Source organism: Oncorhynchus clarkii, chromosome 12 (genome assembly GCF_045791955.1).
Source record: "Oncorhynchus clarkii lewisi isolate Uvic-CL-2024 chromosome 12, UVic_Ocla_1.0, whole genome shotgun sequence".
NCBI lineage: Eukaryota > Metazoa > Chordata > Actinopteri > Salmoniformes > Salmonidae > Oncorhynchus > Oncorhynchus clarkii.
The window spans coordinates 18,140,726-18,425,051 of NC_092158.1; the positions used below are offsets into that span (position 1 = coordinate 18,140,726).

At 43.6% G+C, this 284,326-nt stretch overlaps 17 protein-coding genes and 1 pseudogene across 37 annotated transcripts in view; 10 read left to right on the forward strand and 8 right to left on the reverse strand.

Moving 5' to 3' along the window:
• Positions 1-7,084: 7,084 nt before the first annotated feature.
• Positions 7,085-28,726, reverse strand: LOC139422813 (M-phase phosphoprotein 9-like). 2 transcript variants are annotated; one of them, XM_071174189.1, is made up of 23 exons: positions 28,603-28,715; positions 27,534-27,814; positions 27,283-27,430; positions 26,178-26,267; positions 25,237-26,088; positions 21,393-21,465; positions 20,791-20,894; positions 19,281-19,397; positions 18,728-19,212; positions 14,712-14,861; positions 14,429-14,516; positions 14,145-14,360; positions 13,843-13,890; positions 13,686-13,750; positions 13,134-13,235; positions 12,733-12,987; positions 12,463-12,599; positions 11,729-11,962; positions 11,420-11,537; positions 11,197-11,270; positions 10,905-11,110; positions 8,533-8,601; positions 7,096-8,278 (listed from the first exon to the last, which is right to left on the reverse strand). In XM_071174189.1, the coding sequence occupies exons 2-23, from the start codon at positions 27,776-27,778 to the stop codon at positions 8,177-8,179; spliced, it is 3,978 nt and encodes a 1,325-aa protein (XP_071030290.1). In that variant the 5' UTR covers positions 27,779-27,814; positions 28,603-28,715; the 3' UTR covers positions 7,096-8,176. The 2 variants fall into 2 exon arrangements, with proteins under 2 accessions (XP_071030291.1, XP_071030290.1); XM_071174190.1 differs by lacking the exon at positions 12,733-12,987 and having other exon boundaries at positions 7,085-8,278; positions 28,603-28,726.
• Positions 28,727-29,407: 681 nt separating this feature from the next.
• On the reverse strand, positions 29,408-32,066 carry LOC139421890 (cyclin-dependent kinase 2-associated protein 1-like). 2 transcript variants are annotated; one of them, XM_071173023.1, is made up of 4 exons: positions 31,842-32,066; positions 30,468-30,571; positions 30,200-30,326; positions 29,408-30,026 (listed from the first exon to the last, which is right to left on the reverse strand). In XM_071173023.1, the coding sequence occupies exons 1-4, from the start codon at positions 31,873-31,875 to the stop codon at positions 29,959-29,961; spliced, it is 333 nt and encodes a 110-aa protein (XP_071029124.1). In that variant the 5' UTR covers positions 31,876-32,066; the 3' UTR covers positions 29,408-29,958. The 2 variants fall into 2 exon arrangements, with proteins under 2 accessions (XP_071029124.1, XP_071029123.1); XM_071173022.1 differs by lacking the exon at positions 31,842-32,066 and adding an exon at positions 31,147-31,294 and having other exon boundaries at positions 29,454-30,026.
• Positions 32,067-32,272: 206 nt separating this feature from the next.
• Positions 32,273-66,737, reverse strand: LOC139422824 (protein strawberry notch homolog 1-like). Of its 4 annotated transcripts, none has more exons than XM_071174214.1 (32): positions 66,578-66,706; positions 64,994-65,110; positions 62,940-63,026; positions 62,349-62,585; positions 61,986-62,124; positions 61,098-61,195; positions 60,848-60,938; positions 60,490-60,650; positions 48,505-48,638; positions 48,307-48,397; positions 47,957-48,118; positions 47,614-47,749; positions 44,363-44,468; positions 43,879-44,032; positions 43,594-43,776; positions 43,256-43,353; positions 40,492-40,637; positions 40,001-40,201; positions 39,746-39,916; positions 39,374-39,543; positions 39,040-39,171; positions 38,672-38,807; positions 38,117-38,229; positions 37,936-38,007; positions 36,883-36,982; positions 36,377-36,451; positions 36,147-36,293; positions 35,865-35,959; positions 35,670-35,756; positions 35,286-35,500; positions 34,934-35,127; positions 32,273-34,700 (listed from the first exon to the last, which is right to left on the reverse strand). In XM_071174214.1, exons 2-32 carry the CDS (start codon positions 65,108-65,110, stop codon positions 34,537-34,539), a joined length of 4,212 nt encoding a protein of 1,403 aa, XP_071030315.1. In that variant the 5' UTR covers positions 66,578-66,706; the 3' UTR covers positions 32,273-34,536. The 4 variants fall into 4 exon arrangements, with proteins under 4 accessions (XP_071030315.1, XP_071030313.1, XP_071030312.1 ...); XM_071174212.1 differs by having other exon boundaries at positions 34,307-34,700; positions 66,628-66,737; XM_071174211.1 differs by lacking the exon at positions 66,578-66,706 and adding an exon at positions 66,512-66,565 and having other exon boundaries at positions 34,307-34,700.
• Positions 66,738-68,823: 2,086 nt separating this feature from the next.
• Positions 68,824-75,453, forward strand: LOC139422814 (N-lysine methyltransferase KMT5A-A-like). 5 transcript variants are annotated; one of them, XM_071174192.1, is made up of 7 exons: positions 68,824-69,098; positions 70,757-70,913; positions 71,447-71,726; positions 72,840-72,927; positions 73,868-73,927; positions 74,151-74,341; positions 74,533-75,453. In XM_071174192.1, the coding sequence occupies exons 1-7, from the start codon at positions 69,090-69,092 to the stop codon at positions 74,741-74,743; spliced, it is 996 nt and encodes a 331-aa protein (XP_071030293.1). In that variant the 5' UTR covers positions 68,824-69,089; the 3' UTR covers positions 74,744-75,453. The 5 variants fall into 5 exon arrangements, with proteins under 5 accessions (XP_071030293.1, XP_071030296.1, XP_071030292.1 ...); XM_071174195.1 differs by having other exon boundaries at positions 68,839-69,098; positions 70,271-70,913; XM_071174191.1 differs by having other exon boundaries at positions 68,855-69,098; positions 71,444-71,726.
• A 1,116-nt stretch (positions 75,454-76,569) lies between these two features.
• LOC139422817 (small nuclear ribonucleoprotein 35 (U11/U12)) lies at positions 76,570-78,151 on the forward strand. Its single transcript, XM_071174204.1, has 2 exons — positions 76,570-76,621; positions 76,716-78,151. The coding sequence occupies exon 2, from the start codon at positions 76,738-76,740 to the stop codon at positions 77,539-77,541; it is 804 nt and encodes a 267-aa protein (XP_071030305.1). The 5' UTR covers positions 76,570-76,621; positions 76,716-76,737; the 3' UTR covers positions 77,542-78,151.
• LOC139422815 (RILP-like protein 1) lies at positions 77,802-93,687 on the reverse strand. Of its 7 annotated transcripts, XM_071174197.1 has the most exons (11): positions 93,060-93,673; positions 89,154-89,301; positions 86,835-86,953; positions 86,328-86,426; positions 86,075-86,221; positions 84,629-84,790; positions 81,313-81,363; positions 81,070-81,224; positions 80,790-80,897; positions 80,384-80,471; positions 77,802-79,634 (listed from the first exon to the last, which is right to left on the reverse strand). In XM_071174197.1, the coding sequence occupies exons 1-11, from the start codon at positions 93,345-93,347 to the stop codon at positions 79,629-79,631; spliced, it is 1,371 nt and encodes a 456-aa protein (XP_071030298.1). In that variant the 5' UTR covers positions 93,348-93,673; the 3' UTR covers positions 77,802-79,628. The 7 variants fall into 7 exon arrangements, with proteins under 7 accessions (XP_071030298.1, XP_071030300.1, XP_071030297.1 ...); XM_071174199.1 differs by lacking the exon at positions 81,313-81,363 and having other exon boundaries at positions 93,060-93,682; XM_071174196.1 differs by lacking the exon at positions 80,384-80,471 and having other exon boundaries at positions 93,060-93,675.
• Positions 93,688-115,902: 22,215 nt separating this feature from the next.
• Positions 115,903-126,554, forward strand: LOC139422820 (density-regulated protein-like). 3 transcript variants are annotated; one of them, XM_071174207.1, is made up of 7 exons: positions 115,903-116,075; positions 118,162-118,280; positions 118,419-118,523; positions 118,633-118,713; positions 125,557-125,673; positions 125,783-125,922; positions 126,239-126,554. In XM_071174207.1, the coding sequence occupies exons 2-7, from the start codon at positions 118,172-118,174 to the stop codon at positions 126,281-126,283; spliced, it is 597 nt and encodes a 198-aa protein (XP_071030308.1). In that variant the 5' UTR covers positions 115,903-116,075; positions 118,162-118,171; the 3' UTR covers positions 126,284-126,554. The 3 variants fall into 3 exon arrangements, with proteins under 3 accessions (XP_071030308.1, XP_071030307.1, XP_071030309.1); XM_071174206.1 differs by having other exon boundaries at positions 115,905-116,106; XM_071174208.1 differs by having other exon boundaries at positions 115,906-117,414.
• Positions 126,555-127,274: 720 nt separating this feature from the next.
• On the forward strand, positions 127,275-128,285 carry LOC139422818 (hydroxycarboxylic acid receptor 2-like). The gene has a single exon (XM_071174205.1). It carries the CDS (start codon positions 127,275-127,277, stop codon positions 128,283-128,285), a length of 1,011 nt encoding a protein of 336 aa, XP_071030306.1.
• Positions 128,286-130,640: 2,355 nt separating this feature from the next.
• On the forward strand, positions 130,641-190,925 carry LOC139422821 (CAP-Gly domain-containing linker protein 1-like). Of its 2 annotated transcripts, XM_071174209.1 has the most exons (20): positions 130,665-130,751; positions 134,198-134,422; positions 134,494-134,981; positions 135,100-135,224; positions 138,931-139,132; positions 139,221-139,418; positions 139,767-139,870; positions 145,371-145,431; positions 147,340-147,444; positions 149,942-150,103; positions 152,556-152,651; positions 153,341-153,398; positions 153,471-153,568; positions 156,815-156,889; positions 177,254-177,360; positions 179,341-179,397; positions 186,344-186,404; positions 186,778-186,996; positions 187,172-187,284; positions 187,499-190,925. In XM_071174209.1, exons 2-20 carry the CDS (start codon positions 134,335-134,337, stop codon positions 187,731-187,733), a joined length of 2,652 nt encoding a protein of 883 aa, XP_071030310.1. In that variant the 5' UTR covers positions 130,665-130,751; positions 134,198-134,334; the 3' UTR covers positions 187,734-190,925. The 2 variants fall into 2 exon arrangements, with proteins under 2 accessions (XP_071030311.1, XP_071030310.1); XM_071174210.1 differs by lacking the exon at positions 147,340-147,444 and having other exon boundaries at positions 130,641-130,751.
• LOC139422823 (very long chain fatty acid elongase 5-like) lies at positions 137,608-138,649 on the reverse strand (annotated as a pseudogene).
• Positions 190,926-200,803: 9,878 nt separating the features above from the next.
• Positions 200,804-208,979, reverse strand: LOC139421891 (B-cell CLL/lymphoma 7 protein family member A-like). Its single transcript, XM_071173024.1, has 6 exons — positions 208,813-208,979; positions 207,360-207,444; positions 206,567-206,651; positions 206,167-206,310; positions 203,575-203,675; positions 200,804-203,360 (listed from the first exon to the last, which is right to left on the reverse strand). The coding sequence occupies exons 1-6, from the start codon at positions 208,902-208,904 to the stop codon at positions 203,286-203,288; spliced, it is 582 nt and encodes a 193-aa protein (XP_071029125.1). The 5' UTR covers positions 208,905-208,979; the 3' UTR covers positions 200,804-203,285.
• A 9,925-nt stretch (positions 208,980-218,904) lies between these two features.
• LOC139422826 (translation initiation factor eIF2B subunit alpha-like) lies at positions 218,905-225,216 on the forward strand. Its single transcript, XM_071174217.1, has 9 exons — positions 218,905-219,196; positions 219,334-219,435; positions 219,646-219,782; positions 220,025-220,141; positions 220,283-220,395; positions 220,499-220,567; positions 220,660-220,735; positions 220,836-220,961; positions 225,016-225,216. Exons 1-9 carry the CDS (start codon positions 219,166-219,168, stop codon positions 225,169-225,171), a joined length of 927 nt encoding a protein of 308 aa, XP_071030318.1. The 5' UTR covers positions 218,905-219,165; the 3' UTR covers positions 225,172-225,216.
• Positions 225,143-230,416, reverse strand: LOC139422825 (DEAD (Asp-Glu-Ala-Asp) box polypeptide 55). The gene is made up of 13 exons (XM_071174216.1): positions 230,261-230,416; positions 230,074-230,124; positions 229,843-229,929; positions 229,638-229,729; positions 229,439-229,501; positions 228,862-229,011; positions 228,488-228,677; positions 227,980-228,062; positions 226,975-227,106; positions 226,687-226,894; positions 226,429-226,597; positions 226,019-226,317; positions 225,143-225,769 (listed from the first exon to the last, which is right to left on the reverse strand). The coding sequence occupies exons 1-13, from the start codon at positions 230,366-230,368 to the stop codon at positions 225,578-225,580; spliced, it is 1,824 nt and encodes a 607-aa protein (XP_071030317.1). The 5' UTR covers positions 230,369-230,416; the 3' UTR covers positions 225,143-225,577.
• A 1,046-nt stretch (positions 230,417-231,462) lies between these two features.
• LOC139422828 (transmembrane p24 trafficking protein 2) lies at positions 231,463-234,521 on the reverse strand. Of its 2 annotated transcripts, XM_071174220.1 has the most exons (5): positions 234,107-234,468; positions 233,312-233,504; positions 232,862-232,879; positions 232,400-232,507; positions 231,872-232,243 (listed from the first exon to the last, which is right to left on the reverse strand). In XM_071174220.1, the coding sequence occupies exons 1-5, from the start codon at positions 234,284-234,286 to the stop codon at positions 232,119-232,121; spliced, it is 624 nt and encodes a 207-aa protein (XP_071030321.1). In that variant the 5' UTR covers positions 234,287-234,468; the 3' UTR covers positions 231,872-232,118. The 2 variants fall into 2 exon arrangements, with proteins under 2 accessions (XP_071030322.1, XP_071030321.1); XM_071174221.1 differs by lacking the exon at positions 232,862-232,879 and having other exon boundaries at positions 231,463-232,243; positions 234,107-234,521.
• On the forward strand, positions 234,517-246,576 carry LOC139422827 (protein tyrosine phosphatase non-receptor type 11a). Of its 2 annotated transcripts, none has more exons than XM_071174218.1 (16): positions 234,517-234,750; positions 240,806-240,928; positions 241,193-241,387; positions 241,544-241,736; positions 242,044-242,163; positions 242,309-242,422; positions 242,854-242,950; positions 243,083-243,180; positions 243,507-243,665; positions 243,812-243,943; positions 244,033-244,187; positions 244,273-244,340; positions 244,912-245,063; positions 245,132-245,250; positions 246,275-246,374; positions 246,502-246,576. In XM_071174218.1, exons 1-15 carry the CDS (start codon positions 234,737-234,739, stop codon positions 246,342-246,344), a joined length of 1,809 nt encoding a protein of 602 aa, XP_071030319.1. In that variant the 5' UTR covers positions 234,517-234,736; the 3' UTR covers positions 246,345-246,374; positions 246,502-246,576. The 2 variants fall into 2 exon arrangements, with proteins under 2 accessions (XP_071030319.1, XP_071030320.1); XM_071174219.1 differs by having other exon boundaries at positions 234,539-234,750; positions 243,083-243,162.
• A 13,257-nt stretch (positions 246,577-259,833) lies between these two features.
• LOC139422387 (rabphilin-3A-like) lies at positions 259,834-267,969 on the forward strand. Its single transcript, XM_071173588.1, has 11 exons — positions 259,834-260,082; positions 260,180-260,303; positions 261,803-261,882; positions 262,202-262,276; positions 262,733-262,842; positions 263,538-263,664; positions 264,209-264,265; positions 267,124-267,164; positions 267,308-267,389; positions 267,533-267,629; positions 267,833-267,969. The coding sequence occupies exons 1-11, from the start codon at positions 259,834-259,836 to the stop codon at positions 267,967-267,969; spliced, it is 1,179 nt and encodes a 392-aa protein (XP_071029689.1).
• Positions 267,970-278,359: 10,390 nt separating this feature from the next.
• LOC139421892 (phospholipase A2 group III) lies at positions 278,360-283,709 on the forward strand. The gene is made up of 7 exons (XM_071173025.1): positions 278,360-279,544; positions 280,142-280,274; positions 280,456-280,590; positions 280,699-281,618; positions 281,754-281,889; positions 282,292-282,408; positions 282,792-283,709. The coding sequence occupies exons 1-7, from the start codon at positions 278,920-278,922 to the stop codon at positions 283,006-283,008; spliced, it is 2,283 nt and encodes a 760-aa protein (XP_071029126.1). The 5' UTR covers positions 278,360-278,919; the 3' UTR covers positions 283,009-283,709.
• A 470-nt stretch (positions 283,710-284,179) lies between these two features.
• LOC139422829 (tetratricopeptide repeat protein 28-like) overlaps positions 284,180-284,326 on the forward strand; it is a 137,870-nt gene continuing 137,723 nt past the window's right edge. The window contains exon 1 of the mRNA XM_071174223.1: positions 284,180-284,326. This exon is cut by the window's right edge and continues 78 nt beyond it. The gene's annotated coding sequence lies outside the window, so the exon portion shown is untranslated.

A 284,326-nucleotide genomic window follows, 5' to 3' on the forward strand; every position in this document is an offset into this window, starting at 1 on the left:
AGGAAGAAAGGAAGGAAGGAAGGAAGGAAGGAAGGAAGGAAGGAAGGAAGGAAGGAAGGAATTTCTATGTTTTGAAACAGGCCTGTGTTACTTGTGATTACATGTGTTAGGTGCAGCGGGGTGTAGAGACTGTCTGGAGGCACCTGGTTCCCTAGAGGCCAAGATACAAATAAACACACACAGAGACAGAGATACACACGCAGATACAGACATTCAGAGTTCGAACAGGCAGTGTTCTCCTATGGGACGGCTGCTCCCCACTGTCTGTATAGTAATTATTACCTTAAACTCCCAGAGGAAAACAGCTACCGTTTACCCTGCACACAAACACACCACTAACAAGAAATGAATAGGCGAATACACACACAGTCCCTACTAAGCATGCACGCAGGCACGCAAACGATGCAAACCAATACTGTGACCGATAAGAAGTACACAATATATACAAAAGTATGTGGACACCCCTTCAAATTAGTGGATTCAGCTATTTCAGACTCACGCATTGCTGACAGGTGTATAAAATTGAGCACACAGCCAGGCAATCTCCATAGACAAAAACACTGGCAGTAGAATGGCCTTACTGAAGAGCTCAGTGACTTTCAACGTGGCACTGTCATAGGATGACACCTTTCCAACAAGTTAGTTGGTGAGATTTCTGCCCTGCTAGAGCTGCCCAGGTCAACTGTAAGTGCTGTAATTGTGAAGTGGAAACATCTAGGAGCAACAACGACTCAGCCGCGAAGTGGTAGGCCACACAAGCTCACAGAACGGGACAGCCAAGTGCTGAAGCACTTCAAAATGGTCTGTCCTCGGTTGCAACATTCACTACCGAGTTCCAAACTGTCTCTGGAAGCAACGTCAGCACAAGAACTGTTCGTCGGGAGCTTCATGAAATGGGTTTCAGTGTCCGAGCTGCCGCACACAAGCCTAAGATCACCATGCGGAATGCCAAACGTCGGCTGGAGTGATGTAAAGCTCGCTGCCATTGGACTCTGGAGCAGTGGAAACGCGTTCTCTGGAGTGATGAATCACTCTTCACCGTCTGGCAGTCTGACGGACAAATCTGGGTTTGCCGGATGCCAGGAGAACGCTACCTTCCCCAATGCATAGTGCAAACTGTAAAGTTTGGTGAAGGAGGAGTAATGGTCTGGGGCTAGGCCCCTTAGTTCCAGTGAAGGGAAATCTTAACACTACAGCATACAATGACATTCTAGACGATTCTGTGCTTCTGACTTTGTGGCAACAGTTTGGGGAAGGTCCTTTCCTGTTTCAGCATGACAATGCTCCCGTGTACAAAGTGAGGTCAATTCAGAAATGGTTGGTTGAGATCGGTGTGGAAGAACTTGAATGGCCTGCACAGAGCCCTGACCTCAACCCCATCGAACACCTTTGGGATGAATTGGAAAGCCAGGCCTACAATCGCCCAACATCGCTGCCCGACCCCACTAATGCTCTTGTGGCTGAAAGGAAGCCCCGGTAGCAATGTTCCAACATCTAATGGAAAGCCTTCCAAGAAGAGTGGAGGCTGTTATAGCAGCAAAGGGGGGACCAACTCCATATTAATGCCCATGATTTTGGATTGAGATGTTTGACGAGCAGGTGTCCACATACTTTTGGTAATTTTAGTGTAATACAGTGGACGTCTAAGCTAACAGGCCTATGCATGCAATGCCCTGATGCATTTAGTACTCAAATCTCTGACAGCGTGAGGTGGACAATTATTGTTTTAGGAAAGTAAAAACCAATCAAACAATAGGCTATATTTTTTAGCATATATGCTACTGATCGAAAGACAAGGAAGAGTGTTTTTGTAATTAGTTATAGGCTGTTTGAAAGGACATGGAAATGTGTATCTTCTGAAAAGTTAAGAAACAGTCTAGCTGCTTTAGTGTGTAAGCCGTTGTCCATGGAGCTCCGAGATTTCGCGCCAACCTGTCACTTCTTGGTCAAAAGCATTGGAACTTTTATGTTTTTGGGGTACAGCGTGATATAAGCAGAATTCAATATAATTTCAATGCAATAACTCAAATGACGCACCTGGGTATATAGCTACATATCGGTATGTTTCATCATAGAAATAGATACATTCTATTATGGTTATGGCTGGGACAATGCTGAGGGAAAAACAAAAAAACTCTACAGACAATGTCTTCATCGAACAACACTGTTTCACGATACATCAGTGACATGGTGGGAGATGTTTTGGAACAATTACTGCTTTGTATATGTAACAGTATAGCTTTCATCCGTCCCCCTCGCCCCGAACCGGGCTCCTCTGCACACAGACAACAGTCACCCACGAAGCATCGTTACCCATCGCGCCACAAAAGCCACGGCCCTTGCAGAGCAAGGTGAACAACTACTTCAGGTCTCAGAGTGAGTGAGGTCACCCGATTGAAACGCTATTAGCGCGCACCACCGTTTACTAGCTAGCCATTTCACATCGGTTACACATACAAGCCAGTAAATTTTATGCGTTACAGCTGGATGAGTCAACAGACATGGCGGGCCTGGCACAGCGCCTGTTACTTTTATGGGGAGTCAATTAAGGAAGACCTCCTCTTCTGCAAACCAATGGAAACCAGGACAACAGGAGAGGATATTTTTTAAGTACTGGACAGCTTTGTAACATCAAATGGACTTTGGTGGTCAAAATGTGTTGGTATCTGTACTGATGGCGCAAAAGCCATGACAGGGAGACATAGTGGAGAGGTAAGCAAGCAGTTGCTCCCGATGCCATTTGGGTACACTGCAGCACTCACCGAGAGGCTCTTGCTGCCAAGGGAATGCCTGACAGCTTGAAAGATGTTTTAGACACTACAGTGAAAATGGTTCACTTTGTTAAAGCAAGGCCCCTGAAATCTCGTGTATTTTCTACATTATGCAATGATTTGGACAGCGACCATGTAACGCTGGCTATCAAGGGGCAAAGTATTGCAAATTCTTTTGAATAGAGAGACAAGCTTAAAGTTTTCTTTACTGACCATCATTTTCACTTGTCTGACCGCTTGCATGATGACGAGTTTCTCACACAACTGGCCTACCTGGGTGATGTTTTTCTAGTCTGAATGATCTGAATCTAGGATTACAGGGACTCTCCGCAAATATATTCAATGTTCCGGGACAAAATTGAGGCTCGCCTGGATTAAGAAGTTGGAGATCTTTGTTTGCATTAACAAGGACAACACACAGGTCTTTCCATCATTGTATGATTTTTTTGTGTGCAAATGAACTCAAGCTTACGGACAATGTCAAATGTGATATAGCGAAGCACCTGAGTCAGCTGGGGACGCAATTATGCAGGTACTTTCCCGAAACGGACGACACAAACACCTGGATTCGTTATCCCTTTCTCCAGTCCACTTACCGATATCTGAACAAGAGAGCCTCATCGGAATTGCAACAAACGGTTCTGTGAAAATGTCATTTAATTAGAAGCCACTGCCAGGTTTCTGAATTTGGCTGTGCTCAGAGTATTCTGCCTTGGCAAATCGTGCTGTTAAGACACTGATGTCCTTTGCAACCACGTACCTATGTGAGAGTGGATTCTTGGCCTTCACTAGCATGAAAACTAAATACAGACCTTGTGTGGAAAATGATTTAAGACTGAGACTCTCTCCAATACAACCCAACAATGTAGAGTTATGTACATTCTTTCAAGCTCACCCTTATCATTAACCTGTGATGAACAAATAAGATTTTATATGTAAGATGGCTAAATAAAGAGCAAAATGAATGATTATTATTATATTATTATTTGTGCCCTAGTCCTATAAGACCTCTTTGTCACTTTCCACGAGCCGGGTTGTGACAAAAACTCACTCATTCTTATGTTTAATAAATGTATTGTATAGTGTGTGTGTGTGGCAGGCTTACAATGATGGCAAAAAACAACATTTTAGAGTGCACTGACCCTGGTGTTAGAGGGGGTTCACAGCTGGAGGTTGAATGTTTGAAGGGGTACGGGACTATAAAAAGTTTGGGAACCACTGGCTTAATTGATTGCGTGGGTCGAATTTGATTGACAGAAGTGTAGTGTGCCGTATCACAATGTGTTGCTGATCTCATGAGCAACATGATGTTCTATGTTTGAAGCAGCCTATAGGCCTATTTATTTGGCTGGTCAGATGTGCATGGCTTCATCTCACTGTAGTAGGCTGTAGGCCAGGGCTATTCAACTGTTACCGTACGCGGTCCAGAGTCTACTTGTTTTCTTTTCTCCCTGTTAATTCATTTAGGGGCGGCAGGTAGCCTAGTGGTTAGCACATTGGACTTATAACTGAAAGGTTGCAAGATCGAATCCCTGAGCTGACAAGGTAAAAATCTGTTGTTCTGCCCCTGAACAAGGCAATTAACCCACTGTTCCATGGCTGTCATTGAAAATTAGAATTTGTTCTTAACTGACTTGCCTAGTTAAATAAAAAAATACAAAATTGCACCCACCTGGTGTCCCAGGTCTAAATCAGACCACAGTGGAGTAAAAAGTACCCAACAATCATACTTGAGTAAAAGTAAAGATCCCTTAATAGAAAATGACTCAAGTAAAAGGCACCAAGTAAAAGTATTTGGTTTAAAATATACCTAAGTATCAAAAAGCAATGTAATTACTAAAATACACTTAAGTATCAAAAGTATAAATAATTTCAAATTTGTTATCTTAAGCAAACCAGACGCCAACATTTTCTTGTTTTTTTAAATGACTCAACATTCAGACATAATTCATTCAGAAATAATTTACAAGCGAAGCATGTGTGTTTAGTAAGTCCTCCAGATCAGAGGCAGTAGGGACGAAGTGCGTGAATTGAACAATTTTCCTGTCCTTTTGGGTGTCAAGGAAAATGTATGGAGTAAAAAGTACAATATTTTCTGAAGGAATGTAGTGAAGTAAAAGTAAAAGTAGTCAAAAATAAAAAAAATAGTAAAGTACAGACACCCCAAAAAACGACTTAAGAAGTACTTTCAAGTATTTTTACTTAAGTACTTTACACCACTGTCAGACCATGATTAGAGAGAAATAATGAAAAATGCAGTGGAAATGGTTTTGAGGTCCTGAGTTGAGTTTAGGGCTGTAGGCTGTTTCGGTTATTTAGATTTTCATTTGCCTTTTGTTTACTGCGTTTGTTTACTGTTTAAGTAACTCACCTAAATATAGATTGTGTCATGCTTTTATAAATTTGATATTTGGTTAACTGTTTAAGTAACTCACCTAAATATAGATTGTGTCATGCCTTTATAAATCTGATATTTTGTTAACTGTTTAAGTAACTAACCTAAATATAGATTGTGTCATGCCTTTATAAATCTGTTATTTTGTTTACTGGGCCTACTTGCCTACCTGGGACCGTGGTGTGTTGGCGTTCATTTGTTCCATTCGCAGTTGTCAGTATTCTAAGCCAAACTGTTATTCACTATTTTTGTTTGCATGCATGATTAACTAGGCAACTACTTTCAGCTTTTAGTTTGCATTATTTTGGTTAGACAGCTGTGTGTATGGCTGCATTCACATAGGCTGTTTGTAATAGGTGAATATCTCTTGTAGCCTACATGCATTACCAAAACGGCCTTGTTTAGTGTGCAGAGCGCTGTCCATTGTGTTGATAAACTGCAGCGGATTGGCACGAAATCTGTAGCCTACCTGTCACTTCAAAAGCACTCAATGATCTCAGAGTCTAGGCATTTGAACTTCATGTTTATTGTGATATAAGTATAATTCAATATAATCCCCCCCCCCCCCCCCCCCAACACACACACACACAAATAGATTTGCCCCCTCGCCGGTTTCAAATGGGCCCTTAGTCACCTTTTCCTGGCGCCGGGTCTGACATTCTGATCTGTTCAATCAGCCTTATTCATCGATATGGTGTATTTTGATACACATCGTGGGGATTAAGCAGTGTATACACAATGTGTGGGGATTAAGCAGTGTATACACAATGTCCAATGAAAAATACGTGGCGTATTCATGCGTATAACCTCCACTACACCACTGCATATGGCCTCCGCTCTCGAGCTGCTCGCTGTCTTCAACCAAACGCCAAATCAAGATTCTAAGAACACTCACCAGCAATGTGATGGAAACTCCTCACTGCATTCTTCCAATGCGCTGTTGGATTTCCTGGAATTTGTCCAAATACACAGTTTATTGGCTAAGAAATTTCTTAACTATAACCAATGACACCTAAATAAAACGTCAGGTTATAATTTAGCAAGCTAACCCAGCAAATTTGCAAATAATTCTGCATCCATCCACGTCTTTTGCTCCAATAGCGGCACTGCAGTCAACGCATTGAGTGTCCCTTTACTGTCTGCCTGACCACGACTGGCAACAGAAAGAAGACTATCTATCCCAAGACCTCTACATCAAGTTCCTTTGACATAGACTATTTGTCCGGCTTTTCTAGTCTGAATGCCATTCCATTTATTTGGATGTCTGCCTGCTGTATCCCCTTTGAGAATAAAGCGGACTGCTTATGTCGGCTCACTCTACCGTTCATTGACAGCCAAAACAAAGTCATGTGCAACATTATCCTTCTATTGGAAAATGACGTAGCAAATTACCAGGTCGTGGTTGTATGCTACATGTTACGTCGCTAAAGCATTGGCAATCCTAATCATACAGTATGTCCGACTTCATATACATGTCCTGTACTGGCAGCTAGACAGAAAGCGCCCCCCAGTGGCTACAGATTAATCACAGACCTGAACGGTACCTCTACAAGGTGCTTTATAAAACATGAAGGCCTACAGTAGAGTACAAATGTACTGAATCAACAGTAGTCATGGACCCCGTTTTGGACACTGATGGCCAAATTGAATATCTTTGAATGAATTGTGTAACAGAAACTATTTATTCTATATAGATGAGGCCTCTGACTGTGTCACTACAGACACCCTGGTTCGAATCTAGGCTGTATCACATCTGGCTGTAATTGGGAGTCCCATAGGGCGGTGCACAATTGGCCCAGTGTCGTCCGGGTTTGGCCGGTGTAGGCCTTCATTGTAAATAAGAATTTGTTCTTAACTGATTTGCCTAGTTAAATAAAGGTTTTAAAAAAAATAAAAGCTAGTAATGACAACCCATAGGTGTTGTAATAATGTAAGCATTATTTATTGTGAGCAAACAGTGCATTTTTTGTTCAAGTGAGGTTCATTTCAAGTCATTGCAAACTGCAAAAATTTAATAGAACACAACTTGACCAAAGAAACAAACAGTGCAACTAACATGCATTACAATAATTTGTGGAGCAGTGTACTTGTGTTTTTTATTTCAAATGTGTGCTGGTTTGGTTTTTGCATGAGATCCAGAGTAGAGAGAAGAGCGGGTGGTTAGGTACTGGTGAAATCCCTCCCTTCACAACATGGAATTAACACAAAACAAATGGAATGTTCAAAGGAGATACAAAAATATATAAAAATGGAAAAAGGAAAGCAATTAAAACATGTGCTACAGTACAAAGTTTTTGTAAAAGATCAAGTAATGGTGAAACTGAAGAATATAATACTAGCTTGGTAATACAAAACTTGTAGAATTGAACATTGTAGGCTATAAAGATTATATATATATATATATATATTTTAAATGCACCATTGTAATGAACACATAAAAATGCAATAAATGTAATAAATACATAATAATAATAATAATAATAATTATAAATAATAATATAATTGTATGCGATGAATAAAACATTTTAAAACAATGTATAAAAATGTAGACAGAGGTGGCAGTGACACATTCCAGATGGGAACATGTCCCTGCTGGATATTAGGAGGTTCTTCCATTCATATTGAAAAATCGACATAATTGACCTGAATATGGCAAGCAAAGCATATAATATTTGTATTTTTTAAACATCTAAAAAAAAAGAAAAAGTAAACGACTTTACAAATCTGAGCATTTCAAAAAAATATACTCCAAATAGTGAGCTCTTCCAAACATATAGAAAAATATCCCCGAGTTATATGTGTAGAAAAGACTGTGGGTCATGATACAGAGACAAGAGAGAACAATATGGGCTCTGTATCAATCTACAGCACAGAAAACTATAACTAGTTCTATAACTAGGAGAGTTGATATCTAGTCATCTATAGCTAGGACCAGGAGTATTTCCTGACCATGCAAACTGACCAGAAAAACTCTAGGCCCTACCTATGACGTCATCTAATAAAAACATTGCTATATTTTGGCAGAGGAGCGTAGAACGTGGAACCTCTTCAGGGTCATGCGGATGGAACCCAGGTCACGGTTTACTCTCTCTAGACGGTTCTCTAAGGCCACCTGGGAGTAGGGGAAGTAATTTAGCTGGAACAGCTTTAAACATTCACACATACCATACACAAAGACCTCTGTTTTGAAGTGATATCCCATCTCTCTAATGTTCCATTTAAAATACTATTCAAATTGCCATACAAGAGAGTCTACTTCCTCAAACAAACATGTTCATGACAACAAAAATATGAATTTTCAACCCAGTCATGGTTTTTACTGATATGTAATGAGGCCTAGCAGGTTTGGTGTGACTGTGACCGTACCTCATCTAACCTGGTCTGCAGGCTCACCCTCCCACCAGATCCAGGCATCCGGCTCAACGCTGACTCAATCTGCACAAAACACACACACATTAATAAATATATAACCAACGCATGAACTCACTTCACAGCACTCAGATTAAATCAGATTAACCAGGCAGGCAGCCCTGCAGTGTGTGTGTGTTTGTGTGTGTGTTTGTTTGTGTTGCGCTGGACAGACGCAGGAGTGTACGTAAGCTTGCTGATGGGTAACGGGGTTAGCACCCCTCAGTCAAAACAGAGCGGGACAGGACAGAGCGGGACAGGACAGGGCAGAGCGGGACAGGACAGGGCAGAGCGGGACAGGACAGGGCAGAGCAGAGCGGGACAGGACAGGGCAGAGCAGAGCGGGACAGGACAGGGCAGAGCGGGACAGGACAGAGCGGGACAGGACAGGGCAGAGCGGGACAGGGGGAATGTATGAATACAGCTATAAATAGAAGTCATTAAGAGTGGAGTGGTTGTAAAACCATAAAGCCAGGTTATATAACCGGAATATATTAGGAGGACTGCCTCCGTCATTAATAGATATAAACCATTAATAAAATATGAAGCAGTGCAATACCAGAATCAACGTTAGCCAAACTAAACTCCTAGCCCCTGTCCCTTGGAACTCCCTGTAGATTCCAAAGAGTTTGGATGGATATGAACTAGAAGGTAATATTGCTCTGGTAGGTCGATTCCACTGCATTGCTTATTGCCATCCAATCTTTACAGATCTACAGTGAATTCAGACCCCTTGACTTTTTCCACATTGTGTTACGTTACAGCCTTATTAAAATTTTAATTTTTTATCCTCATCAACACACACACACACACACAAAAACAGGTTTAGACATTTTTGCAAAAAAACAAAACTGAAATATCACATTCACATAAGTATTCAGACCCTTTTCTTTATTGAAGCACCTTTGGCAGCGGTTAGAGCCTCGAGTCTCCTTTGGTATGACGCTACAAGCTTGGCACACCTGTATTTAGGGAGTTTCTCCCATTCTTCTCCGCAGATCCTCTCAAGCTCTGTCAGGTTGAATGGGGAGCGTCGCTACAAAGCTATTTTCAGGTCTCTCGGGTTCAAGTCCGGGCTCTGGCTGGGTCTCTCAAGAACATTGAGACTTGTCCCGAAGCCACTCATGCGTTGTCTTGACTGTGTCCTTAGGGTCGTTGTCCTGTTGGAAGGTGAACCTTTGCCCCCCGTCTGAGGTCCTGAGCGCTCTGGAACAGGTTTTCATTAAGGATCTCTGTAGTTTGCTCCGTTCATCTTTCCCTCAATCCTGACCAATCTCCCAGTCCCTGCCGCTGAAAAACATCTCCACTACATGATGCTGCCACCACCATGTTTCACCGTAGGGATGGTGCCAGGTTTCCTCCAGACGTGATGCTTGGCATTCAGGGCAAAAAATTAAATCTTGGTTTCATCAGACCAGAGAATCTTGTTTCTCATGGTCTGAGAGCCCTTTAGGTGCCTTTTGGCAAACTCCAAGCGGGCTGTCATGTGCCTTTTACAGACAAATGGCTTCCGTCTGGCCACTCTACCGTAGAGGCCTGATTGGTGGAGTGCTGCAGAGATGGTTGTCCTTCTGGAAGGTTCTCCCATCTCCACAGAGGATCGTTGGAGCTCTGTCAGAGTGACCATCGGGCACTTGGTCACCTCGCTGACCAAGGCTCTTCTCCCTCGATTGCTCAGTTTGGCCGGACAGCCAGCTCTAGGAAGTCTTGGTGGTTCCAAACTTCATCCACTTAAAAATGATGGAGGCCACTGTGTTCTTGTCGACCATCAATGCTGCAGACATTTTTGATACCCGTCCCCAAATCTGTGCCTCGACATAATCCTAACTCGGAGCTCTACGGACAATTCCATCGACCTCATGGCTTGGTTTTTGCTCTGACATGCACCGTCAACTGTGGGACCTTATATAGACAGGTGTGTGCCTTTTCAAATCAATTGAATTTACCACAGGTGGACTCCAATCAAGTTGAAGAAACATCTCAAGAATGATCAATGGGAACAGGTTGCACCAAAGCTCAATTTCGAGTCTCATAACAAAGGATATGAATACTTATGTAAATAAGCTATTTCAGTTGGGATTTTTTTATACATTCGCAAATAAAATCTAAAAACCTGTTTCCGCTTTGTCATTATTTAAACCATTTTAGAATAAGGCTGTAATGTAACAAAATTTGGAAAAAGGGGTCTGAATACTTTCCGAATGTACTGTACAGGTGTCTAGGGGTAGGGCTATGGGTAAAAGGCATGTTTGGTCCTGTGGAAATTGGACATTGCTAGTGAGTGGCCTGTCATAGTGTATCTATAAGAACCTTATAACAGTCTGTCTCACCTGTTGTTTCTCCATAGTGAGCTCGTCTAACATCCTCTCAGCGTCGGCCAGGGAGTGGAGCCTGGTCTGGAGGTCTGTCCCTGGGTCTTGGAGGTCTGAGCATGACCCCACAGTCCGTTGCTCCTGCCAGCCCAGCCCAAAGACACCCTCCTGGGGGTCAACACTGCCTGAGGACTCCACTGAGCCACCAGATGACCGCTGGGAAGCTGGAGGAGGAAGAAACAGGGCAGTAGTGTTAGGGAACTATTCAACTGAACACACTAACCAGGAGTCAGGGAGGTAAGTCAAAAACCTTCTGGGAACAGTCTCTTCCTGGGGCTGGAGTTGTGGAAGGAGTGGCGTCTCTGGTCTAACGCCACGTCAAACCTGAAACAGACAATCACAACTCTGAACTAAGCTCAACATATCAAATACCGTAGCTGGAGTTGGAGCGATCACACACGTAAAAAACAGTATGCATTTTAACCAAGGGTGCAAAGATTCAGCTAAGGAAGGGTCCTGTAGTCCACGGGTACCTGTTGTGTAGCTGTTGTCGTGGTGGTGGGTTGCCAAAGGCAGTGGAGTAGTTCTCTGCAGGGCAGCGTTTGGGGCTGGACTTAGCTGACAGAGGCATCATTAGGGTCTCCCTCTTACCTAAAACAAAATAACACTAGATTAGTGAAATCACTTAACATAATGAACTAGTCTCCACATACACAAAAGTACACATTAGGTAATAGAGTATTGAGATACACCAGGAAGAGAAAGGGGATACCTAGTCAGTAGCACAACTGAATGCATTCAACCCAACCCCGATAGAGGAGTGATGAGAAAAACAGACGTACTGGGTGTAGTAGGGGGAAAGGTGGTCCTCTGGGTGCGGGGGGGCAGAGAAGAGGACCTGTGGCCTTCTGGAGACAGACTTCTCTGGGCTCTCAGCAGAGGCACACCCCTGACTGTCCCGGACATTCCCGTCTCTAGGCCAGCCACATCCTCCATAGCCCTGTCACGGTCCTGTGTTTGTGGTTCTCTGTGGTTTCTCTCTAAAAGGCCAACAGTAGGCCTCCGGCTGCCCAACCCTGCAACACAGACAGATACATAGAGATAAATGACAGAATTTAGAGAAAAACACTCCCAGAAACAGATGCTTTCAGAGTGAACCACATTGAAAGACCCATCAACAGAAAAAAACTTCAGAGTAGAGAATCAAACAGGTTGTTTCAACTTAGACCTGCTAAGTTCCTTAGCACTGCCAAGATAATATCCGTTTGAAAATCACTACATTTTCACAAGACAGAGAATCTTAAAATGTTGGTATCAGATGACATGAAAAACAAATATCCAAACGGCTGAGGTCAGGGGAAACACAACCTACATGGTAAAAGCTAGCGTTAGCGAAAATACAAGACTGGAGCCAATGAATGAGTCACGTTGAAGGCCAGTGTTCCAGCCCAGCACTAACGATTGAGTGGAGAGTGACATGAGTTAGTAAGTGAGTGGAAGGCCTACTGTGGGATGAGGACTGTGTCTTACAGTAGGCCAGTGAAAGTGAGTCAGTGGTACTGTGGCTGTTTCTTACAGGGGGCCCGGCCCTCAGTGGTCCTGGTCTCCTCAAGCTCTATCAGGGCCCTCATCAGTGGGGTCAGAGGCCCCCGAGCTTCCCTCACACCCCCACCCTGGTTCTGGGGCTGCTCACTCTCTGGAGGGGACAAACACCTACAGGACAAAACAGGACAAGGGTGAGGTAAACTGGTCAGCTTTGTAAATCGTGGTTAAATCAAGGGGAAAAGGAATTAAGAGGAGGTATTCTTAAGTTAAAACTACAACAACAAGTTAACCTCAACCACACCTTCTGCTGTCAGTGTGGCCCGAGTTGCCTGATTGGTCAGTTTGAGGACAGGGAGACTTCCTGTAGCTGCCCAATTGGTCAGTTTGAGGGCAAGGAGACTTCCTGTAACTCTGTGATTGGTCAGTTTGAGGAAGAGGAGACTTCCTGATGCTATGTGATTGGTCAGTTTGAGGGCAAGGAGATATCCTATATGTGGATTCTGGTTGCCGAGGGTGTTTGCTGGGGGACAGCAGCAGGTCCGGATGGTGGTACAGACTGGAGAGGGATAACAGTAAGAACAGCTTCTGTCAAACAAACAGACAGACTGGAGGGGGTTAACAACAGTAACAACAGCTACTGTCAGACCTGCTTTGGGACCGAATGAAAGCACAACATGGATGCATGAGTTGAGGAGACCGTACCCAGCTCCAGAGGACTGTGTGTGGTTGTGGACAGCCTGGCGACTCCTGGCCTGGTTCACATAATCCAGTTGATTCACCTGGCTCTCCAGCTTACAGATCACCCTGAGGAGGAGGGGCACAGACAGACAGAGAGGGAAGACTGTTACAGATCACCCTGAAGAGGAGCACAGACAGACAGAGGGGGAAGACTGTTACAGATCACCCTGAGGAGGAGAGGGGCACAGACAGACAGATAGATAGAGGGAAGAGTGTGTGGGTGATAGGACAGACATCCTATATCTCTCCACTGTTGCTGGGTCCAAAACATGACAAAGAAAGAAAAGCGGGCACACGATACATGCAGGTCCTGTCTATGCTTTGGTTGCCAAAATAGACAGTCACCAAGAGAAGAACTCTCTCTTAGTCATAAAGGATCCCGCATTATGTCACTCAACTTCTGATGTCAGATATGGCGTCATGATTCACCTAGCTTATCCATCCTATAGATGTTGGTTTTCATAGACAAGACAAAGAAATAATGTGTCCCTGCAGGTCTTGGATGCTTGATGTTACCTTTTTAGTCTAGAGACCTGCTCGTTGGCATCAAACAGCTGGTTCTCTGAAGACACCAGGTTGTCCTGTTGACAGAGAAATAAGGTTGAAATATTAGTACAATGTGTCACCTGTTCTTGTCAAGGTGGAATAACACAGAAACAGACATCACTAATACCTTCACCCCCTCGTGCTCTTTCCTCAGAGAGTCATACTCCCCCAGAAGCTGAGGAGGAAGAAACAGACACAACCCTTAAGTCATCATGGCCACACACACTTGAGCTACAGCCAAATAGCCTATTACAAGACAATCTGCACACATCAGTAGGTAATAAATAAGCTGCTCAGATAAGACTGGTTGGTGTTGAAAACACAGAGGTACAGTTCGCTCAAACTACAACACCTAGAAAGTAGTCTTTCCCAGACAGAGACCAGAGATTTGGGTTTACTTAACTAGTTTAGTATAAGTGCAGAACTCACGTCCTGCAGCATCTTGTACTCCGTCTCCCTCCTGGCCTCCTTCTCTTCCGTTTCTCTGCAGGCGTTCTCCAAGGCCTCCTCTAGCTGCCGGACCCGGGTCCTGAGGCGGCCAGCCGAGGCGTCCTTCTCCCTGACTGACCGCCTGCTTCCATCCAATCGCTGCTGCAGGGACGTTGCCGTGGAGCAAGCTGTGTCGTAGCGCATCGGCCAGTCAGCCTGTCAGAGAAAGCAGAGCTTGTTATGCACACACACACACACCTCTAGGGGTATAAAAAGCATCTTACCAGTTGCTTTTCCAGGATTGAGTTCTTGTTCTCCAGCTCCTGGATACAGCTGCTGGCTTCAGACAGAGCCCTCTCTAGCTGAGCACACCTGGTATTACAACGACCACAGGTTAGATCTCACACACACACAGCCCTAACCTTAACCCCTAACCCTAAAATGGTCTTTGTCCCCACGAGGGAGAATTTTCCTTGTTTTACTATTCATGTGGGGACTTTGGGGCTTTCCGGTACCCACGAGGATAGTAAAACAAGCGTGCGTGCGTGCGCACGCACACACACACACCTCTGTCTGAGTGTGCGGTTGCTCTGCTCTAGGTCGTGTGGCAGGTCTCTCAGGTCCAGTTTGTCTCTGAGGAGTTTGATCTCCGCCTCATAGTAAGCCTTCAGGTCAGCTACATGACGACAGTGTTTCTCCCTCAGATTCTCTCTCAGCCTGGAGAAAGAGGGGCGGATAGGAAGTAGGGAAAAAAGGAGGAAAATTGGGAAGAGAGTGAATGGGAGGAAGAGAAAGAAGAAAAGGAGTACTGCTCCGTATGCATCAGTAGTTATACGGGTTATTCTGCTGCTCCGTATGCATCAGTAGTTATACGGGTTATTCTGCTGCTCCGTATGCATCAGTAGTTATACGGGTTATTCTGCTGCTCCGTATGCATCAGTAGTTACACGGGTTATTCTGCTGCTCCGTATGCATCAGTAGTTACACGGGTTATTCTGCTGCTCCGTATGCATCAGTAGTTACACGGGTTATTCTACTGCTCCGTATGCATCAGTAGTTATACGGGTTATTCTGCTGCTCCGTATGCATCAGTAGTTATACGGGTTATTCTGCTGCTCCGTATGCATCAGTAGTTATACGGGTTATTCTACTGCTCCGTATGCATCAGTAGTTACACAGGTTATTCTACTGCTCCGTATGCATCAGTAGTTACACAGGTTATTCTACTGCTCCGTATGCATCAGTAGTTACACAGGTTATTCTGCTGCTCCGTATGCATCAGTAGTTACACGGGTTATTCTACTGCTCCGTATGCATCAGTAGTTACACGGGTTATTCTGCTGCTCCATATGCATCAGTAGTTACACGGGTTATTCTGCTGCTCCATATGCATCAGTAGTTACACGGGTTATTCTGCTGCTCCGTATGCATCAGTTATACGGGTTATTCTGCTGCTCCGTATGCATCAGTAGTTACACGGGTTATTCTGCTGCTCCGTATGCATCAGTAGTTACACGGGTTATTCTGGTGCTCCGTATGCATCAGTAGTTACACGGGTTATTCTGCTGCTCCGTATGCATCAGTAGTTACACGGGTTATTCTGCTGCTCCGTATGCATCAGTTTTACGGGTTATTCTGCTGCTCCGTATGCATCAGTTATACGGTTTATTCTGCTGCTCCGTATGCATCAGTTATACGGGTTATTCTGCTGCTCCGTATGCATCAGTTATACGGGTTATTCTGCTGCTCCGTATGCATCAGTTATACGGGTTATTCTGCTGCTCCGTATGCATCAGTTATACGGTTTATTCTGCTGCTCCGTATGCATCTGTTACACAGGTTATTCTACAGCTCCGTATGCATCAGTAGTTACAGGTTATTCTACAGCTCCGTATGCATCAGTAGTTACACGGGTTATTCTACTGCTCCGTATGCATCAGTAGTTACACGGGTTATTCTACTGCTCCGTATGCATCAGTAGTTACACGGGTTATTCTGCTGCTCCGTATGCATCAGTAGTTACACGGGTTATTCTACTGCTCCGTATGCATCAGTAGTTACACGGGTTATTCTGCTGCTCCGTATGCATCAGTAGTTACACGGGTTATTCTGCTGCTCCGTATGCATCAGTAGTTACACGGGTTATTCTGCTGCTCCGTATGCATCAGTAGTTACACGGGTTATTCTGCTGCTCCGTATGCATCAGTAGTTACACAGGTTATTCTGCTGCTCCGTATGCATCAGTAGTTACACGGGTTATTCTGCTGCTCCGTATGCATCAGTTATACGGTTTATTCTGCTGCTCCGTATGCATCAGTTACACAGGTTATTCTACAGCTCCGTATGCATCAGTAGTTACACGGGTTATTCTGCTGCTCCGTATGCATCAGTAGTTACACGGGTTATTCTGCTGCTCCGTATGCATCAGTAGTTACACGGGTTATTCTGCTGCTCCGTATGCATCAGTAGTTACACGGGTTATTCTGCTGCTCCGTATGCATCAGTTATACGGGTTATTCTGCTGCTCCGTATGCATCAGTAGTTACACGGTTTATTCTGCTGCTCCGTATGCATCAGTTACACAGGTTATTCTACAGCTCCGTATGCATCAGTAGTTACACGAGTTATTCTACTGCTCCGTATGCATCAGTAGTTACACGGGTTATTCTGCTGCTCCGTATGCATCAGTAGTTACACGGGTTATTCTGCTGCTCCGTATGCATCAGTAGTTACACGGGTTATTCTGCTGCTCCGTATGCATCAGTAGTTACACGGGTTATTCTACTGCTCCGTATGCATCAGTTACACGGGTTATTCTACTGCTCCGTATGCATCAGTAGTTACACGGGTTATTCTACTGCTCCGTATGCATCAGTTACACGGGTTATTCTGCTGCTCCGTATGCATCAGTTACACTGGTTATTCTGCTGCTAGTTCCTCTGGTATATAGACTCAACAATATTAGTGTGGCTGAATATACACTGCTCAAAAAAATAAATGGAACACTAAAATAACACATCCTAGATCTGAATGAATTAAATATTCTTAAATACTTTTTTCTTTACATAGTTGAATGTGCGGAACAACAAAATCACACAAAAATTATCAATGGAAATCAAATTTATCAACCCATATGGAGGTCTGGATTTGGAGTCACACTCAAAATTAAAGTGGAAAACCACACTACAGGCTGATCCAACTTTGATGTAATGTCCTTAAAACAAGTCAAAATGAGGCTCAGTAGTGTGTGTGGCCTCCACGTGCCTGTATGACCTCCCTACAACGCCTGGGCATGCTCCTGATGAGGTGGCGGATGGTCTCCTGAGGGATCTCCTCCCAGACCTGGACTAACGCATCCGCCAACTCCTGGACAGTCTGCAGTGCAACGTGGCGTTGGTGGATGGAGCGAGACATGATGTCCCAGATGTGCTCAATTGGATTCAGGTCTGGGGAACGGGCAGGCCAGTCCGTAGCATCAATGCCTTCCTCTAGCAGGAACTGCTGACACACTCCAGCCACATGAGGTCTAGCATTGTCTTGCATTGGGAGGAACCCAGGGCCAACCGCACCAGCATATGGTCTCACAAGGGGTCTGAGGATCTCATCTCGGTACCTAATGGCAGTCAGGCTACCTCTGGCGAGCACATGGAGGGCTGTGCGGCCCCCCAAAGAAATGCCACCCCACACCATGACCGACCCACCGCCAAACCGGTCATGCTGGAGGATGTTGCAGGTAGCAGAACGTTCTCCACGGCATCTCCAGACTGTCACGTCCGTCACATGTGCTCAGTGTGAACCTGCTTTCATCTGTGAAGAGCACAGGGCGCCAGTGGCGAATTTGCGAATCTTGGTGTTCTCTGGCAAATGCCAAACGTCCTGCACTGTGTTGGGCTGTAAGCACAACCCCCACCTGTGGACGTCGGGCCCTCATACCACCCTCATGGAGTCTGTTTCTGAACGTTTGAGCAGACACATGCACATTTGTGGCCTGCTAGAGGTAATTTTGCAGGGCTCTGGCAGTGCTCCTCCTGCTCCTCCTTGCACAAAGGCGGAGGTAGCGGTCCTACTGCTGGGTTGTTGCCCTCCTCCACGTCTCCTGATGTACTGGCCTGTCTCCTGGTAGCGCCTCCATGCTCTGGACACTACGCTGACAGACACAGCAAACCTTCTTGCAACAGCTCGCATTGATGTGCCATCCTGGATGAACTGCACTACCTGAGCCACTTGTGTGGGTTGTAGACTCCGTCTCATGCTACCACTAGAGTGAAAGCACCACTAGCATTCAAAAGTGACCAAAACATCAGCCAGGAAGCATAGGAACTGAGAAGTGGTCTGTGGTCACCACCTGCAGAACCACTCCTTTATTGGGAGTGTCTTGCTAATTGCCTATAATTTCCACCTGTCTATTCCATTTGCACAACAGCATGTGAAATTTATTGTCAATCAGTGTTGCTTCCTAAGTGGACAGTTTGATTTCACAGAAGTGTGATTGACTTGGAGTTACATTGTGTTGTTTAAGTGTAAGTGTTCCCTTTATTTTTTTGAGCAGTGTATAAAAACATAACCAGCCTCTGGCCACTCACAGAGAGACGACCACAGGGTCTTCCAGCGATGCCGCTTTCTCCATACGAGGGTTGCCCCGGGAGAGTGTGTGGGAGTGCGTGTGCTTCCCAGACACAGCCAGTTTCATCAGGTTGCTGGTGTGTGTGTGGCTCCCCTCGTCCTTGCTGGCCTGAGTGGCCAAGGCTTTGTGCTGCTGGCTGCTGGGGAGCACCAGGGGCTTGGAAGTAGAGGGGGATGATGGGGCCAGTTTTATCTGAGCAGAGGCTACCTTGGCTGGGGTAGGTGCGGTGACAGAGAGGCTAGAGGCATTGGAGGGGCAGTCTGTGTCCCCGGGGTTGGCACTGCCCTCGGCCATGCTGGCTGGGCTAACTGGGGTACAGGGGGTGCCAACGCGGGAGTAGAGGTGCGGCAGGGTGGGGTACGATGGGCTGCTGAAGTGGGAGGGCGAGGTGAAGCCGGAGGTCCGGTCTGACTGACGGTGAACAGTGGGATCTAGAGTTAACACCTAGAACAGAGAGAGGAGTAGAGAGTTAGAGCTAGTGTCGGTGCGTCTGTGCGTCTGTGTGTGTATACCTGTGGTGATGTGGGGCTGCATGTGCGAGAGAGGTCCCAGTCGGTGCGTTTGGACTCAGTTCTCTGCTTGTTGTGGTAGATCTCTCTGAGAGACAGCTTCTGTTCCTCTGGAGAGGTCTGGAGGAGGAAGATAGAGACACCGACACTGTCAGAACAACACACACACTCTGGAGAGGTCTGGGAGAGACACAGACACGCACTCTGGACAGGTCTGGGAGAGACACAGACACGCACTCTGGACAGGTCTGGGAGAGACACAGACACGCACTCTGGACAGGTCTGGGAGAGACACAGACACGCACTCTGGACAGGTCTGGGAGAGACAGACACGCACTCTGGACAGGTCTGGGAGAGACACAGACACGCACTCTGGACAGGTCTGGGAGAGACACAGACACGCACTCTGGACAGGTCTGGGAGAGACACAGACACGCACTCTGGACAGGTCTGGGAGAGACACAGACACGCACTCTGGACAGGTCTGGGAGAGACACAGACACGCACTCTGGACAGGTCTGGGAGAGACACAGACACGCACTCTGGACAGGTCTGGGAGAGACACAGACACGCACTCTGGACAGGTCTGGGAGAGACACAGACACGCACTCTGGACAGGTCTGGGAGAGGCACAGTCACGCACTCTGGACAGGTCTGGGAGAGGCACAGTCACGCACTCTGGACAGGTCTGGGAGAGGCACAGTCACGCACTCTGGACAGGTCTGGGAGAGACACAGTCACGCACTCTGGACAGGTCTGGGAGAGACACAGTCACGCACTCTGGACAGGTCTGGGAGAGACACAGTCACGCACTCTGGACAGGTCTGGGAGAGACACAGTCACGCACTCTGGACAGGTCTGGGAGAGACACAGTCACGCACTCTGGACAGGTCTGGGAGAGACACAGTCACGCACTCTGGACAGGTCTGGGAGAGACACAGTCACGCACTCTGGACAGGTCTGGGAGAGACACAGTCACGCACTCTGGACAGGTCTGGGAGAGACACAGTCACGCACTCTGGACAGGTCTGGGAGAGACACAGTCACGCACTCTGGACAGGTCTGGGAGAGACACAGTCACGCACTCTGGACAGGTCTGGGAGAGACACAGTCACGCACTCTGGACAGGTCTGGGAGAGACACAGTCACGCACTCTGGACAGGTCTGGGAGAGACACAGTCACGCACTCTGGACAGGTCTGGGAGAGACACAGTCACGCACTCTGGACAGGTCTGGGAGAGACACAGTCACACACTCTGGACAGGTCTGGGAGAGACACAGTCACACACTCTGGACAGGTCTGGGAGACAGAGACACACTCAACAACTAACACAATGAGGGAGATGGAGCAATTTTTTTTAAACTTGGGATTGAGGTCTGCAAATTTCTCGTAATGCATATTATGTGATTCCCCTAATGCAGATGGTTTTGAGACTAACTTTTTCAGCACAATGAAAACAAACATTGTATTTAGGTGAAACAAGTTTGGATTGTCCTTTTGTCATTCACCTACCAGACTGATAGAGGCCTCCTGCAGCAGGAGGTCGGCTCCACTGTCAAAGCTGTCAGGTAGAGGGCAGTAGAGTTCACTCTCATCCAGACGCCAGTATGTCAGACCTGGAGGACAAGAAGACACCTCTTACTACATTATAACAACCTCAGTCCTATACTGCTTCTTAACTACTTTACTTCAAACACTTAGCATTACAGAACTGCTGTTGCAGCGAAGGCAACAGTGTGATTCAACAAGATCCCTCAGTATGTAGGCCAATGTCTAACACTAGAACCGCTGGGCTGCGAGGCACCACTCATCAATATAATGAACACTCATTCTGACTGCAACATTCTAAAAGTGTAATAATACATTTCATATATGCTCCCTCTAAAATTATAATTTGGTTGTGTTCATGAAGGTGTCCAGTAACATCAGAATATACTTATTTTAATTTGAAATAATAAAACAGCATTTTCATTTGTTTACTGTAGGCTATATGTAAAAACAACAAAAAAACAATTCAACGTGGCGTGCCTTTGTTACAACAAACAGAAACCATGTGTTGGACTACGGAAACAGCTTATTATAATAAGAATACAAAGAGCGGTGTGTGTTGTTACCTGAGACCTCAGACATGAGGCTGTCACTCCTCCTCAGAGGGAAGGAGTTGGTGGAGGGAGCAGCCCACCCATGCTGAAAACAGAGATTAAATTAAGAGAGGAGAGAGAGAAGAGGAGGAGACCCAAAGCTTGCTCTAGTCCTTTTCTAAATGCTTCCAGAGCAGACAGTGTCGAGTCCTTTTCTAAATGCTTCCAGAGCAGACAGTGTCGAGTTCTTTTCTAAATGCTTCCAGAGCAGACAGTGTCGAGTCCTTTTCTAAATGCTTCCAGAGCAGACAGTGTCGAGTCCTTTTCTAAATGCTTCCAGAGCAGACAGTGTCGAGTCCTTTTCTAAATGCTTCCAGAGCAGACAGTGTCGAGTCCTTTTCTAAATGCTTCCAGAGCAGACGGTGTCGAGTTCTTTTCTAAATGCTTCCAGAGCAGACAGTGTCGAGTCCTTTTCTAAATGCTTCCAGAGCAGACAGTGTCGAGTCCTTTTATAAATGCTTCCAGAGCAGACAGTGTCGAGTCCTTTTCTAAATGCTTCCAGAGCAGACAGTGTCGAGTTCTTTTCTAAATGCTTCCAGAGCAGACAGTGTCGAGTCCTTTTCTAAATGCTTCCAGAGCAGACAGTGTCGAGTTCTTTTCTAAATGCTTCCAGAGCAGACAGTGTCGAGTTCTTTTCTAAATGCTTCCAGAGCAGACAGTGTCGAGTCCTTTTCTAAATGCTTCCAGAGCAGACAGTGTCGAGTCCTTTTCTAAATGCTTCCAGAGCAGACAGTGTCGAGTCCTTTTCTAAATGCTTCCAGAGCAGACAGTGTCGAGTCCTTTTCTAAATGCTTCCAGAGCAGACAGTGTCGAGTCCTTTTCTAAATGCTTCCAGAGCAGACAGTGTCGAGTCCTTTTCTAAATGCTTCCAGAGCAGACAGTGTCGAGTCCTTTTCTAAATGCTTCCAGAGCAGACAGTGTCGAGTCCTTTTCTAAATGCTTCCAGAGCAGACAGTGTCGAGTCCTTTTCTAAATGCTTCCAGAGCAGACAGTGTCGAGTCCTTTTATAAATGCTTCCAGAGCAGACAGTGTCGAGTCCTTTTCTAAATGCTTCCAGAGCAGACAGTGTCGAGTTCTTTTCTAAATGCTTCCAGAGCAGACAGTGTCGAGTCCTTTTATAAATGCTTCCAAAGGAGGGTAGATAATGTATGGAGGCCATTTCAGTGCCAAAATAAATGTTATTTAAATTACATATTTTTTAAATGTTATTTATAATTCACAAATTGAATCATTGAATTCAGAAATGTAACTTGTATTTAATGATTTAAAACTGAATTGAATGAATATTGCATTCCGTTTTAAAATGCCATTTATTTTTAATTAATTATTCAAGTTCAATATTTATATATTCAATATGGTAGATTGTAGTTTATAAACAATCATTTTAAGTTGATCAAAATGTCATATTTTCAACTTGTCAGATGCATTCCGATTCAAATTTTCAAATTCTGTTTTCTAAATTCAGATTGAAAACCAGGAAAGGTATAGGAGAACAAATAGAATCAAACACTCACTGTGGTAAACAGAAACTTTTTGCGGTTTCTGAAGCCAAAGTGGCATACTGAATTTATTTCCTTCCAATGAATGTCTCCAGCATTTGAACCTTTTTGGCTATGAACAATGGTTCATAGCCAAAATGGTTCAAATGCTAGAGACATTCATTGGAAGGAAATAAATTCAGTATGCCACTTTGGCTTCAGAAACCGCAAAAAGTAACCAACCGCGCTATTGAAAAGGGCCTTCAATTGCGCAAAGGGAGCCACTTCAGGCTGAGGAGTGAGTTTCATTGATCTGCTACACTAATACAAGTCTTCAAGATCCAGCAAGGTTACTCAGGTTACTTTGGTGATCCATGCTTATGTGATGAGAACCTTGCCTAAGACCTGGAGATGTGTAAGTTTGAGGTGTTATTTTGTGATAGGTTAGATTCAAGTTGGGGCGGACTGGCCATTTGGCATTTCGGGCAAATGCCAGACGGGTTGGTCAATTTTTAGCACATTGGGGCTAATTTTTTTATTTTACCTTTATTTAACCAGGCAAGTCAGTTAAGAACAAATTCTTATTTTCAATGACGGCCTAGGTACAGTGGGTTAACTGCCTGTTCAGGGTCAGAACGACAGATTTGTTTGTACCTTGTCAGCTCGGGGGTTTGAACTTGAACCTTCCGGTTACTAGTCCAACGCTCTAACCACTAGGCTACCCTGCCGCCCCTAATAATGGGGGACTTAAGGAAAATAATGGGCCGGTGTGGGGACCTCAAGAAAAGTATTGGCCAGCGTGCTAGAAATGCCAGGTCCGATTTATGGTCCCAGTCCACCAATGGTTTCAAGTCTCCGTCAAGGGTAGTCATTATATGGTTAACACTGTGTTAGCTAGTTAAGCTAAAGCCTAGGCATTGGTCCTGTGACTTGGCAGGGTCTCTTCAAGGATGAGTTGAAAGGGGGGTGAAGTGGCCACCCTTCTCTGATGAGTAACTTGTCTTGAGACCTGAAGAGTTACATTGTCTGGCACACAGGAGCCCTGGGTTAGAACCCCTTCAGACAAACTTCCACGTCTTCATGTCTCAGCTAAGGCTGCTCATCACATAGCCTCGCGAGCAGGCTGATCTCGTGAGCTTACATGAATGGTTCGCTACACACGGTAATAGGTCTGGTAATTACGAGGTTACTCCTCACATGGCTGGTTCACCAAACCACCTCTGTCACACTCATTAAATGGGGTGCACAGATCCTTCTGCTTCTGTATGCCACAGAAAGGGTTGTTGTTGTGCAGTAGGCCTGATTTCGAACCCAATCAGTTATATTGGTGCCGTGATCGCTGAGTAGGAGGTCAAAGGGAGGTGAAATGTAACCGAGGTGGTTCGATTAACCTTGCTGGAAACTTGAAGACTTGTGTTAGCTTCCTAAACAAATCCCCATGGGCTTTATCTAAGTGGGCTAACAGTCTTGTGAAACGCAGGAGACCTGGTTCAAACCCAGTCAGTCACAAGAGCAAGATTAAATAGAGAGTGGAAAGGCTATCCTTAGAAGGACTATGACTGTGCTCTTCAACTGTATTCTTATGGCGGCCAAATCATTTTTTTGACACTCCCTTATAGTATGTCCTGTGATCATCATAGAGGAGAACAGAAAAAGCATTCACGCTCTAGAGTCTCTTAGCTTTCAGCAATGGGGTCAATAGTTTATAGGCAAAGCGGTTCAAACGCTAGAGATAAATTCATAAGAAGAACATAAATACAGCATGGCACATTGGCTTCAGAATCCACCAAAAGCTTCTGTTACCACAGAGAGCGTTTGATTCCTGGCTGGCAAAGTACCAGGATGTGGTCTCTGGTTTTGAATCGGAATTTAGAGAACTGAATCTGATTGCATATGAGAAGTTGAATATATGAAACTTTGATTAACTTGAAATGGATGGTTTGAAAACTTGATACACAGTCAACGAATGTAATATCTACCATATTGAAACTGAATATATAAATATTGAATTTGAATATTCAATTAAACATTTTAAACTGAATGCAATATTCATTGAGTTTCAAATCATGAAATACAAGTGACATTTATGAATTAAATGATTCAATTTGTGCATTAAACATCCAAAAATATTACATTCAAATTTAATATCCTATTATAAAATTATAAAATTCAAATACCATTTCTGTTGGCACTGAAGTCGCTCCATAACAGTGACACACACAGACAAAATACATGGTGATATAACAAAATGCCAGAGCACTATAGTGACTCTAGTAATCCAAAGATCATTTTATCTAGCTACAATAAATTGTAATGGAACAGGCCGGTGCTAGGCATACCTGGTCCTGGAGGTCAGTGTCGTCCAGGGGGCTGTCTCTGGGGCTCTTCCTGGAGCTGGGCTGCTGCTCCTGGGGGGAAGAGGACAGAGGGTCGCTCTGGCCCAGGTACGGGGCCTGAAGGGGTGAGGGGGAGGCCTGGGGATGTTGGGCCTGCCCTAACCTGCTCTTCTTGGGTTTGCTGCGTCTCTGTCTTTGAGCCCAGGATGTCAGCGGTTGGCTGGAGGTTCTCTGCTGCTCAGGTGGTGGACTAGGATTGGCTCTAGGAGCCACCTCATTGGCCGAGGCGCTCCTCTGTTGACCCTCCTGGCCAATCAGAGTGATGTCTGTGTCGTCCTGGAGGTGAAGGGACCAGCTAGGCTCCTCTTCGACCTGGCCTGTCTCCTCTGCTCCCCGCAAAGTCACTGTCCCCTCCAGCCCTGTGCCCCAGGTCGACAGGGTCCTGTACCCACTGCATAGCACCGTCCCTGCCCCATCAGCACACCTCTCTCCTAGAGTGACCGGCTCTGGCCGGGGGGGTGGGGGTTGAGGGGAGGTGGAGCTCAAAATGGGTTGGGGGACAAAGAGGGAGGTGAGGGGAGCAGAGAGGGGCGAGTTCCCATTGGGAAGGTCCGTGCAAGTTGAAGGGTGGTTGGGGTTGGAAGTGGGGGGTGAAGGGTAGTCCTTGGTAGTAACAACAGGGGAAGAGGTGTAGTCTGGGTGTGTCTGTGTGACAGTAGACAGAGTAGATGGGTAATCGTGATGTGTCTGTGTCTTGGTGGTAGCAGTAGGGGTATATGGGTAATCGTGGTGCGTCTGTGTGCTGGTCTGGCGGTTCTGGAGCTGAACTAAGGCTTTGATCTCATCCTGAATCAGCTGGAGGAGAAAAACAATCACAGTGTAAACAGCCATCATTACATGCAACATCGGGTATTCTAGAACAGGCCAAGTATAGTAGTACAGACCTGTATTTGGCACTGGTACTGTTCTTGCTGAGCCAAGATCTGCTCTTGGTATTGTTTCTCTACTAGCTGAAACAGATGCAGCCATCGGCCCTGTTCAACAAACACACGTACACAACTTCAACATTAGGTCTGTAAACCATAGCACAAGACAGAGCATTGGAAGAGTTGTTCTTGGAAGTATGGGTGTCCAGCGTGAATATAAATATAGCAAATAGTCAAAATGTTCTGATTGGAGGGTAGAATAGTGACAGCTGGGAGTTAGGCTCGCAGCTGGGGTCTGTGTGTGTGTGTGTGCGAGGCGCACCCGGAAGCAGCTGTGCTCCAGTTATGACGTGAGAAAGGGGAAACCGTTGTACTATGCCATGCACCCAGGGAGGGGGGTATGCACCCAGGGAGGGGGGTATGCACCTGATATTACGGCCCATTAAAAAAAAAACAGATTCCCTTTGAGACTCTGCTGTTTGCGCATATTCATATGCAATAAAAAAATATAGATATTTCAGGGTACAATACCAGACCTGGGCTTCAGAACAATAGTCTAAACTAGACAAGTGAAATCTAGCATGTGTTTTTTTAGATCAGGAAAAATTATCAAGAGGAGACAAGGGCAGGTCATTAAGACAATTGAGAAACATCCCTGTATTCAAAGCTGGGGAATACAGTACTATGTATCTCCCAGGTGTGTTTTCCTCTGTGTGTGAGATGAGATGGCACTGCTGCATCACAAATCATCTCCCGTGTCTGAAGAGATCAGCTGCAGTGGTGTGATGTGTGCAGTCTGGGGGCCGATTGTGTGCATGTATCTTTGTGTGCGGTCAGCTGAGATCCACAGGGACAGCAGAAGCGACAGCAGAGAGATGAGGCTGCCCAACACACTGCAGGAGAATAATGACCATGCCAGCTAACCCCAACGTCACCCTTCACGGGGAGAAGTTCAGAGAACACACACTTCTCTGAAAAATGAATTGTCATGGAGATTTCTCCATCAGTTGCTGTATTACTACTTGAAAGTCCTTCCACACTAAATACAAAGTCTCCTACATATCTGTGTTGTCCACCTATCTTGTAGTTACACACCAACACTGCCAAACAGACACATTCCTACCTCACAGTCCTTCCACATCTCCGGGTCAGTCTCCCCACTACTCTGTATCTCCTGGACCAGGGCCCTGAGGGTCTCCAGGGATGAGGGGTTGATGAAGGGAAGACACTTCCCAGACACAAAGGCCTCCTCCGTACTGAGACACAGACTCCTGAGGAACACAACACACAGGAGTTAGGACAAGGGATTAGGATGGATTGTACTTTCCATACCTCCTACATTAACACCTCAGAGAGCACAGTCTCTACACACACCTGATCTTCTGGGGGAGGCTGCATGCTGGGGTCATGTCATAAGCTCTCCCATCCACAGCACCCCCTGCAGGCTTGGAGGTGATTTTGCATTCCTCCGGCCCAGCTAGCCCCAACCCAAGCCCCAGACCCGAGGCTGCTGAGGTGCCCTCTGAGGACTCACTCTCCTTGCCCCCTTCCTCGTTGGCATCGCCAAGGCAGTGGCTCAGGCTTGAAACATCCTCAGAGATACTGTCATCTGTGGACATGCTTATGGACTCGCGACCTGGGGAAGATTATGATACCTACAGGGGACATAGAGGGGGGTCAATGAATGGGTGGAAGGAGGGAGACAGCTCCCCCTCAACCTACAAGGAGATAGAGGGGGAGGGTCTAATACCTGCGGGAGATAGAGGAGAAAGGTCTAAAGTAACATATGACAAACATTGACTTCAGGGTGAACTGTCCCTTTAAACTCCAGACAGACAGTAACCAGGGCTGTGATGTGAGATGAAAACTTTCAATTTCACTGGGGCAGATTAACTTGCATACCCTTTCTGGATCAACTTAGGCTTGCGATATATAGCTGACAAGAGCATTAACCAGCATTAAACAGATAAGCTGTCATAGCTTCCATTAAATAGCTCACAGGGAAGGAAGCTTGCATGAATGGCATAATGTCACAACAACTGACCATGCAACAGTCAACACGACCAGCTGCTTTGATGTAATATTGTTCTCTCCTTGATAAGGGAATAAACCCCGCTACATAGCTATCCAGCGAAATATGCCTGGATATCGTAGCTAGTAAGTACCCTTCTGCTCGCTAATACAGTATCAACCTATTGATTGCCTGGCCAGTTTCCAGTTTGGTTGCTGGCTGGATCCTACTGTCTAGCTAGCTAACCATGTTAGCCTAACTGACAAGTTTGCAGGCTTCAACGTTTACGTGTAACGTTAGCTAGCGAACGTTACATGTTGACAATGATTGAAACTAGCGCCTTAGTTATACGCGCAATAAGCACATCATCGATTCAGAGTTAATGTGTAAAGTAGGTGAATTAGATGATAAATAAAGCTACAATTAACTTACCAGTTAACTTGTAACGTAACTTCACCCATATTGCCTCTCAGCAATACTAGCCAGCTAGTCTACTGCAGCTAATGTAGTTTTTACTCGGGCTAGCAGTGCTGCAGCACAATGTTCAATGGCAAAACATTACGCAGTGTCTAATTGGCCAACTGGAATAGAACACGAGTTACCTGATTGGCTGTCTCTCTTATTCAATCCTTATGATTGGCTATGATGCACAATGGCAGTAAACAACAATGGGCATGATTGGCAGAACTTGTAGGAAGTGACACATTCGCTGCAAGGGTAGAAGTCCAATGAAACGCGCAAGGATACCAAATTGTTACGTTACAAATGTGCAATTGCTAATGTTACATTGTTACCTGCGATTCCAAAATTGATAGTTACGTCTACTTAATGTGTTATATCCCGTATTCATGGTAAATACTAGTCTCTCTCAGGCCCTGTTCAAGTTTCAAATTCATTCATTATCCGTGACAACATGTATTGCTGTTCACCACTGGTCAATTAGTTCAATCAGTGCTTATTGCCTAAATCTTGCTGGGTTATGCAATATCCAAGGAATTAATCACTGTAGATGAGCCTAAATCAGTGGTCCTGCTTGCTATTTTCCAGATATGTCCATCCTACAGCATATTCCCTCTATTCAACCAAGACGAGATGACTTAACAATGACTGCCTACTTCCTCTCAATAGCCACCTTCTAATCTATTCAAGTTGGGTGATATATCTGTATTTTCCTCCTAAGGAGCAAGGTTATAGGAGACGACTAGGGTTGTTTTCACACATTTTCAAAACAATTACATTTGTATTGAAAATACATTTTATTACACAAGTAATAAATACATACAAAGATGCAAGTAACAGCATTTTCATTATTGATCCCAAAAAAGAACCTCAACATGAATGAACCAATGTATTTGGCACATTTCTGTCCTTCACTTGTTCAACCATTAAGGGTTTGGAATTCAGACCAACATCTACCAAAAAGTGTTCCTCTCCTAGTCTAATCCGGTACAAGCCATGCAATGTCTACAATTAACTGAAGGCCATGATGGACCCATACGTTTGCATGCAAAAATTACTATTAATTTTAAATATGAAGTCAGGAAACTGTGACCCCAAAACGGGGCATGAAGAAAAACCAAATCCGTTGAATTCTGAATTCTATTCTAGTGTCCCCTTTCCCTCCTTTTCTCAAATCTTAACCTTTCAGAAACCTTTTCTTGGCCTTTTTAGCCATCCCTTATTTTGTTTTCCATTCCTCTTTTTAGAGGATGTGCCATGCAGTGGTCTTTGACATGGTGAGTGAGAGTATTGGTTCTTCTACAGGAGAGGGTAGTGCTTCTTCTGTAGCTAGGACCTGGCATTTCTCTCAGTCTCTGCCAAGCACTCCCGCACTAGTCCCCTGGCATGGATGATACCTTTGGGGAAAAGTAGGTTACACCAAAATGAACAACAGTCATTCACTGACTGAATGACAACTCTCTAACCAAGTTAGAGTTAGTAGGTAGAGGACTAATGTGTAGTCTAGATAATGCTGTTTGTGTTACCACACAATAGAGGTATTGTATTATTACAGAAGTTTCCACATTACCTCGTTTTATTCTCTCCATGGCACTCTTGCTGCCGGCGTAGGTGGGCCGGATCTCCTTCCCTAGCTCCTCGATGATGGCCAGCAGCTCTGAATACTTACTCTGGGGTACCTGGCTGCTGCTGGATCCCTGACCACACAGGGACAGGAGAGGAATAAGTCACTTTACCAAAGGAGTTACCTACAATGTAACTACGCATTTGTATTAAAATGTCGGTTTTATTTCCTGCATTGTAGAATTAGAATAAGTAATTTGGGTGTATGCCTGAACCTGTGTGAAGCCCAAGGAGGGTGGCACGTAAACATCGTTCACCAGCGGCCTGTAGGACTGCAACGTGGCCAAGTTGGCTGCTGACGGAGACGGAATGTTTCCAACTGTTGGGAGACAAATACAAACAAATCTAGGGTCAAATATGATATTACCGTTCACCAAATAGTACAAATTCTACATATTGCAGGTTCACATAGCCAACAATGGCCACAGTTGTAGTGCGCATGTTTTTTTATGCAATAAGCCTTGTTAAACACTAGATGTCCTCGAAGGTTCATAAAGGAATATCCCTGGCAGATCAATCAACAGCTCCGCAAGAGACTATCATGGAGGAAGCGGAACAGGGCTGACTAAAGAAGCCAAAGTGATACATTTTTGTCACAACGTAACGACACCCTCCAGGATGGCATGGGACACAGAACGACAGAGATTATTTTTCGGAACATATGGAATTTCCCACCTCTGCCGTTATAGCCAATGAAGATTAGGATGTGGCTTTTTTTACATTAGTAATAATGGCGGATATGAATTAGCCTAGCTCCCAGGATCTGACCCTATATATAACTGGACAAAAAACTAGACATGGTCTTTCTCCAGGTAACGTTATTCTCCAAAAGACCGAATTTAACACTCGATTTAACGGATGGATGGTTGAGTTTAACCGATATTGTTCCCTTACCCTGGTTCCCAGAAGTTCCTGGAATGTGCTGGTGGACATTGGGTTTGTAAGACATTCCCAGAGACATTGTAAATTAAAGAAATAAAATGACCCGAAAATCAAATTCAGTGAAGCGTCTGTCTCTCACTTTTTGTTTACAGCAACGGCACCCGGCAAATATGGCCGTCACTTTATATTGACACCCACAATGCATTCTATCACCACAATAGACAATCCCGGATAATCTGACCGAAAATGCTTCCAACGCGATTTACACAACTTTCAGTACATTTGAAAAGCAAAAATACTTTTAGGTTTATTTAAATTACATATTTTGTAACTAATTCACGTTGGATTTATTTTTTTGAAAATATGTTTTAATTGTCCGGCTGCACAGAACACATCTCTAGACCACATAGAACTAACATTTTAGTAGAATTTCAAGCCTAATGGACTAAGAAAATATTTCATATTGATTCGTCTTAATTATATAAAACAATAAAAAGTAAAAAATAAATAATATAATTAGCCTATACAAGCTCCTCTAACGTGTGATACTAGAGCGTGGGGTAAAATCTACAGACCTTTCCAGTTACACGGTTGGTCAGATGGTAGCGACTCGTGCAACAGTATTGCTTTTGTTCGTAACACTTTGTAGTAGACCACCATAGCACAGCCAAAAAAAACAACATACAACTAAGTCAATTTAAGATTACCTGTCTTTGTCTGGGGATTTGGAGACGCATCCATTGTTGCCTCGAATTAGCCACACTTTCCCCTCCTAGAAATTCCCTTTTACCTAAATATTAAGCATAAAGATCAAACAAAATATTATCTACTACAAACACACGTGCACTGGAGGCCCCTCTTCTGAAGATTCTCCAGTCTTCTCTCAAAGCTGTGATTGGGCCCGTGCTGATACGATGTAACCCCTCCAATTTGTGGTACAGGACCCGGTCATTCTCTTGACCATTGGTGGACAGGCAGCGGCCACGTTCTATTGCCCAATCATAGCTTTCAGCGTCATTACCCCATGGAAGTTGTGGGATGGGATTGACCCCCAAGTGATGGCCTAAAAACCAAAGTAGAGGGGACCTGAGGATTAAGGAGTACAGCACATCATATAAAAAACGTGGACAATTAAGTATACAGATTTTTTTTAATAGGATTGAGGAAAATGCCATTGAGGAATGATATAAAAACTGATAGTTTTCTAACTTTATCCTTGGTATTTATTGGTCATTAAGAGGTAGAAATCTTGCACTCAGTTAAATCATTTAATACAGATTTGTTGTAGAACATGTCAGTAGTGCAACTCGTGCAAAGATGAAATTACACCATCCTTCAAGTGTTAACGGCTATTTAAGCAAAAAAAACGTTTTTTCTTATGTCCAAACGACACTATACACATTGGTATAGCAAAGTAGCATCCTAAACTCACGCTTTTTACATTACTTAATTTAAAAAATATATTTTTAGAAAGTCTTCCGCCCCTGTACATCCTGTCTCAAGTGACAAAACAGATAAAAAGTACCAGAGATCAAGCAGCAATGTTGCTGACTGGTAGAGATTCGAGGTTAGATTCCAGTTCAGAATCAGTGAAGGAACAAGTGCCCAATCCCAAGAATCCTGAGTCACGTGACAAACTCATTCCACGGAGGGTCGAGTGTCTGTGTGTTTTTGCTCCTCCCTTGTACTTGATGAATTAAGGTCACAAATTAGTAAGAAACTCCCCTCTCCTGGTTGTCTAAGTCTTAATTAAAAGGAAAAACCAGCAGACACTACAAGGACCTCCATGGAATGAGTTTGAAACACCTGTTTTAGATATCCATGAAGTGCCTAGGACAGTAATGTCAAACTCATTCCATGATGTACCTAGGGCAGTAGTGTCAAACTCATTCCATGGAGGGCCTAGGGCAGTAGTGTCAAACTCATTCCATTGAGGGCCTAGGGCAGTAGTGTCAAACTCATTCCATGGAGGGCCTAGGGCAGTAGTGTCAAACTCATTCCATGGAGGGCCTAGGGCAGTAGTGTCAAACTCATTCCATGGAGGGCCCAGGGCAGTGGTGTCTGCTGGTTTTTCCTTTAATTAAGACAGACAACCAGGTAAGGGAGTGAACTTACTAATTAGTGACCTTAATTAATCAATCAAGTACAAGGGAGAGAAAACACGCAGACACTCGGCCCTCTGTGCAAAGAGTTTGACATGTGACCTAAAGGATCAGATAGATACCAGTGAATATGCTAATTGATACCACCTTTGCCTCCAAGGTGCAATCTTTACCACAGATCCAATCCTTTCAGATTTACACACACCTACATGAGGTAAAAGGTATCCGTTTTGAATTCAGCAACAAACTATCTTGAATACCAGCTTTTAATGTAGCGTTATTAGACAGCTTGTACAAACAAGATCTGTCGGTTCACGTGCAGTTGTATAATAACACTACAGGAGTGTATCTGCTGTAGTTTGATAGTACAAGATATCGAATCTGATGCCACATATCAAACAACCCGTTCCAAACATCTTTTGAATGCAGAGGAATAAATGCAGGAAAATTAAGTTATTTTAAACCATGCACAATCACAATTCTTGATAGTCAAGCTGTAATCAATTCTGTAGGTAGAAAGGATACACCCATGTTTGATAGAAACAAGGATTGTTTCAGAAATTGCACCCTACTCTCGATGGTGAACAAAAGCAGTGCACTACCTATGGAATAGGGTGCCATTTAAATGTAGTTATGGTGAGAGTTGTCGTCATCATGCCTGAGACTTGAGTCGTGATCGAGTAAAATCTAAAATGAAGAAAGCAAGCAGTTGGTGTGTGGTCATGCATCTCAGGTAGACATTTTGTAAAACACCTGTTTAAAAAAATAATAATAATCACTGTGTAGCTTAACGAACACCTGAGCACTGTCTGAGCACTGTCCAGTCACCTGTAGAAAACAAAAACCTGGGTGACATCCCCCATCCTTCAGTAGAGAAGGCACACGCCATCGTTTTCATAGAGCTGGGGGAGGGAGAGGGGTGCAACAGGAAAAACAGTCTCTGGCATTTTTAATAATGCCACTTCTCCATGCGTCCTCTACTCTTCCCCCCCTTCATCACCGCAGCCTCTTCTAAATCTTCAGCTCTGAATCTCAGAGAAATATTATTCGTCAAGCCAACTCCTCTGGATGTCAAAAGGCAGACTGTCTCCTCTTTGGACATAAACCCTGAAATCTTAACTTTGCCACCGTGGTTTAGCTTCAGGGAAAACCACAACTCAGCACCTTAGGAGGAACGGAGAGGGAGGAGAAGAGGTGGTGGATAGTGTCACGGTAGAGATTCAGATGGAAATGTTGTCGTATCCCATCAGGTTGGGTCGAGAACCCAGGGTGTGGAGGAGAAAATGGGTGTCAAAGCCCATCAGGCCAGACTGTGTGGTGAACCCATGTTATGCATGTGGCTGAGGCTCTGAGGGTGCAGCTGCTGCCACTTCTGCTGCTGCTGAACGGCCAGTTGCTGAGACTGGTCAGACGACGACAGGATGTTGGTCAGAGGAGAGACGCAGTTAATTGGAATGATCAGGCCTGGACACGAGAGAGATGGGAAATAACCACGTTAGAACAAAGGAAAATAATGCACGTCTCTAGCTACCTCGTAGTCCAACATCTGTTCATTTATAGTTCACTTGTTGGGGAGGCGAGGGACCAGTTTCTACTTATGTACAATACTCCTCTGGTAAAATACATTACAGGTTGCGACTAAAAATATATATTTTTCATAAACTGCTTCTGCCCAAAGACTTCCAGCATCAACTTACCCACAATCCTCTGCCCGTCCTCCGTCCTGAGACGGACGATCTGCATCTTGATGTTGGTTCCGCTGACGGAAGCCAGGACTCCCTCCACCTTGGTCCACACACTGAGCACAGATCCACAGAGCACATAGTACGTCCTGCAGCGCAGACCCACCTCACACTGCAGACCCACCGACACCTTCTTACAGTTACCACGCCTGGAGGGAGGAGAGGGGGTTAATAAACACACAATTCAACCTTTTTTCTGACTAGTTCAGTAAACTATATGGGAAAAGAGTAAAACCTGCTAGTGAACTTGACAACTCTGCCAAAACCACCACTACAACTTTACAGTCATATGAGAAACAACACCTACCAGTAAGCATGAGAGCAGATCTCAGCTGAAGACTGGTACTGGTCCATCCAGTGCTGCTTGGCATCATCTGACAGCACCTTTTTACACTTCTTCTTGATGTCAGCGTAGGCCTCCAGTTTCAGCTGTTTGCCTGTGTTGGGTCTGTAGACCAGGAACAGCCTCTTCTTACTGTTCACCTCCTTCACCAAGATAGCAGTCTTCTTGTTGTTCCTTATCTGGGGGATCAGCAAAATATTTATAGAGTTTGTAAAACAAAACTAAATCTAGGGAAATGTTATGGCAATCAAAACTCTATGAAAATCAGAACGTTATCATATTTGGTGATAATATGTAGTGTTTGCCAAACTCTGTAGAGAAGGAAACATCTGGTTGGTCTTTTAGTACCTGTACATAGAAGCCATCGTCAGGTCCACTCTGCTCAGCCCAGGCATGGGTAGCATCTTCCCAGGACATGCCTCTCTCCACACTCACCTGACACACAGAAACAGTATTTATAAAATGGAAAATGGCTACCGGTCCGGTAGCAAGAGAGTTCCTTGTTAAACCAGTCTAGTGAGGAAAAACAACCGTCGGCTGTACCGTGTAGAGCTCCACATGTCCGGAGGTGGAGTAGCCTGGAGTCAGGAACTTTTTGGCTTCCATCTTCTTCACCTTCTCATCCCCAGAACCTAGGTCTAGAAAGAGACCAAGATAAACAATACTAATCAGATCCACATAGCAGCCATTTTGTCCAGACCCAGTCTGAAAACTTGGGTAGTTTAATACTGTAGGTGTCATTTAGAGTATAGTCCCTCATTCACAGTAGTTGACATTAGTCTCCTTTAACATAAAAAGTTTAAGGCTATTCCTCTCCGGTCTTACCCAGAATGCCCATGTCGTAACGTCCATTCTTCTTGGCATTCTGTATGACGGCTGCCAGCGTGTCAGAAAAGTACTGGAACAGAGCGTTCTGCTCCTGCACCGCCATCCCCAGGATACGGTTCAGGAACTTCCCTATGTTGTTGTAGTCTGGGAAGAAGAGAGGAAAGAATCGTACAGTCTAATACTTTTTAATGTAATCTGACAGGGCTTAAAGTCAGAGCCAGTCTCACCTTTGTCCAGAGACAGGATCCCTGATCTGTCCTCCACATGGATCAGACCCACTCCAATCAACCCATGAAGGATCTCTGCCAGGGAATAGGATGAAGACAGAACCGCATTTTTAAAATGTAACTAGGCAAGTAAGTTAATAACATTCTTAGTTGCAATGACCGCCTACCCCGGAAGACGCTGGGCCAATTGTGCACCGCCCTATGGGACTCCCTATCACAGCCGGTTGTGATACAGCCTGGATTCGAACCAGGGTGTCTGTAGTGACGCCTTTAGCACTGAGATGCTGTGCCTTAGACCGCTGACCACCCAGGAGCCCACAGATGGAAGTAAGACAACAGCCATGCACCAGAAATAGATTCACTCAGCTTGTGGACTGAGCCAGTCATGTGAATTCTAGACATGAAAGAATCCCCAGTATCAAGCAGGAGAACGGAATTTCCCTTGGCTCAAAATAGGGACATAAATCCTACAACCGAGTCCCAAAATCTGTCCACACGAGACATACCTTTGTAGAAATCCCCTTCGAAGTTCGATGGAGGATTCACTAACGGAAAGTCCAGGTTAACGATGGACTTCATCACAATCTCCAGAGCATTTCTGCCATACTGTGGATTGGAGAAGAAATGAGGTTACAACCACAACTACAGGAAACCACACACACACACACAAATGATATTTAGTGGTACACTACCGTTCAAAAGTTTGGGGTCACTTAGAAAGAGGTGACGCCAGGATGCTGGCCTTCGAGGCAGAGTTACGAGAAGAAAAAGCCACATCTCAGACTGGCCAATAAAAAAATTAAGATGGGCAAAAGAACACAGACACTGGACAGAGGAACTCTGCCTAGAAGACCAGCATCCCAGAGTTGCCTCTTCACTATTGACACTGGCATTTTGTGGGTACTATTTAATGAAGCTGCCAGTTGAGGACTTGAGGCATCTGTTTCTCTAACTAGACACTAATGTACTTGTCCTCTTGCTCAGTTGTGCACCGGGGCCTCCCACTCCTTTCTATTCAGCTTAGAGCCAGTTTGCGCTGTTCTATGAATGGAGTAGTACACACACACAGCGTTATATGAGAGCTTCAGTTTCTTGGCAATTTCTCGCATGGAATAGCCTCATTTCTCAGAACAAGAATAGACTGACGAGTTTCAGAAGAAAGTTATTTGTTTCTGGCCATTTTGAGCCAGTAATCAAACCCACAAATGCTGATGTTCCAGATACTCAATTAGTCTAAAGAAGGCCAGTTTTATTGCTTCTTTAATCAGAACAACAGTTTTCAGCTGTGCTAACATAATTGCAAAAGGGTTTTCTAATGATCAATTAGACTTAAAATGCTAAACTTGGATTAGCTAACACAACGTGCCATTAGAACACAGGAGTGATGGTTGCTGATAATGGGCCTCTGTAGATATTCAATAAAATAAAAATCAGCAGTTTCCATCTACAATAGTCATTTACAACATTTACACTATTTCTGATCAATTTGCTCTTCTTTCAAAAACAAGGACAATTCTAAGTGACACCAAACTTTTGAACGGTAGTGTATATCTGCTTACTTTGTTGTCGAAGTTGAACTTGCTGAGATCTCTCGTCTCTGTTGCTCTTCTGTCTCCATGGGTGAGGGCACCCTGTGGAACACACATATCACATGTAGCATCAGTGGTTCAAACATGGGTGATAATATCCACGTTTTCCACTGCTCAGCTCAATTGAACCACTGACAGGACAGGTTTTTACCAGGCTCTCCAGTCTCTTGGCCACAATGGAGGCAAACCTCTGTTCCCCAGCCAGCTCAGAGATGAGGAACACATACTCAGGAGCAGTCACCTGGTTAGACCTATGGGTCCTCCCTGAGAGAGAGACATTGGCACCATTAAGCAGCACACACATTTAATTAGTCTAAATACCTCACACCTGCTGTTCCCATTGTATCAGAGTGGAAAAAGCCAGAGGAGACACGCCAGCCAAATTAACTACCATGAGCCACATTATCAAGACAAGTAAACACCAAAAGACTAGAGTGAAAATAAAGTTAGATTTAATTTCTATAGCACTTTCACTTGGTGAAAAGTCAAAGGTTTTGTATAATTTCAGCTAGTAGTTTTGAAAGTAGCGCCCACAAGCCAAAATTGGTCACAATTGTGTACTAAGTCATCCATTTCTTATGACGTGACGGATTGCAATTCGTACAATATATGCGAAAGTGCTTAAGATCCCGGACTGCATCTTTAAGTCTCAGTGCTTGAGACTGTATGGGAGTAATGAAACCACAGCCAGAAAGACTTTACTGACCAAACTGCTGTATGGCTCTGTCTGCACTCCAGGGCAGCTCCAGGGTCATGTGGACCCTCCTCCTCTGGTTCTTTACACGCCGGTCAGCCTGCAGGGAGATGCCCGAGCTGGCCGCTTCCGAGATGATGGCTATGTTCTGGAGAGGGAGAAGAACAAGCTTAGGAATGGTTTTGTGCCATCGTTTGTGACTACTCTATTCAACTGATTCTATAGATCTGTGACTCAAACAAGCAGACTGCCCCCCAACTGCCTTGCACACAACCTACATTTCTCAAGTCAATCTGCTTGTACCCCTCGCCTAAATCAGAAACATGGGGTAATACTGTTCCATTCTCTCCTCCTATTTCTCTCTTCCCATCCTCCCGTACCTTCTCTCCGTCCATGAACCTCTGTTTCTCTGTGAGGTTGAGGATCTCCACAGGAACATCCAGCTCAGACCGAGACTCGTAGGAGATGCTGCCATCGTCGTTACTGACCACCCGGCCTTTACGCCCAGTCATCTGGAACATAGAGAGGATGTGTGAACAAATAAAGAATCTAAAATATGATAAGATAGTCAAGAGGGCCATCTCTAGCTTAAAAAATGTACACATTTGCAGTTAACAATGAGTAGACTTTAAGCTTCTTTTAATAATGTATATTTTATTTTGTCCAGCTCCTGGGCCACTGTTCTTTGTATCCATATTTAATTGAACCCATTACCTCAGCCACGTTGTCGGGTCCTCCCAGCTCATCTATGAGTTCATCCAGAGTGTTGGGAGGTAGATCCTGAGCCAGCTTATCTAGCTGGTCCAACAGATCTCTCTTCATCTGCTGAGCATCTTCCACAGCATCCTGACTGGTCATACAGCTGTCATCTACCTCTGCCTTTGCTGATGGATGGATAAGAGGAGTAAGAAAGAGGGAGTAAAAAATACAAAAAAAATGTTGAATGTTCATCGTCATCTGCTCATTCTGGCTGGTTATACAATCCTAACTCAGACTGTAGAGAATACATTGATGGCAATGGGAGAATTGCACAGAAATCCGACTCCACGCTCACTTACGGAAAGTGTGTTGTTGCTACTAACTTACCTATGGCAGGTGTGCTGGAGATCTTGACTGGGGGGGTGGTGAAAGCAGGCCTGATGGAGCCCAGACCAGAAGCTAACAAGGCACTGTGGATAGAGTCTGGATCAATGCTCTTCTTCTTCTTCTTCTCCTTGCATTTCTTCACCCCTTTCCTCTTTCCAGACAGCCAGGGGTCTGGGAGATGGGAAAAATTATGAGACTTAGGTAGTAGGTGGTTAGCTCATAATCAATCTTAAATCATCAAACTCCATTGCTCACCATCCTCCTCATCCTCGCTGGAATCATCCTTGAAGGGATTGAAGTCGTCTTCGTCATCTTCTCCCGAGCTGACCGACTTGAAGCTGTCGTCACTCTCCGCATCGTCCTTATGAGACTCTTCTGATTTGCTGTCATCAGAGCTGTTCCCCGACAGACCACCTGATGTTCTCTTCCTCTTCTCTGCCTTCTTTATGTTGGCACCTGCAGGGAAGGAGAGAGAGGGAACATTAACATTGGTAAACATAGCCAAAACACTACATTAGTGTTGGGAGACAGGTCTTTTTTAAAGAGTTCTCGTGTGAAACAGTAAGCCAGAACATTACATAAAACACCTACGATGAGTCACAGGTTCACGCAAAAAGAACATTGGAAATGCATGAAGAGATCTCTTGTTGCTAAAGTAACCAACTGAAGAATACCGAGATCAAACTCTTCACTGTCTCATTACAGACCCAATGACTGTCCTTTCCTGGCTAACTGCCCTGGAGTACCTTTCCTCTTCTTTCCCTTCTGCTCTGCTGCAGCCTCGCTGGGGAAGGGGATCTTCATGACCGGCAGGTCAATGCCCAGCAGGCTGAACAGCTTTTCTCTGTCTGGAGCTGGGAAGTGCTTCTCAACCAGAGACTGGAGCACACCTCTAAGAGGGAAAGAGCAAGAGAGCAAACACCTTGTTATAGATGGTACTAGCATACACCTGGCATTAGCATGTAGCTAGCTAGCTTTACAGCTGCTCAATAGATTCCAAGTTGTTTCCCCAATATGTTCTCTCGCTGGTGTTCCCTTGAGCAAGGAACTTAACTACTCTTTGGGTGCTGCACTGTGGCTGCCCTCTGCTCCAGCCTAATATATGCCATTTAGCAGATAGCAAGCGCTATGCTCTACTAACTGAGCTACAGAGGACCAGCCAATCTCCAACCTAATGTGTATGTCAGGGTTTCTGTTAGCCGGTAATAGACAATTTTTGTCCATTAAAAAAAAAATAGAAAAGCCGATAAATAAAATTGTCCGGGAAAAGGAAAAAAATCCCACGGCAAAATAATGTTTTTTAGTCTATTTATTGCTTTAAACACATTTGACCGGTCATGCTTATCGGTCTATGGGTTAATTTGCATAATTTAGTGGAATTAAATTGGAGTGGGTATATTCCTTATGCATCTTATTTAATCACATTTTGTATCGTAATTATCCCACGCTCACAGTATACAGTTAGAGCCTTTGAGAGGAAAATCTGTCAGACAGCACTTTTTATTTCTCAACTGGTAATTGAAGTGTGCTTCCCATTCAAATGCATAGGCAATGGAAGGCAGGCTTCATCAGCGCGTCACACACCACTTTGCAATGTGCTGGAGGCAGTATGCATTTTGAAAACAGAGCTACTTAATTGTTTGAAACCTGAACATTTTACAACATTACGAGGCATGTTTTTACCTTGCTTCAAAGTAGCCTAGGTAAAATACCACCATGTCTGGAGGAAGTTATTTTATGAAGACTTCCATATGCCATGGGAACCAGTAGCCTACTGCCTTGTGCACATTGCTCTAGTAATAATTAAAAAAGAAAAATAGTTTATCAACATTTTAAACTAAATGTTCTGATCTGTCGCATCAGATTCATTGCTTTTTCAACATTGTGTTATGTATCCTAGGCCTGCTGGTTGGATGAATTTGGGATCTACCGTCCAACAACTGTCCCCGAGTCTGTTTGGACTATTTCCTTCTCAACAGTCTGACCAATAGAATGGGTACACTTTTCTACTATGTGGGATGGTAGATTGACATAGCCTTATGGACGCGTCACCTATGAGCACAAGGGAAACATTCCCTAAGTAAATTGAATTATATTGCCAATATTACTTAGCCTATTCCGGTCTAGAGAGAAATACATAAAATCATTCATTAGGCCACTAAAGCATGATTTGGCCACACAAGATCATTAGCGTTGTCTAGCCTTAAAAAAGAAACAAGTTTTAAATCGCATTACAAACAGTCGGAAGGAAGAGCAGTGCACACAAATACCAAATAGATGATTGTGACTGTCAGTGAAAAGTAGAGGCCCAGCCAGGCATATCGAAATATTTTAAAATTCAATCGTGGGACAACAGCTTGGAAAGCAAATGGCTATTGCTGTAAAGAAAGACTAACATCTTATCAAAATGCTCTACTTAAATAGAGTGAACAACAGTAGGCCTATAGACTATCTTATTGACACCAGCAGAGCAAATCGGCCATGTCCCCGGTGAGTGCGCACTCCAAATATTCACTCCATCATTGTTGGGTCAGTTCCACTTTAAAGTTATTTTTTGGACAATCATTTCTTCCTCCAGTTTAGACAGATGCCATTCTATTTGTGTCTCCCCTTCTCATAGGCCTATTATACATACAACGTGGTTTTATTGATCTGTTAGTCAGTGTCAGCAGAGTAGGCTACCCCGTCATTTGGGATATAAAAAAAATAATAATCTGGTAATGTCTCCATGTGTTTTTTCCCATGAAAATAAAATGTTTTTGACATGGCCTATAGCCCAGGCCTCTACGATGCACACATTCAGCCATGCATTGAATGGTCTTTTTGCAAACAGTGATTGAGTTACAGTGCATTCGGAAAGTATTCAGACCTCCTGACTTTTTACAGAAAAATGGATTAAATAGTTCCCCCCCCCATCAATCTACACACAATACGTAGGGGAAAAAATAAAAACAATTCCAAATGCATTGTATATTACTACATTATGACTATTCAATCTACTCATCACATTATGAATAGTAGGCTTTTTTTACATGTAAATGCGATGATGCACGGAATGCATTATTATAAAGGTGCATTGTTATGGCGAAAATGTGCATCCCCAAACTTGAAACGTGCGTGCCGCCTATGTATAGGCTAGGGACTTTGCTGTTGGTTACTGGTGTTGTTGACTGAGGAAAAGGAAATGTGGACAGTAATTCTAACATCTTCAAAGTGCACAGTAAGGTCACAAGTCATTGCATCCTTTACTTGCATGTTCTGTTAAGATGAATTACCATCGTCTAAATGTAACTACCGTCATCCTGAGCACCGTGGGTAGATGCCCTAATCAGGTTATACACTCAATGCATATGGGTCCAGTACATTTCTCAAATGTCCGGTGCCACATTTTCATAACAGAAACCCTGGTTTGTGTGTATGCGTGTTTGTATATCAGTGGTTGGATTCAAGCAGAAGACATGTCCATCACATATGGACTAATCAAGTATATAAGTCTGGGTGAAAAAGTACTTAGCGGTGGAGACAAAGTCGTTGAGCTCTCCTCCTCCTTCCTCCAGGGCCTCCAGTGTTCTGGCCTCTCCTGTCGACTGGAGACCAATCACAACACACTGCAGAGAGCGAGAAAGACAGGACTCGAGTCGCACACAGTCTGAAGGTAAACAGCAAAATGTCTGGGAGACCACCAGTCACCTCTCCTCAAACCAACCAAAATACCCCAGAACCAATATGCAGTAATATGACACGAAGGTGTCAGTATTCCTGATCTCTAAAATCTGAAGTCAGAAAATTTAAGATTCCTGGAATAACAATCTAATCTTTCTACCTTCTGAAACCTCGCTCCCACCCACCTTTCCGTTTTTGACCTCCTCCCTGGCGAGCTGCACCACCCTGCGGACCTTGGACGCAATGCAGAGGTACTTGAAGAACCTCTGGTGGGCCGACCAGAACTGACCCCACATGGACTTCTTCATCCGCTGCTCTGCATCCATCAGGTTAGCAGCCGCCTGGAACTTCTCCCGCGCAGCCACCCACTGAAACATGGAGGACAGGGTTAAAACAACACAGTTTCCGTTTCAAGCATACTGAAAAGAGCCCAGGGAAAACTTGTTTGGGATTAGGTCAAGGTTCCTTACCAGGTGTACAGACTTGTTGTACATCTTGATGTAGTGGGTTGTCAAAGGAACCTGCTCAATCTTGAACGTGACACCCGTGAAGCTCAGCTGCCTGGCGATGTACATCCCCCTCAGCTTCATATCCATGGCAACTATCTCCATAGCACCCACACCTCTGAGGACAAGGCAATACAAGGGAGGATTTATTTTTTATTTTGAATAGGTATTTAGTTAAGGAGAAATGTAATTTGTGATATACTAGATATCAATAGGTATAGAGAAGGTGAGGTGTAACAAGACTTTTGCAGGAGAAGTTGTCCTACCAACAGACTTATTGGCATATTCGTGTTTTGTAACAGTTCTAATGGGTTGAAGACGTTCTGCCTCTACAGATTCCATCTGCCAAAAGTCAGAACTTTAAGGTTCTGCATCCATTTCGTGGCTGTTTTTTAAAGACACATACTCTGCACCACTACGACGAGTTACTAGGGTCTGTCTCGCTCACCGGCGCTCCACAGCCTGAATGAAGTTGCTAAACTCTCTGAAGGGGGTCCCCTCCCCCCATATGCCCAGCCGGCTCATGTAGGCCATGTTACGGGGCTCAGACGCACCTGGACACGGACACACACATACATAGAGTTAGATGGAGAACACTTCCATTCATTTAAGACAATATTATTCCTGCACGATATACAGTACCTGTCAAAAGTTTAGACAAACCTACTCATTCAAGGGTTTTCCTTATTTTTACTATATTGTAAAATAATAGTGAAGACATTAAAACTATGAAGTAACACATATGGAATCATGTAGTAACCAAAAAAAGTGTTACTCAAAACGATTCTTCAAAGTAGCCACCCTTTGCCCTGATGACAGCTTTGCACACTCTTGGCATTCGCTCATTTGCAAATAAATTCATTAAAAATCATACAATGTGATTTTCTGGATTTTGTTTTCTCATTTTGTCTGTCATAGTTGAAGTGTACCTACGATGAAAATTACAGGCCTCATATTTTTAAGTGGGAGAACTTGCACAATTGGTGCTGACTAAATACTTTTTTGCCCCACTGTACATAAGATTTAGTAAAATACCAAGTCCATATTATGGCAAGAACAGCTCAAATTAGCAAAGAGAAACAGTCCATTACTTTAAGACGAAGGTCAGTCAATCCAGAAAATGTTAAGAACTTTGAAAGTTTCAAGTGCAGTCGCAAAAACCACAAAGTGTTATGAAGAAACTGTCACTCATGAGGACTGCCACAGGAAAGGAGGACCCAGCGTTATCTCTGCTGCAGAGGATAAGTTCAGTAGAGTGAACTGCACCTCAGATTGCAGCCCAAATAAATGCTTCACAGAGTTCAATTAACAGACATCTCAACATCAACTGTTCAGAGGAGACTGTGTAAATCAGGCCTTCATGGTCGAATTTCTGCAAAGAAACCACTACTAAAGGACACCAATAAGAGACTTGCTTTGGCCAAGAAACACGAGCAATGGACATTAGAGACTGGTGGAAATCTGTCCTTTGGTCTGATGAGTCCAAATTTGAGATTTTTGGTTCCAACCGCCGCGTCTTTGTGAGACGCAGAGTAGGCGAACGGATGATCTCCGCATGTGGAGTTCCCACCGTGAAGCATGGAGGTGGTGGTGTGATGGTGCTTTGCTGGGGACACTGATTTATTTTGAATTCATGGCACACTTAACCAGCATGGCTACCACCGCATTCTGCAGCGATACGCCATTTCATCTGGTTTGCGCTTAGTGGGACTGTCATTTGTTTTTCAACAGGACAATGACCCAACACACCTCCAGGCTGTGCAAGGACTATTTGACCAAGAAGGAGAGTGATGGAGTGCTGCATCAGATGACCTGGCCTCCACAATCACCTGACCTCAACTTGGATGGGTTGGACTGCAGAGTGAAGGAAAAGCAGCCAACAAGTGCTCATCATGTGGGAACTCCTTCAAGACTGTTGGAAAAGCATTCCAGGTGAAGCTGGTTGAGAGTATACCAAACGTGTGCAAAGCTGTCAAGGCAAAGGGTGGCTACCTTGAAGAATCTCAAATATATTTTGATTTGGTTAATACTTTTTTGGTTACATATGTTTGATTTCATAGTTTTGATGTCTAGTTATGGCCTAAAGTTGTGAGAGTGACAAACATTCATTTCCACAAAGTTTGCTGCTTCAGTGTCTTTAGTTATTTTTGTCAGATGTTACTATGTTACTAATTACAAGCTTTTCATAACTGTCAAAGGCTTTTATTGACAATTACATGAAGTTGATGTAGAGTCAATATTTGCAGTGTTGGATCTTCTTTTTCAAGACCTCTGCAATCTGCCCTGGCATGCTGTCAATTAACTTCTGGACCACACCCTGACTGATGGCAGCCCATTCTTGTATAATCAATGCTTGGAGTTTGTCAGAATTTGTGGGTTTTTGTTTGTCCACCTACCTCTTGAGGATTGACCACAAGTTCTCAATGGGATTAAGGTCTGGGGAGTTTCCTGGCCATGGACCCAAAATATTGATGTTTTGTTCCCCATGGTGCTCCATCATGCTGGAAACGGCACTGTTCGTCACCAAACTGTTCCTGGATGGTTGGGAGAAGTTGCTCTCTGAGGATGTTTTGGGACCATGTCTTTATTCATGGCTGTGTTCTTAGGCAAAATTGTGAGTGAGCCCACTCCCTTGGCTGAGAAGCAACCCCACACATAAATGGTCTCAGGATGCTTTACTGTTGGCATGACACAGGACTGATGGTAGCGCTCACCTTGTCTTCTCCGGACAAGCTTTTTTCCTGAAACAATCAAAAAGGGGCTTCATTAGAGAAAATGACTTTACCCCAGTCCTCAGAAGTCCAATCCCTGTACCTTTTGCAGAATATCAGTCTGTCCCTGATGTCTATCCTGGAGAGAAGTGGCTTCTCTGCTGACCTTCTTGACACCAGGCATCCTCCAAAAGTCTTCGCCTCACTGTGCGTGCAGATGCACTCACACCTGCCTGCTGCCATTCCTGAGCAAGCTCTGTACTGGTGGTGCCCCGATCCCACAGCTGAATCAACTTTAGGAGACGGTCCTGGCGCTTGCTGGACTTTCTTCACAACAATTGAACCGCTCTCCTTGAAGTTCTTGATGATCCGATGAATGGATGATTTAGGTGCAATCTTACTAGCAGCAATATCCTTGCCTGTGAAGCCCTTCTTATGCAAAGCAATGACAACAGCACGTGTTTCCTTGCAGGTAACCATGATTGACAGAGGAAGAACAATGATTCCAAGCTCCACCCTCCTTTTGAAGCTTCCAGTCTGTTATTCAAACTCAATCAGCATGACAGAGTGATCTCCAGCCTTGTCCTCGTCAACACTCACACCTGTGTTAACAAGAGAGTCACTGACATGATGTCAGCTGGTCCTTTTGTGGCAGGGCTGAAATGCAGCGAAAATATTTTTGGGGTGTTCAGTTCATTTGCATGGCAAAGAGGGACTTTGCAATTAATCTGATCACTCTTCATAACGTTCTAGAGTATATGCAAATTGCTATCATACAAACTGAGGCAGCAGACTGAAAATTAATATTTGTGTCATTCTCAAAACTTTTGGCCACGACTGTACACTATTATTCTACAATGTAGAAAATAGTCAAAATAAAAAGCCTTGAATAAGACGGTGTCCCCAAACTGTTGACTGGTATTGTAATATTGACTCCGCTCAACATTGAAAGTGTGACAACATCAGAAGCCTGTGCTTAGTGACGTACCAGTGGCGCTAGCGTACACCACCCGCGCCTTGGGCAGTTTGTTTTGCAGCTCCAGGACGGCCAGTCCAGTCTTGGTGGGTTTGGACGAGCCGATGGGACAGACATTTTTTGCTTTGTGACACTCGTCATACACAATCTGAACGGGCTTGGGTTAAGGAAAGGTGGTGTTATCTTCACTAAACAATTTACGTTTCTAACTACCGGTTACAACGACTTCTAAGGGCAGTTACATAGACCCAGATGACATACTCTCAATATAATTTGGACAAATTGTATCACAACGGCAATTAAGTTTTCTATATTTTTTTTACAGTAGTCTGGTGGTCAGCCAATGAAAAGATACGACTCCGTCGAAGGCCTGTCCACACCAGTGGAGCAGCTGTTTGAAGCGGGTCTTGTACTTCCCTCCAGACTGGCTCTCTCCTATCAGAGAGGAATACGTAGCGAAGATCACCCCCTTCTTCACACTGCCGTTGTGTTTGGACGAGATCTTACCATACTTAAACTGGGAAACAGACAAAATAGGACATGTTTTTGAGTGAAGGAGAACAATACCCTTTTATGCATGTTAACATGTCTTTTTGTCAGGCAAATATGAAAAGGATATCCAGTGTAAAGGAACCTCCTCAATTTTTTACCACGTAAGAAACATGCATGGTGATGTACATCTGCACCCACTGGACAACCTCTTACCTTGTTGAGGGAATAGACTGGAATGTTCTTGGCTCCTATGTCTTTCAGATCCCTCTCTGCATCATACTTCAGGTCATTAGAAACACTGAACCTGTGAAGGAGATGGAATAGCTTTTGTCAAATGGGAAAGTGTGTGTACCATCATCCCCCTTAATGGGCGGGACGGGACGTATCATGTAATCCTAGTTGTGGTGTTACCAAAGTGATCTCTTTCTGCCCAGGAGGTAGTTCTCGTAGATTATCCCAGCGATGGTTCGGCCCTTCCCCACTCCGGCCCCGTCTCCTATCAGATAGGACGCTCGATCGCCGTTAGGGAGGAATGTTTCATGTTGCTATGGAGACAATAAATATTTCAGGACATTCAGTTAATTCCCAGTACAAGGTATGCGAATACTCATCTACACTGGTACATGAAGTAGTGCCAAGCTGTGGTAGGGTCTATATCTGGCCAGGCGAGCATGACAGTGGCAAGCTGTAGTAGGGTCTATATCTGGCCAGGCGAGCATGCAGTAGTGCCAAGCTGTGGTAGGGTTTATATCGGGCCAGGCGAGCATGCAGTAGTGTCAAGCTGTGGTAGGGTTTATATCGGGCCGGGCGAGCATGACATAGCGCCAAGATGTAGCAGGGTCTAGATCTGGCCGGGCGAGCGTGAAATAACGCCAAGCTGAAGTAGGGTCTGTATTCAGACCTGCCAACCCTGTCCAACTTTTTAGAATACCAGAAACCCGTGAAAAATGTGAATTCTTTCCCCCAGCACTCTCGTTTGAGAGTCTGACTGCAATTATAGAATTGTACCAAATCAAGTCTATAAAAAGATTGGAATACTTTTTCTTGACAGCATTCCATCTACACACATGGTTAAAGTCACTAACATCTAATTAGAAAGAACACACAAAGGTCCTTTATTCTTGGAGATTTTATTTTATTAAACAAATAACAACAAGTTATTTGTTTAGGTACAAAAGTCTTATCTATGATAAAAAATAAAATTAAACTGATATGATAAGAACAAATGTTTGAAGTAGAGGTTGACCGATTAATTAGGGCCGATTTCAAGTTTTCATAATCGGAAAATCTGTATTTTTGGACACCGATTTGGCCTGATTTTTTTCTTTAACAAACCTTTATTTAACTAGGCAAGTCAGTTAAGAACACGTTCTTATTTTCAATGACGCCCTAGGTACAGTGGGTTAACTGCCTTGTTCAGGGGCAGAACGACAGATTTTTACCTCGTCAGCTCGGGGATTCAATCTTGCAACCTTACAGTTATCTAGTCCAACGCTCTAACCACCTGCCTCTCATTGCACTCCACAAGGAGCCTGCCTGTTACACGAATGCAGTAAGAAGCCAAGGTAAATTACTAGCTAGCATTAAACTTCTTATAAAAAACAATCACTAGTTAACTACACATGGTTGATGATATTACTAGTTTATCTGGCGTGTCCTGCGTTGCATATAATCGATGCAGTGCGTATTCGCAAAAAAGGACTGTCGTTGCTCCAACGTGTACCTAAAAATAAACATAAATGCCGTTCTTAAAATCAATACACAGGTATATATTTTTAAACCTGCATATTTAGTTAATATTGCCAGCTAACATGACTCGTTGCGAACTGTGTGACCTGGCTCGTTGCGAACTGTGTGAAGACTATTTCTTCCTAACAAAGACAGCCAACTTCGCCAAACGGGGGATGATTTAACAAAAGCGCATTTGCGAAAAAAAGCACAATCGTTTCACGACTGTACCTAACCATAAACATCAATGCCTTTCTTAAAATAAATAAAATAGAAGTATATATTTTAAAACCTGCATATTTAGCAAAAATAAATCCAGGTTAGCAGGCAATATTAACCAGGTGAAATTGTGTCACTTCTCTTGCGTTCATTGCATGCAGAGTCAGTGTATATGCAACAGTTTGGGGCGCTTAATTTGCCATTTTACGTAATTATGACATAACATTGACGGTTGTGCAATGTAAACGGAATATTTAGACTTATGGATGCCACCCGTTAGATAAAATACGGAACGGTTCTGTATTTCACTGAACGATAGTTTCCGGATTCGGCCATATTAATGACCTACGGCTAGTATTTGTGTGTTATGTTATAATTAAGTCTTTGATATAGCAGTCTGACTGAGCGGTGGTAGGCAGCAGCAGGCTCGTAAGCATTCATTCAAACAGCACTTTCGTGCGTTTTGCCAGCAGCTCATCGCTGTGCTTCAAGCATTGAGCTGTTTATGACTTGAAGCCTATCAACTCCCGAGATTAGGCTGGTGTAACCGATGTGAAATGGCTAGCTAGTTAGCGGGGTGCGCACTAATAGCGTTTCAAACGTCACTCGCTCTGAGACTTGGAGTAGTTGTTCCCCTTGCTCTGCAAGGGCCATGGCTTTTGTGGAGCGATGGGTAACGATGCTTCGAGGGTGGCTGTTGTCGATGTGTTCCTGGTTCGAGCGAGGAGAAAGCTATACTGTTACACTGGCAATACTAAAGTGCATATAAGAACATCCAATAGTCAAAGGTATATGAAATACAAATCGTATAGAGAGAAATAGTCCTATAATAACTACAACCTAAAACTTCTTATCTGGGAATATTGAAGACTCATGTTAAAAGGAACCACCAGCTTTCATATGTTCTCATGTTCTGAGCAAGGAACTGAAAAGTTCGCTTTTTTACATGGCACATATTGCACTTTTACTTTCTTCTCCAACACTTTGTTTTTGCATTATTTAAACCAAATTGAACGTTTCATTATTTATTTGAGGCTACATTTATTTTATGTATTATATTAAGTTAAAATAAGTGTTCATTCAGTATTGTTGTAATTGTCATTATTACAAAAAAAAACAAAAATATTCAGATTAAATCGGTATCGGCTATTTTTTGGTCCTCCAATAATCGGTATCAGCGTTGAAAAATCATAAAATCGGTCGACCTCTAGTTTGAAGCATAGCGTCAGTATCCATTTTTTTATTATTATGGATAACATGTTTAAAAAGCTATGATAGGAAACAGTGGGTGAGAACAAATCTTCTGGAGACCTTCAAATGTTAAAGAAATAATTTCCTAGACAGATTTGCCTTACGCTGCAGGGCTTCAGTGTAAACTTCTCTGTGGCAAACAGTTCCTCTGGCAATCATTGAAACCTTCTTGGTAACGAGGGCACTCAGCAAGTCTGTACTGAGGGAGGCTCTGTACTGGGTTTTGTTCTTGGAATGAGACTGAATACAAATTTCAGTCGGCATTGCAGTGGAATATGACCAAAACCCCAGCATCACAGCCAAAAGGTGGGAGTAGACCAGGCCTGATGCGTGCGGATGTTGACCAGACTCTGCTCAAAGGTTGTTGCCTGATAGAGTCTAAACTCATCTTCCACCAGCTCCACAGAGGCTCCCTCAGGAATAATGCAGGGAAATCGTGCCATGAAAAGGTTGAGGGATGAGAACTTGGCAGTCTGCCTGTTGGCAATGTTAGCGACCACTGCATGCTGGAGGAGCACGTCTCCAAATGGAAATTTCAGCAACATGTCGTCTACTACAGAAGAAAATAAGTTTCTGACATCTGCATAGAAGGTCTTCAGATCCAGCTTGCCTTGGCTTCCTATGTAGGTGCGGATGTCCTGGTCAATGGACAGCTCCTTGTCAGGAAGCTGGTTGTCGCTCTCCAGGTAGAGTGTAGGCTTGACACCACTACTCGTTTCTGCCATCATGGTATTGACAGTCTGACTTGCAGAAGGATAACATTAGTTTCAGCAGTTGCATCTCGAAAGTTGACAGTAAAATTTGAATGCACGGCTCCTCTCATTGTAGAATCATACCAAAAATTGGTATGACTCTAAAAAGTATGCATATATTTTGATACCAGTTCTGAGAGAAATTTTAGGACTTACATGTTTTGTAAGATATTTTGGTCCTTCTTTCTTTTTTGCCTTTTGTTTTGCCACTTTGTCCCCAATATCCCTTTGCTTGAACAGATACTGAATCAGGTCGAAGGTTTTGTCAGTAGGTTCACATTTGGTGGGGGATAGCGTGACTTTGCTTCCAGAGGAGCCAGGCGGGGGTATTGGCAATGTGGTGATGGTGGAGGAGGAGGAAAAACGCTTGGGCTGCCTAGCAGAGGGCTCAAGTGAGGACGAGGAGGAAGATGTAGCTGTTGTGGTGGAGCTTGGGGGCACAGTGGTCTTCTTTCCCGATACCTCATCGGCAAAGAACACTGTGAGAGGATCCCATTGCTGCAGAAGGCGGTTGACACACTGGCCAAGGGATAACCACCTTGTAGATACCAGCTTCAAAATCTTCCTGACATCAGTGTCCTACAGGATCTGTAGGTCACGCAGAGAAGCCTTTCTCTTGCTACTCTTGTCGAGATAGTAAAAGATGGTTACGAGAAAGTCTTCAGTATTAACACTGAGCTGCCTCGACGCCTTCTTTGCAGCTATGTGTATCAAATGGCAGGCACAACCAACCAAGTACTCATTTTCATTTCAGGTCTTCAGAAATGCTGCCACCTCTTTTCCCAGACCTTGCATGACAACAGCATTATCTGCTGCAAAACTCACAATTGGACCACGGAATGTTCCTCCTCTTCATTTCAGTGTCAATTATGTCAAATACAGCTCTTCCTGTAGACTCTCTCGATTCACATAGCTTAAGCAATAACACTACTACCATGCTGATACTTGCACTGAAGAACCGTAATACAATCAGATACATTTTGACATCCTCCATGTCAGTACTGCCATCGGTAGCCAGGCTGAAAGGACACCTCTTCATTGGTTCTGTGATTCCTTGCTCATCATCAAGGGCCAGTGTTTTGATTATGTTTGCATTGCGATGTCACTGTCGGGAAACATCTTTTGAAAAAGTGGCCCTGCATGGTCTGCCACAGCCAATGGCAGGTTGTGTTCAACAATATACACTACCGTTCAAAAGTTTGGGGTCACTTAGAAAATGTCCTTGTTTTCCATGAAAACATACATGAAATGAGTTGCAAAATGAATAGGAAATATAGTCAAGACGTTGATAAGGTTATAAATAATGATTATTAATTGAAATGTGTCCTTCAAACTTTGCCTTCGTCAAAAACAATCGTCCATTTGCAGCAATTACAGCCTTGTAGACTTTTGGCATTCTAGTATTCAATTTGTTAAGGTAATCTGAAGAGATTTCACCCATACTTCCCGAAGCACCTCCCACAAGTTGGATTGATGGGCACTTCTTACGTACCATACGGTCAAGCTGCTCCCACAACAGCTCAATAGGGTTGAGATCCGGTGACTGTGCTAGCCACTCTGTCCAGTGTCTGTTCTTTTGTCCATCTTAAATATTTTTATTGGCCTGTCTGAGATATGGCTTTTTCTTGGCAACTCTGCCTAGAAGGCCAGCATCCCGGAGGCACCTCTTCACTGTTGATGTTCAGACTGGTGTTTTGCGGGTACTATTTTATGAGGCTGCCAGTTGAGGACCGTTTCTCAAACTAGACACTAATGTACTTGTCCTCTTGCTCAGTTGTGCACCAGGGCCTCCCACTCCTCTTTCTATTCTGGTTAGACTGTTCTGTGAAGGGAGTAGTACACAGCGTTGTACGAGATCTTCAGTTTCTTGCCAATTTCTCACATGGAATAGCCTTCATTTCTCAGAACAAGAATAGACTGATGAGTTTCAGAAGAAAGGTCTTTGTTTCTGGCCATTTTGAGCCAGTAATCAAACCCACAAATGCTAACGCTCCAGATAGCATCAGCATTTCACGACACTCGCATTAACATCTGCTAACCATGTGTATGTGACAAATAAAATTTGATATTCAACTAGTCTAAAGGACAGTTTTATTGCTTCTTTAATCAGAACAGCAGTTTTCAGCTGTGCTAACATAATTGCAAAAGGGTTTCCTAATGATCAATTAGCCTTTTAAAATGCTAAACTTGGATTAGCTAACACAACTTGCCATTGGAACACAGGAGTGATGGTTGCTGATAATGGGCCTCTGTATGCCTATGTAGATATTCCACTAAAAACCTGTCATTTACAGCAACAAAAGTCATTAACAACATTAACAATGTCTACACTGTATTTCTGATCAATTTTATGTTATTTTAAATGGGCAAAAAGTGCTTTTCTTTCAAAAACAAGGACATTTCTAAGTGACCCCAAACTTTTGAACGGAAAAGTATGTAGTAAAGAGGGTTTCAGCCCGGATGGGTTTCAGATCCCTGGCTTGGTGGAAAAAGGTTGTTATAGCTGGGGTTGATGCTGTAGCTGCCAGTAGCTTCTGATGGTTTTTCCCATCAACATGACTTTTACAATCTAAAAGTGAAAGAGCAACCACATTGTACAATAAATTGGGGGGGCTAACATGGCCATAGTATTATTTTCAAATTTTCATGATCCATTTATTCAAGTCATTAAGTAATATGCAGGGCAAAAAAGTATTTAGTCAGCCACCAATTGTGCAAGTTCTCCCACTTAAAAAGATGAGGCCTGTAATTGTATAAGTACACTTCAACTATAACAGACAAAATGAGAAGAAAAAAAATATCCAGAAAATCACATTGTAGGATTTATGAATTTGCAAATTATGGTGGAAAATAAGTATTTGGTCACCTACAAACAAGCAAGATTTCTGGCTCTCACAGACCTGTAACAACTTCTTTAATATGGCAAGGCGATCCGAGGGGAACTCCACCCCCCGATTCAGCTGAAAAGGTGGTGCAGGGAATTCAAAAATATTATTTAGAAATATTTAACTTTCACACATTAACAAGTCCAATACCTCAAATGAAAGATAAACATTTGTTCATCTACCCATCATGTCTGATTTTTTAAATGTTTTAAAGCGAAAACACAACATATATTTATGTTAGACCACCACCAAATCAAAGGGAAAACGCAGCCATTTTTTCCAGCCAAAGATAGTCACAAAAGCAGGATTAGAGATAAAATGAATCACTAACCTTTTGAAAATCTTCATCAGATGACACTCATATGACATGTTACACAATACATTTATGTTTTGTTCGATAATATGCATATTTATATTCACAAATCTCGGTTTACATTGACGCCATGTTCAGAAATGCCTCCAAAATATCCAGAAGAATTATAGAAAGCTACGCCAGATAACAGAAATACTCAAACTTTGACTAAAGATACATGTTCTACATATAATTAAAGATACACTGGTTCTTAATGCAACCGCTGTGTCAGACTTTTTAAAAACGTTACGGAAAAAGCCTACCATGCAAAAATCTGTTTTGTTCCATAATGTCCAATACTGGTGTCCAATTAGCTGCATTGGCTACCACTTTCAGCTCACGTGCCCAAATGCTGACGCTGGTCCTGGACAACTCAACTTCAAAAATATATATTCCAGGTCGAATAAACTGGTCAAACTAAGTAGAGAATCAATCTTCAGGATGTTATTTTCATATATATCCAATAACGTTCCAACCGGATCATACGTTTTCAGCTGCAGCCAAATGGAACGACGGTGGCACCCACAGAGAAATGCACCACAGGGAAATTGCATTCTGCTAAGACCGTGACTATTTCCCCTTCCATTTGGTCAAAGTTCACAGGCAAAAGCTCCATTTTACGTTCTACTGAATGAGGATATCTAGTGGAAGGCGTAGGAAGTGCTACCATATCCATATCTTGTTGGGAAAGGAAGGGGTGATGACGTCAAAGTTGACCCACATTCAGAATTTCACTTCTTGTTTGGAAGATTGCCTGCCCTATGAGTTCTGTTATACTCACAGACATAATTCAAACAGTTTTAGAAACTTCAGAGTGTTTTCTATCCAATAGTAATATGCATATATTAGCAATCTAGGACAGAGTAGGATGCAGTTCAATATGGGCACGCAATTCATCCAAAGTGAAAATACTGCCCCCTATCCTCAACAAGTTAAGAGGCTCATCTGTCCTCCACTCGTTACCTGTATTAATGGCACCTGTTTTAACTTGTTATCAGTATAAAAGACACCTGTCCACAACCTCAAACAGTCACACTCCAAACTCCACTATGGCCAAGACCAAAGAGCTGTCAAAGGACACCAGAAACAAAATTGTAGACCTGCACCAGGCTGGGAAGACTGAATCTGCAATAGGTAAGCAGCTTGGTTTGAAGAAATCAACTGTGGGAGCAATTATTAGGAAATGGAAGACATACAAGACCACTGATAATCTCCCTCGATCTGGGGCTCCACGCAAGATCTCACCCGTGGGGTCAAAATGATCACAAGAACGGTGAGCAAAAATCCCAGAACCACACGGGGGGACCTAGTGAATGACCTGCAGAGAGCTGGGACTAAAGTAACAAAGCCTACCATCAGTAACACACTACGCCGCCAGGGACTCAAATCCTGCAGTGCCAGACGTGTCCCCCTGCTTAAGCCAGTACATGTCCAGGCCCGTCTGAAGTTTGCTAGAGAGCATTTGGATGATCCAGAAGAAGATTGGGAGAATGTCATATGGTCAGATGAAACCAAAATAGAAGTTTTTGGTAAAAACTCAACTTGTCGTGTTTGGAGGACAAAGAATGCTGAGTTGCATCCAAAGAACACCATACCTACTGTGAAGCATGGGGGTGGAAACATCATGCTTTGGGGCTGTTTTTCTGCAAAGGGACCAGGACGACTGATCCGTGTAAAGGAAAGAATGAATGGGGCCATGTATCGTGAGATTGAGTGAAAACCTCCTTCCATCAGCAAGGGCATTGAAGATGAAACGTGGCTGGGTCTTTCAGCGTGACAATGATCCCAAACACACCGCCCGGGCAACGAAGGAGTGGCTTCGTAAGAAGCCTTTCAAGGTCCTTGAGTGGCCTAGCCAGTCTCCAGATCTCAACCCTATAGAAAATCTTTGGAGGGAGTTGAAAGTCTGTGTTGCCCAGCAACAGCCCCAAAACATCACTGCTCTAGAGGATATCTGCATGGAGGAATGGGCCAAAATACCAGCAAGTGTGTGAAAACCTTGTGAAGACTTACAGAAAACGTTTGACCTCTGTCATTGCCAACAAAGGGTAATTAACAAAGTATTGAGATAAAATTTTGTTATTGACCAAATACTTATTTTCCACCATAATTCGCAAATAAATTAATTTAAAAAATCCTACAATGTGATTTTGTGGATTTTTTTTCTAATTTTGTCTGTCATAGTTGAAGTGTACCTATGATGAAAATTACAGGCCTCTCATCTTTTTAAGTGAGAGAACATGCACAATTGGTGGCTGACTAAATACTTTTTTGCCCCACTGTATGGGTCACTTAAAGGCAATAGTAATATTATGCAATATATCTTAGGATCAAATCATTTAGCATCCTTATATGAAAGCACTTACCTGAGCTTCCTTGATGATTGATGTCAACATCATACTTGCACAAAATACAAAAAGCATGATATGGTAGCTTGGATTGCGTCAAGCATGACCACTTCTCCTGGTATCGAGGAAGGAAGGTCTGAGGCGCGTGTACTCTGCTTTTTTTGGGTTCGGGGCAACTGTTGCTGCTCTGTCTGTTTCTCTCAGTCTCCTCACTCTCATAGTGTGACATCGCTTTACTGACTGGCTGCAGTAACAATGATTTGCCAAATTAGCTGCTCATTTTGTTATTGCATGGAACCTACACTTGTTTTTCAAGAGCACATGTGCTTAGACAAACATTATGGATCACACCTGATTCAGTTCAGTCTTCTGAAAAGGTATTTACAAAATAAATATGTTTTGTGGAATTAGCACAAATTGTCTGTATGTTTATTCCATTACATGTACAGTGTAGATAATTATTTTACTTAATATAATGTTTTTCTTAGCACATGCCCCCAAGTTTAGTCTCTATAGTAGAGGAACGCTTGTCACCTCTCAAACAGGGCCAATCACTAGGGCCAGCTCACAAGTATTGGGGTGGCGGGTAGCCTAGTGGTTAGAGTGTTGGACTAGTAACCGAAAGGTTGCTAGATAGAATTCCCGAGCTGACAAGGTAAAAATCTGTCGTTCTGCCCCTGAACAAGGCAGTTAACCCACAGTTCCTAGGCCGTCATTGTAAATAAGAATTTGTTCTTAACTGACTCGCCTAGTTAAATAAAGGTTAAAAAATATATTTAATTGCTTTTTAGACACGCTTCCTAATCAAAACTATAAGCTAAATCATTTTGAAAACAAAAAAACAAATGATCGCATCGACACAGACCGCAAACTGGGTACACAAAGTTCAGTAGGCTACCGCAAAGGGAACCTGAACGCTGTTCGCTAGAAGAGTCTGCTGTTTCAGCCTATGTAAAATCCTATTGTATTTCTTTGCAGCGCATACATGATTTTAGATATTGATAAAATCTCAAATCTAGTGCCAAGGTATTTTAGAAGAACTGCCTCTTTAGCGAATACCAGACACTCATTAATTCTTAGTTACACAGTCTTCTAAACTCCTCACTCCATTTAATGCCAAGATGTATTATTTTATTATACTTTTGTAATGCTTTTTGTGACGTGGATCATAATTACAGTCTATCAGGTTGTGTGATCCTCGTAATGTTACATGGAAAATACATCTAATGGGATGCAGAATTAAATGTATATCACACTCGCACAAATGCGATAAGTTATTTTTCACATTTGCATTTAATTTCTCTCACTAGCAAATGCGAGTGAACTGCTGGCACTTTAGAGCCCACTGAAAGTTCATCTTATATTCGCTAACATTAGCTTGAAACAATTAATTTCCACAACACACGGAGTCGAAAAGGGAGTTGTTCATGTGTTTACGTACAGCTGACAGTCAGAAAACTCTGCATCACAACAAACAGGAGAGGCAAACACGGGGTAGCTACGTCCAATAATGATGTACTCATCTCCATGTCCGTTGACAAACTCTGTACATGTCTGTGTGTTGCAGCTCTAGAATCGGGGTGTTAGATTTACTCAATATATTTTTTATTAAAACGTTATATATATATATATATATATATATATAAAAAATTAAAAATCAGGCCCTATTCATTTCTGCTTAATTGTTTTACTCGGATCTCGTACCTGGACAGAGAATTACGTTGTTGGTACGCAAAATGCGTGCATGTTGGCAGGTCTGTATATCTGGCCAGGTGTTCATAAAGTAGTGCCAAGCTGTAGTAGGGTCTATATCTGGCCAGGTGATCATAAAGTAGTGCCAAGCTGTAGTAGGGTCTATATCTGGCCAGGTAATCATAAAGTAGTGCCAAGCTGTAGTAGGGTCTATATCTGGCCAGGTGTTCATAAAGTAGTGCCAAGCTGTAGTAGGGTCTATATCTGGCCAGGTGATCATAAAGTAGTGCCAAGCTGTAGTAGGGTCTATATCTGGCCAGGTAATCATAAAGTAGTGCCAAGCTGTAGTAGGGTCTATATCTGGCCAGGTGTTCATAAAGTAGTGCCAAGCTGTAGTAGGGTCTATATCTGGCCAGGTGATCATAAAGTAGTGCCAAGCTGTAGTAGGGTCTATATCTGGCCAGGTAATCATAAAGTAGTGCCAAGCTGTAGTAGGGTCTATATCTGGCCAGGTGTTCATAAAGTAGTGCCAAGCTGTAGTAGGGTCTATATCTGGCCAGGTGATCATAAAGTAGTGCCAAGCTGTAGTAGGGTCTATATCTGGCCAGGTAATCATAAAGTAGTGCCAAGCTGTAGTAGGGTCTATATCTGGCCAGGTGTTCATAAAGTAGTGCCAAGCTGTAGTAGGGTCTATATCTGGCCAGGTGTTCATAAAGTAGTGCCAAGCTGTAGTAGGGTCTATATCTGGCCAGGTGATCATAAAGTAGTGCCAAGCTGTAGTAGAGTCTATATCTGGCCAGGTAATCATAAAGTAGTGCCAAGCTGTAGTAGGGTCTATATCTGGCCAGGTGTTCATAAAGTAGTGCCAAGCTGTAGTAGGGTCTATATCTGGCCAGGTGAGCATAAAGTAGTGCCAAGCTGTAGTAGGGTCTATATCTGGCCAGGTGATCATAAAGTAGTGCCAAGCTATAGTAGGGTCTATATCTGGCCAGGTAATCATAAAGTAGTGCCAAGCTGTAGTAGGGTCTATATCTGGCCAGGTGATCATAAAGTAGTGCCAAGTTGTAGTAGGGTCTATATCTGGCCAGGTGATCATAAAGTAGTGCCAAGCTGTAGTAGGGTCTATATCTGGCCAGGTGAGCAGTAGTGTAAAGGTGTAGGATCTTTACCTGGGCAGCGTATGTGATGGCCTCCAGCTGCAGAGCAGACAGCCAGCCGCGGTCGATGGTCTCCTCCGGTATGGACATTCTGTACCACACGTTGGGAGGATTCACACTGGACAGGGAGCTTGTCTCCACAACCTGGTCTGGGTGACGTAGCCCGATCCGCACTGGAAGAAGCAACATGATCAGTCAGTCAACCAACTGATCAATGAAACCTTCATTTTGAATCAACTCCTCTGCTCCCCAAAAACAAAGTGACTCAGGTGAAGCCCATGCAGAGGTTCACACTATCTTTCATCAGTCAATAGCTTCAGTAAAGGTGAAAGAACACTAAATAGTTGGGAGTACTCAGCGTAAAGCTTACATTTCATGGGCATGTACTCAGCGTATGTCTCAGCATGACCCAACTCTTCATCCTCCTCTTCCTCAGCCTCCTCCTCCATTCCTGGGAGTTTCTATAAAAACACATCACTGATTATAAAGCGGACTGAAGTATTTCAAAGAAACTCAGGTTCTGTCATTCAACATGGGGAACGGGTAGAGATTTTATTAGCACTACCACGACCTCTGCCTTTTGGTTAAGAGTCAGTGATTGGACGATGCCACAAACTCACTAGTGTAGGTGAGAAGCTCCGCACTTTCACGTCGTCGTTCACCCAGACCCGAGCGGAGTCTTTACCTGACACCTCCTTTATCCCGTTGTTCAGTTCCGCTGTGAGAACAGAAAGAGAGGAATCATTAGTGTAAAAACAGACAACTGACCAAGTCCATTATAAACAAAGACATTCACACACTTAGGCATGATTCACTTGAACTGAACAGCCCAAGGTCACTTCTTAAGTGACTTCACTGCTTCCCAAGTGTAAACAAACCTTAAATAAAGTGGGCGTGAACTGTGGAAGTGCCATACAGGTGTGAAAACTGGACCCTTTTACAACAACGCTTTCCTTTCCCATCCTGTGATACACAACACTAGTTTCTGAGAGGATTCCTGATCATCTTGTCCATACCTGTTTTATGCATCATCTTTGTCGAGACCAGTATTATCTCTGCGAGAATGAGAGCATTGAACATAGACATGTTTGGTACACATTAATGATCCTGTGAGTTAAGTTAATACTCTGTACAGTGAAGGGTTTTGACATGGCTGTTACATCCTGGTTAGCCTTTTCCAAACTAAACTTAAAAGAGCAAAATAGATAGACATGGGAATGGCATGAATGGATTGAACACTGGTACTATGGCTACATGACATCATTCTCGACCGCTTCTTCTAACTGAAATATCTGCACCTTTAAATAAGAGCAGTTTTAGCCCTTCAAAGGATTCCATCCCTTGACAAGGTCACCTCTGATCTTAGAAAATGGTATAGAATAGGTGAGACCCATATGGTAGTGACATCAAGTGTTCTTGTTTTCTTAAAAAGCAAAAGGCTGGGAAAAGAAAAGCCATTTTTGGAGCCATTGGAACACAGTCACGGTTCAATTAGTACTGTGACTCACTGGTGCCTGTGGCTATTGCTGTGGCGACCGGCTGGGCGATGTCGTGAGGTGGCTTGAGCCTCATGAGTTCCACCAGACTACTACCCTTCATGGTGCTGCCCTTCAGACCGCCTGTCCTCAACAGGTCCTTCAGCTGGATCTGACACACAGGGGGAAAGATATATGTTATAACACGGAAGGCTCTATATCTAAAGTTCAGTAGTCCCTACATTTAAAAAAAATATTTTGCAAGAGGCAGCACAGGAGGTGAAGAACCTCTCAGCCCTCATGAAATCTACCAAATCAGAGAGCACACACACATTTGTATATTTTTCATTTTCAGCAGCATTTTTGTCCAAGGGCAAAAGCATTTCCTCCACTGACCTGCTCTAGACTGGAAGAAACCACTGTGGAGACTGCGGAGGGGAGAGCCGTGGAGGAGGTGAGTGTGGAAGTGGACCCCCGCAGGGCTGAGGGAGTGGTATGGACTACCTTGGTGACTGTGATGGTATGTCTGGCAGTGCCTCCAGTTGAGGGCTTGGTCACAACGATTGTTCCCAGCGATGGCAACTGATTCAGTTGATTTAAGACAAATGTGGTGGTTGAGGGTTGAGGTTTGTGCTGGTGGACCAGTGAGCAGAGTAAAGAGACAGGAGAAGAGGGTGAGATGTTACCACACAGAAAATATACTACAGTACAACACTAGACAATTAGAGTCAATACACTAATTGCAAATAGGTCAAATAGTTTTTAATTGATGGTCTATGTTCTCAAAATGTGTAGACAACGCACAAATATTCTGGGTCCTTTTTAAATGGGAACAAACATGTGACAACATTCTCAAACGGAAAGCAAACTTGCTGGGCAAGTTTAGGCAGTGGTTGGCTTCTCCATTTCAAAACTGTTTACCAGTTGTCTGAATAGGTTTCTTAGTAACAGCAAACTAAACAATATTTAGTTGAATAGAGTTCCTACCCTGATTGTGCCTGTAGAATTGGGTGGAGCTGTGACTCCCGTTGGCTCCATCCCCGAGTCAACACCCAGGGCACTGATGGAGATGGACTGGAGAGAAACAAAACTCACATCAGCACCAGAGAACACTACACATTAAAGCAGCGCCCAGGCTGTCCTTTAGTTATGTATTCATGCAGATCAGAGGAAAAGATACTACTGAGATGCTGGGAGGTCGTCACTATAACCTATTGAGATAACTATATAGTAGAGGTCGACCGATTATGATTTTTCAACGGCGATACCAATACCGATTATTGGAGGACCAGAAAAGCCGATACCGATTAATTGGCCGATTTTTTAAATTTGTAATAATGACAATTACAACAATACTGAATGAACACTTATTTTAACTTATTATAAAACATCAATAAAATCAATTTAGCCTCAAATAAATAATGAAACATGTTCAATTTGGTTTAAAAATAATGCAAAAACAAAGTGTTGGAGAAGAAAGTAATATGTGCCATGTAAGAATGTGTGTTATGTAAAATATGTGCCATGTAAAAAAGCTAATGTTTAAGTTCCTTGCTCAGAACATGAGAACATATGAAAGTTGGTGGTTCCTTTTAACATGAGAGGATATTCCAAGGTAAGAGGTTTTAGGTTGTAGTTAATATAGTATTTATAGGACTATTTCTCTCTATACCATTTGTATTTCTTATACCTTCGACTATTGGATGTTCTTATAGGCAATATAGTATTGCCAGTGTAACAGTAAAGCTTCCGGCCGCTCCTCGCCCCTACCTGGGCTCGAACCAGGAACACATCGACAACAGCCACACTCGAAGCATCGTTACCCATCGCTCCACAAAAGCCGCGGCCCTTGCAGCGCAAGGGGAATAACTACTCCAAATCTAAAAGCGAGTGACGTTTGAAACAGTATTAGCGCACACCCCGCTAACTAGCTAGCCGTTTCACATCGGTTACACCAGCCATTAGGCTGATAGGTTTGAAGTCATAAAAACAGCGCTGCGCTTGCGAAGGGCTGGTGACAAAACACACGAAAGTGCTGTTTGAATGAATGATTACAGGACTGCTGCTGCTCAGTCAGACTGCTCTATCAAATCAGACTTAATTATAACATAATAACACACAGAAATACGAGCCTTTGGTCATTAATATGATCGAATCCGGAAACTATCATTACGAAAACAAAGCGTTTATTATTTCAGTGAAATACGGAACCGTTCGGTATTTTATCTAACGGGTGGCATCCCTAAGTCTAAATATTCTTGTTACATTGCACAACCTTCAATGCATGTCATAGTTACGTAAAATTCTGGCAAATTAGTTCGCAATGAGCCAGGTAGCCCAAACTGTTGCATATATCTTGACTCTGCGTGCAATGAACGCAAGAGAAACTACACAATTTCACCTGGATAATATTACCTGGTAAACTGGATTAGTAGTTATAACTAGTGATTATGATTGATTGTTTTTTATAAGATAAGTTTAATGCTAGCTAGCAATTTACCTTGGCTTCTACTGCATTCGCGTAACAGGCAGGCTACTCGTGGAGTGCAATGGTTAGAGCGTTGGACTAGTTAACTGTGCGGTTGCAAGATTGAAACACCTGAGCTGACAAGGTGAAAATATCTCGTTCTGCCCCTGAACAAGGCAGTTAACCCACAGTTCCTAGGCAGTCATTGAAAATAAGAATGTGTTCTTAACTGACTTGCCTAGTTAAATAAAAGGTATAAAAATTAAAAAGGAAATTGGCGCTCAAAAATACCGATTTCGATTGTTATTAAAACTTGAAATCGGCCCTAATTAAATCGGCCATTCCGATTAAAATCGGCCGACCTCAACTATATAGTGCTTTTCATTCAGAAGAACTAGAAGTGGCACAATTACTGTGTAACATACAGTTATGGATGAAGATGGATGAAAATAAAATAAACTAGTCAAATGGTTATAACGGTGCCAGTGGTCATTTGGCTGATCAATGACTGTCACAGCTCTAGCTAAAAGACACTTTGGACTACTGGGAAGATGCCACCCTCAGTTTCACCTACCTGTGGGGTGGGAGACAGCATTGCAGCATCCTGAGGGTCAAAGTCAAACAGGTCGTTAGGGCAGATGCCGCTCTCGCTCAGGGCTGCTAGGAGCAAATCCTGTCCAGGATCCATCATCTGCAAACAGCAACAAACTGGTGAGTGACATCCGCGGGGGACAGATAGGGCAAGGCCTCTCTATCCACTGCTAGTGATCTAACCAAAACAACCATCTTTAGTTAAGACTTTTGTACATTGGGCTCTCTGACACCTTGGATTTAACAGTTTACTATCTGTAGCATACCCTGCTACAACACACTATTTCACACAGGGAAATAGAAGCATTATAGCGCAAAGAAAATAATTCAAACCACACCGAATAAAGGTTGGGAGTTTTCAATCAACAATTTTCATAAATAATTAGCAACAGATATTTCTCAGACAGACATTAGGACCATCTAATGCACAGCACCATGTGGCAGGGGTGTGATCACTGACTGTGTAAACCTTATTTATCTAACAGTTAATAAAACCATCAGACCAGAGAACTTCACTCAGCAACCTAGTGACTAGCTGTGCACCAATAAAGTACAGTGTTGGTTGTTGCTGTAGATGTTTGTTGGTCATTAAAAAAAATGCCATAATAAAAATACCGCAATAATATTCTGTGTGTACACACTTAAATGCAATGTGTAGATCCAGGAGTATGATCTTGAGAACTTGCCTGGTTACAAAGTGACTCAGACCCCGGCACGTGTTTGCACTGACCGACTCCCTAGTCTCAACTTCCTGGTGTGACGTGGTTGCTCGCTAATGTCAAATCGAACAACGTGTTCTAAACAGCTTATTAGGCAAAGACAGTCAAATTATGAATAGGCCAGCTAGGAAACAGCACACCCTCTAAAAAAAGTGAACAGCATTACAATATTCGTACTCACTGTGTGGCAATATTAGCTAACTAACATTAGTTAACTAGCTAGCATGCTTCCAACTAAATTGATCATTAATAACAGTTGACGTTATAGTAACTGTCCACATAATTTATAAGTAAAGTTACTATCGTATCAACAAACCTCGATATGCAATAGTTTCTGTGGGAAACATTTGTTTGCATGCAACACAACTAACGTTAGCTTGGCTGTTAGCTAGCTTGCTGGATTACCTAGTTAGCTGGCTAACCCCTTTGAATTTAACTACACTCAGCAAATCAATGTAACGTTACTAAAAGATAACCCCATATAACGCAGTCGCTAGCATTATTAGCCATAGCTAATGTATCTACAATAACAATAAACAGTTCGCTAGCTGCTACTAGTAATGTTACAAGAGTATTTAGCTACCCAAAGTTAGTTAGCTCAAGTTACCCTAGTTAACTAGCTAATATCAAACTAAGATGGTTTGTGTTATGTTCAGTCACAGTTACTAAAGACAGCTAGCTACTGTACAGTAAGTTAGACGCTAACAGCTTAAGGTAACTGCCATGAATTGAAAGAGGACACCAAAAATCAATTTCACGAAAGCAACACGTCACAGCCTCACTTTTACTGTGATCCTCGGGAAATCCTCAACCATTTTCAAACATTTGTGCCTGGTAACAACACTCACATATCAGTGAACGGGCGTTCCGTTAATCGCTGCCTTAACCGGGATATTACCCTCTTCGCTCCTCTGTTTTCTAACCACCTTCCGCCATCTTTACCAAGCAGCCAGTCGCGGGTTGGTCACGTGACGTTTAACCCGAGCGCTGGAATTTTCAGTCGAGAATTCTTTCTGCTCCGTCGACAAAAAAGTATTTCCAAATGGCCGCGGGGCATCCGTTGGCGATCCTCAATCGATAAAGAAAATAATGTTGGCATTTCAAGCATAATTCTTTAAACCTCACAGTCCAGAAATCGAGCGCTAAAACCATGTCACGTGACCACGTGTCTTTGGAGGAAGTGACGTCTAGCACACATTTTGCAACATATGTAATTTGGAACGCCCATGTTGGTAAGGTCAAATATATATATATATATATATATATATATATATATATATATAAATAATCACATTAAAACGTTAGCCGGTCTTTATTAGAGGTCTGTGTGTCATGATTTCAAATCAAGAGAGATAGAGAGAGAGATCCCAAAGCAGCAGCACAAAGCAAGGAAAATCTCCCTGGAAAGTACAAACCTTGAGAGGAACCAGACTCAGATGGGGACCCCTCAGGCTTTCTTTTCAATTCATGCTCTTACTGGCAGCAATAATAAACAGATAAATCTATATGATTCATAATAAAATAATATTTTACACAATCATTAAATGTAATACCTTTTAAGTAAAAAATGATGTAAAAGATTTTGAAAAAGGCAGTCTGAAAAGTTTGCTTACAAACAAAACATGAAAACAAAAGATAAAAGCCACAAACAAAACATGACACACCTGAACACAAAACTACAGAGAGCAAGAGAGCGATATGACTTCGAATTTGACTATGTACAGACATGGCTCTCAAGAGAAGACAGACTATGTGCACACTGCCCACAAAATGAGGTGGAAACTGAGCTTCACTTCCTAACCTCCTGCCAAATGTATGACCATAATAGAGACACATAATTCCCTCAGATTACACAGACACACAAAGAATTCGAAATCAAATCAAATTTAGATAAAATCCCATATCTATTGGGTGAAATACCACAGTGTGCAATCACAGCAGCAAGATTTGTGACCTGTTGCCACAATTAAAGGGCAACCAGTGTAGAACAAACACCATCGGAAATACAACCTATATTTATGTTTATTTATTTTCCCTTTTGTTCTTTAACTATTTGCACAAATTTACAACACTGCTTATATACATAATATGACATTTGAAATGAATATTCTTCTGGAACTTTTTTAAGTGTAATGTTTACTGTACATTTTTTGTTTACTTCACTATTGTTTATGATCCATTTCACTTGCTTTGTCAATGTAAACATATATTTCCTATGCCAATAAAGCCCTAAAATTTAATTTAATTTAATTTAATTGAGAAAGAGCATTTACACAGTTCAGTCAGAATATTCAGATTCTGTAAAATGATGATTTTTCAACAAATGATCAGGGTTACATAAGTATCAAACATACATAAGTAATGGAAAGGAAACACAGACTCTTTGTTTACGTATTAAAAAAATACTCCTTTTGTAATATCATTTGTAGGTAGAAGTTGGTAAAGAGTACAGTATAACAGTATATGATATTTTCTCCCCAAGTTCTGCAAAATGTCTAAGACATCCTGTAACTCATATAGCCTCCCAAATCCCCCTTACGTAACTTTCCCTGGCAACAACATTTAATGAATCTAAACCTCCCACTGACACCTGGAACCATCTTACCAGCAAGTAAAAACTCAGAAGTGGGTTTAACCGAAACTTGACCTTTCATCACAAGTATAGATAGGGTCATGACAAGGTGAACGAGTGTAAGCATCTTCAGACAGGTGGCTATTTTCATCAGGTCTGTGGCAGCCTTGTGTTCTCATAAAACCAGATAACCACAATGGGATCCAGACAGGAGGAGTCTGAATGTCGATGCCTTCTGATAGTGTCTGAAGGTCACAACACTCAAAACAGGTTTTAACACACACACATAGGTCTCCTGATGAGGAGACCTTACAGTTTATCATAACATAATTTATTAACCCTTTAAAATGTATACGGCCTTGGTTTAACGCTCTTTAGATTTTTTTTAATTATGATTGATGATAATGATTCATGTTGATTAATAAAATCAAATGCTTTGTGTGAAAGCTCTCGGAAGCCAACTCCCCGAAACACTGTCAGACAGCGCCTCCTGCTGACCTCACGTTATAAATACAGTCACAAATGTTCACATGGACCCTCGAGAGAATGAGTTACAATAAAAGATGGCGGAGGGAAGGAACCGTGGAAATTATATGGGCTGAATAATTTCAAAGCAAAACATACAAAAAAGTATCCTTTGTGGAGACGGAAGAGAGTGTACAAAGGCAGAGGAGAGATGACTGTTGTGTAACGCAGGGGACATACGGCTGTTGGATATTTTTTTTACTGCAACAGAAGAGTGGACCGAAAGCCTTTCGCATAAAAAGACAACAAACTAAATAAGACAAATGAACGGGGTACGTTGGCTGTAGCTAGCATGGTTAGCCAGCTAATCTATCTGTATATGTTATCCTCTCTAACCCGGCACTAGCTAGCTACTCTATCGGTTGAATTAGCGAATGGTCGAAATTAAAAGTTAGTCGCGTTCAGTGGGCAATAGGTATTTGTAGCTGAATTATCCAGTCACGTTTGGCATGTTCTCGAAAACAGCCTTATCACAATTTAACGTGATAAATTAAGGGATTCAGCTAACAACTATGGAGCCCGAATAGGTGCATCAAAACTGTGACCGAAGCTGATTTTTCAGTCTCGATCTCAAGGCCATCATAATGTTAAATTGTCACCACTAGCCAGCCTCTGCCCAGTACCCTGACCTTAGTCACTGTTAATAGCCAGCTACCACCCGATACTTACCCTGCACCTTAGAGACTGCTGCCCTTTTTCCATAGTCATTGAACGCTGGTCACTTTACATGTTTATATACTTTTACCCACTATCTATATAATGTATTCTATTCAAGGCTCATCCTATATAACCATAGCTGTACACACTTTCTAGTAATATACTGTATATACACACACCATTGAGTGTACAAATAATTAGGAACACCTTCCTAATATTGAATTGCACCCCTTTCGCACTCAGAGCAGCCTCAATTTGTTGGGTATGGACTCTACAAGGTGTCGAAGCATTCCTCACGGATGCTGGCCCATGTTGACTCCAATACTTCCAACAGTTATGTCAAGTTGGGTGGTGGACCATTCTTGATACACACAGTAAATGGTTGAGTGTGAAAAACCCAGCTGCGTTTGCAGTTCTTGACACACTCAAACCGGTGCGCCTGGCACCTACTATCATACCCTGTTCAAAGACACTTAATTAAATATTTTGTCATGCCCATTCACACTCTGAATGGCGCACATACACAATCCCATGTCCAAAGGCTTAAATCCTTCTTTAACTTGTCTCCTCTCCTTCATGTACACTGATTGAAGTGGATTTAGCAGGTGACGTCAATAAGGGATCATAGCTTTCACCTGGTCAGTCTGTCATGGAAAGAGCAGGTGTTCTTAATGTTATTGTTCATTTTGATATTATTATTTTTATAAATTGTTTTGTAAATGTACCCCTTTTTCTCCCCAATTTCGTGATATTACAATCTTGTCTCATCGCTGCAACTCCCCAACAGGCTCGGGAGAGGCGAAGGTCAAGTCACGTGTCCTCTGAAACATGACCTGCCAAACCGCGCTTCTTAACCCCCACTCACTTAACCAGGAAGCCATCTGCACCAATTGTGTCGGAAGAAACCCTCCCCTAATCCGGACAGCGCTGGCCTAATTGTGCGCCGCTCTATGGGACTCCCGGTCACGGCCGGTTATAACACAGCCTGGGATCAAGCCCCAGGCTGTAGTGATGCCGCAACACTGTGATGCAGTGCCTTCAGTCTGCTCCACCACTCGGGAGGCCCCGTTCTGATATTTCTTCATTTATTTTTGTATTATGTGTGTATTGCTAGATATTACTGCACAGTTGGATCTAGAAACACAAGCATTGTACTGCACCTGTGATAACATCTGCAAATTTGTGTACACAACCAATAAACTTTGATTTGACAGTCGCACACACATACACAAAACAACAAATAATTGATGGCGTCCACCTCTTTCTTTGACAGGACATGTTACTAAACAGCCACTCCATCACTCTCCGAAACCAGAACCACAGCAAGTCCAAATCACCTGCCCTTGATGAGATGACCATCAAACTCATACAGGAGGGAAAGTACACTGGACGCTGCTCTATACAGAATGATGCACAGAGACAAGGTGACGGTATGTAGTGTGTAGTAGCCTGATCATTTAACTACTGCAGTGCATTCACGTCCTACTCTTTCTATTATGCAGTTCTGCTTGATCAGTTATCTTGTTGAGTGTGCAACAGATCTAGTTGATTAATCCACTCAAGTTGCAAGTGTTTGACCAATGTATTGTATAGAATTGAAAAGGCCTAGATCAATGTAAATTCTTGATCAATTAGCTTAATCCACTCAAGTTGCAAGTGTTTGATCAATGTATTGTATATAATTGAAAAGGCCTAGATGTGTAAATTCAGTGTAGAGACTTTTATTTGCATTGTGAATGCCGAGTAGGTAAACTTAAAAGGTTTGTTAAGAGGTTGGCTTCATCAGGATCCATCACTTCAGCCCTCCTTTATAAGTAAAATCTTCTCATCACAAGTAGGAAAGGAGCTGGGGGATTTGGTCTGAGCAGCATCTCAACAGTTTAAAGGGGTTTCCTCTCCTCATTTCCCATTTTACATTGGTGTTCCTAAGCAGACTTTCCTCTCTGCTTTCCCCACCCAGTAGCCAGGAAACTGAACTCTGAGGCGGCATTCGTCCTGAAGCTGGCGGATTGTGAGGAGAGCCACAATCAGCGGCCCTGCAGGACAGAAGAGCACCAGGCCCCCCAGCAGCTTCTCCACTTCTCCCCAGTCTCCTGCCTCCACGCCCCATCCGAGCACTCCTCCCCTCCTGCCCCCAGTAACATCACCCACACCCTCCTCGCCAACAGCACCGCCGTTCACCTCGCCAACCAAAGGAGGGACATCCGACGCAAGGCCAAAGGAAAGAAGTCAACACTTAGAATGTAAGCTACCACTGGATATCATCAAAACAAATCTGGTGTTTTCATACCTTGGGATGTCATAAATCCATGCACTAATCTGGAGCATGTAGATCATTAAGTAAAAGGGTGTATTTGGATTGAGACTGGTGAACTGCACATAGTTGTCACTTCTCCCATGTGTACCTATCTGGAGTACACTAAACTGAACTTGAGGTAGTGGAAGCTTGGGTACTTGTGTTTTTCTGCTTCCAACAACGCCTACATTGTTGACTTGCCAAACATAATCAATTTGTCAAAACCTGTTTGTTTCTGTTGGACACATTGTGTTTCTGTTGGACACATTGTGCTTCTGTTGGACACATTGTGTTTCTGTTGGACACATTGTGTTTCTGTTGGACACATTGTGTTTCTGTTGGACACATTGTGTTTCTGTTGGACACATTGTGTTTCTGTTGGACACATTGTGTTTCTGTTGGACACATTGTGTTTCTGTTGGACACATTGTGTTTCTGTTGGACACATTGTGCTTCTGTTGGACACATTGTGCTTCTGTTGGACACATTGTGTTTCTGTTGGACACATTGTGTTTCTGTTGGACACATTGTGCTTCTGTTGGACACATTGTGCTTCTGTTGGACACATTGTGCTTCTGTTGGACACATTGTGCTTCTGTTGGACACAGTGTGCTTCTGTTGGACACAGTGTGCTTCTGTTGGACACATTGTGTTTCTGTTGGACACATTGTGCTTCTGTTGGACACATTGTGCTTCTGTTGGACACATTGTGCTTCTGTTGGACACATTGTGCTTCTGTTGGACACATTGTGCTTCTGTTGGACACATTGTGCTTCTGTTGGACACATTGTGCTTCTGTTGGACACATTGTGCTTCTGTTGGACACATTGTGTTTCTGGACACATTGTGTTTCTGTTGGACACATTGTGTTTCTTTTGGACACATTGTGCTTCTGTTGGACACATTGTGTTTGTTTCTGTTGGACACATTGTGTTTGTTTCTGTTGGACACATTGTGTTTGTTTGTTCACTTTCACAAGAATGTGGTCATGGCTCATATGTACCCGTAGATTTAAAAATGGTATTGATTGTTAATGTCAGTTCATACGTTTCCTTTCCAGGGCAGAGAGCGGAAATTCCCAAAACCGCAAAGTAACAGACTACTATCCTATAAGGAGAAGCTCCAGGAAAAGCAGATCAGAGCTGAAGGTGAGAGAGAGTAAAGGGCATGTATTACCTTTTACCACTAAAATATTGACCAATATCATGCTGTTGTTATTAAGCAGTGTCCTGTACAGCGGAATTGAAAGATAAACAAAGCTATTGTGGAATGAGAACCTAGTTGTTTGAACACCCGTCATTCTGTTTTATCAGTCGCTCAGGGTTCATAAGGTCAGGAAAAGTCATGGAATTTTAAAATGGCATTTTCCAACCCTGGAAAATTATAAAATCTGAAAAGTTTTGGGAAAGTCATGGAAATTAATTTAATAATTTCTGTTAATGTAATTTATTTACGCAGGTTTATAAAATGTTTGATCAATCAAACAAAAATCAACATATCAGCCAGGATCGCAATGACAATTTAGCGTGTCTGTGTTTGCGCACATCACCTGCATGCCATTAAGTTGTTTGATGCAGTGTTTCTGCTACAGTCATTTAGCCATTTTAGAATTAGGCTGTAACGTAATAAAATGTGGAAAAGGGGAAGGGGTCTGAATACTTTTCGAATGCGCTGTATGTCTGCCTCGCCGCTCACAGAATGGAATTTGCAACATGACAAGCTCCCGGGTTTTTAAAGTGTTCAAGTGTTTTTGACCCACAATGTAATTGTTCTGAACCGCAACCCAACCCCCGGGTTGAAAGCATGTGTTCAGGCCAGCTGATTTTCAGAGGAAACACTGGTTTGAGGGCTTTTTGATTGTTTATTTATCAACAAGGATTTGGTATATTTTGACCAAACAAAATATCAAACAAAGCTGACCTCTTTATGTTTGCAGTGTAACTTTGTTCTTCCTAAATGGAAAAGGTTCATAAAATGTATAAGATGAAATTGACTATAATGGCATTAGCAACTATAAGGACTTGTGTTCTTCAATTAGTCTTATGACATAGTGATCATTACATGTCCTCTGTGCTTGTCTTCTCATAGTGTGAACAAAAGAAACACATCGATGATCTGATCATAAATGGGGTCGAGGAAGGAATGGAGGTACACTCATTGATCACAGCTTTTGAAACTTCACTATCAGACTTATCAGACTGGCATGTTTATTTGCAGACATGAAATGCATCTCACACGCAATGCCCCCCCCCCCCCCCCCCCTGATTATTTAGAAATGCTTTGTTACCTTTTTTTAGCTTGTCATTTTTTTTTAGCTTGACTTTTGGACCATATTGTATTCCAATATCTGAGTGAAATATATCTGGTTCAGGTGCAGCATATTGATGGCAAGGGTCGAGGAGTGTTTGCCACCCAGTGTTTCCAGAAGGGCCAGTATGTAGTGGAGTACCATGGAGACCTGTTGCAGATCACCGATGCCAAAACAAAGGAGGCCGAATACGCTCTCAACCCTACCACCGGCTGCTACATGTACTACTTTCAGTATATCTGCAAAACCTACTGGTAGGTCAAAACACTTCCTCTTTTATGTGTGTGGCATCTCTGGCATAGCCGCAAAGCAATTTCAGTGTTCTCAATGTTTGCAGCACTAATGCAGTCTTTGTTTTAGTTTCATGATACAATATCTTTTCAACCATAACCAACGTGTTAGATTAACTTAATACCAGCGTTTTTTCAATTGCTTCTCCCTCTAGTGTGGACGCCACGAAAGAAACGGGTCGCATGGGTCGTCTGATCAACCACAGTAAGAACGGCAACTGTCAAACCAAACTCCATGATATCAACGGGATACCTCACCTCATCCTGGTGGCATCGCGAGACGTCGATGAGGGCGAGGAGCTGCTCTACGACTACGGCGACCGCAGCAAATCTTCCATCGCATCCCACCCCTGGCTTAAACATTGATGGAGACAGCTCGAAGAAGAATGCTAACAACAGCATGGTTTCTTAAATAGATTGTTTTTTTAATGTAAAAATTGCCTTAGCAACAGAATGTGTTAGCACATTTTTTTCAGAGAGGGGAATGGGCGTGTGTGCGTACAACCTAGGAGGAGGCAGTTTCGAGGATGGGTTAGGTAACAGTGACTTAAACACATTTAGATCCAGATACATCTTCTAAATGTTTGCTGACATCAATACTTTTTAATATATTTATCTGTCTATATGAAACATGCTAGTTTTTTCCAGCAAATTTCTTTTTGTATATTTTGTATTACTGGTAGACCAGTGCTTCCACAGCATGCAGGTTGTAGTTTAGTGTAATGCATTTTTATACAAAGTTTTTCATAATCGGTTGTATAGTAGTTAGTTGCTCAGCAATAATTATATTTATGGTGCCAGAGCCCTTTCTGATTGATGCAGAAATATGAGATGCAAACTCTTGAAAAGTTCCCAAAAACTGGAATATGATTCCAACCATTGAAACTTACAATATTTGAAATTTCCATGTAATGCCATGTTAAGTAGAGTTGTTTTATGAACTTGAACAAATCTATACCTATCTTAACACACAAAACTGTAAAAATGTCCACAAACAAATGCTCCACAAGGAAGTATTTAAATAAATATGTATGCTCGGGTGGAGGCATTGTTGAATAAACATGTTTTATGCAAAGTATATATTTTTTCTCTATTTTATTACTTGTATTACTACTGTCCTGAGAGCATCAGACAGATCACCTCTGTTATTTCATGTGATGATTGCATGAGGTTGTCCTTCCCTGAAACACATTGATATAAACGGTTTTATAAATACACGGTTTAAAGGCACAGGAACACCTGTTTCTATTTAAAAACAACGTCTATAGAAGGACTGGCTTTACGGGGTGGGCTTGTTCATAGGTGTCACCAAGAGAAGTTCTGCGATGGTCGGGAAGGGAAATGGCGAGAATTGTGGACGAAATGGAAGAAATAGAGAAAAGTTTGGAGAAGCAACAGCTGTGCTGGAGTGCGACCAATATGGATGGCCGTGCTGATGATATGGAGGATGAGGGTCAAGGATCTGAATGGTCTAGTGGAAAGAAAGGAAGAAGAGGGATCATACTGAAAGCAGTGGAGAGTCTAGTGTAGAAAGCAAAAAGATCAAGGTAGGACAAAAGAGTAATAATGTGTCCGAGTGAATGGTTTGATGAGATCACATGGACTCATTTACAACCTATCCGTCTAACTAATGCCGTATAGAAAGAGAGCCCAGTTCATTAGAAATGGTAGGTTGCTAATATTTTGTTAGAGCCAGGCTCAGCAAGGGAATCTTCTGCAAATGGAAAAGCTTAATGGGAAGCTTATGCAAGGTTGAGGTGAGTCCCAATATCTATGTCCACAGATATTAAAGAAAATGTTAAGGGAGGCAGGCAGAGTGACTAAGGCCAAAAGGTTGATCAGTAGGAAAGCGGGTCAAATAAGTAAAAGCTTATCAGTGATGCTGAGGTTTGAGAAAGTTTTGCCGGGAAAAGTATAGATAGGTTTCCTTAGTTTCAATGTCAGAGAATTTTGAGGTTGTGGTAGAAGTTAGTAGCGATTTATTTAGTTTTTACTTGTATTTTTCATGGAAGTACAGAATTGGGCAGATCATGACTGATCGTACATTTCAGCACAGTAGGTGGCAGCACGTACTTTAAACGTTTGTTTGCGGACCGCCATGATATCGAAGAAGAAGAAAGCTGGCCTTACTGAGACACATTTCTTACCGGAACGTACTGAATTAAAACATTTCCTACACGGACTGTTTTGAGTGATGCACAATTCTTTAGATTCCGACTGGTGTCCAACTTGCAGCGACGTCTTGTAAGTAATGACCCACCCAAAAATGATCAGTAGCTATGTCGCAAACAAATGTACATTTTATGTACAGTTTTTTTTAACTATTTGTTTTTTTCAGCCACATTGTTTAGTGTCAGAGAATGAGAGTTATGAACGACTGGAGTCCAGTGGCAAAAGTCTACGACCCTCTCAAGGCGGGCAGCATCGATGGCACAGACGTGGAGCCCCATGACCGGGCCGTCTGGAGAGCCATGGTCGCCCGCTACAAACCCAACAAAGCCGTGGTGGGGGACCCTCTCCTCACTCTATTCGTGGCCCGCTTGAACCCTCAAACAACGGAGGAGAAGCTGAATGAAGTGTTTTCCAATTACGGGGATATCCGCCGGCTGCGCCTGGTGAGGGACCTAGTGACTGGGTTCTCTAAAGGCTATGCCTTCGTTGAATACAAAGAGGAGAGGTCCGTGGTCAGGGCGAGGCGAGACGCCAACAAACTAGTGGTGGACCAAAGTGAGTTGTTTGTGGACTTCGAGCAGGAGAGGACCCTGAAGGGATGGGTACCTCGTCGGCTGGGCGGAGGGCAGGGGGGCAAGAAGGAGTCTGGTCAGCTGCGGTTTGGTGGGAAGGACAGACCCTTCCGCAAACCCATCAACCTTCCTGTCACCATGAACCAGGAATGGGGTGGTGGTAGCAGAGAGTGTGAGAGAGGAGGAGAGAGGGAGGAGCGCTACAGAGATGGGTCCCTGAGCCGTGAGAGAGAGACTGATTGGGGGAGTAGGGGGAGGAGAGATGACAGAGGGAGAGAGAGGGGTGTAGAAAGGGAGTACCACCGAGAGAGGAGGGATAGGAGTTATGAGCGGGAGTCGACGAGAGAGCGGGATGACAGGAGAGAGAGGGATGACAGAAGACACAGGGATGATAAGTACAGACACAGAGACAGGAGATGAAACTCAGTGGTTCCTCTGACTTCTCTGACATCTGAAAGGATGCATGGGTGGAGAGTGAGGTGGAGCAAGTAATACAAAAACGTGTGGACTACATTGGTCTTTTTTCTCTCACCTGGATGGTGTGGACAGGTGATGTCATCTGTAACCTTCTGCTGGCCTGGCTCAGCAGGGTGTTATTATCTACCTGTTGTTCTTTATGCAGTGAATAAAGTTTGTTTTACAGTCTGATTTTGAAGAAAGTTGACATAATACATGAAACATTCTGGGGATCACCATATTTATTGAGTTTGCATATCTGAAAAAAAGGCAACAAGCTGTATGAAAACTGAGACATTTATCATATTTAAAATCCTTCCAATAGAAATCTACTTGGTGTGAAGCGGGTCCATAAAGTTTGTTGCAAAAGAAGGATGTCTTGCATATATTGACATCTTCCCTTGTTTGGATAGATTCTGTATTTATTTCCCCTTTGTGTACATTTTGGTGTAGATGTTGCCACCAGACAAGATATAACCTTTCTCGACTATCAATCCCTTTTGTCACAAATAAGTGTTGCCCTAGTTTTGCGCCTTGATTAAGTATCTTGCATCATAAAATAAATGATTGAAAAGTTGTCCAGTCATAGTAATAGTATTAATGATCTCTTAGCATAGTGAGGCTGAGGCGTTATGTCTGCCTGACTGCTGAAGTCAGGACTACTCATTATCAAGAACCTCCCTCATCCACACTAACCATTTTACTTCTCACAAACCATCTTGCAGCCACAGCACAGAGTTTGGCAAACTGTCATCCATGTTTAAACCAAATATTCCACAATGACATTCAAATTTGCATTCTCAATGGTGTTTTTAGTTTGTGTTGTCACATTTGGTTCCAACATGGCACCCATTCAAAATGTACATGTATATATCAAATACAGTTAGCCAAACTTGCATATTTTTGTCTCTCTTGCTTCATATGTACACCACTTGGCTAGTCCTGAAAACAAAAAAACAGTATCTAGTTAAATAATTCCAAAACAAAAATACTGTCTTTCCATAAGACATTGTAAAACTACAACCTTCTGTGCTTCATTCACCACTGGAAAAATATAAACCCATAACATTTTCTTTAAATTAGGCAATCCCATCTCAACACCCAGTAACGTATTCATTTATGTGCAAGGTCGATCTGTACAAAAACCACCACATCTGTTCACACACTTTTTAGCTGGTGAGGTGGGCCTAGCCATAGTGCCCTCTAGCTGCCTCTAAGGACATGACGGGTCTAGCTCAGGGCCAAGGGAGTATAAAGATGGTTCAGAGCCTACTACATCTGGGTCAGCACTGCCACCATTATCTGAATCATTTAAAAAAACATGCCCACTTGTCTTCAAGGTTTCTTTACTGGATTGAACTCTCCTCTTTCTTCTTCTGTGTCCCATGATTCTCTATCTGGAGTGTCTCGTGTGGTTCCTCTATCTCGATCTCCTGTCACCTCGTTCCACAATCCTTCCAAGCCTGACTCTGTGTATCTCTCACACGCCTAGTGTATCCCTGCCTGTTCTATCACAAAGGGAACCGCTCTGAGCATCCATACATTCTGGTGGGTTTCACTTTGGGATAAAGAAAGGCTCCTCTTCACCCTCAAACCTCTGTGATTCCTGTCACTTAGAAGCAAAAATGTCATACAATCCCATTGTGCTGCAGCAGGCACACTAAGCACAGTCCCAAGGCAAGGCAAGGATTTTACTGTCAAAGCCAGGGTGGTTAGGTTTCACTACTCTAGATGCTGGGTGAATGACTCTGTTACTTAGAGGTGATAGTATTTCAGTGTCCGTATGTATTTCAGTAGGTGGATGGCTGTGCTGAGCTGTAGGTGTGTGTACTGTGCAATAAGCTAACCTTTACGATGCCTTTAAGTGCATTGCAACGTTACAGGGAAAGAGTTCTGAGGGACATCATCAAACGCTGTTCAATCACTACATGTGCTGCAAAGCCTCCTGGGCCTGTTCTGTGTACACCTCATCATTCCCCGCCCACGAGCTGAAGCTGTCATCAAACTGTGCATTCCGCTGGGAGTTCCGCCTCTTGTCACGAGAGAAGAAGCTAAACCTGGGAGAGAAGAGGAAGCAAGGAAGAACAGAGGAGGAAGAGAGGAGGGAAGAGTCGAGAAGGACAGAGAAAAAGAGAGACAAAAAAGTGGACTTCACTACTCAGCGTCATTATTCCTTTATGTTCTCCAGACATATTATTTAGAGTCCTGGTTATAACTGTTAAAATACATAGAAGTGAGATGCATTTCTACCAGTGGAGGCTGCTGAGGGGAGGACGGCTCATAATAATGGCAGGAAAGGAACTAATGGAATGGCTCATGTGTTTGATGTATTTGCTGCCATTCCACCTATTCTGCTTCAGCCATTACCACGAGCCCGTCCTCCCCATTTAAGGTGCCACCAACCTCCTGTGATTTCTACCTAGTGAGTTATGAGTGGAGACTGAAAGGACATCTGGGTTAGAGCACAAAGCAACAGGAGCAGAGCAAAAGCAAAAGTGTTATCCAAATCTGTTAGTGAATTGGAAACGGGAGTGAATAAACATCCTATTCTGATTGGCTGATTCTAATGATCTACCATCTTCACACTGGACAGTGATTTAGATATCCCCACAATCAGCCAATCAGAATACAAACACCTACATGGGGTGGGAGGGTCCATGCAGGTCCGATAAACAGGGCCCAGAGTTTTTACTGGTTAGATCACAAGGTAAGAAAAACTCCTGGCCACACGAATAAAAGCATTGGATGGGGGGTGTTAGCTAAGACAGTGAGTGACACAGAGGCCAACCAATGACAGGGGTCGTACAAGGGATATGAGACGTCTGATTGGCTGTAAAGTGGGGTCATCTGGAATCAACCCAGCCGCCACCATCGGCATTATGGCTGTGAAGATCCTGTCACACAGAGGTACACACACACACACATACACAGGTATAAATACACACACGCGTATACCCGCACAAGCACATACACACACAGACATTCACAAAGAGGCAAGCAGAGAGAGAGAGACAGAGGGAGAGGGACCACATCAACCACAGCACATTTCATTTATATTCTTCTGCTGTGAGATGTAGCCATGTTGTTGTTGCCAGATGGTGGTTACTTTAAACCACACATGCTGATTTAGTTGACCAGGAGATAAATGCACGTGCGCATCATAAATGCGATATGTTAAAGGTATCCAGTGTATCTGTGTGATTGGTACGTACAGGCGTTTGATTCCTGACTCAGGCTGCGCGTTGTGTCGGGGCCGTGCCCTCAGCTGTTCGGGGGATGGGGAAGGAGTGGGAGGCCCGGTCTCATCCTCCACCTCTTCACTGGAGAGAGGAAGAACAGTCATCACTCCACTACCATCATCATCATCAGCATTGTCAATATTGTTCACTTTTAACTTCTTAAATTAAACCTGACAAACTGCGATAATCTCATCTGATTGTTTATGATTTTCTAAACATGTTCTGTTTGTATGGTAAAAATAAAGATGGCTGCCTTTTGTAGTAGGCGACCTCCTCCTGCAGCACGAACACTTTGGACTTGAGCTCGTTCCTCTCATGCAGAACGTCTCTCAGCTCCTGTAGTGTGAACCGGGGCCTGTTGGGATCCTTCTGGTCCAGGCCGTCCACCTCCTCATCACATAGTGCCTCCTAGTGGGGGACAGCCACATTACACCATGGGATGATGGAAGGAAGAGAGGAGGGCAGGAAAGGAAGGAATAGAAGAAAGGAGGGATACCTTGGTAAAATGTTGAAACAGAGCAGGTGTGTCCTGATCACACATCGCCTCCTGGTGGCACAGGAAGAGAACTGTAGGTCAGACCCTGGGCCCTGTTACAATACTAAGGCAATGCACCCTTCTCTCCTTCCTGCCTTCCTTCCTTACCTCAGATACTGATCTTCAGACTAACTCATTGCTTGCAACCAACAGAGGTCAGTCATGCAGCAAACAGTCTTTTAGCAAGTCACTGTGTAGCAAATGAAGCGTGGAAAAAAGAGGCATGAACAACCAGTCATGCTATTATCATGACTGGCTAAACTAATGTTCTAATGCTCTAAGTGCTGTTGGTGCCAACTACATACTTTGCCATTGCAGATGAAAGGAAAGAGACTGAACTAGTCCATGGGGTGGCAGTGCAGTCTATGTTTAGATGTGACAGCTGCAGTGGTACAGTCTGACCCAGTTATCTCACACACACACACACACACACACACACACACACACACACACACACACACACACACACACACACACACACACACACACACACACACACACACACACACACACACACACACACACACACACACACACACACACACACATAGTTGGTAGAGGGACACTTAATTCACACATGCTCTGTGCCATCTAAATCAACATTTAGGGTGTTCAAACTGGGGTAGTAGAACTGCAGGCAGGAGCACACACACACTGTGCATGTACAGTAGCTGGCAAAAGTTTGGACACACCTGCTCATTCAATGTTTTTTCTTTATTTTTACTATTTTCTATATTGTAGAATAATAGTGAAGACATCAAAACTATGAAATAACACATATAGAATCATGTAACCAAAAAAGTATTAAACAAACAAAATATATTTGAGATTCTTTAAAGTAGCCACCCTTTGCCTTGATGACAGCTTTGCTCAACCAGCTTCATGAGGTAGTCACCTAGAATGCATGTCAATTAACAGGTGTGCCTTGTTAAAAGTTAATTTGTGGAATTGGTATACAGAAGATAGCCCTATTTGGTAAAATACCAAGTCCATATTATGACAAGAACAACTCAAAGAGGCAAAGAGGCAAAGAGAAACGACAGCCCTTCATTACTTTAAAGACATGAAGGTTAATCAATCCGGAATATTTCAAGAACTTTGAAAGTTTCTTCAAGTGCAGCCGCAAAAACCATCAATGATGAAATATGAGGACCGCCACAGGAAAGGAAGTTACGGTTGGTTACCTCTGCTGCAGAGGATAAGTTCATTCATTAGAGTTAACTGCACCTCAGATTGCAGCCCAAATAATTGCTTCACAGAGTTCAAGTAACAGACACATCTCATCCTCAACTATTCAGAGGAGACTGCGTGAATCAGGTCTTCATGGTCAAATTGATACAAAGACCCCACTACTAAAGGACACCAATAAAAAGAAGAGACTTGCTTGGGCCAAGAAACACGAGCAATGAACATTAGACCGGTGGAAATCTGTCCTTTAGGCTGATGAGTCCAAATTTGAGATTTTGGGTTCCAACTGCTGTGTCTTTGTGAGACGCAGAGTATGTGAACGGCTGATCTCCGCATGTGTGGTTCCCACCATGAAGCATGGATGAGGTGTGATGGTGTGGGGGTGCTTTGCTGATGACACACTTTATTTAGAATTCAAGATACACTTAACCAGCATGGCTACTAGAGCATTCTGCAGCGATACGCCATTCCATCTGGTTTGCTCTTAGTGGGACTATCATTTGTTTTTCAACAGGACGATGACCCAACACACCTCCAGGCTGTGTAAGTGCTATTTGACCAAGAAGGCGAGTGATGAAATGTTGCATCAGATGATCTGGCCTCCACAATCACCCGACCTCAAACCAATTGAGATGGTTTGGGATGAGTTGGACAGCAGAGTGAATTAAACACAGCCAAAAAGTGCTCAGCATATGTGGGAATTCCTTCAAAACTGTTGGAAAAGCATTCCAGGTATACCTCAGGTATATACATTTCATGTATACCTCATGAAGCTGGTTGAGAGAATCCCAAGAGTTTGCAAAGCTGTCATCAAGGCAAAGGGTGGCTACTTTTGAAGAATCTCAAATATAAAATATATTTAGACTTGTTTAACACCTTTTTAGTTACTACATGATTCCACATGTGTTATTTCATAGTTTTGATGTCTTCACTATTATTCTACAATCTATTATTATTCTATTACACTATTATTCTATTATTCCCCCTCTTCAAAGGGGGAGACACCCTGGACCCAAACTGTTACAGACCTATATCCATCCTGCCCTGCCTATCTAAGGTCTTCGAAAGCCAAGTCAACAAACAGGTCACTGACCATCTCGAATCTCACCGTACCTTCTCCGCTGTGCAATCTGGTTTCCGAGCCGGTCACGGGTGCACCTCAGCCACGCTCAAGGTACTAAACGATATCATAACCGCCATCGATAAAAGACAGTACTGTGCAGCCGTCTTCATCGACCTTGCCAAGGCTTTCGACTCTGTCAATCACCATATTCTTATCGGCAGACTCAGTAGCCTCGGTTTTTCTGATGACTGCCTTGCCTGGTTCACCAACTACTTTGCAGACAGAGTTCAGTGTGTCAAATCGGGGGGCATGCTGTCCGGTCCTCTGGCAGTCTCTATGGGGGTGCAATTGTAATTATTGTAATTATTTGCCTACCTCCTCATGCCTTTTGCACACAATGTATATAGACTCTCCTTTTTTTCTACTGTGTTATTGACTTGTTAATTGTTTACTCCATGTGTTGTCCATGTGTTGTCTGCTCACACTGCTATGCTTTATCTTGGCCAGGTCGCAGTTGCAAATGAGAACTTGTTCTCAACTAGCCTACCTGGTTAAATAAAGGTGAAATAAATTAAAAATTAAAAAAATTAAAACAATGTAGAAAATAGGAAAAATAAAGGAAAACCTGTGAATGAGTAGGTGTGTCCAAACTTTTGACTGGTACTGTATATATATACTGTATATATCCTTCCCCGACACACACACTGACTGTAACGTATGCATATGCACACTCCAACACATACTGTATCCATACACAATCCCTCACTCTTCATCTTACTCTCAAACACACACTTATGTGGTAAAGTTTAGTTAGGGAAAAGGGTTCACTGACTCACATGCTGAACTACCAAGGTTTGCTGGATCAAAAACACAGTCCTTGACCGGTCACTCAGGCAGCACTCTGTTCTCTAGCTAAACCAGCATCTATATAACACTGTTTAGGGGGACGGTGGCGGTGCAAAGGTTAGAGGTCACGACAAACACACCATTCTGGGGGCGGCTAGCTAGCTAGCACTACGGTGTTACCCATAGCAACACGGCCTCTTCCTCTACATCCTCATCAGCATCCAGGGACGGGAGACGCGGGGCGGGATCGTAATGCCCCAACCGCAGCTCTGGGGGGTAGTGTCTGTCTGGTTCGGGCCAGCCCACACCCTGAATCCCCGCCTCTGAGGAGGGAATACCAGGCTGGGGGAGGGGGAGGGGAGTTATTGTACCTTTTTTTTATCCAGGTTAGTCTCACTGAGATCAAATCTCTCTAGAAAATTCTTACAGACATTGTAAAAGGAAAGTGAAAACATAAATCGTACTGCAGAGTATTGTGGGTGATGAGTGTACAACTGAGTTTACAACACATTAAGAACACCTTCCTAAATATTGAGTTGCACAGCACCTCAGAACAGCCTCAATTTGTCAGAGCATTGACTCTACAAGGTGTCGAAAGCTTTCCACAGGGATGCTGGCCCATGTTGACTCCAATGCTTCCCACAGTTGTGTCAAGTTGACTGGATGTTCTGGGTGGTGGACCATCCTTGATACACATGGAAAACTATTGAGCGTGAAAAACCAAGCAGTGTTGCAGTTCTTGAGGTACACAAACCAGTGCACCTGACACCTACTACCATACTATATTCAAAGGCACTTCAATCTTTTGTCTTGCCCATTCAGCCTCTGAATGGCACACAAACACAATACATGTCTCAACTGTCTCAAGGCTTAACAGTCCTTCTTTAACCTGCCTCCTCCCCTTCATCTACACTGATTGAATGTGATTTAACAAATTACATCTGTGAAGGATCACATCTTTCACCTGGATTCACCTGGTCAGTCTATGTCATGGAAAGGGCAGGTGGTCATAATGTTTTGTCCACTCAGTGTACGTGTTACACTTGCTGTATGAAGTCTGTGAAAAATCTGTGTTTAATTTGGCTACCAGTGAACCCATTTGGTGACTATACAGGTCATTGTCAGGTCACTTTTAGCTGTCCTGATTTGTCTGGCTGCCATTCTGTCTCTTTTTATATCCCTCTGGTTGGCTGGTTGGTTGGCTGGTTGGTTGGCTGGTTGGCTGGCTGGTTGGTTGGCTGACTGTGGAGGGGTAGAAGGGAGGAAGGCTATTTCTGTCCTGGCCCCCTCCTTCCACCTCCAATGATAGCTAGGTCATGTTTTCCGATGAGGCAGAGACTCCATGCTCCCTGACTCACTAGCTACAGCCAGGCTCTACAGGCTGTGAGTCAGACTGCTATAAATGAACTCAGGCTGCAAAGATACTCTCATAGATGTGGAAAGAAAAGAGAATACCAGCACACTGCATGTGACTCTGCCAGAGGCTGCCAGGCTTATAATGTAGCACCTGGGTCTGCTGGGAGCATGTCTGCCTGTATAAACTGTATAGTTACATGTGCAGGTGAGTGTTTCCTGTGTAGCTGTGCCTGGCTGGGTTTGTGCGACCTGAGCAGGTGTTGTTATTACCTGTGCAGGGGATGGGAGCTGGGGAGGAGGCACCTCTGGACCCTGAGGGGGCATGTCTCCTTGCAGTCGCTCCCTTAAACGTGTAACTTCCTGCCGGAGTGCTCCCATTTCCTGTACCCGTGCCTGAGCTCCCGCCTCCAGTTCCACCTTAAACATACAAATATAATACATTTAAAAAATAATTCTGAACTCTTTTGTTTTGCATATACAGTTGGTAAAACAATATGTATTACACATCCTAAGGGCTTGGAACCTTCTGCTCGATGAGGGCTTTCCCTTGAGCTTCCACCACAGAGATCTTATGGCGCAGGTCATGGTTGATCTTCATCAGACGAGACTGCTGCTGCTGGAGCTAGAAAGAGGTGAAGGGATGGAGGGGAAGATGCAGGGATATGGATGGATGGGGTGGAGATAGAGATAGAGGGGGGAGAAATGAGAAGAAGTGTGAGAGAGTTAGGGGACAGGCAGAACAGAGAGCGGGTCACGGAGAGAGAACAAGTACAGGAGGATGTAATAAAGTGGGAAACAGAGAAAGAGAAGATAGTTAATTGATCCATCAAATCAATACACTTGAATAAATAAACAGATTCCCCACATCCTACAAGGAGTCCCTGACCCCTGACCACTGACTTAAGGTCAGCTTTTTGTTCTCCCTCCTAATGGCTAAGGGTAGAATTGGGGAAGGGTTAGCTGATCTTTGGTCTATGTATAGGGAGGGACAACTTCTACCCCAAGCAAGCACCCATCCTGCCGCCCTTACTGCCTCAACGTCCTCATTCTTGAGCGTGAGCTCGCGGTCTTTGGCTCGGATCTCGTCCCTCTGCTTGTCCACTACCTCCTTCAGCTTCTTCATCACCTGACGCTCCCGCTCCGACATACCTGGCAACGCAACAAATCAACATCAGATCTGACAACCTGAGATGCAGAGCAGAGAGGGGTAAGTATTGAGGAACAATATAAAGGCCTGGCAGCCAAGACACAGGAGAAAGGAGCCAAGTTAGAACAACATGAATACCCTGTGTGTATTATGTTTACACATGTTGAACTGCATGGGAGAATACATCAAGTGAATATGCACAGCAGCGGAGTTCCTGTCTGTGAGCCCGACTAGGTTTAAAATAGAAAACAGCACACACACCTGATTTCTCTGACACAGACACTGCGTACCCCTGGCTGACACAGCCCTGAATATAAACGATGGAGGAAGCAAGACTTTTAAACTTCAGTCAGGACTCACTGAGCAGGTGGAGAGGGGACTGGGGGGACTTTGTGGAGACTTATGTGTGCGTGAAGCATGATAATGCAGTGTGTGTGTGTCTAGCAGGTGTACGGAACACTGAGGGTGGTTTGTGCCCGTCTTCTTGTATGTGTGTGTGTGTGTGTGTGTGTGTGTGTGTGTGTGTGTGTGTGTGTGTGTGTGTGTGTGCGTCAGGGGGACTGTATCTCCTCTGTGACATCACAACAGAGCCACTCACAGTGATGAGACTGGCTCAGCCTCAAACACAGAGAAGGCCTCCTTTGTGTGTGTGTGTGTGTGTGTGTGTGTGTGTGTGTGTGTGTGTGTGTGTGTGTGTGTGAGAGAGAGAGAGAGCGAGGGAGCGACGGTGTACATTGAGTGTACAAAACATTAGGAACACCTACTACTTCCATGACAGACTGACCAGGTGAATCCAGGTGAAAGCTACGATCCCACTCACTTCAATCAGTGTAGATGAAGGGGAGGAGACAGGTTAAAGAAGTATTTTTAAGCCTTGAGACAATTGAGACATTGATTATGTCTGTGTGTCATTCAGATGGTGAATGGACAAGACAAAACATTTAAGTGCCTTTGAACAGGGTATGGTAGTAGGTGTCAGGTGCACCTGTTTGAGTGTGTCAAGAACTGCAACGCTGCTGGGTTTTTCCCACTCAACAGTTTCCCTTGTGTATCAAGAATGGTACAGCACCCAAAGGACAATTGTGGGATGTTTTGGAGTCAACATGGGCCAGCATCCCGTGGAATGCTTTCGACCCCTTGTAGAGTCTATGCCCTGACAAATTGAGGCTGTTCTGAGGGTGTTTGTATGGTATGCATGTGTAACCCACATTCTTTCAATATTGTTATTGTGTGTGCACTGTAAACCCAATGTGCCCCATTACTAAAAACTTTTGAGGAAACCTGTTGCATTTAATATACTCTATCTTTTAATATATGATTTTGTAGTCATTACTCAAACTGATAGAGTCACTATGACCCTGTAGGGGGTCCAGATTTAAGTTGTATCAGCTTAAAATATTTGAGTAATGTCTCCCAATATAATTTCCCAGTGTGTCTTGCCTTTTCAACTGAATTGTAGTTACCACCCATGACTGTATTTGTTAGTGACAGAGCCACGGTTGTTCAATTCGTTCATTCTCAGTCAAAGTGAGTTCCTAGGTGAATGTTATCATTATAATTAAACTCATAACAATACATTCATATCTCATAAAGTCTTACTTTGAGGCCAAGCTTTACCTGTCACGTTCTGACCATAGTTATTTTGTATTTTCTTTGTTTTAGTGTGGTCAGGGCGTGAGTTGGGTGGGCAGTCTATGTTTTCTGTTTCTATGTGGGGTTTCTTGTTTGGCCTGATATGGTTCTCAATCAGAGGCAGGTGTTAGTCATTGTCTCTGATTGGGAGCCATATTTAGGTATCCTGTTTTCTGTTGGGGTTTTGTGGGTGGTTGTTTTCAGTCTTTGTGTGTCTGCACCAGATAGGACTGTTCCGGGTGTCACGTTTGTTGTTTTGTCATTTGAAGTGTTCAGTTTTTTTTTATTATTATTAAATCAAGATGAACACTAACCACGCTGTGCTTTGGTCCTCTCCTTCTTCCATCGACGACAACCGTTACATTACCCTACTACAGTGGCCTGAAACTCATGGTTTACAGGCCACATCAGGCCTACAAAATTCCGGTAACTTTATTGAAATTCCCATATAAATTTTTTTTTTAAATCCCTTCTCATTAAGTTTTGAGTCAGTACCAAGGTAATAAAAGTAATAATGCGTGTGTGGGTTAAGAGTCCAGGGTGTAGAGTGAGGGGTTTAGGGTTGAGTACCTTCGTGCCTCTGTATGTCCTCTTCACTCATGGGATCTTTGATGGACATGTTAGTGAGAAGAGTCTTGTTCTCTTCCTGAAGTTGAGCGATCTGAGACAACAGGTCCTGGGCCTCCCCTCGCCATACATCTTCTACCAGCTCCAACTCCTACACACACATACACACACATAGAGTTAACATATACACACACAGAGATACCTCGTCTGCCCTGAAAGAACTTCACTTGACTCTATGTAAACTGGATACCATACATCCTGAGGCTGCCTTTACATACATCCTGCCTTTACATACAGCCTTTACATAAGTCCTGAGGCTGCATTTATTATAACCGGGGATTTTAACAAAGCTAACCTGAGAACTAGACTTCCTAAATTCTATCAGCATATTGAATGCGCGACACGGGCTGCTAGCATTCTGGATCATTGCTACTCTAACTTCCGCAATGCATACAAAGCCCTCCCCCGCCCTGCTTTCGGCAAATCTGACCATGACTCCATTTTGTTGCTCCCAGCCTCTAGACAGAAACTAAAACAGGAAATGCCCATGCTCCGTTCTGTCCCACGTTGGTCTGACCAATTGGATTCCACTCTTCAGGATTGCTTCAATCACATGGACTGAGATATGTTCCAGATCGCCTCAGACAACAACATTGATGTATACGCTAACTTATTAGCAAGTGCATCAGAGATGTCGTACCCTCTGTGACTATTAAAACATTTCCTAACCATAAACCGTGGATTGATGGCAGCATTCGCGCAAAAATGAAAGTGCGAACCACCGCTTTTAATCATGGCAAGACGACTGGAAACTAATACAAACAGTGCAGCTATTCCCTCCGCAAGGCAACCAAACAAGCAAAGCATCAGTATAGAGACAAAGTAGAGTCGCAATTCAACGTCTCAAACACAAGACGTATGTGGCAGGGTCTACAGTCAATCACGGATCACAAAAAGAAAACCAGCCCCGTTGCGGACATCAACGTCTTGCTCCCAGACAAATTAAACAACTTCTTTGCTTGCTTTGAGGACAATACAGCGCCACTGACACGGCCCCCTACCAAAGCCTGTGGGCTCTCCTTCTCCGTGGCCAACGTGAGCAAAACATTTAAACGTGTTAACTCTCGCAAGGCTGCCGTGTTAACCCTCGCAAGGCTGCCTCAGAGCATGCGCAGACCAGCTGGCTGGTGTGTTCACGGACATATTCAATCAATCCCTATCCCAGTCTGTTGTCCCCACATGCTTCAAGATAGCCACCATTGTTCCTGTTCCCAAGAAAGCTAAGGTAACTGAACTAAATGACTATCGTCCCGTTGCACTCACTTCTGTCATCACGAAGTGCTTTGAGAGTCAAGGAGCATATCGTCTCTACCATACCTGATACCCTATACCCACTCCAATTTGCTTACCGCCCCGATAGGTCCACTGACGATGCAATCGCCATCACACTGCACACTGGCCTATCCCATCTGGACAAGAGGAATACCTATGTAAGAATGCTGTTCATTGACTACAGTTCAGCATTTAATACCATAGTACCCTCCGCCCTGTGCAACTGTGTCTTGGAATTTCTGACGGGCCGCCCCCAGGTGGTGAAGGTAGGAAACAACATCTCCACCCCGCTGATCCTCAACACTGGGGCCCCACAAGGGTGCGTTCTCAGCCCTCTCCTGTACTCCCTGTTCACCCATGACTGCGTGGACATGCACGCCTCTAACTCAATCATCAAGTTTGCAGACGACACTACAGTGGTAGGCTTGGTTACCAACAACGACCAGACGGCCTACAGGGAGGAGGTGAGGGCCCTCGGAGTGTGGTGTCAGGAAAATAACCTCTCACTCAATGTCAAAAAAACAAAGGAGATGATCATGAACTTCAGGAAACAGCAGAGGGAGCAAACTGTTGCATATACCCTGACTCTGCGTGCAATGAACGCTAGAGAAGTGACACAATTTCACCTGGTTAATATTGCCTGCTAACCTGGTTTTCTTTTAGCTAAATATGCAGGTTTAAAAATATATACTTCTGTGTATTGATTTTAAGAAAGGCATTGATGTTTATGGTTAGGTACACTCGTGCAACGATTGTGCTTTTTTCGTAAATGCGCTTTTGTTAAATCATCCCCCGTGTGGCGAAGTTGGCTGTCTTTGTTAGGAAGAAATAGTCTTCACACAGTTCGCAATGAGCCAGGCAGCCCAAACTGCTGCATATACCCTGACTCTGTTGCAAGAGAAGTGACACAATTTACCTAGTTAAAATAAATTAATGTTAGCAGGCAATAATTAACTAAATATGCAGGTTTAAAAATATATACTTGTGTATTGTTTTTAAGAAAGGCATTGATGTTTATGGTTAGGTACACGTTGGAGCAACGACAGTCCTTTTTCGCAAATGCGCACCGCATCAATTAAATGCAACGCAGGACACGCTAGATAAACTAGTAATATCATCAACCATGTGTAGTTAACTAGTGATTATGATTGATTGATTGTTTTTTATAAGATAAATGTAATGCTAGCTAGTAATTTACCTTGGCTTCTTACTGCATTCGCGTAACAGGCAGGCTCCTCGTGGAGTGCAATGAGGCAGGTGGTTATAGCGTTGGACTAGTTAACTGTAAGGTTGCAAGATTGAATCCCCGAGCTGACATGGTAAAAATCTGTTGTTCTGCTCCTGAACAAGGCAGTTAACCCACCGTTCCTAGGCCGTCATTGAAAATATGAATGTGTTCTTAACTGACTTGCCTCGTAAATAAAGGTGTAAAAAATTTATATATAAATAAATAAATCTGCCAAACCGGTGTCCAAAAATACCGATTTCCGATTGTTATGAAAACTTGAAATCGGCCCTAATTAATCAGCCATTCCGATTAATTGGTCGACCTCTAGTGTGAGGTGCATCTTCCTGGCATGGTTTAGGACCACTCATTCGCGCATTAAAGCTTCTTTTGGTGTTTCCTTTATTTTTCCAGTTACCTGTATGCGCTTGTGATAAAACTTAATCCACAGCTATTTTTTTATAGAGAAGCTATTGATCCTCTGTGGCTAAATTAAGCTCTCTGGTTTATTTTGAACATTTGAGACCCAGCTCCTGTGGTTCCAGTAATGTATTTTTTATACATATATAATATTAATTCTGCCCCTGGGCCCCCTACGGGCTTGGGCCCAGGGCAGAGGAACATAACTAGGGATAGAGATATAGGTTTCATGTAAATGTGACATGTTATAGACCTACTAGCAAATTGGATGCAGTCTATCACAGTGCCATCCGTTTTGTCGCCAAAGCCCCAAATACTACCCACCACTGCGACCTGTACGCTCTCGTCGGCTGGTCCTTGCTACATATTTGTCGCCAAATAGGTAAAGCTTCGCCTTATCTCAGCTCACTGGTCACCATAGCAGCACCCACCCGTAGCACGCGCTCCCCAAAGCCAACACCTGCACATCTATCACTCCAGTGTCAATTGCTAAATTGTAATTACTTTGCCACTATGGCCTATTTAATACCTTACCTCCTTACTTAATTTGCAATGTAGCCTATCCACAGTCAATCAAGTTGTCATTAATGTCAGATTCATATTTTAGAGGGGGTATATCAGTGGTTAGATTTTCAATTATATTAATATATAGTATCGGCCAACTATTCAAAAAGTTATTGTTATAACAATGTAATTGCATTATTCTCATGATGGCAAATTAGTTGCCTTCTCTTTCTGTTCTTTCTATTTGTTTTCTTTCTTTCTTTTCTATTTTTTGTTACCAGTATTGTCATATCTTCACCTTAAATGATTAGGCTATTATGCCTATTATTAGGCCTACTGTTTTAAATTAGGCTACGTTTGGTAACAACTACCCCTATTATTAATCTCAGGCCTATGATTTATCTCATCCTGTATAAGATAATTGTGACCTTCTTGTGTTTCTTCTCTTTCTCCAGCCGGTCTATCCTCTCCAGGCGTAGTTTATCCAGCTCCAGCCTCAGCTCATCTGTCTCCGGGCTGATGCTGTTCCTACTGACCATCACCTCCACGATTTCCAGCACCCGCACTACTTTGGGCATGAGCCTGGACAGAGCCTCGCAGCCGTACTGATCAATGATCCTCTCAAACTCTTGGCCCACTACCGCGGCTATGTCATACACGTCCATAACCGTTAAATCGGTCACATTCTTTTCCAACGTTGACCCGAACTCCTCCATGTCTGGCTGGGTGGGTGAGTTTGTATTCTGACTGTACCCCGCTCTGGCTGCTTTCCGCAGACCCACCCTGCTTACCCGGTCTATTATATTTCCTTCGCCACAATAAACTTCCTCCCTTAGGAAAAACTATTGACTTTTCGTCGTTCGGCTCGTTCTGTGTGTATCTGATCCACTTCAATAAGTCCTTAAATGCGTATCGATTGCGTTTTTCTACTCCTGTCGGACGTCTTGTAAGGGATTTTTGATAAATTTGATGAAATCACCCGGCGCTGTCCCATTGTGGTCTTGTCTTTGCTGTCGTTCTTTTCCGATTCTGTGGTCAGATTGCAGTTTGTAATGCGCATGTCAGGAATATCAATCGCATGAGGTCGCTGCTAGGTTGAACTTGGAAAAAAATAATAGAACATGACATCTCAGTCTGAGTGGTATATTATCTCCCACTAGTGGCAAAACAAATCAGTTGTTGTGACAGAATACAGGGCACATAGCCATATTTTTCACCTAGTCGGCTAAGGGATTTGAAACGTCAGCCTTTTATTTACTGTCACAACAGTCTTAGCCACTAGGCTACCTGCCATCCTATGATGATAATTAATGAGGGGAGAAGGATTAGACATAGGCATCATAATTGATCCCACAATATTATAAATCAGATCAGTGTAATGACTGGATTGTGTTTATTATAGAAAGGATAACATTGACTATGGAAATCCACCCTGCACCACAGTATACTGTCAAATGAAACATGTACAATATAATAAACTTAAAATAGTAATCAATAAAATACATACATTGGTCCAATATGTAAACACATACTTCAAGTAGTAGACTATAAGGCCTAACACATTCACAGATAAAACTATTCCGAAAATTTGGCTAACCACGCTTCTTTTCTTTCATTGAGTGAGTTTTGTGGGAGAAGGAGGAGGAATTGATTTACATTTTATTTAACTAGGCAAGTCATTTAAGAACAAATTCTTTACAATGGTGGCCTACCCCGGCCAAACCTGGACAACGCTGGGCCAATTGTGCGCTGCCCTATGGGACTCCCAATCACAGCATGTTTTGATACAGCCTGGAATCAAACCAGGGTCTGTAGTGACGTCTCTAGCACTGAGATGCAGTACCTTAGATCGCTGCGCCACTCGAGAGGGGGAGGAGGAGGAAGAGGATGGTGAGGAGGAAGAGCAGGGAGGAGGAGGAGGAGAGAGAAACAAACAAAGCAAGGTGCAATGGGAGGGGTTAGGACATAGCTGTAGGGAGGTGAAACTAAACAGGAGATTTACATGATGATACACTGGAACTTGGTACTGATTCACTAGACCTTAAAACAACATACTGGTAAGTGGAAAGACAGAAATACCCAGAAACAATAGAACACATGCAATGGGCTTTTCTAGTTTTTATGTTACCATTGAGGGATAGTTGAGTTTATCTTACCAAAAATCAGATTGTGAGGATAAAACACAGCACAAAATGTGATATTAGTGCATAATTTAATACTGCACTTGAACTTATGGTTTAAGGCTATCGAATGTGTTGAGGTACAATACTTTGTGTACTTAGTGTGTAGATAAACTCAGCAAAAAAAGAAATGTCCTCACTGTCAACTGCGTTTATTTTCAGCAAACTTAACATGTGTAAATATTTGTATGAACATAAAAAGATTCAACAACTGAGACAAACTGAACAAGTTCCACAGACATGTGACTAACAGAAATTGAATAATGTGTCCCTGAATAAAGGCGGGGTCAAAATCAAAAGTAACAGTCAGTATCTGGTGTGTCCACCAGCTGCATTAAGTACTGCAGTGCATCTCCTCCTCATGGCCTGCACCAGATTTACCAGTTCTTGCTGTGAGATGTTACCCCACTCTTCCACCAAGGCACCTGCAAGTTCCCAGACATTTCTGGGGGGAATGGCCCTAGCCCTCATCCTCCGATCCAACAGGTCCCAGACGTGCTCAATGGGATTGAGATCCGGGCTCTTCGCTGGCCATAGCAGGACACTGACATTCCTGTCTTGCAGAAATTACGCACAGAACGAGCAGTATGGCTGGTGACATTGTCATGCTGGAGGGTCATGTCAGGATGAACCTGCAGGAAAGGTACCACATGAGGGACAAGGGTGTCTTCCTTGTAACACAGTGTTGAGATTGCCTGCAATGACAACAAGCTCAGTCCGATGATGCTGTGACACACTGCCCCAGACCATGACGGATCCTCCACCTACAAATCGATCCAGCTCCAGAGTACAGGCCTCAGTGTAATGCTCATTCCTTCGACAATAAACGCAAATCTGACCGTCACCCCTGGTGAGACAAAACTGCGACTCACCAGTCCTGTCTGGTCCAGCGACAGTGGGTTTGTGCCCATAGGCGACGTTGTTGCTGGTGAGGACATGCCTTACAACAGGCCTACACGCCCTCAGTCCAGCCTCTCTCAGCCTATTGCGGACAGTCTGAGCATTGATGGAGGGATTGTGCATTCCTGGTGTAACTCAGGCAGTTGTTGTTGCCATCCTGTACCTGTCACACAGGTGTGATGTTCGGATGTACCGATCCTGTGCAGGTGTTGTTACATGTGGTCTGCCACTGCTAGGACAATCAGCTGTCTGTCCTGTCTCCCTGTACTGCTGTCTTAGGCTTTTCACAGTACGGACATTGCAATTTATTGCCCTGGCCACATCTGCAGTCCTCATGCCTCCTTGCAGCATGCCTAAGGCACGTTCACGCAGATGAGCAGGGACCCTGGGCATCTTTCTTTTGGTGTTTTTCAGAGTCAGTAGAAAGGCCTCTTTAGTGTCCTAAGTTTTCATAACTGTGACATGAATTGCCTACCATCTGTAAGTTGTTAGTGTTTTGACGACCGTTCCACAGGTGCGTGTTCATTAATTGTTTATGGTTCTTTGAACAAGCATGGGAAACAGTGTTTAAACCCTTTACAATGAAGACCTGTGAAGTTATTTGGATTTTTACCTTTGAAAGACAGGGTCCTGAAAAGGGGATGTTTCAGTTTTTGCTGACTTTATGATTTGCTCTGTAAACTGAAATAGCAGGAGTGTTGTCATACTGTCATTTTTTACTGTACAACATGAGATGAGATAACATTCCTAGAACTCATCATAGTTTCTCAGATATCAGCATTGGTGCTGTTCCTGTTGCATTAGAGGAGAGGCTCGAATCCCCAAAGCGGTCTGGTGGCAAAGCCTCTCTTCCTGCAGCTGTTCCTTAGGGAACAGGGAATCTCCAGACTGGTGCAACAGTGGAAAGATGAAGGCATTCAATAATAAAATGTCATGGTTTACAACAGGTAAGGAAGCAATGCTTTGAGATGTGTAGTCTGTGTATTGTGCTAGTCTGAGTTTGTTTCTGTGGATATTTTTTTACTTCTTCAGATATAGCATTTATTCATATAGTGTTTTTTGTATGTTGTGCATTTTTCAGAGTTGCAGAAAAGTGCAGGCACATTCCCACCGTACCTACTGTACCTAACCATACTGTACCTAACATACTGGAATGAACCAGCACAATACATTCATCACTGTACACAATCAGCATTCAGGATTAGACCCACCCATTGTATAATTAAGCAGTAAGGCACGAGGGGGTGTGGTATAGGGCCAATATACCACGGCTAAGGGCTGTTCTTATGCACAACACAATACGGAGTACTTGGATACAGCCCTTAGCCGTGGTATATTGGCCATATTCCACAAACCCTCAAGGTGCCTTATTGCTATTATCAACTGGTTACCAATGCAAAAATACATGTTTTGACATACCCGTGGTACATGGTCTGATATACCACGGCTGTCAGCCAATCAGCATCCAGGGCTCGAACCACCCAGTTTATAAAACTACATAAACACTGTATTTACTATGTGCACTTTGCTCAGCGGGAAACTCTGTCTTTCTTGATTCTCCACAGTGGATGTGATTCTGGATCCGGATACGGCTCATCTCTCTCTCCTCCTGTCTACAGACGGGAAACAAGTGACCCGGAGAGACCCTAGAAGAGGAGAGCAAAGAAAGAATCTTCCAGACTACCCAGGATAATTTAATCTGAGCGTCAGTGTCCTGTGAAAGGAGGGCTTTTCCACAGGGTGTTGTTATTACAAAGTAACGGTGAAGGGGAAGACTGACTGGACATTAGGAGTGGCGAGAGTGTCCATAAACAGGAAGGGTAGTGTTTTACTAAACCCTGAGAATGAATACTAGTTGATATGGCTGAGAGATGGGAGCACATACAAAGCTCTTGGTGACTCTCCTGTTCCTCTCTCCTTGACCCCAGGGTCGGGGTGTACATAGACTACAAAGAAGGGTGGGTATCCTTTTATGATGTGGGAGCTCAATGCCATATCTACTTCTTCATGGGCTACAACTTGAAGGCATCAAATTGTAGAACTGCCTTAATTTTGCGAGTCCCCAGGAAGAGTAGCTGCTGCCTTGGCATAATAATATCTGGAATCAAGGTGAGACCCAAGTGCAGACTGTGTGAAGTTTATTGTAACACCAGGGGCAGGCAAACGACAGGTCAAGGCAGGCAGGCTCAGGGACAGGCAGAGGTCAGTAAACCAGAGGTGGAGTAAAGGTCCCGGATGGCAGGCAGGCTCAGGGTCAGGCAGAGTTCAGTAAACCAGAGGTGGAGTAAAGGTCCCGGATGGCAGGCAGGCTCAGGCTCAGGCAGAGTTCAGTAAACCAGAGGTGGAGTAAAGGTCCCGGATGGCAGGCAGGCTCAGGCTCAGGCAGAGTTCAGTAAACCAGAGGTGGAGCAAAGGTACCGGACAGCAGGCAGGCTCAGGCTCAGGCAGAGTTCAGTAAACCAGAGGTGGAGCAAAGGTACCGGACAGCAGGCAGGCTCAGGCTCAGGCAGAGTTCAGTAAACCAGAGGTGGAGTAAAGGTCCCGGATGGCAGGCAGGCTCAAGGTCAGGGTCAGGCAGAGTTCAGTAATCCAGAGGTGGAGCAAAGGTAGGCTCAGGGTCCAGGATGGGCAGAGTGGTCAGGTGGTCAGGTACAAGGTCAGGAGAGGCAAGGGTAAAAAACCAGGAGGATGCGAAAAAGAGACGCCGGGAAAAAGTCAGGCGCTGACAGGACGAACGCTGGTAAGCTTGACAAACAAGACGAACTGGCAACAGACAAACAGAAGACACAGGTATAAGTACACAGGGGATAATGGGGAAGATAGGTGACACCTGGAGGGGGGTGGAGACAAGCACAAAGACAGGTGAAACAGATCAGGGCGTGACAAATGCATCCATAATAAATACGAATACAAACTTTGCTGACACACTCAATCCATACTTCAGCCCAGAGGTCAATCACAGTCGCAATAAAGTCTGTTTATCTAAATAAATGTTACAAATATCAAAATCTATGTAAAGTAAGTCTACTCACATACAAGGAACTATGTAAAGTTTTTATCTGTCTAATAGTCAGCTGTACATTGATTGGTCGTTATCATGTTATCATGTTGCCTATTCAAGCAGTTTGAAGGCATTTGGACAAGGCATTGGGATGTTGGTTTAGACACCATTCATCATTAAAGCACTGCATTAAGCACTGCATCATAAGAGATGACTGCTCTTTCAAGTAGAAAGATAATACACATTCTTAGATTAAAGCGAGTAAAGGCATATAAATTAGCACATTTTGAGAATTATTTTAGTAATTAATCATAATATTATTATTAACCATTATGTACACAGGTGATGTTACAGGTATGATAAGGTATCCAGACTGGTAGAATCTTCTTACTCCAGAGTCAGGATTCTAACATTCCGGAGTCAGGATTCCTCTGTTCCACATCTTCGGAACTGCAACAAACAGAGGAAAAACAAATCCCCAATGACATCACAATTCAACCCCTGTAGGTATTCAACCTGGCTCTAACACAATCACTCACTCCCATCCTTAGGCCTTAGGTCCTTGACCTGTTCATATACTGATAACCTTAATGCCTGTGACAATGAGGCTGATTAATACTAGCTACAACAGTTAATTATGATTCTTACGTTACTGAACAGGGTTCCTGTTTTGTGGAAGATGGAAGGTTTCCTTGAAGTGGAGGGTGACTTGGTGAGTTCTACTGAGTTATTTGGAAGGGAAAAGGATTCGTGCTGGGACAGAGGTAGCATCCAAGTAATCTAGCAGCTCCTGAGTAATATCAAATCTATAGAGAAGAGAACCCCTTATAGTGTTACAGAGAACACTTAACACCTGCAAACGTAGCTCACCTCAGAAACAACTCGACAACCCCCGATTTGGTGTTGAGAAAGACATTTGCATCCATAATATTATAGGAGTTTGGGGGTACAGTATGCTGCTAATTACTATTTTGGCAGAGGGGACAGAAACTCACATTTTCTCCTCTCCACCGTCTCGTCTGTGGCCTCCAGGTCACCTGGAATAACCTTGTGCTGGGGAGGAAAGAATCCATGTACTTATTCATACCAGAAAGGAGTGTCTACAGGAGAAAGTATTTTGATGTAACATGATACATAAGCTACCATAAGTTAACATAATAGGATATTGAAGGTAAGGATACACTAGGTGGTGTACAGTGCCTTCGGAAAGTATTTAGATCCCTTGACTTTTTCAACATTTTGTTAGGTTACAGCCTTGTTCTAAAATTGATTAAATTGTTTTTTTCCTCATCAATCTACACACAATACCCATAATGACAAAGCAAAAACATGTTTTTAGACATTTTTACTAATTTATAAAAATGTTAAAATAGAAATGTCAAATTTACATACTTATTCAGACCCTTTACTCAGTACTATGTTAAAACATCTTTGGCAGCAATTACAGCCTCAAGTCTTTTTGGGTATGACGCTACAAGCTTGGCACACCTGTATTTGGGAAGTTTCTCCCATTCTTCTCTGCAGATCCTCTCAAGCACTGTCAGGTTGGATAGGGACAGCTATTTTCAGGTCTCTCCAGAGATGTTTGATCGGGTTCAAGTCCGGGACTATGTTTAACCTTTTTTTAGTTACTATATGATTCCATATGTTTTATTTCATAGTTTTGATGTGTTCACTATAATTATTCAATGTAGAAAATAGTAAAAATAAAGAAAAACCCTGAATGTGTAAGGTTCTGTATTATGTTATTAGTCAACCTTGTGTTCTGTTTCATTGTGTTCTTGAACGTAGTCGTCTTTATTTTTTGTTCATTGATTTCACCTGTGTTAGTTACTCACCTGGTCTCATCAGCTCCTTATTTAGTTCAGTTCATTCTGTTTGGGCCCTTGTGAGGTATTGTTTGTTTTGACTGTACTAAGCCTTTTTCTAGCTCATTTGTGAGAACCAGTAATAGCCTTCAGTCCTAGTTTTGATTCACCTACCTGTTTGCTTACCTGTGTATGACCATTGCCTGCATGTGACCACGATTGCTGCCTTCTGCGAAGGCGAAATAAAACACCTGCCACGCTCTGCACGTGAATCTACACCTTTTTCTCCCTGAGTATTCATTACAGAATGGCTAGGTGTGTTCATACTTGACTGGTACAGTGTGTCAAAAAATACCTTTGACCATAAGAAATATAAGTCCTTTGGTTTTATAAAAAAGGAGTTTAATATATTCACTGCCCATTGCCATGTCCCTGGTTCTGTAAAAAAAGTACATACAATAGGAGCCAATCAAAAAAGTTGGGTGTGGGTGGAGCTCTGGTTGAGGTAGTGATTGGGATTGCTTTGACTTTATCTGTCACGGTTCCAACTGAGGTTTCCATGGTTATTGTTTCCACTATGGTGGCTGATGCTGAGGCTAATGACAGCGTCACAGCGTTAGAAGCTAGGCTGTGGAAGGGGCTTAGAGGTTTTAGGGTTGTACGTTCTGAGCTAGCCACCATCTGATGAGACTCAGCAAGCAGCCTCTGTAGACGATTGGTGGAAGAACACTCGTCCTCCTAGGAAGACGGATAAAAGATAATGAAGTTTAAGACCAAATGTTTATGTCCACGATGCGTAGTTATTATGAAGGCCAGGAGGTTTTCGTGACAGATTACGTGGTCCACTCACATCATCTACAGCTGTAAAAAGGCTTCCCAAGTTGCCATTCTCAACACCTTGTTGACAGGCGGTTGGTGGAGAGGCGGAGTCATTGGCAGGACTGGGGCTCCTCCTACCCCGAGAGGAAGCGGAGGGGCTATCCATGTACACACAGGTGAGATCACCTTGGCTGGGAAAGCAGTCAGTCAATCATTTAATCAGCCAATCAATCAAGCAATTACTATCCCTGAGAGAAATGTGAGGTCAACATAAAAGAGTGTACCATTCTTTCTCTGTATGGTCTGTCCGTACCAGGTGTTCTGAGTCTTTCAGAGCTCTGGGGCTGATGTCCACCAGCAGTATGGAGGTGTCCTCCATTAAACACAACTAGGAGCTCTATCCCTGTCCCTGTCTGAGAGTTGTCTGCTTCAGATGGGGTAGGTTCACTGTTCCTGGCCTTCAGATGTACAACTACACCTACAGCTCTGCCTTGCCTGTCCGTCAGTCATACTACCACAGCCACAGCTTTGCCCTGTCTGTCCGTCAGCCATACTACCACAGCCACAACTAGCTGTATTATAGGAGCCAGGTCCTGTCTGTCCCTTAATCATACTGTTACGCCCATATTCAGGGGACTCCATCCTCTCCACTAGAGAACCGGCATTCGTACTGATTTCTCCCCCACGCAACGGTTACCTGCATTATTTTCCTGACAATCCCTGATGGCTGTAGTGCGATACTCTGTCCTTACTGCTAACTTTACCAGAAGTGTGACTCAGGGAACCCACATTTCCGCTGTTATTACCACCAAAATTCCCTCTAACTCCACTCTGACTCTGTGTCCCTCTACCTTATTTTCCTGAAGTTCCCTGGTGGCTGTAGTTCGAGACTCTGTCACTAAGGCTAACTTATTTGGGAGTATTGAGTTGCCCTCAGAACAGCCTCATTTTGTCAGGTAATGGAGTCTACAAGGTGTTGAAAGCGTTCCACAGGGATGCTGGCCCATGTTGACTACAATGCTTCCCACAGTTGTGTCAAATTGGCTGGATGTCATTGGGTGGAGGACCTTTCTTGATACACACAGAAAACTGTGGAGCGTGAAAAACCCAGCAGCATTGCAGTTCTTAACACAAACCAGTGTGTCTGACACCTACTACCATACCCCGTTCAAAGACCCTTAAATCTTTTGTCTTGTCCATTCACCCTCTGAATGGCACACATTCACAATCCATGTCAAGGTTTAAAAATTATTCTTTAACCTGTCTCCTCCCCTTCATTTACACTGATTGAAGTGGATTTGACAAGTGACATCAATAAGGGATCATAGCTTTTACCTGGATTCACCTGGTTATTCTATATCACGGAAAGAGCAGGTGTCCTTAATGTTTTGTGCACTCTAGGCACTCTATTTCCACACTATGAGGTTGGAATAATAATGTGAAATTGTGGAAATTATGATACCACCCTTTTAGTGTAAGAGCTGTTTGAAAAGACCGTCTGAAATTTCAGCTTGTTGTGGTGGGATGGAGTTTTGGCCTGCCTGGTGACAAAATGATTGCTTTCGAAATTGCTCTTTGCTAAGAATTTTAATTGAAAACACTCAATTGTTAAATGTATCCACTATTATTTCATACAACCGACAATAACTTTTTTGGGGGGGGGGTACAGTCAATGTACAGTCACTCGATATTAAGATGGAGGACCTCCAATCGCGAATTTGCTACCAACGGGACTCTTGAAACTGCAATATTCTTTGCTTTTCTGAAACATGACTCGCCCATGACTATCCAACTCAATGGATTCTCCATTCACAGTGCAGACAGGACAGTGGAGTCTGGGAAATCGAGGAGGGGATTACATCAACACCAACTGGTGTGCTAACTCCAGCGCGGTGGAAGTGTCGATCCACTGTTCACCCATCTTGGAATACTTGATGGTCAAATGCTGACCCTTCTACCTCCCGAGGGAATTTTCAGCTGTTATCGTGACTGTTGTATACATTCCACCTCAGGACAAATAAAATAACAAGCTGGTACTTAATGAACTGTACAAGGCTATAAATAAGCAAGAAAACCTACATCCAGAGGCTTTCTGGTTGCCGGCGATTTAAATTCCACGTCACTAAGTCACGTGATGCCCAACTTCCATCAACACGTCTCCAATGCCACTAAGGACGATAAAGTCATAGACCACTCTTATTCTACCCACTAGCAAGCATACAAGGCCCTCCATCATCTCACATTCGGCAAATCAGATCATGACTCCATACTACTGCTTCCTGTTTACAAGCAGAAACACAAACAAGGGAGTACCTGGGGCTTGCCCTGTTGAGAAATAATCACCAGAATCAGAAATTATGCTACAGGACTGCTTTGCTAGCGCCGATTGGAATATGTTTAGAGACTACGCCGATAACATTGTCGAGCTAACCACCTCCGTCACCGGCTTCATGTATCGGCAACATTGTCCCCAAGGTGAGAGTTCGCTGCTTCTCCAATCAAAAGCCCTGGATTAACACAGAGGTTGGTGTTAAACTAAAGGACAGTTACCGCACACAGGGCTATCACAAACAACCCTGAGGACAGGAATAAGTACAAGGAGTCCTGATATGACCTCCACAGAGTCATCAAAGGAGCAAAAGTACAATATACGAATAAGGTGGAATCATATTACACAGGCTCTGAAGCCTGCATGTGGCAGGGGCTACAGTCCATTACAGATTACAAAGGAAGACCCAACTGTGATCTGCCCAACGATGCCTCTCTACTAGACGAACTCAATGCAATTTATTCACGCTTTGACAACAACATTGTGCCGGGTGTGAGGGCCATCACCGACCCAGTGGATTGGGTGATCTCGCGCTCTGAGGCCAACGTAAGAAAGGTCTTTGATCAGGTTAACACCCACAAGGTCACGGGGCCCGACAGTATTCCAGGGCGTGTTCTCAGAGCATGCGCAGAACAGCTGGCAGGCATATTCACTGTAATTTTCAACCTCTCCTTGTCCCAATCTTTAATCCACACGTTTTAACATGACCACCAACATTCCTGTCCCCAATAACTCTAAGGCTTCATGACACAATGACTACCACCCTGTAGCATTCACTTCTGTAATCATGAAGTGCTTTTCGAGGCTGGTTAAGGCACACATGTATGGACTCCACCATCCCAGACACACACTCCACCATCCCAGACACCCTACACCCACTCCAATGTGCATACCGCCCCAACAGATCCATAGATGACTGAACCTCAATTGCTCTCCACACTGCCATCACCCACCTAGATAAGAGGAATACCTATGTGAGAATGCTGTTAACTACCACTCATCGTTCAACACCATTGTCCCTTCCAAGCTCATCACCAAGCTTAGGACTCTGGGTCTGAACACCTCCCTCTACAACTGGATCCTGGACTTCCTGACAGGCCGAACCCAGGTGGTGTCATGACGTTGTCCTGTTGGTGAGGTTTATGACCCCCCCATAAATACCTTTCCCCTTTTCTCTCTCTACTCTACAGAATGGACTCTTGGAAAGCCCTTTGTTAACATAGAGAGAGTATGGTAACATCAAAAGGTTGGGAACGGAACAATATTTATGTAATCCAACCAGTTGAATGTATCTGTTGGTACTTAAAGAATATGATGTCAGATCAGTTGTTGTCTGAAACATTATTACTGATGAGAGGATGACATAAATTGTATCTTGGAAAGTCTACACATTCTAGTTATTGGTTCACATGACATTGTTGTGCAATTTAAATGTTTAAATATGATACTATTTGTGAACAGATTTAATGTAATTTGAGTTTTTTAAATTAGATAATTGTTTATAGGTAAATAGGTATTGGTTGGAAATTATGAACCAACCCCTTTTCTACATTTCTATAATGTGACCCAATTCATGGCAGACTAAGCCAACCCCAGCATGAGCTGTGGTTGCTAATGGTTGAATGACTACAACCTAACGAAATTAACATTGTGTTCCCAATGACGTGAGGACTGACACAGTCCATACATTTAAAAGGGCTAATTTCAACGTGGAGGTGAAGATCGCCCCGCTGGAAGGATGAATTTTGACTACACCAGCCAGAATATAGCATGAGTTGAGTATGGCAACTTGGTATGAACATTGAACTTTTATTCACTAAAGAAGTGATATCCTAGATGTCGAGTTATCAGCAGCAGCCGTAAACGTGCGTGGCCTAGGAAAGGATGGACAATCTCTTCAGAATGACAGGGTACTACAGCGTATCCATCCTACCACACAACAACAGACTACAACGTATCCGCCCAGAAATATTATTCAAAGGACAAGGGAGATCTCAGCTGGGCAACCCAGCCCTCCATCTTCGACCAATCTATCGAAGCGCAGCTCAGAGTAAATATATTTCTTGCATTTTCCTTTTCCGAATGGGCGGTTATTTTGAATGCATAAGATTCTGTATTTACGATAGCATAGCTTTATAAGGTCCGATAGAGACCCAATCCTTTTGTTCCTCAGTTTTCCCGCTCTTTCATTCAAACCCACCTCCCTTTCTTTGTATAACCAGCCATCATATCGGTTTCGGAACTATGCCTAGAAGGCCAGCATCCCCGAGTCGCCTCTTCACTGTTGACCTCGAGACTGTTTTTTTGCGGGTACTATTTAATTAAGCTGCCAGTTGAGAACTTGTGAGGCGTCTGTTTCTCAAACTAGACACTCTAATGTACTTGTCCTCTTGCTCAGTTGTGCACCGGGGCCTCTCACTCATCTTTCTTTTCTGGTTAGAGACAGTTTGCGCTGTTCTGTGAAGGGAGTAGTACACAGCGTTGTAGGAGATCTTCAGTATCTTGGCAATTTCTCGCATTGGAATAGCCTTCATTTCTCAAAACAAGAATGGACTGATGAGTTTCAGAAAAAAAGGTATTTGTTTCTGGTCATATTGAGCCTGTAATCAAACCCACAAATGCTGATGCTCCAGATATTCAACTAGTCTAAAGAAGGCCAGTTTTATTGCTTCTTTAATCAGAACAGCAGTTTTCAGCTGTGCTAACCTAATTGCAAAAGGGGTTTCTAATGATCAATTATCCCTTTAAAATTATAAACTTGGATTAGCTAACACAACGTGCCATTGGACACAGGAGTGATGGTTGCTAATAATGGGCCTCTGTTCGCCTATGTAGATATTCCATTAAAAATCAGCAGTTTCCAGCTACAATAGTCATTTACAACATTAACAATGTCTACACTGTATTTCTGATCAATTTTATGTTATTTTAATGGACAAGAAAAAGTGACCGCAAACTTTTGAACGGTAGTGTACCTGTCTAGGTTGGAACTGTTGCTGTTAAAATACAATAAATAATTTAATTCTGAACTGGAATAAACTGATTGATCACATCACACAGATGTAGCCCAGAAAACACATATACACACAGTCCTAATGAGAGGTGTGTGGGCTGGTTGAAGTTTTCAACAAGCATTTGTAAGGAAGTGCTATTTCTTATGCAGGTGACCAGCCTACTGCTATTACATTGCTATAACTGAGACAACGTATTTTCACAGTAAAACATGTTAGGTCCCATACAGGATAGCTCCCACACCCACACACACAGCACACACACATTACACACACTAACTGCCGAGGACACACAGATAAGACATACACCCACACATTGGGAGGAAGAGACAGCCTTGACTTGCAGAAACCAGCGCACACACCTAATCTCCTTCTTAGCTGAACATTGTGTGACAAGGAACGGCACGACAAGACTCAGAGGGATGACGGACGGCCCAACAGGACCAACCAGAAGACCAGAACTTCTAGACTCAACCTACTTTCTGTACTGTATATAACATACATGCACTCTGTTATCGGGGCTTCTTTTCTGCTGGTTCCTTAAGAACCGAATGAAATGGGCCCGTATACGTTGTACCAGATATCTTTACTCATAATTAAACTGTCACTTGTCATACCATTTACCACCTTGTCTGAATCGATCCTTGACCGGCTCACCCTCCTACATATCCCATTATCAACAGAATCTTGGTAGCAGAGGATGGTTTACTAACGACCCAGTCCAGAGTGGTTGATGTGGGTGTGAGGGGGCGAGTTGGTGAAAGGACGGTTCCCGGAGGACAGGTGAAAACTTTAGGGGGAGGACAACAATTCTGCTCAACTCGGGAAACTGATCTCTGGTCGACCACAAAATAAGGTAAGCAAAACCGGTTAAATCGAACTTTGCATATTGTCGAATAGTCATACCAAATTACGATCAGTAGTACCGAGTGTGGGTAAGAATTTTTGTGTAAATTTAACATAAATAATTGACTTGAAATTGACAGTGAAGTAAACATATGTGGGAATTAGAATATCCCGATAGTCCGGCTTGTGTCCGGTCCGGTAGTGTCCGGTCAGGGATAAGTGATAGTAGATATAGAATATTCCGATAGTCCGGCTGTGACCGGTCTGGCAGCGACCAGTAAGGAATAAAATATAGTCAATATAGATTTGTAACACCGATAGTCCGGCTAGTGACCGGTCCGGCAGACGGTAAGGTGGTCTATAATTGGGCAATAGATTTGTAACACCGACAGTCCGGCATTGTGTCCGGTCCGGCAGAGTCCGGTAAGGTGGTCTATAAAAAGTAAATACGTAGTGGACCGATAGTCCGGCTAGTGTGTCCGGTCTGGCAGCGCCCAGTCAGGTCCTTGAAATGAGAATGATGAAATAATATGTGAACAGTGAAATGATGTGATAAATGTAAAATTGTGAGAAGTCGCAAAATATGTTGTGTTAATTCTATATGTATGTAAGAATGTTCGTGTATCGACTATAGTATAAATGTAAACTGAGTTTCACAAGACCCTGTTATTATTTCCTAAATTCTAAAAGTATTATCCAATCATTAAACCATTATTGTTGAAAATTCTGGATATACGAAGGAGAAGCTCTGAGATAAGGCAGAGTACGAGCAATAGTGTCTCCAAGAATACATCGTTGATATTAACTAACGACGGGCTAAGTATATTCAGGTAGTCTGTGAGAATTCCGATTAAATTCCGATTAAATTCAAATTAAGATACATTTAATTCCGATTAAAGCAAATTCACCATGGCGACCCCTAACACTCCTAAGCTGAAATTTAATGATTTCCTAGACCAAAAAATGGAATATAGATCAGGGGGAAAGGAACAATGGAAGCATATCAAGAAAGTTTGGGAGGGATTGAAGTTAAGATGGACACAAGCAGGTTATCTAGGAGGGGGGCCGCCAACAGGGGCCCAGTTGAAAACAATGGAATGTGGGTTAAGAGAGACGTTGCAGGAGGCTAGAGACAAGGAGGTAGAAAGAAACAAGAGCCGTTTATTTAAGAATCAAGGGACTAAACAGAGAGAAAGAGCAGAAGCGGAACTAAAAAATAGGAACTTGGGCTATCGAGGAGACGCGCAGAGTGCAACTGAATAAGAAACCAGAAATGATGGGGGTGGTTACTCCCACAGAGGGGGAAGATGAGCTGACGGACCTCCCTCAGGAGATGTCGCCAAATCCCTCTCTGCTGTTTGATGTAAATTACTAAATTTAAACTATTATGATGTGTGAGATTGGAAAATAGTTGAGAAAGTAATATCTCTATTGGCAACTGCAATTTTATTATTGATCGACAATACTTAATGGTGCATTGTGTATGGGATGTACTAGTATGCCTGGCTGGTAGGTGGTAACAGAGAACACTTACTACATGTATGAATGGTGGGTAACGAGTGACCACCAAAGTGCGAATGGAAAGCCATATGATGCGAATGTGATGTACTAGGCAGGGCCAAGTGTGAATGACGGATATTTGAATTGATTACTCGGACTTGAGACCGATTTAGCCTTTGGGAAAGGGTCTCTCTAAGGTCCTAACAAAGCATAGGTGTGTGTGTGAAGTACATCGGGTAGTAAAGTCGGCGCACTGACTACCAAGTTTGAGTGAGGCAGTTTTAGTAAAGGCATAGGTTGTTGACAGTATTGTAATGCACATAAAATATCGTTGAATATAGAAAAGGTGTTGAAAACGCTGAAGTCCACTCTAGAATTGAATGAAGGCAGAGAGGGTAAGGAGCGGAAGAGACGGGGTGAGAAGCTGTACGGAGAATGGACAGAAGGCGGGGCCATTGTGTCTCCCACTGGTCTGCTTGCTGGGGTGCATGAAATACGCTTGATATTCAGTCGGGAACTAATATCGGTATGAATGAGGTGGTACCGGTGAGAATGTTGAAAAAGTCGCAGGCTTGCTGATGAGAGTTATATCATAGAATATTGAGGGGGTGTGCATGACTGTTGGAAAAAGTGTTAAACTCTATTAACGTAAAATTCTGTGTGTAGATTTATATTATGAGGTTTGAACTATACTAATATTGTAGAATTACATAATCAACATCTGAACATACTTACGTTAAACATTAATTGAGCCACTGAATAATAGATAAGATATACACTAGGGACGGGGCGAAGGGTGTGTTCGATGTAAAACGGGAGTGATGTTCTAACCAAGTGCTGAGAAATAAGGTAGATTTATTTTGTTCTTTTAATTAATTTACACAAGTACTTCCCGGTTATTGATTTTGGTTTGATTGTTCAGATAACACCACTGAAATTAAACAGGAGGTTAAGGTATACTAACATTAGAATCTGTTTTCATTATGGGGAACAATGAAAGGCCCGCAGAGTGGATTGCAGGCTGATATTATTTTATGTTAAAGGGACAGTGCACGTTTATCACAATTGTGTGAGTTTATTGGCAGGGTATAAAGCATTTTGGGGAGACAATCCTTTAAAGACTGAATGAGTTACATGAAACATTGAGGAAATTTAAAACAAATTATTTGAAGGTATTATTATAATTATTAGGTTTTGTTTGTAGCAAACGTTTTGGGTTTAAGGGGATTTCCATGTTCCCAGAGACAAGATATCTTAAAGGGGTACACTCACATATGAAATATTATACGTTTTTATTTTCTGAGTCTTAATTAAATAGGTGAAATCTTTTGATAGAGGAATGTTGTTTAATATAGTAAGAAACACTTCTTTGAAGGGGTGGTATGACTTATGACCTCCATTGTAACTTTCCTTTGTGGTCTGATCAGCCTCATTGGAAAGCCATTTGGATGGAGAATCTAGGGTAATTTGTAATACTGATATTAAGGTAATTTAATACAAAAAGGCAGTGAAATTTACATTATAGTGTCATTATATTTTCTCTGATGAACGTGGTGTGAAAATTTAGCTAGGATAAGTTTTATTTATGGTAGACTCATGTTAAGTATTTGGGACATATTTTGAGCCAACAGGGCAGGGAAGAAATTGAGATATTTGTGTTTGGTTTTAACACCTGTGTATAGGGGGTGCCATTTTGAATATTTAATTTGTGGTCATGGGTAATACGGTTTGTTTTTATTTTTTATTTTTAAGGTAAATTAATTATAGTGGGGTTTAATTAACCTATATAAGGACTTTAGAAAGTGCCACCATAGACATGTTTTTCTAAAAAAAAATCCATGAGTTTAGATAAAGCCAAACAGTGAGACATTTAGTTCAAATTTGGAAACATGAGAAAACGAGCTACAGACAGATAAGGGGAAAAGGCAGACAGAAGAGCCCTCCCCTGCACTGCAGAGACCTTGAAGGTTGGAGAGCAGAGAGGAGAAGTTTTAAAAGGGAGCCAGGACGAGCAAAGATAACAGAATGTGTAGATAACAGTTACTGAGTGGAGACAAAAGGGAGAATTGGACATGTGGAAAATGAAAGGGGCGCTCCTACATGATAATGTCAGAACAGAAGGATAATATACTAATCTTACCTAAGTCATTATTTAGAGTAGGTAAGGTTGTTACCTGGGCAGAGCCAGGTATCAAAAGGGGGATGGGTAAATTGTGGTCTAGGATAGGATGGGGCCTATTGGATAAGAAACTAAAGATATAATCAGATAAAACATATGAGAAACTGTTTGTTAACCAAGCCTGTATGTCCAGGATTTTATGCATTACAGGTGAACTACAGGTGAAGTCACTCAATCCAGTCCCAGAGGCTTGTTGGGGGGACCATACAAGGACTCCTGGTGACAGCTAGCTGAAAGAGCTACCCGGATTCATATCGCACGGGGGAGGGTAGGACACTCTGACACTGTCGAACAATAAACAGTGTTCGAGAGGAGAACTGGAATTAACAGGATTCCGGGGGCCATCTCTCGAATGAAGTAACCCTCCCTGTCCTGTCACCCCTGTTTTTGTTCATAGAAGTGAAGATGTGTCTGGCTCTTGCTAGTGATGTGCTCTCTGGGAGAGGGTGGGGCTTTACAGGAGTGTCAGTGTACCTGTGTAATGGGGGAGGGTGTCCATATGGGGATTACATGATAACCAACTTGGGACAATTCTAGGATTGGAGAAGAGGGTATTCTTATAGCATAGGGGATCCCACAAAGGTGGATAGGTTTTCCATCATATGGGGAAAACCTGGGAGCACTGTTGAACTTTGTAAAGGTGATGAAATCCTACTAACCATCAAAACTATTAAGCTCTCTGATGCAGGCACTTACACCCTCGGACTACAAAGGACCGGGACAGACACGATGGGTGTGTTTTCTATTAGGGAGCTGCCAAAACCAGAGGTCCCAGACGAACCAGGGCCAGACACACTCCTCTACCACCCCTGGACCGAACCTGCCACCTACCACCACTGTGTTAAAAAATCCCATTCAGGTAATTCATGTTAGAGACTACACAGCTATTGATCAATTAGGCACTGAGACTGGTTTTGATGGTAGGGACAATTTGTGGCTGTCTTATATGAGGTACACAGCTAAAACCCTGAGAAGAAAGGACTGCACTATTTGTAGTCATGCTAGACTTGTTCTGGCTACACACCCATTTGCTATAGGAGAAGGAGAGGGGTGGTTGTGTATTCTGAGAGGTTTTTACCAGGTTCAGACCAATTCAACCCTCTGTTCCTCTTTGAGCCTTGTGTTTCCTACAGTACCTCCTCACTGGGCCCCTTGGGGTGTTAAGGCATATGGGGGCAATTACAGTTGCATCACGGGTACAGGTAGTGGCATGGACTATGGGAGGTTGCCTGAAGCTGATTGCAGCAGTAACATAACCATTTATGCCACTTGGCCAGTTACAGGCCTAAACCAAACTAGTGGTCTGGCTAATGTGTGGTGGATATGTGGACCCAAAAGAGTACTGAGACCCATTCTTAGAGGAGACTGGCAAGGTACGTGTGCTCTGACCAGTTTGATAATTCCACTGACCATTGTTGATGTTACTTCTGAACAGCTGTTGGGTTCTGTATCCAGGGGACCTGAAAACATTCCATCCCATGGGAGACATAGATGTAGTGCTCCATGGACAGAGGATGTAGTTGACATACACACTAACCTGTTGGGAGTGCCAGTGGGGGTTCCTCATGAGTTTCAGGCCTTGGGTAGGAATGATGGACTCTGGCACTTACTACCTATTATAGGTCCAGCCATAGTGGATGCTAGACAGACTGCATGGATCAGTTATATCTACTATAATCAACAGCGTTTTGTGAATTACCCCCGTGATGCACTCACTGGTCTGTCTGAACAGCTTGAGGCCACATCTAGGGTTGCCAGACAGTCTGCAAGATGTTCGGTGAACAATGTTGCATGTATATTCCTAATAACACCACTCCAGATGGTGGTATAGCTAAGGCCTTTAATGGGCTTGGTGCACTATCTGCTGAGATGAGGACCATGGCGGGGGTGGAGGAGTCTGGACTGTTCTTTTGGTTGGGAGCCTGGTTTGGTAAGTACACTGGTAGGGTGGTTACTGGATTTCTGACCCTAATTCTTGTATTTTTATTATTGATGTGTTGTGCTGCTTGCATCATACCGTGTTTTAAGAAGTCTGTTACAGATGTGACTCTAACATGTTTAATCCCATTAATGACTACGGATAACCCCAGTTGTAATTGCTCTGCCTGGGATGCTGTCTATCCCATGACTAAATCTACTGCTAGGAAACCATTGTTTTCCAACAAGGTTGCCAGGGCACATTTCACCTGTGTCAAAATGACGGGAGGCGGTACTAATGTGGGACAGGTTCCTGGGAATTGGTGTCTGGATACAATCAACATTGTTGGGAGTTTCAGGCCAATATCCAGAGCAGATGTGGGGTGGTGGTGTGGCAACACTGTCCTGTTTGATAAATTACCCTCCAATACTACTGGAAGCTGTGCACTTGTTACTCTCCTTTTGCCTGTTTCTATCTACCCTACAGAGGCTGGAAACCTCATCCTTAGGGTCCAGAGGGTGAACCCTGAATATTGGAGGGGACGTTCCAGGCGTGCCACCACCCCATCTAGTGGTGATCCGACGTACATAGACGCCATTGGAGTCCCAAGGGGAGTTCCTGACGAGTACAAGTTGGTGGATCAGGTGGCAGCTGGGTTTGAGTCCTCCATTTGTTGGTGGTGCACTGTTAATAAAAATGTAATTGTTAGCCTAGTTTATGTCACATCTCTTAGGAGATGTGAAGAGAGGGAATCACAAAACTTTTCCTTCTGGGAAAAGTTTTCTTTTTGTGTCTGGATCTAGTTAGGTTGTGTCACGTCTCTGGGGAGACGTGAAGAGAGGGATTTGTAAGGAAGTGCTATTTCTTATGCAGTTGACCAGCCTACTGCTATTACATTGCTATAACTGAGACAACGTATTTTCACAGTAAAACATGTTAGGTCCCATACAGGATAGCTCCCACACCCACACACACAGCACACACACATTACACACACTAACTGCCGAGGACACACAGATAAGACATACACCCACACATTGGGAGGAAGAGACAGCCTTGACTTGCAGAAACCAGCGCACACACCTAATCTCCTTCTTAGCTGAACATTGTGTGACAAGGAACGGTACGACAAGACTCAGAGGGATGACGGACGGCCCAACAGGACCAACCAGAAGACCAGAACTTCTAGACTCAACCTACTTTCTGTACTGTATATAACATACATGCACTCTGTTATCGGGGCTTCTTTTCTGCTGGTTCCTTAAGAACCGAATGAAATGGGCCCGTATACGTTGTACCAGATATCTTTACTCATAATTAAACTGTCACTTGTCATACAATTTACCACCTTGTCTGAATCGATCCTTGACCGGCTCACCCTCCTACATATCCCATTATCAACACATGACTATTCTGGGCTGTTTTTGACAGTGAAACACTGAGGTCATGCTCAGCATTGACACTGTTTCTGTACTTGAGAACCCCGACTTGCAGAGGCATGTGGTGCCAAACTGGATCAGAACATCTACTGCTTTCTCAGTCAGGCAGGAGACCGCTTCCTACTGTAGATGAGCAACCCAGAACTGTGTGTGGTCGCCTCAAAAAGCATCTTGCTTCAATCAGTTTTTTCCAGTTCAGAATAAAAATTATTACTTGTATTTTCAACAGCAAACAGTTCCAACCTAGACTTGTTTTCAATAATAATTTCTACAGTAAAATGTACAGTAGGCCTGATAATTTTCATCTTCGTCTGTACTGTTTCTTAGTGGTGCACCATCAGTAGCTAGCTAGCTTGCTTTGGCTAACGAGGATTGCTTGAAAGATAAACTCACATCTACTACGATAGGACTCCCTTATTTCTGCTTATCATAACCTGTTGTAAAATGACAACAATGCCTTGGTAGTTTACTTATTTTTCCACTTTCGAAGCGTTCTGCCCCGTTCTGAAAAAACTCACTTGGTTTACCGTCATGTTGTACCTGGATATTTGGCCAGGGTGTGTCGTTTTATTAACTTGTTTTGAGAGACTCATTACTAAGCAATCATTACTAGACTCATTACTAAGCACTTCCCCACACAAAACACATTGTGGGCGCTCCTCGTTATTTCTCAAAATGTGTATGAAAGAGACAGAAAGTCGTCACTGTATTTGCGTTTCATGCCGATTATGCTCAGTCAGAACTTGTGGCTAGCACGACAGCGGTTAGCGATGCCGAGCGGGAATAACTAGTCAGTGGCTTGAACGACAGTGCTGCAGTGTGTGGGTCGCGTAGTGATCTTCAAGAAAACTGCAGAAAAAAAGATCCGGTAAACCGCGAAGCACACGAGCATCTCCCTCTCCCACTCGCGCAGCTGCCAAACCGAGCAGAGACCAATGCTAATCAGAGAGCGCACTGAACCGAGAGCGCAGTTCACTTTGCCAAATCAATTCCAGTAATTCATGAAGTAATTATAAATTTACGTCGCGACCCACCATTAACAGGTCCGCGACCCATACTTTAAGAAACGCTGGTGTAACGCAATAAAAAATAAACTTGTGATGGGTGCGGATGAGTGTCAAGACATACATGCGAATGCCTGTCCTATAACGTCAATATAAAACCATAATAGGAGTTACATGTGTTCGATATTTTCAACTTTATTTTTCATTACATTGTCATTTTTATATTAAATGCAATTTATTGCTATTTCTTTGACAAATTGTTTGTCGTTATAGAAGTGATAATGCAGGCAACGAAGACAACGCCTACTATTTATTGCCCGAGACGTGCGTGCGTTCCAAGAGGCATTGATAGGACCCCTAGCCAAATCAGGCTTTAGGTGTGAGCCTCAAGCTGTTAAAACCAGTGGTTATAACTAAACATTATTCTAATTAAACGATTTGCTTTAACTTTACTTGATAATGCTTACGGGTTTGTTAAACAGTCAACAATATTAAGGTCGTATTCGAGGGGTATGTTGTCTTTCCGTTGATTGACTTGGAGGTAATGCAAGCTAGCTACTGCTGTGTAACATTGACTGCGCCGTTAGTTAGTATAGCTAGGTAACTAGCCAGCTATGAATGAAGTCTCAGCCAAGAAACCAGGCAGTTGTCAAAAATATTAGCTAGCCCACCAGCTCTTGAAGCTAGCTCGTCAGTTACCATAGCGATCTAACTTGTAGTTAGTCTTGGATATATCCTAGCTATGATTATGTCTGTGTATGATTGGTCACCGTTTACAATAAAATGTTACCTTCCAATTTTGTCTGGCAAAGGCACCAGAATATAGGCATCATGCAAGTTAGTAATATAACCCAATTGCTGGCTAATTATGTCTGATAGACTGAGTTTCAACAGCAGATGTAAGGAAATTGTCATACAATTCTACCTATCTTTGACTTCGTGAATGAATATCAATCATCTTTGTTGCTAGAGATTGATCCTCAGCCTGTAAACTAGATAAGACCGAGAGGTACACTACATGACCAAGCGTATGTGGACACCTGCTCTTTGAACATATAATTTCAAAGTCATGGGCATTAATATGGAGTTGGTCCCCCGCACTTTGCTGCTATAACAGCCTCCACTCTTCTGGGAAGGCTTTCCACTAGATTCTTGAAACATTGCTGTGGGGATTCGCTTCCATTCAGCCACAAGAGCATTAGTGAGGTCGGGCACTGATGTTGAGTGATTAGGCCTGGCTCGCAGTCAGCGATCCAATTCATCCCAAAGGTGTTCGATGGGGTTGAGGTTAGGGCTCTGTGCAGGCCAGTTAAGTTCTTCCACACAGATCTTGACCAGCCATTTCTGTATAGACCTTGCTTTGTGCACAGGGGCATTGTCATGCTGAATCCTGAAATTGCCTTCCCCAAACTGTTTCCAGAATGTTGGAAGCACAGAATCGTCTTAAATGTCTTTGTATGCTGTAGTGTTACGATTTCCCTTCACTTGAACTAAGGGGCCTAGCCCAAACCATGAAAAACAGCCCCAGACCATTATTCTTCCTCCACCAAACTTTACAGTTGTCACTATGCATTCGGGCAGGTAGCGTTCTCCTGGCATCCGCCAAACCCAGATTCGTACATCGGACTGCCAGATTGTGAAGTGTGGTTCATCACTACAGATAAAGCGTTTCCACTGCTCCAGAGTCCAATGGCAAAGAGCTTTACACCACTCCAGCCAACGCTTGGTATTGCGCATGTTGAGCTTAGGCTTGTGTGCGACTGCTCGGCCATGGAAAACCATTTCATGAAGCTCCCGACGAACGGTTCTTGTGCTGATGTTGCTTCCAGAGGCAGTTTGGAACTTTGTAGTGAGTGTTGCAAGTGAGGACAGATTATTTTTTACATGTATCAGCACTCAGTGGTCCCGTTCTGTGAGCTTGTGTGGCCTACAATTTCGCAGCTGAGTTGTTGTTGCTCCCAGACATTTCCACTTCACAATAACAGCACTTACAGTTGACCGGGGCAGCTCTACCAGGACAGAAATTTGACTAACTGACATGTTGGAAAGGTGGCATCCTATGAGGTTTCCATGTTGAAAGTCACTGAGCTATTCATTAAGGCCATTCTGCTGCAAATGTTTGTCTATGGAGATTGCATGGCTGTGTGCTCAATTTTATACACCTGTCAGCAACGGGTGTGGCTGAACTAGCCAAATCCACTAATTTGAAGGGGAGTCCACATACTTCTGTATATATAATGTATGACATCATGTAGCTGCTTAGCTGAAGATGGGGGTGTTGGCTAATTGATTGAGTTGCAATGTCACTGCAATAGCAGCAGCAGCACTATTCTGCCAAAAATATATTGCAGCAGTTTACGTGGTGAAGTTTGGTGTTATGCATCCATGTTGACTGACATGGCAGGCCATGACAGGCTTCTGTTTTCAGTGCTTTGACAATGTATGTTTGCTGTCATCAGACCAATCCATTGTTGAGGGTCCAGGATCATGACTAAGCCATGTTGTTAGTGGTAAAATACTGATTGTCTATGATTCTCACTGTTCGTTCGATTTGAAGGCATACTTTACCTAATGAACCTTTTTCCCCTCTGTTCAGATAATCGATCATGGCTACTACTGAGAATGCAGAGACGGGTTTACCAGAAAACAAAGGAGACCATCATGGGAGTGCTTACCCGAACACAAAGCACCCAACCAAAGTCCAGTACTGTGGAGGTAAGTGTATGACTGTGTCCGAAATGGCACGCTATTCTAGTGATCTATAGATGATCATGGCCAATTCCTAAAACATTGTTTTGTAATGTCACATTATTGTCAAGGTCTAACACTTCTCCATTTACTTTTTTTTTGCAGTGTGCTCCTTGCCAACAGAGTATTGTGAGTACATGCCTGAGCCAGCCAAATGCAGGCAGTGGCTGGAGAAGAACTTCCCAGATTTGTTTGCCAGAATGAGTGTAGGTGAGTTCCATCAGACAGTCTCCCACTCCCTCCCTTATTTTTCCTATCAGGAAGATGGGTGCTGTTATATTAAAATACTTTTTTTTTTTCTGCCTTACTGGTCCAGTAGGAAATGCTCCCAAGCAGGACACCGGCTGTGAAGAGGCGCCACCTGTTGGAGAGGAGGAGGAGAGGAAGAAGCAGAAGAGAGGTCTGAGTTCAACTCTTCAGTTTTAGTTTTGAATTCTTAAAAAATGCTTCCTTCCTCCTCAAATCCTAACCCAGTGTTTCCCGGCACACTCTTCAGGGACCCCCTAGCCGGTCTACATACTTGTTATATTCCAGACTATTGTTGTAGTCATCAAGCTCTTAATTGGCAGTTGCATTGCGTGTGTAAAATTACTGTAACCCGTTAGGCAAAGACAAGTCACACAGTGGCTGAATAAATTTAACCACACTTTTGTTTCATAACAAAACCGGAGAGTAGTGTCTTTCCCGGTGAAGTCCACAATGCAAATATTGCATGTAACAAATAGTTACATCACCTACAGCAGGGATGGGCGATTTACAACCCACAGCCCCCCTTTTGTAAGAACTCCATCGGGGGCTCGGCTTACTGTTTAGAGTTAGAATCGTAGAATAGACAAGGTGTAATTTTGAAATTTGGTTCTGCCTCAGCAGTTTTTCTCTTATGTTTGTCAGTCACTGACAGTCACTCAATTAGCCACTCAATGTCAGCAAAAAATTTTTTATTGATAAGTTAGTCTAGCAGCCAGCGATCTAAACTTTTAGTAGTCATGGTCGAGTTACTGACCGGGGTGGGCCCCATTGATATTGTAAGTCACGCTCACTCAGATATCATTAAAAACTGCAAACATTTCTCTTCACCCTATGGAAAAATGTGTAGAATTGCAGGAAATTAGCTGTAAAACGGCAAATTTTTCCCCCCTTGCCCCATGGCAAAATGAGTCGAATCTCATGAAATCAGTTATACAATTGCAAAATCTTCTCTCCACCCTATGGCAAAATGTGTAGAATTGCAGTAAACTTGCTTTAAAACTGCAACGTTTTCTCTATGCTCCATGGCAAAATATCTAGAATTGCAGGAAATTAACTTTAAAACGTATATTTTAGGGCTCACAAAAGTGTAGGGCTGTGGGTACGCAGACAGCGAGCCACTGCGGCCCCTCATTACGAGTTCAGATTTTTTGGGCCCCCACTCCCATCAAAGCTGCCCATCGCTGACCCTCAGCATGGTCAATCAAGTTAATGTTTCCTACATTTTCGAACTACTAAACAGTTATTGATTTAGAACCATGGAGAGTTACCGCAAGTCACAAAGGAAATAGGAGCTGCCTACGCTATTCTAGCATCATTTCAACATCATCAAATCAACTATAGCCTATGCTTAGTTTAATGAAGTTAAAGAAACCAAAAACAATTTAGTCCAATCAACGTAAGCTAAATATAATGTGGCTGTCCATGGTACTGTTTTGTTTGCTCGTGCATGTCAAAAACTTGTTGACATGTTAATGCCATCCTACCCGCTTTCATGTTTCCACAATGGTCTGACTGTCATACAGTACATGCTTTTAGTTTTTGTTGTCCTAGACTAGGCTACCTGGGTAAAATGTTTGCCAGCCAACTTCCTCGCATGGGCAACGATGATAGTTAACGTTAGCCTTCTTACATCTAGCTACATATTGAACTTCCATCCACTCAGGCCAGGGGCACAATTTATGTTTAATGGTTTGATCAGAATCACTGTTATAATCCAATAAAACCACAAGTCCAAGTCCAAATCCCCATCTCCATTTAGGAAAGGGCCGATATTCTAGCTAACTAGCCACTGGAGGACAACGACGCAACATGTTTTTTTCTGTCAATGACGTTTTGTTTTTATGTGATTTGATTGGTGTGAAGCTTGGCCTCCCTTAACTTTTTTGGGGTGTACCAGGACCTGGTTTAGCTAAACCCTGGTTGGCTATTATTTTTTTGTAGGCTTCCCTTGCTATACGGTATGAAAGTCCCGCCAACTTCCTGGATCATGTCCTACAGGATTTTTTAATGGCCTTCAATATTATATAATCAAATTCATGAAAACACAGTTATATGTAAAATTCTATTTTTATTTGTGGATTAATTCAATTCTACCCTGTGACGGTTTTATAAAAATAAAATGCAATCGAAAACCTTCATGAAAGGCATCATTTAGAAGTAAATTATTCCACGAATACAATTTTACATATGACCGTTTGTTCATGAATTTGATTATATAATATTGAAGGCAATTCAAAAATAGCCTGGGACATGATTCAGAAACTGGGCAGGACTTTCATACCGTTGTATTGAATTCAATAGACGAGTTGGTTGTTTAGCAACAAAACCGATGCGTGCGCAACTATGGGGCAAAATATACTGGGTTGGGTTAGATTGTTGACAACATGTAAACTATATTTAGTTTCCAATGTTTATTGAATGCATAAAGTTGCACAATGAGCACTTGTTGTCTGTCAAATCTGTTGTTACAGTTGTTGGTTAGCTAGCTAGCGAATTTTAGACATATTGACGTGACATCAGTCAACACCTCGACATGGTATCAAGAACAAACTAAAACTAGCTGAAATGAGCCACTTACGATTCCCCACATGGCATTTGCTTGCTTTCTGGCCATCCAGAATCACAACAACACATGTACTTCTGCCCCATTGAAGCGTGCATAACATTTTCGTGATGTTCTCCGCTAACTTGGCTAAGAGTTGAAGAAAGGCTGACTGCATCACTTCTTATTTTTATGAGAAACAATGTGTTGGAAATTCGAAATTGTTTGCATAGTCAACTTACACACAGCACTGAAACACACACGTACCCCACCAGATATGCCACCAGGGGTCTTTTCATAGTCCCCAGGTCCAGAACAAATTCAAGAAACGTACAGTATTATACAGAGCCAACTCCCTTCCATCTCATATAGCGCAAGTGAACAGCAAACCTGGTTTCAAAAAATAAATAAAGCAACACCTCATGGCACAATGCCTCTCCCCCATTTGAACTACTTTTTCTGTGTATGTACTGACATGTATGTGTAACTGATAGATGCACACACACTACTTTGATGTTTTAAATGTGTGTAAATTGTAGTCTTTTGTCTGTAATGTATTTTTTCATTGTGTGTCATACCCGATGATGTGTATAAACCCTGGATGACTGATTGGGGGGCACTGTATTGAAGCCACGCACAGCCATCTTGGCACTCCTCCTCCATTGTAAAAAAAGATTTTGGAAGCTATAGAAATCCATTTATTGATGTCTACTAGGTTTGCAAAGGGTCAGACATTTTTCATGGGAAGTTAAGCCCCGGAATTTGGGGAATTTTGATTAAATTCATCAACAAAGTTAGCTTGTAACAGTGAACCTTTTTTTTGTGGGATACACATAAGGCAGTTCTAGGTCTTGTGGCATATTTTGGTTAAATTATCCCCAATTCAATGGAATCGCAACCCTCTGCATGCACAGTGCATTCTTCCATCACATGTGCAGTGCACTCTTCCATCACATGTACAGCTGATTCTCAAGATCTTGCGCACTAATGAGATGCTATTGAACCCACACTACTACACTGTCTGCGCCAAGGACTACATGCTTTCTGGTAAGTTTTGATACTGGGTGGGGTGAATGTATTTTTTATGACATAATTTTTTGTTAACTAGTAAGTAGTAGCCTACAACAAAGTGTTTAAATCATTTCTAACTTGTTAACAATTTCTGCTAGTTAGTTTTTGTTGCCATGTGGGTTTTAGCTTGCTTGAGCCTGCTAACTGAGGAGTGTTAATTCACCTGTTTCCATACATGTATAATTTAAAACATGCATCTTACAAAGGAGTTGTTTAATCGAACTGCTTAACTATTTATCTGTACATGGAATTGTATTAGTTTTTTGTTTTTACTAATTTTTTCTAATCTTTACAGGAAAATGCCACAGGCACTATCTGATATGTGGAGACATTTCACTGCAGCTAATGTAGAAGGAAAATCTGTGTACATTTGCAAATAATGTACCAAATCATATGTGAGGAATGCAACAAAGATGCAGAATGATCTGGCCAAGTGCATAAAGTTCCCTCAGCGCTCACAACAAGCAACCTCTGACAAAAGTCCCTCTACTTCTATTCGAGGTGAAAATGATGAATCAGACACCTTATCGATACAGCTCATGGTCCTCATGGAATCAGAAGTTTTTTTGACTCAATGGAGGAATGTAGTTAGAGAAATGCTGGTGAATGTCTTGCTCGGGCTGTGTATGCAACTGGTTCACCTCATGCTCACAGGCAATGTGTATTGGAAGAGATTTTTGCATGCACCCCTCCAACCAGACATGCTTTATCTACTAATTTGCTGGATACAGAGTTCAATTGAAGGTCAAGCAAATCATAGAGAAAGCAGACTGTATTGCAATCATCTCTGATGGGTGGTCGAATGTTTGTGGGCAAGGAATAATTAACTACATCATCTCCACCCCTCAACCAGTGTTCTACAAGAACACAGACACAAGGGACAACAGACATTGCAGATGAGCTGAAGGTAGTCATCAGTGACCTCGGACCACAGAAGGTATTTGCACTGGTGACAGACAATGCTGCGAACATGAAGGCTGCTTGGTCTGAAGTGGAGGAGTCCTACCCTCACATCACACCCATTGACTGTGCTGCTCGTGCATTGAATCTGCTCCTCAAAGACATCATGACACTGAAACAATGGATACACTCTACAAGAGAGCCAAGGAAATGGTTAGGTATGTGAAGTTTCAGGGGAAGGAGTCTCCAAGAAATGGCTGTATCACAGTCTGCCGATATGGACTGCCCCATCAAGAGGATCCTCCAGGATGATGTATTTTGGGAGAGATTGGGAAGCAGCCCGAAACTCCTGAAACCTATAGCAGTAAACATTGCACGGATTGAGGGAGACAATGCCATCCTGTCTGATGTTCAGACTCTGCTTGCAGATGTAAGAGAATAAATCCTTACTGCCCTGCCCATTTCACTGTTGCTCCAAGCAGAGGAAACTACAGTTTTGAAATACATCAAAAAGCGTGAAGACTTCTGCCTGAAGCCCATTCACGCTGCAGACTACATGTTGGACCCAAAGTATGCTGGCAAGAGCATCCCGTCTGGTGCAGAGATCAACAAGGCCTATGGTGTCATCATTACTGTGTCTCGCCACCTTGGCCTGGATGAGGGCAAGGTTCTTGGCAGTCTGGCGAAGTACACTTCCAAGCAAGGGCTTTGGGATGGAGATGCAATATGGCAGTCGTGCCAACATATCTCATCAGCCACCTGTTGGAAATGGATTTTGTGGATCTGAGGCTCTTTTCACTGTTGCCTCCATCATCCTCCAAATCCCACCAACATCAGCCGTGTCAGAGCGCAACTGGTCCTTGTTTAGGAACACACACACCAAAGCACGCAACAGGCTGACCAATGGAAAGGTTGAAAAATTGGTGGCCGTCCGGGCAAATTTGAGGCTTTTTGAGCCTGACAAAGAGCCATCCTCAACAAGGTGGGAAAGTGACAGTGAAGATAAGGCCTCAGAGTCTGATGTTCAAGAGGTGGACATTGAGAAGGTCCAGGGAGAAGACATGGAAGCCTGAGAGGAAGACAACCAAAGCTTTAGTTTCTAGACTATAATTTTACATATGTATGTTTTTGGGAGATGCGATGGATCATTCAATATTCTCTTTCTCGGGGCCTCCCAGGTGACGCAGTGATCTAGGGCACTGCATCGCAGCGCTAGCTGTGCCATCAGAGACTCTGGGTTTGCGCCCAGGCTCTGTCTCAGCCGGGCGCGACTGGGAGGTCCTGGGGGCGACACACAATTGGCCTAGCGTTGTCTGGGTTGGGGCTTGGTTTGGTTGTGTTTCGGAGGACGCATGACTTTCGACCTTCGTCTCTCCCGAGCCCGTATGGGAGTTGTAGCGATGATACAAGATAGTAACTACTAATAATTGGATACCACGAAATTGGGGAGGAAAAGGGGGTAAAATAAAAAAAATATTCCCTTTTGTTGTTCAGTGAAATCATCCCGTGTGAAGTGTCAACTCATTTAATTAAAGTTCAATTCGTAACTAAATTGTTTCAAAAAATATATATATTGGAAGGATTTAATCATTTGCAATTATGTCTACTTATGATAAAGTAAAAGGTTTCTGTCTCCATTTGATTTGGTAAATATATACAATGCAAAAAAACATCTACATTTAAAGGATATTAATATTAATTTGCATACATTTCCGTTAATTCCCACGGAAAATTTCCACCTCTGAATATTCCCCAAAATCTTCAACCCTAATGTCTACATACGTTTTTGACACATTTATTACATTACAGACACCTCAATGCGCACCTTTTAAAATTATATTATGAGAGTTAAATAGAAGCAAGGTTTTCCATTTTTTTTTTGCTGAGAATACTAATGTTACTGTCCCCACTACAACAACAAAATGTTTAAATACATGTAATTTTGTCCTTGACACATTTTAACTGAAATACTGTAGAATTACATTCATTCCTATGGCGGACTGCTCCTACTAGGGTGTGCCAATATTGCCGACTGGTAGCTTCAAAGCCGCTCAATGGCCAGTACGTAGCGTCAGCAATAGAGGGTTTATATACATCATTGGTCGGACCCTAGCAAGACTAGCTGTTGCCATTGGCGTCAGCTAAGGGGCATCCTAATAAAATATGCATCTAAACCTGTCTATGCTACGGGCAGAAACATGTCATACGCTTTTTGGCCAGACAGTATCACAGACATGGGCTACACCTACTGAGACAGAGGGGCGCTGTTTCCCTCGCACTGATGAGAGACAATATTTGTATTATAATTTTTTTATTGGTCAAATTTTTGGGAATCCTGGCCTCCCTTGGCATCCATGACTACACACCACTGTTGAGTCCGGTGTGTTAGTCCTGGTATAGAACAAACGTGCAACGGCTACGGGTGTCTGAGGACTGGTTTTTGGAGACTCCTGTTCTAATCTGTTTGTTCTGTCTGTCCAGGTGGCAGAGGACAGATCAAACAGAAAAAGAAGACTGTGCCTCAGAAAATAACAATAGCTAAAATCCCCCGCGCCAAGAAGAAATACGTCACACGGGTCTGTGGAATGAACACATTTGGTAAGACTGCTGACTGTCACACACACCTATACTGTAACCACCTCTTTAAAGACATGGACAGACCAGTAACCTTGTTTTTCTTGCTTGTGACTGGATGTCCTCTCTGCAGACATTGACCTTAAAGAGGCTCAGAGATTCTTTGCTCAGAAGTTCTCCTGCGGCGCCTCTGTGACGGCGGAGGATGAAATCATCATTCAGGGAGATTTTACAGATGACATCATCGATGTCATTCAGGAGAAGTGGCCTGAGGTAAGAAAGCTGTGTTTACTCTCCCTCGTCACATAGATGATGGAAAATAGTTACAGGAAATAGAAAGATTAGCCTGTGTGTAACTCAATGAGGGCCGTCACTAGTTGCCACAGTCATAAACCCTGCCCATTTCTACAATTTATTTTCTTAATGTGATTTTAAACTTAACCCCACTGCTAACCTTATGCCTAACCCTAACCTTAAACCCCAAAAGCTAATTGTTTTCCTTTTGTGGCTGTGGTAACTAGTGCATAACCTTAATGAGACATCACAGCCCTACACACGCTAAAGCCATCTGTCTTTCTGTTCATTGTAGGTGGATGACGACAGTATTGATGATCTTGGAGAAGTCAAGAAGTGAAGACCCGACGTGTGCTTTTAGTGAGAATGGATGTGACCTGTAACAACAACAATAACTTGGCCAAATGTACACATTAACATTAAAAAAGGAGTCGTTTTATATCTATTTTATTTACTGTATAGAAACTGTGGACTCGGCCACCCCACTTGACATTTTTCAGTTTTTGATAGCTGCTCTCTTGTTTGCCAAAGGTCTGGTCTGATGATCTGAATCCTTCCAAAACGCTTTTCACTCGGCAAGCTTGTAGGGTAATAAATGTCGGTCTCAATCACTTGTTCACTCTTTAGTCCTTCATCATATCACTCTGTGTATGTACACGTCTCACTATACTGTCTGCACTGTGTTCATCCTGCCTTTGTGTAATTTAATTTCATAAGACCCATCTGTGGTCATTTTGTGGGCAAGGGGCAGGGTCATCCACTCGTGCATTTTACCAGTAAGTCTATGGTCTAATGAGTCTTCTCAAATACATCCTGTGGATAGGCCAAGTACCCCCAGTGGTCCTAGTACCCTTGGTTGGGAACCACTGTCCTAAAACAATGATAAAAATACATTGGTACAGGTCAAGGTCTGAGAGTACCTCACTTTGAAACATCTTCATTCGGAGTGTTTTCCATTTCGTGCCTACTGAACATGACCCTGTTTTGTGACCTTTATTGTTGTTTTCTGGGAACCCTTTGATGTCCCTTATATACCCTTGAGTATAATATTTCCACCAGCATAATAGTTTTATAATGAAGCCATAATCCCTGGGCTGTTAGTGTACACACGCAGAGCCATTTCCCTATGGACAAATAGCACCCCACAAGAGAGAACACACTACGTACACACACTCCAAGTTGTTGGCGCTGGAAGATTGTTTGCATGAGCACAAACAATAAAATCCCTGATCCCATGATGTGCGTAGTACACCCTATCTCCAGGTTGACTCTTCAGAGGGGAGCAAAGTTGCACACAGACGCTCTCTAGTCCGTAGCGTATCGTTTGACCCATGGCGAACTTCACTACTATGGACGACAACTGCTGCGCCTTCGAATCTCCCATTCTGGACCTGGTCCTGCCTCCTATCCTGGTGCTGGAGTTCATATTCGGGCTGATGGGGAACATTGTGGCTCTGTGGATGTTTATCTTCCACATGGACACCTGGAAGCCCAACTCTGTCTACCTCGCACACCTTGCCGTGGCTGACTCCATCGTCCTGTTCTGTCTGCCCTTCAGAGCCGACTACTACAGACGTGGCAAACACTGGATCCATGGTGATGTCCTGTGCCGGCTTATGCTGTTCCTGTTGGCGGCCAACCGTGCCGCTGGCATCTTCTTCCTTACTGCGGTGGCCGTAGACCGTTACTTCAAGATCGTTCACCCTATGAACAAGATCAACCGGATGGGCCTGAACTATGCTCTGTGGGTGTCTCTGGGCCTGTGGGGCCTGATCATCGCTGCAACCGGGTACCTGCTGGCCGATGAACACTTCTTCTACCGCAACAACCGGACTCAGTGCGAGAGCTTCAACATCTGCATGGGCTTCAGCCCGCTGTCTACGTGGCACAACACCTTCTATGTAATCCAGTTCTTCCTGCCAACCACCATCGTCACCTTCTGCACTGTCTGCATAACCTGGCAGCTGAAGAGCAAGACGCTTGACACCAGAGGGAAGATCAAGCGGGCGGTGCAGTTCGTCATGGCCGTGGCACTCATCTTCATCATTTGCTTCTTCCCCAGTACAGTGTCTCGGATCGCTGTGTGGATCCTCAAGGCCTGGTACAACGAATGCCGGTATTTCGAAGAGGCCAATCTGGCATTCTACACCTCTGTGTGTTTCACCTACTTCAACAGCGTGCTGAACCCCATCGTATACTACTTTTCCAGCCTGGCCTTCAACGGGACCTTCCTAAAGCTGTTCAACAGACTGCTAGGGAGGAAAGAGGAGGAGGAACAGTCAGCCTCGCCTGTGAATGGGACCGGGATCTGCAGTCCGAACACAGTATCAGGGAGGATCTGAAGTGGTAGTTAGTTACTTCTAAACACTGATCCAGGATCTGGGCCTGGGCATGTACTCGCAAAGTGTCTCAGAGTAAGTCTTATTCATTGTGGTCTAAAATACAAAACTGATCTTAGATCAGCACTCATACATTGAGACCCTTTGTGAATATTTCTACTCCTAGTGCAGGGTTCCCCAACTGGTGGCCCACAGGTGAATTTATTTGTCCCCCCAAGTTTTCTGAGCAAAACAAATCTATATAGATATTTTATTTTTTGGAGTTATTGTTGTTGGACATAAAATATTGTAAAAACACCAGCAAAAATAAATCAAGTGATTTTAATTATGGATATCTGTTCCAAAGAATTCCCACACATTAAAGACAAATACAATATATATGGGATCATATATAAACGTAAGCAAGGTTTGAAATGATTGTTTTATTTATAATTATGTTCTGGCCCCCTGACCATGCTCAAGAATAAATCTGCCTGCGGCTCAATCTAATTGATGTTCCTGTTCTAGTGGAATATTGTTATCTGTCAGTGACCACGTTTACATGTGCACAGTATTCCAGACAGTAGTTCATATCCTGATTAAGATCTTATTCGGGACAAGCTGTTTACATGCACCTTTGATATCCCAGTCAGGAGTATCCGTTTAAACATGAATAAACATAATATTCCTAATTTAAGTATATGGGTTAAATGGAATAGTATCTGAAATATGGACACTGACTGTAAGCCTGTAACCTCTCACATGCAGAGTAATATAATATTAACTCCTGCAGAAATATGCATATCTTGCAGTGAAATTAGAACTCAAATGTACATTTTGTCTAGGGAACAGAAGTGGAGAAATATTATTTATTTATTTCAGCATCTCTTGAGAAAATGTTAATGTGCTTGTAATGTGTTATCTTTGACACTGTTATGCAAGCAGATGGTATTTCAACAAAATAAAATATGCAGCCAAGACGAACTGAAGTCTTATCAGAAACATATTTTGTAGTTTTTCTCAGCTTATCATTTCCTTAAAAACGGTCAAACTGATGACATTTGGACATTTTGCACAGGACCAATCTTACCACTTTTTAGGAGTTTTCTCCCAAGTCCCTAAACGAAACAGACAACTTTACCGGTGTTAACTAGATTATTAATGCATTCATTCTATCGATGTGAGACATTATTCTGGTGACCACTCCTTTATTTAGTCTTCTGGGGCAAAAGGTTATGACAGAAGAGAAGCTGCATGTATCAAACTGTTGACAATGTCCTACCAAATGTCGGAAATTATAATATGGCTTACCAAATGTTGAAAATTATAAGCAGAAACGTCTTAAAATTAGGGGTGAAAGTAGCCAGTAGTAAATGATAGTAAATTAATTATAGGCAAAATTATTACGTAATTATCGTGGCTCGAACTGCGCAGGTAGTCTACATTTTAACGTGATTTGTTTGACAATCAGATGAAAACATCATCACACAAAACTGAGCCTGCGAAGGCGGCAAAAACAACAGTAAACGGGAGCAAATGTTTGCGTGTCACAGTATCCCATCTTCGATCAGCATATCCCAGACATGCATCAATTCAAAAACAGAATACTTGAGTATCCCAAATAATAAAGGGATATTGGTGTGCATGTAAACATGGTCAGTGACGAATATCGAACCAGACGTGAAGGCTAAGGAGGTGGATAGGCGTCTGCAGAGAAGAATGCCTATTTTAATATGAAAGATAATCATTTTTGTTGCTGTATATTGGTTGCTGTATATAGCCAACAACCAAATGTTATGTTGATGTTCGATAGCTGAGAGTACAAATAAATAGGTTTGAACAATTAACAATTTGCATGCTGTATAGCACGGCAATCATTCATGTAGTATTTCATATTTACAATAGTTTGTCTTTGATTCGTTTTTTTATATGCTTATGATTAAAGTAAATTATTTGTGAATGAATTGTGATTTCCACAAAATATTTCCAGAGTGATTATTTACAATGGAAGGCTTACTTGTCGAATACAATGACTTTCCAAGTGATACAAATGTGTTTTGTGAGGTTGTCTAGGGTTTTATAAGTGCTCAGCAATGCATGAATAAGTGTTGTAAAAAAGAAAAAAAAAAAAAAGATCACAGATAATGTGGAATATTTAAGTGTTTGCATAAAAGCACATTTCATTGCTTGTTGTTTTATAATAATTACAACATGATTGTAGCGATCACTCTACATTTAACACACCCTTTGATTATATTTGGGCTATGTTTATTATGCCTGTGGAAATAACACAGTGGATGGATGGAGTGAGAAAGTTCAGACTGTCAAACGAGAGAGGATGCTTCGACTGACGTCAGTCGGGGGAAGGGCTGGCTGCTTAAGAAAACTAGCGGCGCAGGGTTTGGGTATTGTCGTGCTTACTGCAGCGTCAACCTGGCTATCTTAATCGTTTCGATCAAAACAAACAGTGATTTATCGACAACGCTTCAGGTAAGCAATAGATGTTTTTACATAACACGCATATCCCCATTGTTTTTCTTTTTACGCAATGGAAAGCTGCCTAGCTAGCCACCGAAATTCCGACAGGGAGGGAAAGAAGGGAAGGCATCGGGAATTAATTCCACTGGTCCAAAGCAGAAGTGCGTAGCGGGTTAGCTAGCTAGTTATCTCCGCAAGTGATTATTCTCCCATACAATACATAAGTGGATGAGAGCAAATAACATTCCTTCAATTTACCAAAATTGTTCAATAATTTTGCAGCTCGCGCTAGGTGTGTCAGCTAGCCAAGCAGGCGTCAGTCACATCACATTCAGACCAGGATATGCCATCATTCCTCCTCTGTTCTAACCAGCTGGTGGCTAGCAGTAAATACCCAGCGAACAGAAACTATTAAAAGTAACCTATCTAATATCTATCAATATCATCACTCAAGAGCCATATAGCTAGATTACTTATAGCCATTATGGAAAGTTGCAGTGAGTGTGGGTGTAGACTGGGATGAGGAGAGATGCACCTGCTTGGAGAGACTGAACTCATAGTAAATTGAGGTCAGCAAAGGCAAGTTGTATCCATCCTCAGTAAAGCTGTCCTTTAAAGGACTGTCCAAAACTAAAGCTGTCCAAAACGGATGCTTTGGTCAGCTAGCTAGATATTTGACTAGCAATAGCAAGCCATTCCTCAATCATTACTTGGACCACTGTCTATCTATTTGACTTAGACACACCTATGCTATGGTAAGATCTGTCACGTTCCGACCTTAGTTATTTTATTTATGTCTTTGTTTTAGTATGGTCAGGGCGTGAGTTGGGTGGGTTGTCTATGTTCGTTTTTCTATGTTGTGTTTTGAGTTTGGCCTGGTATGGTTCTCAATCAGAGGCAGGTGTCTTTAGTTGTCTCTGATTGAGAATCATACTTAGGTAGTCTTTTTCCACCTGTGGTTTGTGGGTGTTCATTTTCCTGTTTAGTGTTTTTTTGTCATTCACCTTATGGGACTGTTCGTTGGTCGTTTATTGTTTTGTTCAAGTGTTCTATTACTTAATTAAAAGATGTGAACACTTACCAAGCTGCGCATTGGTCCTCCGATCCTTCTTACTAATCCTCCTCATCAGAAGAGGAGGACAAGAATAGTTACAAGATCATCATTTTAGATTTTAGTCATTTAGCAGACGCTCTTATCCAGAGCGACTTACAGTAGTGAGTGCCTACATTTTCTTACTTTTTCTTATCATCAGCAGATAAGCTTAAGTTATCTTGGCGTTGTTTCAATATTCATGTGTTATAATACGTGTATTACGATCTGGAGAGTGGTTATACAGAGTTAATAGCAGCCAGAGACAATAACAGCTCTATTTGACAGCATCATACTGGAATTGTTTTGTTCTAACACCGAGGGGGAGGAGCGTCCCTGTCTACATCACCATGCAGGGAGAACCGTGCAATTGCAGCCTGCAATTCCGGACGTTCCTACGTTCCAGCATCTACACAAACCCCTCTTTATACTTCTATTGGTTGATTTTTAAGCTAGGACGGGAGAACTCCAGTATATTAGGTGGCGTCAATGCACAATAACGTTGGATGCCAGCCGCAGATAAACCCCACACAGGGCGGGGGCGACAACGGTAGCTAGCTAGCCATACAGCGGTAGACAGTGTCCTTCATCCCTGCCTGTCGGGCACTGTTTTTCCGCAGTTCTATTAACCTCTTGGAACTAGGGGGCACTATTTTCATTTTTGGAAAAATAACGTCCCCAAAGTAAACGGGCTATTTTGTCAGGACAAGATGCTAGAATATGCATATAATTGACAGCTTAGGATAGAAAACACTATAAAGTTTCCAAAACTGTAAAAATATTGTCTGTGAGTATAACAGAACTGATATTGCAGGCGAAAGCCTGAGAAAAATCTAATCGGGAAGGGACTCTTATTTAGAAAGCTCTGCGTTCCTATGCGTCCCTATTCGAATCAAATCAAATGTATTTGTCACATACACATGGTTAGCAGATGTTAATGCGAGTGTAGCGAAATGCTTGTGCTTCTAGTTCCGACAATGCAGTAATAACCAACGAGTAATCTAACCTAACAATTCCAAAACTACTACCTTATACACACAAGTGTGTATAGTGGAGTTTGGAGTGTGACTGTTTGAGGTTGTGGACAGGTGTCTTTTATACTGATAACAAGTTCAAACAGGTGCCATTAATACAGGTAACGAGTGGAGGACAGAGGAGCCTCTTAAAGAAGAAGTTACAGGTCTGTGAGAGCCAGAAATCTTGCTTGTTTGTAGGTGACCAAATACTTATTTTCCACCATAATTTGCAAATAAATTCATTAAAAATCCTACAAAATGTGATTTTCTGGATTTTTTTTCTCATTTTGTCTATCATAGTTGAAGTGTACCTATGATGAAAATTACAGGCCTCTCTCATCTTTTTAAGTGGGAGAACTTGCACAATTTGTGGCTGACTAAATACTTTTTTGCCCCACTGTATTTTTTTTCTACTTTTTTTCTCAATTTTTGTGGGGGGTGTGTTAGAATACCATTTTGGTATTTTGTATATAGTTATTCCATTCAAAATGTATAACTTCACCAATTTGGCCACTTGGGTACATTTGGGCTACTTGTGAGGGACACCTGGGTGACTTCATGATAAATGTCATGTAGCACACTCATTTTGGAAGTTATCATTCTGAAACTTTGCACAAGTACTGTTGCCCTCTTATATTTTTCACTGAAATTGTCCCCCATCCCATCATCCTATGTTTGTTTTGTCTTTTTCATTTTAAAGATGATGATACAACAATAAAAATGAAAAAATTTATGTTTTTTTCATTGTATTATCTAAACCAGATCTATTGTGTTATATTCTCCTACATTCAATTCACATTTACACAAACTTCAGAGTGTTTTCTTTCAAATGAAATCAAGAATATGTATATCCTTGGTTCTGAGCCTGAGCTACAGGCAGTTAGATTTGGGTATGTCTTCAGGCAGAAATTGAAAAAAGTAGGGGGTAAGAGGTTAACTGACTTGCCTAGTTAAATAAAGGTTCAATTAAAAAAGTGAAATGCTGCTGGTTCGGTTTAAAATGTCTTGACTTCCTGTCCATTGTGTTTGACCTTAAACTGAGCTGTTGCTTTGTGGGTCTCTCCTTTTCTATCCCCTTCTCCTTCTCTCTTCATCTCTTCCCCCCCCTCTCTTTCTCCCTCTCTCCCTCTCAGTCTTTTTGTCTGTCTGTTTCTCTCTGCTCTCTCTCTAGTCCCCTACTAATTCCTGATGTATAAACATTTTAATTACATCATCATACTACCACAGAAACTGTCACTGTGCATATTATCATTATTCAATAATGAGCTTCATAATGAATTGCATGTTATTTTTGTGAAAACAAAATTCAAATTAAATCTATGTAGACCTGTCCTGTGTCTTGTGTCTCCCAGGCCTGGGCCTCAAGGTGGGGCAGAGTGAGGTGGGTGGTGGGGAAGGAAGGCCTAGCCCCCCATCCTTGCAAGAGGCCAGCCCCAGCTTCCGCTCCAGTATCCCCTAGCCTAAGCCCCTCCAGGACTGAGAAGGGACCATGAGCACAGGCAAGCCCAGCGGAATCAAGCCCCCCAGTAAGATAAGCAGGCCAACTGGGTTACCAACACGCACCTCCCCTTCCTCTGGTAAGAATCAGCTGCAGGGCTCATCATGTATGTGCTGCTGCTGATGATGATGATGATTATTGTTTTTCCAGCTGCTTCCAAGCCTGTACCCCCTGAGAAGTCTCCCACCCAGGATGGAGCAGTGGACTACCGGGTGGGGGAGAAGGTGTGGGTCAACGGCAACAAGCCAGGATATGTCCACTTCCTGGGGGATACACAGTTTGCCCCGGGCCAGTGGGTCGGCATCGTCCTGGATGAGGCTATCGGGAAGAACGACGGGTCGGTGGCAGGTGTCCAGTATTTCCAGTGTGAGGACGGCAGAGGGATATTCACACGGCCCTCCAAGCTGACCAAGACAGCTATTCCGGAGAGGGAGGCCAATGGTGGGCAGCCTAACCCTGGCGAGACAGGGGCCAAGTCCCCTAGCTCTGCTGCTGCTGGCGCTGCTACTACCACTGGTAACAGCACCAAGACACCGCTGAGTAGAACCGTGACCGGCAATGGGTCAATGTCCAACCTCTCTGAGACCGACTCAGCCAGGAAGACCAGAAGAGAACTAAGACTGGGAGACCGCGTGCTGGTAAGTGTGTGTCTGTCTCATGTTTGTGTTTCTGGCTCACAGATGTGTTAACTCACAGCTCTTTCTCTTTCTCTCTCCCACCTCTATTTCTCTCTCCCACCTCTATTTCTCTCTCAAGGTGGGGGGTACTAAGGCAGGGGTGGTGAGGTTCATGGGAGAAACAGAGTTTGCCAAGGCGGAGTGGTGTGGAGTGGAGCTGGACGAACCTCTTGGGAAGAATGATGGAGCTGTGGCTGGAACCAGGTTAGATATATTATGACACACGTATAGACAGAGAGCCTTAAAATAATGATACTGAATAAAAACCTGTCCTCCTCTTATGATTCAGGTGTAATGCAAGTAAAAAACAAATTCATCAAATCACATTTTATTTGTCACACTTTACAGTGAAATACTTACTCACAAGCCCTTTCTTTCCAATGCAGAGTTAAAAAGTAAGAAGATTAGCAAAAAATATAATAGAAAATAGTACCACAATAAATAATAATAACGAGGCTATATAGAACGAGTACCGGTACTGAGTCAATGTGCTGGGGGTACGATGTAGTTAAGGTGATTGAGGTAATATGTACATGTAGGTAGTAGGGGTAACAGTGACTAAGCAATCAGGATAGATAATAAACAGAGTAGCAGCAGCCAATGTGAAGAGTGTGAAAGTGTGTCTATGTGTGAGTGTCTGTGTGTTTGTCGTCAATATGCATGTGTGTCTGTGTTTTTTGTGTATGAGAGTATGTAGTGTGTGTGTGTGTGATGTGAATGTGTGTGTTGGAGTGTCAGTGTAGTATGTGTGAGTGTGTGGGTAGAGTCCGGTGAGTGTATAGAGCCAATGCAAATAGTCCGGGTGGCCATGTGATGAACTGTTCATCAGTCTTATGGCTTTGGGGTAGAAGCTGTTCAGAAGCCTTTTGGTGCAAGACTTGGTGCACTGGTACCGCTTGCCGTGCGGTAGCAGATATAACAGTCTGTGACTTGGGGGGCTGAAATCTTTGAAAATTTTTGGGGCCTTCCTCTGACACCGCCTGGTATAGGGGTCCTGGATGGCAGGGAGCTTGGCCCCAGTGATGTACTGGGCCGTCCGTATACACTACACTCTGTAACGCCATGCGGTCGGGTGCCAAGCAGTTGCCATACCAAGCGGTGATGCAGCCAGTCAATATGTTCTCAATGGTGCAGCTGTAGAACGTTTGGAGGATCTGAGGACCCATGCCAAATATTTTCAACCCCATGAGGGGGAAGAGGCGTTTTCATGCCCTCTTCACGACTGTGTTGGTGTGTGTGTGGACCATGATAGGACCTTATTGATGTGGACACCGAGGAACGTGAAGCTCTTGATCCGCGCCACTACAGCCACGTCAATGTTAATGGGGGGGAGCTCAGCCCTCCGTTTCCTGTAGTCCACTATCAGCTCCCTTGTCTTGCTGATGCTGAGGGAGAGGTTGTTGTCCTGGCACCACACTGCCAGGTCTCTGACGTCCTCCCTGTAGGCTGTGTTACTGTCGTCGGTGATCAGGCCTACCACTGTCGCGTCGTTGGCAAAGTTAACAATGGTGTTGGAGTTGTGCGCGGCCACGCGGTCGTGGGTGAACAGGTAGTACAGGAAGGTACTAAGCACACACCCATGAGGGGCCCCTGTGTTGAGGGTCAGCGTGGCAGATGTGTTGTTACCTATCCTCACCACCTGGGGACGGCCCGTCAGGAAGTCCAGGATCCAGTTGCAGAGGGAGGGGTTTAGTCCCAGGGTCCTTAGCTTAGTGGTGAGCTTGGAGGGCACTATGCTGTTCAACGCTGAGCTGTAGTCAATGCACAGCATTCTTTTTTTTCTTTTTTGTATCCACAACTTTATTTTATAAGACATGGCAAACTTTTCTTTCTTTTGTTGAAACCGAAACCGGTGTCAGGTTGATTATGTACCTGAGTTTAGATTTGTACTAGTGTGTATATACTCATGACGGGAACCTCATTAAGAGGATACAAAGAAAAGAAAATCCTTGAGGAACATTGGGAAGGGAGGGTGGGAATGATACGGACACATGGTGTAAAAAAGAAAAAGATCACTATCTGGTATGTTAGGTAATAATGCTCAGCCATAAGTGACAATCCTGTTTGTTTTTTATCTTTCCTTTCTTGTATGCAAAGCCATTTTGGAACACAAATCAGTATCTAATTATTTATGTGGATATTGTACAGCTTATGTATTTTAATGCATTTTTTTGAAGCAACTCTTTTGCATACTTATAAATGATTGTATGACCTTGTGGTCAAATAAAATTTATATTGAGGGAAAAAAACAGATATAGTACCTTTTAAAAAACAGAATCCCCAAAATATATATTTTTCCCTCATGGACAAGCATGTAGACAAGTGCATATGTTGTGAATTAAAACATAGAAAATAAGTTATTATTTCTGTATGGGTCAAGGTTGATTAAAGCTTTGTCCCCACCACACTGAAGACAGACAAAGTTGAACATCTTGTGCAGCATTAAAAGGAAGTGGGTCTCTGGGGTTACTGTGCTGTAGTTTACTCCCTATGCTATGCTTGCTTAGAAACTCTAATAAACTTTGATTCGGTGTGCAAAATGTTAGGCATCTCTTTCAGATAAACATGTATTGTCTTTTGTGAATTAACTAGCTTAGACTCTTCTAATACATTTCTTCATTAGTAATCCTCCTGAAGAAATGTATTATCCCTTCTCTCCTAGCATCATTACATACAGTAGATATGTCCTACAGTTAGGATTGTAACAGTATTCAAGATTCAGTCCCCCCTCACTTTCCTGTGTGTAATGGTTTCTGTGGGTGTCACCCCATTCACATGGCCATTCAATGAAGCAACAGAGCCATTCTGATGATGAAACAAGGTGTTTCTTGTAAGTCTGAATGTAGAAGTTTGAGAAAAGGGCAATAAGTGTGACGACATAGAATATCTGGAAATACAGCCACCCTCTGGGGAAATCACATGGCCACATATCGTCTGGGACATGGTCAAAAATAACTGAATCAGCTGTACTTGTGTGATGTATTTCTTCCACCATAGATAGATAGGGCTGCAAGGCCGGAACAGCAGAGAGCCCATAGTAAGAGTACATCAGGACATGGATGAAGCTGTTCAGGGAGGCACCAAAGTAGGAGTGACCACAGGGCACCCAGTTCATGACGAACCACCAGATGTTGAGCATGCTAGCATGGTGGTAGATGTGCAGAAAAGTGATCTGATGGTTGTTCTTCCGTAGGATGTAGAAGAAGGTATCCATAAACTCTATGAGCTTGGAGAAGTAGTACCACCACAGCACATTTATGATCTTGGTATCGGTTTCTCCTGCACTGTGTGTGTCTTGGCAAAAGAAGTTATAATCCCCGTGCCACACAGCAGACACCATCTCTTAGAACATATAGAAGGACAAGATCGTGAGGCCCAGATTGTAGACCAAGAGGAGACCCCGGCAAGACACCGGCTGTCTGTGTCTCATGTACTTGGGCCCCATCCATACGATCAGCAGGTACATGACTGTTAGTGCAAAGGTTGGAGGGTAGTTGTCCAGAAGCAGCCATCCCTGTACCCGCTCATCTCTGGGACCCATCCATGAGTCTATGTACATGTTTGGTTTATAATTAAAAGTCTCAATTTCTGACCCCTGGAAGATGCGTAGCCTTGGCTGACGGGTCCCTAAGCACCCACAGCATTCTTAAGTAGGTGTTCCTTTTGTCCAGGTGGGAAAGGGCAGTGTGGTGTGCAGAACAGATTGCGTCATCTGTGGATCTATTGGGGCAGTATGAGAATTGCAGTCAGTGTTCATTGTTTTAGATATGCAACATTTGTTTGGCTCTTGTTGCCTTTGAATTGAATAAATAGCATAAAATAACTTTGAAACACTCCTTTTTGAGTGGGGACCCTCTACACTGAATCAGTGTTGTTGACGTCCTCTGTTTTTCCTATCTGTTGTCTCCAGGTATTTCCAGTGCCTGCCGCGATACGGTCTGTTTGCTCCAGTCCATAAGGTGACTCGTATCGGCTTCCCCAGCACCCTAGCTAAAGCCAAGGCTTCCTCTCGGAGACGCTCCACCATGAAGAGGAGTCCCAGTGCCTCCTCCATGAGCTCCCTGAGCTCTGTCACCTCCTCTGTTAGTGGGAAACCCAGCCGGGCTGGCCTGGTGAGACAAACACAAGCGCACACGAGCAAGTCTGTTTTTTTTATTTCCTGTGCTCTCTGAATGTGTCCGTCTCTCTATTCCCCCCAAGTTGACAGAGACCTCGTCACGGTATGCTCGTAAGATCTCTGGCACCACAGCGCTACAGGAAGCGCTGAAGGAGAAGCAGCAGCACATCGAGCAGCTATTGGCCGAGAGGGACATGGAACGCGGGGAGGTCGCCAAAGCAACCAGCCATGCTGGAGAGGTGCAGCAGGAACTGTCTCTGCTCAGGAAGGTTCAGGAGCAGGTGAGGGGAGAAAACACACATACACTCAGAGAGAGAAAAATACAATACACACCTGGACTATTCGTCTCCCACACAGGCGTTACGTTGTTGACCATAGAAAACCTTACTTACGATACACTGTCCACTTTTCAATGTCTTGACACTGTACTGTGCTATCAAAATGCATTAATTGTGTGTGTGTGTGTGTGTGTGTGTGTGTGTGTGTGTGTGTGTGTGTGTGTGTGTGTGTGTGTGTGTGTGTGTGTGTGTGTGTGTGTGTGTGTGTGTGTGTGTGTGTGTGTGTGTGTGTGTGTGTGTGTGTGTGTGTGTGTGTGTGTGTGTGTGTGTGTGTGTGTGTGTGTGTGTTAGAATGCTATGGAGATGGAAGATAAGCTGGACCAGCTGCGTAAACTGGTGGAGACAGCAGACAGAGACAAGGTGGAGCTGCTCAGCCAACTGGAGGAGGAGAAGAGGTGTGTGTCTTGCATGGTAGGGGCTGGAGCCTGGGATGTTGGAGGAGAGGAGAAGAGATCTGTGTCTTGCATGGTAGGGGCTGGAGCCTGGGATGTTGGAGGAGAGGAGAAGAGATCTGTGTCTTGCATGGTAGGGGCTGGAGCCTGGGATGTTGGAGGAGAGGAGAAGAGATCTGTGTCTTGCATGGTAGGGGCTGGAGCCTGGGATGTTGGAGGAGAGGAGAAGAGATCTGTGTCTTGCATGGTAGGGGCTGGAGCCTGGGATGTTGGAGGAGAGGAGAAGAGGTGTGTGTCTTGCATGGTAGGGGCTGGAGCCTGGGATGTTGGAGGAGAGGCGAAGAGATCTGTGTCTTGCATGGTAGGGGCTGGAGCCTGGGATGTTGGAGGAGAGGAGAAGAGGTGTGTGTCTTGCATGGTAGGGGCTGGAGCCTGGGATGTTGGAGGAGAGGAGAAGAGGTGTGTGTCTTGCATGGTAGGGGCTGGAGCCTGGGATGTTGGAGGAGAGGAGAAGAGGTGTGTGTCTTGCATGGTAGGGGCTGGAGCCTGGGATGTTGGAGGAGAGGAGAAGAGATCTGTGTCTTGCATGGTAGGGGCTGGAGCCTGGGATGTTGGAGGAGAGGAGAAGAGGTGTGTGTCTTGCATGGTAGGGGCTGGAGCCTGGGATGTTGGAGGAGAGGAGAAGAGATCTGTGTCTTGCATGGTAGGGGCTGGAGCCTGGGATGTTGGAGGAGAGGAGAAGAGGTGTGTGTCTTGCATGGTAGGGGCTGGAGCCTGGGATGTTGGAGGAGAGGCGAAGAGATCTGTGTCTTGCATGGTAGGGGCTGGAGCCTGGGATGTTGGAGGAGAGGAGAAGAGGTGTGTGTCTTGCATGGTAGGGGCTGGAGCCTGGGATGTTGGAGGAGAGGAGAAGAGGTGTGTGTCTTGCATGGTAGGGGCTGGAGCCTGGGATGTTGGAGGAGAGGAGAAGAGGTGTGTGTCTTGCATGGTAGGGGCTGGAGCCTGGGATGTTGGAGGAGAGGAGAAGAGATCTGTGTCTTGCATGGTAGGGGCTGGAGCCTGGGATGTTGGAGGAGAGGCGAAGAGATCTGTGTCTTGCATGGTAGGGGCTGGAGCCTGGGATGTTGGAGGAGAGGAGAAGAGGTGTGTGTCTTGCATGGTAGGGGCTGGAGCCTGGGATGTTGGAGGAGAGGCGAAGAGGTGTGTGTCTTGCATGGTAGGGGCTGGAGCCTGGGATGTTGGAGGAGAGGCAAAGAGATCTGTGTCTTGCATGGTAGGGGCTGGAGCCTGGGATGTTGGAGGAGAGGAGAAGAGGTGTGTGTCTTGCATGGTAGGGGCTGGAGCCTGGGATGTTGGAGGAGAGGAGAAGAGGTGTGTGTCTTGCATGGTAGGGGCTGGAGCCTGGGATGTTGGAGGAGAGGAGAAGAGATCTGTGTCTTGCATGGTAGGGGCTGGAGCCTGGGATGTTGGAGGAGAGGCGAAGAGATCTGTGTCTTGCATGGTAGGGGCTGGAGCCTGGGATGTTGGAGGAGAGGAGAAGAGGTGTGTGTCTTGCATGGTAGGGGCTGGAGCCTGGGATGTTGGAGGAGAGGAGAAGAGGTGTGTGTCTTGCATGGTAGGGGCTGGAGCCTGGGATGTTGGAGGAGAGGAGAAGAGGTGTGTGTCTTGCATGGTAGGGGCTGGAGCCTGGGATGTTGGAGGAGAGGAGAAGAGATCTGTGTCTTGCATGGTAGGGGCTGGAGCCTGGGATGTTGGAGGAGAGGAGAAGAGATCTGTGTCTTGCATGGTAGGGGCTGGAGCCTGGGATGTTGGAGGAGAGGAGAAGAGGTGTGTGTCTTGCATGGTAGGGGCTGGAGCCTGGGATGTTGGAGGAGAGGAGAAGAGGTGTGTGTGGAGCCTGGGATGTTGGAGGAGAGGAGAAGAGATCTTGCATGGTAGGGGCTGGAGCCTGGGATGTTGGAGGAGAGGAGAAGAGATCTGTGTCTTGCATGGTAGGGGCTGGAGCCTGGGATGTTGGAGGAGAGGAGAAGAGATCTGTGTCTTGCATGGTAGGGGCTGGAGCCTGGGATGTTGGAGGAGAGGAGAAGAGATCTGTGTCTTGCATGGTAGGGGCTGGAGCCTGGGATGTTGGAGGAGAGGAGAAGAGATCTGTGTCTTGCATGGTAGGGGCTGGAGCCTGGGATGTTGGAGGAGAGGAGAAGAGGTGTGTGTCTTGCATGGTAGGGGCTGGAGCCTGGGATGTTGGAGGAGAGGAGAAGAGATCTGTGTCTTGCATGGTAGGGGCTGGAGCCTGGGATGTTGGAGGAGAGGAGAAGAGATCTGTGTCTTGCATGGTAGGGGCTGGAGCCTGGGATGTTGGAGGAGAGGAGAAGAGGTGTGTGTCTTGCATGGTAGGGGCTGGAGCCTGGGATGTTGGAGGAGAGGAGAAGAGATCTGTGTCTTGCATGGTAGGGGCTGGAGCCTGGGATGTTGGAGGAGAGAAGAGGTGTGTGTCTTGCATGGTAGAGCCTGGGATGTGTGTCTTGCATGGTAGGGGCTGGAGCCTGGGATGTTGGAGGAGAGGAGAAGAGATCTGTGTCTTGCATGGTAGGGGCTGGAGCCTGGGATGTTGGAGGAGAGGAGAAGAGATCTGTGTCTTGCATGGTAGGGGCTGGAGCCTGGGATGTTGGAGGAGAGGAGAAGAGATCTGTGTCTTGCATGGTAGGGGCTGGAGCCTGGGATGTTGGAGGAGAGGAGAAGAGATCTGTGTCTTGCATGGTAGGGGCTGGAGCCTGGGATGTTGGAGGAGAGGAGAAGAGGTGTGTGTCTTGCATGGTAGGGGCTGGAGCCTGGGATGTTGGAGGAGAGGAGAAGAGATCTGTGTCTTGCATGGTAGGGGCTGGAGCCTGGGATTTTGGAGGAGAGGAGAAGAGGTGTGTGTCTTGCATGGTAGGGGCTGGATCCTGGGATGTTGGAGGAGAGGAGAAGAGATCTGTGTCTTGCATGGTAGGGGCTGGAGCCTGGGATGTTGGAGGAGAGGAGAAGAGGTGTGTGTCTTGCATGGTAGGGGCTGGAGCCTGGGATGTTGGAGGAGAGGAGAAGAGGTGTGTGTCTTGCATGGTAGGGGCTGGAGCCTGGAATGTTGGAGGAGAGGAGAAGAGGTGTGTGTCTTGCATGGTAGGGGCTGGAGCCTGGGATGTTGGAGGAGAGGAGAAGAGGTGTGTGTCTTGCATGGTAGGGGCTGGAGCCTGGGATGTTGGAGGAGAGGAGAAGAGGTGTGTGTCTTGCATGGTAGGGGCTGGAGCCTGAGATGTTGGAGGAGAGGAGAAGAGGTGTGTGTCTTGCATGGTAGGGGCTGGAGCCTGGGATGTTGGAGGAGAGGAGAAGAGGTGTGTGTCTTGCATGGTAGGGGCTGGAGCCTGGGATGTTGGAGGAGAGGAGAAGAGATCTGTGTCTTGCATGGTAGGGGCTGGAGCCTGAGATGTTGGAGGAGAGGAGAAGAGGTGTGTGTCTTGCATGGTAGGGGCTGGAGCCTGGGATGTTGGAGGAGAGGAGAAGAGGTGTGTGTCTTGCATGGTAGGGGCTGGAGCCTGGGATGTTGGAGGAGAGGAGAAGAGATCTGTGTCTTGCATGGTAGGGGCTGGAGCCTGGGATGTTGGAGGAGAGGAGAAGAGATCTGTGTCTTGCATGGTAGGGGCTGGAGCCTGGGATGTTGGAGGAGAGGCGAAGAGATCTGTGTCTTGCATGGTAGGGGCTGGAGCCTGGGATGTTGGAGGAGAGGAGAAGAGATCTGTGTCTTTCATGGTAGGGGCTGGAGCCTGGGATGTTGGAGGAGAGGAGAAGAGATCTGTGTCTTGCATGGTAGGGGCTGGAGCCTGGGATGTTGGAGGAGAGGAGAAGAGATCTGTGTCTTGCATGGTAGGGGCTGGAGCCTGGGATGTTGGAGGAGAGGAGAAGAGATCTGTGTCTTGCATGGTAGGGGCTGGAGCCTGGGATGTTGGAGGAGAGGAGAAGAGGTGTGTGTCTTGCATGGTAGGGGCTGGAGCCTGGGATGTTGGAGGAGAGGAGAAGAGATCTGTGTCTTGCATGGTAGGGGCTGGAGCCTGGGATGTTGGAGGAGAGGCGGAGAGATCTGTGTCTTGCATGGTAGGGGCTGGAGCCTGGGATGTTGGAGGAGAGGAGAAGAGATCTGTGTCTTGCATGGTAGGGGCTGGAGCCTGGGATGTTGGAGGAGAGGAGAAGAGATCTGTGTCTTGCATGGTAGGGGCTGGAGCCTGGGATGTTGGAGGAGAGGAGAAGAGGTGTGTGTCTTGCATGGTAGGGGCTGGAGCCTGGGATGTTGGAGGAGAGGAGAAGAGATCTGTGTCTTGCATGGTAGGGGCTGGAGCCTGGGATGTTGGAGGAGAGGCGAAGAGATCTGTGTCTTGCATGGTAGGGGCTGGAGCCTGGGATGTTGGAGGAGAGGAGAAGAGGTGTGTGTCTTGCATGGTAGGGGCTGGAGCCTGGGATGTTGGAGGAGAGGAGAAGAGGTGTGTGTCTTGCATGGTAGGGGCTGGAGCCTGGGATGTTGGAGGAGAGGAGAAGAGATCTGTGTCTTGCATGGTAGGGGCTGGAGCCTGGGATGTTGGAGGAGAGGAGAAGAGGTGTGTGTCTTGCATGGTAGGGGCTGGAGCCTGGGATGTTGGAGGAGAGGAGAAGAGGTGTGTGTCTTGCATGGTAGGGGCTGGAGCCTGGGATGTTGGAGGAGAGGAGAAGAGGTGTGTGTCTTGCATGGTAGGGGCTGGAGCCTGGGATGTTGGAGGAGAGGAGAAGAGATCTGTGTCTTGCATGGTAGGGGCTGGAGCCTGGGATGTTGGAGGAGAGGAGAAGAGATCTGTGTCTTGCATGGTAGGGGCTGGAGCCTGGGATGTTGGAGGAGAGGAGAAGAGATCTGTGTCTTGCATGGTAGGGGCTGGAGCCTGGGATGTTGGAGGAGAGGAGAAGAGATCTGTGTCTTGCATGGTAGGGGCTGGAGCCTGGGATGTTGGAGGAGAGGAGAAGAGATCTGTGTCTTGCATGGTAGGGGCTGGAGCCTGGGATGTTGGAGGAGAGGAGAAGAGGTGTGTGTCTTGCATGGTAGGGGCTGGAGCCTGGGATGTTGGAGGAGAGGAGAAGAGATCTGTGTCTTGCATGGTAGGGGCTGGAGCCTGGGATGTTGGAGGAGAGGCGGAGAGATCTGTGTCTTGCATGGTAGGGGCTGGAGCCTGGGATGTTGGAGGAGAGGAGAAGAGATCTGTGTCTTGCATGGTAGGGGCTGGAGCCTGGGATGTTGGAGGAGAGGAGAAGAGATCTGTGTCTTGCATGGTAGGGGCTGGAGCCTGGGATGTTGGAGGAGAGGAGAAGAGGTGTGTGTCTTGCATGGTAGGGGCTGGAGCCTGGGATGTTGGAGGAGAGGCGGAGAGATCTGTGTCTTGCATGGTAGGGGCTGGAGCCTGGGATGTTGGAGGAGAGGCGGATAGGATGACTCTTTCTATCTGTCTGACAGGAAAGTAGAAGACCTGCAGTTCACTGTGGAAGAGGCTTGCATCACTAAAGGTGACCTAGAGGTAAACAAATGATTCAGTACTGTCTACTCTGACACACACACACACACACACACACAGTCTGATTAAATGTTTTAGCTAAGCTAACAGAACCCAGAAAATGTTATTTGACATAGTGAAAACCACATAGAGCTGATGTTGTTACACAGTTGTTACACCTTTCTCATTTCAACCCCTCATGAAACACTGACACATCATTCTGTCTTATCACATGTTTAATTTGGTCTATCTTACACGTCATACCGTCATCTGTACTATGTCACGACTCCATGTTTTGTTCTATAACACACCCTACACTCAGAGAACAAGGCTGGGTTTTAATACAGTATAGGTCACCAGTTGACCACGGCTCTCATCATCTCGGTTGGTTAGCTGAAGCTCTCTCGCTCATCTGATTGGTTACCTGAAGCTCTCTCACTCGTCCAATTGGTTAGCTGAACATATTTTTAATAGTCTCTCCTCACTATCCCACTTCATACATCTCCTCTGGAAGTTCTGGTTCAGTAGCTCCAGCAGTTTGGGGATATCCATATTTGAACCATTATTCACTACTACCCACTTCAGTGCATATGTTGGCATGGTGATGACTTAATGGTTTTCACAGTACTCTTCTCTTGATTTTGGCTTTTGCTGCTGGACTAATAAAGAAACCAATGCTATTTTCAAGGATTTTGGTTATTAACACATTCATTAAATTAAATGATTAATCTGATCATCTATTCCCTTAATCTCTTTCATTTCCCAGGCCTCATCAATTCACTCATTCATGATTACATTTTTTTGTTTCTTTCTTTTATTTGTTCCTCTATCAGTTCTTCCTCCACTCTTTTCTTATTCTTTCTTTGTTTATCTATCCATCGCCTCCCTGAGAGCTCTCTTTTCTCTCCTTGCCACGCCTCTTCTCTTTTCACATTCTTTCAACTCTCCCTCTCGCCTCCGCTCCCTCTCTTCCTCGCTCATGGAGAGGATGATGTCACAAAGCCTTCATCTGTCTCTCTCTCTCCCTTTGGTGCTTACAGAAGAGCAAGAAGGATAGAACGATGATGTCACTGATTGTAAGACCTTGTCAAGAAAGGGTTTGAGCACTGGGAGCCAAAGTGAACAGAACCGAATCCACAAGAGGGAGCTGTCCTGAAAATAGATCTAAGCAGATCCATAGATACACTAGACACAGTTTGGCAAAGGCAATTCATGAAAAGTTGCAAGACAAATGCTTAGAATGATAAGACTGTTGTCTTCATGTAGCTGTTGGTTCCAACATGGAGGATAGTTAGCAGAACTCTGTACATCTGGGACTCAATAAACCAAAGACCCAAACAGAGGTGGTTAGTGTGCGGCTCAGTACCATAGAGGTTCACTTTAGAGGGTTAAGAGTCCTTTTAAAAGATTTAGGCTGTTTCTCAAATGGCACCATATTCTCTATATGCCTCTATATATGGGTCTGCTCTATATGCTTCTATATATGGGTCTGCTCTATATGCCTCTATATATGGGTCTGCTCTATATGCCTCTATATATGGGTCTGCTCTATATGCCTCTATAAATGGGTCTGATCTATATGCCTCTATATATGGGTCTGCTCTATATGCCTCTATATATGGGTCTGATCTATATGCCTCTATATATGGGTCTGCTCTATATGCCTCTATATATGGGTCTGCTCTATATGCCTCTATATATGGGTCTGCTCATTGAGGATTTGTCCTAATATAATATTTGGAATATAACATTTGAAATAAAATAGAACCCACTGAAATAAAACCTTTGGCTCTCATATACACTTCCTACTTCCTGGTCTCTACTATGACATCATTGTTTACTGTCCTATCCTTGTGTATGGCATGGCGCTGGCATGTGACGCCGGTGTTGGTGTGTTCTCCTCTTCCTCCTCTTCTTCTCTCTGACTAACAGACGCAGACCAAACTGGAGCATGCCCATATTAAGGAGCTTGAGCAGAGCCTTCTGTTTGAAAAGATCAAAGCTGACAAACTGCAGAGGGATTTAGAGGACACTAGGGTAATGCCATCATAGACATAAGATATACAACATCATTGGGTACTACTTCTGGATATTCCTGGATCTTACATTCTAGACACAGTAGGGTTGGGGTGTACAGGGCCTTGCGAAAGTATTCGGCCCCCTTGAACTTTGCGACCTTTTGCCACATTTCAGGCTTCAAACATAAAGATATAAAACTGTATTTTTTTGTGAAGAATCAACAACAAGTGGGACACAATCATGAAGTGGAACGACATTTATTGGATATTTCAAACTTTTTTAACAAATCAAAAACTGAAAAATTGGGCGTGCAAAATTATTCAGCCCCTTTACTTTCAGTGCAGCAAACTCTCTCCAGAAGTTCAGTGAGGATCTCTGAATGATCCAATGTTGACCTAAATGACTAATGATGATAAATACAATCCACCTGTGTGTAATCAAGTCTCCGTATAAATGCACCTGCACTGTGATAGTCTCAGAGGTCCGTTAAAAGCGCAGAGAGCATCATGAAGAACAAGGAACACACCAGGCAGGTCCGAGATACTGTTGTGAAGAAGTTTAAAGCCGGATTTGGATACAAAAAGATTTCCCAAGCTTTAAAGATCCCAAGGAGCACTGTGCAAGCGATAATATTGAAATGGAAGGAGTATCAGACCACTGCAAATCTACCAAGACCTGGCCGTCCCTCTAAACTTTCAGCTCATACAAGGAGAAGACTGATCAGAGATGCAGCCAAGAGGCCCATGATCACTCTGGATGAACTGCAGAGATCTACAGCTGAGGTGGGAGACTCTGTCCATAGGACAACAATCAGTCGTATATTGCACAAATCTGGCCTTTATGGAAGAGTGGCAAGAAGAAAGCCATTTCTTAAAGATATCCATAAAAAGTGTCGTTTAAAGTTTGCCACAAGCCACCTGGGAGACACACCAAACATGTGGAAGAAGGTGCTCTGGTCAGATGAAACCAAAATTGAACTTTTTGGCAACAATGCAAAACGTTATGTTTGGCGTAAAAGCAACACAGCTGAACACACCATCCCCACTGTCAAACATGGTGGTGGCAGCATCATGGTTTGGGCCTGATTTTCTTCAGCAGGGACAGGGAAGATGGTTAAAATTGATGGGAAGATGGATTGGAGCCAAATACAGGACCATTCTAGAAGAAAACCTGATGGAGTCTGCAAAAGACCTGAGACTGGGACGGAGATTTGTCTTCCAACAAGACAATGATCCAAAACATAAAGCAAAATCTACAATGGAATGGTTCAAAAATAAACATATCCAGGTGTTAGAATGGCCAAGTCAAAGTCCAGACCTGAATCCAATCGAGAATCTGTGGAAAGAACTGAAAACTGCTGTTCACAAATGCTCTCCATCCAACCTCACTGAGCTCGAGCTGTTTTGCAAGGAGGAATGGGAAAAAAATTCAGTCTGTCGATGTGCAAAACTGATAGAGACATACCCCAAGTGACTTACAGCTGTAATCGCAGCAAAAGGTGGCGCTACAAAGTATTAACTTAAGGGGGCTGAATAATTTTGCACGCCCAATTTTTCAGTTTTTGATTTGTTAAAAAAGTTTGAAATATCCAATAAATGTCGTTCCACTTCATGATTGTGTCCCACTTGTTGTTGACTCTTCACAAAAAAATACAGTTTTATATCTTTATGTTTGAAGCCGGAAATGTGGCAAAAGGTCGCAAAGTTCAAGGGGGCCGAATACTTTCGCAAGGCACTGTATGTTGCGGATCAATGTAGTTTTCGATATAGATGTCCACAGCCATCTGGCAAATAAAAAAGGAATGTTTGCAACTCTGGTATGCTCCCATGGTGATTTAATCAGACCGTTTTGATCCGATTTGGCTTTTCGTCAGGTCATACACCACTGTGAAACACACCTACTGAAATACCTCTAGAGGCATGTACATCCGCTCAGTTAAATACATATAGTACATTAACATCACAATAAATATTACACATTAGACATATATGGAAAAACATTAATACATTTAGTTTTTTTATTCATGGCAAGTACAATAGATAAAAAACTGGGAGAAAAATGCGTTAATCATTTTGTATACAATATTATATAGGGAAAATAGAAGAAAGTAGCCGCTTGTGAGCAGAGCACATTTTACCGAAATTGTTTTCTATCTAGTTCTTTTTTAGACCTCTTAAAGACAGAATGTTGAAGAAATGTAATCAAAAGGACTCTTTTCTCAGGAGGAAATACTCAAATTGCCACAGCATTCCACAATGTTTCTTCTGGATGCTCCAAACTCTCTGGAACAAAAAGCTGTTCTCATGCTGCTGCGACTTGTACCTTAGTCTTATCTGCACATTCTTACCCTGAATTGATACTGTTCTTCATATAGGGCATAAATTATATTGGATTTATTTTAAAATATATTGTTGCCCTATCTCAAAAAAGCTGGATGGGCTAGGGCTGGCTCTCTCTACTCTCTGCCCTCTCATTCCCCCCTCTTATTCTACCTCCCCCTTCTCTCTCTCCTCAGGTGGCAACAGTGTCTGAGCAGTCCAGGATCATGGAGCTGGAGAGAGAAGTAGCGGCGCTGCAGTTGAGACTACGCTCCTCCCAGCAGACAGGGGGCGCTGTGTCGCTGTCACCAGAGGCGCTCAGCAACCTTAAGGCACGGGCCCAGTCCCAGGAGAAGAAGGTGGGGGGTCTCATAGTCATGTATAACCCCTTAGCTCCTACCCCTCTACCAGGGATGGGCAACTCAAATCCCAACCTGGCCTCAGGGCAATTTGTAGGATTTGGGACATAAATTTGTATCCCTCTATTTAGTATGATATGTTGTGTTACGTTACATTATGAACGGAGTATCGGTCGTACAATATCATACGAATTAGATGATGTAATGTATCATATCTGGTAGTACAAATCATACAAATTTGATTACGTAATGCATCATACATCTTGGAGTGCATTTGGCAACGTACGGTGCATTCGGAAAGTATTCAGACCCCTTGACTTTTTCCACATTTTGTTACGTTGCAGCCTTATTCGAAAAGGAATCCATTTTTTTTCTCATCAGTCAACCCACAATACCCCACAATGACAAAACTTTTTTTTATTTTTTTTTGCAAATTTATGAACATAAAAATACATTTTTATAAGTATTCAGACACTTTACTCAGTACTTTGTTGAAGCACCTTTGGCAGCGATTACAGCCTTGAGTCTTGGGTATGACGCTACAAGCTTGGCACACCTGTATTTGGGGAGTTTCTCCCATTCTTCTCTGCAGATCCTCTCAAGCTCTGTCAGGTTGGTGGGGAGTGTCGCTGCACAGCTATTTTCAGGTCTCTCCAGAGATGTTTGATCGGGTTCAAGTCCGGGCTATGGCTGGGCCACTCAAGACATTCAGAGACTTGTCTGAGGTCCTGAGCGCTCTGGAGCAGGTTTTCATCAAGGATCTCTCAGTACTTTGCTCTGTTCATCTTTCCCTCGATCCTGACTAGTCTCCCAGTCCCTGCCGCTGAAAAACATCCCCACAGCATGATGCTGCCACCACCATGCGTCACTGTAGGAATGGTACCAGGTTTCCTCCAGACAGGACACTTGGCATTCAGGCCAAAGAGTTCAATCTTGGTTTCATCAGGTCTGAGAGTCTTTATTTTCCTATTGGCAACCTCTAAGCGGGCTGTCGTGTCTTTTATTGAGGATTGGCTTCCGTCTGGCCACTCTACCATAAAGGCCTGATTGATGGAGTACAGCAGAGATGGTTCTCCTTCTGGAAGTTTCTCCCATCTCCACAGAGAAACTCGAGCTCTCTGAGTGACTAGCGGGTTCTTGGTCACCTCCCTGACCAAGGCCATTCTCTCCCGATTGCTCAGTTTGGCTGGGCAGCCAGCTGTAGGAAGGGTCTAGTTGGTTCTCAACTTCTTCCATGTAAGAATGATGGAGGCCACTGTGTTCTTGGGGACCTTCAATTCTGCAGAAATGTTTTGTTACCCTTCTCCAGATCTGTGCCTTGACACAATCCTGCCCCGGAGCTCTTCAGACAATTCCTTCAACCTCGTGGTTTGGTTTTTGCTCTGACATGCACTGTCAACTGTGGGACCTTATATTGACAGGTGTGTGCCTTTCCAAATAATTTTCAGTCAATTTAATTTACCACAGGTGGACTCAAGTCTAGTTGTAGAAACATGATCAATGGAAACAGGATGCACCAAAGCTCAATTTCGAGTCTCATATCTCAGGGTCTGGATACTTACATAAATAAGGTATTTCAGTTTTTTTTTTTCTTCATATATTTGCAAAGGGGTATTGTCTGTAGATTGATGAGGATTTTTTTTATTTAATACATTTTAGAATAAGGCTGTAATGTAACAAAATGGGTCTGAATACTTCCGAATGCACTGTATAGTATTATACATCTTGCTCTGGGACCACTTTTCCTCCCACCCATCCTCCCCGACCAATCTTTTGTTTCTGTCATAAGTAACCAGACCATTATTCCATTTGTAACTTAAGGTAACATTCATACTAAATGGAGGTACACAAATATATACTGAACAAAAATATAAGCTCAACATGTAAAGTGTTGGTCCCATGTTTCATGAGCTGAAAGAAACGCAGACCACGTGTAACCATGCCAGCCCAGGACCGCCACATCTGGCTTCTTCACCTGAGGGATCGTCTGAGACCAGCCATCCAGACAGCTGATGAAACAGAGGAGTGTTTCTGTCTGTAATAAAGCCCTTTTGTGGGGAAAAACTCATTCTGATTGGCTGCGCCCCTATGCCCTCCCAGGCCCACCCTTGGCTGCACCCCTGCCCAGTCATGTGAAATCCATAGATTAGGGCCTAATTAATTGATTTCAATTGATTTGATTTCCTTATATGAACTGTAATTCAGTAAAAGCATTGAAATTGTTGCATGTTGTTTTTTTGTTGGGTATATGTTCCAAAGCCGATGTCTGTTTAATATGGGCAGGCTGCCAGTTCCGGCCTGCTGTGTGCGCACAGCTTTTGTTCCACCCTGTGTGTGTAGGCTTTCGTTCCAGCCCAGTCATTCCCATGGTCTTTGCATTTACAATCATCTGTTTTTTCTGGTTTGCCTCCCTTTGGACATTACTATGTCTCCTGTCTGTCTTCCCCTCCAGATCAGTGAACTGAATGTGAATCTGGACAGCAGGCAGAAACAGCTATGCTCTGTAGAAGAGGACAAGAGCTCCCTGGAACAGCAGCTAACCAGCCTGGTGAGACGCCCACACACGTGTACACCCACACACACGTGTACACACACACACACATGTACCCACACACATGTGTACACACACACACACACACACACACACACACACACACACACGTGTACACACACGCATGTGTATACATACGCACGTGTACACACACACACACACACACGGTCATGATGATAAAAGTTGTTATCCTTCCCTGTATAGCTCATGGAGAAAGAATGTTATTGCTCTCTAGTCAATCAATCAATCAAATATATTTATAGAGCCCTTTTTACAACGCACAGCCCCCACACCACCAAAGAGATATCAACAGACAACTAACTTACTACCCTGAGACAATGTAGAGTATAGCCCACATAGCTCTCCCCAACCGCACAAGCCTGACGGGGCGCAAAACCGGACAGGATGATCACGTCAGGGACTCAACCCACTGAAGTCGAGTATAGCGAAAAAATCCTGGCATGACCTGATGCATCCCTCCTAGGGACAACATGGGAGAGCGCGGGCAGCCAGTGACTCAGCCCTCATAATAGGGTCAGCGGCAGAGAATCCCAGTGGAGAGAGAGGGGTGCCGGCCAGGCAGAGACAGCAAGGGTAGTTCGTCACTCCAGTGCCTTGCCGTTCACCTTTGCACCCCTCGGCCGGACTACACTCAATCGTTGTTCTTTGTTTGTTTTCCATTTCAGAGACACAAACTGGACGTAGCAGAGGAAAAGAACAAGAGGACGGAACGAACCATGCAAGGTAAGCAAAGCGGCCCTAAGAGAGGCACTGGTAAAGATTCATCATGAAGAGTCTCTCCGACTTTTGTTGCAGAGCTGGAGAAGAGAGGAGAGCAGACGGAAAAAGAGAGGGAGGCACAGAGAGAAGAGAACCAACGCAAAGAGAAAGAGCTTCAGGATAGACTGGCGCAGGTGTGTGTGTGTGTGTCTGTGCATCTACGTGCGTGCGTGCCTGTGTGTGTGTGTCTGTGCGTGTGTCTGCGCGCGTGCGTGTGTTGGCGAGTGTGTGTTGTATGAAAACAATTGTCTTTCTTTCGGTTGTGTGTGTTCCTGTATGTGTGCAGGTGGAAATGTGTATATGTAATGTTTGTAGCATGATGTATGCTTGAAAACAGCAGCTGTGACGCACAAGGTCACATGATATTCATCCAGACCCACCGAAGCTGAGCTAGATCTCTGAGGCTGAAGCTAGATCTCTGAGGCTGAAGCTAGATCTCTGAGGCTGAAGCTAGATCTCTGAGGCTGAAGCTAGATCTCTGAGGCTGAAGCTAGATCTCTGAGGCTGAAGCTAGATCTCTGAGGCTGAAGCTATGGCTGCAGGCTAGCTTAACAATGTCAAAATTATTACATGACTAACACAAACACATACACACAGGCACACACACACATGCACACACAGGTACACACACACACACACACACACACACACACACACAGGCGCACACACACACACACAGGCGCACACACACACACACACAAACACATACACACACACACACACACACGTGACTAATCTTTTCCATGTCTCTTTAATATGCAGGCAGGCGTCTACTTTATGTAATGTTTATATAACTAAATGACTAGTTAATGTTCCACCATAGTTCATTATTATTATTATTTCAAATTAAGTTTTAACAATGAACTTTCAATTAACCTTTACAGTTTTTTTCGATTGCTAAACGACAGTGGACACAACTGGAGTCACATGTGCAAAACTCTAACTACAGTCTGCACAGCAGCAGTTCATGTGGACCAAACTCTAGTTCGTTTTTCATTGCTTGAACACAGTTTTCAAAACTCTACACACTTATCCCATGACTTTAACCACAACCTGCACAACACTGTGGATTTACAGCACTTTGTTCAAATGCTAACACACTGCTGTCAAAACTGTGAACCACACATTCAAACAGCCTTGTGCCTTTCAAACACTGCTGATTGCAATTTCAGCTGAAAGGCTAAGCAGGTGTCTTGTTTTAGACTTGTTAGTGAACACACACACATATTACAGTATATATAGGTAGAGCTCAGAAAGACTCATTTTGGAAATGGAACAAGGAAGATGGGTTCGTGGAGGGAGAAGGGTGGCAGGGAGAGGGCGGATGCGTGGAGGAAGACAAAGAAGACAAAGAGCTGTTATTTCAGATGAAATAAGCGCTACACTTATAGACCATGTCGTGAACCATGGTCTCTCATTGAGAGAGGCAGGGTTGAGGGTGCAACCCAATCTGCAAAGATCCACAGTGGCATCTGTAATGCGAATTTTCCATCATGCAAACAGGTGAGAGTTACATCCTTACAGTAAATGAAAACATTACAGGAATCTATTTTGTATTGCAATTATAGAATATTTACACAGATATATATTACAGTAAGTTTGACTGTAAAATATATATTTTCAACAGGACCCAAAGGCTGCCCCCAACAGGGGGAAGAGGGAAAATATTTTCAGATGCGCAGGAAAATGCTATTGTTGACATGGTTGTTGTCAACAATGCAATAAAACTGCGGGAGATTCAAGATAGAGTGCTGGCTGATAATGATATATTTTAAAATGTTAATTCTGTCAGCAGAACAACTATTGCTTGAGTCCTAAAGAAACACCAAGTTACAATGAAACAGTTATACACTGTATCGTTCGAGAGAAACAGTGAACGGGTAAAAGAGCAAAGATACCAATATGTCCAGGTAAGACGTCTGAGGTTACGTACACAGCTATACAAAATATTTACAGTAAAAAAAAAACACTAGCATTTCTACAGCAAAACTGTGCACTTACTGTTTTTCAGAGAGTAATGGAGGTGGAAGCACTGGAAAGACCACATTAATTTGTATTTATCGATGAAGCTGGATTTAACCTTGCCAAAACACGGCGCAGAGGAAGGAATGTTATAGGTCAAAGGGCCACTGTGGAGGTTCCAGGCCAAAGGGGGGGAAATATCACCATGTGTGCTGCAATGGCCAATGATGGTTTGCTTCTCAACACACCACTCATTGGCCCATACAACACAGAAAGGCTTATAGCTTTCCTAGAACAGCTAGTGCCAGCAGAACAGGGGGAGCCAGTAAGAAACCCCCAAGTTTTTGTCATAGTTTGCGATAACGTTGCTTTTCATCACTCTGCAGCTGTCACAGATTGGTTTGCAGCACATCACAGATTTATGGTTTTGTACCTGCCTGCATATTCACCCTTCCTCAACCCAATAGAGGAGTTTTTCTCTGCCTGGAGGTGGAAAGTGTTTGGTCACCACCCACATGACCAAATGTCTCTTTTGGAAGCCATGCGTGCCGGATGTGAGGACACAAGTCCAGAGGACTGCCAGGGATGGATAAGGCACTCCAGAAGGTTCTTCCCCAGGTGCATGGCAAGAGAAAACATTAGATGTGATGTTGAAGAAAACCTGTGGCCTGATGCTAGAGAGAGGCAGGATTAGCCCCTCAATTATTTGTTTGAATTACAGTATGTACTTTTAGTTTCTACCTTTTTTTTCTCATTACTGTAATTCCGTAAATTACTACAGAAGCAAACTGAAGCAAACTGCTAATTTTCATTTACCTTAAAGAATTGTTATGTTGTAAAAATTGTAATAAATCATGTGAAAGAATGTCACTCTTTTCTTTGAAGAAAATATTACTTTGTATGAAGTCACTGAAATTGTTCAAACTGTAAAGATGAAAAGTTTGTATTTTCTGTATTGGTGTTTGATGCTAGTGTTTTTACTCTCAGTGTGTTCTGAGTGACAGTTTGTGTTATCTCAGTGAGGGTTGTGCATAGTGTTTGGCTGCACTGAGCGTGTTTTGAGCCATGTGTTAAGAGTTGTGTTGCTTGGAATGAGTTTTGCAGGTGATGTGAACTGTTTAGCTCAGCTGACTGTTGGTAGTGCAGACTGTAGTTAGAGTTTTGCACATGTGACTCCAGTTGTGCCCACTGTCGTTTAGCAATCGAAAAAAACTGTAAGAGGCTGTTCTTGTGGATTTAGACATCTTGTAGAAGTAGAATGATTCATTGGTTTTATACCTTTAGAGTAAGCATTATGTATTATTAATGGGACTTATACCAATGGTCGGTTTGTAGTAAAGATCGATAGTTTTAAACAAAAGTTAGTTATAGATCAAAATAAATGATATCATGTTTACTAAACATGTCCCCTCCCCCAGGCTGCTGAGTCATCAGAGAGGACCGCCCACTCACTGGAGCAGCTGATCATTGAGAAGACAGCGCTAGAGGCTCAGGTGAGGATGGGGGTAGCTGCAATGAAAAGTCAGTTTGTCATATCTCTGATGTAAAGTAGGCTTTAATGCGTTCATATGTGTGCTTATGTGAACTTCATATGTGTCTGTGTGTGTGCGCATATTTGTGGGTGTCCTGAGGACCTATTGTTTTATATCCACTTGAGTATTACACACAGTGTTGTATGACTGTCTGGTCACCACATAGTCATACATAAAATACTCCTAGGCATCAATCTATCAATTCAATTCAAGGGGCTTTATTGGCATGGGAAACATACAGTGCCTTGCGAAAGTATTCGGCCCCCTTGAACTTTGCGACCTTTTGCCACATTTCAGGCTTCAAACATAAAGATATAAAACTGTATTTTTTTGTGAAGAATCAACAACAAGTGGGCCACAATCATGAAGTGGAACGACATTTATTGGATATTTCAAACTCTTTTAACAAATCAAAAACTGAAAAATTGGGCGTGCAAAATTATTCAGCCCCCTTAAGTTAATACTTTGTAGCGCCACCTTTTGCTGCGATTACAGCTGTAAGTCGCTTGGGGTATGTCTCTATCAGTTTTGCACATCGAGAGACCAACATTTTTTCCCATTCCTCCTTGCAAAACAGCTCGAGCTCAGTGAGGTTGGATGGAGAGCATTTGTGAACAGCAGTTTTCAGTTCTTTCCACAGATTCTCGATTGGATTCAGGTCTGGACTTTGACTTGGCCATTCTAACACCTGGATATGTTTATTTTTGAACCATTCCATTGTAGATTTTGCTTTATGTTTTGGATCATTGTCTTGTTGGAAGACAAATCTCCGTCCCAGTCTCAGGTCTTTTGCAGACTCCATCAGGTTTTCTTCCAGAATGGTCCTGTATTTGGCTCCATCCATCTTCCCATCAATTTTAACCATCTTCTCTGTCCCTGCTGAAGAAAAGCAGGCCCAAACCATGATGCTGCCACCACCATGTTTGACAGTGGGGATGGTGTGTTGCTTTTACGCCAAACATAATGTTTTGCATTGTTGCCAAAAAGTTCAATTTTGGTTTCATCTGACCAGAGCACCTTCTTCCACGTTTGGTGTGTCTCCCAGGTGGCTTGTGGCAAACTTTAACCGACACTTTTTATGGATATCTTTAAGAAATGGCTTTCTTCTTGCCACTCTTCCATAAAGGCCAGATTTGTGCAATATACGACTGATTGTTGTCCTATGGACAGAGTCTCCCACCTCAGCTGTAGATCTCTGCAGTTCATCCAGAGTGATCATGGGCCTCTTGGCTGCATCTCTGATCAGTCTTCTCCTTGTATGAGCTGAAAGTTTAGAGGGACGGCCAGGTCTTGGTAGATTTGCAGTGGTCTGATACTCCTTCCATTTCAATAGTATCGCTTGCACAGTGCTCCTTGGGATGTTTAAAGCTTGGGAAATCTTTTTGTATCCAAATCCGGCTTTAAACTTCTTCACAACAGTATCTCGGACCTGCCTGGTGTGTTCCTTGTTCTTCATGATGCTCTCTGCGCTTTTAACGGACCTCTGAGACTATCACAGTGCAGGTGCATTTATACGGAGACTTGATTACACACAGGTGGATTGTATTTATCATCATTAGTCATTTAGGTCAACATTGGATCATTCGGCCTCCCGGATGGCGCAGTGGTTAAGGGCGCTGTACTGCAGCGCCAGCTGTGCCATCAGAGTCCTGGGTTCGCGCCCAGGCTCTGTCGTAACCGGCCGCGACCGGGAGGTCCGTGGGGCGACGCACAATTGGCCTAGCGTCACCCGGGTTAGGGAGGGCTTGGTCGGTAGGGTTGTCCTTGTCTCATCGCGCACCAGCGACTCCTGTGGCGGGCTGGGCGCAGTGTACGCTAGCCAAGGTGGCCAGATGCAGGGGGGTAAAATTAAAAAATTAAAAAATGTAAAAAAAATACATTGGATCATTCAGAGATCCTCACTGAACTTCTGGAGAGAGTTTGCTGCACTGAAAGTAAAGGGGCTGAATAATTTTGCACGCCCAATTTTTCAGTTTTTGATTTGTTAAAAAAGTTTGAAATATCCAATAAATGTCGTTCCACTTCATGATTGTGTCCCACTTGTTGTTGATTCTTCACAAATAAATACAGTTTTATATCTTTATGTTTGAAGCCTGAAATGTGGCAAAAGGTCGCAAAGTTCAAGGGGGCCGAATACTTTCGCAAGGCACTGTATGTTAACATTGCCAAAGCAAGTGAGGTAGATAATATACAAAGTGAAATAAACAATAAAAATTAACAGTAAACATTACACATACCGAAGTTTCAAAAGAATAAAGACATTACAAATGTCATATTATGTATATATACAGTGTTGTAACGATGTACAAATTATTAAAGTACCAAAGGGAAAATAAATAAGCATAAATATGGGTTGTATTTACAATGGTGATTGTTCTTCACTGGTTGACCTTTTCTTGTGGCAACAGGTCACAAATCTTGCTGCTGTGATGGCACACTGGTATTTCACCCAATAGATATGGGAGTTTATCAAAATCTGTTTTTTTCCGAATTCTTTGTGTGTCTGTGTAATCTGAGGGAAATATGTTTCTCTAATATGGTCATACATTTGGCAGGAGGTTAGGAAGTGCAGCTCAGTTTCCACCTCATTTTGTGGGCAGTGTGCACATAGCCTGTCTTCTCTTGAGAGCCATGTCTGCCTACGGCGGCCTTTCTCAATAGCAAGGCTATGCTCGCTGTGTCTGTACAAAGATTTCCTTAAGTTTGGGTCAGTCACAGTGGTCAGCTATTCTGCCACTGTGTACTCTCCGTTTAGGGCCAAATAGCATTCTAGTTTGCTCAGTTTTTTTGTTAATTCTTTCCAATTTGTCAAGTAATTATCTTTTTGTTTTCTCATGATTTGGTTGGGTCTAATTGTGTTGCTGTCCTGGGGCTCTGTGGGGTGTGTTTGTGTTTGTGAACAGAGACCCAGGACCAGCTTGCTTAGGGGACTCTTCTCCAGGTACATCTCTCTGTAGTTGATGGCTTTGTTATGAAAGGTTTGGGAATCGTTTCCTTTTAGGTGGTTGTAGAATTTAACGGCTCTTTTCTGGATTTTGATAATTAGCGGGTATCGGCCAAATTCTGCTCTATTTGGTGTTCTACATTGTACACAGAGGACATGTTTGCAGAATTCTGCATGCAGAGTCTCAATTTGGTGTTTGTCCCATTTAGTGAATTCTTGGTTGGTGAGCGGACCCCAGACCTCACAACCATAAAGGGCAATGGGTTCCATAACTGATTCAAGTGTTTTTAGCCAGATCCTAATTGGTATGTTGAAATGTATGTTCCTTTTGATTGCATAGAATGCCCTTCTTGCCTTGTCTCTCAGATCGTTCACAGCTTTGTGGAAGTTACCTGTGGCGCTGATGTTTAGGCCAAGGTATGTATAGTTTTTTGTGTGCTCTGGTGTCTAGATATAATTTGTATTTGTAGTCCTGGCGACTGGACCTTTTTTGGAACACCATTATTTTGGTCTTACTGAGATTTACTGTCAGGGCCCAGGTCTGGCAGAATATCTAGGTACTGCTGTAGGCCCTCCTTGGTTGGTGACAGAAGCACCAGATCATCAGCAAACAGTATCTATCGATCTATCGACCTATCGACCGACCGACCAGCTCTCACAGACCTGTAACTTCTTCTTTAAGAGGCTCCTCTGTCCTCCACTCGTTACCTGTATTAATGGCACCTGTTTTAACTTGTTATCAGTATAAAAGACACCTGTCCACAACCTCAAACAGTCACACTCCAAACTATGGCCAAGACCAAAGAGCTGTCAAAGGACACCAGAAACAAAATTGTAGACCTGCACCAGGCTGGGAAGACTGAATCTGCAATAGGTAAGCAGCTTGGTTTGAAGAAATCAACTGTGGGAGCAATTATTAGGACATGGAAGACATACAAGACCACTGATAATCTCCCTTGATCTGGGGCTCCACGCAAGATCTCCCCCCGTGGGGTCAAAATGATCACAAGAACGGTGAGCAAAAATCCCAGAACCACACGGGGGGACCTAGTGAATGACCTGCAGAGAGCTGGGACCAAAGTAACAAAGCCTACCATCAGTAACACACTACGCCGCCAGGGACTCAAATCCTGCAGTGACAGACGTGTCCCCCTGCTTAAGCCAGTACATGTCCAGGTCCGTCTGAAGTTTGCTAGAGAGCATTTGGATGATCCAGAAGAAGATTGGGAGAATGTCATATGGTCAGATGGAACCAAAATATACGTTTTTGGTAAAAACTCAACTTGTCGTGTTTGGAGGACAAAGAATGCTGAGTTGCATCCAAAGAACACCATACCTACTGCGAAGCATGGGGGTGGAAACATCATGCTTTGGGACTGTTTTTCTGCAAGGGACCAGGACGACTGATCCGTGTAAAGGAAAGAATGAATGGGGCCATGTATCGTGAGATTTTGAGTGAAAACCTTCCATCAGCAAGGGCATTGAAGATGAAACGTGGCTGGGTCTTTCAGCGTGACAATGATCCCAAACACACCGCCCGGGCAATGAAGGAGTGGCTTCGTAAGAAGCATTTCAAGGTCCTGGAGTGGCCTAGCCAGTCTCCAGATCTCAACCCCATTGAAAATCTTTGGAGGGAGTTGAAAGTCCGTGTTGCCCAGCAACAGCCCCAAAACATCGCTGCTCTATAGGAGATTTGCATGGAGGAATGGGCCAAAATGCCAGCAACAGTGTGTGAAAACCTTGTGAAGACTTAAAGAAAAAACGTTTGACCTCTGTCATTGCCAACAAAGGGTATATAACAAAGTATTGAGATAACATTTTGTTATTGACCAAATACTTATTTTCCACCATAATTTGCAAAGAAATTCATTAAAAATCCTACAATGTGATTTTCTGATTTTTTTTTTCTCATTTTGTCTGTCATAGTTGAAGTGTACCTATGATGAAAATTACAGACCTCTCTCATCTTTTTAAGTGGGAGAACTTGCACAATTGGTGGCTGACTAAATACTTTTTTTGCCCCACTGTATATATCTATATATCTCTCATCTCTCTCTCTCTCTCGCTCTGTCTCTCCCCCCCCCCCTATTGCCCCCTTCTAAATATCTTATTACCCCTCTCCTCAACTCTCACTTCATCCATCCACTCTTTCTCTCTTTCTCTCTGTCAATGCATCTTGTTCTGCCCCTGAACAAGGAAGTTAACACACTGTTCCTAGGCTGTCATTGTAAATAAGAATTTGTTCTTAACTGACTTGCCTAGTTAAATACAAATAAAATCTCCTCTCTCTGGACATAGTGACCCAGCCATGCTAGCTGTGTCTGTGTGCTCCAGATGGTTAGTCTGATGACCGCAGGGAAACAGATTAGAGGGCAATACACACACTCATAATCTGGGGAGTGAATTGCTTTGTGAGTGACTGTGGGTGTAGTTTCCAGTTAGATCTGAACTGAGCCATTCCTTCTGTTCTACTGTCCTAATCTAGTAATGAACTATTAGTACCTCTCCCTAATTTCTCTCACTCAGTCTTAGGCAGGGGGCATACCGCCTTGCAAGGCGGGCTATCTACAGATTTAGGATCTTAATTTGATCCGGTTTGTTACATCGTCCGGGTTAGAGGAGGGTTTGGCCGGCAGGGATGTCCTTGTCCCATCGCGCACTAGCGACTCCTGTGGCTGGGCCAGGAGCAGTGCTTGCTGACACGGTCGCCAGGTGTACGGTATTTCGCCTCCTCCGACCTTTGCCTCCCGAGTCCGTACAGGAGTTGCAGCGATGAGACAAGACTGTAACTACTGATTGGATACCACGAAATTGGGGTGAAAAAGGCGTAAAAAAATGTATTTTAAAAGATTCTACATCTGTAGGGGTATCATTAGTGAGTCGATGTGCCGGGGTAAAAGAGGTAAATACTGGGCATTCTGAAAGTATTCAGACCCCTTCACTTTTTACACATTTTGTGACGTTACAGCCTTATTCTAACATGAATTAAATTGTTTTTTTTCTTCTCCTCATCAATCTACAACACAAGACCCCAAAGTTTTCAGACCCTTTACTCAGTACTTTGTTGAAGCACCTTTTGGCAGCGATTACAGCCTCGAGTCTTCTTGGGTATGACGCTACAAGGTTAGCACACCTGTATTTGGCAAACTTCCACATTTTGTTGTATTACAGCCTGAATTCAAAATGTATCAAATAGATGTTTGTTCTCACCCATCTACACACAATATCCCATAAATGACAAAGTGAAAACATGTTTTTGGATTTTTTTTGCAAATTTACTGAAAATGAAATACAGAAATCTCTCATCACACCCCTGAGTCAATACTTTGTAGAAGCACCTTTGGCAGCGAGTACAGCTGTGAGTCTTTCTGTGTAAGTCTCTAAGAGCTTTCCATACCTGTGCAACATTTGCCCATTATTCTTTTCAAAATTCTTCAAGCTCTGCCAAATTGGTTGTTGATCAATGCTAGACAACCATTTTCAGGTCCTGCCATAGATTTTGAATTAGATTTAAGTCAAAACTGTCACTCGGCCACTCAGGAACATTCACTGTCTTCTTGGTAACAACTCCAGTGTAGATTTGGCCTTGTGTTGTAGGTTATTGTCCTGCTGAAAGGTGATTTCTTCTCCCAGTGTCTGTTGGAAGGCAGACTGAACAAGGTTTTCCTCTAGGATTTTGCCTGTGCTTCGCTCCATTCAGTTAATTTTTTTATATCCTGAAAAACTCCCCAGTCCTTCACGATTACAAGCATAACCATTACATGATCCAGCCACCACTATACTTGAAAATATGGAGAGTGGTACTCAGTAATGTGTTGTATTGGATTTGCCCCAAACATAATACTCTCTATCAGGACAAAAAGTTAATTGCTTTGCCACATTTTTCTATTCTGTACAGGCTTCCTTCTTTTCACTCTGTCAGTTAGGTTAGTATTGTGGAGTAAATATAATGTTGATCCATCCTCAGTTTTCTCCTATCACAGCCATTAAACTCTGTAACTGTTTTAAACTCACCATTGGCCTAATGGTGAAATCCCTGAGCTGTTTCCTTCTTCTCCGGCAACTGAGTTAGGAAGGTCGTCTGTGTATTTGTAGTGACTGGGTGTATTGATACACCATCCAAAGTGTAATTAGTAATTTCACCATGCTCAAAGGGATACTCAATGTTTGTTGTATTTGTTTTACTCATCTACCAGTAGTGGCCTTCTTTACGAGGCATTGGAAAACCTCCCTAGTCTTTGTGTTTTTTTCTGTGTTTGAAATTCACTGCTCGACTGAGGGACCTTACAGATAATTGTATGTGTGGGGTACAGAGATGAATGAGGTAGTCATTCAAATATCATGTTAAACACTATTATTGCACACTTATTATGTGACTTGTTAAGCACATTTTACTCCTGAACGTAGGCTTGCCATAACACTTAAGCTATTCATTTGTAATTATTTTTCTTCAAAAAACATAATTCCACTTTGACATTAGGAGGGTATTGTGTGTAGGTCAGTGACAAAAAAATCAATTTTTTATACATTTTACATTCAGGATGCAAACAAACAACATGTGGAAAAAGTCGAGGGGTGTGAATACTTTTTAATGCACTGTATAGGTAGGGATAAAGTGACAAGGCAACAGGATAGATAATAAACAGTAGCAGCAGCATATCTGATGAGTCAAAAGAGTTAGAGCAGAAAGGGTCAGTGTACGACTTGGGTGGCTGGAGTTTTTGACCATTTTTAAGGCCTTCCTCTGACACTGCCTTGTATAGAGGTCCTGGATGGCAGGGAGCTCGGACTCAGTGATGTACTGGGCCGTACCCACTACCATATGTAGCGTCTTGCGGTCGGATGCCAAGCAGTTGCCATACCGAGGGGTGATGCAGCCAGTTAGGATGCTCTCAATGGTGTAATCATTCAGCTCTGCTGCGAAATACATGACTGGCTTAGCCGCAAAATATAACACAGACATTTTGAAAATGCCTGAGTCTTTTGAATATAAGGAATAGGAATACTGAAAGGAGTCTGAAAGAGTCGTTAAAGAGGTCCATCTTGAAGAGGGATCTGATGTGGTGCTGATGAGATTAGAAAAATCCCTTTAAATAGAGAGGCTGTTGGAGAGCAGTGGTTTTATTTTAGTGAAGGGTGCTTAGCCACACACACACACACACACTCTCTTTCTTGTTCTCTCTCTCTTTCACTCTCTCAAACGCTCACTCACTCTTATTCTAACACGTTATTTTAAGTGCTGCGATGCTCTTACTGCCCTCGCTCTCCTCTTCACCCGCAGGCTGTGATGTAATCGTGCATATGTCAGTGTGAGCCCCGGCAGCTGTGTGTGCCCCATGCATGGATAAGCAGAACATTACATTGCTTGTACACACACTCATGTGTAGACTACTGTATATCGTCACTGTCTGATGAAAACCTTTCTTTTTTTTGATTTATTGAAAGCGGTAACTCCCCTCAATGTACTCTGAACATTTCATGACTCTGTGACCAAGAAAATGTGTTCAAAATAGATTCTAAAGTTTTATAATTGTACGTTTGTTAATGGGAAAATGTGATTGAACCTTTCCGGGATCGTTCGGGACGCTAGCGTCCCACCTTGCCAACAGCCAGTGAAATTGTAGGGCGCCAAATTCAAAACAACAGAAATCTCATCATTAAAAATCCTCAACCATACAAGTATTTTACACCATTTTAAAGATACACTTCTGGTTAATCCAACCACAGTGTCCGATTTCAAAAAGGCTTTTCGGCGAAAGCAGAACATATCATTATGTTAGGTCAGCAACTAGTCACAGAAAGCATTCAGCCATTTTCCAACCAAAGAGAGGTGTCACAAAAAGCAGAAAATTAATCACTAACCTTTGACGATCTTCATCAGATGACACTCCCAGGACTCAATGTTACACAATACATGTATTTTTTGTTCGATCAAGTTCATATTTATATCCAAAAACCTCAGTTTACATTGGCGCCATGTTCAGAAATGCCTCCAAAACATCCGGAGAAATTGCAGAGCCACATCAAATAACATAAATACTCATCATAAACTTTGATGAAATATCCATGTTTTACATAGAATAAAAGATAAACTTGTTCTTAATGCAACCGCTGTGTCAGATTTTAAAAAAGCTTTACGGCAAAAGCACAATATTCAATAATCTGAGAATAGCGGTCAGCCACATAAGCAAGCCATACAGTTACCCGCTGATCTTACCTTTGCTGATCTTCGTCGGAATGCACTATGGGATACTCCTCTTTCAAGTAAAAGGCACTTTGTGAAGTTCCTAAGATCTGTGGTTCGTCATTGTGAGTTGAGAGGGGTAGATCTTTGCTATAAAAGATCTCAGTTTCCATTTTGTAAGCACTCTCAGATAATTAATTTATAGACACTGAATTGATCTGAGAGTCACAGGGCTATGGTGAAGCTCATATAGTATTAAAAGATGAAGTTTAAAATATAACTCTGACTTGTGTGTGGTTTGTATACTCTCCTTTCACTTAGTAATACAGGAAATGACCACGACCAAAACATTACCCCGTCCAATGGCATATATCAATTGTCCATTCTAGATACCCCCCCATCTCAAATACACCCCCTCCTGGATAAACTCACAGAGGGGAGTGACTGACACACAGACATTGTAAAGCCCTTCACATGGTTTAACAGATACATTGGAAGACACTGTTCAATTCTGACTTCTCCCTTTCTGATATTCTGCATATTACCAGACAGATAAAAGACAAGCCTGACCTCGCCCCTCTCTGGGCCCCAAGTGACTTTTCCCACATAAGCATATTTATGAAAGTAGATAAAATATGTTATTTATCAATGTTACCTAACTAATTCTGATTCTGCTACGACAATTTACAATCAATCCTTAGGGTCTTTTTATAATAAATCTTCAATAATATTCCAACCCGGACAATAGCGTATTCGTTACAGAGGAAATAGAAGGAACGGCGCGCCCGCCTGACCGCGCAGTAAACAACTGATTGATCTCAGCCTAGTCCACTTGTTGAAACAGCTCTTATTCGACACCCTTCCACAATAGAAGCCTCAAACAACTTTCTAAAGACTGTTGACATCTGCTGGAAGCCTTGGGAAGTGCAATCTGGCCCCATAGACACAGCATATTGGATAGGCAATCACTTAAATGAAACTACAAATGTCAGATTTTCCACTTCCTGGTTGGATTTGTCTCAGGTTTTCTCGCTGTTATACTCACAGACATCATGCAAATAGTTTTAGAAACTTTAGAGTGTTTTCTATCCAATACTACTAATAATTTGCATATATTAGCAGGCAGTTTACTCTGGGCACCTTATTCATCCAAGCTACTCAATACTGCCCCCCTGTCACCAAGATGTTAAAACAAAAAATCCTGAAAAGTTTATGTTTTGGAGGTGAGAGGTTTTCATCAGACATCGACTATATGCTTGTCAGTTATATGGAGCAACAGTGTTGGTCTGTATGGTATACCATACATGGTATACCATATGGTATACCATACAGACCCAGCGATCGCTATTTTGCCTCTTTGAGAAGCAACCTATGTGATTTGCTTATCTTTGAAAAGCATTGGTTGATCTTTGAGAGGAATACTTTCTGATTGGGGGGGGGTCTAAATCTGTGTATGCTCCGAAATAGAGATGCTGCTAATAAAACTGGAGGGAGGCAACCTTCTCTTTACCTTTATGCAGAGCCATGTACAGTGCATTCGGGAAGTATTCAGACCCCTTGACTTTTTCCATATTTTGTTATATTACAGCCTTATTCTAAAATTGATTAAATAATTCCCCCCTCATCAATCTACACACAATACCCCATAATGACAAAGCAAAAACAGTCTTTTTGGCATTTTAGCAAATTTTAGGGATGCACCGATATGCAACATTTACGTATGTCCCCATTACCAGTAAAACATCATCAAAACCTATTTCTTTCACTTATTTCAGTAGTTTCATTCTCAACCATGATTTCATCATACATGTTAAGCAGTGAAGTTTCAGCTCTGTCTGTCGCCACTTCTGTTGTGGGTCCTCTTCCTCGTTGCACACTGTCACTGTGTCCCTTTCCATCTTGTCCAGCTGTAACAATTCACGTAAACCCTGTTTCTTGTTTGCATTGAAGTAGTGGTTCTTGTACCTAGCATGGTGGCGACATAGTAAAGAGTCTGAGAGAGAATGCCACTAAATTGTTTGTTCACAGCCTCTAGTAGAGTACTTTTGCAAGTTTTAACCCTGCGGTCTGTGTCGACAGTTTTGTTGAACAGGCGTTTCAATGCCATGACAGAGGGTATGTCTGCTGCAGATGCAGTTGATGAGCTTATTTCTAGTCAGTTGTTCAAATGGAGTTGTGTTCATGTTTTCAATATATTTTACCTTTATTTAACTAGGCAAGTCAGTTAAGAACAAATTCTTATTTTCAATGACAGCCTAGGAACAGTGGGTTAACTGTCTGTTCAGGGGCAGAACGACAGATTTGTCAGCTCGGGGATTTGAACTTGCAACCTTTCAGCCTAGTCCAACACTCTAACCACTAGGCTACCCTGCCGCCCCAATGAGTGTCCACTGGTTTGTACTAATTGTTGCAGGTAACTCATAGTCAGCTGCGTACACGCCAAGCACTCATTTTTGTTCCAGCAGGCTCTCCATCATGTAAAAAGTACTGTTCCATCTGGTGGAAACGTCTTGCTTAAGCCTTTTTATTTTCACTCCAAGCTGCTCCTGTATTGCTTGCAGGCTGTATGTGAGCTGAGTGTTTAAAATTACCCACTATCTTCCTTCCTGTTGCCAATGGGTCAGATATACTGCGTTGGGCCAAAACACCTTCGTTCACAGCCAGTTGCAACGTTTGTGCCATGCATGGCAAACTGGCGACTCCGCATTTTTCCAAAGCGTTTGTAATGTTACGTGCATTATCACGTAGCACAGCGTGTACATTGTTCTTAGGGATTTTCCAAGTTTCAAACATGTTCTCAAATGCCATTGAAAAGGCAGCAGCCGTATGAGAACCAGCACATTCTTGAGCATGCAATATGGATTTCCTCAGTACGAAATCCTTGTCGACCCACTGTGCTGTCAGACTCCGCATGCTCATGGGGCTGACATCGCTGGTCCAAATGTCAGTCGTGAAGCTAATAGCAGTGACGCCCATAGCAAGTAGCTCATGGATGTGCGTTTCAACAATACCGTGTAACTCCGGTAGGGCAACATCTAAAAAATAGCGCATACTTGGTAGTGTGTACCGGGGCTTGAGGTGCTCTACCAGTCGGTGAAAGCCAAAATCATCCACAACAGAGAACGGTTGATTGTCAAAGGCAATGAATTCCATTATCAATGTCAGCAGACATTGTGGGCTAGGTTAGGAAAGCCGTGTATTTTTCGTGCCGTCATTACGTCATCTACCTACACTACCGTTCAGAAGTTTGGGGTCACTTAGAAACACATTTTTTGTCCATTAAAATAACATCAAATTGATCAGAAATACAGTGTAGACATTGTTAATGTTGTAAATGTCTATTGTAGCTGGAAACGGCCAATTTTTATGGAGTATCTACATAGGCATACAGAGGCCCATTATCAGCAACCATCACTCCTGTGTTCAAATGGCACGTTTTGTTAGCTAACGAAAGCCAAGTCAACAAACAGATTACCGACCATTTCAAATCCCACCGCACCTTCTATGCAATCTGGTTTCAGAGCTGGTCGTGGGTGCACCTCAGCCACGCTCAAGATCCTAAACGATATCTTAACCGCCATCGCTAAGAAACAATACTGTGCAGCCGTATTCATTGACCTGGCCAAGGCTTTCGACTCTGTCAATCACCACATCCTCATCGGCAGACTCGATACAGTGCCTTGCGAAAGTATTCGGCCCCCTTGAACTTTGCGACCTTTTGCCACATTTCAGGCTTCAAACATAAAGATATAAAACTATATTTTTTTGTGAAGAATCAACAACAAGTGGGACACAATCATGAAGTGGAACGACATTTATTGGATATTTCAAACTTTTTTAACAAATCAAAAACTGAAAAATTGGGCGTGCAAAATTATTCAGCCCCCTTAAGTTAATACTTTGTAGCGCCACCTTTTGCTGCGATTACAGCTGTAAGTCGCTTGGGGTATGTCTCTATCAGTTTTGCACATCGAGAGACTGAATTTTTTTCCCATTCCTCCTTACAAAACAGCTCGAGCTCAGTGAGGTTGGATGGAGAGCATTTGTGAACAGCAGTTTTCAGTTCTTTCCACAGATTCTCGATTGGATTCAGGTCTGTACTTTGACTTGGCCATTCTAACACCTGGATATGTTTATTTTTGAACCATTCCATTGTAGATTTTGCTTTATGTTTTGGATCATTGTCTTGTTGGAAGACAAATCTCCGTCCCAGTCTCAGGTCTTTTGCAGACTCCATCAGGTTTTCTTCCAGAATGGTCCTGTATTTGGCTCCATCCATCTTCCCATCAATTTTAACCATCTTCCCTGTCCCTGCTGAAGAAAAGCAGGCCCAAACCATGATGCTGCCACCACCATTTCTGACAGTGGGGATGGTGTGTTCAGCTGTGTTGCTTTTACGCCAAACATAACGTTTTGCATTGTTGCCAAAAAGTTAAATTTTGGTTTCATCTGACCAGAGCACCTTCTTCCACATGTTTGGTGTGTCTCCCAGGTGGCTTGTGGCAAACTTTAAACAACACTTTTTATGGATATCTTTAAGAAATGGCTTTCTTCTTGCCACTCTTCCATAAAGGCCAGATTTGTGCAATATACGACTGATTGTTGTCCTATGGACAGAGTATCCCACCTCAGCTGTAGATCTCTGCAGTTCATCCAGAGTGATCATGGGCCTCTTGGCTGCATCTCTGATCAGTCTTCTCCTTGTATGAGCTGAAAGTTTAGAGGGACGGCCAGGTCTTGGTAGATTTGCAGTGGTCTGATACTCCTTCCATTTCAATATTATCGCTTGCACAGTGCTCCTTGGGATGTTTAAAGCTTGGGAAATCTTTTTGTATCCAAATCCGGCTTTAAACTTCTTCACAACAGTATCTCGGACCTGCCTGGTGTGTTCCTTGTTCTTCATGATGCTCTCTGCGCTTTTAACGGACCTCTGAGACTATCACAGTGCAGGTGCATTTATACGGAGACTTGATTACACACAGGTGGATTGTATTTATCATCATTAGTCATTTAGGTCAACATTGGATCATTCAGAGATCCTCACTGAACTTCTGGAGAGAGTTTGCTGCACTGAAAGTAAAGGGGCTGAATAATTTTGCACGCCCAATATTTCAGTTTTTTATTTGTTAAAAAAGTTTGAAATATCCAATAAATGTCGTTCCACTTCATGATTGTGTCCCACTTGTTGTTGATTCTTCACAAAAACATACAGTTTTATATCTTTATGTTTGAAGCCTGAAATGTGGCAAAAGGTTGCAAAGTTCAAGGGGGCCGAATACTTTCGCAAGGCACTGTAGCGTTGGTTTCTCAAATGATTTCCTCGCCTGGTTCACCAACTACTTCTCTGATAGAGTTCAGTGTGTCAAATCGGAGGGCCTGTTGTCCGGCCCTCTGGCAGTCTCTATGGGGGTGCCACAGGGTTCAATTCTTGGGCCGACTCTCTTCTCTGTATACATCAATGATGTCGCTCTTCTTGCTGGTGAGTCTCTGATCCACCTCTATGCAGACGAAACCACTCTGTATACTTCTGGCCCTTCTTTGGACACTGTGTTAACAAACCTCCAGACGAGCTTCAATGCCATACAACTCTCCTTCTGTGGCCTCCAACTGCTCTTAAATACAAGTAAAACTAAATGCATGCTCTTCAACCGATCGCTGCCTGCACCTGCCCGCCTGTCCAGCATCACTACTCTGGACGGTTCTGACTTAGAATATGTGTCTGGTTAGACTGGTGTCTGGTTAGACTGTAAACTCTCCTTCCAGACTCACATCAAACATCTCCAATCCAAAGTTAAATCTAGAATTGGCTTCCTATTTCGCAACAAAGCATCCTTCACTCATGCTGCCAAACATACCCTCGTAAAACTGACCATCGTACCGATCCTCGACTTCGGCGACGTCATTTACAAAATAGCCTCCAATACCCTACTCAATAAACTGGATGCAGTCTATCACAGTGCCATCTGTTTTGTCACCAAAGCCCCATATACTACCCACCATTGCGACCTGTATGCTCTCGTTGGCTGGCCCTCGCTTCATACTCGTCGCCAAACCCACTGGCTCCAGGTCATCTACAAGACCCTGCTAGGTAAAGTCCCCCCTTATCTAAGGTCGCTGGTTACCATAGCAGCACCCACATGTTGCACGCGCTCCAGCAGGTATATCTCTCTGGTCACCCCCAAAACCAATTCTTCCTTTGGCCGCCTCTCCTTCCAGTTCTCTGCTGCCAATAACTGGAACGAACTACAAAAATCTCTGAAACTGGAAACACTTATCTCCCTCACTAGCTTTAAGCACTAGCTGTCAGAGCAGCTCACAGATTACTGCACCTGTACATAGCCCATCTATAATTTAGCCCAAACAACTCCCTCTTCCCCTACTGTATTTATTTATTTATTTTGCTCCTTTGCACCCCATTATTTTTATTTCTACTATTCTTCCACTGCAAATCTACCATTCCAGTGTTTTACTTGCTATATTGTATTTACTTCATCACCATGGCCTTTTTTTGCCTTTACCTCCCTTATCTCACCTCATTTGCTCACATTGTATATAGACTTATTTTTCTACTATATTATTGACTGTATGTTTGTTTTACTCCATGTGTAACTCTGTTTGTTGTATGTGTCGAACTGCTTTGCTTTATCTTGGCCAGGTCGCAATTGTAAATTAGAACTTGTTCTCAACTTGCCTACCTGGTTTAATAAAGGTGGAATAAAAAAATAAAAAATATCCACCTAATTGTCCTTCCTTATGATGCCATCTGTTTTGTGACGTGCACCAGTCCCTCCTGCAGCAAAGCACCCCCACAACATGATGCTGCCACCCCCGTGCTTCACGGTTGGGATGGTGTTCTTCGGCTTGCAAGCCTTCCCCTTTTTCCTCCAAACATAACAATGGTCATTATGGCCAAACAGTTCTATTTCTGTTTCATCAGACCAGAGGACATTTCTCCAAAAAGTATGATCTTTGTCTTTATGTGCAGTTGCAAACTGTAGTCTGTTTTTTTTATGGCGGTTTTTGGAGCAGTGGCTTCTTCCTTGTCCATAAAGGACTTGTTTTTACTGTGGATATAGATACTTTTGTACCTGTTTCCTCCAGCATCTTCACAAGGTCCTTTGCTGTTGTTCTGGGATTGATTTGCACTTTTCGCACCAATGTACATTCATCTCTAGGAGACAGAACGCGACTCCTTCCTGAGCGGTATGATAGCTGTGTGGTCCCATGGTGTTTATCCTTGCGTACTATTGTTTGTACAGATGAACGTGGTACCTTCAGGTGTTTGGAAATTGCTCTTAAGGATGAACCAGACTTGTGGAGGTCTACAATTGTTTTTCTGAGGTCTTGGCTAATTTCTTTTGATTTTCCCATGCTGTCAAGCAAAGAGGCACTGAGTTTGAAGGTAGGCCTTGAAATACATCCACAGGTACACCTCCAATTGACTCAAATGATGACAATTAGCCTATCAGAAGCTTCTAAAGCCATGACATCATTTTCTGGAATTTTCCAAGCTGCTTAAAAGGCACAGTCAACTTAGTGTATGTGAACTTCTGACCCACTGGAATTGTGATACAGTGAATTATAAGTGAAATAATCAGTCTGTAAACAATTGTTGGAAAAATGACTTGTGTCATGCACAAAGTAGATGTCCTAACCAACTTGTTTTAATAGGAAATTTGTGGAGTGGTTGACAAACAAGTTTTAATGACTCCAACCTAAGTGTATGTAAACTTCCAACTTCAACTGTATATATATATATAAACAATTATATCACATTTAAAATACATAAATAAAAAAGGATGTACCTAAGCTCAATTCTGAGTCTCGTAGCAAAGGGTCTGAATACTTTCTGTTTTTTATTTTCAATACATTTGCAATAATTTCTAAAAATCTGTTTTCGCTTCGTCATTATGGGGTATTGTATGTACATTGATGAGGAAACATTTTTATTTAATCCATTTTAGAATAAGACTGTAACGTAACAAAATGTGGAAAAAGTAAAGGGGTCTGAATTCTTAACGAATGCACTGTATAGATATAATATAGAGCTGTAATAGTGCCAGATATGTAGCGATCCATAGATCTACCTATCTATCCTGGATCACAACTGTTGGTCTTTCAGTCAGTCAACTGGTTGGGATGTGGGAGGCTGATTGATTGAAGGGTTTTCTGACCGACTGTGAACGAAGTGTGAAGGTAGGACCCATCGAGTCCAGCAGAGATTGTAAATGTCTGTGAGAGTGTGTGTGTGTCTGTGTGCATTGCGTGACTAACTGAGTGAGTGAGAGATTATGCATTTCTATGAGTGTGAGTGAGTGATATTGTGTGTGCCCAAAAGAGAGTGAGTGTGTGTGTGCGTGCGTGCGTGAGGGTGGGAAGAGGAGCCTGTTGGGACTTACATAATGAAGGCGCTGCCTCTCTCTGTTGCGTGTGCAAGCGTGTGTGTGAGCCAGCCAGCTAGGGAGCATGTGCTCAGGCGACACACACACACTTTCACATTCTTTCTCTTACCTCTCTCTCTCTGGCGGGCACGTTAGGGGGTGGGAGCTGATGGTTTATTGATAGGGAGGCTGCTTTATTGTGTGTGTCACTGGGAGAGAACACTGGGATAGTACAGTATTGACATTTAGAGGGACGGTCCTGCCACTGGGACAGACAGACAGACCAGTACTGGGGGAGAGAGAGAGCTCTGACAGAGGACCACACTGTATGGTAGAGCTGTTCAGGAATGGATGTGGCTGCTATGCACCAGGGCTATCCAAGCAGCGTCTACTCCTCTCACTACCAGGTAAACACAGTTGTTTGGTTCCTCGCATCAGATTTCGTACATCTGTGTGTCGTCATTCAAATGGAATGGTGATGTTTTAGCTGATTGTTTTTTAGTTCGACCCTGTGTTTTTATCTGCTGCAGTTGTGTTCTATTAGGGGGCGATTTGTTCTTGAATGGTAATTGAGGGAGGATGAGTGAGGATGATTTGAATATGAAAGTATTTGAGGTTACTGATTTAGATGATTGAGAGAGATTGTTGTTTTTGCCTTTGGGACTGAGGATGAGAATGTTGTCTGGTTGTTTGTATCTTGTTGGATGTGTGTGTGTAGGCGGGCCGTGGGGGCTTTTCTTAGGCCCCCCAAGTTTTCATTAAAAAAAAATAATAATAATTTTAGTTATTGGACATAAAATACTGTTTTTGTCAAATACTATATTGGTTTGGACTTCTTGCGGTCAATCTGCAGTGTACAAATGATTTCTAATTATGTTCTGGCAACCCAACCATCCTAAAGAAAACATCAGCACGTGGCTGAATGGAATTTACGGACCCCGTCTTGGTAGTAGTGAAACCTTAAAATGACTTAGAATTTGACTCATGATTTGAACGCTAATGGTTTGATCCCCCCTGTGCTGTTGTCCCTTTAGGAACAAACATTATCTTTTAGTCATTATCATTATCTCTGCGTGGTCCCTGCTGGTTTTGCCTCAGAGCAACCATTTCCTCCCTAATGGTGGTTTAACTGACGATGGAGGAACCATCTCCTCCCTAATGGTGGTTTAACTGACGATGGAGGAACCATCTCCTCCCTAATGGTGGTTTAACTGACGATGGAGGAACCATCTTGTCTCTAATGGTGGTTTAACTGACGATGGAGGAACCATCTTGTCCCTAATGGGGGTTTAACTGACGATGGAGGAACCATCTGCTCCCTAATGGTGGTTTAACTGCCGATGGAGGAACCATCTTGTCCCTAATGGCGGTTTAACTGACAATGGAAGAACCATCTGCTCCCTAATGGTGATTTAACTGACGATGGCGGAACCATCTCCTCCTTAATGGTGGCTTAACTGACGATGGAGGAACCATCTCCTCCCTAATGGTGATTTAACTGACGATGGCGGAACCATCTCCTCCCTAATGGTGGCTTAACTGATGATGGAGGAACCATCTCCTCCCTAATGGTGGTTTAACTGACAATGGAGGAACCATCTTGTCTCTAATGGTGGTTTAACTGACGATGGAGGAACCATCTCCTCCCTAATGGTGATTTAACTGACGATGGCGGAACCATCTCCTCCCTAATGGTGGTTTAACTGACAATGGAGGAACCATCTTGTCTCTAATGGTGGTTTAACTGACGATGGAGGAACCATCTTGTCTCTAATGGTGGTTTAACTGACGATGGAGGAACCATCTGCTCCCTAATGGTGGTTTAACTGACGATGGAGGAATCATCTCCTCCCTAATGGTGGTTTAACTGCCGATGAAGGAACCTTCTGCTCCCTAATGGTGGTTTAACTGACGATGGAGGAACCATCTGCTCCCTAATGGTGGTTTAACTGACAATAGAAGAACCATCTGCTCCCTAATGGTGGTTTAACTGACAATGGAAGAACCATCTGCTCCCTAATGGTGTTTTAACTGACGATGGAGGAATCATCTGCTCCCTAATGGTGATTTAACTGATTATGGAGGAACCATCTCCTCCCTAATGGTGGTTTAACTGATGATGGAGGAACCATCTTGTCTCTAATGGTGGTTTAACTGACGATGGAGGAACCATCTTGTCTCTAATGGTGGTTTAACTGACGATGGAGGAACCATCTTGTCTCTAATGGTGGTTTAACTGACGATGGAGGAACCATCTCCTCCCTAATGATGGTTTAGCTGACGATGGAGGAACCATCTGCTCCCTAATGATGGTTTAGCTGACGATGGAGGAACCATCTCCTCCCTATTGGTATTTTAACTGACGATGGAGGAACCATCTCCTCCCTAATGGTGCTTTAGCTGACGATGGAGGAACCATCTTATTCCTAATGGTGATTTAACTGACGATAGAGGAACCATCTCCTCCCTTGTGGTGGTTTAACTGACAATGGAGGAACCATCTCCTCCATCGACATTAATGCTAGAAGTGACTCCATCCCTCACACACTCACAGTATGTCTCTGTACCTATGTTTGGCAGACAGCTCATATAATGAGTAATGTTAATCTTTGTATACCGAGGAAGCGGCTGTTCCAGTGGAGCAGCGTAACGCAGCACTGTGGCTTCGTGTTAATGTCCGTGACTAAGACTGTTAGAGAGGCGTGAAGAAGATACAGCTTTTTCTGTTTACTGTTTACTGCGTGTCTAAATCTCGCTCTTTTGTCTGTCTCTTTCCTTCCTTTCATCTTTCCATCCATCCGTGGATCATCTTCCAGCTCGAGGCACTGAAACAGCAGAATTCCAAATTCCAGGAAGAACTCAGTCTCTCGCAGGTGCGAGGCAGCTCAGAAAGCCAGCACATCGGAACTCTGTGCAAGGAAATGTGAGTATGGACGAAGGTTTCTTACGCTTGCTTGTTGCTTGCACAGCATTGTTGATGGAATGTGTGTGTAAACGGCTGAAACCAGAGTATTGGAATGTTGTGCTAGTAAAGATGAGTAGAACTAGAACCAGGAGTACCGGCATATCAGAATTCTATGCATGGAAATGATGGTTCTTCAGATGATACGGTGGCATTCAGCATTCAATTTATACATTGACTACAGACTGCCCTGGAAACAGCGACTAAACCCAACATGCCAGCTTCTTTGGGCCCAAAACACACAGGAGGAGAGGAGTGTAAACTATGTGGCTTTGAGTTGTTTCAGTGTGTGGGTTAGACCAGCGCTTCAAAAACCCGTGCAGGGAAACGTGAGAGAGGCTCATATCAAGGTCTTATTCAAATAGAGTCATAGACTCATATATAAATCTGACTCATGCTGCTTACTCATACTGATGATGTGGCCGTGACACACAGTGAGAGATACAGAGGTGGATTGAGGGAGAAATAAAACGATTGAGAGATGGAGTGGGAGACTTAAGAGGGAGATCATGAGAGAGATTGAGAGAACTTGAAGTACAATTCACTTGTATAGTCAGCCTGTAATACCAGTGTGTAAGCATGCTGTGTAGAATGTAGTCCTCTGATATTAGAACCTGAAAACCAGTAACCAGTAATGATGGCATAGTTCCCTCTGTGCCTTACTAGACAGCAGTATGCTACTGAAAGGTACAGGTATGTAGCGAGGCTGTCATAGAGAGAGAAAGACCATATGAAATCTCTCTTTGTTATGGTGAGCGTCATGCATGACGTAGAGTTCTATTTATACTTCTGTGTGTGTGCATGAGTGCACACGTCTGTGTGTGTGCATGAGTGCACACGTCTGTGTGTGTGCATGAGTGCACACGTCTGTGTGTGTGCATGTTGAAGTGCATGTTTAACGTTGTGTGTGTGCATGAGTGCACACGTCTGTGTGTGTACATGTTGAAGTGCATGTTTAACGTTGTGTGTGTGTGTCATCAGGTCCTTTATTATTCACTTTGTCCTGATTTATCTATTAGTGGCCATACATCTTTCTTCTCCTTCACTCATCCCTCTCTCCCTTCATCCTATAAAGAGACACTCATCCCTCTCTCCCTCCTATGAAGAGACAGACTCATCCCTCTCTCCCTTCATCCTATAAAGAGACAGATTCATCCCTCTCTCCCTTCATCCTATGAAGAGACAGATTCATCCCTCCATCCTATAAAGAGGGTGTTATATAATCACATCTTCTCCTAGAACCGCCTGCCTCCAACATGGCCGCACCGTGCATCGCATCTCATGACCTCCATGATGTGTGCATTATTTACATTTGTATTTATTGAACCTTTATTTAACTAGGCAAGTCCGTTAAGAACAAATTATTATTTACAATGACGGCCTACACCGGCCAAACCTGGACGACGCTGGGTCAATTGTGCGCCGCCCTCTGGGACTCCCAATCACGGCCAGATGTGATTCAGCCTGGATTCAAACCAGGGACTGTAGTGACATCTATTCTACTGAGATGCAGTGCCTTAGACCGCTGCTCCACTCGGGAGCCCAAGTGCACAGGCCTGCAAGCATGTGTGTGTGTGCATGTGTGTTTGTGGGTGTGTGTGAGAGCGAGCGCAGCTTTGTGCTGCCAGAGACATCTCGTCTGGGAGAACAGCTGCATCCGACCCAAACGGGGGGGTCACACATACTGAGAGTTAGACATGACCTCTACACTCATCACTACATAGCCATGACAACCTGTACATCCATATCAGCCCCACAGCCAAGCAGAGGTCATTTGTGCTGTAAATGGATTGTAATTTCTGTATAAATGTATTATTATTGATGTCGATTGTCCTTTATTAGAAAGTACCTCTAGATATAATGCATGTTGACTGTCCCTGGTAGGCAACTCACCCTCTCTCTCCCTTGTTCTCTCCCCCTTTCTCTCCCGCTCTCTCTCAGTGAGGTACTGAAGCTGGCCAGTCTGACATCTCAAAACCAGCCAGACATGAAAGACAGGTAAGACATGTATTGCACAATGTATTCTCTGCTGCCTTAGGAAGACCAGGTTGAGTGTAAACATTTTCAGTATTTCTAACTATGGAAGTAGCTGCACTTATAGCGTAGACATCTACAGCTTTCCTTTCCAACAGCTGTGCATAGTTGATCATAATTATCATCAGGGTCCTAGTATAAATTAATGTTTATAAAAAACACAGTTGATTTAGTTGATGTGATCAAGTCCTGTAAAAATGATTAAGACACAGTAAAACAGACAGTGAGAGCAGTGGACAGAGACAGATGGGGTTTTAGTGTGATGACAGTCATTCGGTCAGTCAGTACATTTCATCTGGGGCTCAGAATGGACTCAGAAGACAAAAAGCCTGCACTGCACCTAATACCTCTACAGTAAAGTCATTTATTTTATTTATATTTATTTTTATTTCACCTTTATTTAACCAGGTAGGCTAGTTGAGAACAAGTTCTCATTTACAATTGCCACCTGGCCAAGATAAAGCAAAGCAGTTCGACACATACAACAACACGGAGTTACACATGGAGTAAAACAAACATACAGTCAATAACACGGTAAATAAATACAGTAAAGTCATGTCTTTGTATAACCCATCACGAACACTTCTAATGACCGGAGAGAAGGGAAGGGAGGAGAGGAGAAGGGAGGGGCAGAAAAGGTTGGGGAGGAGAGGGAATGGGAGGAGAAAGGATGGGAAGGGAGAAGAGAAGAGAGGAGAAGAGATGGGAGGGGGAGAAAAGGTTGGGGAGGAAGGGAGATGGAATGGGAGGAAAAAGTAGTGCAGGGGAAGGGAGGAGAAGAGGAAGGGAGGAGAAGAGGAAGGAGAAGAGAGGAGAAGAGGGAGGAGTGAAGGGAGGAGAATGCCGTCAAAAAGGTTATTTAAGCCATAGGGAAATGATGAGAGGAATGTTATGTAGAGTAGAACTAATCAGTCAGGACACATCAGGGGATAACTACCTCATCAGGTGACTATTTCACACCCAGACAGTCAGTTATGATCTGTGATTCAACAGCACTACCTTATCAATCAATCAATCAAATTGATTTATAAAGTGCTATACAGGAACCCAGCCTAAAACCCAGCAAGCAATGCAGATATAGAAGCACGGTGGCTAGGAAAAACTTCCTAGAAAGGCCAGAACCTACGAAGAAACCTAGAGAGGAACCAGGCTCTGAGGGGTGGCCAGTCCTCTTCTGGCTGTGCCAGGTGGAGTTTATAACAGGACATGGCCAAGATGTTCAAACGTTCATAGATGACCAGCAGGGTCAGATAATAATAATCACAGTGGTTGTAGAGGGTGCAACAGGTCAGCACCTCAGGAGTAAATGTCAGTTGGCTTTTCATAGCTTATCATTCAGAGTTAGAGACCCCAGGTGCGGTAGAGAGAGAGTCCAAAACAGCAGGTCCGGGACAAGGTAGCACGTCCAGTGAATATGTCAGGGTTCCATAGCCACATGCAGAACTGTTGAAACTGGAGCAGCAGCATGACCAGGTGGACTGGGGACAGAAAGGAGTCATCAGGCCAGGTAGTCCTGAGGCATGGTCCTAGGGCTCAGGTCCTCTGAGAGAAGAGAGAGAGAAAGAGAGAGAGAATTAGAGGGAGCACACTTAAAATTACACAGGACACCGGATAAGACAGGAGAAATACTCCAGATATAACAGACTGACCCTAGTCCCCCGACACAAACTATTGCAGCATAAATACTGGGGGCTGAGACAGGAGGGGTCGGGAGACACCGTGGCCCCGTTCGACGATACTCCCGGACAGGGCCAAACAGGCAGGATGTAACCCCATCAGCTTTGCCAAAGCACAGCTCCCACACCACTAGAGGGATATCTTCAACCACCAACCTACTACCCTGAGACCAGGCCGAGTATAGCCCACAAAGATCTTCCCCGTGGCATGAACCCGAGGGGCACGCCAACCCGGACAGGAAGGTCATGTTAGTAACTCAACCCACTCAAGTGACGCACCCCGCCAGTGACTCAGCCCCTGTAATAGGGTTAGAGGCAGAGAATCCCGGTGGAGAGAGGGGAACCGGCCAGGCAGAGACAGCAAGGGCAGTTCATCGCTCCAGTGCCTTTCCGTTCACATTCACACCCCTGGGCCAGACTACACTCAATCATAGGACCTACTGAAGAGATGAGTCTTCAATAAAGACTTAAAGGTCGAGACTTAGTCTGCATCTCTCACGTGGATAGGCAGACCATTCCATAAAAATGGAGCTCTATAGGAGAAAGCCCTGCCTCTAACTGTTTGCTTAGAAATTCTAGGGACATTAAGGAGGCCTGCGTCTTGTGACCGTAGCGTACGTGTAGGTATGTACGACAGGACCAAATCAGAACGATAGGTAGGAGCAAGCCTATTTAATGCTTTGTAGGTTAGCAATAAAACCTTGAAATCAGCCCTAGCCTTAACAGGAAGCCAGTGTAGAGAGGCTAGCACTGGAGTCATATGATAAAAATGTTGGTTCTAGTCGAGATTCTAGCAGGCATTTTTAGCACAATGCTTTATCTGGGTAGCCAGAAAGTAGAGCATTGCAGTAGTCTAACCTAGAAGTAACAAAAGCATGGATGAATTTTCCTGCATCATTTTTGGACAGAAAGTTACAGATTTTTGCAATGTTACTAAGATGGAAAAAGGCTGTCCTTGAAATATTCTTGATATGTTCGTCAAAAGAGAGATCAGGGTCCAGAATAACACCGAGGTCCTTCACAGTTTTATTTGAGATGACTGTACAACAATAACAATATAAATTTTCAGATCCAACAGAAGATCTATTTGTTTCTTGGGACCTAGAAATGTTTTGTCCGAGTTCCTTATGTCTGAAACACAGGCTTCCAGGGAGGGCAATTTTGGGGCTTGACCATGTTTCATCGAAATGTACAGCTGTGTATTGTCCGCAAAGCAGTGAAAGTTAACATTATGTTTCCGAATAACATCACCAAGAGGTAAAATATCTAGTGGAAACAATAGTGGTCCTAAAACTGAACCTTGAGGAACACCAAAATGTACAGTTGATTTGTCAGAAGACAAACCATCCACAGAGGCAAACTGATATCTTTCCAACAGATAAGATCAAAACCAGGCCAGAGCTTGTCCGTGTAGACCAATTTGGGTTTCCAATCTCTCCAAAAGAATGTGGTGACCGATGGTGTCAAAAGCAGCACTAAGGTCTAGGAACATGAGGACCGATGCAGAGTTTTGGTCTGCGCCATTAAAAGGTCATTTTCCACCTTCACGAATGCAGTCTCAGTGCTATGATGGGGTCTAAAACCAGACTAAAGCGTTTAGTATAAATTGTTTGTCTTCAGGAAGGCAGTGAGTTTTTGCGCAACAGCTTTTTCCCAAAAAATTGAGAGGAATGGGAGATTCAATAGTTTTTTATATTTTCTGGGTCAAGGTTTGGCTTTTTCAATGTGAAGAGAGCAGGACCTTCAGTCATTTCAAATGCCATTATGATGCAATAAAATGTTACTGCCACTTTTAGTGAGTTTGGTATACATCCGGTGGATAGGGAGCCGTTTATTATATTCAACATAGGAGGGCCACGTACAGGAAGCAGCTCTTTCAGTAGTTTAGTTGGAATAGGGTCTAGTATGCAGCTTGAAGGTTTAGAGGCCAAGACTATTTTCATCAATGTGTCAAGAGATATACTATTAAAAAGCTTGAGTGTCTCCCTTGATCCTAGGTCCTGGCAGTGTTGTGCAGACTCAGGACAACTGAGCATTGGAGAAATACGCATATTTAAAAAGTCTGTAATTTGCTTTCTAATGATCATGATCTTTTCATCAAAGAAGTTCATGAAGGCCTCCCGGGTGGCGCAGTGGTTAAGGGTGGCGCGAACCCAGGGACTCTGTGCCATCAGAGTCCCTGGGTCCGCGCCCAGGAAGCCAACCACACCAATGTGTCGGAGGCTACATTGGTGTGGCAACCGGCGTGTGGCAACTGTCGTAACCGGCCGTGACCGGGAGGTCCGAGGGGCGACGCACAATTGGCCTAGGGAGGGATTGGTCGGTAGGGATCTCCTTGTCTCATCGCGCACCAGCGACTCCTGTGACGGGCCGGGTGCAGTGCGCGCTAGCCAAGGTTGCCACACCAATGTAGCCTCCGACACATTGGTGTGGTTGGCTTCCGGGTTGGATGCGCGCTGTGTTAAGAAGCAGTACGGCTGGTTGGGTTGTGTATCGGAGGACGCATCGGAGGACATTCAACCTTCGTCTCTCCCGAGCCCGTACGGGAGTTGTAGCAATGAGACAAGATAGTAGCTACTACAACAATTGGATACCACGAAATTGGGGAGAAAAAGGGGTAAAAAAAATTTAAAAAATTAAAAAAGAAGTTCATGAATGTATCACTGCTGAAGTGAAAGCCATCCTCTCTTGGGGAATGCTGCTTTTTAGTTCGCTTTGCAACAGTATCAAAAATACATTTTGGATTGTTCTTATTCTCCTCAATTATGTTGTAAAAATAGGATGATCGAGCAGCAGTGAGGGCTCTTCAATACTGCACGGTACAGTCTTTCCTAGATAGTCGGAAGATTTCCAGTTTGGGGTAGCGTTCCAATTTTTTGGAAGCTTGCTTCAGGGCTCGGGTATTTTCTATATACCAGGGAGCTAGTTTCTTATGAGAAATATTTTTTGTTTTTAGGGGTGCGACTGCATCTAAGGTATTAATCAAGGTTACATTTAGTTCCTCAGTTAGGTGGTTAATCGATTTTTTGTACTCTGACGTTCTTGGGAGTCTGGAAGGGTATCTTGGAATCTTTGGGTTGTCCGAGAATTTATAGCACGGCTTTTGATGATCCTTTGTTGGGGTCTGAGCAGATTATTTGTTGCGATTGCAAAAATAATAAAATGGTGGTCCGGTAGTCCAGGATTATGAGGAAAAACATTAAGATCCACAATATTTATTCCACGGGACAAAACTAGGTCCAGAGTATGACTGTGGCAGTGAGTAGTTCCGGAGACATGTTGGACAAAACCCACTGAGTCGATGATGGCTCCGAAAGCCTTTTGGAGTGGGTCTGTTAAAATCACCAAAAATTTGAATATTATCTGCCATGACTACAAGATCCGATAGGAATTCAGGGAACTCAGTGAGGAACGCCAGTATACGGCCCAGGAGGCCTGTAAACAGTAGCTATAAAAAGTGATAGGCTGCATAGATTTCATGACTAGAAGCTCAAAAGATGAAAACGCAGTCTTTTTTTTGTAAATTGAAATTTGCTATCGTAAATGTTCGCAACACTTCCGCCTTTGCAGAATGCACGGGGGATATGGTCATTAGTGTAACCAGGAGGAGAGGCCTCATTTAACACAATAAATTCATCAGGCTTAAGCCATGTTTCAGTCAGGCTAATCACATTAAGATAATGATCAGTGATTAGTTAATTGACTATAACTGCCTTGGAAGTGAGGGATCTAACATTAAGTAGCCCTATTTTGAGATGTGAGATATCACAATCTCTTTCAATAATGACAGGAATGGTGGAGCTCTTTATTCCAGTGAGATTGCTAAAGCAAACACTGCCATGTTTAGTTTTGCCCAACCTAGATCGAGGCACAGACATGGTCTCAATGGGGATAGTTGACCTGGCTACACTGACTATGCTAGTGGCAGACTCCACTAAGCTGGCAGGGTGGCTAACAGCCTGCTGCCTGGTCTGCACCCTCTCATTGTGGAGATAGAGGAGTTAGAGCCCTGTCTATGTTCATAGATAAGATGAGAGCACCAAACCAGCTATGAAGGAGACCGTCACTTCTCAGCAAGCCAAGCTTGGTCCTGTTTGTGGGTGAGTCCCAGAAAGAGGGCCAATTATCTACAAATTCTATCTTTTGGGAGGGGCAGAAAACAGTTTTCAACCAGCGATTGAGTTGTGAGACTCTGCTGTAGAGCTCATCACTCCCCTAACTGGGAGAGGGCCAGAGACAATTACTCGATGCCGACACATCTTTCTAGCTGATTTACACGCTGAAGCTATGTTGCGTTTGGTGACCTCTGACTGTTTCATCCTAACACCGTTGGTGCCAACGTGGATAACAATATTCCTATACTCTCTAAACTTGCCAGTTTTAGCCTTAGCCAGCCCCATCTTCAGATTAGCCTTAATGTTGGTAGCCCTGGTAAACAGTGTATGATCGCTAATCCAGACGTGTATCTATTGTACAGACTTTGTTTAGGGAGAGACATAAAAGCTACATCTGTTGTGATTGAGGTTGTATTGGATGAGACCCAGCAGGGTAATGCCATCCACAGACAGATTAATCCACTGTAATCTGACTCCTCCCCCTGCTGCTGCTGCTGGTTGTCAAGTCTGATGATTTCAACGTCTGGATTAGTGTTGTCAGGGCTCCCCAGTGTAGTGAGTGAAAATTAGCTAACTGCTCTCAGTATGTTTTGGTGAAGCTTGTCTCACTTCTTTGAGGATCACTACAAACTATTGTGTGAAGTTTTTTAACAAATAAATTGAGGTGTGAAACTCTCCATTATAAAAAATATATTATTCATGGTAAATCAAAAGTAAAAAACATTGTGTGACGTTACAGTCAGAGACCTTCATCAGACACTGTACCCATAGAGACATGTATGCGTGCGCGCACACACACACCAAGTTTCCCCCTGGCGATTTCAGACTATAGGCATACACTCTTCTAATGGCCATGGTGCGTTATGAGCACAAACAAAAAACTTTATTGGCACCGTCACTGCACAACGGGAACTTGGGTTAAGTCCCTGTTAGTCTGCCCTCCAAATTCGCTACAATGTTCTGCTGCGTAGCCTAGGCGAACACCTTGCAAATAATTTGTGCATAATGGCAACTATTAACAACCTCATCCACACACACAGTACTGCACTGTTCCTGACAGGCCCAGTGTTGCTGGGTGAGTTCTGTATTAAGCGGTTCTCTGCCTCTGTTCCTCCTCAGGGAAACTCTGTCCAACCAGGAGACAGATGAGGACAAGGAGCTGGAGACTCTGAGGGATGAGGTATAGTGTATATACACAACTCTGGCAGACTCTGAGGGATGAGGTATAGTGTATATACACAACTCTGGAGACTCTGAGGGATGAGGTATAGTGTATATACACAACTCTGGAGACTGAGGGATAAAGTATAGTGTATATACACAACTCTGGCAGACTCTGAGGGATGAGGTATAGTGTATATACACAACTCTGGCAGACTCTGAGGGATGAGGTATAGTGTATATACACAACTCTGGCAGACTCTGAGGGATGAGGTATAGTGTATATACACAACTCTGGCAGACTCTGGGTCTTTTGAACTGGCATTGGTTCCAATGCTTTTTTTCTGTATCTGTATATTAGCTGAAACCTCTCTGTCTCCCTCTCCCTGTAGATCGCGGTGCTGCGAGGTGAGAACGCCATGGCCAAGACGCTGCAGTCTGCCGTGGAGACGCTGGAGAGAGACAAGGCCCAGCTACAGGAACGCGTCACCAGCCTGGAGCAGAGGCTATTGGGACGGCAGGCCTCTGAGGGAGGGGACAGTGGAGTGCCTTCCTCAGGTGACACAGCTCTGGACCAGTTGAGAGAAGAGAAGGAGTTTGCAGAGGGACAGGTATGATTGGCAATTAGTAAAACAATTTCACCATCTGCTTGTCACTAATGTAGTATATCATTTGCATAGAAAGATATCTGCACTTCCACCATTGTCTCTCATTCCACCTCGCTCTTTCTTATATAAGCTTGACTGTGATCTCTCTTCTCTCCCTCCATATATTTCCCTCCTTTAGATTAACTTCCTGAACAGTGTGATCGTGGACCTACAGAGGAAGAATGAGGAGTTGAAGGTCAAGCTGAAGAAGATGGCTCTGGCGGAGTTCAATGGCAATGACGGCACTGATGGGTCAGTCTTATAACCAATAACCTCTGAACCCAAACTCCAAATGTAGTCCTTAGTTACAGTTGTTGACAGACCCCTCAAAATGCACTATTTAGCATCTACCTAATCACTCTCTCTCTCTCTCCCTCTCCCTCTCGCCCTCTCTCTCTCCCTCTCGCCCTCTCTCTCTCCCCCTCTCCCTCTCTCTCTCTCCCCCTCTCTCTCTCTCTCTCTCTAGTTTGGAGGAGGGTGGATCTAAGAAGGACAAGAAGGCTCCTCCTCGTCTGTTCTGTGATATCTGTGACTGTTTTGACCTGCATGACACTGAGGACTGTCCAACCCAGGCCCAGAGCCCCGACTCAGTCCCCCACTCTTCCTTCAAGGGCAAACCTGCCGACCAGCGGCCGTATTGTGACATCTGTGAGGCCTTCGGTCACTCCATAGAGTCCTGCCAGGAAGACCAGACCTTCTAGACACTCATCTTCTCACCCCAACCATTCCAGGCCTAGCTTTAGGACCCTTCACAGACCGCCAACACACACCAGACTACTTTCTCTGGGTTTTTAATAACATAGTATTTATGTCAGAGTCCACTCACATAACCCCAAATCACCCGCTACAAAAGACTCTCCTACTATTTCTAATACTTCCTCTCTCTAACTCTCCTTCCTCTCTCTAACTCTCCTCCTTCTCTCCAACTCTTCTCCAACTCTCCTTCCTCTCTCTAACTCTCCTCCTTCTCTCCAACTCTTCTCCAACTATCCTCCCTCTCTCTAACTCTCCTAGCTCTCTCTAACTCACCTAGCTCTCTCTAACTCTCCTCCCTCTAACTCTCCCTCCAACTCTCCTCCTTCTCCCCAACTCTCCTCCCTCTCTCTAACTCTCCTAGCTCTCTCTAACTCTCCTCCCTCTCTCTCCCTCTCTCCAACTCTCCTAGCTCTCTCTAACTCTCCCTCTCTCTCCAAATCTCCTCCCTCTCTCTCTCTAACTTTTCTCCCTTTCTCTAACTCTCCTCCCTCTCTCCCTAACTCTCCTCCCTCTCTCCCTAAATATACTCCCTCTCTCCCTAACTCTCCTAGCTCTCTCTAACTCTCCTCCCTCCATAACTCTCCTCCCTCTCTCTCTAACTCTCCTCCCTCTCTCCAACTCTCCTCTCTCTAACTCTTCTCCCTTTCTCTAACTCTTCTCCCTTTCTCTAACTCTCCTCCCTCTCTCTAACTCTCCTCCCTCTCTAACTATCCTTCCCTCCCTCTAACTCATCTCCATCTCTATAACTAACTCTCATCTCTCTAACTCCTCCCTCTCTTAGTCTCCAACTATCCTTCCCTCCCTCTAACTCATCTCCATCTCTCTAACTCTCCTCCCTCTCTAACTCTCTAACTATCCTTCCCTCCCTCTAACTCTCCTCCCTCTCTAACTCTCCTCCCTCTCTAACTCTCCTCCCTCTCTAACTCTCCTCCCTCTAACTCTCCTCCCTCTCTAACTCTCCAACTATCCTTCCCTCCCTCTAACTCATCTCCATCTCTCTAACTCTCATCTCTCTAACTCTCATCCCTCTCTAACTCTCTTTCCTTGCTTTAACTCTCCTCTTATCCCTCTCCTCTCTCTAACTCCCTCTCCTACGTCCAGAGATATACTGCTGTGGTGCAAGATCAATTTTAGGATTGGAACAAAAGGAATCAGTTTTCTGTTATTAGTCATAAATGAATCAGCCTTCTGTGATTTGTTCCTAAAGTAATCAGTCTTTTGTTTTTAGTTCATAAAGGAAGCGGTCTTCTGTTATAAGTTCATAAAGGAATCAGTCTTCTGTTATTAGTTCATAAAGGAATCAGTCTTCTGTTATTAGTTCATAAAGGAATCAGTCTTCTGTTATTAGTTCATAAAGGAATCAGTCTTCTGTTATTAGTTCATGAAGGAATCAGTCTTCTGTTATTAGTTCATGAAGGAATCAGTCTTCTGTTATTAGTTCATGAAGGAATCAGTCTTCTGTTATTAGTTCATAAAGGAATCAGTCTTCTGTTATTAGTTCATAAAGGAATCAGTCTTCTGTTATTAGTTCATGAAGGAATCAGTCTTCTGTTATTAGTTCATAAAGGAATCAGTCTTCTGTTATTAGTTCATGAAGGAATCAGTCTTCTGTTATTAGTTCATAAAGGAATCCGTCTTCTGTTATTATTTCATTATTTTATGTATTTGTTTGTTTGTTTTCATATAGAGCATGGGTTGGTTTTTGACTTCAGTTCCTACGGGAACTAAACTTCCTATGTGTAACCGGGCAAGAGGGAGGGCATTTGACGCAGACATACGCATGGTAAATGGCCTGGATGCACCAGACTGGTTCACTGCTAATAGCACTATTAATGTTTCTCTAACACATTCCTGTCTTTCTCATGTCACATTCCCAGTCAGTGTACTGTATCCAGGCCCAGACAAGGACCCTAGGGATGTCCACTCCACAAAGGGAACAAGCTAGTACCACAGGACACATCTACTTGTACTACTAGGTTGTGTTCAGTAGGCACCAAATGGTAGAGAACGTTTTAGAACTGGAGATATTTTGGGAAATTCTCAACAACAAAAAAAGCTCATTTTCAGTTTAAAAACGTTTTCTGTTTTCATGTCCACTCAACATTAACCTGGTGCTAGTTGCACAAGTTTGTGTTTACCATCATGAATCTTGTTCTGGAGGCAGCTCTGCAGAGTGGTCACTAGCTGGCACAGCCACAAAGTCATAAAATCTGATTTGAACCCTAACCTTAACCACACTGCTAACCCTAATGCCTAATCCTAACCTTAAATTAAGACCAAAAAGCACATTTTGGTTTTCATAAATGTTCACAATATAGATAATTTTGACTTTGTAGCTGGCCTATCTAAGGGGAAATCTCTCCAGTACAAGACTCATAACAATTCATGTCAACAAGAAGCCAGCCACTACTAACTTACTGCACTACTCACTTTAAAATGCCCACTTAGACTACAGGACACACTTAGACTATTTTTGTTTTAGAATGGCAGTTTCTAACTCATTGATTTGATAATAAATGTCAAGACAGAATGGTACCTAGTAGTTACTTCACGTTTTATGTAATGCCTATGTTTTTTATGTATATTCTTTTAAAAACTACCTGTATAGATATACATGTATTACAGCTATGTACTGAAGCACACAGTTTGGATCATATTGAATCTCCCAGTGTATCAAAGATATGTATGCTAGATCTATGTGACTAACCAATGACACCTGTCTTTGTAAATACCTATCAGACGTTTTCTGAAAGAACAAAATGTGCACAAGGTGCCATGGAAACAAAAGGATATTTTATGCGTATTTTATTCTTCTGATTTGTCTTGATAGGAAACGGACCTGTATGTTGTTGTATGATAATGCCGTATCGACTCCAGGGAACAAACTTAACACACTTGTAAAGATGTTATTAACTCTATAAGCACATTGTTGACTATTTCTACTTTACTAAGTGACGTGTCTGATTAGTGCAGTGTTTTCTATGTTACACTTAACATCATCTATAAAGGCTTTATAAAGGGTTTGTAAATAGTTAAACTTATAAACCCTTTACAGATGAGGACCCTTAAAATGCTACTGTTTTTCTATGTTCTGTATACACCTAATGATTCAATACAACAAATACTATAAAAACAAATACTCCACTTGTTGCGTCTTGATTTTCTCTTGTCTGATGATGTAAACTATAGTTCCAACAATCTATCAAGAGAAGGTGGAATAAACAACAACCATATTGCGTAGACCTATCCAATCCATCCTTTCTCCACAGAGTGTCCAGTGGGTAGGAGTAGGGATTGTTTCTGGACAAGACTACTCTCTGCTCAGCCCCCCCAACCCAAGGCCACCAGCCAGCCACACCTATACTAACTACCTACCAGGCTGTTTACATCTCTAGGACCAATAAGTACAGGAGCTGCTCATGATTCATTCATCCCCAGATCCATTACCCCTGACAGGACAAGGGGAACTAAAATAACCCTCTTAATTTTTTAATGAGTTCCCCTCCCAGCCAATGTAGTCAAACAAAACAGAAGGAAAATAATAATGAAACAACCACAGGCCCCTAAAAGAGAAGGAGAAGGGATTAGGGAAGTATTTTTGTACTGCACACAGAGCCAGATGCTACCACTGATTCCCTTCTCTCTGAGTCTAATGGGATCCTCATTCACACTGGATTATCAACACAAAATATGCATTAGGAGAAATCTGCAGGCCTCAAACTCTGTGGAAAAGTTTAGTTATGTTGACCTATAACTCAAACAGAAAGAAAAATACAGAAATACTGAAGCTTACCCGACTGTTGAAGAGTTGGCTGGTACTGGAGTTAGCACGTCTGAAATCATGTGAACGGGTAACAGAATGATTTGTGGATTTTTATTAATAAAACAAAACCATTGGACATAATCAAATCCAAACACTAGCGAAGTAATAAATAAATCCAAACTAACTATCAATCTGTACAAGATCATTCTAAACTCAAACATGGTCCCAAGAAAACACACTAAAATATCGGACATTTTCACATCTCCCAGCTCCGTACACACAGTTTATGAGTTAAACTAGAAGCATTAACTGACTCAATCAGAATCACGTGAAAGCTACAACATAATAAAGATAAATAGAGATCTAACACTGAGTGTTGTACATAATGATGTTCTTCTAACTGTTCATGTCAATAACATGACTAGTACCAGCACTGCTGTACTGGGAATTAAGTATATGCTAAGCCATCCTCTGTCTCCACTGAAATGTCATTTCTCTCCATTGAACTGATGTTTGGATGTGTGCACCCACTGATAAACATTGGGTCAGGTAGGCTCATGCTCTGAGATACACGTCTACATCATCTGCCATCTGAACTCATTGATTTCCTGAAAAATGAATAATTATTGATTGCTTGATCACTTTTAAATACTAAGTGTTGAGTCTGAATAAAAATACATACATAGATGGGCTTGAGGTTGATCATTTAGATTTGATAGATATTCGAATATGCATTCCTCCCCCTATTCTGAAGCTAGGTTGCAACCGACAGAGAGCACCTTGAATGAGAATCTGAGACACGGTTTGAACTACAAGACTGACTGTGAGCTGAGTGGAGATGATAAAAGGTATTACACAAGATACAGTTAGAACGATCTCAACATGTCCTGTATGTACCAAGCTGCATACTGTAGATGAGAACTAACATTTCTGCAAACCTCTGAAAGTAGAATTGACTTTGAGAGTCAGCAGCTTCCCACTAGCCTGGGTGCCAGTCTGTGTTGATGTGTTTGATGAATTTTGGCCCATTCTTCCAGACAGAGCTGGAGTAACTGAGTCAGGTTTGTAGGCCTCCTTGCTCACACACACATTTTCAGTTCTGCCCACACATTTTCTATAGGCTGGAGGTCAGGGCTTTGTGATGGCCACTCCAATACCTTGACTTTGTTGCCCTTAAGCCATTTTACCACAACTTTTGAAGTATGCTTGGGGTCATTGTCCATTTGGAAGACCCATTTGCAAACAAGATTTAACTGACTGATGTCTTGAGATGTTGCTTCAATATATGCACACATTTTCCTGCCTCATGATGCCATCTGTTTGTGAAGTGCACCAGTCCCTCCTGCAGCAAAGCATCCCTACAACATGATGCGGCCACCCCCGTGCTTCACGGTTGGGATGGTGTTCTTCGGCTTGCAAGCCTCCCCCTTTTTCCTCCAAACATAACGATGGTCATTATGGTCAAACAGTTCTATTTTTGTTTCATCAGACCAGAGGACATTTCTCCAAAAAGTACAATCTTTGAAACCATTTGCAGTTACAAACCGTAGTCTGGCTTTTTTATGGCGGTTTTGGAGCAGTGGCTTCTTCCTTATTGAGCGGCCATTCAGGTTATGTCGATATAGGACTCGTTTTACTGTGGATATAGATACTTTTGTACCTGTTTCCTCCAGCATCTTCACAAGGTCCTTTGCTGTTGTTTGGGGATTGATTTGCACTTTTCGCACCAAAGTACGTTCATCTCTAGGAGACAGAACGCGTCTCCTTCCTGAGTGGTATGATGGCTGCGTGGTCCCATGGTGTTAATACTTGCGTACTATTGTTTGTACAGATGAACGTGGTACCTTCAGGAATTTGGAAATTGCTCCCAAGGATGAACCAGACTTGTGGAGGTCTACAATTGTTTTTCTGAGGTCTTGGCTGATTTCTTTTGATTTTCCCATGATGTCAAGCAAAGAGGCACTGAGTTTGAAGGTAGGTCTTGAAATACATCAACAGGTACACGTACAATTGACTCAAATGATGTCAATTAGCCTATCAGAAGCTTCTAAAGCCATGGCATCACTTTCTGGAATTTCCCAAGCTGTTTAAAGGCACAGTCAACTTAGTGCACGTAAACTTCTGACCCACTGGAATTGTGATACAGTGAATTATAAGTGAAATAATCTGTCTGTAAACAATTGTTGGAAAAATTACTTGTGTCATGCACAAAGTAGATGTCCTAACCGACTTGCCAAAAGTATAGTTTGTTATCAAGAAATTTGTGGAGTGGTTGAAAAACTAGATTTAATGACTCCAACCTGAGTTTATGTAAACTTCAACTGTAAATGAGACCAGTACCAATGTGTTGTCCTACCTCTAGAAAACAAAGACAGTAAAAAATTTTTTTTAAATATTCACACAGTACCAGTCAAAAGTTTGGACCCACCTACTCATTCAAGGGTTTTTCTTTATTTTTACTATTTTCTACATTGTAGAATAATAGTGAAGACATCAAAACTATCAAATAACACATATGGAATCATGTAGTAACCAAAAAAAGTGTTAAACAAATCAACATATATTTTATATTCGAGATTCTTCAAAGTAGACACCGTTTGCCTTGATCACAGCTTTGCACATTCTTGGCATTCTCTCAACCAGCTTCATGAGATAGTCACCTGGAATACATTTAAATTAACAGGTGTGCCTTGTTCAAAGTTAATTTGTGAAATTTCTTTCCTTCTTAATGCGTTTGAGCCAATCAGCTGTGTTGTGACATGGTAGGGGTGCTATACAGAAGATAGCCCTATTTGGTAAAATACCAAGTCCATATTATGGCAAGAACAGCTTAAGCAAAGAGAAACGACAGTCCATCATTACTTTAAGACATCAATCCTGAAAATTGAGAAATATTTAAGTTTCTTCTAGTGCAGTCGCAAAATCCATCAAGCACTATGATAAAACTGGCTCTCATGAGGACCGCCACAGGAATGGAAGACCCAGAGTTACCTCTGCTGCAGAGGATCATTCATTAGAGTTACCAGCCTCAGAAATTACAGCCCAAAAATGCTTCACAGAGTTCAAGTAACAGGCACATCTCAACATCAACTGTTCATGGTCGAATTGCTGCAAAGAAACCACTACTAAATTACACCGATATGAAGAAGAGACTTGCTTGGGCCAAGAAACACGAGGAATGGACATTAGACCGGTGGAAATCTGTCATTTGGTCTGATGAATCCAAATTTGAGATTTTTGTTTCCAACCGCCGTGTCTTTGTGAGATGCAGAGTAGGTGAACGGATGATCTCTGCTGTCAAAACTGTCATCAAGGCAAATGGTGGCTACTTTGAAGAATCTAAAATACAAAAACTACATGATTCCATTTCATAGTTTTGATGTCTTCAATGTTATTCCACAATGTAGAAAATAGTAAAAAATAAATAAAATAAAAACTTGAATGAGTAGGTGTGTCCAAACTTTTGACTGGTATTGTGTGTGTGCATATATGTATATATAATACTTTTGCAAGTAGTAGTGCCTTGCAAAAGGATTCACCCCCTGTGGCGTTTTTCCTATTTTGTTGCAGTACAACCTGTAATTTAAATGGATTTTTATTTGGATTTCATGGAATGGACATAAACAAAATAGTCATAATTGGTGAAGTGAAAAAAATAACTTGTTTTAAAAAATTATTAAAATAAAAAATGGAAAAGTGGTGCGTGCAAAGTTCACCTGTGTGCAATCTAAGTGTCACATGATCTGTCACATGATCTCAGTATATATACACCTGTTCTGAAAGGCCCAGTGTCACACCCTGACCTTAGAGAGCTTTTTATGTCTCTATTTTGGAGAGATATGTCCAAAATGTCTCTATTTATGTCTCTATCCCCACACCAGGATGCTGCCACCACCATGCTTCACTGTGGGGATGTTTATCATTGGCAGGGACTGGGAAACCTGTTTCAGTCTTCCAGAGATTTGAGAGTGGGACGGAGGTTCACCTTCCAGCAGGACAATGACCCTAAGCATACTGCTAAAGCCACACTTGAGTGGTTTAACGGGAAACATTTAAATGACTTGGAACAGCCTAGTCAAAGTCCAGACCTCAATCCAATTGAGAATCTGTGGTATGACTTAAAGAGCAGTTTTGCCTTGAAGAATGGGCAAAAAATCCCAGTGGCTAGATGTGCCAAGCTTATAGAGACATAGGATCAAGAGAGACGCTCAAGTGTTTTAGTACTATATCTCTTGACACAATGATGAAAATAATCATGGCCTCTAAACCTTCAAGCTGCATACTGGACCCTATTCCAACTAAACTACTGAAAGAGCTGCTTCCTGTGCTTGGCCCTCCTATGTTGAACATAATAAACGGCTCTCTATCCACCGGATGTGTACCAAACTCACTAAAAGTGGCAGTAATAAAGCCTCTCTTGAAAAAGCCAAACCTTGACCCAGAAAATATAAAAAACTATCGGCCTATATCGAATCTTCCATTCCTCTCAAAAATTTTAGAAAAGGCTGTTGCGCAGCAACTCACTGCCTTCCTGAAGACAAACAATGTATACGAAATGCTTCAGTCTGGTTTTAGACCCCATCATAGCACTGAGACTGCACTTGTGAAGGTGGTAAATGACCTTTTAATGGCATCAGACCGAGGCTCTGCATCTGTCCTCGTGCTCCTAGACCTTAGTGCTGCTTTTGATACCATCGATCACCACATTCTTTTGGAGAGATTGGAAACCCAAATTGGTCTACACGGACAAGTTCTGGCCTGGTTTAGATCTTATCTGTCGGAAAGATATCAGTTTGTCTCTGTGAATGGTTTGTCCTCTGACAAATCAACTGTACATTTTGGTGTTCCTCAAGGTTCCATTTTAGGATCACTATATATTTTACCTCTTGGGGATGTCATTCGAAAACATAATGTTAACTTTCACTGCTATGCGGATGACACACAGCTGTACATTTCAATGAAACATGGTGAAGCCCCAAAATTGCCCTCGCTAGAAGCATGTGTTTCAGACATAAGGAAGTGGATGGCTGCAAACGTTCTACTTTTAAACTCGGACAAAACAGAGATGCTTGTTCTAGGTCCCAAGAAACAAAGAGATCTTCTGTTGAATCTGACAATTAATCTTAATGGTTGTACAGTCGTCTCAAATAAAACTGTGAAGGACCTCGGCGAAGGACCTTACTCTGGACCCTGATCTCTCTTTTGAAGAACATATCAAGACCATTTCAAGGACAGCTTTTTTCCATCTACGTAACATTGCAAAAATCAGAAACTTTCTGTCCAAAAATGATGCAGAAAAATTAAGCCATGCTTTTGTCACTTCTAGGTTAGACTACTGCAATGCTCTACTTTCCAGCTACCCGGATAAAGCACTAAATAAACTTCAGTTAGTGCTAAATACGGCTGCTAGAATCCTGACTAGAACCAAAAAATTTGATCATATTACTCCAGTGCTAGCCTCCCTACACAGGCTTCATGTCAAGGCAAGAGCTGATTTCAAGGTTTTACTGCTAACCTACAAAGCATTACATGGGCTTGCTCCTACCTATCTCTCTGATTTGGTCCTGCCATACATACCTACACATACGCTACGGTCACAAGACACAGGCCTCCTAATTGTCCCTAGAATTTCTAAGCAAACAGCTGGAAGCAGGGCTTTCTCCTATAGAGCTAAATTTTTATGGAATGGTCTGCCTACCCATGTAAGAGACGCAAACTCGGTCTCAACCTTTAAGTCTTTACTGAAGACTCATCTCTTCAGTGGGTCATATGATTGAGTGTAGTCTGGCCCAGGAGTGGGAAGGTGAACGGAAAGGCTCTGGAGCAACGAACCGCCCTTGCTGTCTCTGCCTGGCCGGTTCCCCTCGTTCCACTGGGATTCTCTGCCTCTAACCCTATTACAGGGGCTGAGTCACTGGCTTACTGGGGCTCTTTCATACCGTCCCTGGGAGGGGTGCGTCACTTGAGTGGGTTGAGTCACTGATGTGATCTTCCTGTCTGGGTTGGCCCCCCCCCTTGGGTTGTGCCGTGGCAGAGGTCTTTGTGGGCTATACTGAGCCTTGTCTCAGGATGGTAAGTTGGTGGTTGAAGATATCCCTCTAGTGGTGTGGGGGCTGTTCTTTGGCAAAGTGGGTGGGGTTATATCCTTCCTGTTTGGCCCTGTTCGGGGGTGTCCTCAGATGGGGCCACAGTGTCTCCTGACCCCTCCTGTCTCAGCCTCCAGTATTTATGCTGCAGTAGTTTATGTGTCGGGGGGCTAGGGTCAGTTTGTTATATCTGGAGTACTTCTCCTGTCTTATTCAGTGTCCTGTGTGAATTTAAGTGTGCTCTCTCTAATTCCATCTTTCTTTCTCTCTCTCGGAGGACCTGAGCCCTAGGACCATGCCTCAGGACTACCTGACATGATGACTCCTTGCTGTCCCCAGTCCACCTGGCCGTGCTGCTGCTCCAGTTTCAACTGTTCTGACTTATTATTATTGGACCATGCTGGTCATTTATGAACATTCGAACACCTTAGCCATGTTATGTTATAATCTCCACCCAGCACAGCCAGAAGAGGACTGGCCACCCCACATAGCCTGGTTCCTCTCTAGGTTTCTTCCTAGGTTTTGGCCTTTCTAGGGAGTTTTTCCTAGCCACCGTGCTTCTACACCTGCTTTGCTTGCTGTTTGGGGTTTCAGGCTGGGTTTCTGTACAGCACTTTGAGATATCAGCTGATATAAGCTATATAAATACATTTGATTTGTGATTTGATTTGATACCCCAAGAGACTTGCAGCTGTAATTGCTGCAAACGGTGGCTCTACGAAGTATTGACTGTTTTTTTGTCTTATTTCGTGTTTGTTTCACAATAAAAAAAATATTTTGCATCTTCACAGTGTTAGGCATCTTGTGTAAATCAAATGATACAAACTAGAGGTCGAACGATTAATCGTAATGGCCAATTAATTAGGGCTGATTTCAAGTTTTCATAGCAATCGGTAATCTGCATTTTTAGACACCGATTGTGGCCGACATTTTTATTTTATTTTTGTACCTTTATTTAACTAGGCAAGTCAGTTAAGAGCACACTCTTATTTTCAATGACGGCCTAGGAATGGTGGGTTAACTGCCTTGTTCAGGGGCAGAATGACAGATTTTTACCTTGTCAACTCGGGATTCGACCTTGCAACCTTCTTTTTACTAGTCCAATGCTCTAACCACCTGCCTTACATTGCACTCCACGAGGAGACTGCGTGGCAGGCTGACTACCTGTTACGTGAGTGCAGCAAGAAGCCAAGGTAAGTTGCTAGCTAGCATTAAACTTATCTTATAAAAAACAATCCATCTTAACATAATCACTAGTTAACTACACATGGTTGATATTACTAGTTTATCTAGCGTGTTCTGCGTTGAATATAATCGGTGTGGTGCCTGTTAATTTATCATTGAATCACAGCCTACTTCGCCAAACGGGTGATTAAACAAGCGCAAAAGAAGCACTGTCGTTGCACCAATGTGTACCCAACCATAAACATCATCGTCCTTCTTAAAATCAATACACAAGTATATATTTTTAAACCTGCATATTTAGTTAATATTGCCTGCTAACATTAATTTATTTTAACTATGGAAATTGTGTCATCAGTTTGGGCCACCTGGCTCGTTGCGAACTGTGTGAAGACCATTTATTCCTAACAAATACCGTAATTAATTTGCCAGAATTGTACATAATTATAATTTAAGGTTGTACAATGTAACAGCAATATTTAGACTTAGGGATGCCATCCGTTAGATAAAATATGGAATGGTTCCGTATTTCACTGAAATAATAAACTTTTTGTTTTCTAAATTTGTTAAGGGAATTTTTATCAATGATGACTAATTATGTATACATTTCAATCAGGACTGACTAATCCGAATACTAATATGTTACTATACATGTACTAATCAGAATACTAAATGTTACTGTATATGTATGAATTTTCTTATCTGATCCCAGTACTGAAGTGAATGTGGTCAAGAGTTTAGTAACAATGACGGTCTGTTCATTGGTACAAATGAATCAGACTGGCTAGAATGCTTATCTACACAAGAAAACCTTGAATCGTAAATCATATTAAATTGGTAGGGAGACGGATGTGGGAAGGCTTGAGACACAGCCTTGGTACTGGAACGGAGGTGCGTGAACGTGGGCAAAAGTTAGAACAATGACAGTCTGTTTCTTTGTACAAATGAATGAACTATCTCCAGACTGTCTAGAATTCTTATCTACACTGACTGACCTTGGCTCTAGGCGAGGAGGGAAGGCTTGAGAACTATAGGGCCTTTCTACCAGTGTCAAGAAGAGATGGAACATTTAGAAAACGCTGACGTCATTTTCAGTTTATAATCTGTGGTAAAATGTGTATGAACTCAGTACTCTCTTGAATTAAAGGCTGTTACTTGACTTTTAAGACTGGGGCTCTGTCCATTCCTATAAAATAAGGGTCATACAAATCCTTATGCATTGACAGAGTGTTTCATTTTGATTGGGAATTAAAACAGAGGAATTAAATTCCTTCAACAAAATTATAGTTTCCGGATTTGACCATATTAATGACCTAAGGCTCGTATTTCTGTGTGTTATTATGTTATAATTAAGTCTATGATTTGATATTTGATAGAGCAGTCTGACTGAGTGGTGGTAGGCAGCAGGAGGCTCGTAAGCGTTCATTCAAACAGCACTTTCGTGCATTTGCTAGCAGCTCTTCGCTGTGCTTGAAGCATTGAGCGGTTTATGACTTCAAGCCTATCAACTCCCAAGATTAGGCTGGTGTAATCGATGTGAAATAGCTAGCCAGTTAGCAGGGTGCGCGCTAATAGCGCTTCAATCGGTGATGTCACTCGCTCTGAGACCTTGAAGTAGTTCTCCTTGCTCTGCAAGGGCCACGGCTTTTGTGGAGCGATGGGTAACAATGCTTCGAGGGTGGCTGTTGTCGATGTGTTCCTGGTTCGAGTCCAGGTAGGGGCGAGGAGAGGGACGGAAGCTATACTGTTACACTGGCAATACTAAAGTGCCTATAAAAACATCAATAGTCAAAGGTATAGAGAGAAATAGTCCTATAATAACTACAACCTAAAACTTCTTACCTGGGAATATTGAAGACTCGTGATAAAAGGAACCACCAGCTTTCATATGTTCTGAGCAAGGAACTTAAACGTTAGCTTTTTTACATGGCACACTTTTACTTCCTTCTCCAACACTTTGTTTTGTATTATTTAAACCAAATTGAACGTTTCATTATTTATTTGAGGCTAAATTGATTTTATTGATGTATTACACTGCTCAAAAATATAAAGGGAACACTTATACAACACAATGTAACTCCAAGTCAATCACACTTCTGTGAAATCAAACTGTCCACTTAGGAAGCAACACTGATTGACAATACATTTCACATGCTGTTGTGCAAATGGAATAGACAACAGGTGGAAATTATAGGCAATTAGCAAGACACCCCCAATAAAGGAGTGGTTCTGTAGGTGATAACCACAGACCACTTCTCAGTTCCTATGCTTCCTGGCTGATGTTTTGGTCACTTTTGAATGCTGGCGGTGCTTTCACTCTAGTGGTAGCATGAGACAGAGTCTACAACCCACACAAGTGGCTCAGGTAGTGCGGCTCATCCAGGATGGCACATCAATGCAAGCTGTGGCAAGATGGTTTGCTGTGTCTGTCAGCGTAGTGTCCAGAGCATGGAGGCACTACCAGGAGACAGGCCAGTACATCAGGAGACGTGGAGGAGGCCGTAGGAGGGAAACAACCCAGCAGCAGGACCGCTACCTCCGTATTTGTGCAAGGAGGAGCAGGAGGAGCACTGCCAGAGCCCTGCAAAATGACCTCCAGCAGGCCACAAATGTGCATGTGTCTGCTCAAACGGTCAGAAACAGACTCCATGAGGGTGGTATGAGGGCCCGACGTCCACAGGTGGGGGTTGTGCTTACAGCCCAACACCGTGCAGGACGTTTGGCATTTGCCAGAGAACACCAAGATTGGCAAATTCGCCACTGGCGCCCTGTGCTCTTCACAGATGAAAGCAAGTTCACACTGAGCACGTGACAGACGTGACAGTCTGGAGACGCTGTGGAGAACGTTCTGCTGCCTGCAACATCCTCCAGCATGACCGGTTTGGCGGTGGGTCAGTCATGGTGTGGGGTGGCATTTCTTTGGGGGGCCGCACAGCCCTCCATGTGCTCGCCAGAGGTAGCCTGACTGCCATTAGGTACCGAGATGAGATCCTCAGACCCCTTGTGAGACCATATGCTGGTGCGGTTGGCCCTGGGTTCCTCCTAATGCAAGACAATGCTAGACCTCATGTGGCTGGAGTGTGTCAGCAGTTCCTGCAAGAGGAAGGCATTGATGCTATGGACTGGCCTGCCCGTTTCCCAGACCTGAATCCAATTGAGCACATCTGGGACATCATGTCTCGCTCCATCCACCAACGCCACGTTGCACCACAGACTGTCCAGGAGTTAGCGGATGCTTTAGTCCAGGTCTGGGAGGAGATCCCTCAGGAGACCATCCGCCACCTCATCAGGAGCATGCCCAGGCGTTGTAGGGAGGTCATACAGGCACGTGGAGGCCACACACACTACTGAGCCTCATTTTGACTTGTTTTAAGGACATTACATCAAAGTTGGATCAGCCTGTAGTGTGGTTTTCCACCTTAATTTTGAGTGTGACTCCAAATCCAGACCTCCAAGGATTGATAAATTTGATTTCCATTGATAATTTTTGTGTGATTTTGTTGTCAGCACATTCAACTATGTAAAGAAAAAAGTATTTAATAAGAATATTTCATTCATTCAGATCTAGGATGTGTTATTTTAGTGTTCCCTTTATTTTTTTGAGCAGTGTATGTTAAGTTAAAATAAGTGTTCATTCAGTATTGCTGTAGTTGTCATTATTACAAATAAATAAATACATTGTAAAAAATTTAAATAGTCCGATTAATCGGTATCGGCTTTTTTTGGACCTCTAATAAATCGGTATTGGCCTTGAAAAATCATAATCGGTCAACCTCTAATACAAACCCCCCAAAAATCAATTTTAATTCCAGGTTATAAGGCAACAAAATAGGAAAAATGCCAAGGGGGTGAATACTTTCACAAGCCATTTTGTAAAAAAAAGACACAAATCCACACCCAGTACAGCAGCAGTAAAACCACGGTGTGTTGTTTGTGTGACATTATATCTTAGCAGTGCATTGACCCTCCTGAGCTAAAAAAAACAACCCCAAAACTAAACGTAACAACTGGAAACTGACCTAAACAAACACTGTATCAACCAGAGGTGAGTTAGGGGGAGGTTTGACGTGGCTCTTGGGTTAGAATATGCCCTTAAGGCGTCAGCATGCTTCAGTTCGGCTGGTGCTTAGCCAAACTCGGCTAGCCAAACAGAACAAGTGTGCTTGCATACTCCCTTAAAAGACCTTTGCTTAAAAAAAACGAGAAAAAGCGTCAATAGCAGTTTGTCCATTTTGAGACGCCGTAGTGTTTTTCTCTTCTGGGCTGAGCTGAGCACACTGCGCAACCCCTGGTCATGGAGGAGATAACAGGCTGGATCACAGAGCTATTCTTGGCATTAGTGAGTGTGGAAGAAGAGAAGAGGGGCTCAGTGAAGGGAGGTAAAGTCCTTTCTCCCTCTGCTCAGAGGAGTGTTAGGGGCTACGTGGGGGAGGAAGAGGATAGAGAGAAGAAAGGATGCAGTGTGACTATTTCTCCTCGTAGTCCTGAGATGGAGACTCCTGCTTGTTCTTCTTACTGCGAGGAGCCTCTTCCTCCGGATCCTGCCAACAAACAGACGAACATACAAACACAACCATATCTGAGGAAACCAATTTGTCCATTTATTCAATTAAAAATGTGGATGGGATAAAAAGAGATTAAGGAGGCTTTGATTTTTAAGGAGGCCCTCATGCCACTCATATGCTTTGTGGAGGAAGAGTAGAATATAGAGTACCAGACTGGCCAGGGTATATGGTAGAATATAGAGTAGAGTACCAGAGTGGCTTTGCGGCTGTCTGAGGTGTCCTTTTCTCCCGAGGAAGTCTGGCTGCTGTCTCTCTTGTCCCTCTGTCCTCTCTCTGATGGGTTGCTCTTCACTGCACCAAACACACAATACACACCATATTAAATACCTATTAAACCAGTCACTGTCAGATCTTCAACTGTTGAATGACTGTCTGTAAATCTGCATTGCTTGCTGTTTGGGGTTTTAGGTTGGGTTTCTGTATAGCACTTTGTGACATCTTCTGGTGTAAGGGCTTTAGAAATACATTTGATTTGTATATTTGAACATCAATTAGTATTGGTATTTTGGTATGATCCCCATTAGCTGTTGCTACTGATCCCCAAAAGCAGCAGCTACTCTTCCCGGGGTCCACAAAGAACATTAAAACATGACATAATAGAGAACATTAATAGACATCATCTCAAGAACTGAACTACATAAAAAAAAGCCACATGTAGCCTACATATCATTATATACACACAAACTATCTCGGTCAAATAGGTTTGCTGTTCACTTGAGCAATATGGAGATGGAATGGAGTTCCATGCAATAATGGCTCTATATGATATTGTACACTTTTTTGAGTTTGTTCTGGATTTGGGGGCTGTAAAAAGACCCCTGGTGGCATGTCTGGTGGGGTAAGTGTGTGTGTCAGAGCTGTGTGTAAGCTATGCAAACAATTTGGGATTTTCAACACATACATTTTTCTTATAAAAATAAGTGATGCTGTCAGTCTCTCCTCAACTCTTTGCCAAGAGAGACTGTCATGTATAGTATTTACATCAGCCCTCTGTTTACAATGAAGAGCAAGACGTGCCACTCTGTTCTGGGCCAGCTGCAGCTTAACTAGGTCTTTCCTTGCAGCACTCGACCACACAACTGGACAATAATCAAGATTAGACAAAACTAGAGCCTGCAGGACTTGCTTTTTGGAGTGTGGTGTCAAAAAAAGCAGAGCATCTCTTTATTACTGATAGACCTCTTACCATCTTTACAACCATTGAATCTATATGTTTTGACCATGACAGTTTACAATATAAGGTAAGGCCAAGTAATTTAGTCTCCTCAGCTTGTTCAACAGCCACACCATTCATTACCAGATTCTGAGGTCTAGAACGTAGGGAATGATTTGTACCAAATACAATGCTCTTAGTTTTAGATATTCAGGACTGGCCACCAATTCCAAAACAGACTGTAACTCTTTCTTAAGAGTTTCAGTGACTTCATTAGCTGTGGTTGCTGATGTGTATATGGTTTAATCAACCGCATACGTGGACACACATGCTTTGTTCAATGCCAGTGGCAGGTCATTGGTAAAAATAGAAAAGAGTAGAGGGCCCAGAGAGCTGCCCTGCGGTACACCACAATTTGCATGTTTGACGTTATAGAAGCTTCCATTATTTGAGTTATATTAGATAGATATCTCTGAATCCTCGATATGGCAGAGGTTGAAAAGCCATAACACATGCGTTTTTTCAACAACAGGTTATGGTCAATAATATCAAAGGCTACACTGACATCTAACTGTACAGCCCCACAAACGTATTATTATCAATTTCTTTCAAACAATCATCAGTAATTTGTGTCAGTGCAGTGCATATTGAGTGCCCTTCTCTATAAGCATGGTGAAAGCCTGTTGTTAAATTGTTTACAGAGAAATAGCATTGTATTTGGTCAAACACAATTTTTTCCCAAAGGTTTGCTAAGAGCTGGCAGCAAGTTTATGTTTCTGCTGTTAGAACCAGTAAAGGCCGCTACCAAAGGCCCAGATAAATCATGCATTATTTCTGTAACAAGACCTACTGTTGAGTGTTCATGTTTACACTTTTATTTGCTACTTGTAAACAACTCAAGTCAAGGGCAACTGTAACAGATTAATGCTCCTGTGTGATGATATGGAGTAATTACTTGTGCTCAGATAAAAAGGCATGTCTGGGAGAGAGTAATAAATATAGGCATACTTGAAAGAGAGAGGTAGAGAGAGGGGGGGGGGTAGAGAAAGAGAGGGCTATAGAGAGATAGAGGGGGTAGAGAGAGAGAGAGAAAAAGAGAGGGGGAGAGAGAGAAAAAGAGAGGGCGTAGAGAGAGAGAGAGAGAAAGAGTGATGGGGTAGAGAGAGAAAAGGAGAGGGGGAGAGAGAGAGAGACAAAAAGAGAGAGAGAGGGGTAGAAAGAGAAAAAGAGTGAAAGAGGGGATAAAGAGAGAGTTCTATTTTGTACCATGCTGAGAGAGGTCTCTTGTTAGCAGGGGTGCAGATGGAGGGTTGGCAGTTGAAGCCTCGAGGGTCTGGTCACAGCTGCACTCCCTCTCTCTCTCAGCGGGATAGAAAAGATAACCCTTTCTCCTTCTCTCCCACAGTCTCCCAGCGTGATGAGCCTCTGAGTACAGCCCTGTAACTTCAGGCCTAACGACTGGAGCTCTCCAGCTAACCAAACAGCAATTGAAGAAACACTAAACCCTACCACAGGGTTCACGCATCCAGTTCTATTAAAAGTGTATGGATGGGCCACTACAGGAGGGGATTTCAGACTGGGAATTTGAGTGTGATTCCCCATGTTGGTGGTAGTGGTAGTGTGTCTCACCCCTCTTGCAGTCAGGGCTCTGGTCGCTCTTGGCCTCACTGTTGTCGCCATGGGATACGGTGGTGGGTTCGGGGGCTGGGCTAGTGCTGGTTTCCTGTTTGACGGGGGAGGATTCAGCGATAGAACTCTGGTTACTGTTGTCGTCTGAGAAAAAGAAGGGGAGAGGGAAGAAGACAGAATGTTTTTACATTTGTTTAACCTTTAACTCCATCATGGGTCCACAAGGCATACACACTGACCCACACACTGCACGTTAAGCGTCCTACAGAGTTCAAAGCAGCAGAGCCGTGTTATTTACTTTGAGATATGGCGGCCACTAGATAACAGCCAATTAAATATGTAATAATGGACCGTTTGTCAGAGTTTCGCAGCTATGGACTCTGAATTGAGCTTTACCCACCATTCATGTCCATCATCCCAGGAGAAGAGCTGTTCTCTGGTGTGGTCAATTCTGACCCATACTTCTCATCCTTCCCCTTCTTCTTCTGCAAGACAACAGACAGGGGCAGAAATACTGTTTACATACAACACAATGACGTGACATGAGTTTGAGATGCTGAGAGAATTCTATAAAAGAACTAGACACTGAACTTGAATGAGTCTGTGGTGTGTGTGGTCGGCTGTGGTGTGGTGGGCTGTGGTGTGGTGGGCTGTGGTGTGGTGGTGTGTGTGTGGGCTGTGGTGTGGTGGTGTGTGTGGTGGGCTGGTGTGTGTGGTGGGCTGTGGTGTGGTGGTGGGCTGTGGTTTGGTGATGTGTGTGGTGGGCTGTGGTGTGGTGGTGGGCTGTGGTGTGGTGGTGGGCTGTGGTGTGGTGGTGTGTGTGGTGGGCTGTGGTGTGGTGGGCTGTGGTTTGGTGGTGTGTGTGGTGGGCTGTGGTGTGGTGGGCTGTGGTGTGGTGGTGTGTGTGGTGGGCTGTGGTGTGGTGGTGTGTGTGGTGGGCTGTGGTTTGGTGGTGTGTGTGGTGGGCTGTGGTGTGGTGGTGTGTGTGGTGGGCTGTGGTGTGGTGGTGTGTGTGTGGGCTGTGGTGTGGTATGGTGGTGTGTGTGGTGGGCTGTGGTTTGGTGGTGTGTGTGGTGGGCTGTGGTGTGGTGGTGTGTGTGTGGGCTGTGGTGTGGTATGGTGGTGTGTGTGGTGGGCTGTGGTTTGGTGGTGTGTGTGGTGGGCTGTGGTGTGGTGGGCTGTGTATTATGTACTTCATCTGCTGTTTTGGGCTCAGTCACTGGAACCCACTTGAAGATCCTCAGGGATGTGTCTCCAACTGTCACCCATTTCTTCTCCCTGGTAGAGAGAGACGCACGCACACACACAATTATTTAAATGGTTCAATTCGATTCGCATTCAATGTTCCTTTAGTGATAACAGCTCTCTCAGGGCATCCCACAAAACACAATACAGACTAAGTTCAGTCGGAAATAAACAACAATATGGAGAGGAGACAGTCCCAGACTTTTGTTATAGAATAACATAGTTCCTATCACTCCTGGTTTAAACCCGAGTAGCGCAGCAGTCTAAGGCACTTCATCTCAGTGCTAGAGGCGCCACTACAGACCCCGGTTCGATTCCAGGCTGTATCACAACCGGCCGTGATTGGGAGTCCCATAGGGCGGCGCACAATTGGCCCAGCGTCATCCGGGTTTGGCCCGGAGTAGGCAGTCATTGTAAATATGAATTTGTTAACTGACTTGCCTAGTTAAATAAAAGGTAAAAAAATAGGACTTTTCGCATTATAATAATAAAATAGTATTACATTTTTGCAATAGCAAACGTGATCCAATACAAATGTGGGCCTATTACAATTGAAAATCTAAATAGTTTTGATTCAAGGGGTACAAGTAAACATATCCATATGAAAGCAAACTGAAGTAAGCTATTAGATTTTGTTTACATTCTTTCCATTTCGAAAGTTTCCTGACTGTAATTTGCAAATGACCTTAAAAAATGTCCTATCTTTTCAATTATTTTGCAGAATTACTCTATTTCATGGAGACATGGGTGCAGAATCTCAATTTTAATTCATAAAACGAATCCACTGGTGAAAATAAATGTTGCCTTGATATAAAGTTCATAAACATAATTTTGAAATAAAATGTAAAAAATTCCAGTGTTATTTCTATTTGTAAAACCCTGAGACTGACTGCTTGTTCAGCAATCCAGTAGTTCTACGCTCTCCCTCTCCCAGACCCCACCGCGCAATCTCTGTTCGACCTAAAGGGCGACCCAAAGCGCTTAATTTAAAACTCCAGACTGTCTAAAAACTACTCCGGCTCTAGAGCGCACTTGTCATAGTCCTGAAGTGTGTTAATGAATGATTTGCGTCGAGCCAGTGTTCTGTCGGCTCTCTCCCTCTGCCACTACAGCAGCTAGGAGAAAGGAATGGCTTCATGTGACTGCAACGAAATGGCTTCTGGGTTTAACCCACATTAAACCTTGGTGGGAAATTCTCTAGAATAATAGGGATCTCGGTTTGTAGGCTACTCGATATACGTAGCCACGCACACCACGAGTGCGCCCTGCGCACATGAGTAGAGATGCTGTCCTAAATCCCATATTTCAATCGCATGCTCATTCGTTCAATTTCCCTCTCAAAACAGGCAAGGCTTTTTCTCATGTTTGGTAACGAATGGTGTTTTTCCCCTCTTGTCTTACCATTTCCGTACTTTCTCAATCGCGGCCATAACCCGCTTGATGTCATCTTTCGCCCTGCTTCGAGTCTCGGCTCGTACCGACCTGCCCGACATTGCCGCGGTTGGAAGGCTTGGAAATATTTTAAAGCTCGCCGGCAGTTCTGACACAATGCAAACACACCGTACAGAGCGCACAGAGGAGCCAGCGCGCTTGCGCCAAGTGGAGAGGAGCGAGTAGGGCCCGCTGCAGAGATGCGCCTTGTTTCCCCGCAGTAATACAGACAGCAGAACAAAGCCACACAAACTCAACTATGGAAAACCTTGCCTGAAGAGTCTGAATAATATTATAGGTAAAACAAAGGGTCATTATTTTTTTGCACGATAGTACTCGTGGCAAAAGTGACAATTTATATGATTACGCCCATTAAACAGCCTACATTTACGTTTATATTAGGCTACTTCTAAACAAAATAAAATGTTGGGTTTCTCTTATGCTTACAATTATGTTTTGATTCTAGCTTGAACAGTTGCTAAGATTAGATTTGTTTGTGGTCTTTAATAAATAACTATTTTGGATGCAGTAGTTGTACGCTAGAATGCTAACGCTCATTGATATAGGCTGTAGCAAACGCTAGCTAAAGTTTTTTTAAATTATTATACAGTGCATTCGGAAAAGTATTCAAACCCCTTGACTATTTCCATACATTGTTACATTACAGCCTTATTCTAAAATGGATAAAACAATGTATCAATCTACACAGATATCCCATAATGACAGCAAGAACAGGTTTCTTGAAATTTGTGGAAGTATTATTATTTTTTTAAATAACCTTAGTTACATAAGTATTAAGACCCTTTGCTATGAGAATTCAAATTGAGCTCAGGTGCATCCTGTTTCCATTAATCATCCTTGAGATGTTTCTACAACTTAATTGTCGTCCACCTGTGGTAAATTCAATTGATTGGACATGCTTTGGAAAGGCACACACACACACCTGTCTATATAAGGCCCTACAGTTGACAGTGCATGTCAGAGAAAAAACCAAGCCATGGGGTTGAAGGAATTGTCTGTAGAGCTCCAAGATAGGATTGTGTCGAGGCACAGATCCGGGGAAGGGTACCCAAAACTTTCTGTAGCATTAAAGGTCCAAGAAAACAGTGGTCTCCATCATTCTTAAATGGAAGAAGTTTGGAACCACCAAGACTCTTGCTAGAGCTGGCCTCCCGGCCAAACTGAGCAATCAGGGGAGAAGGGCATAGGTCAGGGAAGTGATCAAGAACCCAATGGTCACTCTGATAGAGCTCCAGAGTTCCTCTGTGGAGAAGGGAGAACCTTCCAGAAAGACAACCATCTCTGCAACACTCCACCAATCAGGCCTTTATGGTAGAGTGGCCAGCCGAATGCCACTCCTCAGTAAAAGGCACATGACAGCCCACTTGGAGTTTGCCAAAAGGCATATGAAGGACTCTCAGACCATGAGAAACATGATTCTCTGGTCTGATGAAACCAAGATTGAACTCTTTGGCCTGAATGCTAAGCGTCACGTCTGGAGGAAAGCTGGCACCATCCCTACGGTGAAGCATGGTGGTGGAGACTGGAGACTAGTCAGGATAGAAGGAAAGATGAACGGATCAAAGTACAGAGAGATCCTAGATGAAAACCTGCTCCAGATCGCTCACAACCACATACTGGGCCAACGGTTCACCTTCCAACAGGACAACGACCCTAAGCACACAGCCAAGACGATGCAGGAGTGGCTTCGGGACAAGTCTCTAAATGGTGTGCCAAGCTTGTAGCGTCATACCAAAGAAGACTTGAGGCTGTAATCATTGCCAAAGGTGCTTCAACAAAGTACTGAGTAAAGGGTCTGAATGCTCATGTAAATGTGATATTTGGGGCGGCAGGGTAGCCTAGTGGTTAGAGCGTTGGACTAGTAACCGGAAGGTTGTGAGTTCAAACCCCCGAGCTGACAAGGTACAAATCTGTCGTTCTGCCCCTGAACAGGCAGTTAACCCACTGTTCCCAGGCCGTCATTGAAAATAAGAATTTGTTCTTAACTGACTTGCCTGGTTAAATAAAGGTAAAATAAAAAAAAAAAATTTCAGTTTATTTTTAATAAATTAGAAAAACAATGTGTGTAGATTGATGATGGAAAAATCTATTTAATCAATTTTAGATTAAGGCTTTAACGTAACTGTCACGGTGGTCGTAAGAACGGGACCAAGGCGCAGCGGATGTTGAGTTCCACATATTTATTGGAAAGTGAAACTTAAAGAAAAAACAATAAATCAATAAACAAACAACTAAACGTGACTACGTGGTGCAGAAACACAAAACAATATCCCACAAACACAGGTGGGAAAAATAGCTACTTAAATATGATCTCCAATTAGAGACAACGATTACCAGCTGCCTCTAATTGGGAAACACAAAACACCAACATAGAAAATATAAACTAGAATACCCCCTAGTCACGCCCTGACCTACTACACCATAGAGAAACAAGGGCTCTTATGGTCAGGGCGTGACAGTAACAAAATGTGGAAAAACTGAAGGGGTCTGAATACTTTCCAAATGCACTGTATACAGAGTGCATAAATTTTTTTAAATGTGACCGGGATGGCAGAATAAAGTCAGACTTATTTCCATTGTGGTCCTTGTTTTTATTTTTGTACGTAACATTACATACAGTGCCTTGCAAAAGTATTCACCCCCTTGGCATTTTTCCTATTTTGTTGCATTACAACCTATAATTTAAATTGATTTTTTTCGGATTTCATGTAATGGACATACACAAAATAGTCCAAATTGGTGAAGTGAAATGAAAAAAAATCCCAAAATTCTAAACAAAAATCTGGAAAAGTTGTGCATGTATATGTATTCACCCCCTTTGCTATGAAGCCCCTAAATAAGATCTGGTGCAACCAATTACCTTCAGAAGTCACATAATTAATTAAAGTCCACCTGTGTGCAATCTAAGTGTCACATGAGCTGTCACATGATCTCAGTATATATACACCTGTTCTGAAAGGCCCCAGAGTCTGCAACACCACTAAGCAAAGGGCACCACCAAGCAAGCTGCATCATGAAGACCAAGGAGCTCTCCAAACAGGTCAGGGACAAAGTTGTGGAGAAGTACAGATCAGGGTTGGATTATAAAACATATTTTAAACTTTGAACATCCCACGGAGCACTATTAAATCCATTATTAAAAATGGAAAATGACACCACAACAAACCTGCCAAGAGAGGGCCGCCCATCAAAACTCACAGACCAGGCAAGGAGGGCATTAATCAGAGAGGCAACAAAGATACCAAAGATAACCCTGAAGGAGCTACAAAGCCCCACAGCGGAGATTGTAGTATCTGTCCATAGGACCACTTTAAGCCGTAGAGCTGGGCTTTACGGAAGAGTGTCCAGAAAAAGCCAACACATTTGGTGTTCACCAAAAGGCATGTGGGAGACTCCTCAAACATATGGAAAAAGGTACTCTGGTCAGATGAGATGAAAATGTAGCTTTTTTGGCCATCAAGGAAAACACTATGTCTGGCACAATCCCAACACCTCTCATCACCCAGAGAAGACCATCCCCACAGTGATGCATCATGCTGTGGGGATGTTTTTCATTGGCAGGGACTGGAAAACTGTTCAGAATTGAAGGAATGATGGATGGTGCTAAATACAGGGAAATCCTTGAGGGAAACCTGTTTCAGTCTTCCAGGGATTTGAGACTGGGACGGAGGTTCACCTTCCAGCAGGACAATGATCCTAAGCATACTGCTAAAGCAACACTCAAGTGGTGTCAGGGGAAACATTTAAATGTCTTGCAATGGCCTTGTCAAAGTCCAGACCTCAATCCAATTGAGAATCTGTGGTATGACTTAAAGATTGCTGTACACCAGCAGGAACCCATCTAACTTGAAGGAGCTGGAGCAGTTTTGTCTTGAAGAATGGGCAAAAATCCCAGTGGCTAGATGTGCCAAGCTTATAGAGACATATCCCAAGAGACTTGCAGCTGTAATTGCTGCAAAAGGTGGCTCTACAAAGTATTGACTTTGGGGGGGGGGGGGGGGGGGGATTAATAGTTATGCACGCTGAAGTTTTGTTTTTTGGTCTTATTTCTTGTTTGTTTCACAATAAAAAGTATTTTGCATCTTCAAAGTGGTAGGCATGTTGTGTAAATCAAATGATACAAACCCCCCAAAAATCTATTTTAATTCCAGGTTGTAAGGCAACAAAATAAGAAAAATGCCAAAGGGGTGAAGACTTTCACAAGGAACTGTAGATACAGACATGAAAAATGGTATACTGTTCAATCATTAGGCAGCTTTTGACTTCAATAAAAATTGGTTATGGTTGGTATGGCTTTGAGTTGCTGTAGTAGTTTGTTCAACTCAACAGTGCAGGTATATAAAAAGGTGTTCTTACCAGATAAACTCTTACATTTAAAACATTGAATATTAGAGTCTCTGGCTGTGGTATTATGCTGGACATCTAACAAAATAAAACTAATTGGATAGGTACCTGGTGGCTGAGTCAGTGATAATCCTGTGGACCAGACCAAGTTTCTGCCAGGACTTGGTGAGTCAGGAGTCGGGCTGCAGATTTTGGAACCATTTGTAGTATAGGAAGGGAACAGAACAAGGAAGTCCCAGCAGGTGTTGGATAAACATCACAGACCCATGTGTCTCTTCAATCGATCAGTTTCTCACAGTGAAAATAATACTGTACGGTCTTCACGCTCCACTGAATAGTGTACCGTTTAGTTTTTCCTGTCTTAACGCATCGTGGTTTGACAAATATGCTCCGAAGTCTGTGCCAATAAGAGGAAGGGTAATCAAGTTAAGATGGGCATAAACAAGTTCGAAGCAAGATGAACAGATAATGGTGGCTGAATGCCAAAGGCTGTGAATCATTTACATAAAGAGGAATGACTATGTACAGTGGGGCAAAAAAATATTTATTCAGCCACCAATTGTGCAAGTTCTCCCACTTAAAAATATGAGAGAGGCCTGTAATTTTCATCATAGGTACACTTCAACTATGAAAGACAAAATGAGAAGAAAAAAATCCAGAAAATCACATTGTAGGATTTTTAATGAATTTATTTGCAAATTATGGTGGAAAATAAGTATTTGGTCAATAACAAAAGTTTATCTCAATACTTTGTTGGCAATGACAGAGGTCAAATGTTTTCTGTAAGTCTTCACAAGGTTTTCACACACTGTTGCTGGTATTTTGGCCCATTCCTCTATGCAGATCTCCTCTAGAGCAGTGATGTTTTGGGGCTGTTGCTGGGCAACACGGACTTTCAACTCCCTCCAAAGATTTTCTATGGGGTTGAGATCTGGAGACTGGCTAGGCCACTCCAGGACCTTGAAATGCTTCTTACGAAGCCACTCCTTTGATGCCGGGCGGTGTGTTTGGGATCATTGTCATGCTGAAAGACCCAGCCACGTTTCATCTTCAATGCCCTTGCTGATGGAAGGAGGTTTTCACTCAAAATCTCACGATACATGGCCCCATTCATTCTTTCCTTTACACGGATCAGTCGTCCTGGTCCCTTTGCAGAAAAACAGCCCCAAAGCATGATGTTTCCACCCCCATGCTTCACAGTAGGTATGGTGTTCTTTGGATGCAACTCAGCATTCTTTGTCCTCCAAACACAACGAGTTGAGTTTTTACCAAAAACGTATATTTTGGTTTCAACTGACCATATGACATTCTCCCCATCTTCTTCTGGATCATCCAAATGCTCTCTAGCAAACTTCAGACGGGCCTGGACATGTACTGGCTTAAGCAGGGGGACACGTCTGGCACTGCAGGATTTGAGTAGTGTGTTACTGATGGTAGGCTTTGTTACTTTAGTCCCAGCTCTCTGCAGGTCATTCACTAGGTTTTTGCTCACCGTTCTTGTGATCATTTTAATCCCACGGGGTGAGATCTTGCGTGGAACCCCAGATCGAGGGAGATTATCCATGGTCTTTTGTATGTCTTCCATTTCCTAATAATTGCTCCCACAGTTGATTTCTTCAAACCAAGCTGCTTACCTATTGCAGATTCAGTCTTCCCAGCCTGGTGCAGGTCTACAATTTTGTTTCTGGTGTCCTTTGACAGCTCTTTGGTCTTGGCCATAGTGGAGTTTGGAGTGTGACTGTTTGAGGTTGTGGACAGGTGTCTTTTATACTGATAACAAGTTCAAACATGTGCCATTAATACAGGTAACGAGTGGAGGACAGAGGAGCCTCTTAAAGAAGAAGTTACAGGTCTGTGAGAGTCAGAAATCTTGCTTGTTTGTAGGTGACCAAATACTTATTTTCCACCATAATTTGCAAATAAATTCATAAAAAATTCTACAATGTGATTTTCTGGATTTTCTTTCTCATTTTGTCTGTCATAGTTGAAGTGTACCTATGATGAAAATTACAGGCCTCTCTCATCTTTGTAAGTGGGAGAACTTGCACAATTGGTGGCTGATTAAATACTTTTTTGCCCCACTGTATGTGATGGAAGGATGAAAATGTATAAAATGAGTGTGCTGAGACTGGGGAAGTTGGTTGCTCCATGGACCAGCTCGGCTTGATACTTTGTAATAAAGTCTATTTGAATTCACAAGTTCCAGTATCTGAGAAATATTTTTGGACCAATATTTCTACGACATAAATGGTGAGCTTGCCAGGAGTGGCTACAAGGGACCAATGAACAGTGGAAAACTCTGTGGTTGCAGACGGGTCTTTTTGGACAAATTACACAAACAGGTGGTCACCTAAGAAAAGGTAAGCAAAGTTCTTACTTATAGTATAAAGTTTGTGTGGTTCGTTTCGAGAGCCTGCCTCAGCAATAGAACACCAAGTAGGTCTCTGTAACGCCCGGGGTGTAGTGGAGGAAGAAGTCAGGCGCAGGAAGCAGAGAGTTCAGGGTAGCGCTACTTTTAATGCACCACAACGGTAAAACGACGCCAACCCAAACAAATGCCTCAAACACAGGGAACTTAAACAGTCCAGCAAAATACAAACACACGGACAACCGTGACCTACAGCCGTGTACACACGTACACTGAAATAATCCCGCACAACCAGCAGGTGGGCCGGCTGGTAAATAAAGCCCAACCAATTAGCCTAAACTAAACACAGGTGCAACTAATAAACAAAAAACGGGGAAAAGGGATCAGTGGCAGCTAGTAGGCCGGTGACGACAACCGCCGAGCGACAGTGACGACAACCGCCGGCGCTATCCCCCCCCCTCCTGACAGTACCCCCCCCCTGACGCGCGCCGACACCGGCCTCGAGGGCGAGGCGCAGGGCGAGGCGCAGGGCGATCCGGATGGAGGCGATGGAACTCCCTCAACAGTGACGGGTCCAAGATGTCCCCCACCGGTACCCAGCACCTCTCCTCCGGACCGTACCCCTCCCAGTCCACGAGGTACTGCAGGCCCCTCACCCAGCGTCTCGAGTCCAGAATGGCCCGTATCGTGTACGCCGGGGACCCCTCGATGTCCAGACAGGGCGGAGGGACCTCCGGAACCTCACCGTCCTGCAGGGGACCAGCTACCACCGGCCTGAGGAGAGACACATGAAACGAGGGGTTAATGCGATAATAGGAAGGGAGTTGTAATCTATAACACACCTCGTTTATCCTCCTCAGGACTTTGAAGGGCCCCACACACTGCGGCCCCAGCTTCCGGCAGGGCAAGCGGGGGGGTAGGTTTCGGGTCGAGAGCCAGACCCTGTCCCCCGGTACAAACATGGGGGCCTCACTGCGGTGGCGGTCAGCAATCCTCTTCTGCCGTCCACTGGCTTGTTTGAGGGATATCTGGACGACCCTCCAGGTCTCATTGGAGCGCTGCACCCACTTCTCCACCGCAGGAGACTTGGTCTGACTCGGATGCCAAGGTGCCAGGACTGGCTGGTAGCCCAACACACACTGAAACGGTGATAGGTTCGTTGAGGAGTGACGGAGTGAGTTTTGGGCCAACTCCACCCATGGGATGTACCTAGAGCACTCCCTGGGCCGGTCCTGGCAATACGACTGCAGAAACCTACACACCTCCTGGTTCACTCTCTCCACCTGCCCATTACTCTCGGGGTGATAACCAGAGGTCAGGCTGACCAAGACCCCCAGGCGCTCCATGAACGCCCTCCATACCCGGGACGTGAACTGGGGACCCCGATCAGAGACGATGTCCTCCGGCACCCTGTAGTGGGTAAATAACGCCTGTAGGGCTGTAGGGAGACCGGGCAAGGGCAGGACTTATAAAACCGATCCACAACCACCAAAACCGTAGTGTTCCCCTGAGACGGGGGAAGATCGGTCAGGAAATCCACTGATAAGTGAGACCATGGCCGTTGTGGAACGAGGAGGGGTTGTATCTTCCCTCTAGGAAGGTGCCTAGGAGCCTTACTCTGGGCGCACACCGAACAGGAAGAGACATAAACCTTAACATCCCTAGCCAAGGCGTCTAGGAGCAACAACGGCTCAGCCACAAGGTTGTAGACCACACCAGCTCACAGAATGGGACGGCTGAGTGTGGAAGCGCGTAACGTGTAAAAATCGTCTGTCCTCGGTTGCAACAATCACTACCGAAATCTAAACTGCCTCTGGAAGCAAAGTCTGCTCAAGAACCATTCGCTAGCTTCATGAAATGGGTTTCCATGGCCGAGCAGCCGCACAAAAGCCTAAGATCACCATGCGCAATGTCAAGCGTCGGCTGGAGTGGTGTAAAGCTCAGTGCCATTGGACTCTGGAGCAGTGAAAACGCATTCTCTGGCGTGATGAATCACACTTCACCATCTGGCAGTCTGACAGACGAATCTTGGTTTTTTAATTTTAATTTTACCTTTATTTAACTAGGCAAGTCAGTTAAGAACAAATTCTTATTTTCAATGACGGCCTAGGAACAGTGGGTTAACTGCCTTGTTCAGGAGTGGAACGACAGATTTGTACCTTGTCAGCTCGGGGATTTGAACTTGCTGACAAGGTACAAATCTGTCGTTCTGCCCCTGAAGAAGGCAGTTAACCCACTGTTCCTAGGCCGTCATTGAAAATAAGAATTTGTTGGAGGGCGTTCATGGAGTCCAACACTCTAACCACTAGGCTACGCTGCCGCCCCGGTTTGGAGGATGTCAGAAGAACTCCACGTGCCCCAATGCATAGTGCCAACTGTAAAGATTGGTGGGAGGAGGAATAATGGTTTGGGGCTGTTTTTTGTTCCAGTGAAAGGAATTCTTAACGCAACAGCATACAATGACATTCTAGACAATTCTGTGCTTTCAACTTTGTGGCAACAGTTTGGGGAAGGCCCTTTCCTGTTTCAGCATGACTATGCCCCCATGCACAAAGCGAAGTCCATACAGAAATGGTTTGTCGAGATCAGTGTGGAAGAACTTGACTGGCCTGAACAGAGCTCTGACCTCAACCCCATCGAACACCTTTGGGATGAATTGTAACACCGACTGCGAGCCAGGCCTAAACAGCCATCATCAGTCCCCACCCTCACTAATGCTCTTGTGGCTGAATGGAAGCAAGTCCCCGCAGCAATGTTCCATCTAGTGGAGAGCATTTCCAGAAGAGTAGAGGCTGTTGTAGCAGAAATTGTTGTATGCTGAGGCAGTGAAGAAAGTAAAGGGGGAGGGGTCCTGAGAGGAGTGGTGTGAGTAGTAGAACTGTACCAGTACAGAGGGATAGGACAACAAGTGATAAATGTTTCAGCAAGATTGGATTTTTAGCATTTATACAATGGTTATCAATTGTACTGCAGGGATTTAACGTAAGTCACAGATAATTGAGGTTGTGGTGGTAGCTGCAGAGAGGTGTTTGGGGGTGCGAGACTTGACATCAGAAGAGTTACAGGGTGTGTTAAGTGGTGGTGTCCCATCCTTTCAGGCTGTTGGCCTGAAGTAGGAGTAAATATATTTAAATAGTAGGGTGGTGGGTTTTTAGTGAGTGTAGGGTTAGATTGTAAGGTATTTGTTGATCATTTATTATTATTATATTTATTTTTTTAAGCAACCTATAAGTTATACTCCAGTCTAGTAGGTGCCGGTAATGCAACGTGTGTTGGATGCCAACTGCCGTTAAACCTAATCGAAGAAGGAGAAGAAGAAGCCTTCAAATAGTTTACGTCATCAGATTGCGACATGATGACAGATGACTGAAATGGTCAGAAATACGTCTAGAAAAAAGGATTTCGCATGGGTTTACTCTCTGGTTTAACTGACCTCTATTTCTGATACATGTGTTTTTAACGTTTGCCATCCTGCGAAGAAATAAGAAACCAACTTTCGGCCTCGTAGCTACTTCCAGTTGCTGCCACTGACTAATCTTTGACTAAACTTCGAGAATATAGCTAGCTAGCTACCGATAGTTAGATTTCAGATGCAACAGCCCTCGAAAATGAACGAAGAAGGTAGGTGTGTGTGTGTTTGTGTGAGATAAATGAACCAACTGAACAGACAAACATGGCTGTTGTCTTCATTAGTAGAGTACTACTGAGTAGGCTAGTCATTAGTGTGACCCAAGACTGCTCTCCCTCACTCTTGTCAGAGTTGGTGGAGTACTTCAGGACCCAGATGAGGACAGACCCTGACATGGCCTCTGCTGTAGCAGCCATCCGCACCCTGCTGGAGTTCCTCAGACGAGACAAAGGTCTGACCACTCTCTTCTTTCTGCCTATTAGTCATACTAATGTCAAAATCATACCAAGCAAAATAGTGTGTTTTGTCATACAAGTTTGGTATTTCATACTTTTATGACTGTTTCCCTGAATTGTTATGGAAGCTCGCATGATCCCCGTAATTCGATCTCTGGATACAATCGGCCCCTCCATGTTACACTGTTCCCTGCTCCCCTGCTCAGGTGAGACAATCCTGGGTCTGAGGGAGAGCCTGAAGTGGGCCACAGACTGTCTGACGGAGGTGGACTCCTCTGTAGCCGTGTCCTCTGGAGGGGAGCTGTTCCTTCGCTTCATCAGCCTCACATCACTGGAGCACCAGGTTAGGGCCATACACAGCCATAGACTACTGCACATACACGTACATTTGTATTTTTTTGCCATGAAATATAAACCAAGTTTAAATACTCTCCATTCTATCCCTTCTAATTTTGTCATTCTATTAGAAATACACCACAAATAAACTTATTATACAGCTTATTGGCACTCGTTTATTTTACACCTCACCTCAGAAGAGGTCAGAGTTCTCTGACGGCCTCACCTCCCCCTCCATGTTTGTCTCAGGACCTGTCGCGCTGTAAGAAGGTGATGGAGGAGAGAGGAGAGCTGTTCCTGGAGAAGATCTCCCTCTCCAGAACCAAGGTGGCCAAACTCTGCCACACCTTCATCAAAGACGGGGCGGTGAGTGAGTCATGGCGGCAGACATTTTAGGTCAAATTCAGTTTGGCAAACCTGACCAAAAATTCCCCAAAATATAAAGTTCCAAGAATGTTATAAGAAAGATGTATTTTTGAAGAACAAATCTCTTTCATTCTCCCTTAGAAAATCCTGACCCATTCCTCCTCCAGAGTAGTATTGAGGGTGCTGGAGAAAGCTGCAGCCGAGAAGAAACGCTTCACAGTCTACGTCACAGAGTCCCAGCCAGATACAGCCGGGTGAGACAACACACATTTCCAAAGCAAACAAGTTGATGGGGGAACTGAACATGTAAGACACACACACACACAGTTCGTGTGACATGTTGTCTGTCCTCTCCAGGAAACAGATGGCTGATGCGCTGAGGAGACTCAATGTTCCTGTGACAGTGGTCCTGGATGCTGCTGTGGGGTAAATACTGACTGTACCAAACACTACCATGGCTTACCTTTCTTAATAAAGGTTAAAGATACATATCCCTTTCTATATCTTTCCACCTACAGTTATGTCCTGGAGAAGGTGGACCTGGTTATTGTAGGAGCAGAAGGAGTCGTTGAGAGTGGAGGCATCATCAACAAGGTGTGTTCTGGGAACAATGAACTCATAATAATAAAGTCAAACATGTATTGTAGTATGTAGCAGTGTGCAAGTGACGGTGTTGGTTGATATGTCTGTACAGATTGGAACCTATCAGATGGCAGTGTGTTCCAAAGCCCACAACAAGCCCTTCTACGTGGTAGCGGAGAGCTTCAAGTTTGTCCGTCTCTACCCTCTTAACCAGCAGGACGTCCCAGACAGATTTAAGGTGAGAGTTAACCATTCAGGGCCTGCCAGCAATATATACAGGGCCTTCAGAAAGTATTCACACCCCTTGACTTTTTCCATATTTTGTTGTTACAGCCTGAATTTGAATTAGATTATTTGTTTTTTGTCACTGGCCTACACACAATACCCCATAGTGTCAAAATGGAATTATGTTGTCACATTTTTTACAAATTGATTAAAAATTAAAGCGGAAATGTCTTGAGTCAAAGGATTCAACCCATTTGTTATGGCAAGCCTAAATAAGTTCAGGAGTAAAAATGTGCTTAACAAGTCACATAGTAAGTTGCATGTACTCACTGTGTGCAATATAATACAATTATTTTTGATGGCTACCTCATCTCTGTACTTCACACGTACAATTATCTGTAACCAACCACATGACCAGTGAGATTTTCCAATGCCTTGCGAAGAACGGTACCTATTGGTACAGTGGCAAGGAAAAAGTATGTGAACCCTTTGGAAATACCTGGATTTGTGCATGAATTGGTCATAAAATTTAAGGAGACAGTCTGCTTAAACTAATAACACACAAACAATGATACATTTTCATGTCTTTATTGAACACACTGTAAACATTTACAGTACAGGGTGGGAAAAGTATGTGAACCCTTGGATTTAATAACTGGTTCACCCTCCTTTGGCAACAATAACATGAACTAAACGTTTTCTGTAGTTGTGGATCAGACCTGCACAACGGTCAGGAGGAATTTTGGACCATTCCTCTTTAAAAAAAAACTTTTCAGTTCAGCAATATTCTTGGGACATCTGGTGTGAACTGCTCTCTTGAGGTCATGCCTCAGCATCTCAGTCGGGTTGAGGTCAGGATTCTGACTGGGCCACTCCAGAAGGTGTATTTTCTTCTGTTGAAGCCATTCTGCTGTTGATTTACTTCTGTGTTTTGGGTCGTTGTCCTGTTGCATCACCCAACTTCTGTTGAGCTCCAACAGAAAGCCTAACATTCTCCTGCAAAATGTCTTGATAAACTTGGGAATTCATTTTTCTGTCTGATAGCAAGCTGTCAGGCCCTGAGGCAGCAAAGCAGCCCTGAACCATGATGCTCCCTCCACCATACTTTACAGTTGGTATGAGGTTTTGATGTTGGTGTGCTGTGCCTTTTTTTCTCCACACATAGTGTTCCTTCCAAATGACTCAACTGTTGTTTCGGCTGTCCACAGAATATTTTGCCAGTAGTACTGTGGAACATCCAGGTGCACTTTTGCAAACTTCAGACGTGCAGAAATGTTTTTTTTTAGACAACAGTGGCTTCTTCCGTGGTGTCCTCCCATGAACACCATTCTTGTTCAGTGTTTTACATATTGTGAACTCGTCAAGAGATGTTAGCATGTTCCAGAGATTTCTGTAAGTCTTTAGCTGACATTCTAGAATCCTTCTTAACCTCATTGAGCATTCCGCGCTGTGCTCTTGCAGTCATCTTTGGCCCTCGCTACATATTCGTCGTCAGACCCACTGGCTCCAGGTCATATACAAGTCTATGCTAGGTAAAGCTCCGCCTTATCTCAGTTCACTGGTCACGATAACAACACCCACCCGTAGCACACGTTCCAGCAGGTGTATCTCACTGATCATCCCCAAAGCCAACACCTCATTTGGCCGCTTTTCCTTCCAGTTCTCTGCTGCCAGTGACTGGAACGAATTGCAAAAATCGCTGAAGTTGGAGACTTTTATTTCCCTCACCAACTTTAAACATCAACTATCTGGCAGCTGTACATAGTCCATCTGTAAATAGCCCACCCAATCTACCTACCTCATCCCCATACTGTTTTTATTTTATTTACTTTTTTGCACACCAGTATCTCTACTTGCACATCATCATCTGCTCATTTATCACTCCAGTGTTAATCTGCTAAATTGTAATTATTCGCTCCTATGGCCTATTTATTACCTACCTCATGTCTTCTGCACACACTGTATATAGACTTTCCTTTTTCTACTGTGTCATTGCTTGTTTATTGTGTTATTGGCTTGTTTATTGTTTACTCCATGTGTAACTCTGTGTTGTTGTCTGTGTCACACTGCTTTGCTTTATCTTGGCCAGGTCGCAGTTGTAAATGAGAACTTGTTCTCAACTAGCCTACCTGGTTAAATAAAACAAATAACAAATCTTTGCAGGACGGCCACTCCTAGGGAGAGTAGCAACAGTGCTTTCTCCATTTATAAACAATTTGTCTTACCGTGGGCTGATGAACATCAAGGCTTTTAGAAATACTTTTGTAACCCTTTCCAGCAAGGCAACAATTCTTAGGTCTTCTGAGATCTCTTTTGTTCGAGGCATGGTTCACATCAGGCAATGCTTGTGAATAGCAAACTTATTGATTGGACTCCAGGTTAGCTGACTCCTGACTCCCATTGGCTTTTGGAGAAGTTTAGCCTAGGGGTTCACATACTTTTTCCAACCTACACTGTGAATGTTTAAATTATGTATTCAATACAGACAAGAAAAATATAATAATTTGTGTTATTAGTTTAAGCACACTTTGTCTATCGTTGAGACATAGATGAAGATTCAAATCAAATTTGATGACCAATTTATGCAAAAATCCAGGTAATTCCAAAGGGTTCATTATTTTTTTTGCCACTGTATATGTGTAAAAAAAACAAAAAGACATTGAATATCCCATTGAGCATGGTGTATCAATACACCCAGTCACTACAAATATACAGGCATCCTTCTTAACTCAGTTGCCAGAGAGGAAGGAAACCGCTCAGGGATTACACCATGAAGTCAATGGTGATTTTAGAACAGTTTAGAGTTTTTAATGGCTTTTTAACGGAGTGAAAAGAAGGAAGCCTTAACAGAATACATTCCAAAACATGCATCCTATTTGCAACAAGGCACTAAAGTAATACTGCAAAACATGTGGCAAAGCAATTAACTTTTTGTCCTGAATATAAAATGGTTTGTTTGGGGCAAATCCAATACAACACATTACTGAGTACCATTCTCTATATTTTTAAGTATAGTGGTGCATCATGTTCTGTGTATGCTTGTAATCGTTAAGGATTTCGGAGTTTTTCAGGCAAAAACATTTACCGAATGGAGCTAAGCACACGCAAAATCCTAGAGGAAAACCTGGTTGTCTGCTTTCCACCAGATACAGGGAGATTAATTCTCCTTCCAGCATGACAATAACCTAAAAAAAAACAAGGCTAAATCTAGACTGGAGTTGCTTACCAAAGAGACAGTGAATGTTCCTGAGTGGCTGAGTTAGTTTGGACTTAAATCTACTTGAGAATCTATGGCAAGACCTGAAAATGGTTGTCTAGCAATGATCAACAACTAATTTGACAGAGCATGAAGAATTTAGAAAATAATGGGCTAATGTTGCACAATGCAGGTGTGGAATGCTTAGAATTACCCAGATAGACTCACAGCTGTAATCAGGGGCATGAATACTTATATAAATTCAATACATTTGCAAACATTTCTGTGTGTGTAGATTGGTGAGGGATTATTATTAATTTAATCCATTTTGAATTTAGGCTAACAAAAAAATGTGTAGTAGGTGAAGGGGAATGAATACGTTCTGAAGGCACTCACTGTATGTTGTGCCATGGGCTGATTGGAGATACACACATGCAATTCAAAATTATGTGCACATCTTCCATTGACATTCGTGTGTAATTTATGATGACAATTATGCCGATTTGGCTCCATCTCAGTTCAGATAGACGCGCCATGTCTTTCCATTTTCTCTCTAGTCCTCTTCAGTACTGTTTAACCCATATCTCTCCTCTCTGTGCAGTACATTTTCTCTCTAGTCCTCTTCAGTACTGTTTAACCCATCTCTCCTCTGTGCAGTACATTTTCTCTCTAGTCCTCTTAGGTACTGTTTAACCCATCTCTTTCCTCTCTGTGCAGTACTGTTTAACCCATCTCTCTCCTCTCTGTGCAGTACATTTTCTCTCTAGTCCTCTTCAGTACTGTTTAACCCATATCTCTTCTCTCTGTGCAGTACATTTTCTCTCTAGTCCTCTTCAGTACGGTTGAACCCATCTCTCTCCTCTCTGTGCAGTACAAAGCCGACACCCTGAGGACTGTGTCTGACCTGTCAGATGAACACCCCATGATCGACTACACCCCTCCCTCCCTCATCACGCTCCTCTTCACAGACCTGGGTGTCCTCACCCCCTCTGCCGTCAGCGATGAACTTATCAAACTTTATTTATAACAGTGCCTTAAAACAAAACACCTCAATAAAAAAACTCAAAAGGGACACTGACTGGGATCAGTTTGTATCTTTTATAGATTGTTAATTACAAAATATGGCGATACGCATAACTTTACACTGTATACATAACATTCCTGAAAGGTGATGTATCTCTCTGGTTCATAACGGAATAATAGATGTAAAACAGTTGGCTCTATTTTAAAAGTGTATTCAAAGTTCAATGGGTGGTTCTGACCTGTGTCTTATTGTAACAGGCAGTATTTCCCCTATGGTTGTTCTGTAGGCGGGGCATAAAGGCCCCCCTAAAATATATAACATGTTCTGTTTTTTTCCATGGTAAACAGGGCCAGGTGGGACAGCCTGACCTGCTGCTAGAACATCGGGGGGAAACACTGACAGGTGTGTTTCATTCGTCCTCCTCTCCCACTGAGCTGGGTGGGTCCTCTGAGGGGCCTGCTGCTGTCTTCCTCTGGCTCTTCGGTCCTGCTGTCACCTGTTTCTCAAAGTCCTCCTCGCTGATCTGTCCCTTCTTCAATCTCTTCAGGAGACGAGTATCTTTCAACAGCTCCTTCATGTCCTCATCGTCCATTTCCGAGCCCTGAAGAGAACAAAGGGTTAATTAACAGTCATCTGATGTTCTACTTTTTTCTGCATATGGGCCCGCTCCCATGTTTAAAAGATGTTCTAAAAGCATTTTACGGCCAATTTCCTGGATCCAGATTAAACCTAGTCCTGGACTAAAAATGTATGTCAATGGGAAATCTCCATGTAGAGTGCATTTTAGATCAGGACTATACTTAATCTGAGTCAGGAAAACCTCCCCTTAATTCTCTAGAAGACTAAATACCTCATCCCGGTTCCTCTTGGCAGCAGTCTTCCTCCTGCGGTCCTTCCTGTTCTTCTGTCTGGACCAGGCTTTGTTCTTATCGTTGTGTCTCTTAGGGGCAGCGGCCCTTTCCTCCCTCTTCTCCTTTAGCTCAATCAGCAGCTTCTGCCTCAGCTTCTCCCGCTGCTTGTCCTTGTAGCGGATATTGTCTGTGTCTATGGTCGTTTCTATGAAGTCAGGGAAGTTCTTCCCTTTCAGCTCGGGCATCCTGGGCATGCGGAGGAGGGCGAAGCCACGGGCCAGCGCAACAAAGTCCAGATCTGACCAATGACAGGAGGAGGATGACATCGTAAACATAATTCTCCTCAGACCATACTCAGACATCATACTTGATGGTCTGTACACAGGGATGGTAAGGGATTTCTTCTCACCTTTGACCCTGAAAATGAGGCTGCACTCGTGTTTGGCGTAGGCCTGTACGGTGGAGACGAATGCCCTCATGCCCCTGTCGAACATGGCCCGGTCTGCCAGAGCCAGGGCCTTCACCTTGGGCAGAACATCCACCACGTCACTCACTGGGGCCATCTGCTCCAGAGGACACTATCAGGAGACAGGGAGGGGCAGCTTGGTTTTAAATGGAGAGAGCATGGAAGGCAGGCAAGATGGAGAGGGAAACACAAATGGCATACCTTCTGGTTGATGGACAGGAAGGTAACGTAAGATTCCTCCATGGGGAGCAGGAAGACTGTGGCGTTGCCTTTGTTACCAATGCGCGCAGTCCGTCCACACCGGTGCACAAAGGCACTGGCACAACTAGGGGGGTCGTACTGCAATACCCAGTGGACTTCTGGGATATCAATGCCTCTGGCCATGACGTCAGTACACACCAGGATACCACTGAAACACAACGTCACATTTCAATGCAAAGATCAAACCCATGCTCTCCTCAGCTGAGCTAACAACAAGGGATAAAATACCTCTTTAGGCTCCTAAACTCTGAGAAGATCTTGTTGCGTTTGTGTTTCATCTTGCCGTGGATGCAGTGGATGGTGACGCTCTTAATCAGGGCCTCCAAGGCTCGGCCAAAGTACTCCACACACGCACATGTACTGAGCGAGAGAAACAACACATTAACACACACAGCTCTGACAGTGTAGTCCTCACACACACTGAGGGAGAGAAACAACACATTAACACATACAGCTCTGACAGTGTAGTCCTCACACACACTGAGGGAGAGAAACAACACATTAACACACACAGCTCTGACAGTGTAGTCCTCACACACACTGAGGGAGAGAAACAACACATTAACACACACAGCTCTGACAGTGTAGTCCTCACACACACTGAGGGAGAGAAACAACACATTAACACACACAGCTCTGACAGTGTAGTCCTCACACACACTGAGGGAGAGAAACAACACATTAACACACACACTGAAGGAGAGAAACAACACATTAACACACACAGCTCTGACAGTGTAGTCCTCACACACACTGAGGGAGAGAAACAACACATTAACACACACAGCTCTGACAGTGTAGTCCTCACACACTGAGGGAGAGAAACAACACATTAACACACACAGCTCTGACAGTGTAGTCCTCACACACTGAGGGAGAGAAACAACACATTAACACACACAGCTCTGACAGTGTAGTCCACACACACTGCGGGAGAGAAACAACACATTAACACACACAGCTCTGACAGTGTAGTCCTCACACACTGAGGGAGAGAAACAACACATTAACACACACAGCTCTGACAGTGTAGTCCTCACACACACTGAGGGAGAGAAACAACACATTAACACACACAGCTCTGACAGTGTAGTCCTCACACACACTGAGGGAGAGAAACAACACACAGTCCGCAGTGTTGATGAATATAGTCGGCCATTAAGTAGAATACTAGAGGTAGCTGTAGTCATGGTGAGACAATAAAATGGAGGGCTGTGTAGCCAGGATACATACCTGAAGAACACCAGCTGTTTCTCATGTTTGTGTTGTCTAAGAAACGCTACCAGACTGTTAAACTTGTCCTCCGCTCTGCAGATCTGACAAACAAGAAATAACAAAAGAAAAAGTGATCAGTCATGGTTTGTCTTTTTTCCTGTGTTTTGTGTCTCCACTTACACACAGATGGTTTATAGTCATTGAGAATGTTATGGCACGGGCTGGCACAGACAGCGAAACCGGTAAGGATGCTCTCATCATGAGGCCTCTGAGAATGTGTCTTGGAAGAATGTCTCAGACTAAGAGAATGTTCCGGTCATCCCGTTTTGTGCACAAACTGTTTATTTTGATTTGAACCTTTCTTGGACTATGCAGCATTACTAGTTATTGTTTATGGTCCTCTCATGATAAATAATTACTTTCAGGGATTACATTTATTAAAATACAGTTGTGGTCCACTTTTTCCTTTGAATCCAGCATTTCCAAACCTGAACTACTCAAATACCCAACAGTGTATGTTACTCACTGTGTAGTAGTTGCAGAGCCTGGCAGGTGTTTTCTGGGTGCAGCTGGCGGCCACGCCCTTCTCCTTCACTGTGATTCGTACAGGGTTCCTGAGACCAGCTCTCACCAGCTTTTCCAGCTCCTGAGTCTGAGTGGCTGAAAACAGACCTGTACGACGCTGCTTAGGGAGGTACCCCAGGATAACATTCAGACTGGAGAGAGAGAAAGGGAGGGAGTCAGGTACTTAAAGTGTACTGTGCTGTTGTACCTGACATCAAAGCCAATGACCAACAGCCTGGTGATTGTACTGAATCCTATTGTAAGATTCATATGTCCTTAATGTCCAATAGTGTACTGTATTGCATAGTTGTAGTCTATTGTATTTCACTATAGTACCTGGCCTCAAAGCCCATATCCAGAAGGCGGTCAGCCTCATCCAGGACCAGGACCTCCAGAAACTTGACTGACAAGGCCAGGTCCAGACCGTCTGCCTTCCTTCTGAACATGTCCTCCAGACGCCCTGGGGTGGCAATCAATATGTTGGCCCTGGAAAAGACAACATTGATTAGAATAATTATCAGTTAGGGAATCCAGTCTCACTTTAAACCAAGTACAATGTATATAAAGGCTTTATATAGCATACATAAAGGATTCATAAGCACTACATAAATGCTTCTCAAATCACCTATAAGCGTGTGTCACTCTATAAAGGGTGACATAACCATTCCTAATGTGGGGTGAATTGCCGCCAAATGTGACATAACGCTTAATGTTTATACAAAAGCTTATAGATTGTTTGTGAAGCATTTATGTATGCTATATAAGGCCTTTATAAGTTGTACTTCATTTAAAGTGGGACTGGAAATCCTTTTGTACCTTTACAGGCTTGCTGTATGGCATCAGATCTGGACATAAACATGTGGCACAAAAAAGCTCCCATCTTTGTGTGAGATCAGAGGAAGAGCATATTTACCCCTGTTCCTTAAACTTCTCCACATCCTCAATGGGGTTGCTCCCTCCAATCAACAGAATCTGTCTGAAAGAGGAAGAGTTCAGGTCATAACAGGATTACAATAAGAGTCTTGGAAGAATTAACATTTTAGATCAGGAACAGAGCTTGCTGAACTCTGTTCATGTCTCTGGTTTTATCTCTCCGCTGGCTGTCCCCCTACCTGAACTGAGGGAACTTCTGGAGGAACTGGCCCATCACCTCACTGATCTGCAGGGCCAGCTCTCTGGTCGGCGTGACGATCAGAGCACCAACCTGTGAAACATAACGTCTCAGTTTAATACTGTATATCAAAAGTCAAAGTGAACCATATACTCAAACGGTAACCATTGCAATAAGTCTAAGACACTGAATAACCCAAACCTTACCTGCATTTTCTTCAATTTGTCCTCTCGCTTTATAAGTATCTCTATGATGGGAATCACGAAGGCCAATGTCTTTCCACTGCCAGTCACCTGTAACAGCAACGATAAGATGTGTTGCTTAGACCTTTCTCCCTCCAATAGTTAGCTACTTATGCAATCTGGTTCTGGAGAAATGCAGTACCCAAAACATCCGAGTTACATGGTAAACAATCATGTGTGTCAAGTCATACTTACAGCCTCGGCAGCCACATCTTTATTTCGCATAAACAGTGGAATACAGGCAGACTGGAATATAAAAAATATTTAAATTATTGTGGAGGTTGAATTAGAGGAGCTAACGTTATTAGTTATCTAGCTTGTTAGCATAGCTAGCTATGGCATGCGAGTGAAGTAAACGAAAACTGTAAAGAAATGTTAATACCTGAACTGGTGTCATATGTGTAAATCCAAGCTCATTGAGAGTTTGCGTAATACCGTCGTTAAGTTTAACGGGTAAACTATCCCATTTTCCTTCAGTTGTGTTGTCCATGTTGGAAATGCAGCCACAATCCACGCTGTACCGACTTCCTGTACATCGATGTTTACCGTCCGCCTGGAAATCGGAAGCACTGTACATGTTTGTACCGCCAGCGCCAGTTCATAATTCTGAATAATTTCCGTGATCTTTAGACCACAATATGTGTATAAAAGATATATTATATTTTTACCAATAAATAATACATGTCAAGACAAACAAAAAGAAACCAAACAGCATTTTTAAAGAATATTGTATTTGTTTTATTAAAACTGGATCCACAGACAAGCATATTTCTTTACATGCTGCAGAACTTCATTGATGACGTTCAGGAGTGACTTGACCTAATTTCTCTTCAGTCCAGTCTCACGTGACAGTTATATCTGAGCTTATCAGAACATGTAAAGTACAAAACTAAGGCATATTCAGTAAGACACAACATTTATGGTGTTTCAAATAGATTATAGACAGGATAGGCCTACAATTAATCCTCTAGTCATGTCCATTCTTATACATCGACATACCAATGTTCTGAATGTTGCACCACACTGAATATGCTGCAGAAGGAAAAAAAAACAGCTTATTGCCACAAAGTAGAGCCCCCAATCTTCCCCACCCCAAATTACAACCAGTCCCCACAACAAAATGTTGAAGCAACTACCTCACCTTGACAATCATAATAGTTTCAGCCCCCTGCCCACATCCAATATAATCTATTACAGTGTTCTTCCTTCTTGATTCTAGGCAAATACAGGGGTCCGGGGCTTTGTGCCAGCCCAGCTCTAACACACCTGAATCATCTAATCCAGGGTTAAATTAATAATTGATTAGTTGCAACAGGTGTGAGTGATGAGCTAGAATAAACCCTGCACGCCCAGTGGATCCCCATGGCCAGGTTTGAGTAAACACTGACCTACTATAACCCATATGTGGTAAAATGGGAGTATACAGGTTTTCCCTGCACTGCCAAAGATCAATGTCATGGATCTTTGACTCAAAAGCAACAAGAGCAAAAACATCTGCTTCCCAGACAATACAACGCCTTCAGATATTCAGGGATATTTAGCAGGATGCTATGTTCAGAAGGTTGCAGATAGAAATATGATCCATAGAGTCAACACAACTCTTTATTCTACATAACAGAAAAGCATGTCGCTTCTGCACAATACATTTCTACATGAACATTCTGGGATATTTCACTCTCCTGAACAAGCCCCAAGTGTCTCACCTTGAGCTTATGCATACTGTATATTAAATAGTTGGTCATATCAATTGCAAAGGTGTCAAAAAAAATGGGTCAAATAAGGGACACACTGTTGCATAAACACCAGTCTGCATCTCTCAAATGCCGGTCCCAGTTTTGTTACTTTATACATCCTATCCACTGACTAGAGACAGACAGACAACCTCTCTGGCTAGTGCATGGCTAGTAGTTGCTGTTGACCAAGCTGGGTGGAGTAATCCATAACAAATAATTTGCTTACGCAGTGATGAGAAAATAAATCAAACTTGACATCATTAACCCTATGATTTTTGAAAGGTCTAGAGTCCAAAACAGATACAACAGTAAGAAGCACATAAAGATGGAAATAACAGATGGGGTAACAGGGTAAAACATTATTATTTTTAAATAATAGGGATCCAATTTGTACTCAGACTTTTAATGAAATCTACCAAGAGTCTCATTTCCAAGGAGTGACTGTTTCACGGTCTCTGTGCTGAAATAACAGTGCAACAGGAAGTCACAGGGGGAAGGTTTGAGGTGTTACACAACTCGGCGCACTTCGAAAAACCTCTTCAGGTAGTAGATCTGTCCCAGAGTCATGGCCACCAGAACCAGGGCTTCGAAGAACGACCAGAGAACCACCCTGCTGTTTGTGTTGTCATTGACTGGATGGAAAGAAAACAGAAAACAATGACTAATATGTTCAAGACTGGCTGTCAGCACTAAACACTGCAGTACACACAACAATTAAGTTAACAGGTTCTTAACTACAGTCTATTCTGACACCATTTTATTTAATTTGCGGCGTGTGTGTAACTCACTGGCTCTGTGTATCCTTTCCCGGACCTCCATGTACTCCTGTTCATGCTTGACGGCCGTCATGGCAACCGCCAGCTCGTTGATCATCTCCTCCAGCTTGTTCTGGTGAGCTGGAACAGAACACACAACCAATCAATTAGGATCATTGTAGAATCCACAACACTAGTGAAAACTACATGCATATTAGAGTAAAAAATAAAGGCAACTTCCAAACAAAGTTGTACTTTGTCATATAAAATGCTCTACAATACATTACTAGTTCTATGTCTTAGATGTCTCAAATCATGCACACAACATATTCCTGCATCTATAAATTGTGAGGGGTTATTCCAGGCAACATATACTAATGTAACTAAGTGGTGATTTGTGAACATTAGACTGCAAGGAAAAACTCATTCAACTTAGGTTAGAGAAAACCGAATGCATTTGGGCAAACATAGTTCCAGGCGAGGCGAGAACCCTACCATCCCAACTCTCTCCACCTGGGTGAAGCGAAAGCCAGTCAAACCCAGTCAAAAGGATGAAGAGAAAGATACAACAATAGAACCATAAAGAAAAGAGGAGTATGTGAAAACAGAAATGTGATAATCCGTTATAGCAATTGGCAAATATGAATAGAGCTTAAAAGTAGATTTCACGATATGATGTAGATTCAGAAAAAGTCAACAGCATAGTAGGTAAATCTCCGCAACAACTAAGAGCATTGAAGCGCAAAGCTCAACTTCTCTGCTGTTTTGGTGCCCTGGCTACCACGCTGTCACCAGCAGGAAGCGAACCTGTGCACATGCGCAGATACTGTGTGACCATGTGAAAACAAAGTCGTACATCTCGCTCATCTCAATATCTGCAGTGCTGCTCATGGCAGCGTCATTTCACTGGGTCTGCCTTTCATTCGCACACACACTAAAGCCTACCTTCCGTCTCCATGTCCTGTCCCTTTGGTGCCTCTCCGATGTCGATGGTGAACATGACGATCTTGGGTGTCATGGTGGACATCTTGTTGCTGAAGCAGAACTTATAGGTCCCGTCCATATGAGCTGCCACGGAGTACTTTCCACTGGACTCTCGATCTCCTTTGTAGATCTGCTTGCCATCAGGTCCTGTTATCTACATAGTAGACAATATCATACACATATTAGCTAACTCATGTTGGAACATAGTTGTGGTGTGCTAGACAATATTTTTTGTCTGGACCGTTGTTGCAACATATTTAATTCAGTGGTTGGTGGATTGGGGCAGTCTGCACCACACTTGTGAAATCCCTTAAAAATATGGATCTTATTTGCATGACTACAATTCTCAACTATATGGTGGTGAATACATCATGTGGTGGAGCAGTACCTATAGGCAGCTGTCAAACAAATGTGGATGACCTGTTTTATGTTATGTGACACTTACAGCTGTTAGGAATGGCAGCGAGTAGTTAGCCAACTTAAAACGTCCTGTATCACTAATCGGGCCAGATAAGTAAAATCAAGAGGCGAACTGGCTAGTTAGTTAGCTACCAACTAAGCTAAAATAATTGATCACAACCAGCAGTGGGTTAACTTTAAACTACAAAGAACATCAATTAAACTATACGAAATGGCATGCAAGTTGGCTTGTGACTAGCAATTAAGCTAACTGGCTAGCTACAATAGCCATCTCGCTAGCCACCCCCCACCACCTTTGCGCAAGTCAAACCAAATCAATCACAAAAACCATCTCACCTCAACGTCAATGTCCAAAAAGCCCCCCTCAGCAACTTCAAACATTAGGCCCATCTTGGTTCCCGAGTTAACCCGCTCATGGAAGCACTCATCTGCATGAGCGTCTATACTAACGAAGTAGCCGGACGCTGTGGCAGACATGAACACAAGAAGAACAACGATCTCTGAAGCAGTGAACATGCTTAGATTTTAGCTAGCGTTACGTGACAATTGTAGATTCTCTGTGTACCAGCGATTTCAAATATCCCCTAAAATTGCACATGTATCGCAGCAGGAGGCTCAGAACAAGCACAAATTATTGAGGATATTTTGTAAACTTCCTAGCTAGCTTCGGCGAGATTGCCACGTAAGGATTTAAACGGGAAAAAGCGAGGGTCAAACTTAGTCAGCACTATGCGATTGAAAAAAACAAAGTGTCGCATGTCTGGTGACGTTTCAACAATCGACTCGCTCTCTGAAGTCTCCGGGCTGAGGCCTATGGACTTTTTGTTGTTGTAAAAAATTCCAATCGAAACATTTTCCCGTTTTGAGCGGAGTCTGGACCTTATGAGGCATTTTTGCTGGGAGTAGACTGCCGAAGACACACACAATAGTTGGAAAAGCCAGCGCGAGGAAACAAGGTTTGAAAAAATGACATCTCGGAGGTAAGGACTGATCATGGAAAGCAATCTGATGGAAACTAGGTATCCAACTAACTAGCCTGTCGGCTAACATTAGCCTAGAACTGTTTACATTTTCAAGATAATCCCATTGATGATGAATGTATGTGATCGTCAGCGACCTAAAACAAGTCGTATTTGACAAGGATGTGCCTTGTCGGTGTTTTGGAGCCAGCAACATTACGGTAACTAGTATGTGGTAATGTTAACTAGGTTCTTTATTGGGCAATGGGCATCCGTGAAATTGAAGCCCACAATGCAGTTACCTTTTAAATTCTGTGTGTGAGCTATTCACAAGCTATCTGCCCATAACATTTTTGGAGACGTGTTTAGTTATCAATTATAAATATGAATGCTTAGCTAACAATTGCTAATAAGCAAACAAGAAAATCTAGCTAACTAGCTACCATTGGGGGACCTAGCTGTCAGTTTCAACTGAGAAGCCAAGGGGGTTCAATGCATCTGGTTCATTTTGAACGACAGGCTTGTATGCTCTTTGGAAAGATACCAACCTCAATATACTCAGTAAATGGATACAGACTTCAATTGTTCAATGTCAATCACTGTACACGTGATTTTCTGATTAAATCAGGATTCTGATAATTCTCACATCATCCTTTAGTCGTACATTGATTTTGACCCTCCCCCACAGCAATCTTCTTTATCCTGATTTGCATTGTTGTGCCCATGACATCTGAGTACAAGTTATACAGCTGTACTATTGAGAGCATCTTGTCTGGCTGCATCTCTGCTTGGTATGGCAATAGCCCCGCCCTCAATCGTTTGGCGCTACAGAGGGTGGTGCGAACAGCAAGGGAACCTCACTGGGGCTGAGCTCCCTCCTTCTGTGGGGTTTATCGGCGGGATGGCATCCAACGTCATGGTACATTACCGCCACCTATGGTACTGGAGTGTGCCAGAGACCGGGATAACTAAATCCTACCTGCCAGCCCTGTTGCTCTTTAAAAAAATATATATATATTTGAGACTATCTAATCAAATCCAATTTTATTTGTCACATACACATGGTTAGCAGATGTTAATACGAGTGTAGCGAAATGCTTGTGCTTCTAGTTCCGACAATGCAGTAATAACCAACAAGTAATCTTACTAACAATTCCAAAACTACTGTCTTATACACACAAGTGTAGGGGGATAAAGAATATGTACATAAAGATATATGAATGAGTGATGGTAGAGAGCGGCATAGGCAAGATACAGTAGATGGTATCGAGTACAGTATATACATATGAGATGAGTATGTAAACAAAGTGGCATAGTTAAAGTGGCTAGTGATACATGTATTACATAAAGATGCAGTAGATGATATAGAGTACAGTATATACGTATACATATGAGATTAATAATGTAGGGTATGTAAACCTTATATTAGGTAGCATTGTTTAAAGTGGCTAGTGATATATTTTACATAAATTTCCATCAATTCCCATTATTAAAGTGGCTGGAGTTGAGTCAGTGTGTTTGCAGCAGCCACTCAATGTTAGTGGTGGCTGTTTAACAGTCTGATGGCCTTGAGATAGAAGCTGTTTTTCAGTCTCTCGGTCCCAGCTTTGATGCACCTGTACTGACCTCGCCTTCTGGATGATAGCGGGGTGAACAGGCAGTGGCTCGGGTGGTTGTTGTCCTTGATGATCTTTATGGCCTAATGACGTTCCACTCAATATACTCAACTAATTTCTTGTATTCCTCATACTAGATCTGACTCTTTCCCTCATACTGCCCACACTGTAGCAATACATGCTCCACGGTCTTCCTGGCAATAATCACACTTTCCTGTTGGATGCTTTCCCATCACATTTAAGGACGTATTCAACTAGCTGTGTCCCACCCTTAATCTTATAATAATAGCATCCTCTCTTTTGTGACTTCTTGCCGACCTCCGACTTTCCTCTGTACTTGAAATAAATGCCTGCTCTTAGTATCTCCTCCACTGCTCCTTGCCATCTCTGCACCATCACTGTCCATATCAGGCTTTTTTGCCTCTGCCTTGCTCATTGAAACTAGAACAAACAATTCTAAGTGCTTGGTTAGCCAGTACATCAACTGCCTCATTCCCCTCCACCCCCACATGGGCTGGGACCCAAGTAGGTCCACCTTCAAACAGGACTTGCCCCGAAGCCACTCCTGCGTTGTCTTGGCTGTGTGCTTAGGGTCATTGTCCTGTTTGAAGGTGGACCCAAGTAAATATGATCTGTATACTCATGGGTTTGTGGCTGAGTTCCCTCCCATCCAGGAGCTCTATATCAGGCAGTGTGAAAGGAAGGCTGGAAAATTGTTAAAAGACTCCAACAACCCAAGCCATAGACTGTTCTTTCTGCTTCCGCACAGCAAGCGGTACATCAGGTCTGACACCAACAGGCTCCTGAACAGCTTCTATCCCCATGTCATAAGACTGCTAAATAGCTAACACAATTTCTACATGGACTATCCAGGTTGAACTTCTGTATTTTATTATAGTATTTGTTGTTGCATTGTCTCTATGCCCACTCACAGGGCCCTACACACAAATACTCCAACACACAGTGCATTCGGAAAGTATTCATATTCAGACCCCTAGACTTTTTCCACATTGAGAAATAAGGTTGTAATGTAACAATCTACACGATACCCCAGTTTTTCAAATGTATACAAATAAAAACTGAAATACAGTATTTACATAAGTATTCAGACCTTTTACTCAGTACTTTGTTGAAACACCTTTGGAAGTGATTACAGCCTCAAGTCTTTTTGGGTATGACACTACAAGCTTGGCACACCTGTATTTGGGGAGTTTCTCCCATTCTCTGCAGATCCTCTCAAGCTCTATCAGGTTGGATGGGGAGCGTCGCTGTACAGCTATTTTCAGGTCTCTCCAGAGATGTTCAAGACTTGCCCCGAAGCCACTCCTGCGTTGTCTTGGCTGTGTGCTTAGGGTCATTGTCGTGTTTGAAGGTGGACCTTCGCCCCAGTGAGATCCTGAGTGCTCTGGAACAGGTGTTCACCTGGGATCTCTGTACTGGCCTGACTGGTGGAGTGCTGCAGATATGGTTGTTCTTCTGGAAGGTTCTCCCATCTCCACAGTGGAACTCTGGAGCTCTGTTAGAGTAGACATCAGGTTCTTGGTCACCTCCCTGACCAAGCCCCTTCTCTCCCGATTGCTCAGTTTGGCCAGGTGGCCGGCTCTAGGCAGAGTGTTGGTGGTTCCAAACTTCTCCATCATTCTTAAATGGAAGGCCACTGTGTTCTTGGGGACCTTCAATGCTACAGAACGTTTTGGGTACCCTTCCCCAGACCTGTGCCTCGACACAATCCTACCTCGCGCTCTACAGACAATTCCTTCAACCCCATTGCATGGTTTTTCCTCTTTCATGCACTGTCAACTGTAGGACCTTATATAGACAGGTGTTGTGTGTGCCTTTCCAAATCATGTCCAATCAATTGAATAGAACACAGGTGGATGACAATCAAGTTGTACAACATCTTAAGGATGATCAATGGAAACGGGGTGTACCTGAGCTACATTTTGAGTCTCATAGCAAAGTGTCTACTTATGTAAAAAAAATAATATATATATATATATATATATATATATATATTTTTAATACATTTACAAACATTTCAAAAAAAATCTGTTTTTGCTTTGTCATTATGGGGTATTGTGTGTAGATTGAGGATTTTAAAATTCATTTTGGAATATGGCTGTAACTTAACATGTAGTGAAAGGGAAGGTGCCTGAATACTTTCCGAATGCACGAACACTCCATTTTCTCACACACACATAATATGCACATACATTTATACTGGCTCTACACACACACTCACATATAATCATCATATACGCATCTGCTACTGTGTTTATCATATATCCTGATGCCTAGTTACCTTACCGTCTAGTTTCCCTGCACATTGTAAATATGGTACTGGAACTGAATTCTACGTATTCTATGCTTGCTTACTTTATCATGTTCATCTTATTATTAAAACAAAAATGCATGTTTTTGTTATTTTTGATTTTACATTGCTATTGATTGCTGTATTGTTGGGGTTGGAGCTTACAAGAAAGGAATTTCACTGTACTTTTGCTTGTGACATTAAAACTTGTCACTGCACACCGTTATATTCAGGCCACATACAGTGCCTTGCGAAAGTATTCGGCCCCCTTGAACTTTGCGACCTTTTGCCACATTTCAGGCATCAAACATAAAGATATAAAACTGTATTTTTTTGTGAAGAATCAACAACAAGTGGGACACAATCATGAAGTGGAACAACATTTATTGGATATTTCAAACTTTTTTAACAAATCAAAAACTGAAAAATTGGGCGTGCAAAATTATTCAGCCCCTTTACTTTCAGTGCAGCAAACTCTCTCCAGAAGTTCAGTGAGGATCTCTGAATGATCCAATGTTGACCTAAATGACTAATGATGATAAATACAATCCACCTGTGTGTAATCAAGTCTCCGTATAAATGCACCTGCACTGTGATAGTCTCAGAGGTCCGTTAAAAGCGCAGAGAGCATCATGAAGAACAAGGAACACACCAGGCATGTCCGAGATACTGTTGTGAATAAGTTTAAAGCCGGATTTGGATACAAAAATATTTCCCAAGCTTTAAACATCCCAAGGAGCACTGTGCAAGCGATAATATTGAAATGGAAGGAGTATCAGACCACTGCAAATCTACCAAGACCTGGCCGTCCCTCTAAACTTTCAGCTCATACAAGGAGAAGACTGATCAGAGATGCAGCCAAGAGGCCCATGATCACTCTGGATGAACTGCAGAGATCTACAGCTGAGGTGGGAGACTCTGTCCATAGGACAACAATCAGTCGTATATTGCACAAATCTGGCCTTTATGGAAGAGTGGCAAGAAGAAAGCCATTTCTTAAAGATATCCATAAAAAGTGTCGTTTAAAGTTTGCCACAAGCCACCTGGGAGACACACCAAACATGTAGAAGAAGGTGCTCTGGTCAGATGAAACCAAAATTGAACTTTTTGGCAACAATGCAAAACGTTATGTTTGGCGTAAAAGCAACACAGCTGAACACACCATCCCCACTGTCAAACATGGTGGTGGCAGCATCATGGTTTGGGCCTGCTTTTCTTCAGCAGGGACAGGGAAGATGGTTAAAATTGATGGAAGATGGATGGAGCCAAATACAGGACCATTCTGGAAGAAAACCTGATGGCGTCTGCAAAAGACCTGAGACTGGGACGGAGATTTGTCTTCCAACAAGACAATGATCCAAAACATAAAGTAAAATCTACAATGGAATGGTTCAAAAATAAACATATCCAGGTGTTAGAATGGCCAAGTCAAAGTTCAGACCTGAATCCAATCGAGAATCTGTGGAAAGAACTGAAAACTGCTGTTCACAAATGCTCTCCATCCAACCTCACTGAGCTCGAGCTGTTTTGCAAGGAGGAATGGGGAAAAAAATTCAGTCTCTCGATGTGCAAAACTGATAGAGACATACCCCAAGCGACTTACAGCTGTAATCGCAGCAAACTTAAGGGGGCTGAATAATTTTGCACGCCCAATTTTTCAGTTTTTGATTTGTTAAAAAAGTTTGAAATATCCAATAAATGTTGTTCCACTTCATGATTGTGTCCCACTTGTTGTTGATTCTTCACAAAAAAATACAGTTTTATATCTTTATGTTTGAAGCCTGAAATGTGGCAAAAGGTCGCAAAGTTCAAGGGGGGGCGAATACTTTCGCAAGGCACTGTATGTTCTCTAGGCAGCCAGTGATCTCTGTGATTTATGACTGCTTGTTATCTCCCAGAGGGTAAGTCTAGGGCCTTGAACCAAGTTGGGAAGATGACTCACTGGCAATTACAATAGAGTTATGATGAAATACAAATGAAACTATAGACAGGACAATGACAGCTACCTTGTTGTGAAAGCTGGTAATGGGTGTGGTGTGGTCCATGAATCTGTCGTGGCTGGAAATGTTTCTTTTGTTTTTAAGCTGTGTAGCCTATTTCTCCAAATGCACTTAGCTAGCTAGTTGACCTGTGATGATGTGGTGTTTAGGTGGTTCCACCCCAATATCACAGGGGTGGAGGCTGAGAACCTGCTGTTAACCCGGGGGGTGGACGGGAGCTTCCTGGCCCGACCCAGCAAGAGCAACCCTGGAGACTTCACCCTCTCTGTCAGGTGAGTTATTGTAGCACCAGACACAGGAGCTACCGTAGGCTGGGTTGACATTTTAGGAGTAAATATCTATGGGGCCTATTTAGTTTAGTCAGGCTGACAGCATACAAGAAAACACTTTCCCAATTTATACTCTACCATTTCCCTTTATTGTAATTGATTAGGCCAACTGAAGATAATGGCCTGGGTACCAGACTGTTTCAGCTTTAGATGAGGGGTGTGTTTTAATATTTCATTTTTCTCTCAATCCTGTGTTCTCCTGGGCAGACGTAACGGAGCAGTCACCCACATTAAGATCCAGAACACCGGGGATTACTATGACCTGTACGGGGGGGAGAAGTTTGCCACCCTGGCTGAGCTGGTTCAGTACTACATGGAGCACCACGGCCAACTCAAGGAGAAGAATGGAGACGTCATCGAGCTCAAATACCCCCTCAACTGTGCTGACCCCACCTCTGAGAGGTGAGCTCTGACACTGAAACAACACGGTGTTTGTCTCTGCTTGTCTGTGTGTGTACCTCTCTAGCCTGAGTGTCAGTCCGTCTCTGCTTCAGCCACCAATCCAGTGGATGTGATGGCTATGTCAGTGGAGTTCTATAAACTGTGTGTGTGTCCCAGGTGGTTCCATGGTCACCTGTCAGGCCGGGAGGCTGAGAAGCTGCTGACAGAGAAGGGAAAGAACGGTAGTTTCCTGGTCAGAGAGAGCCAGAGCCACCCTGGAGACTTCGTTCTGTCTGTCCGCACCGGCGACGACAAGACGGACAGCAGCGACAACAAGCCCAAGGTGACACATGTCATGATCCGCTGCCAGGTAAAGGATTATTTCCTTTTTTTGGTCCTTTTTTTTTTACACCCCTCCCTCCCTCCCTCCCTCCCTCCCTCCCTCCCTCCCTCCCTCCCTCCCTCCCTCCCTCCCTCCCTCCCTCCCTCCCTCCCCTCCTTCCCTCCCCTCCCTCCTTCCCTCCCTCCCTCCCTCCTTCCCTCCCTCCCCTCCCCTCCCTCGAGCTAAAGATGTGGCTTATGACCACAGATACACTACATGATATTTAAAATAGTCAAAGAGCCTCTCGCATATCTCTGTGGGTGAAGGGACGGTCCACATTGTGTGTGTTTCTCAGCATGACCTAAAGTATGACGTTGGTGGAGGAGAGAAGTTTGACTCTCTGACAGACCTGGTGGAGCACTATAAGAAGAACCCCATGGTGGAGACACTGGGCACGGTGCTGCAACTCAAACAGGTCGCTCTTCAGCCTGCTCTCTCTCTCTTGTCAGCAAGCTACATATCATTCCCCTGATCTTGATCATTTATGCCCTTTTTGTCTTTCAGAAGCTTTAATAATCCATAGATTTCTTGTTTCTAAACTTGTATGCGTCTTTCCCCAGCCCCTGAACACCACGCGTATCAATGCAGCAGAGATAGAGAGCAGAGTGAGAGAGCTCAGTAAACTGGCCGAGGCCACGGACAAGGTCAAACAGGGCTTCTGGGAAGAGTTTGAGGTAAGAGATGGTCCATTGCGTTTCAAAATAAGTATTTAATGTAGTGTTGTTCTTATGTCAGGAAAAGTTTTTTTTTATACCGTTGTACATGCTCAAGCTACATTCTCACATGTCATCTGTCTGTCTCCCGATAACCTAGCCACGTTCCACATCTGAATTATTGAAATAGATTAAAGCAATACGTTGAGGATACATTTTTAAAGGGATACTTTGGGATTTTGACAATGATGCCCTTTATCTACTTCCACAGAGTCGGATGAACTCATGGATACAATATTTATGTCTCTGTGTGCAGCTTGAAGGAAGTTGTTAACTTGCGCTATTGCTAACTAGCATTAGCGCAATGACTGGAGTTCTATGGGTATCTGCTAGCATGCTAGCAGATACCCATAGACTTTTAACAAGTATCCCTTTTCCTTTGTCCCACCCAGACGTTGCAGCAGCAGGAGTGTAAGCTTCTCTACAGCCGTAAGGAGGGGCAGAGAGCTGAAAACAAGAACAAGAACCGATACAAGAACATCCTGCCCTGTGAGAGAACACACACATCATACCCTATCAAATATCACGACTGACTGACCCCCCCCCCCTGTTGTTGCAGCCTGGATATTGGTCTGATTTTAATCATGACTCTTCTCTCTTTCTCTCTCTTTCCCTCTCTAGTTGATCACACTCGTGTGGTGCTGAATGATGGGGATGGATCTGAGGCTGGCTCGGACTATATTAACGCCAATCTCATCATGGTAGTAACTGACATCATGGTAAACTCACTTCATTCTCAGGACACACACACACCTGTCAGACACACACAATATGGTATCGAAATGACCTCACGGTAAACTCCACACACTTGCGTACAGCTCTATTTCAAGCACAATCTGCAATTTCCTGTATGTGACAGCTCTACGAAATACAAATGAATACGCAAGCTTACTGTTTGTCTTGTCGTTTCATTCATTGAGTGCGTGACATGGACTGCTAAGACAATTGCTGTATGTTACTTTGTTTGCGTTGCACTTAAGTCTGATTTCCTCTACACACTACTACATCCAGCGCCTGTCTCTGTGGAACTGTTCTTTCTCTCTAGCCGGAGTTGGAGTGGAAGTGTAACAGCACCAAGCTGAAGAAGTCGTACATCGCCACGCAGGGCTGTCTACAGAACACCATCAGTGACTTCTGGAGGATGGTCTTCCAGGAGAACTCCCGGGTCATCGTCATGACTACCAAGGAGGTGGAGAGGGGAAAGGTAACTGGCTGACTGCTGTTGTGGTTCTCCATTTCAAGCATCTCTGAAAACCAGGAGAGCTTCTTCATAGGTTTCCAGTGTGAACTGCTGCTGTGGCTTTGGGGCAGAAGTATGCACGTCAATTGAGATACTTTGTCTCCCCACAGAGTAAGTGTGTGAAGTACTGGCCAGACATGTCATCTCTGAAAGAGTATGGAATCATGCGTGTCCGCAACGTCAAAGAGACGTCTGCTCATGACTACATCCTACGAGAACTCAAACTGTCCAAGGTTGGACAGGTAAGAGGAGGGACTGGTTTTTTTTGGAAGTGTGTCCTTAGCTGTGTATGTGAGCATGCATGCTACTTCAAAATGTGTGTGTGTTTCAGGGTAACACAGAGCGGACAGTGTGGCAGTACCATTTCAGAGCGTGGCCGGACCATGGTGTCCCTACAGACCCCGGGGGTGTTCTGGACTTCCTAGAGGAGGTCAACCTCAAACAGGAGAGCATTCTAGAGGCTGGGCCCATAGTGGTGCACTGCAGGTACACACACACACACACACACACACACACACACACAGACACAGTTATATGTACTGTTGCTCTCTAATTCCCTCTCTCTCTCCAGTGCTGGTATTGGACGGACAGGAACGTTCATAGTGATTGACATCCTCATTGACGTCATCAGGGAAAAAGGTGAGTGCAAATACTTAATCTATTTCTGCTACATGAGATCATTTCTATAAAGAAAGCTTCTGCCTTGTTCAGACCCCAAGGGTATCTGTGTCTACAGTCTAACCTCTTCTCTCTGTAGGAGTGGACTGTGACACAGACGTTCCTAGTCTAACCTCTTCCTTCTCTGTAGGAGTGGACTGTGACACAGACGTTCCTAGTCTAACCTCTTCTCTCTGTAGGAGTGGACTGTGACACAGACGTTCCTAGTCTAACCTCTTCCTTCTCTGTAGGAGTGGACTGTGACACAGACGTTCCTAGTCTAACCTCTTCCTTCTCTGTAGGAGTGGACTGTGACACAGACGTTCCTAGTCTAACCTCTTCCTTCTCTGTAGGAGTGGACTGTGACACAGACGTTCCTAGTCTAACCTCTTCTGTCTGTAGGAGTGGACTGTGACACAGACGTTCCTAGTCTAACCTCTTCTGTCTCTGTAGGAGTGGACTGTGACACAGACGTTCCTTGTCTAACCTCTTCTCTCTGTAGGAGTGGACTGTGACACAGACGTTCCTAGTCTAACCTCTTCTGTCTCTGTAGGAGTGGACTGTGACATAGACGTTCCTAAGAGCATCCAGATGGTTCGTTCCCAGCGGTCTGGGATGGTTCAGACTGAGGCCCAGTACAGGTTCATCTACATGGCTGTCCAGCACTACATAGAGACACTGCAGAGACGCATAGAGGAGGAACAGGTGCGTGTGTGTCCCGTGTGTGCGTGTCCGTGAAAGTCTTTCTTTAACATCCTTCCTCTCTCTAACAGAAGAGTAAGATAAAGGGGAGGGAGTACACCAACATTAAGTATTCTCTATCTGACCTGACTGGTGGAGACCAGCTGCAGAGCCCTCTGCCTCCCTGCACCCCCAGCCCCACCTGTGCAGAGTGAGTACCTACCAACTAGCAGCTACTACACAGAGTATACAACCTAAACAAGAACACCTGCTCTTTCCATGACATAGACTGACCAGATGAATCCAGTTGAAAGCTATGATTCCTTATTGATGTCACTTGTTAAATATATTTTGGTGGCTTTGAACGGGGTATGGCAGTAGTTGTCGGGCGCACCAGTTTATGTCAAGAACTGCAACGCTGGTGGGTTTTTCACACTCAACAGTTTCCCGTATGTATCAAGAATGGTCCACCATGGCCTCCCGGGTGGCACAGTGGTCTAAGGCACTGCATCGCAGTGCTAGCTGTGCCACCAGAGATTCTAGTTTCGAGCCCAGGCTCTGTCGCAGCCGGCCGCGACCGGGAGGCCCATGGGGCGGCGCACAATTGGCCCAGCGTCGTCCGGGTTAGGGAGGGTTTGGCCGGCAGGGATATCCTTGTCTCATCGCGCACTAGCGACTCCAGTTGCGGGCCGGGCGCTGTGCATGCTGACCAGGTGTACGGTGTTTCCTCCGACACATTGGTGCGGCTGGCTTCTGGGTTGGATGTGCATTGTGTTAAGAAGCAGTTGGGTTGTGTTTCGGAGGACGCATGGCTCTCGACCTTCGCCTCTCCCAAGTCTGTACGGAAGTTGCAGTGATGAGACAAGACTGTAACTACTACCAATTGGATACCGAGAAATTGGGGAGAAAGAAGGGGTAAAAAGAATGATCCACCAGCCAAAGGACATCCAGCCAACTTGACACAACTGTGGGAAGCATTGTCGTCAACATGGGCCAGCATCCCTGTGGAAAGATTTCCACACCTTGTAGAGTTTATGCTCTGACAAATTGGGCTGTTCTGAAGGCAAAAGGGGGGTGCAACTGAATATTAGGAAGGTGTTCCTAATTTTTGGTATACTCTGTGTATAATCAAACTAGCACACAGCTAGTCAGCTTCAGTTGAGAAATACCTTGGCTGATGTGTTTCTCTCGGGGTGTGTGTGTGTGTGTGTGTGCGTGTGTGTGTGTGTGTGTAGAATGAGGGAGGACTGCTCCAGAGTGTATGAGAACGTCGGTCTGATGCAGCAGCAGAAGAGCTACAGATGAGATTGCCCTTTGACCCCAATGCTGTCCCAGGTAACTACAGGAACTATGTCTTGAGTTCATGTTGTGGTTGGATCTTTTGGAACTAACTTATTTTTTTAAAATATTTGTTTTGTTATTTGTAAATGACCTGACATCTCTCTCCCTTTGCCTCTCTCAGGAATTACATTTTTTTTGCCAGCCGCACCTGAACGCCTGAGACGTGATCACAATTACTACAATGAAAAGAAGAAAATGTAAAATTACGAAAAACTAAAATCTGAGAGAGGTCTACAAGAGAACCGAGATTAACGGAGGGGTTTTTGTTCCCTCTCTCCTTCTCATCCCTCTCTCTCTAGGAACAGTAGCCGTCTCGTCCCCTTTTAAACCACTGTGAATATCTGGAGAGCCCTAACGAGCTTAATGACCGAACTTAATAACAAGCCTAAACCCCTAAACTAAAGCTCAGCCTGAGTTTAAACCTGTCTCAGACCAGACCCAGGCTGAGACTAGCGGCACTCTGTTCACCAGAGGGAGAACAACCTAGCTAACCTGTTCTGTTTGTCTTTGTTCCACTCTCTCTCCCTTTTTTGCCATGAATTATTGTATTTTTTCTTATTAACTAAAGGAAAGAAACACGTAGCTAGTTTGTTTTGGGAGCTAGTGAGATGAGTGAGCCCTTCTCAGAGTTGAGAAAAAAGGCCTGTGCCAAAAACCAAAATGGTCTCAGCCAATCAGTGGTTTCCCTCTGCCCGGCTAAACCATGTTTTGAGAAAAAAGGGATATTTCCAGTGATAATGTTAAGTGTCATGTTTTCTGTTACTGAAGGAAGAATTCTGGGTATTGTAGTCTCTAACTTCCCAGTGGATTACTATTCAGTATGTTGGGGAGGATATTGGTTTTGCCTTTTAAAGACATTTTATATTTTTTTTATGTTTTTTTTATTTCATGTTTTTGTTGACATGTTTTTTGTTGTTGCCACACTATGTAATACTGTCTCCCTTAATTACCATTCCTCACACTGATGTCCTTAACGCAGCATTCCCATAGCAAAGTAATGGCTACAGCCCAAGCCATGTACCCTGGGGGGAGATGTTGGCTAGAACTCTGTTTCCCTGGGTGCCTTGTGGTCCCACTAAGCTCTAATGTGGGGTCTGAGGGTAGTTGGTAGTTTCTGGAGGTTTGGTGGGGTAGCCTCTCCTCATACTGTATGTAAGTCCTGTTTTGACAACAAACGTTAGAAGAGTTGTCTACAGCACAGACAGTAGGGGACGAGGCAATAGCTTGGGTGCTTCCTCCCAGGCTCTTCTGTGTCAAAGTTACTATGGAAACGGTTTCAGAGTTTCTGGGGTAACTTGTTCTTTATGCCAGTCCGCAGCAGGCATCGCCACTGAAGCGTAGCTGCCCCCCCCCCCCAAAAAAAAGTTCTAAATGTCTTTATTTTCTAAACAAACATCGTAATGATACTATTACATTTTGTGCTTCTTCTGTTCTTTTTAAAGATGAATGCCTGTTGTGTACTTTTGAAGCACCACATGAACTTAGCTTCTCTGTTTCGAGAAGCTACCCACATTTGTTATCTCTGGCAATTTTAGTATTCATTGTTGTGGTTGTCATGGAAACTACAGGCCCACTGTTGTTTGGCTGAATTTGGTCAAGGACACACAGTTGGAGTCAGTTGCAAATTCCTTTGTTCTACATTGGTGTTACACAGTTGAATGTGCAGTTTTCAGTCTCTCCGTTTATTATTTTGCTAAGTGCATCACACTTAACCACATTACTTTCTCAGTCTGTTGTCCATATGGAAATAAGTGCTTATTGTCTACTACAGTATTCTGGAAAGGGTTGTTTTCCAGGTTGATACAATCATTTAATATATGTGTTTTGTATGTACTTTATCATGGTAACAATCTAACATATAACATTAGCTTTTTTTCACCAACACACTCCTTCCATTCTACACATGATTACTGGTTAAAACCCTTTGTCTTTGTTTGGCATTGCACCTTATTCCCAATGTAATGCTATGCACACTTTTTGTCCAGAGCCTTATGAGGACAGAAGTATTAACCTATATAGGGAATAGGGTGCCATTTCAGATCAGAACTTTGTGTAACGCAGGTAGGGTTGAGGAGGAAGTTGTTTTGGTCTTGAGAATGTAACTCTGGACATACTAATTTTCCACACTTTTTCTCAGAAGTGTGCACTTGTTCACTCCTCCTCATGATTTAAACACTATTGGATTGGTCGATGTAAGTTTGCCGTCCTTAGCAACGAGGGAGGACTAGAACACCCCTTTTCTCAGCCTCTCTGGGGCTCCAGGTTACCCCTAACCACTGATCTAGGATCAGCTGTGCTGGGAAACACTTTAGATCGGTGTCATCATCCTTTTCTTGTGTATCAGAGCAGTTGTTGTTCTTCTGAATGGTTTGTTTGTTTCTCTGCTGGGTGGAGACCCTCCATTGACTGAGTTAGGGGATCCTTAGTATCTGCTGTGTGTAGTATGCCCTTTCATTGTTGTGTGTGTTTGTTTGTCGAACACTAGTCTGGCCTGCTTCTGGTGTTTTTATGAATCGTGGTGTTAGGAATTTGTGTGTGAAAGGATGTGTGTGTGTGTGTGTGTGTGTCCAGAGAATACTGCTGTTTCAGCTGCCTGCTCCTCAATGCTTGGTCTTCTCTTATGATCATGATGAAACAGCGTCATCTCTTATTTCCTGTCTTTCTGTCACGTAAAGCATCTACATGCATAGATCTGACTCCCTATGCATTATACAGTATGTGTTGGTTATACTCTGTTTGACAAACCAGTGCTCTCCATACCTGAAAACACTTTGTCAACCGGAAAGCATAAAAAACACAACATTTTTTGAACTCAATGCAAACAAACAAATTATATTTTTTAACTTGTATATTGTACATGAATATCTTGTGGAGGAGAATGTACTTACTAAACATATCTAATTGCCATTAAGATTTACTGTCTGTGTAATAATCCAGTAGCTCTCTACCCCATGTCATGGAGTTGGAGCTTTCTCACAAAGCTTGAGGTTTATCGTATTGTATTTCAATGCAGGTAACCATGGTAACTTCTTGATAACAATAATAAACGGCAAGCTCATGCCTCAGTCCCCCTCCTGTTGTTATTGGCAGATCACTCCAATGAATAGAATGACATCACTTGATAGTTACACACTGATTAAAGAGTTAAAGCCCCCAAGCTTCAGTTCTGCATTTACAAGGATGTCTTTCTAGGTCGGGCTTGTTTCTACAGAACCATGCAGCCAAGTTGATGAAGCCCCCTGCTGAGTGGCAGTGTAGTGCTTTAATTTAAGAAACTGCACCTTGATGCTGAAACATGTTGGCTCTTAATGATAATAAACACTTTCCACTGATTATTTTCTCAGAGCTGTTGAATGCAGCACAGTAATGCTTACATTCAGTCAGCTGTGAAAACCTGCCAGCACTGTTGAGCAATCATTGATCTTGTGGCGTGCCCAGAACCAGGTGTAGGTGTGTGTGTTACTATCCTTGTGAGGACCAGAAGCCAGAAGACTCTCTTTCGCAGTCCTAGTGTCCAGAAGTTATTTTCGTTCATAAGAGACTGTAGCGGCAACATAATGTACAAAATAATTTTAAAAAATAAGTTCCAAACAACGCAAAAAAACACAATTGGTTGGGGACACAAAACGTCAGCCTTCTTCTCCGGCACCGTTTTATCAACCAGATGCCTTCCTGGCGTTCTTCACAGGTAAGACTGATAAAAAATAGCTTCTGACACCAGAGCTTCCTGATTTACGTCTGTAAATGAGAAGTGCTCTATAAATGTACATTATTTTTATGTTTGCCATCACTGCAAACTTTCTACATGAACAGTCTGACACAGGCCAGGACATCATTAGCATGAGACAGTCAATCTGTCCCAAATTAATTTGATAAATCTTTCTCCCTTAAATTTAGAAAAGAGACCATTAAACCCAGATTTGGACATCACACCTACTCCACTGAATAGCAGGCTAGTGACTTCTTTGCAATGCTTGCAAGTTAGCCACTGATTCCTTACAAATTGAATTTGAGATTTACAATTTATTGTGTAATGTTTATGTCGAATGGCTGATGAGCACCGATACGTTTTATCTGTCATTTTCTTCATCATCTCTTTTAATATGACAAGGATTGAAAAGGATTTGCCAGTAGATTGTCATGATGACTGCTAGTTTGCTAGCTAATATTTTGAAAGTATGATGTCGACATGATTAGTCCAATCAAAGCTGTGATTTGACGCAATTTTATCTGTGGCTAATGACATTGATTGAGCCTTCTTGGAAGAGTACTTCTAATGGGACTCTATGGCAGCACCCAAGGGGCTTACATTTTCGAGCTCTCCTCGTAGATTTTGCAGCGACGTAGTGTCCCCATGAGTGACAGAACACTGAGCCAATCAAGGCGCAACTAGAGAACGTTACCAACCCCTACGCTCTGTATTTTCCACTGTCTGCCCCACCACCACAAAAAGCACTGAGCTAGGCTGAAACACCTGCATTTTGGAGCTGCCTTACTCAAGAAAACAAAAAAGAGACCATGTTTGTATGCAGCTTTATTAACTCAATGATTCTTTTTATTTTTTTACATTGCAAACTGATGTGTGACACATTAATGGTAAAATAACATGCAAAACAGACCAAAAAATAAATACATGTTTTATCTAAACGGGTGGGGATCAAAACGTGTGGCTCTGCCGCCAGACGTCACAAATTCATTGACCTTTAGCGTTCAACATGTATGGTCATGAAATTGGCATTTATCCTTCAGCTGTCATTAACCCTCTGACTCTCCTCTCTCCCCCTCTTTTTGTTTTTCTGTCTTTTTCTGCCCGCCCCCCTCTGTCTCCTACTCCCTCTCTTTCTGCCTGCCCCCCTCTGTCTCCTACTCCCTCTCTTTCTGCCTGTCTCCTACTCCCTCTTTCTGCCTGTCTCCTACTCCCTCTCTTTCTGCCTGTCTCCTACTCCCTCTTTCTGCCTCTCCTACTCCCTCTTTCTGCCTGTCTCCTACTCCCTCTTTCTGCCTGTCTCCTACTCCCTCTCTTTCTGCCTGTCTCCTACTCCCTCTTTCTGCCTGTCTCCTACTCCCTCTCTTTCTGCCTGTCTCCTACTCCCTCTCTTTCTGCCTGTCTCCTACTCCCTCTCTTTCTGCCTGTCTCCTACTCCCTCTCTTTCTGCCTGTCTCCTACTCCCTCTCTTTCTGCCTGTCTCCTACTCCCTCTCTTTCTGCCTGTCTCCTACTCCCTCTTTCTGCCTGTCTCCTACTCCCTCTCTTTCTGCCTGTCTCCTACTCCCTCTTTCTGCCTGTCTCCTACTCCCTCTCTTTCTGCCTGTCTCCTACTCCCTCTCTTTCTGCCTGTCTCCTACTCCCTCTCTTTCTGCCTGTCTCCTACTCCCTCTCTTTCTGCCTGTCTCCTACTCCCTCTTTCTGCCTGTCTCCTACTCCCTCTTTCTGCCTGTCTCCTACTCCCTCTCTTTCTGCCTGTCTCCTACTCCCTCTTTCTGCCTGTCTCCTACTCCCTCTTTCTGCCTGTCTCCTACTCCCTCTCTTTCTGCCTGTCTCCTACTCCCTCTCTTTCTGCCTGTCTCCTACTCCCTCTCTTTCTGCCTGTCTCCTACTCCCTCTTTCTGCCTGTCTCCTACTCCCTCTCTTTCTGCCTGTCTCCTACTCCCTCTTTCTGCCTGTCTCCTACTCCCTCTCTGCCTGTCTGCCTGTCTCCTACTCCCTCTTTCTGCCTGTCTCCTACTCCCTCTCTTTCTGCCTGTCTCCTACTCCCTCTCTTTCTGCCTGTCTCCTACTCCCTCTTTCTGCCTGTCTCCTACTCCCTCTCTTTCTGCCTGTCTCCTACTCCCTCTTTCTGCCTGTCTCCTACTCCCTCTCTTTCTGCCTGTCTCCTACTCCCTCTCTTTCTGCCTGTCTCCTACTCCCTCTGCCTGTCTCCTACTGCCTGTCTCCTACTCCCTCTCTTTCTGCCTGTCTCCTACTCCCTCTTTCTGCCTGTCTCATACTCCCTCTCTTTCTGCCTGTCTCCTACTCCCTCTTTCTGCCTGTCTCCTACTCCCTCTTTCTGCCTGTCTCCTACTCCCTCTCTTTCTGCCTGTCTCCTACTCCCTCTCTTTCTGCCTGTCTCCTACTCCCTCTCTTTCTGCCTGTCTCCTACTCCCTCTCTTTCTGCCTGTCTCCTACTCCCTCTTTCTGCCTGTCTCCTACTCCCTCTTTCTGCCTGTCTCCTACTCCCTCTCTTTCTGCCTGTCTCCTACTCCCTCTTTCTGCCTGTCTCCTACTCCCTCTCTTTCTGCCTGTCTCCTACTCCCTCTTTCTGCCTGTCTCCTACTCCCTCTTTCCGCCCTATCTCCTACTCCCTCTTTCTGCCTGTCTCCTACTCCCTCTCTTTCTGCCTGTCTCCTACTCCCTCTCTTTCTGCCTGTCTCCTACTCCCTCTCTTTCTGCCTGTCTCCTACTCCCTCTTTCTGCCTGTCTCCTACTCCCTCTCTTTCTGCCTGTCTCCTACTCCCTCTTTCTGCCTGTCTCCTACTCCCTCTCTTTCTGCCTGTCTCCTACTCCCTCTTTCTGCCTGTCTCCTACTCCCTCTCTTTCTGCCTGTCTCCTACTCCCTCTTTCTGCCTGTCTCCTACTCCCTCTTTCTGATTGTCTCCTACTCCCTCTCTTTCTGCCTGTCTCCTACTCCCTCTTTCCGCCCTATCTCCTACTCCCTCTTTCTGCCTGTCTCCTACTCCCTCTCTTTCTGCCTGTCTCCTACTCCCTCTCTTTCTGCCTGTCTCCTACTCCCTCTCTTTCTGCCTGTCTCCTACTCCCTCTTTCTGCCTGTCTCCTACTCCCTCTCTTTCTGCCTGTCTCCTACTCCCTCTTTCTGCCTGTCTCCTACTCCCTCTCTTTCTGCCTGTCTCCTACTCCCTCTTTCTGCCTGTCTCCTACTCCCTCTCTTTCTGCCTGTCTCCTACTCCCTCTCTTTCTGCCTGTCTCCTACTCCCTCTTTCTGCCTGTCTCCTACTCCCTCTTTCTGCCTGTCTCCTACTCCCTCTCTTTCTGCCTGTCTCCTACTCCCTCTTTCTGCCTGTCTCCTACTCCCTCTTTCTGCCTGTCTCCTACTCCCTCTTTCTGCCTGTCTCCTACTCCCTCTTTCTGCCTGTCTCCTACTCCCTCTCTTTCTGCCTGTCTCCTACTCCCTCTTTCTGCCTGTCTCCTACTCCCTCTTTCTGCCTGTCTCCTACTCCCTCTCTTTCTGCCTGTCTCCTACTCCCTCTCTTTCTGCCTGTCTCCTACTCCCTCTCTTTCTGCCTGTCTCCTACTCCCTCTCTTTCTGCCTGTCTCCTACTCCCTCTCTTTCTGCCTGTCTCCTCATTATCTCTCTCAATTTAATGGCTTTATTGGTATGGGAAACATATGTTAACATTGCCAAACCAAGTGAACTAGATAATAAACAAAAGTAAAATAAACAATAAAAATGAACAGTGAACATTACACTCACAATAGCTCCAAAATAATATAGAGACGACCTTTGTCATATTATGTGCAAATAGTTAAAGTACAGAAGGGAAAATAAATAAATATGGCTTTTATTTACAATGATGTTTGTTCTTCACTGGTTGACCTTTTCTTGTGGCAACAGGTCACAAATCTTGCTGCTGTGATGGCACACTGTGGTATTGACACCAGAGCTTTCTGATTTACGTCTGTAAATGAAAAGCGCTCTATAAATGTAAATTATTATTATTATGTTTGTCATCACTGCAAACTCTTTTTACATGAACAGTGTGACACAGGCCAGGACATCATTAGTATAAGGCAGCCAGTCTCTCCCAAAGGAGACTAAAACAAATATGTTTCTCCCTTTGTCTTTTCACTCTTTGACTCCCCCTCCCTCCCTCCCCAGCCCAATGCCAGACAGAGATACAGTAGATAGTGTTCTGGGGAGAGGTAGAGAGTGTTTGTTTGAGGACAGACAGGATTCTCTATGTGTTGGCCATTATCCACGAGACCCAGCATCTAGCCAACATCGCACCACTCTACCATCAGACCCACCAAGCTCATGGGCTATGACATACCAGAGGTGCGCACACACACGGAGAGATAATACATTATTTGTAATATGTCATTCAATGCATATAAACACACACACACACACACACATGAGTGCACACAAGGTGCAGCTCTGGTCAACCTTTAGCATTCAACATGTATGGTCATGAATTTGGCATTTATCCTGTTATTAACCCTTCTCCCCTCTCTTTTTGCTCCCCGCCCCCCTGTCTCCTACTCCCTCTCTTCTTTCTGTGTTCCCCTTATCATTCTCTTTCTCTCCATCTCTCTGTCCTCCTTCACTCTCCCTTCTCTCTCGCTCTCTTTCTCTCCATCCCTCTGTCCTCGTTCACTCCCTTATCTCTCCTCTCTCGCTTTCTCTCTCTCTTTCTCTCTCCCTCTCCCTTCTCTCTTCTCTCCTCACTCTCTCTCCCTTATCTATCCCTCCATCCCTCTGTCCTCCTTCACTCTCCCTTATCTCTCCTCTCTCTTTCTCTCTCGCCCTCCTTTCTCTCTCTCTCTCTCTCTATATATCACCAACCTCACTATGCTCTTCGAGAGCAGCCAATGGGAGCATATCAATAACTTTAACCCTGCCCACTTCCTGAATGATGAGTTTGTGAAACCAGACGCCTTCCTGGCGTTCTCCGCAGGCACAACTAATAATAAATAGCTTCTGACACCAGTTCTATCAATCACACCCTTGCAGTTGAATAAAAGGAGGCGAGGGTAGACTATCGAGATGCAGCCTAAGGTTTGGTGTGCAACCTAACTAAGGTTCAAGAGGCTATGGCCACATTAGAATGTGAGTCAGGAATACTGTCATCTTTATTTCTAAAGAGAAACTGAGCTGCTCAGTTGGTCTACAGGTGTCTGAGGTTTGCTATGTAAATTGTTTGTCACTGGCGTTTGGTTATGACTTTATATAACTGTTGTTAGTAATGTATACATGACAAGTCAGGCATCAGCCACCTCTGGGCAAGAAGCTTGTTTTAATAAGCAAACAGTGAGAGACAAAGAGAACAGTAACAGTGAAATATGATGCAACTAGGCCAGTGAGGTTTCGTACTCTACTATACACTGTGTTCAGCAACCAAAATGTAACTCATAATCTGGTGTGTCTGTGTCAGGTTCTCGTGTGTGTACCGGGGAGCTGCTGGCACGCATGGATCTCTTCCTCATCCTGGTCACTCTGCTGCGGTGATTCCACTTCCTGTGGCCAGAGGATGCTGGGAAGCCAGACTGCCCAAACCCAACAGGGTATTAGTAAGACTGAGAGGAAACCAGAGAGCCTGATGGAGCCAGTGTTACCCTAAAATATGTCCCCACATGATTATGGGGTAAATCATTGTGAGAGTTTTTTATTTATTTGACAGCTATTCCATCATGAGAGAAAAGAGAAACACTGCTCTTGTTAGTCTAACTGTTCTTTATTAAGCTTTACGTATCGGCCTCAAAGCCTTTCATCATAAAATGTGTTAAATTTATGTGTAAGTCATGTTTTTTCAAACACATTGCATGTGATCCACCTCCATATATCATGTATCCTTATGTAAAGCTGCGTCCTTTCTCTGGTCTGTCCTGTTGTTCATTTCCATGTTGTCACAACTGTGGTTGTGTGTGTGTGTTGGCAGAAATGCGTGCACCTTTGATGTAGGCTTTTCAAGGGGGCACTGTAATTCACTTGCATTTAATTCCCATAGGAACAAAATGCCGAATCATTTAGGCAGCCAATGTACCTGTAGATGCCTTAGCACTGCAGGGATCAGTGTAGTGTTGGAACTACTCTGCCATGGTCAATAAAATCCACAAGAGGGCCACATACACACACACACACACACACACACACCAGCAGAGCCTGGTAGGAGGAGCTAAAGGAGGACAGACTCATTGTAACAGCTGGAATAAAAGGAACAGAGTCAAAAGTGGTTTCCACCTGTTTGATGTGTTTGATACCATTCCATTTATTCCATTCCACTGACACACACACACACACACACACACACACACACACACACACACACACACACACAAATCCTGTAGCAAGGACATTCTTTGTTCAGATAGAATCAGTGAATGAGCAGCCTCAGTAGCGGGTCAAGATGGTTATTTTGAGTAATGAAATAGAACATTCCAGAAGCAGAATATGGCTGTGATTTTGACTTGTGGATTATTGTATTCAGATTGTTTGGAGCAGAGGGATGCATGCAGCTGCATTGCACAGAGGGAAATAGAGAATAGGGCTGACTATACATAGAAGTCTAGTAAATAGAAAGCAGTGGTCCCATATGGTGTGATGGATAAAACACACAGTTAGATACACATGATTGGTTGAGGACCATGTGTCAAGGAATCATCATTAGGTTACAGCAAAGCAATGATGATGATGAGGATGATCACCATCTTCACCCTCCTCGTCATAGTTAATTGTGGTTGAACAATAAATAGCACAAGTTTAAGCAACATCAAAATAACAAAAAATAACACACACACACACACACACACACACACACACACACACACACACACACACACACACACACACACAGAGAGAACTGCAGTCCAAGTCTCTGTGTGTGTGTGTGTGTGTGTGTGAAGTCAGTCAGTCAATATAGCGCTCCTGTAACATTGTGTTCCTGTATTGGCACTGCATTGTATTGGCACTGCTGCAGTCTGCAATATAGTGCTCCTGTAACATTGTGTTCCTGTATTAGGACTGTTTCAGCCTGCAATATAGCGCTCCTGTAACATTGTGTTCCTGTATTGGCACTGCTGCAGTCTGCAATATAGTGCTCCTGTAACTTTGTGTACCTGTATTAGGACTGTTTCAGCCTGCAATATAGCGCTCCTGGAGAAGCAGTAAATGTGGCCCATTACTATGCAGTAAAACAACCAAGAGAAGGTTTGAAATAATTTCACAACAGGAAAATAAGACAGTGCTGCTGGACTTAATTGCAATCTGCTGTGGACATGTATCACCCTAGAAAGTAATTAGGATGGTGAGATCTAGAAGTGGGTGTCTGCTGTAATTGTGTATGAGAGCATGGCTTGGTTCTGTCTGTATACTCTCCATCTGCAGATGATGTTGAGCTTGAAGGATGTAGCACTCAGGCATGTTGTCATGCATAACATGCTATCAGTCGTTACTCCATTACTACTGCAGTGCAGTTATAGATTACTACTACTAAAGTACTGCTACTACTGCGACTACTACTACTACTACTACTTCTACTACAGTACTACTGCTACTACTACTACAATACTACTACTACTACTACTACTACAGTACTGCTACTACAGCTACTACTACTACTACTACACTACTGCTGCTAGTACTACTACTGCTACTACAGTACTACTACTACTACCACTACACTACTACTACTACTACTACTGCGACTACAGTACTACTACTACCACTACTACTACTACTACTACTATAGAACTACTACTACTGCTACTATTACTACATTTAAACTGTACGTGTTAGTCATTAAGCAGACACTCTTATCCAGAGCAACTTTCGGTTAGTGCATTCATCCTAAGATAAATAGGTGAGACAACCACATATCAAGTCATTCATCCTAAGATAAATAGGTGAGACAACCACATATCAAGTCATTCATCCTAAGATAAATAGGTGAGACAACCACATATCAAGTCATTCATCCTAAGATAAATAGGTGAGACAACCACATATCAAGTCATTCATCCTAAGATAAATAGGTGAGACAACCACATATCAAGTCATTCATCCTAAGATAAATAGGTGAGACAACCACATATCAAATCATATAAGTACATTCTTCCTAAATAGGAGAAGTCGGTGCTAATAGGACTTTTTTTCTGCTACTACTAATTATTATACTACTAATTATACTAGTACTACTACTACTAATTCTACTACTACTACTACTACTAATTCTACTACTACTACTACTACTACTACTATACTACTACTATTCTATTACTACTACTACTGCTACTACTACTACTCTATTACTACTACTACTACTACAACTACTACTATACTACTACTACTACTATTAATTATACTACTATTACTATACAACTACTGTACTACTACTACTACTACTACTACTACTAATCAAATGTTATTCTTCAAATGCTTCGTGAAAACAGGTGTGGACTAACAGTGAAATGCCTAAAAAAATATTATAATAATAAATGGCTACTTACGGGCCCTTCCTAACAACGCAGAGAGACAGAAAATAGAGAAGTAATAATAAATACACAGTGAGTAACGATAACTTAGTTATACACTACATGACCATAAGTATGTGGACACCTGCTTGTCTAACATCTCATTCCAAAATCATGGGCATTAATATGGAGTTGGTCCCCCTCTTTGCTGCTAAAACAGCCTCCACTCTTCTGGGAAGGCTCTCCACTAGATGTTGGTACATTGTTGCGGGGACTTGCTTCCATTCACCCACAAGAGCATTAGTGAGGGCAGGCACTGATGTTGGGCGATTAGGCCTGGCTCGTAGTCGGAGTTCCAATTAATCTCAGAAGTGTTCGATGGGGTTGAGGTCAGGGCTCTGTGCAGGCCAGTCAAGTTCTTCCACACTGATCTCAACAGACCATTTCCGTATGGACATTGTCATGCTGAAACGGGAAAAGGCCTTCCCCAAACTGTTGCCAGAAAGTCGGAAGCACAGAATCGTCTAGAAAGTTATTGTATTCTGTAGCGATAAGATTTCCCTTTTCTGGAACTAAGGGGCCTAGCCCAAACCATGAAAAACAGCCCCAGACCATTATTCCTCCTCCACCAAACTTTACAGTTGGCACTACGCATTCAGGCAGGTAGCGTTCTCCTGGCATCTGCCAATCCCAGATTTGTTTAGTGTCCTGCTCCTTGAAAGCTGCAGCCCTAGCCTTTAGCTCAGTGTGGACGTTACCTGTAATCTATGGCTTCTGGTTGGGATATGTACATACAGTGCCTTGCGAAAGTATTCGGGCCCCCTTGAACTTTGCGACCTTTTTGCCACATTTCAGGCTTCAAACATAAAGATATAAAACTGTATTTTTTTGTGAAGAATCAACAACAAGTGGGACACAATCATGAAGTGGAACGACATTTATTGGATATTTCAAACTTTTTTAACAAGTCAAAAACTGAAGAATTGGGCGTGCAAAATTATTCAGCCCCCTTAAGTTTGCTGCCACCTTTTGCTGCGATTACAGCTGTAAGTCGCTTGGGGTATGTCTCTATCAGTTTTGCACATCGAGAGACTGAAATTTTTTCCCATTCCTCCTTGCAAAACAGCTCGAGCTCAGTGGAAAAAGCCTATTTTAGGCTTAGAGGTTAGGTTAAGGGTTAAAATGATGGTTAGGGTTAAAATTAGGGTTAGGGGTTTGGGGTTAAGGTTTAGGGTTAGGTTTAGGGGTTAGAGGTTACAACACATCCGCCATGCTGACCCTCAACACGGTGGCCCGTAAGGGGTGCATGCATAGTCCCCTCCTGTACTCCCTGTTCACCCACGACTTTTACACCATCATTAAGTTTGCTGACGACACATTGGTGGTTGGCTTGATCACCGACGACGAGACAGCCTATAGGGAGGAGGTCAGTGACCTGGCAGTGTGGTGCCAGGACAACAACCTTTCCCTCAACGTCAGCAAGACAAGGGAGCTGATCGTGGACTACAGGAAACGGAGGGCCGGAGCACGCCCCCATTCACATTGCCTTGCCTGAAGTGGAGTGGGTCGAGAGCTTCACGTTCCTAGGTGTCCACATCACTAAGGTCCTATCATAGTCCCCACACAACAACACAGTTGTGAAGAGGGCACAAAAACGCCTCTTCCCCGTCAGGAGGCTGAAAAGATTCGGCATGGGCCTTCAGATCCTCAAAAAGTTCTACAGCTGCACCTTTGAGAGCTGCACCACCGTTTGATATGGCAACTGCAAGGCACACAACCGCAAGGTGCTACAGAGAGTGCTGAGTACAGCGCAGTACATCACTGGGGCTGAGCTCCCTGCCATCCAGGACCTCTATACCAGGCCGTGTCAGTGGAAGGACCTAAAAATTGTCAAAGACTCCAGCCACCCAAGTTATAGGCTGTTCTCTCTGCCCCCCCCCCCCCCCCCCCCCCCCTCTCCCATTCTTCTCTGCAGATCCTCTCACGGTCTGTCAGGTTGGATGGGGAGCATCGCTGCACAGCTATTTTCAGGTCTCTCCAGAGATGTTCGATCGGATTCAAGTCCAGGCTCTGGCTTGGCCACTCAAGGGCATTCAGAGACTTGTGCTTAAGGTCGTTTTCCTGTAGGAAGGTGAACTTTCGCCCCAGTCTGAGGTCATGAGTGCTCTGGAGAAGGTTTTCATCAAGGATCTCTCTGTACTGCTCTGTTCATCTTTCCTGATTAGGAAACAATCCTGATTAGTTTCCCAGTCACTGCTGCTGAAAAGCATCCCCACAGCATGATGCTGCCACCACCATGCTTCACCGTAGGGATGGTGCCAGCTTTCCCCCAGACGTGACGCTTGGCATTCAGGCCAAAGAGTTCAATCTTGGTTTCATCAGACCGGAGAATCTTGTTTCTCATGGTCTGAGAGTCCTTTAGGTGCCTTTTGGCAAACTTCAAGTGGGCTGTCATGTACCTTTTACTGGGGAGTGGCTTCCGTCTGGCCACTCTACTACTATAAAGGCTCGATTGGAGTGTTGCAGAGATGGTTGTCTTTCTGGAAGTTTCTCCCATCTCTACAGAGGAACTCTGGAGCTCTGTCAGAGTGACTATCGGGTTCTTGGTCACCTCCCTGACAAAGGCCCTTCTCCCCTGATTGCTCAGTTCGTCCAGGCAGCCAGCTCTAGGAAGAGTCTTGGTGGTTCCAAACTTCTTCCATTTAAGAATGATGGAGGCCACTGTGTTCTTTGAGACCGTCAATGCTGCAGACATTTTTTGGTACCGTTCCCCAGATCTGTGCCACGACACAATCCTGTCTCAGAGCTCTACAGATAATTCCTTTGCGTAGAACAACCATAAAACACACGTGTTCTAATGTACACACTCTCCCTCTCTCTGTGGTTCTGTTATTCCCTCTCCCTCTCTCTGTGGTTCTGTTATTCCCTCTCCCTCTCTCTGTGGTTCTGTTATTCCCTCTCCCTCTCCCTATGGTTCTGTTATTCCCTCTCCCTCTCTCTGTGGTTCTGTTATTCCCTCTCCCTCTCTCTGTGGTTCTGTTATTCCCTCTCCCTCTCTCTGTGGTTCTGTTATTCCCTCTCCCTCTCCCTGTGGTTCTGTTATTCCCTCTCCCTCTCCCTGTGGTTCTGTTATTCCCTCTCCCTCTCTCTGTGGTTCTGTTATTCCCTCTCCCTATCTCTTTGTTGGTAGCAGAAACCAATCTGACTTTCTTTTGTCATTATTTTGTTCTGTCCATCAGCCACGCTGGGGTTGCTGGAGTTCATTCTGCATTATGAACAGGGGAACAACACGCTGCACTGCAACATAGTCAAAGCCAAGGTAAAAACACACACACACGACACAGTGGATACGCATACACAGTACCAGTCAAAATTCTGGACACACCTACTCATTCCAGGGTTTTAAAATTATTTTTACTATTTTCTACATTGTAGAATAATAGTGAAGACATCAAAACTATGAAATAACACATATGGAATCATGTAGTAACCAAAAAAGTGTTAAACAAATATACATATATTTTATATTTGAGATTCTTCAAAGTAGCCACCCTTTGCCTTGATGACATCTTGCTCTTGCTTTCACTCACTCTCCCTCTCTCTCTCTCTCTCTCTCTCTCTCTCTCTCTTTCTCACAGGGTTTAAAGCCGATGGACTCTAACGGACTAGCAGACCCCTACGTCAAGCTGCACCTCTTACCTGGAGCCAGTAAGGTAACTTCAACACTTCTGGTTTCCTATAATCTTGTCTTTGTGTTGTAGCCCTGGTTTGATTTATTTTTTTTAATGAGATAGGACAGTGAAGAGGAGACAGAAAAACTAGGAGAGTTTGTATGTTAGAAGGGCATGGGTCGAATTCGAACCCAATACCGACTCTGGTAGCTTAGGCTGTATATCTGTGCTGGGATCTTTAATCACTGGACCACACAGTAGGCCTGTACTCCTGCTTCCTGTTGACACAGACGTTCCCCGGTGAAGTAATCATGTACTGTATATCTATTAATCTTCTCTCCACAGTCTGTTAGACAGTCTAAAAGTCGAACAAACTTTGCACTAAGTGAAAATAAGAAAAATCTTTCTCTCTCTCTGTCTCTCTCCATCTATCTCCCTTTGTCTCCTGCTCTATTTCTTCCCCTGTCTCTCCCCTCCCCCTCTCCCCGTTTCCTCCAGTCTAACAAGCTGCGTACTAAGACCCTGAAGGGCACTCTGAACCCAGTGTGGAATGAGACTCTGGTGTACCACGGTATCACTGATGACGACATGCAGCACAAAACACTGCGGTAATAACAGCCTCAACCATACCACTACTGGATATACTGTATGAGTGACCCACTGGGCCATCTGAAATGATTCGGAAATGATTCCATTTCAAATTAAATGAAAATGTTTACATTGATATTGGTCCAGTTTTGTTCAGTGGCTCTCCATTTAAATCAGTACGATTTCCCAGAGCTAAAGGGGAAAAAGGAAAATAAAAACTGTTCTGTGATGCAAGAAGAGAGTAAGAGAATAAAACTCCTCTTCCTGGGCCTCCCGAGTGGCGCAGCGGTCGTCACTACAGCCTGCGACATCACTACAGCCTGGGGTTCGATCCCACCGTGACAACCGGTCGTGACCAGGAGTCCCATAGGGTGGCGCACAATTGGCCCAGCGTCGTCTGGGTTAGGAGAGGGTTTGGCCGGGGGGGGGGGGGGGGTTTACTTGGCTCATCGCACTCTAGCTACTCCTTGTGGAGGACCGGGTGCCTGCAAGCTGTCGTCAGTTGAACAGTGTTTCCTCCGACACATTGGTGCAGCTGGTTTCTGGGTTAAGTGAGCAGGTGTTAAGAAGCATGACTCGACTTTCGCGTCTCCCAAGCCCTTTGGGGAGTTGCAGCGATGAGACAAGATCGCAATTGGATATCACAAAATTGGGGAGAAAAAGGGGGTAAAATTACAAAATAATAAGACATTAAAACTCCTCTTCCTGCTTCCAGGCTGTCGGTGAGTGATATGGACAAGTTTGGACACAATGAGTTCATAGGAGAGACGCGTGTTGCTCTGGAGAAACTCAAAGCCAACCAGATGAAGAACTACAGCGTCTGTCTTGAGAGGGTGGTCCAGGTAGGAACTACAACAGTGTGTGTCTAGAGAGGGTGGTCCAGGTAGGAACTACAACAGCGTATGTCTAGAGAGGGTGGTCCAGGTGGGAACTACAACAGCATGTGTCTAGAGAGGGTGGTCCAGGTAGGAACTACAACAGCGTATGTCTAGAGAGGGTGGTCCAGGTAGGAACTACAACAGTGTGTGTCTAGAGAGGGTGGTCCAGGTAGAACTACAACAGCATGTGTCTAGAGAGGGTGGTCCAGGTAGGAACTACAACAGTGTGTGTCTAGAGAGGGTGGTCCAGGTAGGAACTACAACAGTGTGTGTCTAGAGAGGGTGGTCCAGGTAGGAACTACAACAGTGTGTGTCTAGAGAGGGTGGTCCAGGTAGGAACTACAACAGCATGTGTCTAGAGAGGGTGGTCCAGGTAGGAACTACAACAGTGGGTGTCCATGATGTCTGGAGATGGTTGTCTAACCACTGAACCACTTGTACATTGGGGATCCAACTGTTAATAATACTGATAGAAGTGATCTCACCCCCAAACTCCCTCCTGTCCCAGGTGAAGAAGGCAGGCACAGGAGGTTCAGCCCGGGGCATGGCTCTCTACGAGGAGGAGGTAAGACTCACCTGAGACGGGATTCACACCTGACACAGTACTCAGGGTTTACACTTGACTTTCATACCTAAGATTTACACCTGAATGCATAGTCACTTACCCCTACCTACATGTACAGACATGGCCAAAGGTTTTGAGAATTACATAAATATACATTTTCCCAAATTCTGCTGCCTCAGTTTGTATGATGGCAATTTGCATATACTCCAGAATGTTATGAAGAGTGATCAGATGAATTGCAAATAATTGCAAAGTCCCTCTTTGCCTTGTAAATGAACTGAATCCCCAAAAACATTTCCACTGAATTTCAGCCCTGCCACAAAAGGACCAGCTGACATCATGTCAGTGATTCTCTCGTTAACACAGGTGTGAGTGTTGACGAGGACAAGGCTGGAGATCACTCTGTCATGCTGATTGAGTTTGAATAACAGACTGGAAGCTTCAAAAGGAGGGTGGTGCTTGGAATCATTGTTCTTCCTCTGTCAATCGTGGTTACCTGCAAGGAAACACGTGCCGTCATCATTGCTTTGCATAAAAAAGGGCTTCACAGGAAAGGATATTGCTTCTAGTAAGATTTCACCTAAATCATCCATTCATCGGATCATCAAGAACTTCAAGGAGAGCGGTTCATTTGTTGTGAAGAAGGCTTCAAGACACCCAAGAAAGTCCAGCAAGCGCCAGGACCGTCTCCTAAAGTTGATTCAGCTGCGGGATTGGGGCACCACCAGTACAGAGCTTGCTCAGGTATGGCAGCAGGCAGGTGTGAATGCATCTGCACGCACAGTGAGGCGAAGACTTTTGGAAGATGGTCTGGTGTCAAGAAGGGCAGCAAAGAAGCCACTTCTCTCCAGGATAGACATCAGGAACAGACTGATATTCTGCAAAAGGTACAGGGATTGGACTTCTGAGGACTGGGGTAAAGTCATTTTCTCTAATGAATCCCCTTTCCGAATTGTTTGGGGCATCTGGAAAGAAGCTTGTCCGGAGAAGACAAGGTGAGCGCTACCATCAGTCCTGTGTCATGCCAACAGTAAAGCATCCTGAGACCATTTATGTGTGGGGTTGCTTCTCAGCCAAGGGAGTGGGCTCACTCACAATTTTTCCTACGAACACAGCCATGAATAAAGAATGGTACCAACACATCCTCCGAGAGCAACTTCTCCCAACCATCCAGGAACAGTTTGGTGACGAACAATGCCTTTTCCAGCATAATGGAGCACCTTGCCATCAGGCAAAAGTGATAACTAAGTGGCTCGGGGAACAAAACATCGATATTTTGGGTCCATGGCCAGGAAACTTCCCAGACCTTAATCCCATTGAGAATTTGTGGTCAATCCTCAAGAGGCGGGTGGACAAACAAAAACCCACAAATTCTGACAAACTCCAAGCATTGATAATGCAAGAATGGGCTGCCATCAGTCAGGATGTGGCCCAGAAGTTAATTGACAGCATGCCAGGGCGGATTGCAGAAATCTTGAAAAAGAACGGTCAACACTGCAAATATTGACTCTGCATCAACTTCATGTAATTGTCAATAAAAGCCTTTGACACTTATGAAATTGTCACGGCCGTCAAAAGAAGAGGACCAAGGTGCAGACTCCTCCATCTTCTTGCCACTCTTCCATAAAGGCCAGATTTGTGCAATATACGACTGATTGTTGTCCTATGGACAGAGTCTCCCACCTCAGCTGTAGATCTCTGCAGTTCATCCAGAGTGATCATGGGCCTCTTGGCTGCATCTCTGATCAGTCTTCTCCTTGTATGAGCTGAAAGTTTAGAGGGACGGCCAGGTCTTGGTAGATTTGCAGTGGTCTGATACTCCTTCCATTTCAATATTATCGCTTGCACAGTGCTCCTTGGGATGTTTAAAGCTTGGGAAATCTTTTTGTATCCAAATCCGGCTTTAAACTTCTTCACAACAGTATCTCGGACCTGCCTGGTGTGTTCCTTGTTCTTCATGATGCTCTCTGCGCTTTTAACGGACCTCTGAGACTATCACAGTGCAGGTGCATTTATACGGAGACTTGATTACACACAGGTGGATTGTATTTATCATCATTAGTCATTTAGGTCAACATTGGATCATTCAGAGATCCTCACTGAACTTCTGGAGAGAGTTTGCTGCACTGAAAGTAAAGGGGCTGAATAATTTTGCACGCCCAATTTTTCAGTTTTTGATTTGTTAAAAAAGTTTGAAATATCCAATAAATGTCGTTCCACTTCATGATTGTGTCCCACTTGTTGTTGATTCTTCACAAAAAAATACAGTTTTATATCTTTATGTTTGAAGCCTGAAATGTGGCAAAAGGTCGCAAAGTTCAAGGGGGCCGAATACTTTCGCAAGGCACTGTAGATTTGCAGTGGTCTGATACTCCTTCCATTTCAATATTACCGCTTGCACAGTGCTCCTTGGGATGTTTAAAGCTTGGGAAATCTTTTTGTATCTAAATCCGGCTTTAAACTTCTTCACAACAGTATCTCGGACCTGCCTGGTGTGTTCCTTGTTCTTCATGATGCTCTCTGCGCTTTTAACGGACCTCTGAGACTATCACAGTGCAGGTGCATTTATACGGAGACTTGATTACACACAGGTGGATTGTATTTATCATCATTAGTCATTTAGGTCAACATTGGATCATTCAGAGATCCTCACTGAACTTCTGGAGAGAGTTTGCTGCACTGAAAGTAAAGGGGCTGAATAATTTTGCACGCCCAATTTTTCAGTTTTTGATTTGTTAAAAAAGTTTGAAATATCCAATAAATGTCGTTCCACTTCATGATTGTGTCCCACTTGTTGATTCTTCACAAAAAAATACAGTTTTATATCTTTGTGTTTGAGGCCTGGAATGTGTCAAAAGGTCGCAAAGTTCAAGGGGGCCGAATACTTTCGCAAGGCACTGTACATGTTCTAACATACCTCTCAACATGACGGATTATGTTTCCTCTCTCTAATATCTATTTTTCCTACAGCAGTAAAATATTGATGGATGAATTGATTGATTGGTTTATTGATTGATTCTTTCCTGTGATTGTGACCTGCAGCTGCCTGAAACCAGACATGGGGAAGAAAGCCAAGAACAAGACCCAGATCAAGAAGAAGACCCTCAACCCAGAGTTCAATGAGGTTAGTGTCCCCTCCATATCTGTCTCTAACAGCACAATATCAGGTTCAAGGCCATTGTTTTATTATTTTATTTATTAGAGTCTAATGGCAGTCTGTGTCTATGCACTGAGAAATGGAGTCTGATGGCTGAAGTTGTGTTGCAGGAGTTCAGCTATGAGATCAAACATGGTGAGCTGGCCAAGAAGATCCTGGACATCTCCGTTTGGGACTATGACATGGGAACATCCAACGATTTCATTGGTGAGTTGGGACTATAACATGGGCACACCCAGCGTTTTTCATTGGTGAGTTGAGAAATCCAACAATTTAATTGGTGAGTTCAGTTGAGATGGCATAATGAATGTACTTGTAGTTACTGATTTTTATATTTAACAAACAATATTGTGCAGATTTTAAGCCGACTTCAAAATAATATATTTAAAAACCTTCTTATCTCCCTCCAGGTGGATGCCAGCTGGGCATCACAGCCAAGGGGGAGTGTCTGAAGCACTGGTACGAATGTCTCAAGAACAAAGACAAGAAGATCGAGCGCTGGCACGTCCTCCTAAATGACAACACCGTCAAAGACACGGACGACTGAGAGACGACCTCGTCCTCCTCCTCCCTTGTCTTCTTCTTCCTCCCATTTCCTCCTCCTCCTCCCTCCTAAATAGCGTTTTCTAATTTCCTCTTAAATATAATATTTTGTCTTCCAATCATCCAATTGTTTTTAAATGAATTTAAATTGTAAAGTATTTTTGTCTAATGTTTTTTCATTATGTGTCGGAACCCAGGAAGACAAGCTGTCTCCATTGGCGTCGGCAAATGGGATCCTAATAAAATCACAAATCATAATCTAGGTCTTCCTACTTTCAGTAATGTGAACCTGAATTAGCAGCAAATTAAGGCTCTCACACTTTTTACAACTTCATTCTTCTTGTGCAGACAGAATTCTTATTGGATTCATGTACTTATCAACACAGTGTTTCCAGTGAAACAAAAAGAAACTGCAACAGAATATCTCCCGTATTTCAGGCATGCTTTACTGCTTCTGGGGGAAAGTGATCTCTTTCACTTATCTCTAAAACCTGGAAACCGGATTTCAATGAACAGGGTGCTAAAGTATGTTGTTAAACAATGCGTTGTTACACCATCCTTACCTATCTCAGTCTCAACGCAAGGAATTCCCCTCCTCTCTTACCATAGACATCATATAGATTACATCATATAGATTGCATCATTGTCTCTGACCCCCCACCCTGGATTTTGCTGTACAATGTTATGATGTGGTCATAATCTGTGTTCTATACTTCAATACTGTGATGTTATGACAGTCATACAGATGTAGGATCTTAATTGTATCACTCTTTTGTTGCTGAGAATTATCCTGCTATGCAGTAGTGTATTTGAGTTTTAAAAAGGCTTCTAAAGTTTGTAATTTCTAGACTAGTGTTTGTGCTGCCAAAGCATATGATCTTCACTTGTGCTACTGTATGTACGAACAGTTTGTTAAAAGGAGCTTGTGTTGGATGTTATGAAACATATGTTGATGTTATTTATGAATGAAGATATTTACATGTTATTGAAGCATTAGATCCTCTAAGAACTATGGGATATCATAGAAACACTGATCTCTCTCTCTCTCTCTCTCTCTCTCTCTCTCTCTCTCTCTCTCTCTCTCTCTCTCTCTGCCTCTCTGCCTCTCTCTCTCTCTCTCTCTCTCTCTCTCTCTCTCCTCTATACTCTCCTCTCTCTCTCTCTCTCTCCTCTATACTCTCCTCTCTCTCTCTCTCTGCCTCTCTCTCTCTCTCTCTCTCTCTTTCTCTCTCTCCTCTATACTCTCCTCTCTCTCTCTCTCTCTCTCTGCCTCTCTCTCTCTCCTCTCTCTCCTCTATACTCTCTCTCTCTCTCTCTCTCTCTCCTCTATACTCTCCTCTCTCTCTCTCTCTCTCTCTCTCTCTCTCTCTCTCTCTGTCTCTCTCTCTCTCCTCTCTCTCCTCTATACTCTCTCTCTCTCGCTCCTCTATACTGTCCTCTCTCTCTCTCTCTCTCTCTCTCTGCCTCTCTCTCTCTCTCTCTCGCTCTCTCTCTCTCCTCTATACTCTCCTCTCTCTCTCTCTCTCTCTCTCTCTCTCTCTCTCTCTCTCTCCTCTATACTCTCCTCTCTCTCTCTCTCCTCTATACTCTCCTCTCTCTCTCTGTCTCTCTCTCTCTCTCTCTGTCTCTCTCTCTCTCTCTCTCTCACTCTCTCTCTCTCTCTCTCTCTCTCACACACACACACGCTCACACTCTCACACTCTCACACTTGCTCTCACTCATAGAACAAAGCGTTATTCCAAGCCTGATGAAGTAATGATCAGACAATGCTGTAGACATGGGCATATTGCACTGCACTGCATCTTCCTGTGACAGATAACAAATGCCCACAAAATACATGCTGAGCATGAGCCCTGTCTAGATCATATGACGTGCATTGACCTGTAGTAGGTTTGATTGCTAGAAATTCTCAAATGTGAAATTATCTGTGATAGCTTATGTTAAACAATAATGCAATGGAAAGTAAAATTAAATATGAAACTTTAAGATGTGTTGATATTTACTTTGAATAAGAATGATATTTTCAAGTGTAGTATAAAGTTGTGGATGTTTTGTAGATGCAGTACATATGTACACATGATGTATTTGCCTTCTGCCACTGTTATCATAGTCTTGGGAGAAGCATGCAAATGGTTAATGCACAGTGGTGTAAAGTACTTCAGTAAAAATATTTTAAAGTACAACGTAAGTCGTTTTTTGGGGTGTCTGTACCTTACTTTACTATGTATATTTTCGACAACTTGTACTTTTACTTCACTACATTCCTAAAGGAAATAGTGTACTTTTTACGCCATCCATTTTCCCAGACACCCAAAAGTACTCGCTCTCTGGTTTGCTTAATATAAGGAATTTGAAATTATTTGTACTTGTACTTTTACTTTTGATACTTAAGTATATTTTAGCAATTACATTAACTTTTGATACTTGAGTATATTTAAAACCAAATACTTTTAGACTTTTACTCAAGTAGTGTTTTACTGAGTGACTTTCACTTTTACTTGAGTCATTTTCTATTTCTATTGGCTACTTTTTCCACCACTGTTAATGCATAGACATTCTTTGAAGTTCGCTCATTGTATAAGCAGCGTCTGTGACATGGCAGGACCTTTGTGAGAATCAGGTGAGGTTTGAGAACCGGTGGCCTGAGTAGACACGCAGTGGGATGCAGGTGGACTTTGGCTCTCTTGATAAACACAGTAGTGAATCTCTTCTCTTTTTCTTTTCCAACTGGTTGAAAGTTCACAGTCCTGTTGGCCTCTGAAGGATTAGTCTGTCTGACTGTATAGACTTGAACTCCACTGTGCAGTATAACACACCTTGACATTCATGGAGACATTGATGGTTTAATAATATTCAATGATATAATGCTGACATTGTATAATTTAGTTTAAAAATATAGGCCTAGAGTGAAAAAAATAGTTAATAGATAGAAATATAAATGGAAATAGTTCTTTCTGGTCAATATTGGAGGATACAATTATAAAACTAGATAGATTTTATGTTTACTTCCTGGCGGAATTTGACTCTGTCATGTTCAGAAACACCTCATATTCTGGATGCTGGCCAATAGATAAAAGATAAGCATTTTTATGTTTCATAATTTATGATATCTGATAAGGATAGCAAGTGTAATAATTTTCATTGATCATCCATCCAGTAGAAACAATTGTGTTCATTAAACTCAGCAAAAAAAGAAACATCCCTTTTTCAGGACCCTGTCTTTTAAAGATAATTTGTAAAAATCAAAATAACTTTACTGATCTTCATTGTAAAGGGTTTAAACACTGTTTCCAATGCTTGTTCAATGAACCATTAACAATTAATGAACATGCACCTGTGGAACGGTTGTTAAGACACTAACAGCTTACAGACGGTAGGCAATTAAGGTCACAGTTATGAAAACTTAGGACACTAAAGAGGCCTATCTACTGACTCTGAAAAACACCAAAAGAAAGATTCCCGGGGTCCCTGCTCATCTGCGGGATGGGGCATGCTGCAAGTAGGCATGAGGACTGCAGATGTGGCCAGGGTAATAAATTGTAAAGTCTGTACTGTGCCTAAGACAGCGCTACAGGGAGACAGGACAGACAGCTGATCATCCTCGCAGTGGCAGACCACGTGTAACAACACTTGCACAGGATCGGGACAGGTACAGGATGGCAAAAACAACTGCCCGAGTTATACCAGGAACGCACAATCCCTCCATCAGTGCTCAGACTCTCTGCAATAGGCTGAGAGAGGCTGGACTGAGGGCTTGTAGGCCTGTTGTAAGGCAGGTTCTCACCAGACATCACCGGCAAAAACGTCACCTATGGGCACAAACCCACCGTCGCTGGACCAGACAGGACTGGCAAAAAGTGCTCTACACTGACGAGTCGTGGTTTTGTCTCACCAGGGGTGATGGTCGGATTTCCGTTTATCGTTGAAGGAATGAGTGTTACACCGAGGCCTGTACTCTGGAGCGGGATCGATTTGGAGGTGGAGGGTCTGTCATGGTCTGGGGCGGTGTGTCACAGCATCATCAGACTGAGCTTGTTGTCATTGCAGGCAATCTCAATGCTGTGCGTTACAGGGAAGACATCCTCCTCCCTCATGTGGTACCCTTCCTGCAGGCTCATCCTGATGTGACCCTCCAGCATGACAATGCCACCAGCCATACTGCTCGTTCTGTGCATGATTTCCTGCAAGACAGGAATGTCAGTGTTCTGCCATGGCCAGCGATGAGCCCGGATCTCAATCCCATTGAGCACGTCTGGGACCTGTTCGATCGGAGGGTGAGGGCTAGGACCATTCCCCCCAGAAATGTCTGGGAACTTGCAGGTGCCTTGGTGGAAGAGTGGGGTAACATCTCACAGCAAGAACTGGCAAATCTGGTGCAGTCCATGAGGAGGAGATGCACTATAGTACTTAATGCAGCTGGTGGCCAAACCAGATACTGACCAAACCAGATACCCCCCTTTGTTCAGGGACACAATATTCAATATCTGTTAAATATTTTTTGTTAAATGTGTTTAACAAGTTAAATGTGTTTCCATCGCATTTTCAACTGTACTGATGGGGGTGCTGAGGAATTATTAACAGGGAAGTTTACTTCGATATGATGGTTATTATATCAATATTTGCACATGAAAGTGTTTCCACCGACATTTCTCACATAATTCATTTTACAGACACTAAAAGATCCCACTTTGTCTCGCATGTTTTGTTTTGTCGACATATGGAAAGTTTACGGACAAATTGTCTGTTTCCATCAGGCATGTCATTTTTTATCCAACATGTACTTTACTGTATAGAAAGGTTGGCTGGAAACCTGGTTTGTAACCATGCTCAGTTTTTATGAGAATAAATTATTTTTAAAAATCACCACAGCTGTGATGGAAATTGGAAGTTTCGGTATAATTGTATAAATGCCCACAGTGTCACACCCTGACCATAGAGAGCCCTTGGTTCTCTATGGTGTTGTAGGTCAGGGCGTGACTAGGGAGTGTTCTAGTCAATTTATTTATATGTTTGGGATTGAGTATAGTTCCCAATTAGAGGCAGTTGATTATTGTTGTCTCTAATTGGGGAGCATACTTAAGGTGTCCCTGTTCCCACCTGCTTTTGTGGAAAATTGTTTTGTGTATGTGCTTGGTGCACTAAGTTACTTCACGTTTGTTCATTGTTTTGTTTTTTACATTTTCACTTTTAATAAAGATGTGGAACTCAAATCACGCTGCGCCTTGGTCCATCCATTATAACAACCGTGACACACAGATCATTTGTTTGTTCGACATGGTGGTGTATTTAGCAAAAAATGGCAGTGGAAACGCATTTATGTGCAAATATTGATATAATAACCATCATATCTAAGTAAACTTGGAGTCACTCAATGATATGTGGCTACTAGATGTGTATTTTCCAATTCGAGATTTTCCAATCCGGTTTACGTAGAAGCTCTTATCCTGAGTGATTTACAGGAACACTTAGGGTTAAGTGCCTTGCCCAACGACACATTGACAGATTTACTGTACCACCAACTGAATTTTACTTTGCCTGGAGTAGCCCTGAAGTACCTCCGTATGTGCATTTTACCAGTAGGCATGCGTCTTCTCATATGTACCCCCTGTGTATATGTCCAATTACCCCCAGGGGTTCTAGTATCCCAGATTGGGAACCACACGATGAGATTATTTTGGACAAAAGAGCAAGATAAAACATTTTTTGTCAAAAAGCAGCCAAGCATCGATGATCATGTCACCGGAATAAAACCCTCAATATTTATTGGAATGTATCATCAAGCTCACCTTGCACTTTTACCACCCTGTGAAGTTCCTCATAATTTATTTCATATGTAGCCTAATAAACTGTATGCTTTCCCAACGAGTTTTAGTGGGAGGACCATACAACGCGTCATAGCTGCAACCTGTGCAACCTGGTCTCAGAGTACTTCGTATTATTCTGTATGTAAATCTGAGAAAGTACTTTAGTATGATATGTTACGTTTCGGATGGTATGTGTTAAATTGTGGATGTCCATCATCCATTTCGTATGATATGTTCTAAATGACCATTTGTGTTATATGTTACGAATTTGCAAAACATACACTATGTTTCGAATTCTATCTAGGTGGCTAGCTGGCTAATGTTTGCTATTTTAGGGGTTAGGGTTAAGGTTAGGGTTAAGTTTAGGAGTTAGGTTAAAGGGTTAAAATTAGGGTTAGGATTAGCTAAAAGGGTTAGGATTAAGGGAAGGGTTAGCTAAAAGGGTTAGGATTAAGGGAAGGGTTAGCTAAAAGGGTTAAGGTTAGGGTTTGGGTTAGCTAAAAGGGTTAAGGTTAGGGGAATGGTTAGCTAAAAGGGTTAAGGTTGGGGTTAGGGTTAGCAAAAAGGGTTAGGGTTAAGGGAAGGGTTAGCTAAAAGGGTTAAGGTTAAGGTTAGGGGAAGGGTTAGCTAAAAGGGTTAAGGTTAGGGTTAGCTAAAAGGGTTAGGGGAAGGGTTAGCTAACATGCTAAGTAGTTGCAAACTAGCTGAAAAGTAGTAAGTAGTTGAAAAGCTGTTAATTAGCTAAAATGCTCAAATTGGCTGTGATGAGATTATGCGACCACCCATCCACCCCGACCAACCACCCTACTTTAATTTTTGCCTAGCATGCTGACCACACCGCCCTCATTGCGTGAGCGAGCGTTGTAAAATAAATGTACACATAAATGTTATTCAATCATTTCATCCAAACTACTCTCGTGCATCAACGAGCGTCTGCGTAGCCAGGCACCAAAATAGAACTTGATTCTATTTCTAAATAGGTTTCCCCTTTTATCTGTGGATTAATTCGGTGCAGCCAGCTGGTTTCTCCACGCATCACGCTGACAGAAACAAACATATTTCTGGTAAGAAGAGGGGCGGGGGCGTATGCCTTATGGTTAACGAGACGTGGTGTGGTCACAACAACATACAATAACTCAAGTCCTTCTGTTCACCTGATTTAGAATTCCTCACCATCAAATGTCGACCGCATTATCTACCAAGGGAATTCTCTTTGATTATAATCACAGCCGTATATATTCCCCCCAAAGCAGACACATCGATGGCTCTGAACTAACTTTATTTGACTCTTTGCAAACTGGAAACCACATATCCTGAGGCTGCATTCATTGTAGCTGGGGATTTTAACAAGGCTAATCTGAAAACAAGACTCCCTAAATTGTATCAGCATATCGATTGCGCAACCAGGCCTGGTAAAACCTTGGATCATTGCTATTCTAACTTCCGCGACACATATAAGGCCCTCCCCCGCCCTCCTTTTGGAAAAGCTGACCAAGACTCCATTTTGTTGCTCCCTGCCTACAGACAGAAGCTAAAACAAGAAGCTCACGCGCTGAGGTCTGTTCAACGCTGGTCCGACCAATCTGATTCCACGCTCCAAGACTGCTTCCATCACGTGGACTGGGATATGTTTCGCATTGCGGCGAACAACAACATTGACGAATACGCTGATTCGGTGTGCGAGTTCATTAGAACGTGCTTTGAAGATGTCGTTCCCATAGCAACGATTAAAACATTCCCAAACCAGAAACCGTGGATTGATGGCAGCATTCGTGTGAAACTGAAAGCGTGAACCACTGCTTTTAATCAGGGCAAGGTGACCGGAAACATGACCAAATACAAACAGTGTAACTATTCCCTCCGCAAGGCAATCAAACAAGCTAAGCGTCAGTATAGAGACAAAGTAGAGTCGCAATTCAACGGCTCAGACACAAGAGGTATGTGGCAGGGTCTACAGTCAATCACGGATTACAAAAAGAAAACCACCCCCGTCACGGACCAGGATGTCTTGCTCCCAGGCAGACTAAATAACTTTTTTGCCTGCATTGAAGACAATACAGTGCCACTGACACGGCCCGCAACCAAAACATGCGGACTCTCCTTCACTGCAGCCGACGTGAGTAAAACATTTAAACGTGTTAACCCTCGCAAGGCTGCAGGCCCAGACGGCATCCCCAGCCGCGCCCTCAGAGCATGCGCAGACCAGCTTTCTGGTGTGTTTACGAACATATTCAATCAATCCTTATCCCAGTCTGCTGTTCCCACATGCTTCAAGAGGGCCACCATTGTTCCTGTTCCCAAGAAAGCCAAGGTAACTGAGCTAAACGACTACCGCCCCGTAGCACTCACTTCCGTCATCATGAAGTGCTTTGAGAGACTAGTCAAGGACCATATCACCTCCACCCTACCTGACACCCTAGACCCACTCCAAGTTGCTTACCGCCCAAATATGTCCACAGACGATGCAATCTCAACCACACTGCACACTGCCCTAACCCATCTGGACAAGAGGAATACCTATGTGAGAATGCTGTTCATCGACTACAGCTCAGCATTTAACACCACAGTACCCTCCAAACTCGTCATCAATCTCACGACCCTGGGTCTCGACCCCGCCCTGTGCAACTGGGTCCTGGACTTCCTGACGGGCTGCCCCCAGGTGGTGAGGGTAGGTAACAACATCTCCACCCCGCTGATCCTCAACACTGGGGCCCCACAAGGGTGCGTTCTGAGCCCTCTCCTGTACTCCCTGTTCACCCACGACTGCGTGGCCACGCACGCCTTCAACTCAATCATCAAGTTTGTGGAAGACACTACAGTGGTAGGCTTGATTACCAACAACAACGAGACGACCTACAGGGAGGAGGTGAGGGCCCTCGGAGTGTGGTGTCAGGAAAATAACCTCACACTCAACAAAACTAAGGAGATTATTGTGGACTTCAGGAAACAGCAGAGGGAACACCCCCCTATCCACATCGATGGAACAGTAGTGGAGAGGGTAGTAAGTTTTAAATTCCTCGGCGTACACATCACAGACAAACTGAATTGGTCCACCCACACAGACAGCATCGTGAAGAAGGCACAGCAGCGCCTCTTCAACCTCAGGAGGCTGAAGAAATTTGGCTTGTCACCAAAAACACTCACAAACTTCTACAGATGCACAATCGAGAGCATTCTGTCGGGCTGTATCACGCCTAGTACGGCAACTGCTCCGCCCAAAACCGTAAGGCTCTCCAGAGGGTAGGGATGTCTGCACAACGCATCACCGGGGGCAAACTACCTGCCCCCCAGGACACCTACACCACCCGATGTCACAGGAAGACCATAAAGATCATCAAGGACAACAATCACCCAAGCCACTGCCTGTTCACCCCGCTATCATCCAGAAGGCGAGGTCAGTACAGGTGCATCAAAGCTGGGACCGAGAGACTGAAAAACAGCTTCTATCTCAAGGCCATCAGACTGTTAAACAGCCACCACTAACATTGAGTGGCTGCTGCAAACACACTGACTCAACTCCAGCCACTTTAATAATGGGAATTTATGGAAATTGATGTAAAATATATCACTAGCCACTTTAAACAATGCTACTTAATATAATGTTTACATACCCTGCATTATTCATCTCATATGTATATGTATATACTGTACTCTATCATCTACTGCATCTTTATGTAATACATGTGTCACTAGCCACTTTAAACTATGCCACTTTGTTTACATACACTACATTACTCATCTCATATGTATATACTGTACTCGATACCATCTACTGCATCTTGCCTATGCCGTTCTGTACCATCACTCATTCATATATCTTTATGTACATATTCTTTAACCCTTTACACTTGTGTTTATAAGGTAGTAGTTTTGGAATTGTTAGGTTAGATTACTCGTTGGTTATTACTGCATTGTCGGAACTAGAAGGACAAGCATTTCGCTACACTCGCATTAACATCTGCTAACCATGTGTATGTGACAAATATATTTGATTTGATTTAATTGTTGGAGAAGAGAACACACGATTCTGTGTGACTCAAAACGGGTCAAAAATCTACAAAGATCCAGAGAAAAAGGAATCTGCATTTCGGATAAAATAACAACCCAATGTTTACATCACAGGACAAATTAGCAAGCAACAGCAAGCTAGAAAAATGTCCACGAGTGTTTCATATTATAATGAAACAGCAGGGAGCAGGTCTCGAACCCTCGACCTTCGAGCCAGAGGTCCGGCGCGCTATCGACTGTGCTGCAAAAGCATGCTCTTACGGCAGGGTCAATTTCCGCGCTTAAAAACCTAGGGTCGTTACAATGTGTTTCGACCTGTACCCAAGTTAATATAGTTGGTTCAGAGTTCGTTTTTATATTTCAACATGCGTCTGATTGCGTCTGGTGTGGGTGGACAAAATTAACATGCGCGATGGCATGTGTTCGGTCTAGTGAGCTTATGGTAAGTAACCATCTGTAAGTAACCAAATGTAACATATACTAATTTCGAGTCCCGGATTGACGTTTACTATGTTACGTCTAGTTTATGAGACCAGGCTGCATCGCGTGGCTATTAGGTCATGATGGCTATTATTTGCGCATAAAAGCGTTTCCACCAACATTTCGTACATAGTTAATTTTACCGACACAAAAATATCCACTTCTTCTAGCGTATGCCTATTTTGTTTTGTCGACATTTGGAAAGTTAACTACATTAGACCTGTCCTGTTTCCATGAGGTTTCTCCGACATATACTACTTGCACCCAAAGCTTGGACAGAAGACTGGTTAGTTACACAAACACACACTACAACCACGTGGTCAAATCAAAGCGCAGAATATTGCGGGCGGGAAAGCCCCTCGTAGAACAGTTTAAAACCGGCCTGAGGTCCGTCTCTTTTCAGACATCCTCAGACAGTGGAAACTAGTGCATAGGGCCACTGTTAATTACGTATCAGCTGCAAAGTGAATGTATTTTAATGCAAGTTCGGGGTGCGGCAACATTTTATTTATATATTTAATCTTACCTCTTAGCATAAGAGAAAGGGAGTGTTTTATAAAACGAGAAATTAAATTGGATTGGGTTCGGTGCTTTTTATTACCAATATTAGTTTATCTATAAAGTACTGAAGGACATTTAAAGTGCTTACATTGGTGCTGAAAATGCACATCAACTCCATTTTATTTTCTGCTGTAATGATGGCAGCAGTGTCACTGATGTTGACCACTGCAGCTGCTGCTGCTGACCCGAGGGATTTCTGTTTCTGGACTAAAGTCACGTCGAACGGTGAGACCCATCTCAGCTTTCTCCGACACCACAGCGAAACTCACCACGCCTCCTCCTCATCCCTCCATCTCTACCACAGTGTGTGGTCGGTGGAGAATAGACTGGTCAACTGCGCAGTGAGTGACGACACGGCCGTTACAGACAGCTACATGTCTGTGTGTCGGGAGAAGAACACCACAGGAGAGTTCTCTGACCGTCCTTGTGAACGTTTTGATGTCAGTGCGCAGTCTGAACTTGAAAGCCACTGCGCTCCTGTTAGCTCTCCAACGGTCACCCAGCGCGAAGCCGTTGGAGATGCCTCTGAGGAACATACAGAGACAAGGAGTAAGAGGCACGCACGGAGCGTTATTGATGATATAGCGTTCCAGAATCTTCTTGGAGACGGTGGTGACAGTTCCAGGGATGAGACGCAAACCCATCGGCGCGTAAAGCGTGGTTTCATCGTGCCGGGAACGCTTTGGTGCGGCTCAGGGAACAAGGCGGCGACCTATGACGATTTAGGTAGGTGGTCGGTGTTGTATCTGTAACTGTGTTCCAGACTAAGATGTGGTTCTCCTTTTGATAATATTGTCTTATTTGTAATTGTATGGGGTATTAAAGCAGAATGTAATTGATGATGATGATTCATATGCCCATTTGTAGGGCTCTATAAAATCCGCGATGCGGAGAACGCAGACAGAATTATGGAATCCAGATATTAAAATGTAATTCAACCATATTCAAACGATCGATTGATTGTGTGAGCTACACCGCTAACAGTTGCATCTATGTGTATTTGTATTTCTTTTTAGACCTGAAAAGTGGTCTCCTGATGTGGGTTTTGCATTGTTGTGGATTAGAACATCCAATTGAGTTGTTTTTCAGTTTAAAAAAGTGTGATTTTCAGAGCGAAAACCTTAAAAAACAGGGTGAAACAGAAATCTGGGTAAAATTAAACGGAATTTGGGGAAACAAAATACGGAATCAGACAAAATGTAACTGATTTTATAGGGCCCTACTTTAGTAATGCCTCTGTTTCGCATCACAATATATCAAATATGCCTAACCTGGTCTCTTGTTGTTGTTGCTGAACCTCTCCTACCCGTCTACCTGTGACAGGTGTGTTTGCAGAGACAGACAGTTGCTGCAGGGAGCATGACCAATGTCAGGACACCATCCTGTCGTTCGAGACCAACTATGGAGTTTTCAACACAAACATTTTCACCCTGTCCCACTGCCACTGTGATAACAGGTAGACTGCCTGTCACAAACTAACTCTGTCTATGAGACTGTGACTCTCATGAGGAAGATTCTGCCTTTCCCTTAACATTATACATTACTGATTCAGTTCCGGCTAACCTCTGGGCAGTGTTGTATTGATGTTGTGTTTAGGTTGTATTAACATTGTATTAACATTGTGTTGTTGTGTATAGGTTTCACCAGTGTTTGCTGGGGGCTGAGGACAGTATTTCAGACACAGTGGGATACGTCTTCTTCAACCTGCTGAAGATGCACTGCTTTGAGTTCTCCCACAGACTACAGTGCTCTCAGAGGAATTGGTTTGGCATGTGAGTGACGATCTCTCCCTCACTTATGTTTGTTCATGAAGTGTTTAATGTAACATGCAATGTAAAATGGAGTAGAGGCTGATCCTACCTCATTCCTCTCTGTGACAGGTGTCAACAGTATGAGATGTCTCTGTATGCTGTGGTCCATCCTCCCACCTTCTACAACTCCACCCAGCCAGACCCTGACTTAGAGGAGGATGACATGGCTGACAATACCACCACTACCATCTCCACCCCCACTTCCACCTCCCCCTCCAACTCTACCACCTCCTCCTCCACATCCATCTCCTCCTCCTCCTCCTCCACTTCCAACTCCACCACCTCCATCTCCACCTCCTCTACCTCCCTCTCCACATCACCCACCACCTCCATCTCCACCTCCCCTACCTCCCTCTCCACGTCTCCCACCACCTCCATCTCCACCTCATCTACCTCCCTCTCCACCTCTCCCACCACCTCCTCCACCTCCATCTCCACCTCCTCTACCTCCCTTTCCACCTCTTCCACCACCTCCTCCACCTCCTCTACCTCCCTCTCCACCTCCATCTCCACCACCTCCTCCACCTCCTCCACCTCCTCCTCCATCTCTTCCTCCACCTTCTCTACTTCCATCTCCACATCTCCCTCCACCACTTCAACCTCTCCCACCACCTTTCCCTACATTGCCACTTCCACCTCTCCCTCCACCTCCACCCCCACCCCTCCATCCACCTCTCCCTCCACCTCCACCCCCACCACTCCTTCCAGTGCTGCCCCAGCAGACCTCACCCCAGGGGGTCAGAGTGGAACACCAGCCTCTGGCTCGCCTGTCATCCACCCTTACCCTGGAGAGGACAATATGGTTGCCAATACTTCCCCCACCTCCACCACTGGCACTGCTACTGCTATAGGGACCCAGAGTAGCACCTCGGGACTGGAAACTTCAGCCTCAGCCTCGGGCCCAGCATTGGCTTTGGCTTCGCCAGCTGAACCCACCCACCATACTGGCCTGACTCTGCCTAAGTCTAACCAGGACGCAGCAAGCACAGGTAGGTGAAAGAAAATATTGTCTGGTTTTCTGTCTCTTTCTGCCTGTTTCTATGTGCATCTACTATTGATAATGCCTTTTGAGTGGACTTGACCATGAGCTCAATTACATTTCATTGTGTTTTCCATCTGTGTAGGGAAGCAGCATGTGTATGTGTGTGATGTATACAGAGACCTGGATGACTGCAGGTTTAAGATCCCTGCTCACCAGAAGAGATACAGCCTCCTCAACCCAGAACCCAGGACCCTCTTCCACTGCAACTGTACCAGCAGGTCATTATTACAGAATAACACAATATGTAATGACTTGGACAACCAGATCAGTGCAACCAAGTGGTCTGTGACATACACATGTCTGTATGTCATTTTGTGAATGAATTAATGAAATTATTAGTCAAATCACCTTCGGTGACCCATCCTTTACGGGTATATTTGTTAGGTGTGTAAAACAAATTGTGTGCATAGGGTCAGACAGTCAAGGACAGCCCTACTAGTTGTGTTAGCAGTTGTTGCTTAATGTTTAAATCAAATGTTTGATAAAATACAGAAGTAGGACTTTTTGGCAGCAGTAAGATTGTGTGCTCACGTGTGTGTCTGGCACTCACCCCAATATGTCCTCCTCTCCTCTCCTCTCCTCTCCTCTCCTCTCCTCTCCTCTCCTCTCCTCTCTTCTAGACTGTCTGAGGTTCTGGTTCAGCAGAAGGAGATATCTGTGGTTCAGACTATCCTGTTGAAGTACATCTCTCTGTCCTGTTTCACATTACAGCCACAGGTCTGCACACAGGGGACAAGGTCAGTACAGTACACATCACAGACACACACACCCACTGCCACACATGTGCACGCAAGGGTGCACGCTCTCTCTCTCTCACACACACACACACACACACACACACACACACACACACACACACACACACACACACACACACACACACACACACACACACACACACACACACACACACACACACGGACTGGGACCAGAAATAGGCTCTGGCATTCTAATACACCGGCCCATTTTTTCCTTGTGGCCCCCACTATTAGCCAGATAATTATCATTTTGTGCAAAAACCCCAAGTTAGACAGGCCCACTGAGCTAATGGTCCACGCCCGCACACACAGACACACACAACCGCACGTGAGTTTGTAACAGTCTACCTCCTTATCTACAGCTGCTCGGCTTCTCTGGTCAAACCCTCTCCTGTTCAGCTGGAGCAGCAGAAGATCAATGGTGGAGGCATGGAGGAGTGGCGCCATCTACAGGCCGCTGGCCACAACGGCAGGAGGCCCAAATCTAGATGGGCCAAACGCAGACTACACAAACTCTGCATCAGGATGACCAGGAAGCACAGTCAATGTGCTTTAGTAGAAGATGTAGTGCCAATGTGATGCAATGTTGCCTGATCTATTTAGCCATCCCATTTCCTCCCCTATGGGATATAGATACTATTTATTTTTGTAATTTACATTTTAGTAATTGTAAATCCAGATTTATCCAGAGCTGCTTATAGTTAATGCATTCACTTTAAGATAGCTAGGTGAGACATCCACATCAGCAAACTCAGTGCAAGTAGGAAAAAAGACAAGTGCAAGTTTTTGTTGTTGTTGGAGGGATAAGACATCTACTAATAGCAGTTATAAATAGTGATATGTGTATCAGGGCCTTACTGCTGTAAAGGAAAAACTCTTGTTTCAAGTCCTGAATGTAAATATCTAAGCTACTGTACTATAGTGTAAAATACTTTTTTTTAAACTACTGTCTATGCTCAGCATTAATTTAATACTTTATCTGACTGCAAATTGTACATATAAGTTACTTGTATAGAAAAACATATCATTATCAAAGACAAACAGTGTTTGCATTTAATGTTTTTATTCATTATTTGTTTACTCTGTAATAATCCAGACTGTATCACAACCTGCCGTGATTGGGAGTGCCATCCACTTTGACAATTGGCCCAGCGTCGTTCAAGTTTGTACGGGTGTAGGCCGTCATTGTAAATACGAATTTGCGCTTAACTGACTTGACTAGTTAAATAAAGGTTCAATAAAATAAAACATAGTTTTTTTAATTAAACACTTTGACAGAGCCTGTGTGCTATTTCTTAGTGTTGTCTTTACAATGCTGTCAATTTGATGGCACATTAAACTACACTATATCAAAGACACCAAAGTGTTAGATTATTATTATGGAAGCCATAACTATTAGAATACGTTAATTAAAGGCAAAGGGATGGTTTTTGTATCGTCTTTTCTATAATTATTTTTCCTTTTTTTCACCTTTGATTCAAGGCAATTGTGTAACCTACTTTAATATGAAGCGTATGGCTTGTTTATTTATGAAGAGGTCTGCAGTAAGTAACGATCTATTACAAAAATTCTGTAGAAACAATACTTACAACAGGAATGAATAACTGCTAGGTAACTCAACCCCTCTCTGATGTCACCACGGGTAATTGAGACCTGGAGAGCGACTGGAGATGCATCCGTGGAGCTTGAGCCTGCCGAGACCCGCCTCCACCCGCCACAAATTCCGTTACTCGGGGAAAAACGGATTTAACATGGCGCACTTTCTGGGAAATAACTTGAGTTAGTTCGCGGCCGGTTAAGTGGAATATCGCTTGTTGTTCATTTTTCTGAGGTCCATGAAAACATTGTTGTAGGAGAGCGCAGCGTTTCTGTGGCTGTTTGGGAAGCGAACTGCCAT

What these genes read in the sequence shown, in the direction of transcription:
- LOC139422813 (XM_071174189.1), bottom strand. Translation starts at nt 27,778, where the DNA reads ATGTCCACAGATGACAGTATCTCTGAGGATGTTTCAAGCCTGAGCCAC. An exon ending in AGTACCAGTGCCAAATACAG is followed by an intron (nt 26,089 to 26,177) that starts GTCTGTACTACT and finishes TTTCTCCTCCAG; the next exon opens with CTGATTCAGGATGAGATCAA. An exon ending in GAAGAGACTGTTCCCAGAAG is followed by an intron (nt 11,111 to 11,196) that starts GTTTTTGACTTA and finishes TTCCTCCTCCAG; the next exon opens with CTTCCCAGCGGTCATCTGGT.
- LOC139421890 (XM_071173022.1), bottom strand. Translation starts at nt 31,213, where the DNA reads ATGTCTCTGGGAATGTCTTACAAACCCAATGTCCACCAGCACATTCCA. An exon ending in AGGAACTTCTGGGAACCAGG is followed by an intron (nt 30,572 to 31,146) that starts GTAAGGGAACAA and finishes GTCTCCCAACAG; the next exon opens with TTGGAAACATTCCGTCTCCG. An exon ending in CCTCCTTGGGCTTCACACAG is followed by an intron (nt 30,327 to 30,467) that starts GTTCAGGCATAC and finishes CTGTGTGGTCAG; the next exon opens with GGATCCAGCAGCAGCCAGGT.
- LOC139422824 (XM_071174211.1), bottom strand. Translation starts at nt 66,544, where the DNA reads ATGGTTGAGGATTTCCCGAGGATCACAGTAAAA. An exon ending in CAGCGAGGATGAGGAGGATG is followed by an intron (nt 39,917 to 40,000) that starts GTGAGCAATGGA and finishes CCCATCTCCCAG; the next exon opens with ACCCCTGGCTGTCTGGAAAG. An exon ending in CTCCAGCACACCTGCCATAG is followed by an intron (nt 39,544 to 39,745) that starts GTAAGTTAGTAG and finishes TCCATCCATCAG; the next exon opens with CAAAGGCAGAGGTAGATGAC.
- LOC139422814 (XM_071174191.1), top strand. An exon ending in TGCACAGAGACAAGGTGACG is followed by an intron (nt 70,914 to 71,443) that starts GTATGTAGTGTG and finishes TTCCCCACCCAG; the next exon opens with TAGCCAGGAAACTGAACTCT. An exon ending in TATATCTGCAAAACCTACTG is followed by an intron (nt 74,342 to 74,532) that starts GTAGGTCAAAAC and finishes TTCTCCCTCTAG; the next exon opens with TGTGGACGCCACGAAAGAAA.
- LOC139422817 (XM_071174204.1), top strand. Translation starts at nt 76,738, where the DNA reads ATGAGAGTTATGAACGACTGGAGTCCAGTGGCAAAAGTCTACGACCCT.
- LOC139422815 (XM_071174196.1), bottom strand. Translation starts at nt 93,347, where the DNA reads ATGGAGGAGTTCGGGTCAACGTTGGAAAAGAATGTGACCGATTTAACG. An exon ending in AAGCCCTCATCGAGCAGAAG is followed by an intron (nt 86,222 to 86,327) that starts GTTCCAAGCCCT and finishes TGTATGTTTAAG; the next exon opens with GTGGAACTGGAGGCGGGAGC. An exon ending in AGCTCCCATCCCCTGCACAG is followed by an intron (nt 84,791 to 86,074) that starts GTAATAACAACA and finishes CCCCTCCCCCAG; the next exon opens with CCTGGTATTCCCTCCTCAGA.
- LOC139422820 (XM_071174207.1), top strand. Translation starts at nt 118,172, where the DNA reads ATGGCTACTACTGAGAATGCAGAGACGGGTTTACCAGAAAACAAAGGA. An exon ending in GAGGAAGAAGCAGAAGAGAG is followed by an intron (nt 118,714 to 125,556) that starts GTCTGAGTTCAA and finishes CTGTCTGTCCAG; the next exon opens with GTGGCAGAGGACAGATCAAA. An exon ending in CTGTGGAATGAACACATTTG is followed by an intron (nt 125,674 to 125,782) that starts GTAAGACTGCTG and finishes TCCTCTCTGCAG; the next exon opens with ACATTGACCTTAAAGAGGCT.
- LOC139422818 (XM_071174205.1), top strand. Translation starts at nt 127,275, where the DNA reads ATGGCGAACTTCACTACTATGGACGACAACTGCTGCGCCTTCGAATCT.
- LOC139422821 (XM_071174209.1), top strand. Translation starts at nt 134,335, where the DNA reads ATGAGCACAGGCAAGCCCAGCGGAATCAAGCCCCCCAGTAAGATAAGC. An exon ending in ACGCACCTCCCCTTCCTCTG is followed by an intron (nt 134,423 to 134,493) that starts GTAAGAATCAGC and finishes TTGTTTTTCCAG; the next exon opens with CTGCTTCCAAGCCTGTACCC. An exon ending in GACTGGGAGACCGCGTGCTG is followed by an intron (nt 134,982 to 135,099) that starts GTAAGTGTGTGT and finishes TTCTCTCTCAAG; the next exon opens with GTGGGGGGTACTAAGGCAGG.
- LOC139421891 (XM_071173024.1), bottom strand. Translation starts at nt 208,904, where the DNA reads ATGTCGGGCAGGTCGGTACGAGCCGAGACTCGAAGCAGGGCGAAAGAT. An exon ending in ATTGAGAAAGTACGGAAATG is followed by an intron (nt 207,445 to 208,812) that starts GTAAGACAAGAG and finishes TCTCTCTACCAG; the next exon opens with GGAGAAGAAATGGGTGACAG. An exon ending in GAGCCCTGACTGCAAGAGGG is followed by an intron (nt 203,676 to 206,166) that starts GTGAGACACACT and finishes TGTTTGGTGCAG; the next exon opens with TGAAGAGCAACCCATCAGAG.
- LOC139422826 (XM_071174217.1), top strand. Translation starts at nt 219,166, where the DNA reads ATGCAACAGCCCTCGAAAATGAACGAAGAAG. An exon ending in GTCCTGGATGCTGCTGTGGG is followed by an intron (nt 220,568 to 220,659) that starts GTAAATACTGAC and finishes TTCCACCTACAG; the next exon opens with TTATGTCCTGGAGAAGGTGG. An exon ending in ACGTCCCAGACAGATTTAAG is followed by an intron (nt 220,962 to 225,015) that starts GTGAGAGTTAAC and finishes CTCTCTGTGCAG; the next exon opens with TACAAAGCCGACACCCTGAG.
- LOC139422825 (XM_071174216.1), bottom strand. Translation starts at nt 230,368, where the DNA reads ATGGACAACACAACTGAAGGAAAATGGGATAGTTTACCCGTTAAACTT. An exon ending in AAGATGTGGCTGCCGAGGCT is followed by an intron (nt 229,930 to 230,073) that starts GTAAGTATGACT and finishes TTGCTGTTACAG; the next exon opens with GTGACTGGCAGTGGAAAGAC. An exon ending in AAACAGCTGGTGTTCTTCAG is followed by an intron (nt 227,107 to 227,979) that starts GTATGTATCCTG and finishes TCTCTCGCTCAG; the next exon opens with TACATGTGCGTGTGTGGAGT.
- LOC139422828 (XM_071174220.1), bottom strand. Translation starts at nt 234,286, where the DNA reads ATGTTCACTGCTTCAGAGATCGTTGTTCTTCTTGTGTTCATGTCTGCC. An exon ending in TTTTGGACATTGACGTTGAG is followed by an intron (nt 233,505 to 234,106) that starts GTGAGATGGTTT and finishes TCTACTATGTAG; the next exon opens with ATAACAGGACCTGATGGCAA. An exon ending in GGAAAGGATACACAGAGCCA is followed by an intron (nt 232,244 to 232,399) that starts GTGAGTTACACA and finishes CTTTCCATCCAG; the next exon opens with TCAATGACAACACAAACAGC.
- LOC139422827 (XM_071174218.1), top strand. An exon ending in ATACAAGAACATCCTGCCCT is followed by an intron (nt 242,951 to 243,082) that starts GTGAGAGAACAC and finishes TTCCCTCTCTAG; the next exon opens with TTGATCACACTCGTGTGGTG. An exon ending in TGACGTCATCAGGGAAAAAG is followed by an intron (nt 244,341 to 244,911) that starts GTGAGTGCAAAT and finishes CTGTCTCTGTAG; the next exon opens with GAGTGGACTGTGACATAGAC.
- LOC139422387 (XM_071173588.1), top strand. Translation starts at nt 259,834, where the DNA reads ATGCTGACCCTCAACACGGTGGCCCGTAAGGGGTGCATGCATAGTCCC. An exon ending in CAGCTGCACCTTTGAGAGCT is followed by an intron (nt 260,304 to 261,802) that starts GCACCACCGTTT and finishes TCTGTCCATCAG; the next exon opens with CCACGCTGGGGTTGCTGGAG. An exon ending in AACATCCAACGATTTCATTG is followed by an intron (nt 267,630 to 267,832) that starts GTGAGTTGGGAC and finishes ATCTCCCTCCAG; the next exon opens with GTGGATGCCAGCTGGGCATC.
- LOC139421892 (XM_071173025.1), top strand. Translation starts at nt 278,920, where the DNA reads ATGCACATCAACTCCATTTTATTTTCTGCTGTAATGATGGCAGCAGTG. An exon ending in CACTGCCACTGTGATAACAG is followed by an intron (nt 280,275 to 280,455) that starts GTAGACTGCCTG and finishes TGTTGTGTATAG; the next exon opens with GTTTCACCAGTGTTTGCTGG. An exon ending in CCAGGACGCAGCAAGCACAG is followed by an intron (nt 281,619 to 281,753) that starts GTAGGTGAAAGA and finishes CCATCTGTGTAG; the next exon opens with GGAAGCAGCATGTGTATGTG.